At 37.9% G+C, this 288,358-nt stretch overlaps 5 protein-coding genes across 9 annotated transcripts; 4 read left to right on the top strand and 1 right to left on the bottom strand.

Annotated features, from left to right (window-relative positions):
* The first annotated feature begins 105,223 nt into the window (after positions 1–105,223).
* lrch3 (leucine-rich repeats and calponin homology (CH) domain containing 3) lies at positions 105,224–135,868 on the top strand. 3 transcript variants are annotated; one of them, XM_053500253.1, is made up of 20 exons: positions 105,224–105,523; positions 115,890–116,034; positions 116,144–116,270; positions 116,838–116,943; positions 117,814–117,950; positions 119,998–120,107; positions 121,197–121,290; positions 122,052–122,166; positions 122,257–122,399; positions 122,647–122,723; positions 122,919–122,964; positions 123,052–123,177; positions 124,455–124,499; positions 124,592–124,645; positions 126,373–126,406; positions 126,496–126,585; positions 127,395–127,501; positions 128,374–128,511; positions 128,595–128,672; positions 129,573–132,343. In XM_053500253.1, exons 1-20 carry the CDS (start codon positions 105,277–105,279, stop codon positions 129,765–129,767), a joined length of 2,214 nt encoding a protein of 737 aa, XP_053356228.1. In that variant the 5' UTR covers positions 105,224–105,276; the 3' UTR covers positions 129,768–132,343. The 3 variants fall into 3 exon arrangements, with proteins under 3 accessions (XP_053356228.1, XP_053356226.1, XP_053356229.1); XM_053500251.1 differs by having other exon boundaries at positions 105,225–105,523; positions 124,452–124,499; XM_053500254.1 differs by lacking the exon at positions 129,573–132,343 and adding an exon at positions 133,746–135,868 and having other exon boundaries at positions 105,226–105,523; positions 124,452–124,499.
* A 5,411-nt stretch (positions 135,869–141,279) lies between these two features.
* On the top strand, positions 141,280–149,321 carry LOC128528092 (dynein regulatory complex subunit 4-like). Its single transcript, XM_053500844.1, has 10 exons — positions 141,280–141,360; positions 142,307–142,408; positions 144,229–144,426; positions 144,583–144,789; positions 146,206–146,260; positions 146,359–146,564; positions 146,903–147,070; positions 147,614–147,700; positions 148,284–148,492; positions 148,831–149,321. Exons 1-9 carry the CDS (start codon positions 141,358–141,360, stop codon positions 148,452–148,454), a joined length of 1,197 nt encoding a protein of 398 aa, XP_053356819.1. The 5' UTR covers positions 141,280–141,357; the 3' UTR covers positions 148,455–148,492; positions 148,831–149,321.
* Positions 149,322–150,682: 1,361 nt separating this feature from the next.
* Positions 150,683–158,661, bottom strand: iqcg (IQ motif containing G). Its single transcript, XM_053500904.1, is given in 9 exon segments — positions 150,683–151,699; positions 152,413–152,514; positions 152,598–152,729; positions 154,148–154,222; positions 154,311–154,472; positions 155,093–155,174; positions 155,274–155,402; positions 156,344–156,546; positions 158,417–158,661. Coding segments are annotated over 9 exon segments (1,383 nt in total). The 5' UTR covers positions 158,540–158,661; the 3' UTR covers positions 150,683–151,324.
* Positions 158,662–169,673: 11,012 nt separating this feature from the next.
* Positions 169,674–215,085, top strand: hipk3b (homeodomain interacting protein kinase 3b). Its single transcript, XM_053500187.1, has 16 exons — positions 169,674–169,981; positions 176,929–178,165; positions 192,578–192,701; positions 198,561–198,680; positions 198,765–198,851; positions 199,482–199,666; positions 200,709–200,865; positions 202,199–202,316; positions 202,446–202,567; positions 203,798–203,904; positions 203,989–204,159; positions 204,241–204,585; positions 204,842–204,988; positions 205,986–206,221; positions 208,871–209,010; positions 209,712–215,085. The coding sequence occupies exons 2-16, from the start codon at positions 176,931–176,933 to the stop codon at positions 210,180–210,182; spliced, it is 3,765 nt and encodes a 1,254-aa protein (XP_053356162.1). The 5' UTR covers positions 169,674–169,981; positions 176,929–176,930; the 3' UTR covers positions 210,183–215,085.
* Positions 215,086–216,545: 1,460 nt separating this feature from the next.
* On the top strand, positions 216,546–272,864 carry kiaa1549lb (KIAA1549-like b). 3 transcript variants are annotated; one of them, XM_053499725.1, is made up of 22 exons: positions 216,546–216,881; positions 233,153–233,482; positions 237,899–238,369; positions 238,499–238,614; positions 241,243–241,462; positions 243,405–243,538; positions 244,334–244,502; positions 247,873–247,932; positions 248,937–249,088; positions 249,423–249,594; positions 251,985–252,148; positions 252,308–252,343; positions 255,378–255,556; positions 258,186–258,316; positions 261,009–261,133; positions 262,626–262,858; positions 266,333–266,465; positions 267,869–268,246; positions 269,195–269,292; positions 269,413–269,561; positions 270,400–270,551; positions 271,209–272,864. In XM_053499725.1, the coding sequence occupies exons 1-22, from the start codon at positions 216,674–216,676 to the stop codon at positions 271,458–271,460; spliced, it is 4,062 nt and encodes a 1,353-aa protein (XP_053355700.1). In that variant the 5' UTR covers positions 216,546–216,673; the 3' UTR covers positions 271,461–272,864. The 3 variants fall into 3 exon arrangements, with proteins under 3 accessions (XP_053355700.1, XP_053355699.1, XP_053355701.1); XM_053499724.1 differs by having other exon boundaries at positions 258,183–258,316; XM_053499726.1 differs by lacking the exons at positions 216,546–216,881; positions 233,153–233,482 and adding an exon at positions 234,323–234,456 and having other exon boundaries at positions 258,183–258,316.
* Positions 272,865–288,358: the final 15,494 nt, after the last annotated feature.

The raw sequence follows: 288,358 nt of genomic DNA, 5'->3' as shown, positions 1-288,358 counted from the left end.
GTTATATGTCATCATGTATATCATGTAAACAATAAGTAATAACATTGCTGAAATTAGGAAACAGAAATTATACATAACGACAGTCAATCGTGGTTTACACTTTATGCATTTTTAACCAAAAAATATATATATAAAAATACTATTTCGAAATATTTATTTGTGAACATTTAATTTAAATTGTAAAGTTGAGAGATTATCATTTGGAGATGGAGATGGATATGGAGATGGGGCGAGGTTATGATTATACTGACATTAGAGAGCCTGAGTACGTGTGTTACCAGCCCACAGAAATACAACGGTACCTGTATCACCCGGGGTGAGTTTTTAAGGTAAAATTTCATATTGCGAACTGCATTCTTCCATAGGAAATAATGTAAATGCAGATTATCCGTTCCAGCCATCCAAAATTATTACCAATATTACCAATTTCCAACAATATAATCGTATTTTTGCATATAAAAACAATCAAAACATTTTGATGACATGGAAAGGAAGTAAAATATTAAATAAATTGACACTAAACTTCACTTAACCTTAATTTATGATTCCTCTTGGCACCAGCTGCTTTAAAAACAATTATATAGAAAGTGGCTCTGTATTCTTCTTGCTGCCATGTTTGCTTCTTGTACAAAATGCAAAAAAAATAAAAAATACAAAAAATGCTTTGTATGCCGAGGCAAATGTCTTTCAAAATTTCAGTTCTTAAGGAAAAATTTCCTAATGCATGCATTTGTATGCTGATGTTCCATTGTAAAAGCAATTTAAGCTTTACTCTCAGCCAATCAACATCTAGGATAAACACAATGTGGGTGGTTTTGACTAATCAACATCCATATTTCTCTTTCTTGTTTTTCTGTGTATGTGTTGGCCATAAAGGATGTTTTTGGGTTGTTTTTGACTCTTGTTTTTCTGACTGATGAAAAATGAAACAGCAATCAAGAGTCTGCACTTTAATCCAGACTGCATGATTAATGTATTCTTCCAAATGAAAGCTTTTTTTTATTCAATGAAGGTTTTTAGCATTTTACAAAATGATTGTCCTGATTTGTCTTTAACTGAAACACAAAGAAAAATAACAATGCAACTCAGGCAGGATTATATGTTGTAAAACCTAATTTTTATGCGCACTGATTACTAAAATATGAGCTATAAACTCTTGTCCAGACTCCAGAGTACTCAGCGTGAAATTACTGTAATTACTGTAATTATTCTGAACTGTGAACAGTGACTGAATTGTAAAGTGTCAAAAATGGAGAGAAAGAGAGGAACAATGAATATTTCCGAGTCTTTATTTAACATCATGATGATGAACTGGTAAGAGAATTGGCTGCATTCAGACCTTTGTAAACTATCACAAATCCATACAAATTATGACAAGCCGTCAGAAACCACCATCAACCCTCTCAACCCCTTACATACCATCATCAACCCTTTCAACCCCTTACAAACCACCATCAACCCTCTCAACCCCTCACATACAATCACAAACCACCATCAACCCTCTCACCCCTTCACAAACCACCATCAACCCTCTCAACCACTCACAAACCATCACAAACCACCATCAACTCTCTCAACCCCTCACAAACCACCATCAACTCTCTCAACCCCTCACAAACCACCATCAACCCTCTCAACCACTCACAAACCATCACAAACCACCATCAACCCTCTTAGCCCCTCACAAACCATCATCAACCCTCTCAACCCCTCACAAACCACCATCAACCCTCTTAGTCCTTCATAAACCATAATCAACCCTCTCAACCCTTCACAAACCACCATCAAAACTATCACAGAAACATACAAACCCTTATAAACAATCGCCAGCAAATGCAAACCATCACAATCCCTTATCCCAATATTTATACAACCATTCTAAATGAATACAAACCATCACAGACCATTACAAATCCTCACAATTCATTTAAAGCCATCACATTATAAGCTATTATAAATTATTAAGAACCTCACAAGCTATCACATGCCCTTACAAGTCATCACACACTATTACAAACACTCAAAACATGTAAAAGCCATCAAAAAACAACTACATACCATCACACACCTTACAAACAATCGCAAACAATTACAATCACCAACATTTTTAAACTATCACGACTTTATATAAGCCATTATAAATCATTTTAAATTCTTACAAGCCACCACAAACCATCAATACCGTCAGAAATCCTTTGCAACCTATCACAAGCCCTTGTCAATTATCACAATAGAAACAGTTACAAACCATTCACAGATCATCACAAACTCCGACAAACAAAGACAACTCAATATAAACCTTTACTTAAGGCTTCTGCATTAAAATTGTTATTCTTGGCATTGATACATAATACTTAATGATTAAATGGGAACCATTTCAAAGTCCTCAAACTTCCTCTGTGGATTGCAATGTGAATCTGATTAGACAAAACCAGAAGTTACACATGCACAAAAAGAACCAGGCCTTAAGCAGCCCTTTTTAGATCATATCAGGTTAAAGTAGTTGCGCGATTCTTAACTGTTCTTGAAGCTGTTTCTTGTGTCACACCCTGGAAGTTCAGACTTACTAGTGATTCATGTGTGCTATTAATTATCCATAATACTTATCATAGTACACTTCATGGATTAAAATTGGTGTATGCATTCATTTGCATTAACTGCTAAAAATGAAGGAAACCCTAATGCGCTACAACATATTTTTACACCATAGGGATTATCATGTCAAAAACACTGACAGCATTATGTGGCATCAGAAACCACCACAAATGTAGCAAAAACAATACACCATGGTGAAATTCATAAACTTTTACACACCATCACGATTCATTACAAACTATTACAAATCATCACAAATCATTTCAAAGCATTGCAGACCATCGCAATCCATCAGACATCTCCATAAACCCTTAGTGTGGATCCACCAGAGCGGCTTTAAAGAGATGGCTTAAACCACACCCCTGAACAGAAAGCCATGATTTCATACATTGTAGGAAGCAGGAATGCATTTCAGGTTTTATTTACACAGAGGGCTTTAATGTACCCTCCCAGTTTCTGATCCATATTACTATGCTTTGAAGCTTTACAAAACCTTTTCATCTGAGCCGTTACTGTCAAGCTGTTTGTAGGTGTTAGGAAAGTAATATGGTTATATAAACTATCTCCTAATAACTGAAATGTTTCACAGCAGTCTGCTGTAACGTAGCCACTAGGTGTTCCTTCTTTTTTTTCATCTTCATTCCTGTAAAAATGGACAGAGGGATGTGGTCTTTTCACACACATGCAGCCCTAATAAACTGCACAGCTGTACTCAGAGAAAAAAAGGCTGATGGAAGTTAAAGCTCTTTAGAGTGAAAGATTGCTGAGGCTGAAAATTAGAACATTAACATTTCTAAAGGGAAACAGAAGAATTTCCTCAACACATTTATGGAGGATAATGGTTCTAAACTCTTTCTTTTTGTTTACTTTCAATCTTTATCGTCTTGCATTTTGCTGTTTTATTATTTTCTTTTTTTTAATGTTCTTCCTTTTTTTTTTTTTTTTTACTTTTTTAGTTAGTCATCCTGTTAGGTAGTTAGCAAGTAGGTTGGTTAATTGGTTGGCTAGTTATGTAATTTAAAAGGTAGTTTAGTATCTGGTTGGTTAGCCTGATATCTGACCACCTGGAGGAAATTAGAAACCTGGTGAACTGGTGCCAGAGAAATAATCTCCTTCTAAACGCCAGCAAGACAAGTGGACTTTAGTACTAAGCAAGAGAGGAACTACCAGATCCCCGTCATCAACGAGAGAGTGGACAGCCTCCGATACCTCATTGTTCATCAACACTGCAGTGAAAAAGACCCAACCACGTTTCTACCCCTCTTGAGAGACTTCAGACTGCCCTCCAGGGTGCTTAGGAACTTTAACTTCTGCACCGTAGAGAGCATCCTGACGTGAAACATACAGTAGTAACCTGGTTCGGGAAGAGCACCATGCAGGACAGACAAGCTCTACAGATGGTGGTGGTCAAGACCTTGTGATATCCATGGACAACAACCAAATCACTCCCTCAACCACCGCCCGCAATCTTGGGGTAACCGTGGACAATCATCTGTCATTTTCCCCACACATCGCTAACCTTACTCGCTCTTGTCGATTTCTTCTTTACAATATCAGAAGAATTCGCCCATTTCTTTCTTCACAGGCTACTCAGGTGCTTGTTCAGTCCCTTGTTATTTCAAGACTGGACTACTGCAACTCACTCCTGGCAGGCCTGCCTCTGTCCACGATTCGTCCTCTGCAACTGATCCAGAATGCAGCAGCACGACTCGTTTTTAACCTTCCCAAGTTCTCCCACCCCACCCCACTCCTCCGCTCCCTGCACTGGCTTCCTGTAGCTGCCCGCATCAAATTCAAAACACTAATGCTTGCCTACAAAGCCAAAAATGGCCCAGCACCCACTTACCTCTCTGCGCTAATTACACCACGCACTGCACCACGTTGCCTCCGATCCTCCAGCACTGCTCGCCTCATCCCACCATCTCTCAGGGATCGAGGGCGGCATTCATCCAGGCTCTTTTCTGTTCTGGCACCTAGATGGTGGAATGAACTTCCTCTAGATGTCCGTACATCAGAGACTTTGACTATCTTTAAACGACGACTCAAGACGCATCTGTTTCTCCAGTACTTGGACTAACCCCCCTCCCCCCAGGAAAAAAAAAATAAATAAAACTCAGTTGTGTTGGACTAATGGTACTTAGTTATTAACCTAGTTAACCCAGTGTAAGTATGTATCCAATGTTGTAAACATTAAAGCACTTTTTGTAAGTCGCTCTGGATAAGAGCGTCTGCCAAATGCCTAAATGTAAATGTAAATGTGGTGCGATCAGCTGAGCACTCAACTAAAGTTGTCTATATTTTCTATTTTTGTACAGCTAATTTTTTAAAAATATATATTTTATATTTTGTCTTATCTTCTATAGCTATATTTTCCATAAAGTTTTTCTATATTTCATTTCTTATTTTATTCTACAATTTATTTCTTATTGATAATCTTTTTTTTAACTGCTTATAGTACACTGTAAACCCAAATAAGTTGGTAATCAGTTACATCAAATTTCTTTGAGTAATGATGTTTTCAATTTTAGGTAAAAGCCCCATTTACACTGCAGGTCTCGATGCCTAATTCTAATCTGTTGCCTATATCTGATTTTTCTGACCGTCTGTTTACACGTTCTTTTAACAATGACCCATATCCGATTCAAGTGTTTACACTTGCCATACCATCTGAAACATTGCGCATACTTAAACATTAAAGGGAGGTTCTTGCGCTACACACCAGCCAAGATGGACGAAGACGAAATATGCTTAATCCTAGCTCTGCGATATATGCAAAGTTCGCGAAACGTCACCAAGGTTTTGAAACGGAGGAGAAGGAAAAAACTCATTTCAGCCTGTGCATATGCTTCATTCACCAACAACTGATTTCTTAAAGTTATTTAGCCTAAATAAGAATTAACACAAGGCAGGGGGCTTTTTCCTCCTCTATGTCACCTGCGATGTTACCGTTCCACACGCGCTCCGACCGGAGAATAACATTACATCAATAAACCATGAAGAAGTCGCAGTTTTAATGACGTACAGAACGCAATGCCTCAGGAAACCAGATCTGTCTGTTTACATGACAATCACATTAGCACATATCTGATTTATATCTGATTTATTTCCACATATGAAGGAAGCCTGAAACCGATCTCGCAATATTGAAATGCATGCATTTTTTTTCCTGTTTACACAGACATAGAACATATTCGATATGTGTCACATATGAGCAAAAAATCTGAATTGGGTCAGATTTAACTGATAGTGTAAGCGTAGCTAAGCAGAACTATCAGTTTTTGAATGTGTTGTACTCATTCATATTAATCATTCTTTATTTGCATTAATAAATAGCTTACCTCATACTATTTAATAGTAATTATCTTTTTTTTGGTTGTTGTAAATCAAAGCAATTTTGTTGGTCTTTCGTCTGCTCCCTACAATTGGTCGCCACATTGGACCATCCAGTCCGAGCACAAGCTTGGCAATGGTTTTATACCAGATGCCCTTCCTGACACAACCTTCTGACGCCATCTCCACTACACTCCATCTTGCCCTCACACACTTGGACAATAAGGACACATACGTTCGAATGCTGTTCATAGATTTCAGCTCAGCATTCAACACTATCATCCCCCAACAACTGATCGGGAAGCTGAGCCTGTTGGGCCTGAACACCTCCCTCTGTAACTGGATCCCGGACTTTCTGACCAGAAGGCCTCAGTCAGTACGGATCAGGAACTGCACCTCCAGTATCACTACACTGAGCACTGGGGCCCCACAAGGCTGTGTGCTCAGTCCCCTGCTGTGCACACTGCAGACTCATGACTGTGTAACAACACACAGTTTGAATTACATCATCAAGTTTGCTGATGACACGACCGTGGTGGGTCTCATTAGCAAGAACGACGAGTCAGCGTACAGAGAGGAAGTGCGGAGGCTAACGGACTGGTGTAAAAACAACAACCTGTCTCTGAATGTTGACAAGACAAAAGAGATGGTTGTTGACTTTAGGAGGACACAAAGCGACCACTCTCCGCTGAGCATCAACGGCTCCTCTGTGGAGATCGTCGAAAGCACCAAATTCATGGGTGTCCACTTGGAGAAGGACCTCACCTGGTCCCTCAACACCAGCTTCCTGCACACGAAAGCCCAACAGCATCTCTTCTTTCTGAGAAGACTGAGGAAGGCCCAGGTTCCACCACCGATCCTGACCACCTTCTATAGAGGGACTATTGAGAGCATCCTGAGCAGCTGCATCACTGTCTGGTTTGGGAATTGTGTCATATCGGACCGCAAAACCCTACAGCGGAGAACAGCAGAGAAGATTATCGGGGTCTCGCTGCATCCGCAGAGCCACCAGCATTGTGGCTGATCGGACACACCCCTCTCACACACACTTCACACTCCTGCCATCTGGAAAAAGGTACCGAAGCATTCGGGCACACACATCCAGACTGTGCAACAGCTTTTTTTCACAAGCCATCCATCTTCTCAACAAAAAGGGACTAGACTGACAATACACACACACACACACACACACACACACACACAAACAAACATTATCACTCACAAAACATTGAGACTGGACTTACTTATTAACACAAGCGCAAACACACTGATCTACACCACCAAACTATCGTACACACCAACCTGTAAATGCTCCTTTGCACAATATTTATTACTGGAATAATTTTTTCACTAACTTCTTAATTCTTGCTGTTATGTTAAGGAACGTTTACTGGAACGTTCTCCACTACCTCAACTCATCACCACGACACAACCACTTTGTTGCACATTTGCACCTGCACTTTATGTTGTCTGTAAAAAAAAAAAAACATAGATAGAGTTAGCTTGTTAGTTTTGGTTAATTTATGTTGTCAGGTCAATCTGTCTTGTCTCCACTAGCCAGCTAACTAGGCCTCTTAGTTAGCTAATTTAGTTTTTTCTGTTTATTTATGTTGCATGTAGCACCTCGGTCCTGGAGGAACATCGTTTCGTTTCACTGTGTACTAACTGTATGTGGTTAAAGTGACAATAAAGCCTATTTGAACTTGAACCATTTTATCTGGGCTTGAGACAGGCACTTCATCCAGTTGTTGGGAATCAAACTTGGGCCTTTCGCATGCACTGCAAAACACCTACTACTAAGCCTCCAGTGCCCTATTGCACTTAAAAAGCCTCATTTCTACAAACTCATAAATATCAAAAAGTTCTAAATACTTATTGAGGTCTATTAATTTGAACTAATTGTAATTATTTAAGTTAACAGTACTCAATCTGTTTAATTACTTTGAGCATTAGGGTTTACAGTGTACTGTATATGACTGTGGATGTGAAAAATTAATTTTGAATTTGAATTTAGTTTGTTAGTCTGTTAATTCAGTATTATGTTAGTTAGTTATGTGGAAGGTGTGCTGTCAACTGGACTTCTTTCTTGTTCAGTAGATACGTTTCACTCATTATGTTTTGACTCATTTAAGCAACTTCTTCAGTCTAAGGTAAATTGGAAAGTTCCTTGTATTTAAGTCCTGCAAGGTCAAAGGATCCTCTTCTATCTGAAAAGGCTCATTATGTGAACAATTGAAAAGGTGAGAATAGGAGGGAGGGTTGTTAGAGAGTAGGTGGAAGTAAGAGACTGTTAGGGAGACAATGAGATTAAGGTTTAACGACCAGAGAGACTTAGGAGAGTCCTGTGGCTTTCTTGGTGGACGTGTGTAGAGGTCTTGATCTTTCAGTGATGGATGAAAGTACAGCATAAAAAATAGTAGACGGGTTGTGTCGAAGACCTCCACCTCTGTTGAGAGAAGGATTTTTAGCCAGCACATAGATGGCTTCTTTCGCCCCTCTCTCGAACCATCTATCTCTTCCGTCCAAGATCCGTACATTTTTATCCTCCGTCCTTCATCCTCAAATGTGCGTCCTTTGTCCTTCAGGTGAAGGTATACCGCAGATTCCGGCTCTGATGTGTTGCTCCTTGTTTATTGATATATTTTTTTATGAAGAGGTTGTTTTGTTTCCCCAATGTAGAGCTCTGAACACTCTTTACTCCACTGGACAGCGTATGGCATTGCTATAATGTTTGCTTTATTGTTTTTGTGGGCAGTCTTTGCCTTGGGTGTTTATTTGGTTGGTTGGTTGGTTGGTTGGTTTTGTTTGGTTGGTTGGTTGGTTTTGTTTGGTTGATTAGTTTTGTTTGGTTGATTGGTTGATTTTTTTTATATATAACTTAACATGTCTATCCTGAAGCTCCTTATTGTCTTAAACCCATTAGAACACCTAGAAAGGCAGGTGCTCCAGCTGATGAGGGTCAGTTAGCTGCAGTTGTATGGTGAGGCTCCATGTTATTTTATAGTCATGCTGTCACCCTTAGCTGAAAAGAAGGAAAATGTACAGCAGGCCACATGTAATGCATTTAAAGCTAGAAATCGTGGCCAATTAAAATCTGTCCTCAGGCGCCATCTGACCTGGAGGCAGCAGTTTTGGACACGTCCGCAGCAGAGCGTAATTGATTTCACTTTTCTGAAGTAAAGTTTCATACATCAATTTGTCTAAAGGAGAAGAGCTGGGAAAAGTGAAATGTTACAAAATTTAGGTTTCAGCTTGAAGATTTTATTTAAGAAATAATTAGATGTTGAGCCTAAATTTAAGGTGACTTGTTTAGATCCCATTACTCAGTAATCTCCCATTCTGCCAAACCTTAACTTTTATACACACTTTATACCTGTCAGAAAATCTGTGGGGTTTTTAGGAAATATGCTGCCGCTCTTCGATTCATTACCTTTCTCGTCTCTCTACATCAACAAGCATCTCATCATTAAATCAGTAAAATATAAAAAATGTGAAATGTTCAAAATATTTTAGACCCCTTCAATGATGAAGAAAGCGTAAACTGCAGCATGTCAAGTGTGTAAAGCTGCTGCCGCCCATGTGTGAGGATGCAGAAAGGAAAAAATCTGTCTGCGCTGACCTGTGGACAAATTCAGATTCCCACCTGCAATGCTTCATTTGCACAAAATTAACCGAGGAGATCGAGCGAGAGGCACAGCTCACCTCCGGGCTGACGAACAAGGGGTGAGATTAGTCACGGGGGAAGTCACAGGTTTTAAGTTTTCTGGCTTATATTTTATTTATACCCTGTTTCTTTTTTTTTTCCATTTCTTCAATTCTCTCTTTTATTTATTTATTTATTTATTTATTTATTTATTTATTTATTTATAATTAGTTAGATCTGTAATTTATCCTGTCTTTGCTGAAACTCAATATCGTCTTTGTCATTTTCTGTCTTTCTTTCTTTCTTTCTTGGTTGCTTGCTCTTCCCAATATACATTGCACTTCACCTGTCACAGTCACTCGATCAGTCAGAATCACCTGCACATTGTTTTTACCATGTTTCAGCGCAGTCGTTGTCTTGTGTCTGCTGTTTTTTTTTTCTTTATTGTGTTAAAGAAACTTGTTAGCCCTGTCATATCCCTCTTCTGTTTCTTATTAGCATAAACATTAACCTTAGCACTTAGTTTCTAAGCTAACCATGATGGTAGTTTTCATGTTGCTTTTAGTGTTTAATAATTTTAAAAGTTGGTTTATTAAAAAACAATCTGCACTTGCATCCTGCCTCAACTCCCTTCATGTTAAAAACAGGAACTAACATGCAAATCCTAAACTGCTCCTCACCCTGAGTTCACCATCCTCCCTCTGAAGCATGGTGGTGGTTCTGACCATAATCCCTCAGCTGTATGATTGCAAACTTAAAATATGACTTATTTTAAAAAACCTTTCTGCAAATTTCAGTAAAGTCTGATTTCTAAAACAATATGTAGAGGACCCATAATGCTGTAGCACAGAGAAATTGAATGGAATTGAATACAAGACATATTTATCCACACCTTGTCTCCTTCCTTTCCTTAGCAGGGACAGCGATTGCCTGGTGTCTGTTACCTTTCGCTAGGCTTTGACAGCATGTTTTTTTTTTCCCCTCGAAGTGAGAAGTGAGCCAATGTCATTGGAGATTTCTGTACCTTGACGTGTGTCCTTGGTGAGCTTTAAATAGGATTTGCTGAGCATGAATTGCATCAACAATGTCTATAGACAGCAGGATGTGACGAGCCTGCTGTGTGCTGTTTTACATAATGACTTTAGCGAAGTGAGATGCCTCTTCTGAGGTTTCACCCTAAGGAATAGATTTCCTGAAGACATTTTCTTCATGTTGTGTCCTTGCATACATTTGGGAGATTTTGTAAGGCACGCTTGCTGAGGAGTGTCTCATGGTGAGCGGCCTTTTTGGAGCGCTGACCGGCTGCAGCTTCCAGCTGAGCTTGTTTACAGTATGGTGCCTAAAATCTACTTTTTTGTTGTAATATTTATGCTTGGGAATTTGCATGTACACTCACAGGCCACACCATTAGATACACCTTGCTAGTACTGAGTTGGGCCCCTTTTGCCGTCAGAACTGCCTTAATTCTTTATGACATACAGTACAGAGGGGAAATAAATATTTGATTCTCTGTCAATTTTGTAAGTTTGCCCACCTATAAAGAAATAAAGGGTTTATTATATATAAATATATATTATAGGATTATTGTAAAGGATAGAGGCTGCATATCTAAATAATATCTAAATCCAAAAATCCAGAAATTGCATTTCATTAGGTAAAAAAGGTATTTGATCCCATACCAACCAACAATAATTCTGGCTTCCCCAGACTGGTTATGTGCTCATGTGGTACACAGATTAATTTAAGAATGTGATCCTACCAACAACTTTATGTGTTTAAAAGCCACCTGTCCACTAAATCTCTATCTCCTATTCAAACCTTACCACTGTGGGCAACACCAAAGAGCTGTAAAAGGATGTCAGGGACAAGATTGTTGACCTGCACAAGGCTGGAATGGTCTGCAAGACCATCAGCAAAAAGCTTGGTGAGAAGACGACAACTGCTGGAGCGATTATTTGCAAATAAAAGAAATACAAAATAACCATCAATCACCCTCCGGCTGGAGCTCCATGCTCCAAGATAAGTCCAGAACCAAACGGTAGGAGCTTTTTAATGAACCATTGGTAACACAAACCCATCTGAAGTTGAGATGAACAGATGAACGGAGAAAGATTGGGAGAAAATGCTGACTATGACCGTTTAGCTGTTTCTCTAAGAAAGAACTTTGCCAACTTGGACAGGGCCATGTATTGTGAAATCTTGAATAAGAACCTCCTAAAGATGGGTCTTCAGCATGACAATGGCACAAATTATAACCCGAAGGCAACAAAGAAGTGGTTCAAGAAGAAGCACATTAAGGTTGTTGAGTGGCCCAGCCAGTCTCCATGGAGGGAGCTAAAACTTTAAGTTGGCAAGCGACAGGATGAGACTTTAGAATGAAGTAATTTCTACTGTATCTTTGTCCTCAAACAAGTTCCTTCCTTTTGGTAAGTGCTGTCACTAATGTCACAAAAAAAACATTGATGGACTTCCTATATGATTCAAAACCTTATTCTTTTTAAAGACAAATAAATACTGTAGATTAAAAATAAATATTAATACAAACACTTCTTCAACTGTATAAGTTAATGAGAAATTTGTTAAATCTTTTTACCCATCTGTGCTGTTATTTTTCAGGGCTTTTGTTTTTTTCTCTTAAACAGAAACCCTGTTTAGGAGTATAATTAGATGCCATTCTGGTCCTGACATTCAGGGAAATTGAATTCTGTCACTCACTAACTTGCATGTCAGGAACATAATGGTTTTAATCTAATGCCATTATCCTGAAAAAAAAAAATGTTCCAACTTTTAAAATTGTTTAAAGCAGAATCACTTTCATAGTTTTAGTTTAAAAATAATTAGGTTGTTTATTTATACCAGATAAAAATTTAGTCTAATTAACATCGTCTCTTCAGTAACCTTCTCTCTCTCACACTCACTCTCTATAGCACTTATCCTGTTCCCGGTCCCAAGAGGCCTGAAGTCCATCCCAGTGGACTTGGGACACTAGGCAGGGTAGACCCTGGCTGGGGTGCCAGTGTATTGCAGTTCACACAATGATCACACACTATGGAAATGCCAATTAACCTAATCTGCATGGGTCCCGCAGACCCGATACATAGACCCGAGGCAGGAATTGAACCCTTGACCCTGGAGGTTCAAGGCCATAGTTCTAAGAATTACCACCACCATGTCATCTTCTTTAGAAATCTGTAATTCAAATATGAATCATGCAGTAAAATAATTAACAAAATAGTGGTGTAAGAAGAGTCATCATTACAGCACATCCTGTTTTATCCTGTGTTTTTGTTCCTCTTGTACCACAATAATCCCAACATTTACATTGCAAAATAGAAACAGTTATTCATGTTTTTAATTAACACAGTAATTCTCCAATTTATGGGGCACAGACCTGGACCACAGGTTTTCAATACTCACAGGCAGACCCCAGGGGCCATGAGTTCAGAAAAACAGTTCCTGCACCATCACCCCGAGCTCAGGCCCCACTCAGGGCTGTGCCCAAAGTCCACTGCTCTTCATCCATGACTGTTATGCCAATCGCAGCACCAACTGTGTAATTAAGTTTGACAAAGACACAACAGTGGTGGACCTCATTAACAACTAGGTAAACAGACTTGTGGGTTGGTGCAATAATAACATCCTGCTAATGAATGTCGGCTAGACAAAAAGTTTCTGAGTGAGTGTATTACAGAGGATCTGACTGAGACACCATCCCAATTTAGTTCAATTCATTTATATTCATATAGGACTTTTAACAATGGAAATTGTCACAAAACAGCTCAACAGAATCTGCATACTGTGTGTTAGGAGGCTGGAAGTTCAGCATAACAGGAGATGTGTTTAAGTTTATATGGAGTCCACTTTTATTATTGCAGGCCCAGGTAAAAAAAAAAAACTGTTCACAGGAATTTCAGTCCTGAACTATTGAGCGACGGCAGTCACAAATCCTGTATCAGCCAAGGCCTGGACCATCTTCTTGGCAAAATAGAACCGTCCCCAGTCACCTTAGGAAACCCAATCAGACCACATGGGCCTCCATGCAACAAGATTACCAACTACTGTAGAAGCGATGCACCAGGACGAGTCAGACACACCCAGAGGGCAGAGGCGGTCTGGATCACTGGGAGCTCAGGAGCGCCATGTGTAACCCAACGGAGAGAGACAGGGAGAAGAGAGGCAGGAAGAAAAGAGAAGAGAAGAGAAGAGAAGAGAAGAAAAGAGAAGAAAAGAGAAGGAGAAATAACAGTTACGTCTGGTCACAGTCACATAATGTATAATGTGAATGTATATTTACTGTAGAGTGCAAACAGAGACTCCGGCAGGACTAATTATCACAGCATAACTAAAAGGAGAGCCAGAAGGAAACACAAACATGAGGGGGAACTGAGATGTAAAACAAACATCAGGGATGTTCACTTCACCAACAACAAACCTGAGTGATCAATGAGAGTGGGGAAGACACCATCTAAACATACCAGTTCACCATAATACTCTACGTCCATGAGTCCCCCAGATCTGGTTTTTTACCTAACGCTAATCTATTCACAAAAATGCTTGATTAAATAAATGTTTTCAGCCAAGACTCAAAAGGTTATTCTGTAAATTTTAGAAGAAAAATCTCTGCCTCCTGCTGTTTTTTCATAATACACAATACTGACAAGCAGCCTGAATCCTTTGATCTCACTTGCCAAGAGAGCTCAGTGGCTCATGCATTTCCTGCAGTGGATGAGAAGGGCAAAATGATGCTCTGCTGTCCTGTTATCCTACAGGAGTACCACAGAAGGTGACCAGCTGTAGGTAGTTCGAGGTCTGAGATAAGAAGGTGATAACGGTGGAGAATCCCACTGGGAATTCCTTTGCATCCCTGCAGGACTTGTTTGGTGAACACTTTTTGGGAAAGGCCACCAAGATTATCAAAGCCTCAATCCATTCCTCTCATGGTCCCAAACTTCTGGCCTCTGGCTTAAGGTACCCGACCTTTCAGTGCAGGACTGTGAGGCTCCACAAGAGCTTTTTTTTCAAGCAGTACAACTCCTTAAGTGCCTTTAAACATATTATTGTAATGCCACGTGTGCTGCCTCAGGCAGTACAGCGGCCATCTAAACAAGCATTTATGACAGGTGCAATGCCAGTTGCTAGGCAACGCCCTCAGGCTGGCAATCATTGTAAGCACACGACACCTGGCTGCAAACCTTTATAAACCTGTTGCATGCTTTATCCAAAAAAATTATCTGCCGTTTGCCAAGAAAAGCTACTTGCTACTTAACTTTTGAAATATATAGTTTCATTCAGGAAAAGCTTAGTTCAGATAGAATGATTTGATTGATTGTTTCACATTTGGGGAAAGTATATCAAGTCAAACCTGTTTCCCCAAAAAAATTAAGTTGTATAATTTGTTCTGGTGCTAACTATCTTTTATTATTAAATTTATTTCATTCACTAAAACTGAGCCACTTACTGTAATTTCAATCATCAGTGTTGTATCTGTGTTTGTATGTCTTGTTGCTATTGGGTTTTACACTAATCAGCCCTAACATTAACACCACTGCTAGCTGAATTAAATAACACAAAAAAACACATAATATCAACTACAGTATATAACAATAAACTGGTTACAGGATCATCAGTGCCCATGGGCAGCCAAAGGCCAGTCTGTCTATCCATCCAATCCCATGGAAAAGTCAATGGTGGCAGAAGAGGGACCTAAAACCCAGGTTGTTTTAATGTTAATGGTTTTAATGTTATGGCTGATCATTGTAAGTGATTGTAACGTTGTTTTTCGGTGTATTGTGTCAGTCTGGGTGCTGTGTACTGTTTTGTATCTGCTTTATATGCCCTGTTATTTGTTTTGTGTAATGATCGTGCACTTGAGCTAGAAGCAATTTAAATGACAAAGTGAACTTGAACTCAAACTTGAAGTGGAAATGAAATTTTATTTCCTAATGATTTACTGTACTTTTGTTCGAAACCGCTGTACATTATTTTCCCAGCAACGAGCCATCACCCTTCGTTGAATCAAAGGAACAGCGCTCTGGGCGATGTTTTACGACCATGAACATTTGTTGTTGTTGTTTTTTTTGTTTTTTTGTCTGTTGAGCGCTGCTGTTGGTTGACAGACAATTTCAGATTGGAGTCATTTTCTAAAGCCAACTCTGATTCTGCTAAAGTAAATTATAGGAAAATGTCACCTCCAGGGCAGAAGCGAAAGCATAAGTTACTGCATCATATTACACCGATGATGGATTTATTGTTGTCTCTCAGTTATTTGAAAAGAAACAGTGAAACCAGAGATAAACTGAATATAAAGACTTTCTGAAACCTGACGGCAAAATTATTTAACTGTGTCGTAAATAAATAAATAAATAGATAAACAATATTCAGCAAGTCACAATGCAATATTTATCACATTTTAAAATCAAACAGAGAAATGAGATGTGGTGTACTGTAATTAATCCCACAGCTCATACTGCTCTGCCAACCACAGAGCATACAGGACATGTAAAATACATTTTTATTTTAATAATTTACTGCTTATGTGAAAAAAATAATTATATTATGTGTCTCTTTCTGGTGGCACGGTGGCTTAGAGTTTAGGTCTGAGGCCTCACTCATCCAGGGTCCAGGTTCAATTTCCACCTCGGTCGGTGTGTGTCTGTGTGTGTGGAGGTTGCATGTTCTCTCTGTGCTTGGTGGGTTTCCTTCCACAAACCAAAAACCAAGGACCAAGGACTGATGTTCCCAAATTGCCTGTAGTGTGTGTATGAGCATGATGGATTGGCACCCCATCCAGAGTGTACCCCGTCTCATGCGTTAAGTGTCCTGGGATAGGCTCCAGCCCCCCCACAAACCTGTATACAGGATAAATCAGTATAGACAATGAAGGTTTTTCCTTTGTCCTTGTTTACCCCCCCAAAAAATGCAGTTTAAATCGTTTAACCCTTCGACATCCTCAGTAAGAGAAAAGCAATGGAATATTATTATGTTTTTAGTCATGTTTAAAACTTAGTGCTGCCTCTATTAATGCTGTTTTTTTTTTATGTGTAAAAACATAATAAATATCATCTTGTCTCCATTTGTAAGCAAGGCATACCCTCAACCGATTGGTTTAATCAAGGTAAGTGGAGCACATTTTACAATATGATAAAGTAAGTCAAAATGTGCTCAAAAAGGGTTAATTGTAATATCTGCCATGGTCTTAAAAGAAAAGGCCTTAAAACTCACACAGGAGACAATCTTTTTGAAATTTCCTAATATTGCAAAATATAGTTTAAAGATTTTTTTTTTTTTTTCATTTTTTGGATTTCTGTTATTATGCAAAACGTCATTCAGTCACAAAAAAGAAACAAGTAAAACAGTATGATTAAACAAGCATCAAATAAACCAGAATATATCGCAAATAGTTTGGTCTGAGAATCTTTCTGAGTCACATTCAAATGCGATGTTAAATAAGCTAAATAAGAAAGTATTGCAAAACTTCCTCTAACAGGTGACATTGGCCAGCTGCATGTTTGTGCATCATTTTCAGAAAACTGCTATAAGCTGCTGTGATATGATTGTTAAGCAGAACTAACTTGTCCCAAGAATGTTCCACAACATATAAACATTGACAAATTGCTGTGGTATAAATGGAATAACACACTCAAGAACTTGCTGGATTATCAGAAATATTTCACCGGATCATCATGGTATGGATTATTTTTATTTAAATTTACAGTGTATTGTGTTTTAATTTAAACAGAATACATAATGTTGTAAACCATTTCAGTACAGCCTTGTTTTTGTCTGTAAAATGCACTTAATATTGGCCATAATGTTGCTTAGCAACAACATTTTACTGTAGATTTTGTGGCAGAACAACAGTTTATTGAAAATAATTATTATTAATTAATGACATCACATGTTGTACATAAAATTTATCAGATTGTTTATGGTTCTGTTTGATAAATACCATAAGCTGTTTGAGGATGTGTGCTGAATTCTGGACCCTGATTGGTCAGGAGATGTCGATTAATTCTCTATAAAGCATCAGGTTTATATTAATGCATACTTTTCTTTATATACTGTGTATATATATACTGTGTATATTTCAGTGATGTAAATAACTAATGTATACAAAAATTCAACAAAATAAAACCAACAGCTTTAAGTGTAGGAAGGTGGGCAGATATAGCAGATACTAATAAGAAGAAGATCTAATACGCTGATGTCTTCATAACCTCTCCTGGCCAAACGCATCTAACCCAACACCGCTAAAAGGCGCCGAGGGAACGGCTAACTGGCAGCGAGTACCGTAGATCTGGCAGTAAACCACCGAGGGAGAAAAGGAAGAAACCCAGCACCCATATCCGCTGCCAACATTCTGGTGCCAGACACCACAGCACACCCGCAGAGGCCCTGCGAAGCCTGAGGTCCTGCGGTGGCAGATGGGGGACCTAAAACCTAGATTGTTTAAATATTAATGGTTTTAATGTTCTGGCTGATCATTGTAAGTGATTGTAACTTTGTTTTTTTGGTGTATTGTGTCAGTCTGGGTGCTGTGTACTGTTTTGTACCTGCCTTATATGAATTGTTATTTGTTTTGTGTAATAAACACAAGTAGAGCTTAAATGCATGAATATTGTAGTGAAAGTGAAATTTATCTGTAAAACATATATTCAGTGATGTAAATAACTCATTTATACAAAAATTCAATAAAATAGAACTAACAGCTTTAAGTGTAAGAAGGTGGGCAGACATAGCAGTTAAATTCATTTGCTCTTTCATCTGTTAGACCTTCAGGGTAAAGACCTAAACAAGCTGAAGAACTGATACACTGATGTCTTCATAACCTCTCCTGGCCAAACACATCTAACCCAACACCGCTAAAAGCCCCCGAGGGAACGGCTATCTGGCAGCGAGTACCGTAGATCTGGCAGTAAACCACCGAGGCAGAAAAGGAAGAGAAAGAGGAAGAAGAGGAGGAGGAAGAGTGGATGTGGAATCTATTTCTTGCACTATTTCACAGATTCTCTTACCTGCAACTTTTGAATCAAACACCCCTTGAGGGTTTCGTTAACTTTATCTGAGTGTTAGTGCTACGCCTGTGGCAAGGTTCCACATCAGACAGTGTCCCGGCTCCTCTCAGCACCAAATCAATGCAGGGACCTTCATTACCTTCAGCCAGACACAGTGGTGGAGATTTCAAGCCTCGGCTTTTATGTGTTAGTTAGGGATAAAGACTAAGCAGGCGCCTTACTGCCTCGTAAACTGACATGCGGTTATCCTCTCAGTGTGGGTTAATGGCTGCTGTAATGTGACAAATCCACAATAGATTCAAAGTACAAAGAGTTGTTCCTTAATAAACAAATAAATAAACTTTGATAAATTGCTCTGATTTATGAAACGGAGTAAAACACAACACAGTAATTAAATTCAGTATTCAACAGAGTAATTAAATTCCTGTTGTTGATTATTTTCCTTTCACAGCAAAACACACAGTGTTATATTTCTTACTAAAATACAGTACAATGGAACCTTGGCATACAAATTTAATCTGTTCCGGAGACGAATTCTTAAAGTAAAATTTTGTATTGTGAAACACATTTTCCCATAGGAAATAATGTAAATGCAGAAAATCCATTTTAGCCACACAAAAATATTACTAATATTACCAATTTCCAACACAATCCTCATATTTTTGCATATAAAAACAATTAAAACATTTAGAGAAGACATGTAAATGAAGTAAAATATGAAATAAATAGATATTAAACCTAACTTTATCTCATTTTATAATTTCTCTTGGCACCGGCTGCTGTAAAAACTAAACTTGCTCAAAATTCTAAATTTTATATACCAACGTACCACTGTAGCTATTTTATAATGTAGTGTTAAAATAAATACTGTGGATAAAAAAACCTACATAAATTTTGCAGTAAAATATTAATAAAATGTTAAAATTAAAATGAAGTAGCCACCACCTCAAAAGGAAATGTAGATATTTAATTTCAAGGAGTTTATCTATCATCTATCGCCCAGTACATCACATGACCTGGTCACATCCCTGACTCATGGACTTTTGGGGGTTTTGTAGCTAGTTACACTGTTTAAGGCTTTGGGGTACGTTCTGGTTGTCAAGCCGACTGCGCGGGAAGTTCAGCCATGTTGATTACATTTTCTAACCACATGCAGTGCAGAATGGGAACTGGAACAGCACAAGGAACAAGTGAACTTGTGAACAAATGAATGGTTCATCACGTAAATAAAAGTGGATAAAAAAGAATGACTACCTATCAGTCACTCAGACTCGCTGGAGCATAAAAAAATTGAACAAGATATGGTATAAATTTAGTTTGTCTTTTATTATTATTATTATTATTATTATTATTATCGATTATGAGATCATTTTAATATTACATAATAATAATAATAATTTGTATATAAGCCTATTATTTAGTAAGGTATTTGTAGTTAAGTAGTCTCAATAATAATAAAATGAATATTTTCAGGGATGATTCTGTTTATTTAGAAAATTACTCAAAATCACATTTATTTACAAGTTATGCACATTTCAGTCATATATAGGTTTCAGTTTTTGTTTGAATATCTGTTTAGTTTTATATATCAGAAGTGTAACATTTCCACAGTCATTTTTTGAGGTGTAACATACAGAGGAAGTGGTGTTTAACACTTTAATTTAACACTTCTAAAATCTAAACTTAAATAGATAAGAAGCAGTAACTTTACTGCTTGTTGTCCGGGTACAAGTGTTCAGTCTAGATTAATATTTGTGTAAATTTCTTAACATGACACAGTAAACAGGAAAGGAGAGAGAGAGAGAGAGAGAGAGAGAGAGAGAGAGAAACAGATGCAGGACACATCAACTCTGGGTGGGATGGTAAAAAAAAATGAACCATAAGCCTCAACCCTACACAGCATGACTGAAATTTCAGATCCATTTTGATCGATGGGATTCAATATTCCTCATCCTGGCCTAATGCCCTCAATTTCCTGACTGCCAGCCTAATTAATATCCTCACCGCCTCGACACGTTTACTGACTTAGCATCATCATGTTACACTAAACCCGAGCGAGGAGGAGCGCTGCTGATGAACAGATGGGACATTTCCATTTTTACACTCAATTAAAAGTTCTCTTCTGTGTCTAATAAGAGATAGATTGTGCTAGAATGAGAAGAATGTTGGAGATCTCAATCACAGAAGAGAAATAAAATGAATAAATAAACTCAGTTCTCTAAGACAGTATAATGCACTGATGCACTGCAAATTATAGAAAACACTGCAATAAACAATATGATGGATTAATTTAGAAACAAATTGTAGATAGATAGATAGATAGATAGATAGATAGATAGATAGATAGATAGATAGATAGATAGATAGATAGATAGATAATGTTCTCTCTCAATGTATAAAGATTATATAGATTGCCATAAGGGTGCCATCTTTCTTTTGTAAGTCGCTCTGTATAAAAGCATCTGCCAAATGCCTGAATGTAAATTAATTATTGGCACCCTCAATGAGTAGCTGCAAACTTGATAATAGATGATAATAGATGTTTTAAGTTTGTGTCTATCTTTCACTTGAAACTCATTAAAACAAGCAAAACAGTTAAAAATCTAAAAAAGGGTAAAGACCGCGAGGTCGTGAACGGTGTCACAGCACAGGTGCCTGAACTTACAGAATAAATTAAACTTCTTCCAAAGTCCCATTTAAAACCTATGTGTGAAGAAAAGGAAAAAATGCTGCAATGTGTGTGTAATTGTGTGTAAGAATTTCACAGCTTGAAATTGAGACTGAAAGTGAATACGCTCCAGTGCGTTTGCAAATCCCTGAAACGGCAGCCGCGTCAATGTTTATGGCGCTGGAAGGTTGAAGACGTGACATGAGTTTACTTTCAGAAAGCTGCATGAGGAAAAACTCAAATGGAAAACTTTCAACTCTCATTTTTATGGCTTTAGCGTCTGTACGAGTTTTGTACGAGCCACAGTACTGGTGCATTCTCGATTTCGATTGATCGGATATCATGGATCAGTTTCCTGAAACAGCAGACTGTAGCTCAGGTTTTTACATGTTATTGTTTCTATAACAAACAGTTAATTTACAGAAACTCATGTACACATAAACAGATATTTAAAAAAAAATCATTGGTAAATTTTATATAATTAAATGTTTATGAAACATGTGTGGAAGGAGTCTTCAGTTTCAGGGCTTTATAACCATCAGCTGTAAGTTTTCTTTTGTTGGTGAACAATTGTAACAGGTAAAGGTAACTGCTGTAATATAAGTGGAATAAAATGCTACCAGAGGAACAACATCAGACTGATAACAATAACTTTATGACGTGCCTAAAGATAGAAATAAAAAATCGGATGCTACAATCTCAGCAGCGATCGCATTTCCCCTCTCGTCTGTTCCAACCACTCAGCATTCAGCACCTGTTTCTCCCTGGTTCATACCTTACGTTAGACATTTTTCATGCTTAAATGATTCTGGACTAAACTCAAAAAAATGAGAGACAAAAAAACTTGCCAGAGGTGAAAGCCAAGAAATCCTTCAGGAAGCCTGGAGAGCTATTCCTCAAGACTGCATTAAAAATTCAAGGCAGTCTGGGTCTTTGGTAGCAAAATAGAGGGGGTCAAAAGTTTTGCACAGTACTGTATGTATCAGGTAGTGTTGAGTGTCCTCGCACTTGCGTGGTATGTCGGTTTCATAAGGACTTCTGCAGTTCTCCCAGCTGCCAAGATCTGATGGATTTTGATTCTTGCTGTTTAAAACGTCCTTCCCTGGAGCTTTTTTACTCGCCAGTCTGTCTGTCTGTCTGTCTGTCTGTCTGTTTATCTGTCTGTTTATCTGTCTGTCTGTCCTCTCTGTTCATATCCGGAGGCTGTTTTTCACTTCTTTGTATAACTTTCACTCCAAAAAACGGTTTCCATTTCTAAGAGATTTTTCTGTAGAGTTGTTTTTTTTATTATTCACCCACTTGAATCTGAATGAGTTCTGCTCAGAAATGTAAAGCTCATTGTCACGTTTTCAGCTTGTTGTTGTTGTGTTAATCTTTTTGTCATCTGTGTCGTCTCTGCATCTTTGTCAGTGTTGTTACAGTATGTGTCATTGTGAAATTCCATCCCTGTATGTTTTGTGTCAGTGTAATTCCCATTTGCTTTTGGTTCGCTGTCACTTATTTTCTTCACTTTCTCCAACGTCTCAAGACAACGCAACACTTGAATAATTTAACTCTGTTTTTTATCCTTGTTTTTTCTTTTGCTTTTTTGTTTGTTTGTTTGTTTGTTCGTTTTTGGCAGATATTCACGTGTGTAGGGTTTATTTTTAAATCTTGCTTTTAAATTAATTAATCTAGCTTTTAATAAATCACAGATTTACAGACTTTCAAACAACAATGAAGTTTTTTCAAAATGTTCAGACATAAAATCATCCATCTGAACAAGTTTTTATCTACCAGAAAAATACTAGTGCAAAAAATTGCCACTACAATTATATTACAATTATATATAATTATATTGCTCGCTCTATCAGCTAGAGATCGCGAGTTGATGCTGTAACCTCTCGCAGGCCTAGAGAGAGCTTATTGGCCGATCTCTTTCGGAGGGGAGGGATGAGAGGTACTTAGTGCTCTCCCATTAAGAGCGGATAGCACTGTCCTCCGAGTGTGTTACTCCGCCCCAACGGTGCGTGAACGAGCAATTCGAAAAGATGCGGTTGGCTGGAGTCACGTAGTTCGGAGGAAACATGTGACAGTCAGATTGCAGTAACTTTGTGTTCGAGCCCCCTAATGACAGGGAGGAATTGGACATGACTAAATTCGGGAGAAAACTGGGGAAAATTTCTAAAAAATTAATAATATGTAAAAAATTGGTACTCAGAATGTACATATGTCATAATTGTTTTATTATTATTATTATTATTATTATTATTATTGTTGTTGTTGTTGTTGTTGTTGTTGTAGTGTTATAACAATACTGACTACAGTGTGACATCAAAAAATTAACAACTAAATACAATTTATTCACAAAAGTTTGGCTTAATATGTTGTTCTTGATTGTCTCAGAAGTCAATCACTGAACATGAAGCACACGCACCACATGTTCTTACAAACCAAAAAAAGGTTTGCATGTGGACAAAAATCCAAACTACATAGGAGACCTCCATATGAACTAGGCCTTGCTTGCATTATACACATGCTGTGAAAATGTGTCCCATATTCCCAGCTGTCTTATTAACAAAACAGTTTACATGCAGCAGCAAAAGGCAAACAGTTAGCGATCGTATTATGTGAGAAAAACACCAGAAAATATGAGGAAATATTCACATAAGAAAAATAACTATTTACATTTTATCAGGGTCTTGTACAGTGAACATTCTACAGTCATTGATATGCTGCAGCTTCCTATACGGAGATGTGGTTTAACTTGGCATGTGTGGAAGGAGTCTCCAGCGTCAGTGCTTGTACCAGACAGATGTTGTAACAGAGATGGACTCCACACGGTGGTGAGTATCAAGATGAGTCAGTTTTTTTTTTTTTTTCTTTTTTTATATAAAGGCCCTCAATGAGCTGTCCTGAACTATGAGGAAAAACTGCAAATATTCTGTACAAATGTTTATAATGAGATTTTTGCTTTATTTGTATTATTTCTCTAAATAGGATATCACCTCCATCTCAAGCTGGGATTTGTTTTGATTTAATTACTTGGCCCTTCTCTTGAAGATGATTACAAATTGCATGTAGTGAAACTAATTTGATAACAGTGAAGATTTTGCTCCATATAATGTTTTTAAATTCCTCTGTAAGCCATTAAAAGTTATGCACTGATATATTCATTTATTCATAATTGAAACCCGATTAAAAATTCTCTGTGAATGATTAATATTTAATTTGCAACTCATAAACAAAACAGAATTATTTATTTCACCTTATAAAATATCCATAAGCATTAATCATTTTAATTATCAACAATCATGTTTAAACATAATTTAGTAATATTTAAAAAGTTTTGAATAAATTGATATAGTTATCCAGCAAGAATATGACCTTCTTCGTTGGCTTGATGCTCCACAGAAGCAAAAACAACATCACTTAGGATAAAAATAATGAGAACGGGAGAAAAGTGTGTGTGTGTGTGTGTGTGTGTGTGTGTGTGTGTGTGTAATGATGGTGTTTGAACTGAAGCGTTAACCTTTCTGTAGGAGCGTTAAAAGCCTGTGTCAAGAGTGAAGAGTCGTTTAAAGATCAGCGCCATTTCCTGACATGTACCTTGACCTTTACTTTGATGTTTACAGCGCTGGCGGGTAAAATGTCAGCGTATTTGCCCTTTACCCCCGTGTTTTAATTATAAAGCCCTCCATGCAAAGTGCAAACCTGTAGCATCTTTATTACAAAAAAAAGTGACATAAATGTTACCCGTACATGCCATGGCGTAATTCTTTATATTTATTAGAATAATCAGGTTTGATGTTAAGGTGCACGGATTTACATAATTAACTCATCCAGGCCAGAAAAAGTCACACTTACTTTTAAATAAAAAAAAATAATATCAGCTGTTTACACCCAAATGTGTTTTTCCTGTTTTTCTGTAGATCAATTCTTCTTATCTGCTTTCTTTTACGTCCATGATTAAAGAGGTGTTTTGGCAGAATTTTACAGCTTCTGGTGCTATATTGAAGGATTTGTTTATTTATTTTTTCAAAAAGCTATTGGAGAATGTTCTGTGTGATAAGGACCACTAACATCTGGAGAACAGCCGACCCTGGGAAAGTGTTAATTAGTGAGAAATGTAGACGTAGAAGTCATGTATTTATCAAAACCCACTGTTGTTATTCTTTTCTTTCCTCCTAATTAGAATATAACTAAACCATTGTTTTGAGTGCTGTTAGGAGCCTTCATAATATGTTGCTAGGAATGCAGAAATTATAGATAAATATCCACACACACACACACATATGCACTCACAAATGAACTGTTATAAAAAAAAACAAATCATTTACATCAGGGGCACAGGGTTCATATCAGCGGCACAATGCACAAGCACGGAATTCGCCATGTCCAGCTTGCGTGTCTTGGAACCAAACTAAGGAAAAAAACTATTTTGCATTTTGTTCTTACAAGTGCCGGCAGACAGAGAGGTGACCCCACCAGATGGTTTGAAGTTGCCAGTAATACCATTCCCAGGCTATGGAAGAGATTCCCAACATCTGGCTGCTAGGTCTGGAAGGCCAGGTGTGACAATCGTAAAACGATACAGACTAATTCCGTAACATAATTTAAGGAATCTTTACAGATAATCCTGCCACTACTGCCGCTGGGAGTATACCAGGGTTACACACAAAAAGTCGTCGAGACAATGCTTGGCTGCAGCTGGACATGCGAGGAGGCCACACCATGTGTCAATGTTGACTCCACGTCATTCTCAATGTTGCCTGGATTTTGACTTTCTGGTTCTCAATGGATACACATACTGTTTTTTTTTTTCATAAAATGTAATTTTCTTATTTGCTTGACAGAAATACATTTTATAAGAAATATATATGTACAATGTTTATTTTGTCCATCAGTATATAATAAAATCAAGGATTATTTTAACATGGTGTCATGGTGGTGTGGCTGTTAGCAGTGTGGCCTTGCACCTCCGAGGTTCAGGATTTCCGAGCTCTCCTCATGCCTGGTAGGTTTCTCCCGGTGTTCCGGTTTCGCCCCACAGTCCAAACACATGCAGATTAGGCTGACTGGTTTTTACATTATGTGTGAATGTGCTTGTGCCCTGTGAAGGACTGCCACACTTTTGCACTGTCTGCCTCCCACAACCACGAATAGTATAAGCGATATGGAGAATGACTGATGGGTGAGTATTTTACAATGTATTTTTTTTTAATATATAAATTAATAGTCATATAATTAAATTATATCATTTATTCATTCACGTACGTTTAAATAGAACAAATATAATATTGTTAGAAAATTATAAGTAATGATCAATTAAACAATGATTAAGTAATTAAATAATTAATAGCATTTATAGTTATACATTTTAATATATTTTTATAGCATTAACAGTGGTTATCACTGTCGCCTTGCAATTCCAAAGTCTGGGTTTGATCACCTCCCCGAGTCTGTGTGCACGGAGTTTGCATGTTCTCCCCGTGTTTGGTGGGTTTCCTCTGGGTCCGCCAGTTTTCTCCTAATTGGCAAAAACATGCCAATTAGGATAATCGGCTTTGTCCATACTCCAGGCCCCCTGTGACCCTGTATACAGGAAAAAGCGGTATAAACAGAGAGACGATGATGTATTATTTAGATGTTATGTTTACTTAATGTTATCAATATTTAACCATCTGTTCAATTACATGCAATCAATGTCATTGCATAGGTTAATTTATAATAAATCTTGAACTCTTCACCATTCGATGCACTGATATAAATGGCATAAAAGCTGGAAAGGGTTGCTTTCCATGCTGCACTGCATAATGAGTGTGGAACTCATTTTGGTCTTCCATTAAACCACTGACTTATTTGATTATTACAACTAGGACTATTTATGCAGCAATATTTAGTAACATACAAAACCCTTTACAAATAACTGCAAAAAACTATAATAAAACCACAACATTATTCCTTTAGGCTGCATTTTCTGTCACTAAGTTAAAAGACCGTGGGTCAAAAAAGTAAATAACTCAACCCACATCTCAGACACATAATCAAGAATGATCTGGCAACCACAGAGACATGGGCTACACACAGGTGGTCTTATAATCATCTGAATGTAGAGTTTAGTGCATAAACTCAAAATACATTTCACTATTGCACCTTTAAGTGTGTGTACATAAACCAAATCTGAATACACTCAACCTTACTCATATAAATGCTAATGTATTATTTGGACAATTATATATATATATTTTTTGGAATAAACTTTCCTCGCATCAATATTTATTTTAAATCCAAAGTCGTCAACTCTGACGACAACTTAGATTTATTCATGATTATTTTGCATCAGATATTTATGGATTAATTATCAAACTCATTTCGTTTCGAGCCCTCACATCAGAAATCCTGTTTGTGTTTCATTATAGATGTTTGTCTTATTGAATGTCTTATAACGTTTTATTATAATGAAAGATTCACAAAAACAAGTGAGTGTTAGAGGAGGAGATGCAACAGATTCAGCCTACGATTCACAGCAGGAAAAAAAGTGCTGGAGTGGTTGGGTCTGGTGAATTATTGAGATGACGACAGTCTTTGTATTTGGAGGAAGAAGAAGAAGAACACCAGAGAAGTGTCGGCTGGGGACTCATCGTTGGGTTCATTTCCTGAATTCAAAGCTGTAACAATGGGTGAAAATCACAAAGATGCTTTTGGGCTGCATCCAGCTTGTTTCGGTTCTTTTCACAATCTGCTCAACATTATGTCTATTAAAGTGAATCATGAGGAAATGAAAGAATTTCAGAAAGCCGAAAAGGATTCTTACAGAAAATTCTTACAGAAAAAAAAAATATATATATATATATATATATATATATATATATATATATATATATATATATATATATATATATATATGTGTGTGTGTGTGTGTGTGTGTGTGTGTGTGTGTACTGAAGGGCATGACATAGTTAACACAAGATCACATATGATTTTTCCATCAAGTCTCCTTCTCAAAATATTATCTGTCCTCATTCGGTCCTGTTTTTATAACAAGCTGCACATAAGCATACAAGGGTTTCACTATTATTCAAGACAAATATTAATAAAGAAATGCACACAGCCTGAAAGAAGAAGAAGAATTGCACCCAGATAAATGACTGCGATGAATATCGGATTCAAAAACATCAAGAATATCACATAGTCAAGACGGAAAATAGACAAGCTGGCATAATCTAAAAATGTCGTACACAATCACAAAAAATTCACTGGTGAAGATCAAGAGATTGAGAATGCTGCACGGTACTGTTGAGTGTGTACAGCGAGAGACAGACAAACTGACAGGATTTTCCCTAATGCACTCAGGAGCCTTATTCCATATGATTTCATGCTGAGAAGCTGAAAGACGAATGTGGTTTCTTTTTACTGCACTCTGATGGATCTGCAACTGACGGGACTCTTCAGAACCATGTCAGAACACATCAATGCACAAATCAAAGCAATGCTCCTGGTTTCGGCTCCAATTTCTCCATCCAGGTCCGGGTTGCTTTGGACTTGGCTTCACAGGCGGTGAGCAGATGGCATGGCAAATGACTTGGAAAATAAAAAAAGTTCAAGAATATGAGAGAATTGAGATTTGACTATAATTCAATGCAGAATGTGCAGTCCAATGAAGAAAAGGTAGATACAATAGAGATAAAGTCTGGACCCGTCAAGCTGCATATCAATGAGCTCTACATATGCACTCAGAGACCCAGAAGATCAAGTCTTTATTTGTCGCATTTACTTTACAGCATAGTGAAATGGCAGCAACAGTGGAAGCTTGGAGGTGCGGAGGCTTAAAGCCTTAAACTTAAGAAACACTAACTTTGTGTAACGTTGTCATAGAATCGTAAATAGGCTGTGAAGTCATCCATCCAAAACACGACACTGGACCAATCTTGTATTTTGTTTTATATTTAATATTTAATATTTGACATGTAAATTGTGCTTCCTGTTAAGTAGAGCCCATAATATGCAGAGGGAAAGTTGTTCAGCCCAATGAGATCCAAATGTGTGCAGCGTGTCACGTATACAAGCAATTGTGCAGCAAAACCCTTTTGTAAAAGCCCAGGGTGCAGCTGCTCAGGTGTCCTAATGGCAGCAGATTCTAACCTGTGTGCTGATTTTAATTATATTTTGAGCATGCTGAGACCCACAAAAAGCCATAAAAAATATATAATAATAATAATAATAATAATAATAATAATAGGGCCCTTACAGACTATGACATCAGCACACTCAGACACAAGCATTACCATAGCGATGATACAGACAGTGTGGGTAAAAATGATCTAGGCGATATTAAATAGCTATAAACTTGTAGTATCACTGGAGTCATAATGAAAACAGTCTCAAAACAGACAACAGTAGGATTTCATATTTCCCGTGGCGATAGTACAGGCATCGGCCGCGAGAGGCAGCACACGCAGGGTAAACAAATATGGTCGACCGCTTGACTGTTCAGGAGCGAGCTATGAAGTGTGGAATTCTGTTGTTCTTGTGCAGTGAAAGGGAGGAATGAAACACTACATCCAAAGAGAATAAGTAACTTTCATGTAAAGCTGATAAGCACAGGCGAAGAAGTGATCGCTGCCTACATTGAATTATACAGTACATGTACAATTTGTTTAAATAAATAAAATAGAATGTATTACTAATTTTTAATATTACTTTTAACTGACCATGTATGCTCATACTACAGGTTGTTTTTCTTTTTTTTGTCTGCTTATTTTCCTTTTTGCCTTTTTTACTAACCACATAAAGTTTTATTTTGTTTGTATGTTTTCTGGCAAATTTACAATATAAAAGCAAATAATAATTTAAAAAAGCGATAATAAGGGGCAGTGGTAGCTAAGTGTGTTAAAACTCTGGGTTACAGACCAGAACGTTGGTGCTTCAAGCCCCAGCTCCACCAATCTACCAATGTCCAGCACTTTGACCACAACATCCTAATCTGGGATATGCAAAGAACCGAATTTTATTTTGCACTAATGTACTGTATATGTAATAAATAAAGGCCTAACGTTTAATATACAATGATGTAAAATTGGGACCTGACCAAGAGACACGAAGACACACACGTGATGGTGTCTGAACATTCTCTAGTGTAGTAACAGCAAAAAGAGTTATATAAGCTCTTTTTTTTAATATTCCCCACATCAAGCGGGGAAGAGTCATTAACATGTTTTACATTTAACAAGAGAAGGGAAAAAACATAGGAAGTTTTTTTTCCACCCAGCCCATTTTGTTATTATTTATTTATTTATTTATTTATTATAAGTTGAATACAATGAAGACATACACTAAGCTGAGGTCATAAGATCATATTGTTTGTTTAAGATTTATGTTTTCACAGAATATGAAACCGTATATAGTATGTGATAGGTCCAAATGTGACGAGAGGTTAAACTAGAGATGCGGCCAGAGATAAAAATCACATGGAGTGTTGATAATTGGGGACCATGTTTGATATCTTGTGTTTAGTCTGTGCTAGGACTGTCTTCCTGTCGAAGGATTTTTTTCATTAGATCACACAGTGGCAGGAAATGGTCAAGAAACCCAGGCTCATGTAGACTAAACGACATTCCTCAATACTCATAGTGCCCTCAAGTGATGCAATTGAAATTGAAGCATTGTACAGTAGAGCTGAAGATTATCATGATGGAGTGAGAGGTATAAAATGGGATCCCTTTGAAAAGAGCCTGATATTCATTGGAATGATGATGGTTTTAACTTGATTATTATCCAGCTTTACATGGACAAATGGTGAATTATGGCATAAGAGGAATGAGAAGCTTGAATTGTTACAGGAATTTGACCATCAGGAATATTTTTTACAGGGCCAGCAGGCATGGTTTTTCGCCAAGCAGGTCATCCCAGATCAATATCAGTTTCATAGGTCTGAATAAGACGAGTTGTCCTGAAGTGCTCTGGTCAAACCGTGTCATGTTGGGTCAGTATATCTATCTGCTGTCTTTTGAGAAAGTTTTTTTTGTTTTGTTTGACACATTTTTATTGGACAATTCTAACATTCCAGTTATGTGATTTTATTTCATTTTGGTGCTCATATTTATACACTCTACAGAGCAGTATGGGCACACAACCGTCTCACCCATAGACATAGACAGAAGTAGTTCTTCCCCAATCACAAAACCATATATTCAAATTCGAATTTTATTTGTCACATACACAGTCATACACAGTACGATATGCAGTGAAATGCCTAGACAACTGCTTGTGACCTAAGAATATGAATGGGAAATAAATATGAAAATTAAAATAAAGGGTAAGTTTAACTAGAGAAGAATAAAAATAAAAATAAAAATATACAAATAAAAGTTAAAAAATAAAAAAGGTTAAAAATAAAAAGTTAAAAATAAAAGTTAAAAATAAAAATAAAATATCTGTACATATCCGTATATATAGAATGCCTCTGTGTGCTGTAGTATTACAGTTTCCCTAGAGTAAGCCCAAACCCTTATGCAGCATGACAGATGTGATCCACAAAACCAGCTCCATGAAGACATGGTGTGTTAAGGTGGGAACAATCTCCTGCACACCTTTGGGATGAACTGGAACTGGAGCCTCCTTGACATCCCACACAGCCATGCCATAAAATCTAGTGGAAAACCTTCCCAGTGTGAGAGGAGAGAGCATTATAACAAGAAAGGGAAATACATACAGTAAATCTGGAATGTTATGTTCAACAGGAATATATGAATGTGATTGTTAGAAAGGGAATAAACACCCCTTAAACAAAGGAGATAAAATAGATAACAACTCTTATGGACTCTCCCCATAAGTACTGATTACACTTTAAGTGGCAGAAAACGTTTTTCACCTAATCAATATTTTGATCTTGATAAAAATTTGCGTGCACTTAAGTACTGAAGCAGCTTTGAACATCCAAGTAGGTAAAGAACACCAATGCGACCCTGTTCTTTCCGCCCCATGGCCATGCAGTCACTCTGTATATAAAATGCACTACCCAAGATAGTGTACTACATAACAGAAGCTTGTAGGCACTGAGAGGAGAGCTGGTACTCCTCTCAGAAGAGGCTATAAACATTTCTGACAAATGAAAAGCAACCTGTGGCTACAGCAACATACTAAGAAATCTCTGGCAGAGTCTTCTTCCCATGGGTGTAAAATTCCTTGAAGGAGTTGAAGAATAATTCATGCATGTGTTTATCCTGCTGAGCTCGGCTTGAATCCAGCTCAACTCGTTCCAAGAGAAAGTGAGATTTTCTTTGAGAGAAGAGGCAAGATCTATGTACAGGAGTACAGGAGTATTTTATTATACAAGAGCTGCTGAAAGTGCAAAAAGTACCTACGTTGGAAACCCAGATTGAGAAAATGAAAAAAAAAAAAAAGAAAAGCAGTTTAGGGTTGAAACGAAAACACTAGAAATAGATTTGAAAGTATGGCACGGCGTGATTAGCACACAACTCACAGAGATCAAATATATCAATAATTGATTCTGGTGAGTCCACTCTGTAATCTACATGTCTTTAAACCGTGGGAGGAAACCGAAGTAGCTGGAAGAAACCCACCACACATGGCATGGAGAAAACTCAGAGGCGGGAATCAAACCTGAACCCTGGAGGTGCGAGGCGACAGGTTGAATAACTAAGCCACCATGCTGCAGAGATTTATTAGTTAAGTGTAATCTGATTGTGAAGTTTTCTGTAAAGAGAGTTCATGGGTTTATGTAACATTTATGGAGTGAGTCTCTATTGCTAGCGCTTTGTAACAGTCAGAGGGAAAGCGTAATTTAAGTTTATACATTTTCAGTACAGACAAGTTTTGCATTTTACAATCTCTGACTGTTACAAAGTACTGAAACTGGAGACTCCTTCCATATGTGTTACATGAACACATATCTTCTGCATATAGAATTTTTTTCCCGTTCCCGTGAATGAGATGTGACTATAAGAGCCATAATGTTTTACTGTACACCTTAGGGTTAGGAAGGAAGTGTCTCTGGTGATCCAATAGATGTCACACCTCCGGGTGAGAGTTAACAGGTAAGTGTTAATGACTGTCATTTTGTTTGACTCACAATGAAGGACTAAGTTGATTAGCAACTCCACAGGGACAGCACTTTAGCCAGCTCAATCAGCAATTAAGGTTTGTTAGGAGAATGTATACTTCCTCATTCTTGACAGCTGCACAGCCAGAGACCAGGATGTTTTAAACCTCACCTTTAAATGCATCAGTGACAATTGCAGTTCAAAAAGGAAATATGCTATAACAAATATAGTTGCAAAGTTTAAACATGATCCTTATAAACATGAATGCTGCGGCAATATTATTCTTTGAGCTGACGTCTTTTTCAGACAGAACGATTGTACAACAACAAAATACTCAAGTATTAAAAACACTTTTTTAAGTTTTAAGGGTTAATTTATATATAATATATCATTAGTGGTTACCTCCAGGGTCCGGGCTCGATTCCTGGCTAGGTTAAATTTCCGCCTCTTTCCTTGAACAGACCCAGCTTTTAAGCATCATTACAATTTTGTAAGGGTTGAAGCTTCAAAAACTTAAAGGAGCCATGGTTTATCCATTCCACCACCAGCTGTGAAGTGTGTTTGGATTTGGTATCCTGTTGGAATACTCAATTCTTCTCACAAGTGTCTAGCTGATGATTTGAGGTTTTGATGAAGGATTCTAAGGTTCTTCTCCAGATTGTGCAGTGCACCACTTCCACTGGCAGGGAAACTGCTCCATGGCATGATGATACCACCACCACGATTGACAGCTGCTACAGTGTTCTTGTGGATGTAAATCTCACCTTCACTCCTTTAAATACACCTTTGGATAAAACCTTGTCCTCAAAGTGCTCAGCTGCAAACTGTCGTTGAGCTTAAAGGTGTGAAATTCGCAGCAGGGGCTTCTTTCTTTCAGTCCACAGTAATATAAAACTGCGTTGACTGCGTCCAACAGTTCGAACATTATCATGAAATCTGCAGTGGTTTAGAATGGCTCTGAGAGATGTTCCTGTCTTATCTACCATAATTCTTTCTCACATCTCCACTGAGCTCTTTGGACTTTCCCATTGTACTGTATGTTAGTCAATAAAGTAATTCCTGACAATCAAACCCTTTTTATGTCGCACAAATAAAGCTAGCAGCTGGAGTCCATTATCGCTAACAGGAAGTTAAAAAGGGAGTTAATAATACCTAAAAGAGATTATGAGACTCTCAGCAGCACTGGATAAATGTTGTGTATGTATATTTTTACCATTTATATACAGGATATATTCATATATTTACAAGTTTAAAGATGGCACTTGTAATACATTAATGGTTTATATGATTTATATAAACATGTCATGCTCTTATACGCTATACACTAACAGCACTCACATTTCAGGTTTAGGGATTTTACCTTAACAGTGAGAAAGTCGCACAGCAGGGTGATGCTGAAGATATCTTTCTCAACATGATCACACTGCAATTGTATTTCTTTCTTATCTTTGTCGTTAAATGCGTTCTAAGGGTTCCCCGAACCACAATAATAAGTTAATCCTCAGGGAATGTGGATGTAATGAGGAGCAATGGTTTTGGAGTCAAGGACTGGCAGATGGTAAAGTTAAATGTTTACTGCTATTACACTCTAATGGCCCTTTACTAACCCTCTGCTCCAAACGGTCCATATGTTCTTCCAGTCTCATCCTGTGCTCAAAATACTCCATTCCATTTAAAGTGTTATTGAGCTCTCCATTAGCTTTTCTTTTTTTAATCAGTGGCCTGTTTCTCAAAGTATGTGAAAAAAAAAAAAAAACAAGTGTGAGGGGTACAGTATGAGAAGTAGGGGGAAATGTCTGCCCCTAGGGGTAAGAGGCGGTAAAAACATGCAGAAAAAGTCATGAATTTTGTCACGTTACCTAATAATACTTATGGGGAAAAAACTTTATTGACTTCAAGATCAATGTCTAAAACACATGTATGAGACATAGTACAGTACAAACTCCGCCCCCTGCATGCATAACTCTTCACAACTTATAAATAGGTCTTAGATCTTGAATTTCATTCAATTATGGATAACATGCGGTGAAATCTCACCAAAAAACTTTTTTGTAGCATACATTTATTATAGTTAAAAGTAATGAAATGATTTTATTACATTGTATGCACTAGACTAAATATATCCGATATAAAACAGATTTTGTCTTTTTTTTTTTCATCCAGCATAAAAGGATTTGTGGATTGGCACATGGCGTGCATCTTGCAGTCTGAATAGAGCAGATAGAAGAAAAGGAACTAATCGACATTCAGTGAAGCAAGAAGGATAATTGGAGAAAGTGTACATTATTCTTCTGCCAAGAAAATATCCTATGTGTGCTTTTGAAAAGGACCAATATTATTTTTAAACTCATTGAAAAAAATACTTTAATCTGACTTGAGAGCATATTTACGTTGCCTGATTAAAATCTTTCAGTTGATTCAGAACATAGGAGCATGGAAATCAAACAAATCCTCAAAATACACCTTCCCTGGAGTGATGTGATTAATCTGTTTATATGCAAAGCTTCATAATCACCATCAGCCGAGCAGCAGAACAAAAATATTCAGCATCACTGAAATGACAGAGATGAATGCACTCGCTCTAATACGCTATCGTTTCTATAGTAACAGCTCATTCACAGGGACAGCAGACACTTCAAATGAACAGATTAGAAAGATTTTTAAAAATATGTGTGTAATCATTGATGTGGTGAAGGTTTCTCCCAGGAGACGCGTGTGTGTGTATGTGTAACGCTAAAGATAGGAGTCTCCGGTGTCAAGCTGTGATTTTCTGTCTTAGTAACTTGATCTGATGTTCCAGATGGTTGCTAGGGTGCTGCTCTGGTTTTCCAGATGTTTTTAGAGTGTTGCTAAGGACGTCCAGGTGGTTGTTGGGGTGTTCTCAAGATGGTTGTTACCAAGATGCTCCTTGTGGTTGCTAGGTTATCCTAAGGTGATTATTATGGTGTTATTATGGTGTTACTAAGTTGTTCCAAGTTGCTAGGTGGTTTCTATGGTGTTAGAAAAGTGTTTATAAGGTGTTTCTAATGTCCTCCAGGTGGTTACTGGGACATGTACAAGTACAATGTGGGGATGCACAGTCATAGGAAAATAGTCAGGTTTAGTGCAGTAAAAGTTCACCTTGGCTTTATAATATCCTGTGGTTGATTATTTTATTATAACACATCTGAGAAGTGTTTACTGTACACACAACACACCATCAGATTAATATTTGGCTCTTGCACTGACAATCCTGAATGTGCCAAGAATTAATTTCGCAATAAAGCGCCACTGGAATAATTGCTTCCTCCTCTGCGCCTGACCTGCATGTAGTCTTTTCTTTAATGATCTGTTCACTATACGGATAAAGATCCCCTTTCGCTATAACCATCTGTTTAAACTTAATAGCCGTACCAGTATAAAAGTCTGTCTTCATTATTATCAAAGCAGTTTATTTACATGCATTCTTCCTGAAAGTGTCTTGATATTTAGGTAGCTTTCAGGAATTTGATCCCGAACCAGTCCTGCGCAATGTCGAAATCACAATGACCTTCATCGGGAAATTCTTCAGAAGATCACTGTGTTGGGCATCAAAAAAGATTTCGACCATGCTCAAAATATTTAGTTGTAGCAGCCAGTATTGTATTAGTGTATAAGCTGTTTGAAGGTGGATTGTAGCAGCTTGCAGGTGGTTTATGCCTATGGATCGGTGTGTACAGATACAGTATATACAAAATTTCTTGTTTAGTGTTGATCTGTTAAATCTGAACTGAACTAATAAAGAGTACACTCTAATAGATACTACACTATACTGTATATGGTGAGGTTCATTATCCTGAGGAGTAACAGGCAATGTGTACGAGTTTGGAGGTAGGTATATCTTAACATTTTATTGTGAACATGTATCAATGCATAGAGTGTGAAAATCATCTTGTGCAAACAAAACCCATCAGGAATTTCAATACAGGAAAGTTCTATGTGTTCTAGCAAAAAGTTTAATGTTGTGTCGAAGATGCTGAAGCAAGCGTTTTTGGGCTTTTTGTTGTTGTTATTGTTATTCTTGTTTTGTTTTGTTTTTTTTGCAATGTCTGGTTGAAGGTCAGTTGGAAATAAATCTAAAATCATGAATCAGGTAGATAGACTGTAACAATGAAATACTACAATTCTGACCTGGAGAGCTGGAGAGGTGGATAACCACATAGCAGGACATACTGTATACGATTGCCAAGACAAATAAATATTATTGTATATTCATAAAATAAATGCAAACAGCAGGCAAACCCTTCACCCTGACACATCCTTACTCAGTTACACACACACACACACAGTATATACAGTAGCGCTTATACTGTACTTATCCTGTTCAGAGCCTATTACCGGGGACTCGGAGGAACATGGTGGGGTACACCCTGGACTGGGCATCAATCCATCACAAAGCACACAAGCACATACATTCACGGACTACAGGCAATTTGGTAACATGGAGAGGAAAGAGGACCATTAAAAGGAAATCAGCCAAGCATAGGAAGAACATGCAAACTTCGAGGTGGGAATCAAACCCTTAATCTTGGAGGTGCACGGCCACCATGCTGCCCCTGACACAGCTAATTTGTGCCAGGTGATTATCACTTTTTTAAATAAAATATTTTTGTGAATAATATAAACATAGATAATTGCTCAATTACTGATGGCACGACGGGTTAGTGGTTAGCACTGTCGCCTGGGTTTTTACCCTGCCTGAGGTCTGTATGCATGGAGTTTATATGTTCTCCCTATGTTTGGTGTTTCCTCTGGGTACTCCAGTTTCCTGCCACATTCCAAAGACATGCAGATTATTGTAGGCTAATTTAAATTCCCAAATTGCCCATAGTGTTACACACCATCCAGGGTGTACCCCGTCTTGTGCTCTAAGTCTCCATGGACAGGCTTCAGACCCCCTGAATTATTTTATGATAGTCATAGGTTTTTATTGTACTAATGTATTTATTTTTACTTTAGTACCTGTCTATTAAACAGCTAATTTTAGACTTTTTTTGAAGAAGATTTTTTCTCGTCATCGTCAGTGCTATTATATTTATACCTTCAGGAGTCTTTTTTTTATCTAAAGCCAGTTAATAACACGTTGAGGCAGCATTCAGTCCTGCGTACATGGAAACTCCTGAAAGGAAAAATCCTGTTTGTGTTTGAAAATCAATTTTTCCTTGCCTATGCAGTCTGCATGGAGTTCATTATGTAGATGTTCCAATGCAATGCCAATTACTGAGATCTGTCTGAGCGGAGAAGTTTGACGTAAATGCTCTGGATAAGTTGTTTCTCCCTTCCTTTTTTTATTCTTATTGTTTTTGTTCAAGCTGAGCTCCGGCTGCATGCTTAAGTTTTGACATTTGCTAAAAAGCACACTTTTCTGGAAATGCCATAATGAGACAGCAGAAACAGGGCTGAAGCTAACGAGCACTTGTTCCATGTTCCCTGCACTGGAGCTGCGGTTTACACGGCATGGACAGGAGTAATGGTAAAAAATGAAGCTTCCTTTGCAGCTGGTGTTAAAACCATAAGATGGAGCTGATTTCCTCGAGAAATGCTTGATAAATGGTTGTATTAGGGGAAATGGGGAGTGAAGGATGCATCAGCATTTTCTCCCGTGTACTGCTCTCTATTCTAATAACCCTCTCAGAGTCGAGGCCATGAGAGAGAAAAATCATCCTGCGGTTTAGAAACTGACAAATTATCAGAAATTTCACCGCCGTCCATAAAACTGGATTCTCAGGGCCGTATTCAGACTAGGGTTAAGAGTGTGAGGTCAAGATTTAAGATCACGATAGTTCGTTTTAATTTGATTCATTGTTTTACATTATTATTTATTATTAATTATTATAATTAATAATAAATAATTATAATTACTTACTGGATTATATTGCAGTGTAGCAACCAATGAACATATCGACATGAGGAAAAATGATATTTTCTATTCGAAAATTTAAATATATTAAATCTCAACACAGCACACACATTATGATTATTATGTCATGGCCCTAGTGTCTAGTGCCTTTATTAAAATAAAAATGTTAAATAGTAGACAAGCTGGATCAAGTACTATTCCATGTGCTGGTGAACTGAAGGCATTGTGTTCAATTAAATCAGTCGTTAATGTGATAATCACAACCAGGACTATTCAGGCAGTGATACATTAAATGATGCAATACTAGACTTCTATTGATGAATAAAAAAAATGGCATCTTCTCATGCATTATTATATTAGGCTTTGTTTTTTTATTATATCATACGCTGGTGCGACGGCATATGAATTTAATCCGTTCCGGAGGTGAGTTCTTAAGATGAAATTACTTATTGTGCAACTAATTGTTTCATAATGTAAATGTAGATAATCCGTTCCAGCCACCCAAATAAATTACCAATATTACCAATTTCCAACACTATAATCATATTTTCAATATAAAAACTATTAAAACATTTAGAAAAGATGCAAATGAAGTACAACATAAAATAAATAGACATTAAACCTCACTTAACCTTAATTTATGATTCATCTTGGCACCAGCTGCTTTAAAAAACTAATTAAAAGCGGCTCCCTTTTCTTCTTGCTAACCTTCTTTTGAACCATGGTGCTATGTCATCACTAAATCTTACACAAAATGCAACAAAAAAGCCAAAAAAAAAAAAGCAAACTTATTTTGCTTTTTTTTTATTGGCTTTCTTATGATGCAAACAACTTAGCTGCGTTTGTCTATACCGAAAATGCTTTGTATGTGGAGGCAAATTACAGTAACACAACTTATTTTTGTACATTAGACAGGATTTTACCTTGACCTTGCCCGTCTATATCTATACACTGATCATTTCTATCTATACTGTTTTTGCTCAAATTCATACATTTATTATGTACATGACATGTTCCAAAGACATCCTAAAGGACTTTTGGGTCTTATTTTTGCAAAAATATTGTCTCTCATTATTTTCAGTCCAGTCCCTACCTGAGCAGTTTCAGAGAAATGTTTTTTGTTTGTTAAACCACACTGACCTACAGTATGAAGCATTCAAGCGTAAAAAGCAACTAACTTAAAACATGACCCCGTGAGAAACAGGTGCAGATGATGACAGATGATCAGGCCGGTGATTAGTACACTGCTGATGCTGATGCGCGAGTGGTTGGAACTGACGAGAGGGGAAATGAGGTTTCTGCTAAGGATGTTACAGGAACAATCAATTTCTAAATTGTATCTTTAAGCACTTTGCAGACTATTACAAAAAAAAATTAAAAAACCCTAAAAACAAAACGTTCAATAATACCATACATGAGAATTGCAGTTAGTTTCAGTGTTCTCCACTTTTCTTACACTGATTTATTTTTTTCTCTTCTTTTTAATACATTTTACGTTTTTTTTTTTTTTTTCATGTTTACAAAGTTTACATCTTTTCATAAGCTCCATTTTTACTGAATAAAATATTTTATATTTATTAACCAGTTGTTTATATTTTTAGGGGTTTATTATCTTTACATAGATAAAAAGTACAGTTACAGTTATTTGTATAGTTAGGCTATAATTGCTGATAGGTTGTTATTATTATGTATAAGTGTGTATCAGCATACATGAACCATAATCAGTTTATGAAACATGCAGAATGTGGACATATATAGATATTATATGATAGATATTGTAACTGTGTGGGTCTCGCGAGGGGCAGAGACGCAGGGTGATACACTATTCTGTTCTGAACAGGTAGATCTGCCGGCAGCTACGTTGCCAATATCTGAACAGGCAGCTCCGCAGTCACCCCCACATCAACTGGCCAACCCGATCTGTCTTGTACTGGGGGTCTCAGTATGCCCAAAGATACCTAAAGGGCACCTAAAGGGCTCAGCGCCTGCTGCCCCAGTCCCCCTTCTAACTGCCCCTCAAGGCTACTGCGATGGTGCTTGTTCCATCGCAGGAAGGGAAAGGCTCAGGGCCGACCTCCCCAGAGACTGTCCAGCTCCACAAACCATCATTAGGATCATTATGTAGCAGCAGGTACTGTATGAGCGTATGTCGCTCTGGTAAAAGGCCTACAGAAAAAAGTCAAAGACAAAGCACAAGAACAAGCACAATTCCAAAGGCAAAGACCCATCCATGGTCTACACACGCAGCCAGTGGCTTAGAGAGAGAGAGACCGAGTGTCACGCAGTGTGATTGGTGTGTGCATTCAGTCTAAATTAAAGTTAAAAACTCATACTGTCAATAAGACATAAGCCCTTAAAAAGGGTCAACTTTTCTAGTGAGAATGAGAGAAAGTTTATATTTAGTATTCAGAGCCCTGTCCAGTCTCAAGTCTTTTCTTTAGTTTCTTTTGTATTTTTTAACTAATAAACCCACTCTATCTCCAAATAGGAAGGTCTCCCCGTGTGTATCATAAGCATTCTTACATCCTCCTATTTCACTGACCCTCTCAGAAGCCCTGCAAAACATTATTGCGTCTCGTGCTGTAGATCCCAAACTGATATGTTATGCGATTATTATTATTATTATTATTATTATTATTATTATTATTATTATGTTTACAATTCACTTCTCACTTTAGTTATACATTTGTTTTTTATTTACTAAATTTTACTACTATTTATATTATTTACTGTTATTAATCCAACATTATTACTTCTTTAACAATAATATGTTACACTTACAGATGCTATACTGAGACACTATGCTGTAAATTATTGCACTAGTACATCTCACTTCATCACACTTTATCATGTCTCATTATGTTGATGTGTATTTGCTGGTTTGTTCCGGTTCACCGTATCAATATCTTTTCAGTGTTTTGAAGTGAAAGTGCTGTACAGTGAGCCACAGAGAGGAAGAGAGCAGTTTAACAGTGTGTTTACAATTCCTCATAGCAGTAAATCATTTTCCAGAATGGAAGTCATTTATTTTGCGTTAGCTGAAACACACTTCTTCTCTTAAACACTGAGCTTAACTATAGAGATTCTCTGTAAATGTGCATAAAACCTTTTTGTTCTATGTATAGATCATAAACTATGGCTTATTAACTGTGTTTTATTCTTTCTATATTAAATTAAAGTCTGTATTGTTGTGCAAAAAAAATCTAGAGCAGATTGTAGTCGGAGTGAATCATCACTGTGTTTCCTCCGGTCAGTCTGCGTGTGGCAGTGTGTTAAGCATATGCTCCGTGCATGCTCCCAGTGGATGAATATTCTTTTTGCTTTCTGTGTGATTCCATGCAGACACATAATATACCATTCATCTGTCCATATTCTGCCCATTTCTGGTTCACTAAATTACAAGGCTCTAGATTATATAAAGATGTCTCCACTCAGCATTAACCCAGATTTTGCACCAATGATGTGATTTTCATGTACCGTTAAGCCTGCACACTTACACACTTCGTAATTTAAGAAAATAGAAGCGATAATAGCCAAACTATCGAGATTCTGTGTAATGGTACATAAACATTTTTTTATTCACTTTATATTTGTTTATTTTTATTTCTTTTTTGTTACATTTCTTTTGACACACATCCCATACCAAAAATCCAATACCTTCATATACCTTCATATAATTCAATTTAAACTGAACAGTACTGTAGAAGTAGTAAAGGATTTAAAATGACTCCCTGGTTGTCTCTACATGTTGATGCTTCATGAGTTATTTGTTTTTAGGGTGCCAATATTTATGTGGCTAACCATTCACTAATCAGATTTTTCATGATTGAGTCGCTGCAGTCTTGGGAAGACGCCTTACATGGCTCTAAAGTTCAAATTATTTAATTTACATTACAAGCAGTAGTGATGTGTAATAAATGTTTTATGTCGATGTTGTTTCAGGACACACAAGGCATTAATTTTTCACTCGAGCAATTATTCAAATGTTTTGTACTCAGTGTTTACAATAATTAACACCGTTCAAAGAAGATTAAATGCTTTTTTTCTGCACCAAGTCAGACACTCTGTACAAATAGAGAAGAGACGAGTCTTGTACTAAAGCATCAGCTTAGATGTTAGTTTACTGTATTGAACTAAAGTTTTGGAAAAAGAAACGTAAATAGAGGGGATTTTCTTAGTTATTGCATGCTTGATACCTGTCACCCTGTAAAGGTCATTCCTGGAGGAGGAGTTCACAAGTACACAAGCATCAAAAATGATATATAGGCTAAAACTTCAACTTCAGACAGAGAGAGAGTGAGAAAGTTGACACTGATAATTGTTAGATATTTATTTGTTACCCAGTCTACCAGCAGGTAGTGTGCGACCGCAAAAATAACAATTAGAATAAAAAAAAAGATTTAAATAATAGAAAATTTGCCTTTTACTTCCTGTGAAGACCTTCAGGAGTTCTTAAGTTTCTTCCTGGTTGTGATTTGTGGCTTTTTGATGTCCTTCTTTATATCATGTCTAATGAACATCTTTGTTGTGTCTAACATTTTCATGCACTTGTGCTCTGAAATCTCACATTTGTTTATGACTTATTGATTTATAGGTTTTTTGCGGACTTGTTTTAGTGTGATAACAGTAAAAGAGCGGATGAATGGCTTTTAGTGTTTTTGTAGTTTAAGTGTGTTGTTGTTCTTTAAAAATCATGTACTGTACGTCTCCACTTTATCCACTTTATCAATGCAGAATAACAGAACACAGCTGGAGAGTAAAAAATTACTTTATTTCTCTATATAATCACCTGCTACACTAATGCACTTACCCCAGTGTTTCACCAGTGCTTGGACACCATCAAGGTAGAAAGTTTTCTCTGGTTTTGCTTCAGGTTTGAAACGCTGGCCTCCCAGGAACTCCTTCAATGCCCCAAACATGTGGAAATGGCTTGGAGTGAGGTCAGGACTGTACAGGGGATGCAGGAATAACGCCCAGCACAGTTCCCGTAATGTTCATTCATTCACCAGAAATTTTAGCACAAATTTAGCACCTAGCCTTGAACGTCCATCTTGATGCGATATCGGAAGCCAAGTAATCATGTCCTTAGTAAGGTACATAAGTATTTTAATTGTATTTTAATTTAAAGAAATGGTTGCCATAACCACTGTGATTTTTAATAGTGGTTTAGTTTTAAATACTGTTGTACTGATTTTTAACATTTAAATTTATTTCTTAAATGTTTATTTCATTCAATAATTCTTTTGGTTGTTCTTTGGTAGGGCGCCGATAATTAATTCATTAATCATGTGTACGCTGCAGAAACAATATAAGAATATTTTCAAGGATTTACAAAGCATTATTTTTTTCCCACCAGAACGTCAGAGGTGTGAGCGTCTGGTTTTAATCGCTACAGGCACCATTAAGGCAAAGCGCTGAGACATCAGAGCTCGTACTTGCAGCTTGAATGCTAACACAATCCTCATAACACACACAATCAATACACACACATACACACACACCAGACGAGAAATGAAGAAAGGTTCTGGGCGGAGTGCAGATGGTGGAGCTTCATTTGTAACAGCAGAATGCAACATTACACACGTGGAGAACATTTTAAACATCCATTCAGACCTTTGTCTCGCCGCGGTAGCAGGAATTTCACACAGAATGCTGCATTTATTCTGAAAAGCCGGGAGCCTGAGAATTCATTAGTGCCAGCCTGAAACCAAATTAAACATTGAACAGCTTTTGTGTAGGACAAAATGTAAACTTAGAAAACATTCTGTTTTATACCTCAAGATTTTTCATCTTAATGAACGTCCTGTACCGTGAAGCTAAAGAAGAAATAAAGAATAAAAGAGATGTTCAGGAAAAACACATAAAACAATATTCAGACATCGTGCTTCAACAGGGGCGTGTCTCAGTTATTTAGGAATCTGATCATGAGCTTAAGCTCTTTTTAATACAGAAACATAACACTAGGAATAAAATAATCCTTTTAAAGTAAAAAAAAAAAATTGTTTTGTTTTGTTGTGTAGTTGCACCAGAAAAATTGGATGATCTTAAATGCCTTAAAAGTTAAAAACCAAACGCATTAATTAATGAATTAATGAATGAACTTAAAGTTGGGTGGCTTGGTGACATAGTGGTTAGCACTGTAACCTCACACCTCCAGGGTCCTGGTTTTGAGCCCCACCTTGGGGTCTGTGTGCATGGAGTTTGGATGTTCTCCCCGTTCTTGATGGGTTTCATTCAGTTCTCCAGTTTCCTCCTCAGTCCAAAGACATGCAGGTTGGTGTAATTGCCATTCCAAAATTGGTCATAGTGCATGTGTGTGTGTGTGTGTGTGTGTGTGTGTGTGTGTGTGTGTGTGTGTGTGCCCAACCTGGATTGACTACCTGTACAGGGTGCCTAAAGTCTTCTGGGACAGGCTCCAGGCCCCCCGCGACCCTGCACAGGATAAATAAAATAGATGATAAATGAATTAATTAAATGAAAATTTTTCAGTAAGTAAAGCCAAGGAAGTACAAATTAAATTAGGATGATAAGATATTCACTTTTAGTCTAACAGCTCTTGAACGAAGCACAAATGTGAATTAATCGATGAAGCGCCATTTTTTTAAGCCATGTTTTTGTAACCATAATCATCAGAATTAAATGAAAAGAAACTTTTAAATTTTATCCATTATATATATATATATATATATTATATATATATATATATATATATATATATATATATATATTATCTAATTTATCTTATTAAAATAAATTATATTTTATTCTATCCAATCCAAAAATTACATTTTCATCCAATTAAAAGTTTTTTTTCAGTTTCTTAGTTGATTTTGCTCGTGTCTCAGACCAGAATTGCACTTTTCAAAACCCTGTCTATGAACATCCACTCCATGTCAGTTCTCATTACTTTTGTAGAAAAAAATAATACGCTTGGACATCATTCCAACAACTAGATTGCATAATCAACTATTTTCTGATTTATAACCAAAATCTGTTGTTCTGGTGATTTAGAAACTTTAAAGGTCAAAGGTTTTCTGAAGAGCAGTTTTAAAGCTTAACTGTGAGAGCTCTGGTCATCTCCATCCTGCTAGAAGCTGACTCAATTCAATCCCAGGTTAATCTATGAATGGGCAAATGGGCGGAGTGAACAGAGCCTGTCTATTGGTAGGAACCTATAGGAACCTGCAATGCAGCTGTCAATCAAATTGCCCAAATCACCCCTAATGATGCAAACTTATGCCTTAATAGAATTTTAATTGATGAGTTACATAAAAATTCACAAACAGTTGTCACGAATGTGAAATCTATCTGTGGAGACCAAAACCAGGCTGCAAACATGTTTATTTCTGTTGTAATTATGGACATTTTAACATAGCTACTCATTTTTAGAGCCAACTAGTGGTCAAATTCCGGAACTGCATGTTTTGGATTTTTCACATTGGACTACTGTAGTTTTTCAAAACCAGAGCAGGAAAACTCGATTGTGTCATTGTGTGAGTCATCTTAGGCAAAATGATTAAGAAGTTGATTATTTAAAACATTTAAAACATACACTTCCAAAAATATGTAAAAAAAAAAAAAAAAAAAATTACCCCATCATTTCTGAACAACAAATCATTTTATATGATTAGATATTGTCAGGGGCCTTCTCAGTAGGATTTTTAAAGTTTTGCTCAATTGCTTTGGTGCATTTCTCACAGCAGTCCTGAACATCTCACAATTCTTTAAATATTTCCCCTGCTGCAGCAAAACATTTACCTCCCGTCTTTATTCTGGCCAGTTATTGTGCAATGTAAAGTTTCAGTACATTTCTCTCTCAGTTGGTGGGAGTAAAAATAAGTATCAGGAGTGAAGCCAATCTGCACAGCTGTGAATAAAACGGTCTATTAAATGACCGCCAGTAGCCCACTAGCTAGCACTTCATGGCTGATATTTAATAACTTCCATTACATACCAGGGCTATGCCTCGAATATTACAAAACCTAGCAGCCCTTATGGCTTATTAAAGCAATCTCGGGTAAATTTCAGATAAAATATTGTTCTTCATTTGTTCAGGAAGGGCTTTTATGCAGCACTGCTTTCTGTGTACTCTGGGTTGAGATTATTTGTTAAGATCTGACATTAAGAAAGGTCAATAAAGTGTAATCCATGTGATCAGACTCAGCACACCCTGAACCAAACATTCACACTGTTTAGCTTTCATTTCCTTAGCATTTGTTTATTTCATCGGTCTAGCATTTAAAACAAAAAAAATTCCTCTATGTCTTCTGACTAGGCATCTGATGATGTAAGCCTAGCATAAACCATAATGCTAACGAACAGATCACAAAATGACAGCGATCTCTACATATTTCTGTCTTATAATGAAAGTTACTGGATAAAACTATGGTGAACTTATTGGTAGCAGCAAACATTGTCTAGGTGACAAAAAACATCTATAGACGACACGGTAAGTGAGAATAACAGTCGCTGGGTGACCTGCAGCTGCTATCAAATGATATTAAATGAAAATTTTTTAAAGAAGGTCATGTATGTGAATGACGTTCGTGGACGAGATAGCTCAGAGCCCACTGCAGTCGTTTCCCTGAATATTCAGCGAACACCAGATCCTTGAAAATCGTCAGATAGCTTGTCAATAACATCCAGAAGAGAGACAGCTGTCTGTGGGAACTGTATACACAATTATTCTGACCTCACTCCAAGCCATTTTTACATGTTTAGGCCATTAAGGGAGTTCCTGGGAGGCCGGTGTTTCATACAAGAAGCAGGCAGTCCATTCATAGCTTTGGCATACTGAGAAAAATTTTAACTTTCTGCCTTGATGATATCCAATTTTATGATAAAGGGAGTTTTTATTAGGGAGTTTAAAATTTTATTCTGCACAATTAAAAGTTCCACTTTGACCTGAACTGAAGCCATCGTATCTAGCTAATGCACATCAGTTTTATTAAAATTAATTTGCTATGGTTATAAAAATCGAGCTTGGTGGACTAAATGCATGAAGACATGGACATGTGCACTTCTCATGGTCTCTATTTAAATTAGAGGAATATAAACTTAAATTGAAAGTTAAATTGAATATTTTGTAGGTTAGCCTATTTATTAACACTAAGTAATTTATTCATTTCTGCATCAGTATTCAGAATCGTACTCATGATATCAATAACTGAATGAATAATTACTGTTCTGGTAAATAAAGAAGTGCATTTTAATGGTTAGTCTCTCCAACTATAACTGCTCGTGTGTTTTGCTGTGGTGCATTGTGTGTGTGTGTGATATGACTCATTGCTTGCTGCTTTGAATTAAAGTCAAAGTGACCCAAATGCTAAAACAGTATATTGTGCAATAAAGAAATTAACATGTCTATACATAAATTTATAAATATGTCAAAATCTGTTATAATTTTTTTTTGTTCTTTCTGCAACCTTCATTTAGATTCCTCTTTAATATCCCCTGAAGAAGAGCTCAACAGGCTTTTAAAAAATTGATTGCAATTACAGCACTACTGTTGGATCCTGCGTTCTGGATATACAGTAGCTTTAGGGCATGACTCGAGAAGCACCTCGACTGGGACCAGTAGAAGACCCTGGACACCTAAACAATATGCTGGCTGACAATGTTTAAAAGGAGCAATGACTTTCAAAGTTGGCCATACGGGATGAGCAAAGCCCAGAGTGAAACCCAGAGGCGGGGTGATATGCTCGGTGAAGCCGGGAGGCTGAATGATGCCCTCGGTAAAGCCTGGAGGTAAAGTGATGCCCTTAGCAAGACTCCAGGTGAAGTGATGCCCTCTGTGAAGCCCAGAGATGTAGCGATGTCCACACCTAAGCCTGGAGAAAGAGTGACGTCCAATGAGAAACCCAGAGATGGAGACAGGACATCAGGATGACAAAATGGCTCACAAATCCAGCATAGCAGATGGTCAGGAATGGAGCCAGGCCTTTTAAGTAACCAGCACTTCAACTGGTAAGCACTGGAGTCAGGAATCATTAAGCATTTTGAATAATTTCTGCAAAGTCCACAGATTGCACAATTACGATGTCATTAGAATCAGCATGTCAAGCAATTATCTTTACCTTTAGGTAGAGAAGTAATGAAAACTGGATAAGGTGCTGCAGAGGAATTCTTACCGTGGTCAGGAGGCAAAGTGATGAAACCCTCAGTGAGTTCACACAGCACCCAGTCATGTACGTGTTGTGGAATCCAGCATAAACCATCACACTGTCTGCAGTGACCATGTCAAAAACACTGAAAAATCATCTGGATACAAGGAACTTTCTCAGCACTGCTGTTGATAAATGTGAGTATGCAAATGAGGCACAAACACTGACCCCGCCCCCAAGACAACCTAACATTTATTTCATTTTTATTCCTTGACTTATTTATTTATTTATTTATTTATTTATTTGCAATATCATGTTGTCCATCTGAGGCTATTATACTCAACCTGATGATTATAATATTGAATTCATGAGAAAGTTGCTTAGTAAATTAAGTTTGTACATAACTGTTTATATATATTTTTTATATGAGCAGCCTCCAGCAAAGTTGGTGAATTGTTGCCCAACAATAAGGAAGTATTGTTTGAAACTGAGAGAGAGAGAGAGAGAGAGAGAGTCCTCTGGATATTTTATGCCTCTGCACTGCAGGATTCTTGGCATTACCATTTGATTATAATGATACCAAGAAGGGGCTAGCTATTTTCTTTTCTCTCTCTTTTTTTGCAATAGTCTTTTCCATTTGTTATTATTTATTATTGCCTGGGTTATGGTAATGAGGGTTGAGTTAAAGTTCATGTCTACAGGGGAATTTTGACATTCATTTAATATTCATTTGGAGCAAAAAAAAATTATGATCATCACTCACACAAACACACAACAAAAACAACACTTTTGAGACATTACAGCTGTTTGAATGACAAAAATTCATTCTCTTGAGATCAGTTTTTCCACTAATTAATATTCTGTATATATTTAATTCTCTACACAATTAATTTCATTTCAATAGACTTCGACTTCGAAATGATGCTTCCTCTATGCCAAAATACTCCAAGATTTACTTCATTTGGTTTGGCCAAAATGTTGTAGCACCCTGTTAACATTAGATACAAACAAATTTATTCCCAGGAGCTTTAAAAAAAAACCAGGTAGTCTGTGAAAAACATTTGTATATTATGCTTCAAACCTGTATTATTGTAGATGAGTTACATGTAGACAAGTTCATGTGTGCATTGCGATGTCAGATATAAACCACACAGTATACTTTATTCAGTAAGTACCCAACATACGAACAAGTTCCATTCTAAAAGCTCGTTCATAAGTTCAATTTGTTTGTAAGTCCAGTGACATCCTGGGATGCACACTTCTTGGACAAGACAATGTATACTGGACATGTGATCTAGCTTCCATCATTGAACATGCCCAAATGCATTAGTTCTGTAATAACTGTGCTGGTGCTCTAGTGGTTAACACTGTGGCCTGCGGGAGGGTTCAAGTCCCACCACAGATCTGCGTGTGTAAGTTTGCGTGCGAGTTTGCATGTTCTTTCAGTGCTAAGTGCGTTTCCTCCAAATGTATTCTGGTATCCTACAACCACAGACATGCGGATTAGGTTAACAGTACTGTGTGTGTGTGTGTGTGTGTGTGTGTGTGTGCGTGCTATTGTGCTTATGCGCCCTGCATTGGACTGGCACCCCATCTGGGTTGTACTATGCCTGGTGCTCCGAGTCCTCTGGAATAGGCTCCAGGGTTCCTGCCAGGTTACAGGACTGTACAGGATAAGCACTATAGAGAATGAGTGAGAGAGTAGGAGTGTTACACTGGAGACTTCTTGCAAAAATTTGAGCCTAACACTTTTATTAATGTCATTACACAGCAGCCTTGCACATCTCTTAAAACAGCTTCTGTGCTGCAGAAAAAATAAAATATTCAGGCAATGTATCGACCAATCATGCCTAAAAGACTTATTTTATTATCTTTTTTATTACTGACTATGTGACATTTTGGTCTGAACATTTGGTGTGTGGGTTCCTATAATAATAATAATAATAATAATAATAATAATTGATTACAAAATAACATATTATTTTAATCATAATATTATATATGTACTATTTTTAGATGCACACTTTAAAGTCGCTGTATTTATATAATACAGATTACTTAAAGATGAGTTCACTGTGCTGTCTAGAAATCTGAATAATTACTAAAAAACTAAACTACTCTCCAAAGCTAATATTTAATGTTCCGCGTGATTGCTTATGCAAACTTTTACAAACACATCTGATTTACTTTTTCTTTCTTTTATCAAAAGTGAAATAATGCAACAGATGATATCAGCAATCTGTGTTTGAGATGGATGACGGGGTAACTAACAAATAGAAATTTGTGTGTGTGTGTGTGTGTGTGTGTGTGTGTGTGTGTGTGTGTGTTTACTGATCCTTGCATCCCATCTGTTGGCATTGGTGATGGCTTTACTGATGCTTCCTCTTTGCCAAAATACTCCAAAACAATATGAGGTTATATGACATCTTTTCTCATGAAGGACATTAACTATTTATTGTTCATTTATTTTTTTATTAAGGGCTTAGGCACTTTAATATTTTGTTGGACCACATTAAGTCTACAGTGCACATTTTGGCAAGATTGTGTTTCATATCAAATTTGTATTCATTTTTTATTATTACTTAATCTTGTATTTAAGACTGAAGAGGTTGAAGTGCTCCATAAAGTCCTCTCCAGCACATCCCAAAGACTTTCACTGGGGTTAAGGTCCAGTTCATGTGTAAAAATTATTCCTTGTGCTCCCAGAACCGCCCATTCACACTCTGACTCCAGGAATACGGCACGTGCCATCAGGGAAGAAAAACCTCCATAGATGTGATCCTCTGGTGGTTCAGTACATTCAGGTGGTCAGCTGACTTCATTTTATTGCCCCATAACGTTGCTGAGTCGAGACCTGAGTAACTGATCAACCCCAGATCATAACACTGTCTCCAGACGCTTGTACAGTGGACACTATGCATGATGAGAGCATCGCTTCATGTCCTTCCCTTCTTACCCTGACACGCCCATCACTCTGGAATAGGGTCAGTCTGGACTCATTGCTTATCCAAATCCAAAGGTGAATTTTGTGGCCAGGCAGTGTATTTGCTAATATTCTAAGAACAATGTTTGTTTGTTTGTTTGTTTGTTTGTTTGGTTGGTTGGTTGGTTGGTTGGTTGGTTGGTTGGTTGGTTGGTTGGTTGGTTGGTTGGTTGGTTGGTTGGTTGGTTGGTTGGTTGGTTGGTTGGTTGGTTGGTGTTTTTGTAAACTGCATGTTAACGGCCAACAGTTTATTACCAAACCTTAAAAAAAATAGTTGCAGGTTATTGTTCTTGTTGTTATTGTTCTTGATCGCAAAAAAACTGGTAGTTCCCAGAATGTAAAATCTACAGAAGCGGGTAAAGCGTTCGCATATTTAGCTCAGTGATCGGGGCTCAGACACACTCTACCAGTTTAAAAGTAGACCAAGACACATCTCTTTAACCTGGCATACACATAATTCATTCCATAACCTCATACTCCAGTACATCTAAATGCACACTCCTATCTGTTGCTGCTAAATGGCATCTACAGAAATTCTTTTCCTCCTGGTTTTCCTTTCTCCACCCATCTCAAGGCACCTGGAGATTGTGCCAGCTTCAGTAGGCAGAGGCCAACCCTGTGAGGATCTTGAGACATCCAGAGAAGGACCACCTCCAGCTGGATTCTGTTACATGATGGTTTGGATCTACACCTGCTGCTCCTCAGCTCCCAGTGATCCAGACCCCCCTCTGTCCTCTGCACCTCCTGACTCATCTGTGCTAAACTGGACTCCATTATGACTTAAACAACTTTTGTTATACTGAACTTCAAGCAGCCTAACACACATGATTTGTGTCGTTATATAATTTCTGTTTTCCGTTATCACCCAGGTGAGGATGGGTTTCCTGTTGAGAAAGGTTTCTTCCTATTGTCATCTCAGGGAGTTTTTCCTTGCCATCATCGCCGGCTTGATCATCAGGGACAATTACACAATCTCATTATTATCTAAACACATTTTTTATCACTCCTACACACTTCCACAAATTTTGTAAGGCTGCTTTGAGACAATCACCATTGTTAAAAGCCCCATATAAATAATATTTAATTTAATTTAATTTTTCTGTGATCATGATGTCATGATGGTGAACTAAAAGTAATCTCTTAGTCTGATATCAAAATAGAATTTTATCTCATTGTATAATTTGAGATCATTGTATGAAAAGTATGATTATTATGATAAAAATGATTATTTTTGACATTGTGTCGGTTTCGCTGCTGTTGTCTTGTCTGAAAAACAACAGGGATTTTAAGGATCTAGAGGCTGTGCATGTACACAGTTTAGAAGGTTTGTGCGTGTGCAGTCTGTTCTCACACTGTCTTTATTAGACAACAATGAGGCACAACACTTGACTACTTCTATTTTTTCTTTCCATCAACTGTTTATTTAATAAATTACTGTATTTACAACAAACAGGTACCAATTGATGTAACAAAATATATATCCAATCAAAACATATTGATGATAAAAACAAAAGGGTTAAATTAAATCTGCTTCCTTTGGAATATTTAATCAATTTAATCAAGGTGCAGTGGTGTCGTATTGTTCCATTTCAAAAGCAAATTGATAAAAACAGGTTTTGGCAAAGTGTTTCAATGTTCCTAGTCTACCCGCGAAACACCTCAGAATACTAAATTACATAAAATACATTTATCTGTACTTTTAGATTAAAAAGATTTGCAAGTCTTCCAAAAAGCATTTAAATTATCACAGTGAAAATAAAAACAAACCAGGAAATAAAGTTGTGTTTTCTCTCTGAGTTGCAAAAAGCGAATGTGTAGTCAATATTTAATTAGATTTTTTCCAATACTTCCTTCACAGGGTATATTTAATACTTCCTTCACTTTATTATTAATGCAAGCTTTATTAAGGACACCACAAGCTTTTCTCCACTTTAAAAATAAGGTTCATCGGTAAGCAGACTGCACGTCTTTTAAATCACCAACGCTTCTGTGGATGGGAGAGAAATAAAGATAGTAGCAAGCAGGGTAAATAAATACACAAAATCAAGGTACAGCTGTAAAACATTTCCACACGTATGGTGCGATAACTTGTCTGTAACAGCAAAATGTCCTGGAAAAGTTCAGGAAAATTTCAAGGACGGAATGAAAACCCAGTACAGTGTACATGATGGGATTAATGCAATCAAAAGTAAACTACAGTAAACTGCAGTGCATGCATAAGGTTAAAAAGTTACATTTATTTAGGTTACATAAATAAATGTCATTATGAAATAAATAATTAAATAAAAAATGCAGACATATATATGAACATGATATTGTGATAATCACACACACTTTAACATTTCAGTTCATTATTATTATTTGTATTTTTTGCTTATTAAAATATTATTTTATCCTGATCAGTTTCGAAACACAAAGATTATTACACAGACTCTTTATTTAATCATAAATTTATTTCTTAATACTGATGTTCTAAAGACAGATTTATTTCATAATGCCATATTTCACCAGAATGGCTTTTTCTGGGTCAGGCTGGCCAGAGATGTGTGTCATGGTGTTTGACTGCTTTAAAACTATTGACACCTTGTAGAGCAATTATCATACCAAGCATTTTATAAACATTTTCCAAAAGACTCAAAGCAATGTCTGGTGGCTGTCTGGTCGATCAGCTTATAATAGCTGCATCGCAGTCTACTGTCCTTCAGTTGCATTTACACAGATCTGATGATGGATGTGAGTCTAGCACTTTATGTTCACTTTGCATGGACTGGAGTTTCTGATCTAAAGGGCAGGTCTGTCGTGTCACGTCTCTTTGCTCGCATTGTTTGTATGGGAAGTGGAGAAAGTTTTAACTTCTCAAGCAACAACACAGGTATCAAATCAATCAAATCCCATAATGTGTTGCAGTTCTATACTGGAAAACCCATGTGTGGGAGCATGGTGTGTACTGACAGTAGAGTAATGTAAAAAAAAAATCACAGCAGTTATTACAGGGAATTACTGGTATAATTATTATTTACAGTGTTTTTCTCTAATATTTCATTAATTTCCTAAACTTTTCTTTATTTAATAATTTTCATAAACCATACTTCATTATAAATAAGGGTAGGTAAAAAAAAAAATTAAACACTAAAATAATCCTACAGTACACATTTCAGGTGACCCCAAGGTTGAAAATCTATGCATAAAGGGTTGTAAATTTTCTAACATTTCATTTCCCAAGGCAGTTAGATTTCCATACTTTAATTAGCATAAGTGTTGAAGAGTGCTAATTAATTTAGCCACATAAAAATCTGGCTTCTGGTTTTCTTGCCCTAGAATTCCCCGCCTGGTTCCCAGGGAAGTTCAGTCTCTAAAAAATCCATTAACATGTGTCGGGTCCTTCAGTAAACACGCTGCTATCGGATAAATCAGGAGATAAGAGGGATCTCATTACAGTAGAGTAATTACTGACCTTCTGCTCTTCCATCTTCTTTTAATAATATAGTCATTAAGTCCTGGCTCTAATTTCTGCAGATAGTTCATTAAAAAACTATTTTAAAAGGAGTTTAAAACAAACTTTGCAGTACACTTAGTGTAAGCTTATTTAAAGAGATATACACATTGTAAAACGTTCTGGGGGATTTATGGAGAAAAACAGAACACTCACTGCTGTGGTTTATAATGCGTTATTAAGGCATGGTTTATGTTGGTGCCTTATAATCAAGTAGTAAAACTAATTTAATAAAAAAGAAATCCAATTTTATAAAATATTAATGTAAGCACAGCAGTAAAAGTTAAAAAGTTAAAAAGAACAGAATGTAACAGAAAGTTCAAAATCGAAGATAAGATGAGATGAAAATGGAAGCAGAACAATAAGCACAAAGAGATATACTGTATACAAAAAATAAAGTATAATCAAATTATATTTTTAGAGAAATGGTTACAGTATATAAGATCAAACCTGCATCATTTTTACAAGGTTAAAACAGACTAAATGATTTGTGAGAGAATAAGCTGGAAATGAGTAAAAGTGTTTAAAACGACCTGAAAATTTATATTTGATGTATAATTATTTATGATAAATATATTAGCAATATTTACCTGTATTAACTACGATATAATTTTTATGTGTGTAATAAAATGTACAGATACAATAAAAGAATACATATATGGAGCCATATGTAAAATAAACAAAAAAACAAAACACATTTCCATTTCAAATCAGATTAAATCAAGTTCCAGAGAAAATGAAACTGAAACTGAAACAGAAACATGAGGGTTTTGTTGTTGACTCAGAAATCCACACATAGGTTTAAACTTAAGCTTCTATCACAGAGGACAGAAGTGTCAGTGTATGCTGTAGCCGAGGGAAGTATAGTTTATCATTCCTGGATTTCATTCTTCTGGACTGGGATCAGTGTTGTCAATCCACAAGTCTGTTGAAATCAGCTTAAAGGGGTCAAACCCCGAGTGCTCCTAATACCACTGGGATAACGTGGTTTTACACCATCCATGCTCCCTTTTGAGTTCTAAAGCATTTTCTCTTTCTTTCTTTAATTATTGGTGCCACTCGGGATTGACACATCCATCACCGCTGCCGGTCTCAGTTCCTTATCTGTTATTATAGTACTGTGTCTGGTTTCTTCACCAAGATTTACCCCTTTAGGATATTATCAGTGCTGTTCTCTTTAAATATTTTGTATTTTTTTTATTCTTCTTAGGATGTGATTATTAAGTAAGAATATTATTTGTTTACATTTAGCAGACGCCCTTATCCAGAGCAACGTACTGTACATGTTTATCTCATTATAAATGAGACCAGTTAAGGGCCTTGCTAAAGGGCCTAACAGGGACAACTTGGTGGTCGTGGGATTTGAACCTGGGACCTTCCAAACTGCAGTTCAACGCCTTAACCACTAAGCTAGTAGGTTATCTCCTATGATTGTTGGCGGTAGAGCATTTTTTTATTTACATTAGGAAATGCTATTCACCAAAAAATGTTGCCCATTAGACTAGCATTAGATCTGTGTACAACATCACATTGAATTTGAATAGTAAACATGAGTCAAAGTCAAGATGTTCAGCTTTAATTTAAGGTATTTGACGAAAGTGTGGCATTAACCACTCAGGAATTGCAATCACTTTCATACACACACACTCACACACATATTTGGGGAGCTCATAAATAATGGAACAAACGCCTGACTAGCTGCATGGCCACATGTGGCCTGTTCCCTCGTTACTTTATTAATAATTAAGCAGATAAAAGGCCTGTAAGTGGTTCTGAGTGCTACAGTACATTTGCAGTTGGTAGCTGTTCGAACTCTCAACATGAGGTCCAAAGAGGTGTTTATGCAAGAGAAGGAGGCCATCATTAGGCTGAAAAAAAATAATAAATCCATTAGGGTGAGAGCAGAAACATGATGTGGCCAACACAGCAGTTTAGAACGTTCTTAAAAAGAAAGAATAAACTGCCAAGCTCAGCAACAGCAAAGTGCCTTGACAACTAAAGTGCATGACTGCAGCATTCGGTCCATGGTGAAGGAGAACCTTTTCACAACATCAAGCCAAGTCAAGAACACTCTTGAGGCGGTAGGCATGTCAATGTCAAAGTTTACAGTCAAGAGATGGCTTCATGATGTAAATACAGATGCTTCATTAGAAGGTGCAAATCACTGGTAAGGCTCAAGAACAGAAAGGCCAGAAAACCTCTTGGAACAGGGTCACTGATAAAAGAAAAAATAGCAGGATGAATTCAGAAATATATATGATTATAATGTCTGCTCAGATACAGCCTTAAATTCAGATTGATGCCGCTTCATGGGAACAACTTAAGTTTTTTAAGGCAAATAAACTGGATATTCATCAGGACCTGCTCTTAACTCAATAGAGCAGAAAACCCCACAAACAAGCGGCAGCTGCAGTAAAGGCCTGGCAAAGCATCTTGAGGAAGGAAACTCAGCCATTGGTCATGCCCATAGGGTCCAGACTTTAGGCAGTCAAAGAATTGTCATTAAAATATTAAAAGAAATTCTTATGTTTGTAATTATATGTGTCTCTTTTGTTATTTATGAGCCCCTGACAATGTGTGTGTGAAAAAGTAATTCCTGAAGAGTGACACTTTAGTTAAACCCCTTTTAATATATATAAACAAAAGAAGGGTTTTGATCTGTATTTTGGTTAGAGCTCACTCCTTCAATGATATTGTTATGTTTCATACATTGGAGGACCTGCAACCAGTCTCAGAAATTTGGTCTGTCTGTCTGTCTGTTCAGCCGATTTTGTCACAGCATCATGAAAAACTGGCTTGGCAGAATGTAATGAAAATTAGCCAGTCTTTTGGTATTTGCCAGGAGCTAAAGCTGCGCTATAAATTAAATTAAAATGTTAAGTAGAAGAGAGATTACTGTATGAGCAGTTACTGTATGTGCCAGCTTACATCACAGCAGCCATCGCTTTTGGGGATAAATACAGTGCTTTTGCCCTCTAAGTGGGCGGGACTATACACATCACTCAATAGAGGCAATCAATACAATAGTTTAGTGTAAATACACAGGACAAAGAAACAACTGTAATGATCCTACAGAGCAGCACAATCCTCACGAAACACAGGCAAACACGAGGCACACCATGGCTTACACCAAAATGGTATATAACTTTTGAAACAGTTAAAAACTGAGTTTTCAAAGATTTATAAACAGATCGTTGTATGTTTATTCTTCCTACAGGAAGTTTAAAACCAGTTTGTCTCATATGTTCTAAAACTGCAGAGCTAATAAAAAGCAGTCGTTAGAGCAGATTGTTAGAGCAAACATATCGGCAGCAGTCTGAGATGAGGGCGTGTAAAATATTCAAACTGAGAGGGTTATGCATGTTGAGTAAAAGTGATGTTATGAACAGTCATATTTGACTGAAGATGAAAGAATTACAGCTAAGCGTAAACAAGGCATAAGATACGCAACTTTACAGCATTTTATTTCTTTGTATTAATAAGTTAACTTGAGATAACTAAACTGTTATCTGTGGAACAGCATGGCAATGGTTTGCTTCTTATGATAAAGATAGGTCATATGAAGTGACATGAAGAGAATCCACATATGCTCCACACAGACTCTCTACTGGTGTCCCACAGGGCTCAGTACTTGGCCATCTTCTGTTTTCCCTCTATACCCAGTCTCTTGGTAAGGTCATATCATCACTTGGATTTTCATACCAGATGCATGCAGATGATACCCAACTTATTCTCTCATTTCCTCTCTCAGATACTCAGGTTTCCACCAGGATCTCAGCATGTCTGGCAGACATCTCATCCTAGATGGAAGCTCATCAGATGAAGCTCAATTTGAGTAAAAAACTAACTGCTGTTCATTTCTGGTGACTCATCCCCAGGTCAAGACCTTGTGATATCCCTGGACAACAATCAGATCACTCCTTCAGCCACCACCTGCAATCTTGGGGTAACCGTGGACAATCATCTGTCATTTTCCCCACACATTGCTAACCTCACTTACTCTTGTCGATTTCAACATCAGAAGAATCCGCCCATTTTTTTCTTCACAGGCTACTCAGGTGCTTGTTCAGTCCCTTGTAATTTCAAGATTAGACTACTGCAAGTCATTCCTGGCAGGCCTGCCTCTGTCCATGATTCGTCCCCTGCAACTGATCCAGAATGCAGCAGCATGTCTTGTTTTCCACCTTCCCAAGTTCCCCCACACCACCCCACTTGTCCGCTTCCTCCACTGGCTTCCTGTAGCTATCCACATCAAATTCAAAACCCTGATGATCACACCACGCACTGCACCACGTTCCCTCTGATCCTCCAGCACTGCTCGCCTCGTCCCACCATCTCTCAGGGATCGAGGATGACATTCATCTAGACTCTTTTCTGTTCTGGCACCTTGGTGGTGGAATGAACTTCCTCTAGATGTCCATACAGCAGTCTTGGATGATGTTTAAACAACATCTGTTTCTTCAATACTTGGAGTAGTTCTCCAGCAAAAAAGAAAAAAAAAACTCTTGGCAGTTGTGTTTGACTGATGGCACTTATTTAGTAACCTATAACCCAGTGTAAGTATTTATTCAGTAATGTAAAGCACTTTTTGTAAGTCGCTCTGGTTAAGAGCATCTGCCAAATGCCTAAATGTAAATGTAAGTTAGATGGAGAGTTCTACAGTACAGAAAGATAGACAGACATACGCAGGCTTCAACCTGAAATAATAATATCACTGATTACATTAAAGATCAGCATGTTATTATTAGCTGTAATCTTTTAACTATTACAACAAACTCTTTAACCTTTAACAATGTGTACTAACACTTCTTAAAGCTAAAATCCTGACATCTTAAGTTTTTCATGAAGTGTTAGCAAAATATCCAGATAATACAGACCTATTAATGTGTGAAGAAATGAGAGACAGGTAGTTTATAAAGAAAGTTATTTCTTTTCTCACTGCTAGTAATTCTAGCAGCTCAGCTCATGGATGCAAAAAATCTAAATAAAGTCACTAAAATGAAGTGCTATTGTACATCCTTGCTATCAAGTAAAGGATTGTTATTTTATAAAAGTCTTCTCAGCTTATAATAACATGTTAGTTAAAATAGTTTTTATTCATCCCACATGAGGGAAATTTCTTATATGTAGACTGTTATATTTAATAACATTTAAAATATAACATTTTTGAAGTCATGTAGATAGTGACAGAGATATTTTTTTATTAAAAAATACACACATCATTTCTAACAAAAACTAAAAATGTTTATTGTTTGTTTGTTTTAAAATAATTCGACTGTGACTCCAAAAAAATGGTATGTACACTATAAAAACTAAACCTTGCACCATACATTAAATCCTTACCCATATTATTATTATTATTATTATTATTATTAAAACATGAATCTTTTTATAATCATAAAAACTCTATCTCACCCCTTACACCGTATTTATTTAGATGTTAACTGATTAACTCAATAACTACTTTTAGTTAGTTTAACTAATTATAACTAATTGTTCCAAAATGTTCTATAAGGCTACAATAATAATAATAATAATAATAATAATAATATTTACATGCTGGTCATTTCATCAGCATTCCTCAGCAGCCCTAAGAGTGTAAAAAAAGATGGTAAATTTGGAGAATCCTGTAGCTCGTTTATTCACACATCACCAATGTAGACATAAACCTGAGCTGAATTTGTTAAAAACAATGTTGGACTCATATAATTATGAAAATCGCTATTGGCACTTTATAATTAATCTCTCATCCCTGTGTGCAGCGTGCATGCTAATGTAAAGGCTGCAGGATCTGGGTATCAAAACTTTTTTATTACAAAATGTGTCTGGCCCCATGGCCCCGCCCACATCAAGTTCTCTTTACCGCAGAAAACTTATCTTATATTTGCCTGCCTTTCATATTCATTCAGGCCTTACAGAATAAATAATATGCATCACCTTTAACAACCCCATGACCACAAGTATCATATTGCTTTTATAAAACACTTCTACTACTGATAAAATGTGTCTTTTTACTATAATTTTGTATTCTGATTTTGTTACTTAAATCGCTGGTCCAAAAATAGTTTGTAAGGGTTTAGAGTCGGACATTAGAGCCAAGCAATAAAGATTTTCTTTACTTCCTAGTGAAGTCGATAGAGAGTTTGCTTATTAATTTGTAGACTCAAGTGAAGGCAATTCGTGTGAAGTATATTTCTCCTGAGTCCACAATTGCAAAATGTAAAGTTTCACAATTGCTGCGTGTAGTCCAGCTCGCTCGCACTGAATGAGTGTAATGTTGTCCCTTAAATCAAATGTTGAAGTTTCTCCAGGTGTAAACAGGATACCCCTGTTAATGGAATGACCGACCCTTGTCCAGTCAGAAATGAATAAATTGTATGATAAATAATTAATAAATGAGCGTGCCGCATATCAAAACAAAGGTTAGCAGACCCCAACACCCCCTAAGAAAAAACACCGGCATCCATTTTAACAAAATAGTTCCAACAACCGTGTGTGTGAGTGGAGATCAGGTCAGTAAAACTCTTCTTCTTGCACTCAAGTATTACAAGTGATTAGATCAACTTGGTGAAGAGCAGCCAGTTTAACCCTTTCTACCACAGACTTGTTTATGTTTTCACAGTCCCCAAGTTTAGCAGCGAATTGTGTATCTGACATCTCACTCCACACTAGTGGGTAATGACATTTATGAAAGCAGACACTCAGGATCCCGAGTTTAAATGTTATCATTTTATTGCTGTCAAACAGCTTGAGTTGTGCTCTCTGTTTTATCCCTGTAGAGTTATTATTGGGAGGTGTGAATTATTTGGCCAGCAGGGGGCTCACTCTCCTCCCCTCTATCATCCCCCTGCTCACCAGTAGCTAGACAAAGAGTCATGATACTCTACACACAGAAACCCAACAGTATCCTGAATAATCTTATAACAGATTAAAAACAATATATTTGTTCATGCTGATTAAAAATCGCTATATTTCATAAGTTGACCTCCATTCTTCCAGAGGGATGTAAATCCAGTGTATTGGGGAAATTAAAGTGCTCAGTCACATTACAAGCTTGCAGCTCATGTTTCAAAAGCTAACAAGGTATTTAACAGTAATTAAAAGAAGGTACAAATGGTAACCCTGCAATTATTAATTAAATATAATAAGAGTAAACACATCTGGAGCAGCAGTGGTTAGCCCTGTCGCCTTGCACCTCCAGGTCCTGGGTTCGATTCCCCTGTCGGGTCTGTGTGCATGGAGTTTGCATGTTCTCTGAGGTTGCTACTGTATATGAATGAACGGAAACACATCTGGATATTACGGTGGTGTAGGAATGAATAAATCCTTACATCACACAAACCCCAAGTGCCAGATGAGGGTATTAGACTTCGGGCGCTCTTATTGGCTGCGATTCCACTGCGACTCCATGCCATGTGATCTCGCTGCTTCATGATGTGATAATTTATTCCCTCCTCAAGGCTGTTTTCTTCTCCTTCAGTAAATAAACCATCAGAAAAATAACAGTTAATGGCTTTGTAGCTTTGTCGCTGAATGCAAGCGCTAAAAAATAACTCCTTTCCAAAATTGCATCTTAATTGGGCTTGTAGGATTTATTTCATCATTAACTGGCAATTAGTTTAGAGAATAATTAAACCAAATTTGTACTGATTACATTGTGGTGTGTGCCTGATTAACACTCACAGACCTTTGTAAATCCACAGAGTGTGTTCGTGCATGTGAGTGTTCAAACTGTGAGCGTGACAGATACACTATAAGCCTTGATGGTACTGTAAGAGATACAAGTGACTAAATTAAGTGTCATTGAAGAACCAGGGTTTTCATCCTGTGTTACCATAATCCTCAATAATCTCACACCTTATTTATTTATTTATTCATTCGTTTATTTATTTTTTATTTTTTGTTTATTTTTGTTGGATTATTCTATATAGTCACCTGAGTCTGTGTTCATCAACACCAGCCCCTAAACACCAGAAGAATAAAAAAGAAAAAGAAATGTTAAAAGAGATAGAGAATTTCATAATCATTTTCATTAGTACTTCATTTATCCTTTTTTAAAACTTGAACGACATTAAACAATGTCATGAGTAGTCTAAATTGACAAAGTAATAAAGGAAAATTCAAAGAATATGCCTACTGACCCTATGAAAATAAACTATATATATATAGCCTATATACATTGATATTTACTGTACACTTCAAAAATTGCTTGTAAAATTACAGTAAATTGCTGGCAGTATCTTTTCCAGTAAAATGCTGTTTATTTACAGCGTTTGTATTCTATAAAAATAAAAAACAGCGTTTGTATTCATTAAAAAGAGTCAAGGATTTGATTTCTGCTTCGGGTCTGTGTGTATGGAGTTTGCATGTTCTCCGTGGTGTGTTTCTTCTGGGGACTCCCATAGTCCAAAGCCATGCAGATGAGGCATTCCTCGTAATATATTGCTAAATTGCCTATTGTATATAAATGAGCATTGGATTGGCACTCTGTCCAGGAAAAGCCTTACTGAGAATAAATGAACAAATGATATACAGTGTATTACATAATTATTCAGACATGATTGAATCATATTAATTGCTGTAAGTACATGCTGCAGACTCTAAACAAAACTTTAATGTTATTTGTTTTTGTACACTTATGTATTTAGGCTATATATCTTCTTTAGCCTGTAATATGATACACAAGGTTTTGATACACTGCTTGCAGATTATTGCATGCTTTGGCAACCTTTTGAGGTCCAGAGCTGGATAGCCATTTACAGAATGCACTGAGCATGAAGCTTTCCTAGTGTTTTAAACAACATGAATCAAACACAGTATGTTTGAGAAACAGTAACATCACTTCCTGTACTTGAATATTTGTATATGAATATTTATTTGACTACACTAGGGGTGTAACAATTAGATGTTTTGAATCAAATAATGACTAAAATGAATCAAGACAACATTGAAAAATTATTCCTTAATACTGGTTTAGCTGAAGATACTGAATCTTTCCCTCTTATATCATACTGTATCATGTCACATAATATCATGTAACATTGTACGGAAGCCAATGCAACAACAGGCATCTTCTTCGGAGAAAAATAGAGACTAAAGCTTCTCTCAGCCTCCTTCCAAATATAATACAAATAAAGAAAATAGCAGCAATAGCTGCACAGAGAGCAGCAGAATATTCAAGGCTTGTTTTTATACCTTAAAGCGTCTGCTCTGTTAGCGAGGTGGGTTCTGATGCAAGGGTCAGTGGTTACTCTGAAAGAGAATATAAAAAGGAATGAAAGAAGAAGCGGCATGAAGTTGCATGTAAGATTAGAGGAGGAGAACAGGAATGACCTGCGGGTCAGTAAACAGGTAGAGGCAATGTTAGAACATTGGACAAATCTCCCTGATGGTCAAGGTCTTTCAGGTTTCAGTGCATGAACCAGAATGGCTCAGAGACACAACCGACATATCAAAATATTCCTTGGGCTTGTGGAAACTTTAAACCCACAGCACACATATTTCTGTAAAATTAAAATCCTCCAAGCTACAAAGACTGTTTCTATCACGTATGCATAAATTTTCAGTGGGAATATTAGCCATGTAAACGCTTTGATCACTTCTCTCCTGTTGAAATAATAAAATATATTATTTCTATGTGTGTTTGTTGCTTTGAGTAATGTGATGAGTTTCCGGCAGTGAAATTTTGCATTCTTAATCAGCTGTAACAGACCTTTTGAACTCTCACCCCCTATTAAATGTTAAATTAATTAAAATTTTCAAAGACGGATCATACTGACAACATCATAAGCACTGCTGAAAGCTTGTATGCACACATACAGTACGGACTAGAACTCATATTTTAGCCCAATTATCCATACACATGGAAGTTCCAGGTTCGACTCCCAGCCAGTGGCCAAACCCCAACCACTGGACGCAGTGCCAGTCCCAAGCTGGATAAATTGAGGGAGGGTTGCGTCAAAAAGGGCATCCAGCGTAAAGCCAGCAGTGTGAACAGCAGTGGACTGAGCACACAGCCCTGGGGGGCCCCAGTGCTCATTGTGGTGGTGCTGGAGGTGCAGTTCCCGATCCCCACTGACTGGGGCCTTTCGGTCAAAGTGGAATGTGGTGGAGATGGCGTCGTCCACCGAATGGTTTGAACGAAATGCAAACTGCAGTGGGTCCAGTAAGGGGGGCAGCAGGGTCTTGATGTGTCTCATGACGAGCCACTCGAAGCACTTCAAATGGTCCACTCTGGCGACCCCTTGCCGGGAGCAGCCAAAAGACCAAAGACAACATATTAATTGCTTCCTGGCAGCTGGAATCACTTTGCAAAAGTTTTATTTTTATTAAACACTTGTAAACACACATCGTATTGGCTCAGCGTCCATATAATCAAATAAGTTGGAATCTTTAATCAGAATCATTTTGGTCAAACTGAAGAAATATTGTCCCTGTACAAGCAGCTAGTGTTTTCTGTGTTTTGTTTTGTTTTCCTGAAAAGTTACAACACTTAGTCAACTTCAGCATAAATCTGAATGTAGATACAGTACGTACATAAATATTTGTAATATCTGGCTATTGGGGTACACGCCTATACTGTAAGGATGTTTGTTATAAAACAGAACACGCCACCCCACTCTGGCTCTTTATAGGATTATAGACGTATTAAGTACGAGGACTTTCTGTCTCTCTGCAGTTGATAGGTGGGATTACCTGAACCTCATTCAGCCTTTTTTTACATCCTGTAAAGCTGCTATGCTTTTTTAAAGCAGATTATTATGGTTATTACTTTATATCCACTGGAGTGTGTTATACAGTCAGTACATGGCCACGGATGTTTTTATACTGTATATATAAATGCATCTGTAGATTGCTTTCTTCATAACCGTGCACATGTACAGTATGGTTAATATTTTTGCATGCTTGTACAGATCAGGTACCTCAGGTTAGACCAGGATTCAGGATTTGAATCTCACCTCTATTCTGTGTGTGTGGAGATGTTCTTCCTGTGCTTGATGGTTTCCTCCAACACTCCAAAGACATGCAGTGTATACTGATTGGTGTTTCCCTGTGATGAGTTGCCGCCCCAGAGTACAGGACTCCAAGCTCCCGCAAATCTAAATCAAAACAGTCTCGAACAAGGAGGAATGGAAAGATATGTATATTTTATTGTGTTACGACTGAGTATCGCTGGTTTTCCTGAAGCATGTAACAGTGCTTTTGCTGTGTGAATTCGTTCCACCGCTGCCCTCTGCAGGCATCTGGGACAGGTTTCTCTTTGCGAGATGATTTTAATCTTAATGAGACTTTTACCATGTTAAATAAAGGACATAAAATTGAATATAATGAATCAGTTTGAGGACATCAGCCTTTACTTAAGCATTGATAATGTTTTAATAAAATGTTACTAAAATCCCCTACTTACCATGTATATGATTTCATGACTTTAATTTAGTATTTATGGTGGCACAGTGGCGTAGTGGTTAGCACTGTGGCTTCACCCCTCCAGGATCGAGTGTTCGATTTCCACCTTGAGTCTTTGTGCATGTTCTCCCCACGATTAAGGGGTTTCCTCCGGGTACTCCTGTTTCCTGTCACAGTCCAAAGACATGTGGAGTAGGTTAACTGACATTTCCAAATTGTCCATAGTGTGTGAGTGAGTGTGTGCATCCTTGCCCTATGATGGATTGGCATGCCTCATGACTCGAGTCCCCTGGGATAGACTGAGGGTGAGAGAGTGAGTGTATCATTTGCATGACAAAGAACTTAAAAAATACATAAAATGCAAAATAACCTCATGTGCTAGATCACATGCTATTTTATGTGTAGTTATATAAAAACCATTTTGTTTAATTAAACTAGTGTTTGACCATTTGATGGTTTTCTATAGTATGAACAATTCATTCAGCATTATATGTCTTTACATAGATTAGACTGTGATTAGATTTATTTCAGTGCTTGCACATACTGTATCATTTTTCAAATAATTTATTGATTCTATATTGGATAAGGTTTCTTCTTCTTTCTCGGATCATTATTTGAAGCTTGCAAAATAGAATTTAAAGGCTCGGGGTTAAGAAAGAAGAAGAAACCTTATGCTTGGTGTCTGGTCTTCTCAGAGGTGTGAACCACACATATGGTGGTCATTTTAATACTTGGAATATAGGGCTCAGAAAAATGATCTGAGTATAATAGACTGTACTATAGTGCAATAAACTCAAATGTCCCTAAATGTCAACTTCAGGTTAAGTCGCCGACTCTGCATGCTGCCCAAGTTTGTGAGTCATTTGTGATCAGCCGAAATGGCTGCTTTTAGTGTGTGATGCAATAAAGTGCAGCAAAGGAAAACATTGGGACAGATATTCGCACATCAGGAGTCATAGTGCAAAACAAAACTCAATAAGAGGCGCACAGTAAGCTCCCAATGACTGACATTAACGTTCAATTTACTAAATGCCCCGCATGAGGCACAAATTGCCCTTTAAATGCTGCTGCCATGTCACGGAAATGACAGCTTGGGAGCGAAGAGGCAGTAATAAACCATTAATAAGTGATTTTGTTATTAAATAAAGACTCATGTCAGAACGAAAGAGTTTAAAATGACAAACATGCAGTTTTTATTAAAGGATTACTTTTTCAGGATAAACTCGCTTTATAGCGTATAAAGGCTTGTAATTAAAGTTTGATATGTACAGTTGTGCATCTGTGATGCTTCTGTAAGACTTACAAATATTCTTGCTTAATAAGTTTAATTTCTTTGTTAAGTGTGAAGAGAGTAATGAATGTGTGTAGGATGTATTCACAGTAACCTGCAAAAAACGCAGCTCAATTAACATGCAGCATTAAAACTATTAAACATGTAGGATAACTCTCTCACTGAGGCTTATTATTGCATACAGGTTTCTAAAAAAAAATTATACCAGCAGTTAAAAAGGAAGCCAGTTTTCAGGATAAAGCACACAACTGAGAACAATACAGAGCTAAGAGCAGCGCACATGGCACTAATATTCACCTGGTTTGGGCAAATTGCACAAAAGCCCTCTCGGCTTATCATTCAAACTTTAGTATATTTAAGGGAATGTGATCTGACAAAATTTGCATTTATTTGCCTTAGCACCAAGGTCCTAATTGAAAAACTAGTGCAACAAAACAGGACACAAGATTTTGGATTTCCTCCACGCAACGACTTTAACGATCAATTTGCATTACTGTATTATTGACCTTCTTTTTTATTTGTGCTGTTGTTTAGTTTCTTGTTTGGTATTTTCACGTGTTAGCTTTAGCATTAGCATGATCACTGTCATACTGTTTAGGTTTCACAATATTTAAGAAATGTCTAGGCTTGCAACCTGCTCACCTCAATGCGTGACAGTTTGGAGTATGTTTGTGTTTCTATCTTAAGTTCACTTCATATACAAAGTGTCTTTTATTTGGTTAGTTACAGAGGCAGACAGTAACAAAGTAAATGTAATATAGTACTGTACATGAAGATTTTTCTGAAGTATCTGTACTTTAATTATGTATTTCCATTAACGTGGACTTTTTACTTTCCACTCCACTACATTATGCAACATCTGTGCAACATCTGTCAACAATCATGCTTTATTGTGACTGAATTAATTTTACCTGTTGGTTTCATCAAGAGCAAGATCAGAGCAGGACAACACTCAGCACTTGGGAACATGACTAAAAAAAGTCTTGACTCTAACCCGCCACTTCAGTACACATGGCCTTATTTGTAAGATTGTTTCATTCAAGTAAGAAGAGAAGAAAGAGATGTTCATTTTAAGACACTCTCTCTACCTGCCTCTGTAACTCAGTGTGAATTTTGAGCAAACACGTGGACATAAGCCCATTTTTTTAAAATTTTTTATAGTGTTCATTTTTCTTTAATGGATAATGTACACTCAAAAAAAATAACTTGTTGAATGAACGTAATTAAATTATGGAAAGAATTTCCACCTGATTTAATGGCTTTCTTTCAACATTAAGCAATTTTGTTGGCCCAACTTCTTAGGTTCAGTCAAATTAATTTCATTAAGTTAATTTAACTTATTTACTACAGCTGCGTCCAACATAATTTAATACTGTTAACATAAATGAATAGCGTTGGTACAACACATTTTTCAGTTGTAAATTAAGTTGATCCAACTCAAGTAAATTTAAATTTCAAGCCCTGGTCAACAGAATTCTGTGAAGGAAGGAAGCATAAGACAAACGGGATAAAACGGAGATTTTTATTTTACACCAGCAGCAACTTACAAATGAAGTCTCAATTTGAAAAGATGTACAAAACATAAAACACCACAAATAAGTATTAATCATAGAAAAAAAATTAACACCAACAGAAAGTTTTGTACTTTATAACTGTCCGTTATGACTTTTAAATATGACCGTTAGAGACGGTTGGTCAGGAAACTCCTGAAGTCAGATGCAGACAGGACACTTTCACTCACAAACTCCTGTGAAAAAATACAGAGATAGATTCAATTAAAATTCATGATACTTAATTTAGCAAATGAACAATATTTATACTTTCTTCCTCTCGCTTCACAACTCATGAGAACAGACCGAAACCAGAACCGAACCGCAGATTAAGCACGCGCATATAACCGTCGGTATTTTAGGTGTGATTAAAAATACAAGAAATAGCTTAAACCAAAATAACGTGACTAAACATCGCTAAACAGAAGATGACATTTATGTTCAGTATTTCGTTTCTATTTAGAAAGATGGGAATTAATTCCTGCTTACCTTTTCCACACGCCCGCCAAACGTTTGTCTTCTCAACACGCTGTGTTCTCTTCTCGCGATGTCTTCTCGCGATATTTCCGGTTTTGCTATTTCCGGTTTTCATAGTGACAAGATCTCTTTGGTTTATCGCAACATGATTAAATCTAATACATGTTAAGTTGTCATGTAAATTTCATGTAAATACAACATAATTTATTCATGTTCATCTTGGAAACATACAAAACACATATTACATTTTAGTACATGTAACAGGTAGCCATGTTCATTTTTTTGAGTGTAACAATAGCTTGTGAAGCTTTACAACGCCACAACCCCTTACAACAAGCTGGATCTAGTGATCACCTGACGTTTTATCATTTCCATTAGCTAGCTATCTGTCTAGCATTAGCATGTAGTGCTTCAAGGTTCTCAGCTGAACGTTCTCAGATCATGACATAACAATCGTTCAGTGTTGACACTTGGAGTTTGGTTAATAAAATCTCTTTTAATTGGTTTTTCATGTAGTTAACGATGTTGTAACAGATAGCAGGTGGACTGGAGTTATGCTTTAACCGAGATTTAGTTTTTTCTGGCTGAGATCATAACCACTGATAAACTATCAAACAATCCACTACAGTAATACATCTATTACACCCCGGACACATATTATATATCGTGTTATATTTGGTTACATTTTGCGGGTTTTTTCCCTTTTTTCTAGATAAAGCATGGTGGCCATGTGCAGAGATGTTCAGTTTAAATCAATCCTAAAAGGAAAGTTTGCTTTCTCTCACATCCTGTTATTTCACAGCCACTCAGATCTCAGTAATGGAAATGACGCGGCTGCATGTTGAACGCTCATGAGAATGTTTTTTTAGACTCAGTTAACCACCTTCTATTAACAGACCTGATCCCAGAGTGACATAAGAGCCTTTCAATGAGGAGATAAAGCGTGCGTCTAATCATGAAAATAATAACCTGACATTACAGTCAGAATAAAACAGCACTTTAACTTTTGATTTTAAAGTACATTTGAAGGTGAGAAATGTTGTACTTGTACTCAAGTGGAAATGTAAATGTAGGATTTTTAGTTTTACTGAAGTACATCTTTACCTAGGGGATTTGTGTACTTCATCCACCACTGGTTAGTTATTTGATTTGTTTGGTTGCAGTTTTTAATATGTAAATATATTTATAGTTATAATAAAGTTGGCATCAAAATGCATATCAAGACTCCAATTACCTTTATTTTTATATAGTGCCTTGCAAAAGTATTCATACCCCTTGAAATTTTCCACATTTTGTCATGTTAATAATAAATGGTTTAAAAAAATTTTTTTTAATAAATATCTGAAAATTGTGGTAGGCATTTGTATTCAGCCCCCTTTACTCTTAAACCTCTAACTGCTAACCGTACTCGTCGGATGTCGAATGAACTTCTTCTAGATGTCTGCACAGCCGAGTCTCTGCCAATCTTTAAACGATGACTGAAGACCCTATCTGTTTTTTAAATATATGGGTTAATTTCTTTCACTTTATTAGTAACACCTGCTCATTTATGTAGTTATCTAATCTATTCTGATAAACCCTGTTGATATCCTTGGCTTTTCAGAAACACAACATTCCACAAGATTGGCTTATAAATAAACAGGTGTAGAGGTGTTTATTTTTTTATTGTGTTAATTTGCATCTTTTCTGCTCTTCCTCTTTTCCCTGATTGTGTCGTGCCGTACTGCAAGACAGCTCTACATTTTGATTGAGACGTCACATGAAACTGATTCGGAAAATGAATTTTTCAATAACCTCCATCAAACAGTTCATAAATCTGGACCAATTACTTTCGCTCATTTAGTGAGTTTCTGTCTCAGCATCGCGTGTAACTGATTATAAAGATTTACAGAGCAATTCACCGTTCTCATTAACAATTCCTTTTTACCTCCAGCTCCTGAATCATGAACATGTTCCACATGCTTTCGGATTCGTTCACATGATTTGTCCTGAAGCACAGAAATGAATTATACGCATATTTCACCGTCTTCGTTCTAGCTTCTAGCCTTGAGGCTTGTTAGTATTAAAATGAACAAGTCAATCTTGAGGAAATAGGTTTTATAATTCTGGCAAAGCCAAAGACGGAGCTGCGTTGTGCTGTCTATACATCAACAGCAATTTAAAACCAATTATATATTTTTAAATATTTTTTCTTTTGCTTATATATATATAATGTGTGTGTGTGTGTGTGTGTGTGTGTGTGTGTAAAGTAGCCAAAAAAGATAGTCAAGTAAGAGTAGCTGAACATCAAAGAAATATTACTCAAGTAGAAGTAAAAAGTAGTCATCCAAAAAGTAAGAGTAAAAAAGTATTCAGTGAATTACTGTTCCAATTGGTTTAATCGTAATGTCCAATTTTTGTTTTAGAAAATATAATAATTATATATTACTGTGTGTGTATATATATATATATATATACAGTATATTGCAGATAGAGAAGACACTGCAGTATGAAGCAGTTCTTTTGCGAAACGTGCTTTGTACAGTATACGATACCAGGGATGCAACATATTTGGGATGCATAAAAATTTACAACATGTGTGTTGGCAATTTATTATGTACTGAAATATACTTAATTAGAAAAAGATGCGGAAACTTTAGTTTGTGCGTGCATAGTGAGTGAATGTAGTACGGATTCATAGATAGGATAGATTTATAGAACATCGGCTATATATATATATATATATATATATATATATATATATATATATATATATGTGTGTGTGTGTGTGTGTAGTGTATATGTACTGTATACGCACACAATAAAGCACTAAGAACAAATTTAACTGAAAATCTCAATTAATCTTAAAATAATCCCATTCAGTCCATTAGCTCCTCATGATCAGACCACCAAACCTGTATGGCAGATAAATCTTTGCCAGTCTTCTGCACCTAAAGCCAGCCAACAAGCATCTACTGTCTCCAGAAGGACTGTCTGGTCACAGGAGTTTTATCATACACATTTTATCTCTAAGCAGAGAAGAACTCCTTGATCAGGTGCAGAAAAGAAGAGTATGCAGGGGTGAACTTGCTGTGTGTGCTGTAAACCACTCACTGTGGTGGGAAGGTAATGCTGTCTGAAATGGTAACCTACAGAGTGACGTCAGCACTCAACTGTTCTCTGTCTTCAGCTGGGATTATTTCCTGTGGTGAAATGTGGTATTATTGGAGAGAGAGAGAGAGAGAGAGAGAGAGAGAGAGAAAGAAAGAAAGAAAGGTATATGAACCCTTGTAAAGGTCAGGGCAGTGCTACTGTGTCTGTCCTGATGCTGCAGATTTAACATCACTGAGCTCTAATCAAATGCAGCGTTAGCATCTGTGATCTTCAGCACATTGTTTATCTGATTACTGCTCAGGGCCTCGGCTCAAGAACAAAAAGATTTCCTTGTAATAGCCCCTAATAATCTCATAATACACATGGAACTGTGGGTACAGCTGAAGGAGAGAGATTAAAAGAGACATCGAGGCTAAATAAAATGCTTTGGCTAATTTCTGCACTGTAGATTTTTTCTGCTTATTTGACTGTGTCTCTGACCTGAATGATCTTGACTCAGGATCAATGTTTCAGTAGAAACTCCATAGAATTGAATGTGAGAGCACATTCCAGAGCATCATCGCTGCCTCACAACACCATGTATACAGAGACAGATGAGGAAAGCTTGTACATGGTTCAGAGACGCAATGTTACACGGGACTTTAATGACTTTCTCTGGAGTCACAGCGAGGAGTCACATGCCTTCAGGCTTCACACTGATTCCTGTGATGTTCATTTTGTGTATTTTCCATGAATAATGCTTTCACAGCTTAGCTCTTAGAAGACCTGAAATCACACTGAAATGACAGCAACAAACAGACCAGTAACCATGAATCAATAACAGAATATTTCAACAAGAGCATTGATATACATTCATGATCAAAAGTTAGTATCCCCACTTCTAATTCATTGAGTTTTTGTCTAAAAACATAATAAAAAATAATCTGATCATAGTGGGTCTCAGTATTAAGCAAATACAAGCTCAGACAGACAATAACCTGTAACTTTTTTTTAACTGTGAAATTATTTATTTAACCAAAATAAAGCCAAAAAAAAAACATATGGGACATACTCCCAGTTACCCCCTTCCACAGGTTTTAAAAGTGTAATCTTGAGCCAGGTGCTGCTAATCATCAGACCTTAAATTATTGATCATCAGCAGGTATACAGACCAGCAGGTGTGCAGGAGAATGTTCAGGAGAATTCAGGTGTGTGTTAACACAATGCAAATCATAGAGAAGCAATTATTACTGCACATCAATTTGGAAAGTGTTCTACAACCATTTCCAAACAAGTTGGAGTTCATCATACTACATGAGGAAGATTATTCACAAGTGAAAAATTTTCAAGATAGTTGCCAATCTTCCCAGGAGCGGATGTCCCAGAACATTAATTCAAATGTCACACCGAGCAACCTTCAGAGAAATACAGTCCTCAATGATCATGTTAAATGTCCATGACAGCAAATGAGAAGAAGATTGAACAAGTACAGTTGAAAGTGTTGCTTGGAGAAAGCCTCTTCTGTCTAAAAAGAAAATAGAAGCAAGACTGAACATTACCAAGCTGCATTTGAACAAACCACAAGGGCTCTGAAACAATATCCTATGGACAGATGAGACCAAAGTGGAGTTGTCTGGCCTTAATACTCAGCACCATGTTTGGGGGAAAAGAAAACAGCAGAAACATATCATCCCCACTGTCGGGCAAAGCAGTAAAGTGGTGTAATGATTCGGGTGTGTTTTTGCAGCCACAGGATCTAGGCACCATTGAGTAAATCATGAACTCCTCTGTATACAAGAGTATTATAGATTAAAATTTAAGGCCATCTGTCTGGCAGCTCAAGCTTGGTCAAAACCGGGTCATGCAACAGAACAATGATCCAAAGCAGACCAATAAATCTACATCAGAAATAAAATAATCAATGTTTTGAAATGATCTAGTCAAAGTCTAGACCTTGACCCAATTAAAATACCTTGTTGGGATCTTAAGAAATATCTGCATAAGCAAAAACCCAAAAGCCTCAAGGAACTGAAACAATGTTGTAAATAAGAATGAACCAGAATGATGTGGGAGACATACAGCAAATTATCTCTTTAAGGTATTGCTGCTAAAGATGGATCCACAATCTATTGAATCATGAACGGATGCCTACATGTTTGTTTGTTTTTTGCTTTATTTTTGTTAAATGAATAATGGCACAGTGACAAAAAAGTGTTTCGTGGTTTGTTGTATTTGCCTAATACAATCCACTATAATCTGATGAGTTTTATTATGTTTTTGCACAAAACAACATTACAGTAAAATAAAGGTGGGAGCACTAACTTTTGAACATGACTGTAAACCTGTGTTAACTTGTTTTGTTACAAAGGACATGCTGATATAGGGAAATAATCAACTTCTATTATTTAGTAACTGTAACTCCATTTGATCCACTACGTCACTGTGGATTATTTTACTCCAACAGCATGAGAGTTTTGTTCTGTACACATTGACATCTGTAAAACTTTAATTTTACTTAAAGTCTTTAAGATAAAATCAGTCTTTTTTTTTCATTTTCTTTTGGTTACTTTTGCTAAACAGTTATCAATGTGTGCGCTCGATTGCAGAGAATCATTCTCAATAAAAAGGTCTCTAGAGCGCGGCTCTCATCCAGCTGAGTGGGATCACATTTCATACTCAAGTGTGTGTGGGCAGCCGAGAGTTTAACCTTTTGCTCTCATGAAGTCTCTGCGAAACCTGGAAATGCTTCATAGACTTTTCTGTGGCAAGAGCTCAGAACGGCAAAGTTTTGAGATGAAGAAGAGCGTATCCTGTAAAGTTTTGGAAATATTCTCGGCCTTCTCTTCTCACAGTCATCCCAACAGGAATTCATTCGGACGACTGTTGGCATCTGGTTTTTCCTGAAACTTAGAATTACTTTGATAAAGTCACGTTGGACTATCGTTTACTACATGACATTGGGATCATGTTGAAAGACTAACCCCGACATAATGTTGGAAAGACAACTCAGAACAATGTTTATTTATATATTTTTCAACTGCAGATGCTATGGGTTTTTTTTTGTTTTGTTTTTTTTTTTGCCAGGAAGTAAATTCATGCTACAGTGGTGAGGAATGCTAAATTCGAACCACCTCCAGGAAGCTGCTGATTATGCTGGTACAGTAAGTTCAATATTTTGGTTGTATGTGCAAGATCATGCTGGGGTCATCCATTTAACATCATAGAGTAGCAGTGTCATTTCATCAAACACAATGTAACTTTCAAAATCATGAATGATTCATCACCAGCCGGAGCGGGAATCAGTTTAAGCTTTTTACTTTCTCAGGCTTAAATCCGTGCTGTGAAAGATACGATTGGAGGCTAGAGCGGTCCTGCTCATGAGTAACATGTTTTAATTAGCATTGTATTTTTTTTCCCTCTGCAATGCAGCAGAGGTGAGAGTCTTTTAAAAAAAAGTGACTAAAACAACAAGTTTTATTTAGAAGATACAAGGCAATTAGCAAGAATTTGATAAGCCTTTTTCGATTTTTTTAATTGATACTAACAGTAGTATTGTTGGCAGCAAACAGACATTACAATCAGATGGTATATCTTTGCAGCATGAGGAAAACACACGGTAAGACATCTGTTAGCTGATGCAAGGGATGCTTGAAGGGAGTGGTGAGGGTTTAATTTTAAAAGCTGATGTGTATGTTCATTACAGCTGGATTCTGATAAGATCAGAGCATCATAAATCAAATAATCAATTTAGAAATTTTGGGAAGAAGCTGTTCAAGAGACTTGAAATGTTCACTCAGAGTGTACTGTTTATTTGAAAGTAAGTTCTGCCTAGGAAATAACCAAGGGGCAACCTCCGCTTTAGAAAAATGAGTCCAAACATGCAGTTCCTTAGATGGCCACTAGTGAAAAGTGAGTCAATCCCAACTTTATAACAGAAATGCCGTTTTGAAATCTAAAACGCCCAACATTACAAAAAGAAATAAACATGTTTGAATGGTTTTGGTTTTGATACCTAGATTTCCCATTCATGACAACTGTTATTGGTGAAAAAACTGGGTACATTTTTCATGTAACTCTTCAGTTAAATTCGTATTATACCATAAAATTATGCATAAATAAGAGTGTGGCTGATTTGAGTGACAGTTGCATTGAATGAGTCATACAACTAGCTGTCTGCTATGCATCATTTTAGTGAACGAGCTAAAAACTAGAATAAGTCAACTTGATTTTACAGCTGTGTAGACCTTGCAGTGCATTCGCGGTTTTGAGATACAGTATTATGACTTTTTGTGGGGATAATTGCACTAACTGTATTTTAGAGTTCCCTACAGTAAAGCTTTACAACCACTCTTCAGAAAACCTCTGGGAGTCGTCTCTGCGGCATGGGGAGAACTTGCAAACTACACAAACAAAGACCTGAGATGGGACTCAAACCCTCGACCCCAGAGGTGCTTTTTTGTGGTTTCTTGGGTTATGTAACAAGCTGTTTCAATTATAATAATAATAATAATAATAATAATAATTATTATTATTACTATTATTATTATTATTATTATTATTATTATTATTGCACATTTATAGCTGAACTGCTGTATATAGCTGCAATAAAATAAATGACAAATTGTTTCATGGACATTAAGTATAAAAAGTATTCAACAATATATAATAAATATAACTATACATTAGTACATAAACAGTACAATGTCTCATACCTTAATAGGGTGTCATTTTTTTTCTTTTCTTTGATTTTTTATTGCCCAAATTCTCTTCCCCTTTCTCACAAATCCATCTTTGCCAATCAATCCTTACACTATTACATGCTAACTGTATCTTTCTTGCATCAGAGCTCCTGCCCTTGTGTTGAACATAATAAAATAGATTTCTCATAATTTCATAAGACATGAAAACACTTTATCATCCTACAGCTCTGAATCACTTTGCTGCAAAGGGTAACTTCTCCTGATTTTATAAAGATATGAAATATTAAGTCATAATGTTCCCTGCCGACTCATCTGACTGGGCGAAGGTCAAATCTAAACCCCTAACCAATACATTTCAAACAGATTCACAACTCTGTGATATTAACCTCTACTCTTGTCTTTTAACTACTGCAGTCATTCATTATCACAATTCTGCTTCATTTATTTAGACAGTTTAACATGCAGTGTAATAAATTCCTATGCAATGAGAAACCATCTAGACGAACCCCTGCAGACAAAAGTGGAGAGAGAGGAAATAAAACTTCCTGATCTGACCTGACATCATATCATTACACCTTCTGCCTACTATCTAAATCCTAATTAAGAAAATATAATGAAGGCTTCATCTTCATTTATGTATTAACTGTTTTTTTTTAATTTAAACCTTTATGCAAGTTTATAGTCTATAATCCAGAATCGTCCATGTCTTAATAGCCATAAAGGGGTTTTGTGATTTGTATGAAAATCATAGAATGTGTAACGCAGGACATTAAATAAAATAGTGAAGATGCATGTGCAGGACTTACAGCCGTGATTAACAACCACTATTCTAAAGAGGCTAGTCCAAAGAGAGAAAAATACTGTTTCAGATCATAAACATGAGAAGAACTGAATTATGATAGCTAAAATAAAAAAATAAATAAATAAACTGGCTTTGCATTCTCATTATGTGTGCATGTGCTTTACATACCGTACACAATAGGTAGCTTATATACAGTATATAAAGTAGACACTACACACTCACACCACTTACATTACACTTAGTCTACAGTAATAACAGTGATTTATAGGATCAGGTGAGACTCAGGTTATTTTATAATCGATCCGTAACTGATTAGATATTTACAGACAAGCCAGTGCTAGAGAAGTAAGGCAGAACATAAACACAGTGAAGTCCTCCATTTATTTCTGCACTTAATTATTTGTGAAGTTAATATAATAATAAGTAAAGTAATTAGGCGGCACAGTGATGTACATGTAGTGGTTTAAAAAGGTGTCAAGTGCTTTAAGTGCTTTGGAGCAATCATGTGATGACTTTAACTGGTTGGTGGAATTGGTGAAAAATAAAATAAAACTTATGTGACAAGTTTAAAAACTTGGTTGACCTTACTACGTAAAATTACTACCAAGAAGAATCTACTTGTGTATATTAAGCTTGATATGTTCTCAGGCTTGTGGTCATTTTTTAAACCATTTTCTTAAGCGTTGGAATTTCTCTCCCCACAGTAGAGGAGCACATCTCCCACATCTCTGTGTAAAGTATCAATAATTGGTCCATGCTCCTTGACAGCGATCTTTTTCTACCTCAGATATGGAGTCTCTGAAGTCTCTGTGTGCTTTCTGAGCTCACATCCCACTCGCCGCTTGAAGTTCTCACTTTCCTCTAACTGAATCGAATGAATTATTTACAGCGGTCGACACTCTCTGGGTTTCCACCGCTATTGATCTTTTTTTTTTTATCCTTTTCCGTGTTGTCAGATTTAGATTTGCGTACTGCTTTTTTTTTCCACGGGTTTAAAAGCAACAGTCGGTTTTCGTTCGGCAATTATAATAAGTATAAGTTATAACATTTGGAATTTACATTAAAAAGTGTTTGTGTCCTGGTTAAACTTCTAGCTGGGATTAAAGCTGAGGCGACATGGCAGGAGGCTGAACGCAAGAAGCTTTTAGGAATCACATCTAAAGAAGTAGCTCAACTTAGTTCTTTTATTGCTTTATTCAGTTTGGAAACTTATTCTCCTTTTTTCTTTTTTTGCCATGTTTGGGGTGAAAAGTGAAGAACAATCGGTAAAATGATGAGACCTGAAAAACCAGGTGAACATCTACTATCATGTGTGTTAATGTGTGTTAATAATAAAACAGTTGGTGTGGAGCAGATTCACTCAGAAGTGATTATTTTCTTAAAAAAGTTTTACAAAAACTCCTCACACTCCTCTTATACCACAGCAATATTACTAATTATTTTGGAAAAATGTGTGCATATTATTAATGAACAACACCCTTTGGTTTTACCTGTTGATACTGTAGTTAAGGTTAATGGTGTTGAATGTATGCATTTATGTTCTCATTTATGTTATCGCAAATATAAACTTTTGTTTATAAAAAGTCCTATCAGTGGAGATTTTTTCCATAAATCTACATAAACATCTCCTTACTTTAAGAGGAAAAATCTCAAAAACATCTTTTTAATGTTTATTATCTACTGTACGTGACCCTTCACGTGAATCTATAAAAAAAAGAAAGGTTTTGTCTGTACATTAGTCAGAGCTCGCATTGGAAGACCAGAAACCAGTCTCAAAAAAATTTCGGTTTGTCTGTTTCAACCTGAAATAATAATAGTACTAATTCCTATCCCAGGAGATTTAGAGAACAAGGGAGGGTACACCCTGGATGGGGTGCCAATCCATCACAGGGCACACACTCATACACACTCATTCACACACTACGGGCCATTTGGGAACGGCAGTTAGGCTTATCTCCATGTCTTTGGACTGTGAAACCGGAGTACCGAGAAGAAAACCCACCAACCACAGGGAGAACAAGAAAACTCCACACACACAGACAGACGTCCGGGCGGGAATTGAACCCAGACCCTGGAAGTGTGGAACCACAGTGCTAACCACTACGCTATTGTGTGACCCGACAAAGTACAACAAAAACAAAATGACTTATTATTAACAATGAGTAGTAAAGATGTTTCAGTTTTAGGTTACAGTGTGTGTGTGTGTGTGTGTGTGTGTGTGAGAGAGAAAGCCTGAGCTTGTAGACATATCATTAATCCAGCTCTGAGGATAAGCTCCAGGCCTCAGAGGACAGTAATTACCCTGATGAAGCCGTTTCCATGCTGTTCAGTAAAGTTCTGACAGACTCAAGTGATGTGTGCATGTGTGTGTGTGTGTGTGTGTGTGTGGGTTAACACCTCACAGCTGCATGTTCACTGCAGGCTGAAACACTATCATCGGCTCAGAGGAGGATGTGCTGTAGGTCACGGTGTCCTTCAGGAAAGGAGGAGAGAAAACTCCACCTCCAGCACAGCTGCTGTAGTGCATGAGCACGTCCGTGTGTGATCAGCGTGTGTGTGTGTCACGGCCATAGATCCTGATGTGACAGGACGACATTAGCGATGACACTGATGTCTAAAACAAAGTGATGTGGAGAGACTTGTGACACTTGACTTATGCTAAAGCCTACTCTCTCGTGAATTATTAAAGTAACTGTCTGTAGTCAGGTGAGAATCAGAACCACACGTGACTCCTGCCCCAATGCACCTCTATTACCATTTCCTTCAGTTCCCATGTTTGTCCACTAGGTGCAAAAATAATTCTGAAGCTGAATAGAGATAAAAGCTGTAACCGTTTAAACATTTTCAGGACAGCTGAGTTTTCACTACTTGGCGGTTCATCAATAAAAAGACAAATTGTATTATATATATTAATCAAAGGAATGACAAAAAGGATAATAATATTAATAATAATTATAATAATTATAATAATAATAATAATAATAATAATAATTCCTTCATAATAAGAAAACCAATGTTTATAGTTGCTATGATGTAAGTAAGAATAAAAACTCAATTGTTTATAAACATTAAATGTAGATATAAAAATATTAAATGTTACAGGTGTACCTGAACCTCGTTATTTTGGGCAAATTGCTGTGATATACATTAAAATGAATAAAACACTTCAGTGTGAACACTTGACACTGAGTGTCTTACTCTTCATGTCAAGTAAAACGCTTATTAAACTAATCTTTAACATGAGGGTAAATATTTAAATATCATTATGCAACATTATCACTGATCCAGTTGTTACGCTTTTAATCCAGTCCATCATCATCTATCCGGTTGGTCCCACTGATTTCCTGTTAGATATTTCTTTTAGCGACTTCACTTTTCCAGCGCAACAAATCTTTAGCTATAAGATCTCATTGGCCGAATCAGAGCGTAACTCTGACACGCAGATCGATAGTCCATCTCCCAAAAGATGTGTGGGATTAGAACAGAGAGGCAACCCAGAGTGCGATATGAGCCACGAGTCAGGAAACCATTATTGGTAACCATGGTGACTATTTCAAGGATGGATCTCGAGTAGAGCTATGTTGAGGGTACGTCTCTTAAAGGTGGAATATCAGTCGGTGTGTTTCTTACTTTGATGTCATGCCATGTTGTCGTGGTCTCCTTTCTCGAATCAATGTCAGGGAATGATGTGATTTGTCTTAAGGACGAAATTTAAATTTACAAAATTGTCTAATATTGTAACCAATGCATACATTTGAACTAAACGCATAACTTCTATCTTGAAGATTTTATTTATTATTATTATATATATTATATATATCGTCTGGAGCCATGGAGCCTATCACACGAGACTTAGGCCACAAGTCGGGGTACACCCTGGAAGGGGTGCCAATCCATAACAATCCATCAGTGGATTATCACAGTTATCACAGTTATCTCACTTTCACGCTAATTCTGGCTTCCATGGTGCTACACTTTTGATCTTGTACTGTACATCGCTAGATACACAAACTGAGTCTCCATGCAGTATTGCATTCTGGTGCTTTGAGTCCAGCATTTGCTAATTTCTCAACAATGTTAAATAAACATTGCTAAATTAAGAATGTTGAGTGAGAAAAGGCACTCTTTTGTTACAGTATTGTTACTGTTTCAATGATATTTGATTTTAACTCCCATTTCTCCTCAACTTGGGTGCCTGTGCCCGGTGGTTGTTCAGAGGAAACGATTCAGAGAAAAGTTCTAAATGACTTTTTTACATACATTAGCTCACAGATGCTTACGATTGGATAATGCTGCAGTTATTGACATGCATGACAGAGAGTAAACCCCTCCCACCAAGAAAGCAAAGACATTATCAAGACTTAAATTCTTCATCTTCCAACAACAAGATTAATGTAGCACTGTTCAAATAATTAACACCAAAATCATCGAAACCCATCAGAAATATTTCAAAACAAAAATATTTTACATTTAACCTGCAGCTATTGTTTATTACCTAAGTCATCAAATTCAGTAGTCTGGTTTGTTAATTTGTTTGGGTTTTTGTTGATGAAAATTTTAAGTTTTATTATTTTTTTATTCTATTAATGGTAAGAATTAAATAAAATAATGCCAGAGTTTAGCTATAAAAGCCAGCTACAATCCAGCCGTGCGTGTGTCCTTTCTTGTGTCTTTTCATATATCACTGCTGTGTTGTTGGGGATGTTTTTGAATTGCTGAATTTTTTTCCATCTTCAGACCCAATGCTCAGGCATGAATATGTATAACATAGATGAGAAACTCTTAAGACACCTTCCTCATCTCTTGCATGAGCACTATGCCTAATGCACTACTGAAAATTTACAGGCAGGTACGAAAAACTCAGGTTTTCTTTGAAGCCATCATAGAGCTCCATTAAAGATGCTCAGTCCAAGACAATGACAAGCCAACAAACCCGTACTTTACAACCAGACGAGAGGAGAGAGAGAGAGTATGGGATGGATGGAGGGGGGGATAAGACGAAAAAATGGAAAGATACAAAGAAGGAACAGAGATAAGTGAGGAAAAAGGGAATGTGTAATGACGGCTGAAACAAAGAGATATGCACGCTCGTCCTGAAAGAGCATCAGTGACACGATGCTGGAGGAACACGTCAGGATGTTTACGATGAGTTGGAGGCTTTTTATTCTTTGTCTGATTTCAGTGCCATAAGCTATACTTTGCTGAGTTCTGTATATATGATGAAGATAAAAAAGGATTGAGAAGTAACCGTTGGGGCTGTGCTTAATATACGGTAATCAATATGTGTGCTTCATACGTTTTTTTTTCGAGAAAGATTATTGAAAGCACTGCTTATCAGCCATTATGCTAAAAGACTTAGCTACACCAAACTATTTATATGATGGATATCATGTTTGTTTGTTTGTTTTTGCGATCAACAACATAGTGTTAAACAATTCCAGTCTGATGGCCCCTGTTTACAGTCTGGATGTATAGCTGGATGGATGGATGGATGGATGGATGGATGGATGGATGGATAGATAGATAGATAGATAGATAGATAGATAGATAGATAGATAGATAGATAGATAGATAGATAGATAGATAGCATTGGTAATTGTAATCAGTGAGAAAAGCAATAACGACGACTCAAGACGTATCTGTTTCTCCAGTACTTGGACTAATCCCCCCATAACCCATAAGGACAGAGCCTCCACAAAACACGATACTGTTTTAAACATGTTTATATCATTCATGTATCAAGATTCAGGATTTATGAGAGAGAGAGTGAGAGAGAGAGAGAGAGAGAGAGAGAGGGGGTCCTGATTTGTCTTTTCTTTATCAACAGATGTGTTTATAAATCTACTCTTCTAGTGAAGAAGGACAAACTACAAGTGTCACATGTGCTGTAAAGGACAGTTTAGCAGTATACCTGAATGCTGTTAAGGCTGCTAAGTCTCAGTCCTTTTCTACTACTATTGCTAACTGCTGTCATCGCTCTGGGGGCAAACTATAGACTCTGTAATTAATCCTTGCAACTTTGTTTTACCTAATGCAACTGTCACCTGTGAAAGGTTTTTACACTATTTTATTGATAAGTTAGCTATTGTTGGTCAGGCTGCAAACTATTGTACACTTGAGCTGGAAATTTGTTCCTGGACACCCTGCAATATTTGAGCAGTTTGCGCCTGTCTTCTCTCTCCTCACACACTAATCCCACATACTGTCCTGTAAATACAGGTTGCCACAAAAATTTTAAAAAAGGCTTTTACTACAGTGTAAATATCTATGTTTATCTTCATTAATAAGTGTATTAAAATGTTAAAATGCTTTTAAAAATGCTGTGGTCACTCTTCTTTTAAAAAAACCTGACCTTGATTCTTCAGTTTTGATTAACTTTAGACCCATCACTCTCTAAAGTTCTAGAGAAGATTGCATTTATACAATTGCAGCCCTTTCTAGAAAAAAAATCATATCTTTGAAAAGTTTTAATCTGGTTTTAGAACTCTGGAGTCTGCACTGTTAAAAGTCTATAACGATATCCTTTTATCTGTCGAAGCTCAAACTCCTATGGCATTGGTTCTTTTGAACCTCACAGGAGCCTTTGATACAATTAACCAAGTGGTGCTAATCACACGCCTGGTTCAAATGGTAGCATCCAAGGCACGGTCCTCAAATGGCTCCAATCATACCTAGCCAATAGAAGGTTTTCAGTCATGATTGGCGATCTCTCCTCGTCCTGTGTCTCTCTCCTGTGGGATGTCACAGGGTTCTATTCTTGGCCCTCTCTTTTTTCCGCTGTATATGCTCCCTCTGCTGTCAATGTTTAAGCAGTACAAGCTTTCTTTTTACTGTTGTGCAGATGATATACAAATTTATATGCCTATACAAACAAAGAGGAACAATGCACTCCAACCACTGTTAGATTGACACTGACTTTCAAAAGACTTTCTCCATCTGAATGAAAGTAAAACTGAGTGTATTTTGTTTGGAACCACAGTCATGCGAGGAAGTCTAAACTTAGACCGTGCGGCTCTTACTCTGTTTGTAAAATCGGTTGTTAAAAATCTGGGGGTTATATATTTAACAGCAGTAATTGTAATTAGTACAAAACAACACTGCTAGTCTCTTAACCAATACTTCTAAACGTGATTACATCTTGCTTCCACTACTGTCTCCACTAGCTTTCGGTACATTTTTGAATTTTTTTATTTTTTATTTTGCTGTTTGTTTTTAAAGCCTTAAATGGCCTGGCCCCATCTTATTTAACACACCCGTTACTACCATGTTACCCTGGCAGAGTGCTCCGATCATCTGGTCAACTTATTTTGGAAGTGCCAAAAGCCAGGTGCAAATGGTTTGCTAATTTGCTGTAGTGTCTAACAAACTATGGACATTTGTTGCCTCTTAAAATTGGATCTGCACTTAAATGCACTTATTTAACTCGCTTTTGGTTTATAGTAGTTAGATGATTTGTTTCTTTTATTTATAATAACGTTCTCTTAAAATTTAGTTTTTGTTTTATTAATGTTTAGTTTTTATTTCTATGTTGATCTTTATTTTAAATGTTGTTGAGCTATATTCTTGATATTGTGATTTAGGCTTTCTGTTTTAATGTCTATGCCCTTTTTTCTGATTTTATGTAGTTTTATTTTTAACAGCTTGTATTGGTTTCATATTTTTCTTTACCCCGTTGTTTGTCTTTTTTTGTCTTCATTTGTTGTGTAAAAATATCACAATTTTAATGCCTGAAAGAACCAGGAACACCAAAGGAGATGTCCCAAAGCACTACAGGATGTAGTTCTACTTAAGGTTGTTAATAAGTGCTATATCAACAAATTATTGATTGATTGATTAATCAATTGATTGATTGATTGAGTTAAAAAAAATCAATTTACAAAGATATTGTATCGATATTGTACCTGGACTTTTAATCCCTTGGCATGTTCCCTTGCACTGTAGGTGACATTTTTATACCTTCCACCTCTTTCATTCATTTATTCTGTCAAAGTCAGACTCAACACATAATACATTGCACAACAGTGGGCTCATAAAAAAGCGAAACATAACACATACCTCCTCTATGATTATAGTAAAGTATAGCCGTGAAAGAAGTGAAAAATAACAACAGGATACATTTTGCACCACTTGCAAGGCAGTGGGTTAAATGATTGTAAAAGCACCACAGAGGTTTTGCAGGTAGCTTTCCTGCACTAGCATTGATAGCTTGTTAGTTGTAAATAAGGAGGCTAAGAAATTGTTTCTTGGCAAAATCAACCTTTAAATTTGGGGTCATTGAGTGTTGTTGCATGCCTTAATAGTCCTTGCTTTGTCGTGTTGGAATAGAAAAGGGCTTTACCCAAACTGATGCCATAAAGTTGGAAGCATAGCACTGTCCAAGATGTCTTGGTATGCTGAAACATTAAGATTGCCCTTTACTCAGGATAAATGGGCCTGATTGATACACCTGAATTTAATAATTAACAGGTTTGACCATTATAGTGTATATCTCAAAGAAAGCCTGTGTTAGCCTTCACTCTCTCTGGTAGCTCTTATTTATCAGCACATTTATTAGCACGAGCCACACTGCAAAATCTTCTTGCCATAGCCATTTCTACCATAGAGGGTGATAATGAGTCAAATGTTAATTGTAATTCATGCTAATTTATGTATGTCTGTGAAATTAGCTCATACATTTTAGGCTCTAACAGTCCCACTGTTTACGTCAGTACCCATCTATAAAAGTGTTCTGTTTATAGTCAGCATGATTAAACTAGCGCGTTAAACATAACTGAGTATGATTGTAATTACACGCACTAAATTAGATTGTCTTTATTAGCAGGTTTGTTTTCAAGGTATCTTGATGAGACATTCTGTTTTACATCTGGCAGTGATTATGTGACATACAGCTCTGGAGTTTGTGTGATAAATATAGTAGCGATTATCCGCCTCAGCAGCGTACCAGAGATTTGGTTTGAGCCTCATCGGAGATTTGAGGTTTGATGTTGAAAGCAGGAGAAAGAAAGAAAGAAAGGAAGAAAGAAAGCATTGAGTGGATGTGGCGTCTCTAAAGAGAGCTGCTCAGAGCCGAAGGGATTAAACTATATGAAGAACTAGTGATTGTGTTGAGCTTTTTCCTCCAATCCCCCCCAACAAAAAAAAAAAAAAACAGATCAAGAGGAAATAAACCACAGCGGTTTCAATCCACTAAAAAGAAGGAAAAAAAAGATACAAAAATCAGAACAGTAAAGAGTGTGGAGATTTATTGCTTACGTTTGCAGAGGTGCCAACTTCTTCGAACCTAAAGATCCTAGCAGGCAGAAAGAAAGAAAAAATCGGACATCAGTGGTGGATAAAAGGGATCTTTTGGGGTTTTCTTAGAGAAATGAACAAAATAAAAGCCTCAGCCGTGATGTTTTGGATAATAGGAATCCCCATGTCATCAAAGTTTAGCTAGTGCAAAAATGTACTGTACCGTAAGTGCATCCAACATTTCCCACATCCCTCTATTAACAGTAAACTTGTAGCGTGTGATTGCTATGAAAGCTTTGATTAATTTTCTATAACAACAGCTCTGATGGTAGTTCAACTATCTCATACGTTACAGGGGTTTTTTATAGTAACAGCTGATGCAATCTTAATTTTGAATTGAATATATTTATTCAACATTTATGGAAGGATTCTCCACTCCCAGTGTTTTTTATCAGTCAGAGGTAAAGCTTTAGCTTTCATAAATAATCAGAATGGAGGAATTTAGTCATCTTTGTGTTTTTTCAGTAACATGACAAGTTGAAATTTGTGGTTTTTTTTTTTTTTTTTGTTCACTATTACAGATATTCAACAGCATTAAATGAATAAAATGTTCAATATATCACTTATAGACAGGTAATTATAAAGAAAAATTTAATGTCTAATACATTGTGTATTATTTTATTTGTTTATTTTATTATAATATCTTATCTTATATCAATATATCTTATAAATATATTTTGGATTTGATTTTATGAATATTGTTACAAGCAATTAAATATTTTTTAAATGAATACATTATCTCTCACTCCAATTGAGATCTGAAAATTAAGTAAGAGAGAGAGAGGTAGAATTTTAAATTAAATGATGCACAATAGATAAAAAATAAAGTAAAACTTCACAAATTAGAGACAACAAACAAATTTTGTCTTTTTGTAATTTTTTTTTGTATTTGACACATTTTATTTTAGAAAACTGGTATTCATAAAAAACAGATCAAAACTTTATCATTAAAATTTTATTCACCCTAATAGAAATATTCTGATTATTTTTCACCATCAGGTCTTATATACTTGACTTTCTTTCCAACACCAAACCGGAAACATGCTGATTGTGCTAAATTTTTACAACATCGTTTTCTCTCTCTCTCTCTTTCTCTCTCTCTTTGCGATTTTTTAGCCCATGAGAGATCTCCTACCTTTTTCCACACTGTGATTGATGATCCATGCTTTGAAAAATGAAGTTAAACGGAATATGAGATTAGGTGTGTGGAAGGTTCCTGCCGAGGTTCAGTCATTAGACAGAAAAGCAGAGATGTTGGGAGAGAGAGAGAGAGAGCTTCACAGTGGAAGCTTGTAAGATTAGAAGGCAGAAGGGTGTGAAGTTCACTGTTTAATTAATCAGTTGTCGTTGTGATGTAAAAAATATAATCAAAGGGTCCTGACTTTGTGTATAATTACATCTGGGTCGTGCTGCATGCGCAGCCGTGACGTTTGTTATTGCAGAGTCCCGACATCTCAGCGATAATAAATCCTCAGTTTGTTGTTCTGTGCAGCTCGTGTTCACTTTGTCATTGTCACTTTTCTTACAAACTCTTATTAACCTGTAATTCTTCTGTGATTTAAAATGTAAAAATGTATTTAATATGAATAAATAAATATATGAATGAATATATATTCATTTTCACATCAACCTCTGCAAAACTCTGTGGTAATTTGATAATAACAAAAAGTTATTCTCTGAGATATGGAAATTTTAAAATCCTTTTAAACACCCTTTAGTCTGTGAGTTCGAAGTGAAATCGACCACTTTGGTTTGTTTACTATTTGGTTTGATTTGGCTTCAATCACAGAAAAATTATGTGTGAGGTGTGTGTAGGGCTGAAAATCCCCTCGTAAAACAATATTTCTACAAATGAGTGTAAAAATCATACAAAACTCACTAAGCATACCAAACTAAGGGTTAATAAATGATTTAATGATGAAATAAATAACAAATTTCAAACATCTCATGACATCCATAACGTGATTTATTTTCTTTTACTGTTCGATTGCAGTTCTGCAGTACTACAGCTTGAATCAATTTGTTATCTAAATGTGCAACTCAAAACACATGGTGTGACTGATTCACTTCCTGCAATGAGTCGATTCAGAGTTGAATCACTGATCAAATCCAAAACACAATCTCAAGGTCAGAATCCAGAATGAGGAATACACACAGCTATTCAACAAGATTATAATTGTAAAGTAAGAAAACAAATATAGGTCAAAATCAGACAGCAAACAGGAAATCAAAGGGTTTCATAGGTGAGATGAGGGACAGAGCTGAGGAAACACTTTGTAAAGTCTGTGTGCATCACAAAAAAATGCATGCACACTGTAGCAAATACAACTTCAAACAAGTTTATGGTGATTAACATTTGTTCTGTCCAGCCACATTCATGTTCACTTAAGCTTCTAAAAGAGTTTAGAATTCCTATCGGAGACACAACAGCTTATTACAGCGCTTCCTGGAGAACAAACCAAACCTAAATGGTTTAGGAGAGAACTCTCTTAATATACTTCAGCTGGGCAACAGACAACATTGTACCAGAAATCTGACTAAAGCATGAGCATGAGTCTGGAAGGCAGAATATATAAAAAGAAAAGAAAATGAAAGAGAAAGGTGGAAGCAGTAGTGTGATATGAGATAAATATAATGTAATAAGTAAATAGCTAATGATGATAACTGTAGCCTAAGCTTAAAAGTAATGTTATGCTAGCCTAAGTTTACCTAAAACAGGAGTTGCTAGTAAAAGCTAACTATTAAAAACAATGAACATATCTTCTAATTATTCATAAGTAGTCATTAATCTGGTCATAAAAATCTTATGTTTCATCTTTTTCTTAATAGGAAAACATTTAAAATTACAGTAGTATAGTTAAAACAAACTCTTCTACCAAAATAAACAAATAAAATAGAGAACAATAAAAGAAAATAACTTAACCAAGACAAAAAATAAACACCAAAACAAAAATATACGTATTGCACAAAAATAGATAGCGTAAACATAAACAACAACAGCTATAAGTACATAAGAGGTTAAAAAAGGATGTAGTGAAATACATAAATAAAATAAAAATGTTAAAAAAAAGAGAGAGAAGGAAAAGTGAAAGCCAAAATATCTGACTGCTTCGTGTTGTACCAGGATAAATCCAACGACACTCAAAAATTGCTACACCAGGGCAGACATCAATATTAACGATAAGAATTGCAGGCAATGTTTTAATCACACCAGACCCTTCCGTAGCATTGGGCAGAACATGAACACGTTACTTAAATTACAAGGTGAATGATGACATCTATCATAGCTGTAAGTAAGGCTGGGATAAAAATTTGTCTAGCCTAGCTCTTGAAGAACGAACTCTGTACAAAACTTAAATGATTTGTAATTTAAATTTAAATCGCTGAAGACCTTAACTTTGACCTTTATTTTATTTTATTTTTTATTAATAGCTGTTGGTGCTGTTACAGTAACAGGTTCTCCCGGGGCTTCCTTCCACAGTTTAAAACTCTGGAAACAATAATGATAAAACATAACACTAAATATGTTGCAAACTCCATATATTTACAAAAAATGCAATCTTTATACAGATCTTGACATCTTCATCATGCCAATTGTGTTAAAGCAGGATTTGTACAAGATGTTAATTATTATAAATTAACATCCTTAAAACCAAAGCTGGTGTAAACTTAAAATGGTTTCTAAACTGAGCCCATTGATGGAAGCGTCAACAGAACAGGATTGGTCATAAAGCCAGAAGGTTTGCAAGGTAGAGAAGACATAGTCAAAGCAAATAAAGATTATTTAGTACAAATCCACTGAAATTTTGATTGATTAGACCAGTATCTTATTTTATAGACAGTACTGTGCAGAAGTCTTCCATTCTGATCAGTGTGAGGGGTTTCCTCCCACAGTCCAAAGTCATGCGGCTTATTCGGCATTCCCAAAATTGATCGTAGCGTGTGGATTGGATTGGCACCCTGTCCAGGGTGTACCCCGCGTCGTGCCCTAAGACTCCTGGGATTGGCTCCAGGCCCCCTGTGATCCTGTACATAGGATAAAGCAGCATAGACAATGAGTCTGTGCCAGTTTAATCTGTATTACAATTCAATTAGTATTGCAATTTTATATATTTTATATTTTAATATAATTTATAATTTAATATAAAGAAATGCATGGTGCCAGTATCGTACATGAGCAGCCCAATAATACATTTGGACGTTTAGTAGTGCTAGGCCACCCTGAAATTTACATCCTTGAAGTAATGAGTTGACGTAATAAGAAAAGAGAGGAGGCAGAGTTGAAGATGTTAAGGTTTTCTTTGGGAGTGACAAGGATGGATAGGATCAAGAATGAGTTCATCAGAGGGACAACCCATGTTTGATGTTTTGGAGATAAAGTCAGAGAGGCCAGATTGAGGTGGTTTGGACATGTTCAGAGGAGAGATGGTGAATATATCGGTAGAAGGATGCTGAGGTTGGAACTGCCAGGCAGGAGATCTAGAGGAAGACCAAAGAGGAGATTTATGAATGCAGTGAGAGAGGACATGAAGTTAGTTGGTGTGAGAGAAGAGGATGCAGAGGATAGGGTTAGATGGAGGCAGATGATTCGCTGTGGCGACCCCTGAAAGGGAAGAGTCGAAAGACAAAGAAGAAGAAGTAATGAGTTGGCGATTCATGGGAACCTTTACATTTCTTAAAATTTTCATATTGTTTAATTTATTGACCTAAACATACTTTTAGATAAAAAAAACACTGGGATATATTGACACAAAACCCAAAATATAGGTAGAATATTAATCTTTATTGCATTGATTTGTCCACTCGGTGATTGTTGAACATCCTGTTCTAGATTTATTTCCGTTCCTCGAATAATGTGCTCCACTCTCACACTGATTAGACTTTCAATTAAATTTTAGAGCCTGGCTGTGGGGATTTGTGTTCATTCAGCTACATGAGCATTAGTGAGCCCAGATGCTGATGTTGGGATGTCGATGAGGCTCCAGTACTGGTTCATCCCAAAGGTGCTCATTGAGGTTGAGTTCAATCAGTCCTCTGTGCAGGACACTCGAGATCTTCTACTCCAACACACTCTTACCACACCATGTCTCCATGGAACTGGCTTTGTGGATCTCACAAGGGCATCATCTTATTTCCAGTGAAGGGAAAGTGTACAGCTACAGCATACAGAGACATTCTATAGATACAGTGGTGTGCTTCTAAGCTTGTGGTAACGGTTCGAGGGAGATGAAGTATATATGAGTTGATGGGCAGGGGTGCACATACATTTGGTCAGACCATGTATTTCTGGTTTATCTTTCTAACAAAAGCTAAGTTTCTTAAAAATATATGTGAAAACAAAATGTAAAAACTGCTATGATACTCTTAGAAATAGCAGCAAAACCTGGTGAGTAAGAAAAGAAAAGTCTTCAAATCACACATAAAGTATGAAGTATGCAATATTAATTATTTAGTGAGCAAGCTTTTGGTCTTTTAAAGTATATACAGAATATAAAAGGCAACACACTACCTAAGGTGCTCTGTCAGAGCCTATGTGGGAGCAGTGGTTGTTGGTAGGGTTGATTTAGCATTACTCGCATACAGAATCTGGGTAGCATAAAGGCTAAAAACCAACAAAGGGACATCCAGGACGAGATATGAGTGTGAAACGTTTATACTGTATATTTTCCCTAGGCTCCTACCATATAGAGTAGAAATCTTCTCAAGCAGTAATCGCTAAACAAAACTCAAACTCTGATTAAAATTATTTACCTGTAATATTTTAGTTTAATATTTCTTACAGTTTTAATATTTCTTAGTTGTTTTTTTTTAAACCATAATAAGATCTTTGAAAATTACATACATGATTGTTTGAGCTGGACATAACAAAATAAATGCCTAAATGACTGAAAAAAACAACTATCAATTTTGTTTTAAATTTACACTATAATTTAAGATTATTTCTCAAATAGAAATTAGCATTTGACTAACTGAATTATATTTTTAACATGCATCTAATGTTTTTTTTTTTTTTTCAAAATATTTTAGTAATTATACTGATTAGTTTCAAGAACTTCAATCATCACTCATTCCAACTTAATATTATTTATGTTTAACAACAATAACTGGATAATGGAGTAAATTGACAAGAACAAAGAGCTCATGGTAAATGTACAACATCAGAGACAAGAAGCGAGGACTCTCACACTGCTCTGAGAATGAGACGCACCTGGAACATTTCTTACAAATCCTGGTAAGTAAGCAGCTAACAAAATTTAGTGAAATAATGATTCTGTCTGCATGCATAAACAACTTAATAGACTCAAATGAAAAAGAAGTATGCGAAGTATATTAAATTCAAGCATGCCAAAGCATACTTAAGTGTACTTGCTCCAGACTAATGACTACAGTAGTCATTTAGTAGTACAGTACAGTAGTCATTTTACAGTGAAGTATACTTGAAGTTCGCTGTTTGGGAACAACTAATTTTGTACTAAGTGCATTTAAGTTGTAATTAAATCACACAAAAGCACAATTTTAAGGATATATTTGTGTGCTAAAGTGGAACAACTACTTGTTTTATGTGACTGTTTATGTACTAATGTACACACCTGACACAGATTAATGTAATGTGAGCAATGAATTAAATTAAAGTATATATTTGATGTATTATAAGTACATTACAGCAATGTTTACCGTGTTACAAATGCACGAGTAATATACCATGAATATATTCCTATTGCAGCAGTAGCATGCTTCTGGGACTATCATACCACAGCAGACTATCCTCTCCACACAGGTTCTACACCCGATGCCCTTCCTGAAACAACCACCCAATTTTTTTACGCCAGGCTTGGGACGGACAGACAACCACCAACAGCATGACTTGAACCTGTATCCTCAGATTCCCTCGAATCAACAACCTAGTGCCAGAGAGCTACAGAGAGCACAGCCCTGAGTCCAGAACAGCTCCAGTCATGCTTTACAGCATTAGAGGCAGGCAGTTTAATTAACAGGATAATGCTGCATAGCTTTGTTTAAAAGAAGGACTTTAAACTGTTTACTCAAGTTAAAGTCGTAAGTACATGATGTTCGAAAATTTAAATCTAAATCTAAAAATAAACATACTCCACAAAGAAAACAGTGTACTTTAATGTTATTAAGTTTGCCATAAATGGAATAATGGCATTTACTTACAAAATTTATTTTTTAAAGTGAAACTCTCTTTAATTCTAGCTTCATTACATGTAAAGTGACATTTTTCAGGCCTTTTCTTTGTTTGTTTTAATTTTTTTTATTACAGTCCATAAAAAAATCCAGTATCTCAAAAAATAAAATAATATTTTCTAGGATTATCGACGAATGACTTTTTAGACCTTTAATGTTAGTTTATGCTCTGAGTACCTACACAGATTACTGCATCAGTGCTGCATGTCATGGAGGCGCCCAGGCTGTGGCACTGCTGAGACCTTACTGAAGACCAGGTTGCTTTGATGGCTGCCTTCAGGTTGTGGGTTGGGTGTTTCTCATCTTCCTCTTGACAATATTCCATGGATTCTCTAGAGATTTTCTAACTGACTCCAGGTTGACTTCATTGTTTGTTACTTTCCCTAGTTTTTAAATCAATGTTGCTTGACAATTTTCTTACGCTGTGGTTATCCGTGTTGCTTGTGCATCTTTTTCTACCACACTTTTCCCTTCCAGTCAATTTTAAGAGAATAAACTTTCATACACACCTTCCTTGGCTTTAACCTCTTTGTAAAGGATGTTGATGATCACCTTCCGGACAACTGTCAAGTCAGTAGTCTTCCCCATACGTGTATTAAACTAGACCAGAAGCGACACAGATTTATACTCTTTCAATTGTAATTTACTCAAATTCAAAAGTAAACATTCTAATAATTTGAGATAGTTTTGATTTTCATAAGCTGTAATCATAGAAATTAAAACGTTTGCATCTTTCAGATGTTTTAGTGTGGGTAAGAGTCTCATCACTGTACTGTGCTTGAAGTCTTCTGTTAATGTCAAAATCAAATCAGTTTTACATCTTTGTTTCAGAGATTTTTTATCACCAGTCCCTGAACACCACTCGTAGATCAGTATGATGATGATATATAGTAGTCCAAAAAGTATGTATTTAAACCGATGTACTTGTAAGGAATCGCCACTAGAGGGTACTGTTTAGTTTGTTGTAGTTTTTGTTTGCAGACTCAGTTTCCCAGAAGGCACCTCGGTCAGGTGATGCAGGTGCTCACCTGACCGAGGCAGCTCATTAGAGCCGTGGTTCTCAAACTTTCAAGCCAGCGACCCCTAATTGAAGATGGACAAAAACTCGCGACCCCCACTATCAAAAACAAGCAATAAACATAACAAGCTGTTCACAGTATTTTGACTACATTTACTATACATCAAAATAATTTTGGCTTACCTTTCAATAAGAAGGGTGTACTTGTTTTTGGCAGCACAAAAGCTTCATTCGTGGCCTGATGGTACATACAGCTACCCGCAGATCATCTTCAACATCATAATGTTATCTGTATTTATTTTTTATATACAGTATGTAACAGCGGAAAAGGACTGCCCACACAAATATGTAGATCCAAATTAAAGCAGTATATCCATTGCTGCACGGGACAACTCGTTCTTCCTCATATTTCCGACGTTTACTACTTTGGTCTACGGGGTCTTGCTCTTTTGCTTGGTTGATGTACATGGTTCCGACGAATCAGGCAAACAATTTTCTTAACATTTTTACATTTGCGAATAACAAATTTATCCATCTCAGCAGTTGGGTGTGCAATGGGAACAAAGAGCATGTCTCAAGGCTCAAGCGTGTGGTCATATGTAGGTCCTTTGTGTTGTGTGTGTGTGTGTGTGTGGAGCTGATTCGGTGTTAAGTGTAGTAGAGAAAAGTAGTTAGCCTCTGTGTGTCCCTTAGCCTAGCCTCTGTGTGTCCCTTAGCCTAGCCTCTGTGTGTCCCTGTCCCAGGTCCCTAGTGTTGTAGCTATTTGGTAAGTGTAGCTATGTGCATGTTAGGCTAAAGACATGCTTAGCTAGATGTATGTGTAGCCGACTGCCATGTCTTTTGCCTTTGTCCTGTCTCGTGTCTCTAGTGTCTCGTCATGTCTTTAGTCTCTCGTCTCGTCGTGTCTCTATGCTGTCGTCATATTTTGTCCCGTTTCAGCTCCTTGCTTAGTTTGTGGGTAATGTCATGTATGTTGTCAAGAAGCCTGTGTCACAACATAGAGCTTGTTATACGTAAAAAGTTAGTGCCTGTGTTTCACCATTGCGCCGAAGCCTTGTATGGACCGCCATCGCGCCGGTGGCTCCCCATAGCACCTGTGTCACAATATGCCTTTGTAGTAGTTAAAGATTGTTGTTTGTTTCTGGTTTTGTCTCTTCCTTATGCTCGGTTTGTTATTGTTTCATTAAAGACTTTTTTGTTGAAAAGAACCCTCTGCGCCTATGCCTGCACCTTTTTGCCCACGGCAACACCATCAGCCATAACACTCAGTTTATGACAAAACTATTTTAACAGTCTGCTTGCCTTTACAGTAAATAGACACATTTGTACTTGTACACTATCATTCCCTTTTTAGGTGCCAGCTTATGGGATGGCAGTGTAAGCGAATTTCACATATTAACTGTACAATGTTAGTGACAAATGGATTGTTTGAGAGACTGTTTACTAATAAGATCAGCTCAACTCACTGTTTTTATGATCATGTTATACTGTATTTGCCAAGTACACCAGGCTGAGTTTAGACTTCATGTTTTGTCAAATTTGGCAAACAAATGTTTCATTAAAACAGTAATGTGTGTATTGTTTCTTTGTTCATAATTTGGTGTTATTAGATATATCGAATTAAATTAAAATACTCCTTGAGTAAATATAGTTTAAAAAATTAAGTGTAATATATTATGTGATAGACCAGAATGAATTAAATTCAGTTAAAATATTAAGTAAATGGGGAACATTTGTTTATTAAATAATAAAGTTTTCAGTTTCTTTTACCTTGCATACCAGTTATATCTGCTAAAACATTTTTATTTTGTAATTTTCACTTAGAGTAACCATTGCATTAAAAATCTTTATTACACTTTTAAAAAATTAAAAGATTTTTATTACATAACTCAATTTAGTGTGTTGGTATTAAATGTAGTTATTCCGGTCTACTTAATGTTTTTACTGACTTTTACTCAATTCATTAAGTATATTTATCAGAATCTGCAACTTTTATATTTACTCAATATTTTTAAGTGTAAAAATGTTTCACCAAAAAAAAATAGTCTGAGTGTAAGCTTATTAATTTTAAAATTTTATTTAAATTATTTATTTTAGGTTTTTTTTTGGGAGGGGGGGGGAGTATTTAAATTTTTATTTATTTTTGTGACGCTTGACATAAGCAGCTCTATATAAATGAAATATTCCTACCTACTTTTACTGACACATTGTTTTTTTTTTGTAACTCTTTTTCATTAGTTGGAGTATGACAACGTGTCTTAGATCTCATGCTGGACCTCGATGAATAAAGAACATGCTCGGGGTCAAGAACATCGGTCAATCTGTAACGAGGAACTCATTTGCAGCGAGAGAGCGGGTCAGGAATGTTTCATTATTTACACAGTGTGCATGAATTTTAACACGTCACGCCAATTTGTTCACGTGAACTCTACTCTGATAGGTTATTCTCATATACACATCTAAAATCCACATCATTAGAAGCACACAGTGAAACAAAAAGTTTGCTTTTTCAGGGTTTTTTCAGACCAAGATGACTTATTGTGTACACATTACTGTACATCATATTAAAATGATAGCAGGGTTCATTATGTTTTTTTGCCACTTAAACATCATAGAGGGAAAATTTGAAATGCAATATAATTACAGAGTGTTGTACATTTTCAAAACTGAATTGAATTTAAATTGAATGTAAATGTAAATGTTTTCCTGATACAGTATATTTTTATATATCATCACTTATTTCTCACTTTAATATATATCCTTTATTTACTTAGTCAGTATGTGCTTTTTGATATTGAGGCTCTCTGTTACTCTCTAACATTTTCAATTCAATATTTTATTAACTTTATATATTTACTTATTTAGAGGAATAATCAATATATTTTGAAAGAGTCACACAGTACAGTTGATATAAATATAAAATACATTATACTATTTTTCTTTTCCTGAAGTGTGTATGCATTTTTTGGCTGAGAAAGAGTATATATATATATATATATATATATATATATATATATATACTCTCTATAGAGAGAGAGAGAGAGCATGACTCAGGGTGTGAGCTTGTTTATTCTAAGACTAACAAACATATTTTAAAAAATATTTTGCTTAACAAAGTAGAATTTATAGGGACAATTAATATTTATGGAAGGAGCCTCCAGTGTCAGTGCTTTTTAACAGTCAAGTTAGATGTAAAGCTCAGAAAAGTCTTTAGGACCGAGATATTTACACTTTAGAATGACAAGCTGCATTATTTTTTCAAAGAGAGAGAAAGAGAGAGAGAGAGAGAGAGAGAGAGAGAGAGAGAGAGTAAAAGCGATGATTCCACATATTTGCCTATTTCTTTAGTTGTCACAGGTCTCAGAGCTCTTTAGAGTGTGTTTTAATGTTCCAGCTGAAATGCCCCTCAGATAATGCATTTTTTCATTTCTTAAAGTCTCTGTTTCACTCCTCCTCCAAATGCACCATTTGAGTGCATGAGCTACTCCCGAGCCACGCCCCCAAAGAACATGTTATATCACATTAGACATCACATTAGGAGGAATAATCTAATTGGGCTGTTTAAATAAAAAAAAATGAAAAAATAATAATAAAAAAAAGCAGGGAAAGGTTTTTTTTTTCATTTTTTGTTTGTTTGTACACTGACTGGAGACCCAGTTGAACATCTAAAAATAACCCAAAATAAAATTTTACATAACAGAATCTTTTAGACAGGACACTTTAAATCTAACAATAAACCATTAAAACATGCTTCATTTTGTACAATAATCAATTAAGCAAGGTTGAGTGTTGGCATGTCGCTGTGGTATAAGTAGAGTAGTACACTCAGAATAGTGCTGTTATACAAATGACTAATGTATGACTAATGTTTTAGTTATACAGCGGTACCTCTGTATATGAATGCAACACCTCAAGTTTTTTCGCCCAAAGAACTGAAAATTGGCAAGAAATACGCCTCAGCACACAAACCATTTTCAGCAGATTCAGAATGAGCCAAAGCAAACGCCGGCTAAGTTGCGCGTACATCCGGGAACCACTTAAAATTGTTTTTTTGCATCCCAAGAATGTTAGCAAGGATGCTACCAAGAAAAAATCATGAATGATGACTCAAAGTCCAAGAATAGATATAGTCATAAATTAAGGTCAAAGTATGGTTTAACATCTATTTATTACTTAATTTACATGTTTTTTCTAAATGTTTTACATTTTTTTATATGCAAAAATATTATTATAGTCTTGGAAATTGGTAATGTTGGTAATATTTTTGGGTGTCTGGAACGGACTATCTGCATTTACATATTAAATTCATATGCCAAGGTACCACTGTCCTAGCTGCTACAGTATAAGTAAAAACAGGAATTTGTTTTATAAAAGACTGTCTGTATTGCTATAAACATGATGTGCTGCTATATAACAAATGAATATTTTTAATAGTTGTAAGATTGATGAGAAATAAAACACTCCAGGAAATGCATACACTGCAGTGGTGCAATGAGGCAAAGTTACTATTACTAAACATGATTATTTTCCTAGAACAGAATGCCCTGAAGTGTTTTATGGTTTTATTCCTTACAAAATCTCCTACATGACTGAACGCTCAGCATTTGAGGTGTTACTAACTCGGAGCTCATCATTCTTGTTTCTCCTCCAGGTTTGCTTTTGCCTTTTCCACAAACTTTTTTATTCACCACAAAGAAAATTCACAAGGATATTGGAAAGTCAAAATGCATCCTCGTTGCCCTTATGACAGAATCGACACTTAACGCTGGATCGGTTTTTATGGAGCTCGCCGTCTGCAGCAATGAGTGCGCTCTCGCCCTCGGGCAGGCATGTGCCATTTCTGTGTGGTGCATGAATTACTTTGCCCTTCGTGCTCATAAATAAAATCAGCTGTCACACATGTCAATTCTGTAACCCGTGCAGTAAGACAGGTCATTTTAATTTGTTTATTAGTATTCGTTGAAGAAGTGTGATCCATGATGTCGGGGAAGGAACGTAAAGCTAGGCAGGTCTGTCATTTAAAGCTTTTTTCCTGTCCATTATGTTTATATGACAGATCTGTGACATGCAAATTGTTGCTCTCAGTGTGTGTGTGTGTGTGTGTTTAAATAGAGGCCAGACAAATTTATAGTTCATTAGATGAAAAGTGTCCTGACAGAGAAAGAGCGAGAGAGAGAGAGAGAGTGTAAAAAAAAAAAAAAATCTTGTACGTGATAACAGCGACCCCTACAGCTCATATGAAAACAAATCGAACTTCATACAGTTTAAAAATAAAAAATCTTGCGTCCTTTACTGTCCCTAAAATTTTAAGTGGCAAACTTCTAACAGTAAAATAAAGTGTTTTTAAATATTTTTTGTGGTTTTGAAACAACTAAAAAATATATGTAAAAAACAAAAAAAACGAAACGAATTTTCAGGTCTCCTGACCGTCAGTTTGCGCATGCGTATAACAACAGACACGTTCTTTTTAACCACCCGCAATCTGAAAAGGTCACACCTCCTTCTCGAAATTCCTGAATTCTGATTGGACAGTGCGGTCCCGCTTTCCGAGCTAGGATTGGCTGATCCAATCAGAGGCCACTTTGAACAAAATCCGCCATATTGAATGGAGGCAGATCCGTTAACGGAGCCGCCATTTTAGAATGGTGAACCTTCTGACTGCATTTAGTCCTAAGACTTTTCAAAATAAGACAATATAATCCTTTCTTTGTTGAAGGAATGTTTTTGACATAATATTTGATTTAACTTTATGTTTAGTTGTCCACAAATCATAGATAATGTTTATAACATTTGTTGTTGTGTGTACAGTTGAGTTAGAACTGTAAGGTTAGTTAAAACATTTAGTAGTTGTAAAGATACATCTATTTTGCTAAAATACTGGACTTATTTTTCCAACTCAATTATAAAATTATGCTTCTTGTTGATGCCTTCTCATAATGAATATGAAACGCTATATCAGCAGCATGCGTATTTAGAATGTTTAGCATATGACTACAGTGTTCAAAAAGTTACTAACAAAACTAGACAAAGAAACTTTTGTATAAAAAAATCGATAGACAGAAACTTATATTTTTGAAGAGATTAGCATTATTTTTGTGTTGCTTTATAAGATAGAAGTCTTACACAAGACATGGTATTCAACTAATTGCTTTGTTAGTAATCTAATAACCAGTGTAAGGATCTATCCACTGACAGAAACTTCAAAGCACTTTTGTAAGTCGCTCTGGATAAGAGTGTTTGGATAGGACAACTGGGTCAGAGCAGCTCTAAAACTGCGGCTTTTGTGGGATGTTTCTGGTCTGCAGTAATCAGGACATACCAAATAAGGTGCAAGGAAATAAAAATGTTCAACCTGTGACAGGGTCATGCACGGCCACGGCTAACTGATGCACATGGGGAGCGAAGTCTGGCGTGTGTAGTTTGATCCAATTTAAGATCTACTTTAGCTCTAATTGCTGATAAGTTTAATGCTGGTTCTAATGTAAAAAAAAAAAGGTGTCAGAATACACAGTGCATAAATGTTCTAGTGACAAGAGAGGGAACCTACTCAATATTAGGTGTGTGGGCATACTAATGAGCAAGCCATGGGTGACAGTGCTGAGGTTAAAAACTTACTGAGATGGCAGTAAGAAGAAACTTCGAAAGGAACCAGACTCAACAGGGAACCCATCTTCATTCGGGTGATATCAGATACATTATTTGATAGTTTAGCATTCATACTGTGTTAGGAGACTTTAAGTTCAGTATAATATGAGGTGTATGAAGTCTACTTTCGTTATTAGAGGCTCAGGTACAAAACTGTTTGTGAGAATTTCAGTTCTTTACTAGTCCTCAGAGAACAGCTGTATGTATCGGAGGAGTCCAGGACCTTACTCATGTCATGTTCAATGTGAACCCTTCCCCAGTCAACACACACACCCCAAGCAGACCACATACAGGTAAAAGGACAGAAATGGATGCCCTTGTATATATAACGCATATCTCTGCTGTTCACTTTTATTTATTTATTTTGTTAAAAGTGAAAGGACATTTATTTGGTCCTTTGGGGACAAATTGACTAACGTATGCATTTGTTCTTTCCTTTTTTCCTAGCATTAAATTACATAGCATATACCCATATCCTGATGACAAGATGACAGAAAGCCATAAAAATCAAGACTTATACAACATCTGTGATTAATTTAAATCCTGGTGGATGCATTGCACATATCATTATCATCACAGAACATTATCTTAGTAGCTCTGCAATGCTCGGAGGCATCATAAGATAAACATGAATGCATGTGTGCATCATATATAATAACAGTTTTTACCCCCCCAACACACACACACACTTCAAAGTGCCTAGTGGCTAACATAAAATCACACATTTACATGCAAATATATTTCAAACTTACCAGGGTGCAAAAGCCATGTGTGTACCATATACTGTACAACATTACAACAATAAATAGGAAAATGTAATCTGTATTATCTACATTAAAAGAAGAGTATCACAGGAATATGATTACTTGCACAGTTATACTGTATCTGAAGTGATACAGTACACACAGTTAACAGTGGATGCAGATTGAATAAGGGGAAGTGTCAACATTTGCAGAGAAATTATGTCCTGGGGATTTTAAATAAATATGCTACAAAACTTCACTTTCACAATTAAGATTGGAAGCAGTGCCAGACCAAAGCCTGGATAAAATGGGACTGGTGCATCAGGTATAAACCCTGTGCTATAAAGCCTGTGGATCGGATGGTCTACTATGGTGACCCCTCAATGGGAGCAGCCAAAAGTCCATTGGCAAAGATGGACAAAGACAAATCAAATAAGACACAGACATATTAATGTTCAATTTTTGTTGCAATGTGCATGACTTGCAGCATTGCATGAAACTGGAAGTTCTGACAACGTACGCGCATGCGGCGAACTGTGGGTGCATCTTAAATCGACTGCTGGACAGAATTTAGTTGCATTTTTGCAGTATGTACATATCTGCCTGAAGTTTAACCTGCCCTGCACCACAAGTGGAATAGAAATGTTGAGTAAAAGTGATGTTATGAACAGTTATGTGTCGAATTTAGTTCATATTTTCACCACTAAAATAACAGCGCTGTAGGGGTATAAGTGAATTTTAACACACTGGAGTCGTTTTAGGACAAAACTTCATCTTTATCCGATCTACTTTTTAGATTTTTCACTGTGATTCACTGTCCGATTACTGAACAGGGAATGTAAACAAGGCATAAGATACTCAAGCTTAAAGAAATGTGATTTCTTTGTATTAATAAGCTAGACATTAAGTTCTGCCGTACAGGAAAAACAGACAAACATACGTAGGCTTAAATCTAAAATAATAATATCACTGATTAAATGAACGCTGAAATTATTTTTAGCCTTAAACTTTTAACAATTTCTACAAACTCTTTCCCATCAACGAAGGGTCCTTACTCTAGTGTTAAATTAAATGCTTTTTAAATAAATCAATGATTTATTGTAACAAAAATAAAATAAAATCTGTGCTAAGCCGCTTTAAAGGTTGGCTGTTGGCGTATCCGCAGACCTTTCCAATATGGCGGACGAGTTGACGTGGTGCTGTACGCTAGTGACCGCGGCCATGTTTTAACCGTTCCTAGTGGAGGAGGCGGAAAGCTGCCGGAATACGGGTGGGGGAAGAGTAAGGCAGGGACAGGGGAGAGTCAGTGGGAGTTCGCGGTGTAATGGCGGCCTCTGTGTTGCTCTCCGCGGAAAGCACCGTGCCTGGATTTGCTGTTGGTGGAAGTACCGGTGCAGCAGGGGCCACCGGGAACGGATTAACCGTGCCTGGACCTGCGAGTTGGAACCGTTCATTAGACCGGGCGTTCGAAGAAGCCGCGGCCACCGGCTGCCTGAACCTGAGCGGCAGGAAGCTGAAGGAGTTCCCGAGGAGCGCCACTAATCACGACCTCACGGACACGACCCGGGCCGGTACGCAGCGCAGTATACATTTACTACACTTGCAGCTTCTGCTAAACCTAAATCATTAACTATCCGGGTTCAGCTTTAACACTAATTCATTAAAGACGAAAAAAAAACACTTAAAAGTTTTGTTTACACGAGTTAGTCGAGTTAGTATGCTAATTAGCGTTAGCACAAGTCAGGGAGTAAACACGGGTGTGTGCGTGTTTGCGCGCGCTCGGGATAACTTCACGTCACGCTTTACTTAGCTTAGTTGTTTATTTTGATAGATAACTAACTGAGTAGCTAACGAACTAGCAGTACCACTGTAAGTGATTTAGCTAAACTTATAGCATAATGACTGCGTTTGCTACTAGCTAGCATACCCCTGACTAGCCCGCTATCTGACATTCGCTCCAGGTTCAATCCTAATAAACTCGTTGCTCAGTAGAGGCATGCGCTCTGTAGAGTCTGATACAATGACGTAAGCGACTTATCTAGTGCACTTCGTCTCGGTGTCGCAGCTGTTTGTAATTCAGTCTTATCTCGGGATTACATTCATGCCTGTCAAGTTTATGAAGAACTCCATCTACTTGGATAGTGTTTATATAGACTATAGTGCGTTATTATTATTTTTAAATACATTGTAACAAGATACTTAAACTATTAAAACTATACAGTGTTAAACAAAGACATATGTGTTAATAGACAGTAGTTTAATCACAGATTATAGATTTATCAGATTATCAGAATGTTTTCAGATTCGATTTGCGGAAACATAACGAATAATTTCTGAGCCGCTGCAATCTGATTGGCTGTCCTCACGTCCCCATGCTAAAATGCAAATACAAAGTTGTGACGCAATAAGTTTCCAAACTCGACGTTTAATCTCAAATGTAGAGCGGTTTAATTATTTATTAATTTTAAGTAAAGTGTACGAAGTCATTTTCTGTTCCTAACTGTTTTTAAAACTCTGTCTTGATTGTTGTCAGGAGCTGCGACGCAAATGGAAAACTCTTCCCTTATGTTTTAAAAACATTTTAAAGAATGGTGTTTTAAATAACAACATAAAAAAACTCGCTATAACAGGAAACCATTTAGTGTTAGAACTGAGAAACCAGCCACTGGAACATTTAGTCGTTGAGGACGCAGCAGAGCTGACGTTTAATGTGAGGTACCGAGACCGGTATTAATCGATGCTCACTACTGAAGTGCCTGAGCTTTAAAAGAAATCTTAAAGAGAAACGGTGGACGCTATGGTGTGGGAAACAGATACAGGCTTGTTCCTGCATGATTAGCTTGTAGCCCGAGGCGCTTCCTCTGAAAATCACATTAGCATTCCGTTTCTGTGTTTAACTCTTGTTAGATTCGAACACAGTGCTTAATGATTACATCATTGCTCTCAGCGCTGCCCTCCATTTTCTTTAATAGCTTCCTAAAAAAAACTTCTGTATTTTACATTATTTATTCTGAAATCTGATTTCGATTGTCGCTTAAGTGATGTTGCGTAAATCTGAAGCTTTCCTGTAATCTGATTACTGCAACGCATGTAAACCTGTCAAATGGAAAATCAGAATTTCAGCCACATTTGCTTGTGTAGGTAACTGCTAGTGTTACCCCTTTAATAGTACAAGCACTACATAAAATTAAAATAAAAATAGCTAACGTTGGTTTATTTGTGACTGCAACAGCAAAAGACTTTATTTTAAAACATGACCTCATTCTGAGTGGTTGGGCGGGGCTACTTGTTTTATTCATCAGGGTTTAATTTACTTGTAATAAAAAGTGGGCGTTTTCTAAGCAAAGATGCTTCAGCATGAGGAAGTAAAAAGGAATGGAAAAAAACAGGATTATTTATTTTTGGCCCGCCCACAATTTCTATGTTCCTTTACAAAATTTTTCAGGCTTTCAGATTATGGGGGGGAAATAGGCACACTTTGGACTTTACCCACATGTATCCGCGTTATGTGCTTTCTCTTGTTGTCGTCCACATGAGCAACATCTTTCACAATATATATATTTTTCATCCACGCCAAAAATGATTTAAAAACGTTCACTTGGATTTGTTTGACGACGAAAGACGTTTTTGGTATTAATTAGGGGGCAAAGTGATGAAAACGTTACATCACGATAGTCTGAAGTATTTCTACAAAACTTTAATATTTTAACATTTCCAAAGTTATATTTTTGTAAAAAAAAATATTTTGAATTTAGTGTTTTATAATTTTGAGATTAGGTTAAAAAAAAAGATTATATGTTATAACAGAAATATTATTAAAAACGATAATTAAGTGATTTTAATAAATTTTAATAAGCTCTAACACTCAAACACTTTTAGAATGAATTGTCACGGGATGGAAACATTTATGATTATCTGAAATTCTTTTACAAAAAGTATAAATTAGAATTTTGGTTAATTAATAAATGTTATGTGTGAAATTAATCTTTTTAATTTAATTGTAAAATGGTAATGATATTTTGATCACCATTATGATGATGTAATCATCACGTTATCAGTCATATACGACGTGTCGTCTGGGCGCTGGAGAAAATGGGACGTGGCCTTCCAGCTGTCGTGGGAGAGAAGCACGGCGCTCCAAGGAACGCGCGAGGTTTGAAGGAATGTGGAATGCTTGCGGCGAGCTGTGCTTTAAAATAGAGCTGGAGTTTCGCGGCAGAGCGTTTGTTTTGGTTTGTAAATTACAGTCTGGGTTGCGCTCGAGGCTGCGATTGTTTCCACAAGAGCCGCTTGAGCCGTACGCTAACCGACTGAGAGATGCTACCCAAAAGTATTGGCACTCTGTTGATTAAGGCAGCAGGAAAATCAAAATTAGACGGTGATCTAATCATAATTATTAACCCTTATTTTCTAAGATCTGGTTAAATGATTACATTTAAAATAATAATTATTATTGCTTGACAAGAAAAATGTTAAAAAATACAAATTGAATTGAAAAATTGTTTTTTCTAAAATTGTAAAATAAAAAAGAAGAAACATAGCTTTCTCCGTGTTATTTGTTTAACTAGAATTTAAAGTTATCCCCCCAAAAAACAAACACTATCATTTAAAATTTCTCTGCTGTGCTATATTATATATGCCAAAAATCTGTTTTAACTCTTTCCGTGCTGTTAAACCGTTTTATCTTCAAGGTGCATAAGGCATATCTTCTCGCCACGGAGAGGTTTCGTTAAAAAACACATTTAGTTTATTTTATAATTATTTATTTATATAAATTTTAAGCTTAAAGTTGTGTAAGTGTTTGCATGAGCCAAACAGTAGAATGTTTTCCGCTAGATTAGCAGCAGATTTAGAAACCTCGCTCCTTGTTGCAATTGCTTGTGTATGTTGTTGATCAGTGTGTTCCTGATGCAGCTCATTTGCATGTAGCGACGCCCATGAAACTCCATGAAAGGTCAAATGCATGAAGAGCTGTGAGCATAAAATGAATAGACAGAGTAAAGACGTGGATATTATATATCCATCATAAGCTCCATTAGTTGTGCGTTATGTTCTTATCCGAACGAGCTAGAACCTGCAACAAGATAGTGTGACGATGGGAACAGGAACAGACTTGTCTTTACTTTACTATTTATTTATTTATTTTGCCAGAGGCAAACACGTTTTCACACGAGTGTCTCTTTACTTTAGTTCCTGTTTAGCCACTAGATCAGAATTTACCTTAAAGCACAGTGGGTTTATTTTGTTTGTTTGTTTGTTTTTAACTGAAGCAATTAACGTTCAGATTCTCACTGAAATTGTTTAAACAATAAATATAGATTTGAATTTTGGTTAATGTAAACACTTGCACTGTAGAATTGTACAAGCAGGTAGCTTGTAAAAATAGGAATAATTATTATTCAGTTGTTGTATTATGTCACATGTACCTTAAAAGACAGTAAAATCTTTTTTCTTATATCCCAGTTAGCAAACTGGGGTCAGAGCACAGGGTTAGTCAGGATACAGCGCCTTTTGGAGCAGATGGGGTTAAGGGCTTGACAGTGGCAACTTTCCGGTGCCGGGGCTCGAACCCCGACCTTCCGATCAGTAACCCACAACCTTAACTGATTAAACAACCACTGTGTAATAAAGTACAGTTACAATTAACATTAATGTATTTTTGTCAAATCCAGTTTCTCGTGCTTCTTAAAGAATCTGATATCCGATACCTTTTTTCTAAAATCTAATTCAACATATTTGGCTAATATTTCTAACTGTAACATGATTACATAACAGCAACATTTTTTCATATACAGCCCAGGGCCAAAAGTTTAAAAGAAAAAATATTAATTTTCGCAAAGTCTGCTGCTTCAGTGTTTTTAGATCTTTAAAGATATCAGATGTTACTCTGGTATACTGAAGTATAATTACAAGTATTTCATAAGGCTTTTATTAACAATTACATTAAGTTATAATTAAGAGTCAGTATTTCCAGTTTTGATCTTCTTTATCAAGAACTTTGCCAAGATACCATCGCTGTGGCATGCTGTCAATCAACTACTGGGCCACATCCTGACTGATGGCGCAGCCCATTCTTACATAATCAATTCTTGGAGTTTGTCAGAATTAGTGGGTTTTTGTTTGTCCACCCGCCTCTTAAGGATTGACCACAAGTTCTCATTGGGATTAAGGTCTGGGGAGTTTCCTGGCCATGGACCCAAAATCTGTATTTTGTTCTCCGAGACACTTGGTTATCACTTTAACCTTATGGCAAGATGCTCCGTTATGCTAAAAAAGACATTGTTTAAAAAAAAAAAAATGTTTTTAAATGGTTTGGAGATGTTGTTCTCTGAGGATGTACCATCTCCTTATTCATGGCTGTGTTCTTAGCTAAAATTGTGAGTAACTCCCTCGGTTGAAAAGCGACCTCGCACATGAATGGTCTCAGGATGCTTTACTGTTGTCATGACACAGGACTGATCGAACATGTATTTCTCAAACCTTTGAGCCATGGCTAAATTGTAAGTTTGATCACGACGTTTCAGTCGTCACTTTCTACCTTTGTAAAAACCCTAACCCTAGCTCTGAATTCTGAAGATTATGCTACATGGAAGTGACCAATCTTGCTTTCTAATTTTTCTAACAAAATTTGAAGTTGCTCATATTGGAGAGATGATGATATATGTGCCCCAAAAATGACCAAACTTTTTAGCGTTATACTGTCGCACTTTAAACAATAATTATTTAAAATCTAAATGAATCATATTTTTTATACTAAAAATGATGTAAGCTTCTAGAAGGATATAACCTGTAAAAAATTGTTTTGGTAAAAGCTTAAAAAGCAAAAGATCTGTAGCATCCGTAACCATGTCGAATTCATGTTGCAATGTCTGAACAATTTTGCTTAAATAATAATACACATTTTTCAGGTCTTTTCATGTGAAATCCAAACTGGCCAAGTTTCATCTGAATGACAGTTAAGATCATTGAAAGAGTTGAATTTTAAAAAGGGCATAAAAAACATAAAAGGACATGAAATTGTATTTAGCAAATGTGTTTCTTTTTATCTGATAAAAATATAAATGTGTATGAATATAAAAAAAAAAGAAGCATGGGTCGGGAGATAAGAAACATGAAGTGTTATGAAAAATGGTGTAATATGATCCTGTCTTTATTAAAAGTGAGACTTTTTAGCACCGATGCGATGTTTTGTCCGTAAGCAAATAGTCTTAAGTTTCTAAGTATGTCAGAACGTTGTATAATTTGATAGCTAATGTGTTGCCAGTTCATAGTTGCTTTATGTCAGGTGACATTACAAACTTTAGGAATTTGGGGTAGGCCCCTGACAAAGCACCGACATTTGAGACCCCTTCCCTGAACGTCTCCACATTAATGACGGTGTGTTTCATGTTATTAAACATCACATTTAAAAGAGTTTATCATCAGTCTTACAGGATACGCAGTTTAAGTCCCTGCGTATGAGCTGTTACTATAGAAACCAAAAACCAGTATCAGAATGAGCGCACTGATTATAAATAAACCTGAGCTCCTGTCAGAGCTGGTGTTATAGAGGTTTACTGATGCACCACAATAAAGGAACAGGAAATTAGCCTGGTGTAAAAGTGTCGCTTTGGATCATTGAGGGAAATGAAGCAGAGAGGAAAGAGGAACAGGGAATAAAGGGATGCGGTTCCTCTTGTACACCACATGACTGCCGCAGGGAACGTGTGTGTGTGTGTGTGTGTGTGTGTTTGTGCGCGCATGTACTGGCCTCGCCGTTTCTTCCACACATAAACAATGCATTGTTTTTTTGTTTGTTACTTTTCTCTTTTGAATCTTGAGCTCATATTTCATATAAACGCTTTATGCCATGACGTATTCAGGAAAACTGTAAACATTTGCTAAACAATGGAAGAAAAAAAGCAGTCGTGACACCGTTCTCTCGTTTCACAACACGTGACTTCTTATAAGGTCGTTATAAAAGGCCGATATTTTTATCGTGAACAAAAGAAGAGTAAAGTCTCATTAGGTTCTGCTCCCCCTCTCCTTTTCTCCCCCTCTCTCTCTCTCTTTCTCTTTCTCTCTCTCCCTCCCTCTCTCTCTTTCTCCTTCACTCTCTCTCTTTCTTTCCCTCCCTTTATCTCTCTCTCTCTTTCTCTTTCCCTTATGCTCCCTGAAGCCCTGAGTTTAAAGTGTTAAGAGCGAGTTTACCTCAAAAGGTCAAATGACATTCAAATTCTCTGCAGTTGATTTCAATTCTCTTTGTGGAGTGTAACTGATTATTTAAAACAGGTGTGGTTTAAACCAGGGACGGTTGAAGCAGCATTCAGGCTGTTTTAACAATAGGCAGTGAGGATTTGATCTCGATACTGCACATCGATAATCAGATCTCAGGCGTAACTCCAAACATACAGGTGCGTTACGTAAAATCACGTCTCATGATTAGAATGTTCACAAAGCTCCGCCCCCAGGATCTACAGTGTATTGTTTAGCCGTGCTAAACAAAGGACCCGCATTAGTTACTAACTAAAGCTGTGTAATGAAATTGGTTACGCCCCAGACTGGAGGCGTGTCCAAACTTTTCCCGAACAGGCATTTTTCGGTAAAGACAGCTATTTAATTCTTCATGTTCTATGTGTCTTTCAGGCTAATTGTACAGCTTGGGTTTACGTTGTACATGTTTATTGTACCTTTAAGTACCTTTATGTGTTAAGTCATGTGAGCGTTAGACACACAGGGTGGAGTTTGTCTACGGCCAAAGTGCTTCCTAGCTACTCGTAATTCCGGTCACGATTTTCATCTGGTTGAAGGACAAAATCATGTCCAGGATACCCAGTATGTCTCCAGTACACATGTAGTCTTCAAGGCACATGTCTCTGTTATCCCGTGTCTCCAGTACACCCAGTGTAACCAGGACTCCAGTGTTTCTAGTTACCTAGTGTCTAAAGTATAGTATACATATAGTATCCAGTACACATGTCTTAGAGACACTTGGTATACTGGACCTGGTCCTGTCCTTCAGCCAGGTGAAAATCATGCAAGAAAATCTCACTTGACCAGAATCATGAGTAACTAGACAAACTCCACTCTGTGTGTCTCTCCCGGGACCCCAGTGTCTCTAGTTACAGAGTGTCTTCAGTATACCCAGTATCCCCAGAACTCACATAGTCTCCAGTACACCCAGTGTTTCCAGGACCCCAGGATTTCAAATGTGTCTCTAGTATCTCCAGTACACACATAGTGTCACATGCCTGGTATCCTGACTGTCTTGAGTTTGCCCAGTGTATCCAGTGCCCTAGTGTCTCCAGTATACCCAGTATCCCCACTAAAGACATAGTTTCTAGAACACGCATAGTCTCCAGGACTGCTGGTGTATCCAGGACCCCAGTCTCTACTTACCAATTCAATTTTCTCCAGCATACCCAGTCTCCCCAGTACACACGTCGTCTCCAATACATGTCTCCAGCATCCCAAGAATCTCGAGGAACCCCATTACACACAAAGTCTCGGAATCCCCAGCATCTCCAGTGTAACCAGTATAACTAGGGGTTTTATTATACGTAGATTTAAATGTACATTCTGAAATGTTTCTGCCAGGTTTTTAAAACCCTGCCTCTGACGCGTTACCTGACTCGGAACACAAAGAACTTTTTAGCCTGTAAACAACTTCAACTTAACTCATTGATTCTGAATAGCGTGTTTAGGTTTGGTATTTTGTTGCATAGTCAGAGACGTCAAAGAGATTGCATTTCTTGCGATGTCCAACAAAAAAGCGAAACGCACCCCGTGGCATCAGAGGGAGAGTAGAACACAGACAGAACAGAAGCCAGATCGTCAGGAGATTATCGCGGTACTGAGCATGTGCAGACACGACACCCCTCAGCTTATCAGAGGAGAAGGCAAGAGTTAGGAATGAAGTTATGTTTCTTACAGTAAAAGATTAGATTTGGGATAACAGAAAGTCTGATTGTGTCCTCTGGCTGGGTTAGATGGCGCAGCGAGTTGCACTTCCTGTCCTGCCGGATCTCCACACAGCTGCACTGCTATAAATATAAATCCACACTGGCTGGAAAAGCCATCATAAAATCCACAAATCCACAAAAGAATCAAATGAGTCATAAAGCCATAAAGAAAAATACACTTTACTGCATTTTAGGTGTTGCAGTGTCTGTATGTGGCTTTCCGGTGTCCCCACTGTCTCTGGTGCACTTAATATGCACATAGTCTCACATGTACTTGTACATGTGCCAGTTTCCCACCTGGATCCCCAGGGTAATCCGTTAAATCCAGTATACCCAGTGTCTCCATGTACCCGATGTACAAGTCTTCCGTATACGTGTTTACGGTATATCCAGTGCTCCAGTATACACAGTATACGTGTCTCCAATGTCCCCAGTGGAGTCTAGTGTACCCAGTATATATTTTTCCACCTAGTATATCTGTCTCTAGTATTTTCAGTGTCTCCCATACACCCATTATATTTGTCTCCAGGATAACGATAAAGTGTCGCCAGTTGAGTCCAGTATACGCAGTGTCTCCTGTCAACCAATTATTCCTAGTACACACACAGTCTCCAGTTTACGTTATACCCAATGTCTCTAGTTTATCCAGTGTCCCCAGTGTCTCTAGTACAGCCAAGACCCCTACATACAAACCAGTTCTATCCCGAGAGCTCGTTCATAAGTCCAATTTGTTCATAAGTCCAACAAACATTGTGTAGGTATTCGGATACCAACACAATTGGTTGTACATAGTATATCACAGTACAGTGTTCTTTAAAATCATGCCCATGGTTGAACGATTCATGTTAAAAGAAAAGTCATAGTAACTGCCTATTGCACTTGTAGGATTTGTAGGTGTTTTTGCAGTAGAAACTGCAAACCTACACAAACAAAGTAAACTATTTTGTAATGTCCAAATGGCCGACATCCTAATGGTTGTGTGCTGCTTAAAGTGTCGAAGAGGAGGAAAAAACATCACATTTAACCCATCATTTATGGTTTTGTAAAGTGTGGGATTTGATAGTTCGTAGTCAGACTAAGCCAGATCACCAGGTGAGCGATGAATGAAGGGGGCGGAGCTTTCAGGGCATGATCGCTCTTGTGCTTTGTGTGCTCCGGATATCGTGGCAGTGCAGTAATATCACATAACGTATGTGTTCGCGTGACTATCCCAAGATTTTGTGTGGAAGTAGATACAACACATCTGCGGCTCATGTGTGTGATCAGAGCGCTCACCTGAGCTAGCGCAGAAGAGGCGAAATATCCAGTGACGGCTCGTAAATCCTGGACCCTCCTGAACAAAGGGAAAACACACCGCACACCTAACTCAACCCTGATGCTGTCTCTCGCTGCAGAGTCTCATCCTGGGATCTATTTAATTCCCCCCAAAAACAGGAGACTATCCTAGTGTGTGAAATGGGGTGTGAGGGTTTGTTTGGCTTAAATATTTTCTAGGGAAATGTCTATTTAAATATAAAAATTATAGAGTGAGTTTGCATTTTAAAATGTTGGTAATTCTTTCTTAAAATCTCAAACAGCTCTAAAATAAACATAAAATTTTTTCGATATTAATTGGCAGTTAAGTAAATGAGTAAAAACATACTGAATTCTTCATTAGCTATTTGTAAAAGAAATAAATTAACTCATTAAGTCTTAATTTTTTTTGTTTGTTTTTCTGGCCGAACTGCCTCCTTTGGTTTGTTTTTTGATGATAGAGTTTAAATAATATATATAAACATGACTCTTAATATTATATATATAATTTCTTTTATAAAGTAAAAATTTAACTGTTGTGTGAAAAATCATTGTCCTTAAATGTCAATTGGATTAAAACATAAAAAAAATTACTGAACGCAAAAATAATGATTTTAATTAGTATCCACTTTTATATTTTTATAATTAATTGTGGTGGTGTTTGTGTGTGTGTGTGTGTGTGTGTGTGTGTGTGTGTGTATAGATCTATCGCGGAACAGACTGCCCGAGCTGCCAGTGGAGGTGTGTATGTTCGTGTCGTTGGAGAATCTAAACCTGTACCAGAACTGCCTGCGCTCTCTACCGGAGAGTCTGGTCAACCTGCAGGCCCTCACCTACCTGAACATCAGGTAACACACACACACACACAAAAATAACATCATGTGTGACACGTGAGGGCGTGTCTATAAAGGAAAGGTTCTCACCCCTGTGTGTTTGTGTGTGTGTTTGTGTTCACAGTCGTAACCAGGTGTCCACTCTCCCCGCCTACCTGTGCAGTCTGCCACTCAAGGTGTTGATCGCCTGCAACAACAAGCTGGTGTCTCTGCCCGAAGAGCTCGGCCAACTCCGACAGCTCACCGAACTGGTGGGTGGTCATGTGACCTCTAAAACCACACCCACGCACCGCTAGACCCTGCGTACCACTTACTCTAACTCACGTGTACCGCGTAGACGTGCATGCGCTTAATTAACTAATAATTTAATGCCCAAGTTGTAATATTAACAGAAGATTACTGTAACACAAGTATTTTAAAAGACAATAAAATATTCAATAATTAATGTTTTTTTCTACGTAAATTGCTATAATTAAAACCATATTCATTAATATATTTTACTTATTTCTATTACGTTATCATACTAATTATTTATTTTTATTTATTATCATTATCATTATTATTTATTATAATATTAAAACTATATATTTTTTTCCAAATGATTTCAGTTTTAGTGTTTGCGCTGCTTCCCGAGACAGGATGCATTTTTTTCCACCAGCTGGGAACGATTGCGTAGTTTTTCCTCTGTTCTTTCTGTCTGTGGTTTTATTCCTACTTCGTTTTCCCTCCATCCACACTCACACATACTCTCTCTCTCACACACACACACACACACACACACACACACACTCACGCACACTGTGTGTTTCTTTCTCCAGGACGTGAGCTGTAATGAGATTCAGACGTTACCTGCCCAGGTCGGCCAACTCGAATCTCTGAGAGACCTGAACATCCGCCGAAACCACCTGGTTCGCCTGCCTTCTGGTTAGAGCGCACGTGACACATGCACACACGCACACACTTGGAGACAGCTCCAGAATTATTGGCACCCTTTATAAAGTAATCAGGGAGGAATTTGAGTTACAAAATTTGAGTGCCAATACTTTTTAGATAGTTTTTAAGAATTGTGGTAGAAAAAAATTGACACTTTAGAACTTTTATAATCTTAAATAAAACATAGTTATTTGGTTGGATATTTCATTTAATTAACTTTATCTAATTATTAAACTTTTTCCAGGATTATTATTTCTAATATTTTTAGAATCTAACAAAAGTTTCTATGTTTAATTTACTTATCATTAATTTCCCTTAAATATGGTACATTAAAAACTTAACATTTATAGAATAATTTGATGAGAGGTTAATTTATAATTTAGGCAAATTTATAAACAAGTCTGTAAATAAACATTGTATTAAATTAACATGTGTATCATTATTTTAGATGGTTAAATTGATGTTAGTTTATAAATATATTTATTGTTAGCTATGTGTTTATTAGCTTCACCTTGATCTTAGATTAAAAAATAATTATTCAATAATCTTACATTTTAAAAACTAGGACAGTAGTCATTATTAATATTTGTTCTCTTATGATGATACTACAATAAAGCTGTGTGTGATTGTAAACTTTATAAATATTTACATGGTTATTATTAAAAGTCGCTGCTTAGTTTTCTGACCATCTGCCGTAAATGTTAACAAATATATATTTTTTGTTTTGTTGTCCATCTTTGTTTCCGATTCATTCTTATTTGATGTTTTGTATCTTCAGACACGTCAGGACTAGTGTCTATATCTCTATAACTTGAATAAAATGAAGGTGTCTAAATGTGACATTAATGTTTCTCGATGTAGAACTGGCGGAGCTTCCTCTGGTGCGTTTGGATTTCTCCTGTAATAAGGTGACGTCCATCCCAGTGTGTTACCGCAACCTCCGCCACCTGCAGAGCATCGTGCTGGACAACAACCCCCTCCAGAGCCCACCTGCACAGGTCTTTGTCACGCACACAAAAAAATTTATATACATTAACTTCCCGGTTTAGTTGAATGTCCAATAATGAAATCAGAAACAGGTAAAAATTTGATGAGGTTTTGATAAGCATGCGAATGAGTACATAAATATATACAGTTCAAGTGTTTAAGTATGTATGTAGAATAATAAGTCTAGAAAAAACAAGTATAGTAGATAAATATGTAAGTGCGTACAGTATCTTTTAGTAGTTCCAGTAAGGAAGGATGTGTGTAAAGTATAATAAGCATATGGGGATATAAGCAACTACGTAATAAAATTTGTGTATACAAGTTAGCATGTAGGTACAACAATTCTTTTTATTTATTTATTCATTTTTTTAAAGAAAAGAGATAAAGTACGTAAGCGTCTATGTAAATAGTTATGTAAATGTGTGAGGAAGTTACGGGTTTTCCACCTTCCTGAATTTGATCGTGAACAGGTATGATTTTGAGATGGTAGGAAATCTCAGGCTGACCATCAGGTACTTTTTTGCACCTTGCTGCATTTCAGTAGAAATCATAGCGTTAAAAAACATGCAAAAAATTTCAAGCACACTCGACTAATTTGAACACATAGTTGCTGAGTGATTGTGGTGTTTGTTCTGGGCTTCGTCATGATTCATGTTTCCTTGTTTGAGTGACAGAGGTAAGAAAATATGCCAAGTATGCCACGGTCTGCTACTATTTACCTACAAACATTTCTGAACTGTCAGAATTTCTACTTAGGAATTGCCACAGTTCTGCTGGGAGGCTACTACATTGGATGGCGTTTCCATGCTAGCTAGCTAACCCGCCTTTCAAATTGACATGTAGTGCACTAAGTACGGAGATACAGCGCTTTATTTCCACCAACACTGTACAGTAGTGCACTTGAATAGGGAGGACAAAGCAAGTTGAGATCCAGCCCTAGGTGGTATGCTAAGCTGTTATTTATTGCTAGTAATCCTGAGAGATGAAGTTCTGCACCGTCTGGAGTTGAATCATAACCATTCAGGGCAATTCGTAGCAATGTGTGAGGTATCGTAGGTTGTGTGGGGGTAAATTGTAAACACTTTCACATGATTGATTCCATGGTTCCATGATTGGTGTTAGAGCTGAAACCACATGGCTAGTGTCTCGTGAGTACATGGTAATGTTTTGTAGCTTATGTGTATTTAGTTAGTTGGAGATGACGGCATGTGATGTCACATAGGCTAGTGACTGAAAGTTTAAATAGTCATTCAGGCAAGCTTTTAAATGAGTAACTAGGTTAGTAAATAGAAAAACATGGATGTGTGTGAGTAAATAAGTGTATGATCAAGTATCTAAATGAGAAATTTTAGTAGGTAAATATTCATACAAGTGGCTAAGTAAAAACATTTAAGTAGAGAAAAGGTTGTAAATAACAAATTGTATATGTAGAATTGTAAATGCATCTATTAACATTTACGTATTGATAAGTACGAGGTGTGTTCAAGTCAAACTGAGACTTTTCATTGTGCAGATTTCTTTATATAATCCTACACTAATGCACTGAGCGAGTGAGTACTGAGCTTCACGTCTGAAACGTAGAAATGTCTTAGAGCGAGGTCAGGACTGTACGGGGACGTGGCAATAACTCCCAGCCGAGTTCCTGTAATGTGCAAGTGGTGCTGGTGAATGACTGTGTGTACAGTTCCGGTACAGATGTGTCTCTTCCACAAGGTATCCTTTGGTTTTTAAGGATCAGGAGTTCCACTCGCTGAATGTTCACGGGAATGACTGAGCCACCTCGGCCTGGATTATCAAGCACAGGCGTCCGGCCTTTTTTAAAACATTTGCATCGTTTAATTGTTTTACTGCGAGTCTCACCACCGTAATTTGCTTGAAGTCTTCTGTAAATGTCAATCGCTTTTTCACCAGTCACAAGTCCAGGTTTGACTTTAGCACCCTTCATATATAAATGAGTATGCAAGTGTTTAAGTAGGTACTTTAAGTATTTATAAAAGTAAATAAGTTCCTATTTTTTCCCCTTTCTCTTTTTCTCTTTCTCTCTTTCTCTGTGTGTAGATCTGCATCAAAGGAAAGATCCACATATTTAAGTATTTGAACATAGAAGCGTGTAAAATTCCTCCAGATCTCTCGGATTACGACAGGAGACTGCCGGTCTACGGTTCCTGGTGAGATTTATTTCACACATTGACACATCCACACCGAAGTAAGACGATTACACCGAGTGTCTGATGTGAGGGGTTGTCTGTCTGATTCTGTGAAAACACTGCAGGAATTCGTGGTGCATGTGTGGTGATAGCATGGGGGATGTGGGGGGGGGGGGGGTCATAAATCTAGAAGTGCTAGCTGAGTGTTATGTAACAGACTGTGTCCCGGCATGCAGAGGTGCGAGATTCCGCCACTGATGGTGGAGGAGATGTGAAGAGGGAAAAAATGTAGCATTACGGTGAAGGCGCAGAGCAGTGAGGAATCTGATAGGCGCAAGACGATACGATGTGATATGATAGAGCCTCAACGAAACGATGTAGACCCAAACAAAATGACATAGCAATATCAGTCAATGTAAAGGGTTAAAATAAGGTCTATAGTATAAGGTATAATTTCCCATGTTTTTATTAATTAACATATTTTAATATTTATCATTTTATCATTGTTAGTTAGAAGCGAGAACGCATGTCAAGTAATTGCTAGAGTTATGTGATTAAATCAAATTTGTAATTAAATTGATAATTTCAGTCGATTCAATTCAATGAAGTCAGTTATTGATTCAGAATTTGCAGGTTTCACAGAAAATCCAAACTGTTTCCTCCTGCTTGGAAAATACATTCTTTTGCAAGATTAGCTCGTCTTTATGTTCTTTTGATATTGCAAGTGCGAGGTACATTACTGCCTCCTGCTGGACTGGAGTGTGGAGCGGAAGATACGAGACAAAACAGTTAAACCATCAATAGCACAAGTCAGAATTTAATTGATAAAGCTTCTTTCTGATTAGCGTAGCTTTTTAAAAACTCTCAAACTCCATGCTCTGTATGCTGCTACCTCTCCTACTGATGTCTGCTGTATAAAAAAAAAAGAGGTAACACATAATAAACAGAAATATCACGACACACCTGAGAAGCGAAATTCTTTTCTTTAATGATGTGCATCATGAGCTTCAGGACCACAATAACAAAATCTGTCTTATGGCTAGAATTTGACTTGTGTAATCCATCCAGGTGTATCTGACTCATGTATGTGTGGGTGTGTCTGTCTGTTAGTGTGGATGAACTTTATCCTGGCCGGCCGTATGGAGCTCTGGACTCAGGGTTTAACAGCGTGGACAGTGGAGACAAGCGCTGGTCAGGCAATGAAGTGAGTCACTTTATCATTTTAATTAAACAATAGTAGTAATAGTTATAATGATAATAAATATAAATGTAACAATACAAGCAATTTGGTGAAGGGGTCCAAGCGCCCCCTTATTTATTTAATTATTGTTTAATGCGAGTTATTAAAATATTTTGCACAGGTAGAACAGGTTATATTTTGCTGAAATTCTAAACTTTTTTTTCATTTTGTAAAAGATATCAGAGCTAATTAATTTCAGTTTATTTTTTATTAAAAAGTATAGTGTACAGCATGTTATCAGATAAATTGTTGTAATTTTTACTTATTTATTAATTTTTATTTTGTTGCCTGTTTCTGTGGGAGAAAGAAATAATTTCAACTACAAAACTGTAAACCTAAGAGCTTTAATGAGGTGAAAATCATTTAATTCATGTATATTATGCTATGAATTAATGTATAGGTCTCATAAGTAAATAACCAACAATGGCTTTATTTTAATTTATAAAAAAAGTTTGTTTATTTATATCGTGATAAAAAAACATTAAGGGAATGCTAGTTTCATTGTGTGTGTATGGGTGTAAAGTGTTTTTTGAGCAGTACTTTTTATTTCTTTACTTACGTAATTTGGTTAGTTATTTATAGTATATTGAATTTTTTATGTCTGTGGTGTCTGAAAAGTTTGCAGTAAATGTTTTTTTCATCTAAATTCTAAACAATGGGATAAGAAAAAACTATTCATAAAAACCATGAACAACATAGTTTTGCCTTCTTGTCTCTTTTCTCAGCCCTCGGACGAGCTGTCGGACCTGTCGTTAAGAGTAGCGGAGTTGACCCGAGACCAAAGGCAGCGACGAGAGCGTGACGAGCACAAGACGGGGTCGCTCTTAGCCAACGGAATATGTAAGATGTTTTATTTAAACTTTTTTTAATAATAAAAATCTTGGCTATTTCTGCTTCGTATTGCTAAGTTATATGTACATTTTCCTCCAGTGGAGGCGGAGCTCGACCAGATCGACTTTATTGACAGCTGTACAGGAGAGGAAGAGGAGGAGGATGGGCGGAGTCGAGGACGCGAGCCAGTCAGTCTCAGCTCTCAGTTTATGGCCTACATGGAGAAACGAATTATCCGAGAGGTGTGTGTGAGTGTGTTTGTGTGCGTTGCACTGAATTTTGCATTAGAAGCAAAAGTGTGAGTGGGACTTGTGGGTGCAAAAGTTATCGTACCCCAGGATACAGTATTTACACCAATAAGACTTCATATCGATTGTAAAAGTAAATAAGTATATGTATAAGCAAAATAAAAGACGTGTTTAACTTTCTTTATATTACTTACCTAATGAATTTTTTTTATTTTTTTAATAAATATGATATTGTTTTCAGGGCTCACCGGTGAAGGCAGGTTCCCCCAGAGATGCAAGAAATGATGATTCGAGACGCTACGGCTCTTTACACAACCGGTACGCACACACGCATATTAATGTTTCATTGAAATTATACTCTTTTTTTTTTTATTTTTTTTTATTGTGTTCTCACAGCCTAACATTCTGCTTGTTGCCATAACAGACATGAACAGTATAGTAACTGTGACAAAGTTTATGAGAAATCACTGAATTGCAAACTTTTTTTTTTTTTTTTTTTTTTTTTTTTTGCAGCATATCAGATACAGTCGGGACATTGTCATCTCCGTCTCACAGTCAGGTAAATTCATAAACTTATTATTATTGAATAAAATCTATTTAAAAAAACATCCTATTTATACTGTTATTGTGTGTATGGGGGCGTTAGCGGCCAGGTTCTGGCGGCGGTGTGGAGCGCATGCGGCGGGAGGCTCAGCTCGCAGCTCAGAGGTACGAAGAGGAGAGGCAGAGGACGCGAGGAGTACAGAGAGACCCTGTGAGGAGTTACGTCAAGGTAATACAAATCTAAGTACATTAGAACTTTAATATGTACTTTAATATGTATGTTATACAAAAAAAGGAAATAAAAAGGCCCAGGAACATCTCTACACGGGTTTCAACTTATTAACAAAGCCAAGATCTGTAACTATGCAAATTAATACAGTATGCAAATTAGAAACAGTCATCTCTTCTCTCCAATGCCACATTATTATGATCATCATTAGCGAACATTGCTAGATACTTTGCTAACTGCTTGTAAATAACCTCACAGTCGTCACAGTCTGACCACTTGATCTCAGTTTTCCTCATCGCAGCCAAACCTAGAGCTATTTTAGTTACCATGGCAACAATATTCGTGTTTGTACGTCACCGTGTTCATAATTAACAATACCCAGAGTTGATGGTTACTGTGTTGATTTCATTCAGTTACACTTGCATATAGGACTGGTCGAGAGCTGTGTAGGTTCTTGAGTCTTGCTCCGCCCTCAATAAGTGTTATCTAGACGTCTTAAGAATTTGAGTTACTTTACTTAACTTTATGTTACCACTTTTTTAGCTTTAGAATATCAGCTCCATTAACTTCCTGGTTCCCAGGTCGAACCCTATGTAGCATTCAAAGAAAAGCTAGTGCACTCTGTAGTGTAGAGTGTACAATGCATTGTTCCACACAACAAGTAGTGCCCTTGATGGGGATAAGAGAGAGATTTTGGAATTCAACACGACCGGTTCAGAGGCGATTCAGAAGGGATTAGTGCAGAGACGGCGTGTTGTTTAAGACGCCATAACGTTATCAGATGTGTGTTGTTGCTGAAAGTGCTTCTGTGACTGGGTGTGAATGTGGGTTTTGTCAAGACAGCTGCTCTCTCCTCAGTACTGCAGACCGTACAGACCTACTCTCACCCACGCTGAGACACACAGTTAGTGTCATTAACCACTGGACAACACCTGGGACACGCCCACTCATACATATAGTTAAACCTCTATAAAGCTATAGGACTGACTGCTGTATAATATATATTGTAGTTTACATACAGAATTTACTCATTACAAAACTCCATGACTACCGAGAGCTGAAAATGGCACACACTTACACTTCCTCCTTTAACAGAGCGCTATTACTTATGTCCTAATGGAGCAGTAATTAATAAAAATCTGAGTTTCATCTAGTTGTTGTAAGGATATGTAACATTTCACAGTAGTTAATCTGGTCTTAAAAAAATTAAGCCTTTGTTTGTTCATCTCCAGCATGATTAACAAGATTATTTTTTTATTTTTTACTTTTTCCAGCAGAAGTCAGCTCAGAGTCCGCCTAAGGTCAGTCCTACAGACAGCGAGGTGAGATGGCTTTGTGTTTAAATCCGCATTTTTGCCTTCTTTTTAAACTTTTTCCCCTAAATAACACATTTCTCCACCCTCTCGACTTACAGAGCCTGTACCCTTCCAGACGTTCCACACATACGGATGACTCCGCCCTCTTGGTGGTAAGTGCTGTTCAGAATTGACTTCCTTATTCCCGTTGTATTCATTTTCTGAACTCTAACTAGGGATGGATCGTTGCAGGGAGTACGTCCTCCGAACATGCACGTCTTTCTAGTGATGTAATTAACACACTATTCATGTTTATACAGTTTATTATTTTCGCGCATAACTTGATCTAGTGTACGTTTCCGTCTCATACCTCATTAGAATAAAATCAAAATAAGGATGATTTTAATTTTCACAAAAGCATTTGATAGATTGTTTTAAAATATATATATATATATATATATATATATATAATATAATTTTTTTTTTTTTTTAACTGTTTACTTATGAAACCGATCCTCTGTCAGTTGATTCTGTATGAGGTATATTTTGCATAATTGGTTACAACATGAAACAAACATCAAAGCAAAGATCAAAGGACACTGTGAAAGAAGAGGAACTAGAGCATTAAAAAAAAATACATTCCTTGCTAGCGGTGAATGCATGCTGGGTAAATCTAATAGGTCTTCCGCTACTGTCAATTTAATAACGAGCTGTTTGGTGTAACCGTTTGGAACAGGTTTTGAATTAAACATGTGTAATTAAACAGATACACATGATCACATGTTCTTATTGTTGTTTTTAGTTTTTTCTATGACATATATATATATATATATATGATCATTTTTAGAGTTGGACATTTTTGCAACGTCATTCGCATATTTCGGTAGCTGCAAAATTTACCCTTTATAAAAGTAATGGTAACTTTTGTTCTACTTGACGTAACCGAAAACCCAAATACACAGTCTGAAGCCTCCCTGTTTAGCAGCGCTTCCATATAAGCATTTTTTCAAAGTTTTTAAAAAAAATCTTTTTATAGAAAGCTCGTTTTATCCAGGCTAATTCGGGTATCTAGCTAATGCTGACTTTATTTTAATTAAAGTCAACAGCAATAATTTTTTGGAGAACAAGTCTATCGCATTACACTTATGTATGTTTTAACCCAGAGAAGCATAAACATAATTAATAACCTAGGGATGTGTTTATTTAACTATGTTATTAGTATTGCTAGTATGAAGAAATATTATAATAGACTTTGCCTAAAGAAGTCACTAAGTTTTTCAACATTTTCATTTAAACTTAACTTCCTTTTATTTACTTCCCGTCTTCTTTGTGCAGCGTTACTCACAACATTTCACACTAAACTGCATTCTGCATTTTATTTCCATGCACATCATTCAGATCATATCCCCCCGTCCACACCCCCCTGCATGCTAACATGCTTACTGTACCTACTCCTGTTGCATCATTTTATTCCCCCCCTGCTTCCTGCATTAAAGATTTCCTTCCTGCTGTGCTGTTCCTCTCTTTCTCTCTTTCTCTCTCTCTCTCTGTCTATATTTATGTTTGTGTCAGAGTGAATCTGAGCCCGTAATGGCATTTGAAATAGACACAAACACCAACACTATAAAGAAAAGGCCAAGTCCTCAGAAGCAGGTGAAAAAATCTGATTCCTTCACCTATACACACATGTGTGTGCACGCATATAAACACTTTTTTCTTTTCTCTCCTTTGATTTCCTCTGTAGTTTTCTTGCCTAGATGTCTGTCCAGGCTGTTTCTAAATATTTTTGCAACACTGAAATGGGATTAAAAGTGAAAAATAATGTGTTGATCATTTACCGTGAAATTCAAATTGATCTTAACTTTTTCTCGCCCATAAAAAAAATCAATGAATATCACAGCAGGGGGAAGATCACGCCTCGCTGTCCTCGAACGGTAAGAGTTTTAAAACAGTCTCTGTTTTATCTTTTTGAATAACCCCGATCAATACATCTCTCTGACTGCTTACTCCGTGTCTCAAACAGCTCTTGCTGTCCCGACCTCCTGCCGCGGAGCCACGTCGCGTCCAGAGAGTTTCCTGTACCGCCTCAGTCAGAGGGAGGAGAAGAAACGAGGTAAAGCCTGCACCTGCTCACTGACGCTTCTGCAGTCCAGCAGTGGGAGGATACAGGAAGATATTCATCTGTTTATAAAAACTATTTAACTTTAAATTGTATTTTTTTGTCTGTTTCCAAATTTTATCATCAGAGCAGTTGCTTTCAGTACATAAAATCTTAAAAATATAAATATTTATAAGAAAAAAAAAGGAATGACACTAAAGTTTTTAAACAATTTGTGTGGCTGTTTGTAAAAATAAAAAAATCAATCTTACTATTTTCCTCTTTCCCCCCTTTTTTCCAATCACTAAAAAGTTGTTTATTAACTATTATTTTTTATTATATAACTTTCATATCTTTTGCTTTTTCCCCTCCATTTGTTAAGTATATTTTTAAATAAATAAATAAATAAATAAATAAATAAAAGGATTTAAAAGTATGCAAGAAAGAATAAAGAAATAAGTTCAGGAATGATTTTATTAAGTAAGATGTATGTAAAAAACATATATTTCAAAAATATAAATAATAATGAAAAAAATGTGTATATAAAAACTAAACATCTACTTTATAAAAAAGGATATTGATGATTACATACAAACAAATGACATTTATCAGACTAACTTAAGAATAAATAATTTTTTTGATTTATTAAAAATATATTTTATTGGCCTTTTTTTTATTTGACAATTTTTTCGAGAGTTTATAAGAAACTGATAGGGTATTTTGTATGTAATGTGATTTCCTTTTTTTACAGGAAAAATAAATGACATGGTAAGATGACTGGTTACTGTGTGTGTTTGTGTGTGCGTGTGTGTGCGTGTGTGTAGGAGAGTCGAGAGCTGGGAGGTCGGAGCAGGATGACGTGACTCCAACACCATCACCAGCTCCAGCACTCACAGGAGAAGAAGCTGAACTGGTGGAACAGCTCAGAAAGGTTCTCCATCAGCTTCTAACCAGAAAAGCATATGTCAATTTATAGCATAAACACAACCTTTATTATCTTCACGCACACCATACACACGCTCTCTCAAACTTCCTGCTTATTTTTTTTTTTTAACATCTGTATTTTATTCATCTTCTCTTTATAGCTGCTCTTTTGTTCACAAACAGCATCACTTCCACACAAAGTTAAACAATCACTTCCTCTCGTGTTGTGGACCTGCTGGTATTTAAGGCCATCATTCAGTTACCAGTTGCATAGAATGACCAGTCACATAAAACAGATTTTATTAACCAGCTGTATTATTTACACCTTTGTACGTTTAATTTTCAGCTTTGTAGCAAAGCGAGCTAGCTAACATGTATAACCTGATACGAATACAGTGTTGAAGTACACCGTTATCTCTGTGCGTTCGATTTGCAGAGGTGCCTCCATGTTTTTTGTTAGTCACAAGCTGGTAAGCAGACTTTGACGAGAGATTTATATTTCCCTGTTTAGAGTTGGTGAATTAGCCGTATAGGTTTATCAAGTGATGTGCATGTGTTGATCTAAAGTTGACATGTGTTACTGCTGATGCTGTAAAGTTAGTTTGGCTGCTCCAGTCACTTGGAATTTTAAAGGTCACATATACTCCTTTTTTAAAATGTTTGTGTTAATCTTCTGTAGCTATAAATGAACCGCCCTCGAATGCCCCTTTAAGGAAATGCATTCTCCTAACCAATCAGAACGAAGAGACAGGAAACACCCATGTTCAGAACCTTCTCAGGGTTTTCCCATCTATATTTCTAATTAATTAATAAGAGAAAAAATATTTACACTAGAGTAGTTTGCTTAAAAGCTTAATTTGTAATTTCTTCCAACCACAGAACATTGAGTCTCGGCTAAAAGTTTCGTTGCCTAATGACCTGGGGGCGGCGCTAACAGATGGGGTGGTGCTGTGCCATCTCGCCAATCATGTGCGGCCTCGCTCGGTCCCCAGCATCCACGTGCCGTCACCTGCAGTGGTCAGTAATGCTGTATGTTTTTTTTTCTTTCTTTTCCTCCATTTTTTGTCTGTGGATGTTTAACAGTATTTTTTTCTTTTCAGCCCAAGCTGACTATGGCTAAATGTCGACGGAACGTTGAGAACTTCTTGGAGGCGTGTCGTAAAATCGGTGTTCCTCAGGTAAGTTTAAAAAAATACATAATAATAAAATAATGGTTCTGTAAACAACATCAGAACACTGAGGTTCCAGAGGATAAAAAGAAACTGAGCAGTGTATTTGAAGGGGCGAATTATTGATCCTGAACCTGTGCGGCTTACAAATCTGTTAATCAAGTTAACAAAGCTAGCCAGCTAGTCTTCTCATTTATTCGTGTATTTGAAGGTCACAGTTCAATTTGTATCTCATTAATCTTTCAGAAATTTAGGTGGTAAAGTTTGCTAAAGTTTTTTGACTTCATACAGAATTTCATATGAAGAAAATTTTATACAGATTCATTAATTAACCTAGAATTAGCTAGTTCTATTTCACTTCAGAGGCTTAAAGTCATGATTTTCTTATTTTTGTAGCTGGTTCTTCTTTAAGAATTTCTTTTTATTCTGCTAAAGGATTTATCTCGTAGCTTTTTATATTGTGCTTAGTATTTTTATTCATCTTAATTTAGTTTATTTTTTCTACTCAACATTTCATATTATATGTGGATAATAAAGATGATAAATGAGAAATGTACTTCCGGAACCAAAGTTTTGCTGATTTTAAATGAATTGGGTAGTGTTTTACTGTAGATCTACTTTCTTAGAAGCTTAATTCTTTTCTCTTCTCACGTTTGTAAAATCTTGTTCTTTCTTTTTTGTAATTGCTCTTCTAATAAACCTCGTTAATCTTATCATGCTTTAATGCTCCAGCGCTAATGTAGCTCAAATATTAACGCTCTCTTTTTCTCTCCCTTTTCATCTCCTATAACATTTTTTACCTTTTTTTCATTTTCAATGCTTTATTTTCTCATGCTTTATTATTTTTTTCATAACTACTCCCCCTGCATGTTTCCATAACTCCTCCCCCTATACATAACTGCACTGAAGGGACGTCTGTGTTCAGTTGGTGAGGTGTTGGAGGGCAAAGCTCTCTGTTTATACAGGCTGATTGAAGCTTTGCTCTCACTAGCGCCCCCTATGCGTCCATCTCCTCCAGCACATCTGGCTGGCTTTGCGCTCTTTTACCTGTCCTTCATGTCTATATTGTGTGCTCTCTACTGCCACCTGGTGCCATGTTTCTAATCAGCGCTCATACACATACAGTGTGTGTCTTCTGCACTGAAACAAAATGTTTAATATCTGCACTAATAAACAAGACAATCATCAGCTTGTTCCTGCGAAGGCCATAAAGTCCCTACCTTTAAATTCAGGGTATGACCTCTCATGTAATTATCTAATGATCATGGCCCACATGATCAGTTTGAATAGCACAACAGTTTAGTAGATAACTGACTAGAATGATAAACAGCACAAGCTAATGGTTACATTATTGTCTGAGTTCTCAACCAAGAATATTTTTTAACATTAGTTTGTTCATGTCTTTAAACAAGATTCAAATTTTTTCTTTACTAATAACCAACATTAACACTAAAACACAAATCAGGTATCTGTCCAGTTTGGTAGCAACATCGCCCATTTGGAATGTTAGTTATGTGCATTTAGTTCTCATTTGGTCTCGGTGTGAGTAAAGCAGAGATAGTTCGGCCTTCAAGCCGAAAATTAATCTGAGAACAAATCCATAGAAATAAACCCACCAATTTTAACACTGATTAATTTTTTTTTTCCCCTAGTTAGCTTTAGAAGCTTTACATAGCTTCTAGTATTTCCCAGAAGAAATTTAAAAAAGGCTGTGCAGGCTACGCCCACAAAGAGCAAATTACAAGCAACTTGTTACTTTCTAGTGTAAACCTAGAATACAAGTTCAAATTTATGTTTAATTTATTAATGTAATCATCTTTTAAAAAAATAAGTTGTGTTAGTTTCTAGTGGTTGATGGTGTGGGCGGGGAAAACGGTTCTTGTTTGTAGACTCAGACTTGTTTGTAAACCTCTCAGTACCTAAAGGAAGTAGCCATGTATTTTTAAAACTAAGTGCCCCTGTTCACATCTAAACATTTTTACAATCTCCTTCCAAAGAGTGGATTTGCTGAAATCTTGGCTGAGAAATGCTGCTGTTATTCCTGAGCTTCTTATTGGCTGCTTTTAGTGGTGCACATTTGCCAGTATACAGTAGTGATTGTTTTTAATCTGCAATAATGTATTCTGGGTCTCAGGGTTGAGAAAATGAGGCCTTTTGTTAATAAAAAGGATTGTTGAAATAGATAATCTGTAACTTTGTAAGTTAATTAGATAGCTAGAACATAGCTTACCGAAATAAATAAGTGTTTTTGTATGGGAGATGATCTAAGATCATATGATGATGGGGTACTATAGTTTAAACCAGTGTTTTCCCCTTTGCCATTACAGGCTTCACTTGACCGCCCAGTCACAAGTTTTGGCCTTACTACCATACTATGCTCTTGCAGGTTGTTGACCCCGCATGATGGCTCCATGTTGCTATTGCATGCGAGCTTGACCTGGTCACAAGAGTGATCCAGTCACTTGATGTTTATCCGTGAACACCATTTTTTGGTCTAGCTTCACTTGTAATCTTGCTCGTGATGAGCCCACAATATGGCTTTAGATTACCATTTTGGGCTGAGCTCTACTGTCCAGTCACCAGACACTTGCCTGTGCACACCACATTATTCATCTCGCAGGTGGTTGACCCTGTGGCTTCATGTTGCCATTACAGGCTGAGCTCAGCTAAGTTTAAAAGACACTTGTCTGTTTAGACCACCCCTTATACTGGCTCAACTCTTAGTCTTGTAGGTCACAGAGCTTACATGATGGCTCAGTGACACTTCCGATAGGTTACAAAAGTATCCCGCTCACCACCACCTGGCTCAGGTCCACCCTAAATCTTGCAGGCATTGTGGCCACCACATTGCTATTTCAGGTTGAGGTTGAGCAATTTACATACGTGGCCTGGTAATTTGACACCAGTGAACACCACCCCAAGGACTAGCTCCAACCATTTTATTTTGCAGGTTGTGAACCAACAAGATGGGAAGATTTCTGGTCAAGCCTGACCTGGTTATGTAAGTGACCCAGTCATCAGGCTGTAACCCTAATCCACTTTTGTTGGGCATTGATTTGGAAACTTTTGTGGGCCATGTGTTTGGACTCTTTGAGGAAACCCGAGTACCCAGAGGAAACCCATCAAGCAGGGAGAACATGCAAATCAAACTCTAACCTTGGAAGTGTGAGGCCACCGTGCTCCCACTTGTCAAATTTCCCCTCTTAGATCTGTTGATCAAAGGTGGCCCCTACTGTGAGCGTAGAGTACCCTGTTCCTGAGTTTCACAGAAGTATAACTTCTAACTATTGCAGGATTAAGGTTGCTGTACTGGTCTGTGGTGTTAACGCAAGAGCTCAGTTTGTGGCTGAAATAGATAGACAGACATTTTATTGATTACGAGGAAAATTCCATTAATGGTCTGTTGCTCAGTCAGGCTACATGGCTATAGGGTCTTGAGTACAGGTTGTGCAAATGAGGTTCCTGTGCAGAGATGCAGGGCTTACTCTCTGATATTTGGAGACGTTCGACAATCTGGGAACAACTTGTTTCTGCTGTTCCTTGAGGTAGTCAGGGATCTTTACAAGTCTTTACTTTGTTTGCATGTTCCAGTGCTCTGAGACTCCAGAGCAGACCCAGGACCCACTGGAAATAGGATGTTGGGATGAGGGGTCTGGACTAAACCTCTCAGCCTGGGTACCACCGTCAATCTCTAGTGTATAAAGCTAATCGCGTTCCTTAAGTATTTTAATGCAGTAAAAGGAAATTTGACTTAAAAGATCACTTAAAGGGAGCTATGTTTGGGAACCACTGGTTTAAACAACTTAAGTCAGTATTTGTGTGTGTGTGGGGTTCTTCACACTGTTGCCTAATGTTCTGATAATCATTTAAGTTTATCACTCTTCCAAATTTTTTACAATAAAATTGAATCCTCGTCCTTCAAAGGTTTCTGGCTCCTTTGCTGCTTTGTTACTCCAGTGTTATTCATCCTAATCTCTCTCCACTTCTTCTGTCACTCCAACCTGGTCACTCTTAAACTTCATCAAGCATCAACATTTAAAGTGGCTACATTTTAAAGCACAAATTCAAACTTGCAGCAATTAACTTGAATGAAACAGAAGGAGACTTAAACGTGAGAGAACGTCTAAGTAAATCTATAAACTTTTGCATTCTCCTGTAGAGTTTAGGAGTATTTGGGGAAGTGTAAAGAAATGCTAAACATTCAGGTGTTAAACTTGCCTATCTGACTCTGCTATTTGTACAAACCTTTAAAAGTAAGTTTGTTTGTTTGTTTAAAATGCTCTGCATTTTAGTATTACTACTCAGGTACGCAAGCCACTGGATGCAGTGCCGGTCCCAAGCCCAGATAAAATGGGAGGGTTGCGTCAGGAAGGACATCCTGTGTAAAACCCATGGCAAGCTTGTATGTGCGGACCGGATGGTCCGCTGTGGCGACCCCTTACCGGGAACAGCCGAAAGACTAACAACAACTAGAGTATGCCAAAAGCACTAAATAAAACCTTAGATAAAATAATCAACACATGCATCTAGAAATTTTCAAAGTCATAGATGTTTTGTACTCTTTGTTAGTAAGTGCCCCTCTCGAAGCCCCGCCCTTCCACCATGTTTCAGTGTCAGTTCATCTTGATTCTCCGAAAAAAACATTGTTTCTGTCTAAATTTATTGATGGAGTTTAACATCCACACTAAGCCTTCCGATCTAGCTGTGTTCAGAGTAAACGTGTGGAAATTTTATTTATGATGTAAAACAAACACACACACACCGTGATCTAGTGGAGAGATTTTAGGTTAAAAACACTGAGTGTTCTTTCTTCTTCCACTCTTCTAGTCTGCTTTTCCTCATTTGGTTTTTCCGCACATTCATGGCTGTTTTCTCCCCCATTTATCTCTCAATCCAGACTAAACTTTATTCATTTTTCAGTTTTATTCTTATGTTAGACATGCTTCATTTTTTTTATTATACCATTGTTTATCATTAATTTTTTCATTATTTCGTTATCCATTGACAAACCCCTTTTTTCCCTTTTATTTTGTTTCCAACCCCCCCATCCCCCCCTCTCTCTTCATTCATGCTGAACCCCAGAGTCAGCTCTGTCTCCCGCTCCACATCCTGGAGGAGAAAGGTTTGGAGCAGGTTGCGGGAACTGTGCGCGCCCTGCTCGAACTGGCGCCCCCGAAAAACATTACGTCACCAACCACCAGCTCTGCCCTCTCCATGTAGGGTTGCCTGTCTCTGGTGGACGGGGCACAGATGGGGCCAGTGTAAAACATTTGTCCTTTCCAGTGCTTAATATATGGACTAAAGCAAGAGACTGTGACTGCATTCAGCTTTGAACTGAAAACTGTCCATCCTCTGTAATGTGTAGAGATGCAAAGAAGAAGAGCGATTGCAGTGTGGAAAAGAGGAGAGAAGATGCTGATAATTCATCATGACTTTAAGAGATACAAAACCAGCGCTCACTCCATAGTTACAGAGATTCTTCTCTCTTTTCTTTTTCTGTCACATCATTTTTGCACCTATTTTTATTATTATTATTATTATTAGTAATAATATTATTATTATTAATTACTACATCACGGCTGACTCTGGGAAGTCAGATCTGAATAATCATAATGGCTGTCCAAGTTTCACTTGTTGGATCAGAAGACGGTTTAAGTGAATCACACTAACTCACTTGTTGAGCAAAGCTATAAAAGCCCGACCTCTTATTTTAGAGAACGTGCACGTTGCACAAAGGTTTAACCGAAATGTTTGTACATAGCCACAGGGTGACGCTGTTTCCCAAAGACTATGAACAACCGCTGTGCTAAATATAGAAACAACTTCATTATAGTTTATAAATAATTCATAGTTTATTGAAATAAAGCAAGGCACTATTTATGACCTGGACTTTTAGGGGATTAGAGTTAAAAACAAATAAACAAAAATAAAAAAATAACTTTGTTAAATATCAAAATACATTTTCTTTAGATGTACAGCCTTGTTTCTAGATCAGTTTTAAATACAGCATGCACATCATGTGGGAGAATTTGGGGGGAAACGTTGCTATTCCAGATGTAATTTTAATATAATACTAGCTAGCTTTAAATCTTCACCAAACTGAAATATATAAACTAAAATGTCAATTTAGAGTTTGGTCATAAGTCTTTGTCAGAACTTTATGCAAGTGCCTGTTTTTCCCCCTTTCCATATGATGTGGATGCATTAAAATGTGAAACGTTAGTGAAAGAGTTTGCAGGAGGTGCAAGTGTTACTTTAATGCTCTCTTTTGTGTAACACATCATGCATGAACGAGTTACTAAATATAACGAGGGGAAAGGGAAGGTTTAAAAGGGGACGGGGCTAGAATAGAGACGCACACATGGTGCTAGATGCTAAGGCTGTAGTCACCACTTGCATGGCTTGCTTATCTGTGATTCTGTGATCAGTAGCTGTACGTTTGTGGGTTGTTTTTTTTTATTATTATTATTGTTTTTTTTTTTTTTTAATGGAAGTCCATTTCCCCAGGGAAAATATCAGCACGGCTGTGATGAGGTAGTAGGTGCGAGGTGTGTAACAACCTCAAGTGTGAGATTGCTTTTAAACAGTTCTACAAACACCATTTATTCAGCACAGTATGATTTGTTTGTTTATTTAACCAGTTGTTTTGCTTCATCCACACATATCCTTCTGCACCTGGCAGAACTAACTGAACACAACTGGTGGAGCCAGACCATGGCGGGCGGTTCTGAGAAATATCAGCTCAATTAACTTGCGGGTTCTAAGGTCGAATCTCAAATAGCATTAAATGGAAAGCTAGTGTGCTGTGTAGGGAGTAAAATCCATCGTCCCGCGCACCAAATCGTGAACTTGATCAGAGGTTAGAGAGGGATTTTATGTTTGTAAATTATATCATATTTAGGATTCCTTGTTTTAGTAGCTAGTTATCTTTGTAGCTTTAAATAAAGGAACACTGATGGGTTAAATGTGTTTCGGATCGACTTAGAAGTGATTACGACATATTGGTTAAGACGACATAACGTTATCAGATGTGTGTTTTTACTGAAAGTGCTTCTGTGACTGGTTGTAAATGTGGGTTTAGTCAGACAGCTGCTCTCTCCTCAGTACTGCGGACCGTACAGACCTACTCTCACCCACGCTGAGACACACAGTTAGTGTCATTAACCACTGGACAACACCTGGGACACGCCCACTCATACATATAGTTATACATATAGGCATTACTCAACTGTTGTAAAATATGTTTCTTGTTGCTGCAGTATGTGAAAATTTTGACATATCAAAATGCTTTATCAAATTTCACAGATTGACTTTGCTCAAAGTTTTAAAGGGTCTCAAAATCCTGACATTTTTTTTAATTCTTACTCATTACTCAATTCTTACTTATTTTACTCATGATTATTTACATCAAATTTCTAAATCCATAAAATAAAATTTAAATTTCTAAATTGTTAGAATCTCAGCTTTCTTATGTTCACCTGCTTAAAAATTCTGATCTATGATGCTGAACGGGACACCCAATTCTGGCAGTTCTGATCCTTAAATTAAATTCAACATAAAATCTTATTTTGGTGTAGTGCGTAAAATAAGTGAGAATTCTATATAAATTATGTCAGAACTTTGAGTCATCACTTTACAATTTCAGATCATCAATCATAAATTAGTCTTCAGATTATGTGATTTAATTCTGATGATAAAGTCAGAATTCTAAAATAATTAGTTAGAATTCTGAAATTTTAGTTAGAATTTTGAGATTAGTAAAGAATATTTACACGTAAAAATTTGTGGTAAAATAAATTTAGAAATAAAGTGTCAGAATTTTAAGTAAAAAAAAAGGAAAACGTGAAAAAAAAAATCTTAAAAGTTGAAATCTTAAGATTTAAACTTTTGAGTTTAGAGAATGAATAGTTGGATAAAGTAAAAAATTTAGTTTTAAAGTCAATCCTATAATTAAAAGTCAGAACTTTGACATACTGCTGCCACATATATTTTCTGACAGTCCCCAAACCCCCCCACCCCCCCCCCCCCCCCCCCCCTCCCTTGAGGAAATGGATTTCAGTATATATATTTTTTTGTAAACTTCTCGAAGGCCGTCGTCTTCGCTGCTGAGTGAAAAATGAAAACGCTGACACAGCATTGCACCTTGGCTGGGTATCTGGGGTGTTTGGTGCTTTGATAAGAAAGTTAACGAAAGCGGAAACCATGAGAATGATTTCAGTTTGTCACAACAGGAGGCGCAGTTAATGGTGAATAACGTAGCGGTTTAGGTCAGTGCACTAAAACTTGCCCGGAATTCTTTATAAAGAAATATAAAATGTAATAAATAAAATAGTAATAAAATGTTTGATATGCATATAAAACCTTTTATTTTAAAATTTTTAACTTGCTTTTTTAGACCCTGGTGTTTTAAAGAGGGAAGTTAAAAAATAAATATAATATAGATTTTTTTGTATTATTTTTTTTATATATAATTATTTGTTTTATTTTGACCTAGGGTTATTCCCCAGCAGAAATGATGTCGACCCTTCTGCAGGGTTTTCTCCTGCGTGTCTGTACAGTAAATTAATACATTCCATACGTTTACAAGTATGTACCGCTGACCACACACATACACATACACTTCATGCACTACATATTTCAATCAGACTGCATGGATTTCTTTTATTTTTATTTTTCAATTGTCCCATTAAAGCTTTTACTGTAATGTTACAAAAGTGGTAAAATATTAAGTATTTTCTGAACATTTGGATTTATTATAAAATGAATTAATAAAGTTCCCATTTTGCCACGTCTGTTTTTTGTCCTTTTTTTTTCATCACTTCTTCACTTTCTTGTGATCGTTTTTCTGCCTGGGTGTCTGTGACTTTTTAAAGGGACTGAGAATCTGCAGAAAAATAACATTTAGTACATGTTAAGTTCAAAGCGGTTGTGGATTCCATAACCTCCAGAATTATTGACACCCTTCTCAAAAAAGATCTAAAATATTCATCACTGCACATGGTACTCTGTTTAAGATTCAAATGTGGTGTATTTGAACAAGGTTGTCAGAATGAATTAGTAAGATTTTAGAAGTTGTAGCTATACATTCTATGACAATAATAAATACTTAAAACTATTTCAAGGAAAAGATGTAGTTGAAATACAAAAATACTGTTGTATGTTGGATTTTTTTTTCAGACAAAATTCACGAATTATTCAAGACTTTAGTCCTATAATAGAATCTGCAACTTCAATTTTTTTAAATTTAAATATAACATGGTGTGACTATCTTTAACAGCCTGTCTTTTTGAGGGGTGCCAGTATTTTTCTCCCAAATAATACAGTTGTTAATTTGTATATGGATTCAAAAATAAAATGTAATAATTATTAGCCAAAGGTTTTGCTAGACTATGTACAAGCATTATGTAGCTGTGGTTAATCAAATAAAGTACTCCAAGTGAATTAACACCACCAAACCATCCAGATCAATTCCAAGTAGTAATTTTAACCTTTTTTATTAGCTAGCTCTGTAAGCCTTTGAGGTATTGTTTATTGGTTTATTTACTTTTAAATTTTTTTACAGTGGTAAGTCAGTTAACGTATTTCTATTGTTATTATTATTGGTGGGTAGTTGCGTTTTGTGCAAGATTTAGTGGAGACATGAGTCTCGTTTCATTCCAAAGTGTACTTCCCTGTGTGCTCCCTACTCCCTGCTCCGTTTGCAGGGAATGTCAGTAATGGGAACTTCCCTCCTTTGAGGCTGATCAGAATGCACCTCTAGCACTATGTGTCCCAAGAATGGGATGGTAGCAAAAAGAAAAGGGAGCTGCCTTCAGTTTGTTTTTTAAAGCAAGAGGAATCATAAATTAAGGTTAAATGAGGTTTATTGTTTATTTATTTCATATTTTACTTTATTTACAGGACTTTTCTAAATGCTTTGATTTTTATATACAAAAATATGATTATAGTGTTGGAAATTGGTAATGTTGGTAATATTTTTGGGATTATCTGCATTTCAATTATTTTCTATGGAAAAATGTTTTTCGTAATACAAGATTTTACCTCAGGAACTCGTCTCCGGAGGGGATTAAAGTTGTATGCTGAGGTACCACTGTATTTCTTTTCAAAGATATAATACAAAAAAAAAAAAATCCTTTCTCTGCAGAAAAGCAAATAAACACATTTGTCACATCCTAAATGAAAATAAGAAGTGTGCATTTTGGCAGTGTAGTGCACACTTCTTCACAAAGCCCTGATATAAAATTCTGTATGTCTGAAGCCCTTGAAGTTCTGATCCATGATTTTACTTACAGTAAGTGTTTACATACAGTATCACGCGCCGCTTTTATCATGCAGTTACACGCACTGTCCACAAGAGGGAAACCGTGTTTAATCACGTTTCCCAACCGATTTGGAACACACTTAAAATGGCTGCTGAATGAGTTTCATCCCCACGAGATTGCTAATTCCAAGTAGTATATTACGTATGACGAAAGCACGTCTATTCTATTTATTGTTGTGCCTATGAAGTGTGTAGCGTTCTTGCCGCCACTTTGGACGTGTTCCAAATCGTTTGGGAATGTTTGTACAGGAAACGTGACCCTCTTGTGGCCACTGCGTGTAACTGCATGAGAAAAAACGGTTATGACTTAACGTTACCCTCTTGTGGCCACTGTGTGTAACTGCATGAGAAAAAACGGTTGACCTAACGTTTCCCTCTTGTGGCCACTGCGTGTAACTGCATGAGGAAAACTGCTACGACTCACCATTAACCCTTTTGTGTACGCGGCATGAAACTGCATGCGATCAATAAATATAAAAATGCTAATTGTAACAAACACACAAAATATTATGCTGCACTTATTATTTTTATAAGGAATTTAGACAAATTTTTGTTGATCTTTTCTTAAGATCTAATTTTTATTATAGTCAAAACTTACCAAGTAAATTATGGTACCAGCAGGTAGGCCTACTACTGTTTTGGAAATATATAATCATAATTATACTCTGCATGAACCATCTATAACAGTTAATAATAGTGTATGTCCAGAGGTAACATTCTCAGAGGCACAGAAATAAAGCTACCATATTGTTGTGGAACCATGATGGGTATGTTTATTGTGCCCTATTACGGTCTTATTATAAATATTTGAAGAGTTAAAGTTAAGCAAAATTGTGGTATTTAGTCATTAAAAAGTTAGATATTAAATGAATAAATAGAGATTATATTCAGTTTATAGAGCTTTATTATAAAGCTTAAAAGTAAAAATTTTAATTTGGTTTATTCAGGTAAAAATGTTCTAATATTTGACACAAGCTTGAAATCTCTGCTGTATAAATAAAGCTCCTCATGTCCATGTACAATCATGTTTTTTTAGCTGTGTTTTGTGTCATTTAAGCAAGTCTAAAAGCCATGTGGTAAATATGTTCTTTATAGATGTCTTCAACCCTTAGAGTAATTAAGAGTAACACAACATATAAATATCAGGCTAAAGATGTGGTTTAACGTGGCACAGTGGTGTAGTGGTTAGCACTGTCACCTTGCACCTTCAGGGTCCAGGTTTGATTCCCAGCCAGGCTGAATAAACTGAATAAACCAGTTTCTTCGAAAGATATGCAGATAAGGCTAATTGGCATTCCCAAATTGCCTGTATTGTGTGAGTGTGTGTGTGTGCCCTGCAATGGATTGGCACCCTGTCCACCCTGTGTACCCCGCCTCGTGTCCTAAGTTTCCTGGGATAGACTTCAGGCCCCCCATGACCCTGAATACAGGATAAAGTGGTGTAGACGACAACTGTGAGAGAGGTGCGGTTTAAAGTTGAGACAACTTTGGAAACAGAAAAAGATTAATAAAAACACAGTGTGCAAAAACTTAAGAGTAAAACATTTGGAAATGGGGGCAGTTACAGGAAATGAATCAAGTGGAGTTAATGTTTTTACCCCCAAAAACAGCACATCATGAATAATTCAATCATTGTAAACCAAACCTTTTTTTTTTTTTAAGAAAAAACTGATTCTATATATACATTTTATATGCATATAAAAAAATACATTTATATAAAAATTAAACGGTGCTCCTACGGACATAAAGGGAACATAATATACTACACATCGCTGCCATAATTACATTTAAATTTAAAAAAGGCATAGATAACAACAATTTTAATGCCCCTCTCTATGTATTAATATTATTTACTCACAGTTGTATTTAACACTGTGCTATATACGAGTCAATTATTAATCATATGTAAAGATCTAATAACACGATCTGTATAAAAGCAAATTCTGTGAAACAACGTGTCATTTTACAGTTTATTTGTATCTTAAAATGACCTATTTTTAAATTTATTATTATTATTATTATTGTTATTATTACTGGCCCATCACATCATGTGTCTCTGGTATGTGTGAGGTTTAATTCGGCCGGCTTTAGGACCCAGGGGACGTCGGCAGTAATCGGCTAAGAGAGCGACACGATATGAAATTAAAACGAAATTAAAACTTTGTCCTTGGCCGTTTTGGGGTGAACGTCATCATCCACTGTTGCTATGACGTCATGGATCTTACGCATTTGTTGCGTCATATTCGAAGCGTCTTATTTCTTTCTTTGTTACTTCTCACTGCAGCACGTGACTGAGCTGCGCTGGTAAACTACAGGAGGTTTTAGATTCACTGCTTTTATTCTTTATATATTTGGGGAATAAAAATCAGCGTCATGGTAAGTACAGGTGGACTTTGAACCAATGTAACATGTAAAGTGTAACTTTTTTGTTATATACAGTATATATTATTACTTAGTTTGGGATAAATTTTATGTTCTTCTGTTTCATGTTACATTTTATTTTTTGCTCCTTAAGGTTTCTGCTTATGCAAAGACCCACAAGATTATATTATGGGAACATTATTTATTGGGGATATTTTTTCTATCAGAACATGCTACACCTAAATTCTCCAATAAATGTTATAATTATCAAAACATGTCTCACTTTATGTTATAGTAAGTACATTTACCTCTGTAGTATTTACCATTTTATTATAGGAATCAGTTCAGTTTGTGACAAGGCAACATCATTTAGCATTTAGAGTTTAATGACATTAGAGTCTAATCCAGATGTTTTTTGTGAAACACAGTCTGATCAGCCATAGGATTATGACCACCTTCCTAATATTGAGTAGGTCCGTTTTGCAACCACAACAGTGATGGCCAGTGTGTACGCAAGTGCTTCTACTGGATCGGACTACACGGGCCAGCCTTCCCTCCCCATGTGCACCAGTGAGCCATGGGTCCTCTAGCCATCACAACCTGGTCCAATTGTCAAAGTCACTCAAATACTTATTTATTTCTGCTTCCAACTCATCAATTAAGAAAAAAGAGGGTTCCCGTTGCTGCCTAATATAATAATGAAATATTACAAATGTAGCTCATGCAGGGTCATGGGTGGCCAAGGCTCACTGATTCACACGGGGAACAAAGTCTGGCCCATGTTGGCCGATCCAGTCGAAGCGCTACTGTATATCAAATTGATGAAAAGGTTAATGCTGGTTGTGAAAGAAACCTACTCAATATTAGGCGGGTGGTCATAATGTTATGGCTGATCAGTCAGTGTATGTTGTGTTCAAGGTTTATATGTCAAGTCTAAACATATAACTTATTAATGATTTAGGGTCCGAAAAAGAAACAAAATGCGAAGGAGACAACTCCAGCTAAGGGAAAGAGCAAGACGGAAGTCCCTGCACCTCCCAAAGATGAAACATGGAGGGCGGAGGTAACGTTTAATTAACATGCAGAACGTGTTATCTTAACTAAATCATCATCTAAATAAAAAAAATATATAGACAGTACCACTGAAAGGTTTGGGCACACCATTTTGTTCAATGTTTTTCCTTTATTTTTTATAGTTTTCAACATCATATATTAATACTGAACACATTGAAGTTATAACAGAACTAATATGGAACTATGTAGTCAACAAAACTGTGTTAAATAATCTGGAATATGTTTTGTAGTTTTGATTATTAAAAGGTAGCCTACTTTTGCATTGATGAGCTTTGCACACCCTTGGCATTCTTTCAGTCAGCCTCATGAGGTCGTCACCTTGAATGGTTTTCCGACAATCTTGAAGGAGTTCCCAGAGGTGTTGAGAACTTGCTGGCTAATTTTCCTTCACTCTCCTGTCAAAATCATCCCAAACCATCTCATTTGGATTTAGATCGGGTAATTGTGGATTCCAGGACATCTAATGCAGCACCCCATCCCTCTTCTTCTTGGACACATAGCTGAGAGGTGTATTTGGGGTCATTGTCCTGTCGGAAAACAAAAGATGACCAAAAAGTCTAAGGGGTTAGAACCAAAAATCTCACATTTTGACTCATCAGACCAAAGGAAGTTTTCCATTGGTAAAATGTCCATTTTTTGTATTTATTGGTCCAGACAGGTTTCTTCTGCTTGTTGGACTTCTGAAGTAATGGTTTCTTTGCCTCAGTTTGACCAAGAAGGCCTGACTCACTCAGTCTGCTCTGAACATTGGATGTTGAAATATGTCTGCTGTTTGAAATCATTTTCTAATCCGATGTGCTGTGAAGTGGCTTTTTGAGGCCAATAAACGTATATTCTAGCAGCAGAGAAATCTCTTGATCTTCTTTTAGTGAGACAGTCTTCATAAAAGCAAGTTTCATCATAGTTTTTGATGGTTTTGGCCACTGCACTTGGGGATATAATCAAGTTATTATTAAGTTCTTGATGTTTTTCGGATTGACTGACTTTCATATCCTAGAAAGTAATGATGGCTTGTCATTTCTTTTTACTTAAATGTGTTTCTTGTCATCATATGAATTTAAATAGTAATTGTGGTAGCACTACTAAGACTATTTACTCTATACCCATTCTTTTCTCTGAACAAGTAATGTCACAAGAATTATAAAGGCAAGAAATATCACAAATTAACTTCTGCCATCATGCATCTGTAAATTGAAAACCATTCCAGGTGACTGCCTCATGACTCCTTTCTGTTTACTACATAATTTCATGTGTGTACGTTCATAGTTCGGATGTCTTTAATATTAATATACAATGTTAATAAAGAAAAAACACTGAAGGAGAAGGTGTGTCCCAATTTTGATGTATTTTGGTAATGTATGTATTTAGTAACCTATAATCACTGAGCACACTGAGATGTGATGAGATCGATATACACACAAGTGCAATACATATGCTGATTTTTAAAATTGATTAATTTTAACACTTTTTTAAAACCCTTTTAACTTATAACAACAGGAATTTTAGAAATTTAGGTTGAGTAGTGCATGCTATAGAGATGGGGAAAAGAGATTCAGTTACCTATCACAATTCTAGTGATTGATTATCGCCACACTGATTACAATATATACAGTATATGCCTGCATTTGAAATGGTTTTGCCATTCCAAATTTATCTTAATATTTAACATTGTAAAACACTAACAAAACAAGTTTGTTTATGTTATTACTTATAATACAGCAGCTGTACAAAGTTGTTTATTTTTGCACTTAACCTAAGAAGATTTTTTATTTGCCTTGCAATTCACCGCTAACGTTGATTCTCCATCAGCTGGAAGGACAAATCGCACAGCTGCAAAAGGAGCTAGAACGGGAGAGCAAAGAACGTAATTATTTCCAGGTCTTAAGAGACAAGAACTACACCTTCTGGGAGATCAGCAAAAAACAGCTAGAGGAGAAAGAAGCTGATCTGAGAAATAGAGACAAGGAAATGGAAGAAGCTGCTGAAAGACGTCAAGCTGAAATCAGGGTATCAGTAATAATGATCAGCATTTCATCAAATTAGACCATTCGTAAAAGGAAACGTCTCCTAAAAACATTCTGGTATCGTATTTTTAATTTTTTCTGTCTTTAGACGTACGATCAGAAGGTGAAAAACTTGCTGTTTAATTTTTTCTGTCTTTAGACGTACGATCAGAAGGTGAAAAACCTGCTGTATGAACAGCAAATTATGATTACTGAGATCAAGACAGAGGGAATGAAGGCCACCAAGCTCCTGGAAGAGGAGTATGCAGAGGTAGAGAAAACACTTGAGAATGACAAGCTCACCCTAAAAGCTGATCTGAAAGAACAGGAGCTCTCCTACGAGAAGTTAATCAAGGACCTGAGACTGGTGAGTGAAAGCTATAACACTGTGCTATCCACCACAAAATATAGGCTAATATCTATCACAAAATTAAAAGTTACAGCAAAGTATTTGTATGGAAAAAAAAACAGAAGCTAATGGGTTTTGCTTTCAACAAAGAAGCGAGTGCAACAGTCAAAGTTCTCAGAAGAACTGCAAAAACTGTACCTTACACAAAGCATTGTCATACCACCTAAGACTTTATTATTATTATTATTTTTTATTAGTGTATATATAATATTTTATTAATTTCTTTTTCTTTTTTTTAAAAAAAAGCATTGCACTGAGACCTTACAGTGTAGTAAGGTAATTACGTTATGTAAAGTTAATAATTAAAGTGAAGCAGTGTCATTGGACCTTAAAATCCCTAACCTGCCTTAAATTATATGATTAAATTGCCATTTCAAAAAAATTTATGGCATTATATTCATGCCACAATCTGAATCACACAGTATTGAAATTTTAAGAGCAGACTAAGCACCCTATGCGAGCGCAGTGTCGTCTTCAACAGCTCAGTTCTGCGTGTCCCGCGTCTCCTGCGTCTCCTGCACGCTCAATATGGCCCAATGTGTTTTCCACGCGTGCCAATCCCAGACACACACTACTTCCAATTGGCTGTTTCTTCTCTAACCAGGTTGCACTGTCGAATTTGTTTAGTGCTTTTCAAAATGGTCATTGTCTCAAAGCAGCTTTACAAAATGAAAAAGAAAATTATAAGAAATTATAATAATGATATTATATATAATTATATTTAAATGAATGGAAATTATATAAGGAAAGCATTGTAAATAAAGTTTTATTTATTTATAATATTATAACAAAATATTCTAATATCACATTTTTTTATTGAATTGGGTATTAGCATACGACTAAAATTAAAATCGGACAATTCGCTGTATCGTTTTACTTATAAATCTTTTTTCACAACGTTTCCATTATGCGGTCGATATTGCAACCTGATTAGAACAGAAACAGCCAATCAGAAGTAGTATGTGTAAGTCTTTGATTGTCCAGTTTTGTGTTAGTTTTGTAACACTGGACAAAGTTGAGCGAGCATACAGGCAAGGATGTCCCGCACGCGCGGAAAACATGTTGAATGCGCAGAGAGACACTGCACGCGCATAGAGTGCTTTGTCTGCTCTCAAAATGTCAAAACTGTGCGCTCAGGATTGGGGGGTGAATATAACGGCATGACATTTAGGCACAAACATTTCTTAATGTGTTAAACATATATATTTTTCTAATAACTAAATAATAATAATAATTCACTATAAAAGTACAAAACCGAAATTATAGATAAACTGTTGGATCAGCTGATGCACCAGAGAAGCATGGAACTTTTATTTTAGATTCAGATTATTCATCATCACTGTCTTGTTAATAGATAACCGTTTATTTCCACAGAGCCAAGACAAGGAGATCGCCAAGCTGAAAAATAAATTGGAGGCCAAAGCTCGAGGTAATGTATCAATAGCATCAGTTTTTGACTCTCCACAAGTCTAAGTGAACATGGACTAATGTAGCGCTGAACCTCAACCTGCTGATGTTTATCTACAGAACTCGAGGCTACTTATGAAAAAAAGTTGCAGGAACAGCAAAAGGCAGAAGACCTCAGGTGCGAGACTGAAATCCATGAGATCAAGCAAAGGAAAAACCTCCATATTGAAACGCTGATGAGGAATCATGAGAAGGCGTTCAATGATTTTAAGAACTACAACACTGATATCGCTCGCACGAACCACAAAGAAATCGATTTGCTGAAGGTATGTTGAGAAGACGTGAGATCTCCCGCTGGCTAGCTTTATATCAAATTTATTTTTAAAATCTATCGAGATTTACTTAAACTATTTGTTTGTTAATAATTGATACGTGGGTGACTGTCTGTCTCTCTGCCTATATGTCTGTTTCATTGGCTTTGACAGCATTGTTAAACACACACTTTGAACTTGAACAATGGAAACTTCTTTTATGACTATAAAAAGCAAGTTTCTTCAAAGTCATTTAGCTTCCATCAGTTGGAACTCCTCACCTGTTTGAATCTCTGTATGAGCTCAGGTGTATTCCAAGGCCTGCGTGTCATTATAACTCTGTCTATATGCAGGAGCAAATGGCTGAAATGAAGGAGAACACTGAGAGGCTGGAGAAGGAGACGGCCACAGTCCTACAACAGAACAAGCATTTGATGGAGTCGCTGCAGAAACCTATGCAAGAATTGTCAGAGCTGCAGAAACAGCTCATCAACTATAATAAAATTAAAGCCTCGCTGGTGGTAAGCATCTGTTGTAATTCGAAAGTTATTGTTTCATTATTACTTAGTGTTTTTTTGATAGGTTTGTAAGAAATGTGAGGAATAACACTGTTGACGATGTGCTGTTATAGGAGAATAATGAATGACCTGGTAGTGTGCTGTTGATGTGCTGTTACTGTGGCCACTATGAAGATGATTGTTTCCCAATAACATCATGTCCTAAAGTGTTTTGTTCCTCTTAGGAAACAAAAACTTAGAATTTATTTTTTTCTATTCCTTAAAGACACTAAACTTTATTAACTATGTAAATGTGGAACAACAAGTTATACCAAGTGCATCAGTATAAACTCGTTATTTACAAAAGCCGTACTGTCAGAGCTGCAGTTTTAGAAAACTAATCAACATCTTCTGACCAATCAGAATTGAGAACTTAACAATTCTGTCACTGTTGGCTAAAATTTACTGAGATATTGTTGTGTTGTGTGTATGTGTGTGTGTGTGTGTGTGTGTGAGTACTAAACAAAAAAATAATTTCTAAGCAATCCCATTTCATTCTTCTGTCAGAGAACAAATGCATATCTCAAAGTGAGAGAGAAAGAGCTGGAGCAAAAGATACTGGAGAACGAAGTGCTGGAGGAGACTTTCAGTAAGGTGAGAGAGAGAGAGAGAATACAGGTTGTCCCCTACTTACAAACAGGTTCCATTCGAGGAGCGTGTTCATAAGGCAAATTTGTTCTGAGAGCCTGTTCCGACAAAGTGAGTCTTATACACCTTTGACGTACTGTACCAATCTAAATCTGTCCTCTTTACCAACACTGCCATCATGTGGCCAAAAATAGTAACCGTGCCTATGGAAATGACTGTTACAGTGAAATTCATTGAAACTGGTGAGGCCGACTCATTTCTCCCGCACACGCAACGCATACAATATACCGGACATTATATATACTTACATTTTATACATTCACTTACACACTGAAAATATTGTATATAATATAAATAAATATTATTTATTAGTAAATATTGATATCTGGTGCACTGCAGTGTATTTTTTTGTACAAAACACGTGAGATACTTCTGCGATTTGTAGGCGATCCGTTCGTATGTGTGGAAATTTGTAACGTGAATGTTCGAAAGCTGGGGACTACCTGTAGTAAATAATTTAAGCCGTGACATTGCACATAATCATTTTGCTCAGAACAGAATCTTCTCTCTCTTATTTCTTGGTCATCAGGTGCAGCAGGAGCACGATGACCTGCAGCAGACCTTTAACAAGGCCATCCAGGAGGTGCATCAGAAAAACAGTGTAAAGAACCTTCTTCTGGGAAGTAAATTAACTGCACTTACTGACACCCTGGAGAAGAAGGAGGAAAAGTGTAATGCCTCACTCCTGCCACCAAATTAGAGGCCAGTGCCAGGAACAAGATCACTCATGAACTCCAGGTACTGCTGATTACTAAACCTGCTCTCTGATTAAGGAAAGTCTAATTTGATTATCTTAAGGACTACTTATGACCCTTACATGTACACCACATGTGCACTTAAAGGTAACACCCCGACAACAAGGAAGAGTAGTGTTTGGTATCTTAAATTCTAAAAGTCTTCATTTAATTTCCATCGAATAGCCTCTCCTGATAGAACATGGTGAATTTACTGACAACACTTCACATGACACAAACAGGAAAGGACGTTACCTGGTGATCTGATTGTGTCAATTCTAGTTAATAATTAAATAAACCCCTAAGGATCCTTAAGCTCTAATTGTTTGCTTTCTTCCTAAGGCGGATAACAACATGCAGAGGACATATGAGGCCAAATTGGAGTCTTACAGCATCTCTATGGATAAACTGCGCTTTAAACAACTAGAAGGGAGCTCAGTGAGATACTTGACAAGGGCCAGATTGTGATAAGTCTGTCGCTAGGAGCTGCGGCTGTGCAGCACATGTGTGTGCAGCAGCCATGCATTCTTAGTACGACCACAACAGTGAGAAAGTTGAAGAGGCAGGCGCTGTCCTTTCAGAAGCATAAGAGAGAATCTGACTGGCCCCCCAGTGGGAATATTGGAGACACATTGGCGCTCCTGTGTTCTGATCTGGCTTGCTGTTGGACCTGAAACAAAACTTCCTAGTGGGACAGGACCTTTCTCAGCTGGTGTAGATATTTGTTTCAGGTTTCAGAGTTGATAACGACATTCTTGAGATTTGCAGAGGTGAAGAGAAAGTGGGGGCGGAAGACCACAGCTGCTGGAACATTGCTGCGGCCCAGTAGTGGCCAAGAAAAGTATGGGCTATAACTATAAGTTTGTTCCTGATTTATCTTGTAAAATGGTGTTGTCTTATTTCTTATTTTTTTATTTATAAAAGGAGTTGTAAATTAAGTCCCAATAAATATATATAAATATTTCCTGCCGATTTCCTGTGGTGACCCTTAACAGGACCTGAATGAAGAACAACTACAATGGTAATTGTGTATGGTTCAACTGCAACATCCATCACATGTAAATAAAACTATAAACTATTTAAGCCATCATTCCTTTTCTTCGTTTTATTATATACTGTAGTAGTCACTAAAAAGGTGTTAGCATGGACAAAGGTTTATTAAATAATTTTTGGTATTTCAGAAATTAAATCTGTTCGTAGTAAAGTTTTATGTTAATATTTATGTGGATCAAAGGTTAAATAAATCACACACACACACACACACACACACACACATTTGTCATGCTGTCTTATGTATTTCTAAGCAACTGATGCAATGCTACATCTGAACCCAACTGTGAACTTAGTAACAACCACAGTAACGAAAATCTAAATTACAAAGGGCAATTTCTTTCTTTCATAAGTTTCTCCCGAGTCAGAAAAAAATGAACTCAAAGCTTGTTAATCTCACAATTGTTACTTACTATAGCATTATACATGTACAAAACAAACAAAAAGCCTAAAAGGTGAAAAGTAAACTGTATTTATCTGGTGGACATCAGGTCCAGGATAATGACCTTTAGACTCCAGGCTGCTCACTGCGGATACTGTTATAGCAGGGGTCCTTTGGAAAGACACCAGCACAGTGCTCTAAGTGGAATGGGTTTTGACAAACCCTAGGAAACTGATCTGGTGGTTCTTACCACATTTTAAAGGTCCTTGGAGGAATTTTCCTTCTTAAGGACAGCTGATGCAGCAGCTGGAGTAAAGGCTGCTGGAGCAACCTTTACTTTATTTAACCTCTTCAGTTAGTTTCAGCCACCATCATCCAGTAGGGAGAGGGAGGGAGGTCACTGTGACTTCCCTACACAAGTCAGTGCTGCTGTGAATAAGTGAAATGAGAATGAAAGGATATATTTTATCATTTCAGACCTGAGCACTTTTTAGTTGGCTGGAAGGAAGGCTCTCTAACTGCTCTGTATGGAGGTCCTGCATGTGCTTTGTCCTTGGTGGGAGTTCCAGCAAGCAGGTATAGCCACAAACAGACAACAGGTGCACCTTAATCCTGAAGTGGGAGGGAGGGCTGTCCTTTCTGTTCGGGGTCCGCGCTTCTCTTCCATCTTTTTGTAGAATGCAAGTGGCAAAAAATTTCTTCTTATTGCTACACAACTTTTTTTTTTTTTTCTCATTCAAGTGTTTACTTTTTTGGGGGCCAAAATAATCAGTAAGACAAAAACAAACTCTATTTCTGCTACACATTCTATCTGGTACAGAGAAATTGGCAATATGGAAAACAAGTAAGAACAGAATTTTTTTTAATTTTCTTAATGATCTGTTATTTTTATTATTAGCTCTATTTTCCTTTTTTGGAGTTAATTAAATTTTTATGATAATACACTGCCCAGACAAAAAAAAAACACCACCTGATTTTGACTAAGCCTATAGTTAAAAGGCTTCCACTGTATAATTACTGCAGTGCAACAAGTTATTTAACCCTAACTGATGCAGTGAGTAGTTTTTAATTCTTAAACAACCATAACAGAACATCCTGTGGTTGTGGCAAAGATGTTACTGTTTCAGAAGGGTTCAATTATTTTCCTGCATCAAGCAAAGAAATCAACTAAGGAGGTTGCTGAATCTACGGCTATCTAATCTATCTAAGATAGGGTTAAGAACTGTAAAACACCTAACTAAAATCTGGAAGGACAGTGGTGACCCATCATCTTCGAGGAAGAAACATGGTCCGAAAACGATCCTGAATGAGCCTGATGGGAGAAATCATATATGGATTGGCCACCACAGAGACGAAACATTAACCCCATTTAGAATCTTTGGGATGTGCTGTAGAGGGCTTTACTCAGTGGCCCGACTTTCCCATCATGAATACCAGACCTTGGAGAGAGATTAATGTAATTCTGGATGGAAATAAATGCTGTGACATTGCATAAGCTTGTGGAAACAATGCAACAGCCGTAATAAAAGCAAAAGCTGGACCAATGAAATGTTGTGAAACTTTTTTAACAGTGGTGTACTTGACTAAGCCACTAAAGGGCTTTCTCTCTCTCTCTCTCTCTCTCTCTCTCTCTCCCTCTCTTTCTCCCCATGTCCTCTTTTTTTGTCCTTTTTCCCCCTCCCATCACTTCTTCCCTTTCTTTTTCTGCTTCTGTTTCTTGGCCTTTTTGAAGGGACCGAGACTCTTTCTGACCATTGTGCCTCTCCACCATGACTGAATCTGCAGGAAAATAACATTAGTAGATGTTAAGTTCAAAGCAGCTGTGGATTACATCACTAACAAAGTAATGCATCACAGTTAAAGTTGTCAGTATAATTAATTAGTAAGGTTTTTTTTTTTTTAGAAGTTATAGCTGTACATTCTATGAGAACAATAAATATTTTTAACTATTTCAAGGAAAAAGTTTTTGTTTATATACTAAAATACAGAAATACTGTTGTATGTTGTATTTTTTAAAACAAAATTCTCAAATCATTCTCTAAATTTCAAGACTTTAGACCTATATCAGATTCTGCAACATTTCTTGAAACCAAGTGACACAACCAGACAAACTAGATCTCTAACCAGATCAATTTCAAGTAGTAAATTTAACCTTTTTATTAGCTAGCTGCATAAGCTTTTGTGATTTAGTTTTTGGTTTTATATCTATTTATTTCAATAAGTATTCTTCTATTTTGAATCCAAATAAAAGCATTTCTAATTTATTTTTAAAGATATAATACAATAAAAGTTTATTCCTTTCTCTTCAGAAAAGCAGACAAATACCTTTGTCACATCACCTACCTGAGAATAGGAAGTGTGCACTTTAGGAGTGTAGTGTGCACTCCTTCACCTAATCTCTGAACTCTGATATAAAACTCCATGAGCCTGAAACTCTTCCAGTTCTGATCCATACGTTTTAAAAAGTGTATAAATACCACACTTAAGTTCACCTTAATAGCTTCTTTAATCTGCAGCTGTTCTTCCTCCAGCTGTTTGCGCAGCTTCTCCTTCTCCATTCTGTCCTCAATAATTACCTGCTCGCAGTCTTTATACTGAAAGACAAACAGAAAAGAAGATTTGGGACTTGTCCTGTGCAGCTCTTTATAGCAGTTTTATGTTTAAAAATCATTCTAACTTTGTTAGCCAGTTCCTGTAACTGTGTCAGGTTGTTGGACCTGTTGGTCTTGACGTCACTCAGCTCTTGCTGTTTGTCTTCCATATCTTTATCATAGTGCTCCATCCAGTACTCCAACTTGTCCTCCAGACACTTGGGTCAAACACAAGTGCATTGTTAGCGATAGCTTTCAGGAAATAATTCTTGTAATTCTGTTAAACTAACTCATGATGTTATTCACCATGATTTTATTAAAAAAAAATTTTTTTAATGATTATGCTATTTCTGCTGCCTGTAGGATGAAACATTATCCGTTTTATATATATCAAGTTATCATATATCACACCCTGTGGTGACAGAAACTCTGCAAACCTCTCAAGTTTTTCCACATTTTGTTTTTCGTTTCACACATATTGTAAAATAGATTAAAATCCTTTTTTCCTCACCATTCTAAACACAATTGTCCACAATAACAAAGTAAAAACTGGTGTTTAAAGGACTGTTTTGTTAATTTATTAAAAAATAGCAATCCCATTTCCATACAGTACACTACAGTTCAGTACACACTTGGTTAAAGCTCCTTTGACAGCAGTGACAGCCTCAAGTCTGCTTGTGGATGCTTTTTCCATTCTTCATTTAAGCTCCACCAGGTTGAGTGTTCAGCGTTGGTCCACAGCCACTTTTAGGTTTCTCCAGAGATGATATATTGGGTTCAGGTACAGATTCTGTCTGCTTTTTATTTTTCTGCATCCATGTTTTCCTCTATACTGATTAGTCTCCCAGTCGCAGAACCACATCCCCATTGTGTCTGAATGTAGGGATGGCTTTAATAAGGTTATGCACAGTGCCTGATTTCCTTATTCCAAATAGTTAAGTCTGCATCAGACCAGATTTTTCATCTCATGGTCTGAGAGTCCTCTAGGTGCTTTTTCAGCCAGAAGGCATGTTTCTTTCAGTGAGGAATGGCTTCTGTCTGATGGCTTTACCATAGAGGCCTGAGTGGTAGAGTGCTGCAGTGATGGTTGTCCTTCTATAAGGCTCTTTCATCTCCACAAGTAAACTCAGTATCTCATTTATAGTGACCTTTGGGTTTTTCATTACCTCTCTGACCAATTATCTACTCCTAAGCCACGCCTCCAGAGAACAGCAGAGCTGAGCAACAAGCTGAAGGAGGGGTTCTTCTTATATGAGGTCACAATAATGGAAAAATTCATTTTTACCCCCCAATGTTTGGCTTATTTGAAGTTTTTTATTTGTGCACACACTAAAGACCCAGCTTAATGACTAAACATAACTAAAAATTAAATTTTGCATTCTGTAAATGTTAAATAAATGTCTCCTTCCAGAAGGTTTAACGGTAACAAAGATTTTTTTCATCGTATGTACTGAAGTTGAATCAGCTGTCGCTATAGTAATGGTTGCATATTGCACAAACAAATGCATAAATAATAATAAACTCTAATAATAAAGCTCTGTGCTACTCTCCGGGAGAAAGAAAACTAATCAACACCTTCTGACTAATCAGAATCCAGACTAAAGCTTTCTATAGAGTTGATTCTTCTTGCGCTTACTGTAAGATTGTTTTTAAGGAAAACCTCCAGCATTTGCTGAGTTTTCTCCTCGTCCATCAGCTTCTTCTTGAGCATCTGCTGAGCCAAAAACACCATCAGTACGTCCCAAAACATACCAAGCATAAACACACACACACACACACACACACACACACACACAGACCTCTATCTCAGCCTCCAGCTGCTTTTCGATGTGACTGTTTATTTTCTGGCCTTGGTAGACAAGCAGCTCAGTGCTGGTTTTCACGTAATTGTCATGCAGCCTTTTTTTCATTTTCCACTCCTGCAGCCGGTCTTCGAGGTGTGCCACCATTTTGTCTTGCTCCTACATCATCAATGACATCATAGTGACTACTTTATGTTTACAACAGGTTTTGCATACTGTAATTGTTTTTTTTTATTTATTTATTTAAAGGACCAGTTTAAAATGGATGGGGCTAATAAAAGCTGATGCAGGACTTTGCTATTATGTAAGAATTCTAAAATAAAAATGACACAAGGGTGAATCAGGATTATTAAAAATAGAAAATTCCAGCTAATATTTATACACACTTCCACAAATTTTCTTTTTTTATTTTCTGAAGCTGCTTTGGGTCAAGGACCATTGTTAAAAGCACTATAAAAATAAAATTGAATTGAATTGAAAGACCAAAAAAAATCAGCTTGTCATGAAACTCCTGTCATGAGGACGTCTGAAATAGAGGCTCCTTCCTTAAATGTTAAACAAACATCTCCATACAGAAAAAAAACTTCATCACATAACAATGACATACAGTACTGGAGATTCTGTTACCATAGAAATGACGATGGGCTAGTGTTTTTCTGCTACATACCACCATATCCATATAGTTTAAAATAGAACCCAGAACCATTCTTTTGCTGTACGGCCCAACCCCAGACTGGGACGTAACAATGACCAGACTGCTATTAACATTTTGTGATCACCTCAATCTGTTGTGTTGTTTCTTCTATGATTTCGAGTAGCTGTTTCTGCAGAGTTTTGATCCTGAGCCGATCCTTTTCCTCCCTGCAGTGCAAAAGTTCAGTCTTTAGGCTCGTAATAAACTGAATGGTGTGATGTCGATCACAGTTACCTCCTTTATTGGTTTATCATTCAATACCAGACCTGGTAATGAGTTCCTGAAGCTCAGCTTTGGTCCTCTTCTCTTCCTCTACGGTGTGGATCAGAGTGTGGAATGTCCCCTCCGTCTCCAGCTCAGTCATAAGTTCGGTTATGAGTCGAACCGCAAACCGCCTGCATCAGAAACGGATTTGTTCCATCATAACAACAAGTAGTATATTAAGCTTCAGCTGATCTTTATGATAATCTTCTACACGGCATCCCAGATTTCTCCACATTCTGAGACAATTTAAGACATTTTTGGGTGATGGAACCTAAACGTTAATTTTTGTAAATAACAAACTTGTGTTCACACATTTTCCTGTTATGCAAGGAAATTAACAGCTATCTGAAAAATATATACACTGCCTGGACAAAACAAGAAACATTAAAATGACAGGAATTAGGTTATGAACGGGTTAACACATTATTAAAACCTAGAAAGACAGCGCTAACCCATCAACTTCTCAGCAGAACTTTACAGTGGTTAGAAATAAATGTTTTATTGTGAAAGTAAAAGTATTTACACACAAACGTACACACAAGGTGATGACAACCTACAGGATTGGGACTAAACAGCTGTGTGTCCATAGGAAAACCAGTTGTTACTCATCAGAAAAAGGCTTCAGTTTGTTAGGGAGCATAAAGACAGAACTTTGGAGTGATGGAAAAAGGTCATGTAACCTGATAAGTCCAGACTGACCCTATTCCAGAGCGGGTAAGAAAGGAAGCTCATGAAGCGATGCTCCCATCATGCATAGTGTCCACTGTACAAGCCTCTGGAGACAGTGTTATGAGCTGGTGTTGATCAGTTGCTCAGTTCGAGACTCAGCAAAGTTATGTGGCAATAAAATGAAGTCAGCTGACCACCTGAATGTACTGAATCACCAGGTTAGCATATCTATGGTGCGGGGCATATTCCAGGATTCAAATTGTGGAAGAGTGGTTTTGGGAGCAAGTGAAATCATTTTCACACATAAACTGGACACTACATTGCGCTCCGTAATCAAAGAGTTTTTTTGTCTAGGCAGTGTACTGTACATGCATCAAGTGTGTCTATGTGTGTCATTCCTCACCGGTCACTCTGCAGTTTGTTCAAGTAATCATCGGAGCTTGTACGGTCCATTAGAGTGTGCTCCAGTTCGTGCTGTGTCCTGTAAAACTCCTTTACGGCCCCCGACAGGCCCCCGGTCCCGTCCTGGCCACTGCGAGCGGCCCTCAGGTGAATCTCAGCTGCTCTGTGTTGCTCCAATGCCGCTCTTGCATCCTCTGAGTCTGCCTGATGAGCACACACACATAGCATCCAGGGCTTGTATAAGTGCAGGATGATTATCAGAACATATGTTTTTAGGTTTTTTATTCCTCTTACACCACGTGTTTGTTTTTTATTAAGATTTAGATGATGATAAATGATTATGTGTCTCATAATGTGAATAAATGACTATACTGCTTTACTCTGTGTACGGGGCATGGGACATTGGGCATGAGACTTTGGGCATAGGATGGGATACACCCTGAATGGAGTGTACGGGAAATTTAGAAAGGCCATCTGCATACCTATGGACTGTAGGAGGGAACTAGAGTACCCAGAGGAAACTCACCAGGCATGGGGAGAACCTGCAAACTCCATACACACAGACCCAAGGCAGGAATTCAAACACACAACCCGAGGTAAAAGGTGACCGCCCTAACCACTATGGCACTGTGCCACCTTAATAATGTGCATAAATTTTAAATCTACTTTATATTAAAAAAATGAAAGGTTTTGTCTGGTCATTTGTCAGAACTCGCTATTTTTGTCTGTATTTTTTCCGTACGTCAGTCTCTCTATTTGTCTGTATGTCTGTCCAGAATTAATAAGCTACTTGCTTACTGTAAACCAACACCTGCACCAATCGATATTTAATTAGAAAAGCTTAACTGGATATTTTTACTTAAGATTTTATATTTTTACAGCTAAAATAAGAGAGTTGAAGTGGTATATGTGAATTTTACATTTACATTTAGGCATTTGGCAGACGCTCTTATCCAGAGCGACTTACATTTTTATCTCATTATACATCTGAGCAGTTGAGGGTTAAGGGCCTTGCTCAAGGGCCCAACAGTGGCAACTTGGCGGTTGTGGGGTTTGAACCTGGGATCTTCCGAACCGTAATTCAATGCCTTAAACACTAAGCTACCTCATTTTAATGCGCTGGTGTCGTTCTAAGGCAAAACTTCATCTTTATCGGATCTACTTTTTTTATTTCTCATCTGTAATTCACTTTCTGATTCTATTTGTCTGACGACGAAAGAAGTACAACTTGGCGTAATGAGGCATAAGAGACACAACCTTAAAAGTTTTTATTTCATTGAATTAATAAGTCGGACAGAGAGTTCTGCCATACAGAAAGACAGACAGACATGTACGTGGGCTTTAACCTGATATAATCATATAACTGATTACATTAAAGTGGATTATACTATCTGAATTAAACCTAATCAGCCCTAATCAAGTGACACTTGCATAGTTTAACCTATGTATTTAGAAGAATTTACCATGTTATACACATTATGCTAAATTGTACTTCTTCTGAGCCCAATACACTTGTTCAATAACCAGACAGTGAATCACAGATGAGTAATCGAAAAAGTAGACAATAAGATTTTGTATTATTTTATGAATGCATTTGTATAACACTGGTATCCTCCCACAGACCAAAGACGGGCAGATTAGGGTAATTGGTCTTCCCAAATTGTCCGTGGTTTGTAAATGATTGTGTGAGTGTGTATGTGTGTGTGTGTGTATATGCGAGTGCCCTGAGATAGATTGGCACACTGTCCAGAGTGTACCCCACCTCGTTCCCTAAGTCACCTGGGATAGGCTCCAGGCCCTCGGGGCAACCCTGAATATAGCATAAAGCAGTATAGATGATGAGTGAGTGAGTGAGTGAGTGAGTGAGTGTATTTGTATTCAGGTACTGTAATGTCTCATTAAAGTGACATTTTAATCACAACTTAGATATTTTACAGGATCATATCACCAAGTCCTGTGGATTTCTAAGTTATATTATACATATTATTGTTATTATATATTATATATTATATGTAGTGATTAATAGTAGTAAGTGCTGGACAGTGAGCAGGTAGTTAGTTGTGAATGTCCTCACCGCGACCGTGTCCCTGTGAATCCTGGGTATGATGGGTCCCAGCACGGCGAGCTGATCCACACAGTCCTGCAGCACCGCAGTGACCCGCAGCACCGCCAGCGGCCCCAGCGACACACTCACCATCCTCTGTCTCACCCTTAACTCCCACTCACACTGTCTAACTCACACTGACTCTCGCTCTCTGGCTCACTCACAGCTCAAACACACAGACAACCACAACGCGCTTCTTTGTCTCCATGGTAACAGATTATTGCGTAGGCACGTTTTACGTAGCGCGTCTACCCCGGAAGTGGTAAAATACTAACCGAGTTATGTTTTAGTTTAAATACTTTTTCCAAATTTAATATTCATAAACAAACATATAACATTTTACCTGCACACTGGCCCATTTTACTTAAAACTAAAGCTCGTTTAATTAAACCAGCACAAAGACACAGCGAACCTCTGTCTGTCTGTAACCGCTACGCTGTGTTTCCATGGAAGCACGTTTTTGCGTAAGCACGTTTTTGCGTAGCTTTATGTCAAATATTTCACCAATAAAGAAGAGAATATAAAATACCTCTATTCACACACTGTCGTTTTCTCCTAAACCAAGCGCAAACCAACAGAGCACGAAATTTTTAAAACGAATATCTCTAATCATAGATAAATGTATATGTAATTTATTACTAACAAAATTGAATCCATTTTATTGTATTAATTAAGAACATACAATTATTATTTTTATATGCTTTTTAAAATTATTTTCTTTCTAATTGTTTCTTCACTTTTTTTTGTCATTCTCCTCCTCCTTCTATTTTACCAGTATTTATTATCATCACACGTTACACATGTATTCAACAGTTACACGTCATTGCCATAAGTCATGAATTATCAGGGAGTAATTATACATTTATAAGATGTTTAAACTACAAGCAAAGTGAACTTACGTGCAAAACCTTCGATGTTCTAAGACTATAGAATTAAATAATTGGTATTTTGTGATTATTAGAATAATGTACACTTGCTGATCTGTGTGTGCACCTGCATGAGAAGCAATGAGAAATCTTCACTTAGTGCCTATCAAAGATGAACGTGTACACAGGATCAGTCTTGTTTGTTTTTATAGTGACTTTACATTGTATTTGCTATAGTGTTATTAATTATTTCGACCCAAAAGCTCTGATAAAAAGGTAAGGTTTAAGACTGAATTTAAAGGCATCAAAAGTCTCTGGCATCCTCAGATACTCTGGGTGAGCATTCCATAATCTAGGTGCAGCTGAGCAAAAAGCCCGATCTCCCATAGTATGAAGCTTGGTCTTAGGAGGTTTCAAAAGATGTATTGACACAGACCGGAGGTTCCGTGAAGTCCCCATAAATGCCCTGGAGGGCAAGTAGGGCAATATTGTATTTAATACAGATGTTTTTGTTGTTTGGGTTGAGATGGTGAAACACTCCCACATGCCAAAATTTTAAAACTTTATTTAAAAATGAATCACACGTGATCATGTCATAGTATTATACAGTAGTGCTACCTATTGGAGCTTTCCTGAAGCTGCAGCTGGGTAGTCTACTGTTGTCTCAGTCAGACCACAAATAACCATTACGTTTGTGCTTGCGTAAAGCATTTTTTATTTTGTGTTTGTGCATTCACGCTTGTGTGAAGGAGAGTCTCTCTAGTTAAACTGGTGTGTGCATGCGTGTGTTTGTTGTGTGTGTGTGTGTGAATGTCAGCCTATACAGCAGGCCCCTTTTCCTTCTCTCCTCTCTTTGGCTCTGTCTGAAAGCTGGTGTGTGTGTGTGTGTGTGTGTGTGTGGTGAGTGATCGGTTGATTGGCCTTTTTTTTTTTTAACATTTTAAAAATCCCTTTTTATTTATTATTTTTTTTGTTATTTATTTTATTTATTTATTTTTGTTAATGACTGAGCTAAATTGTTTTTGTTCATTTATTTATTTATTTATTTATTTATTTATCTATCACATTTATTTCTTTATTTCGTATTTTATTTTCTTAGGTAATAAATGATTTAAGAACACAGTAATTTTTATTTACAATTTTTTAGTTATTATCAAAAATAATGAATGTACATTTATACTTTTTATTTATTGTGCTTACTTATTTATTTTATGCTTACTTTTTATTTGTGCTTACTTTTTATTTATTGTGCTCACTTATTTATTTGAAGTAATTTTTTTAATTTAAATAATCTATGCTGGTATTGTGTATTTATTTATTTATTTATTTGTTTATTTATTTCATAATAAACTTCTATCCTAATTCTTTTTTATTACTATTTTTAATTAAGAAAATGGAAAAAATGGGCATTGGGGAAGATTCTCAGAGAAAAGGAACTTTCCAGAAGGTAATGTGTGTGAATGTGAGTGTAGGAAAAATATCCTACATCTCATTATAAAAGTGTATAAAAGGGGAATCATTTTTTAAAGTTTTTTTTAAAGTATTTTGTAACTGTGTGTAACTGTGTGTCACCTGTTCGTATTTCATTTTATGTTTTTTTTAATTGACTTTTTAATTAACTAATCGAGCACTTCATCTCTATTATAAATGTTAAAAATGTTTTAAACAATTAATTTTGGAGTCATTGTGGTGATACTTGTATCAGTGTGTCATCTTCATTAAAGATTGATTCAGACTACAATATTTTTTTTTTACTTTTCCTCTTCGTTTAACTTACATTCTTGCACATTTAATATACATCATGAGAACCATGTATGCTCTGTACCGATCGTTAATGGGAAAGTTTATATTAATTACAGAATGCACACACACACCACCTCAGTGTTAGACAGGCGAGAGACCACCTGCACTATTGTCAGAGCTGCTGCTGCAGGAAACTAATCAACACCTCCTGTCCAATCAGAGTGCAGCAGTGTGGGGATGTAGTGTCAGGGGTTTATTCTAGGGCTGCAACTAACGATTATTTTAATAATCGATTAATCTGTCGATTAGTTTTTTGATTAATCTATGAATCGGATAAAACACAAAACAAGAAAAGCATTCATTTTCAACCCTTTATTCAAAAACAGAACTACAATCATTCCGTTTGCGCGCCGGTGCTGTGTATGTAAATTTAAAGGAAGCTTCCCTCTCGCCCTTCTCGTCTTACGCAATTACCCTTCATCTACTCTTTTCACACACGCGCACACAACAGAAACGCTGGTTTATCGGAAAAATAAACAAGAAATCTCTCTAATGACACTCGATTTAGCGACACACTAACGAAATCACTGCTGTAAAGTAAAAATAAAAGAACTTAACCTGCACTTTACCTTTGAAAAGAATCGCGACAGAGCAGTGTTCCTGTGTACGTAGAGCAAAGAGACAGAGTGTGTGTTTGTGTGTTTGTGTGTGTGTGTGTGTGTCTTTGTGAAGGCAAAAGTAGGAGGGGTCTGTGTGTGGCACGGTGTCCAATGATGTGCACGCACACAGACACACACACAGCAAGCAAAGTGCCGGCTAAGCCTTGAGGCAGAGAGAGAAAATAGTTTTTTTCTTTATTTTCTAATGAGACTTGCTTTTGCTTTACACACGCGCTGTACACACACGCATACAGACACAAAATAAAACATGTTTTACGCACGCACGTGGTCACAGTGGTATAGTATACAGTACAGGCGTGCACGGATGTTGATTATACCAATAAGAGACGCGCAAGACCCAGCTGGGGAGACGATAACCCGATTACGGATTTCTCTGCCTTCGCCATGTACCTCTCCTCTACCTCTGCTTTTTAAAAAAAAAAAAATTCCCTCCGTCCTGTCTATGAGGCGCCGAACTCTGCTAGCATCAGTGCGCGAGACCGAGTGTGTTCACTCCGCTCCGCACTCAAATAAAGTTTTTTTTTAAAATAACCAAATGTCTCAGCATCGTGCAACACAACTAATCGATTATGAAATTCGTTGCCAACTTTTTAAGTAACCGATTTTTATCGATTCGTTGTTGCAGCCCTAGTTTATTCACAATCTGTTCATTCTTTTGTAAACTTTTAGTTCTGGTTCTGACTATAGACACATTGAATGAATGTATGAGTGGCGCTATGTCTGTCTGTGTGTGTTAGATTTAAGGAATATGGAATTTTCTGAGATCGACACAGCGCTCTAGCCAGTGTTCACCCCTCTGTTCCGTCCCCTCCCCATCCTCTCCTGTTTGTCCAGATGTAGACAGGACTGAAAATCACGTTCATCTGCAGCTGTGACTCATCAGCTACATCTCCTCTGCTGCCCAACCTGTAGATGGTAACCACACACACACACACACACACACACTGTGTGTGTGTATTAGTTCATGGATCAGAGATGCAGTTTAATTTTGAAACTGGAGAGGGCTCCAGTCACCTTTATCATCTCTATAATCTACGGGTACATATCGATGTAAACTTGATAAATCTGCATTATCAGAAACAGACTATCTTATCACATCACACCACACAAGTGCTTTTTTACTTATATCACTATATTCACTTCTTTATGCTGCCTATATTAGTACCCTGAATTGTTTACTTATTTATTTCTTTATTTATGGTATCTATTACATTTATTCCTTTTTTATTCCTTTATTTTTTTAAGTAATTAATAATTAAAGAACACATAGTAATATTTTTGTTTTTATAATAACAAAATTAAAGTTTAGTTATTATATTTTTAAAAATAATTAATGATTTTAAAAATTGACATTTAAAATACATTTAAAATATTTTGCTACATAAAATAAAATAAAAAAACCTTTTTACTTAGTGTTTACTTTTTATTTTATAATTATTCAAATAAGGAATTATTCAAGAACATGTAGTTATTTAAATTAATTTATATTTATGTCTTTACTAATGAATTATGAAAGCCTTATTTTAATTAATATTTATTATTATAATAAAACATTTTTGTTTTCAAGTGATTTTGTGAAAATGATGAATTAAAATTACAGTTTTATGTGTATCATTATCATTTATGCGGTTATAGTTTTTTATTTATTTAATAATAAACTTTTATCCTACTTATCCTTCTACACACCGGAGGACTTGGAGGGACAGATAAAGGAGGTTCTCAGCAATATCCCAAACCACTTTTTTCAGAAGACTGCTTTCCATTCCTGGCTGTTTGAGGAAACTGGTTGATGTCACTGGTTGACACGTTGAAATTCAAAGATATAGTTTAATTTTCCCTGTGTAATAAAGAACATATACAATTTGTTTCACTAGATTTGTATTAGAAATATGGACTTTATTACCAATTTTTAATGCCTAGTTACTTTTTAACCACCCTGTACATTAGGTTAATGTAAAGAGTCAATATTTGCAGTGCTGACTTTTTTTTTCAAGATGAACAATGCCTTTTCCAGCATGATGTAGCATCTTGCTATAAGCCAAAAGTGATAACTACTGTAAGTGTCTAGGAGAACGAAACAGAAATTTTGGGTCCATGGCCAGGAAACTCCCCAGACCTTAATCCCAAAGAAAACTTGTGGTCAATCTTTAAGAGGCGGGTGGACAAACAAAAACCCACAAATTCTGACAAACTCCAAGCATTGATTATGTAAGAATGGGCTGCGCCATCAGTCAGGGTGTGGCCCAGTAGTTGATTGACAGCATGCCAGGGCAAAAAACTGATTTCATTTTTTAAAGTAATTTTAAAGGTCTTGAAAAAGAAGGGTCAACACTGCAAATATTGACTCTTTGCATGACTTAATGTAATCTATATAAATAAAAGAAAGGCTCTGCCTGTATATTGGTCAGAACTAACTCTTTTAATTATGTCTTTACATTTCATACATTGGAGGCCCCGAGCCTGTCTCAAAAAAAAAATCTGTCCATCTGTCTGTCTCTCTAGTCAAACTTGTAACAGCATCACGCAAAACTGGCTTGACAGAATTTAGTGAAACTTTGCCAATCCTTCTGTATTTGCCTTTAATTAAACCTACACCACAAATTAAACCAAAATGTTGAGTGGATGGGACATTAAGGGAAATTTTGTAGACTGAGGTGAGGGCTGTAAAATACAAAAGATTGTGATGTCTTTGTATTAATAAGTTAGACAAAGTTCTGCTGTACAGAAAAGTCAGACATACATGTACGGGTGCTTTAACCTGAAATAATTATATCACTGTTACATTAAAGATCAGCAGATTATTTGTAACTTTAACCTTTTAACTATTTTTACAGTACAAACACATTAACCATCACTAATGGGTACTATACAGTATATGTGTGTGTGTGTGTGTGCAGATAAAATGTATAAGATTTAACATTTTGACTGAGGCAATCATCTATAACTATGCATTTTAGCTTGTCTTTATGCCCAATCCTTCCATCATAATAATTTTTGCTTGTGCCAAGTTTTCAGCAGTGTGGCTTTGTGAAAAATGGTTTACACCAACAGTAGCAACATGGTGTTCAGTTTATCATTCTTGACTAAACGGAAAGTTACAGTAAGCTACATCTCCATATTGATGGATGTCCAATCCACATTTATTGTCTATTGTCACACTGTCACAGCCTGCTGTATGTCCTCCCTTATCTTTGCTTCTACCTTTTCTCCACCATAGTCTTTAGCACTTACATGGAAGAACATTCTACATCCCTCGTCATCGACCACAGTAAATTGTCAGTCCTTTACAATCATGTCCATAAGAGCCTCAGAGGCTGGGTGAATGTATTGTAATAAAGATGTGTTTTAGTCAGGGCCTTACTTCATCTGTGTGGTTGGTTCCAGTAGAATTTCATAAATTATATAGTAATGCCACGATATGGCTGATGTGTTGTTGCTGCATGTCATCTCTCTAAGGCAGAGCAAACATTATCTATTTGCAAAATAAAAAAGAGAAGGATAACAATGATGCATCAGTCATATTTTCAGAGTTTTTCAGAGAATTGCACTTGTAATTAATTTATTTCTGTCTTACTGACACTGCAATTGTATTTCTTTATTATTTTTTTTTAATGCACTGTGCAAAGGTTTGTGCGCATAGCTACCAGGTCGGAACCTTAAAATAAAAAAAAAAATTAAAAAAGTGAAAAACAAAATAGCCACAACCTATAAAAATAGAGAGAAAAATACCCTGACTAAATTGTGTCTTTGAATTCTGTGTTCGATTAGATGTAAGTGAGTTCACTGCACAAAGTGTTCAGTCATGATACATGCGATTCTAGACTGCAGGGGGCGAAACTGCTCAGTTCAAAGAGAATCATGAACAGTGTAGGGAACAAGTGAAGAATGGATCGTAGCTGTAAGTGTACGTGAAAAAATTCACATCATATACATTTTTAATTTTGTGTGTCATAGTAATATTAGTTAATCAATAAATCCTCAGTGTCATATAGACTAGTAATCTGTACTAATAACAATAATTTCTTTGTACATTAAGTAAATTAAATTATTTATTTATGAGTTATACACATTTTAGTATACATTTTATAATGATTTCAGTTTTTGTTTCGATAAATTTTAAATATTTAATATTGTAAAATTTCCACTGAAGCAGAAACAGGTATCTGAGGTTCTTATGTCACTGTGTCACATACAGAGAAAGTGAAGTCTGTGCTTATACTATACATATAAGTTATATAATGAGTATATATTAAGTATAAACTTCGCCGGGTACTTCAGGCCAATTGGAACGACCTTAAAGGTGTAGTGTACACTTCGCAGGGTGTTCAGCCACGTTAAGTGTGATTCCAATCCGCAGGAAGCGAAAATGTTCAGTTCAAAGGGAACTGCAAATGGTGTAGGGAACTACTGAACTACAGGTCTTCACTTCAGCAGAAAAAGAAATGAAGCTTTTCCCAAAAGTCATTGCGTCTAGATGAAGCGTGAAAAAAATGGAGCTCAAAAAAAAAATGATTTAGATGATATTATTAATCAATAATGTATTTACAAGTTACACAAGTTATACAAATCTCAATAGTATATGTTTTATAACGGTATCAGTTTTTATTTCAATAAATATTCAATATTTATAATATTATTGTTTATAATAAATAATGTTTGTAGTGTAAAATTTTCACAGCAGCAGTGACAGGTATCTGAAAGGCTTATGCTACCATGGTAACGTGGAAGTGATGTCTGCGCTGGTGACATCACAGGGTGTTGGTGAAGTTTTGTCGAGGTAAGTTCCTTTTACTGAAATTCCCTGCAAACAGAGCAGGGAGTAGGAAGTACCCTGTGAAAAACCCTTAGCTGCTGGGGAAATTTCACACTATGCACATTAAATATTAAATGCTTATTGAAACAGTAACTGATATCATAATAACACATACAGTGGTGTGAAAAACTATTTGCCCCTTCCTGATTTCTTATTCTTTTGCATGTTTGTCACACTTAAATGTTTCTGCTCATCTAAAACCGTTAACTATTAGTCAAAGATAACATAATTGAACACAAAATGCAGTTTTTAAATGATGGTTTTTATTATTTAGGGAGAAAAAAAATCCAACCCTACATGGCCCTGTGTGAAAAAGTGATTGCCCGCCTTGTTAAAAAATAACTTAACTGTGGTTTATCACACCTGAGTTCAATTTCTGTAGTCACCCCCAGGCCTGATTACTGCCACACCTGTTTCAATCAAGAAATCACTTAAATAGAAGCTACCTGACACAGAGAAGTAGACCAAAAGCCCCCCAAAAGCTAGACATCATGCCAAGATCCAAAGAAATTCAGAAACATATGAGAACAAAAGTAATTGAGATCTATCAGTCTGGTAAAGGTTATAAAGCCATTTCTAAAGCTTTGGGACTCCAGCGAACCACAGTGAGAGCCATTATCCACAAATGGCAAAAACATGGAACAGTGGTGAACCTTCCCAGGAGTGGCCGGCCGACCAAAATTACCCCAAGAGCGCAGAGACAACTCATCCAAAAGGCCACAAAAGACCCCAGGACAACATCTAAAGAACTTTAGGCCTCACTTGCCTCAATTAAGGTCAGTGTTCACGACTCCACTATAAGAAAGAGACTGGGCAAAAACGGCCTGCATGGCAGATTTCCAAGGCGCAAACCACTTTTAAGCAAAAAGAACATTAAGGCTCGTCTTAATTTTGCTAAAAAACATCTCAATGATTGCCAAGACTTTTGGGAAAATACCTTGTGGACCGACGAGACAAAAGTTGAACTTTTTGGAAGGTGCATGTCCCGTTACATCCGGTGTAAAAGTAACACAGCATTTCAAAAAAAGAACATCATACCAACAGTAAAATATGGTGGTGGTAGTGTGATGGTCTGGGGTTGTTTTGCTGCTTCAGGACCTGGAAGGCTTGCTGTGATAGATGGAACCATGAATTCTACTGTCTACCAAAAAATCCTGAAGGAGAATGTCCGGCCATCTGTTCGTCAACTCAAGCTGAAGCGATCTTGGGTGCTGCAGCAGGCCAATGACCCAAAACACACCAGCAAATCCACCTCTGAATGGCTGAAAAAAAACAAAAAAATGAAGACTGGCCTAGTCAAAGTCCTGACCTGAATCCTATTGAGATGTTGTGGCATGACCTTAAAAAGGCGGTTCATGCTAGAAAACCCTCAAATAAAGCTGAATTACAACAATTCTGCAAAGATGAGTGGGCCAAAATTCCTCCAGAGCGCTGTAAAAGACTCGTTGCAAGTTATCGCAAATGCTTGATTGCAGTTATTGCTGCTAAGGGTGGCCCAACCAGTTATTAGGTTCAGGGGCAATTACTTTTTCACACAGGGCCATGTAGGTTTGGATTTTTTTTCTCCCTAAATAATAAAAACCATAATTTAAAAAATGCATTTTGTGTTCAATTATGTTATCTTTGATTAATAGTTAAATGTGTTTGATGATCAAAAACATTTTGTGTGGCAAACATGCAAAAGAATAAGAAATCAGGAAGGGGGCAAATAGTTTTTCACACCACTGTATGCTATTGAATGTTTAATTGAAACATGTATAACTTGTAAAAAAAGTACTAATTCATAATAATAATAATAATAATAATAATATTAATAATAATAAAGGTGGGTAGAGTAGCCAAAAAATGTACTCCAGTAATAGTAGCCTTCAAAATAATATTACTCAAGTAGAAATAAAAAGTTGTCATCCACAATATTACTACAATCTACCAGCTGCATGTGTACAATAAATGGTTAGAAAAGTACCTAGTCGACTGTAGCCGAATGTATCGGAGTAAGAGTAACGTTACTTCTTCACAAATCTACTCAAGTAAAAGTAAAAAGTATGGTGCAGTAAAACTACCCATAGAAGACATATTTTTCAAAAAGTTACTCAAGTAAATGTAACAAGAGTAAATGTAACCAATTACAACCCACCTCCGGTAGTGGTTAGTACTGTCGCATTGCACCTCCAGGGTCCGGGTTCGATTCCCGGCCAGGTTTGATTCTTGTCTCTCTGTGCATAGAGTTTGCATGTTCTCCCCTTACGTGGTGGGTTTTCTCCAGGTACTCTGGTTTCCTCCCATAGTCCAAACACATGCAGATTACGCTAATTGGCGTTCCCAAATTGCCCATAGTGTATTAGTGTGTGTGTGTGTGTGTGTGTGTGCCCTGTAATGGATTGGCACCCCGTCCAGGGTGTACCCCGCCTCATGTCACAAGTCTCCTGGGATTGGGTCCAGGCCACCGTCACAATGTATACAGTATAAAGTGATATAGAAGATTAGTGAGTGAGATAACAACAATTATAGTAATTTATTAAAGATGTACAGGGATTATAATTATTATTATTTTTTTACAGATTACTTGCCTACATACTAATACTGAGTTCTTGATTAAATAAAATTTTAATTTATTGTGTCATATTAATGTGATGTCATCCTCAATAATAATGATAATAAATATATCTAGGTCCACTTTCTCACACTCCAGCAAGATGCAATGACTGATGAAAAAGATTTCATTCCCTTTTGCGGTGAAGTGAAGACCTGTTGTTCACTCGTTCCCCACCCCGTTCACAGTTCCATTTGTACTGAACATTTTTGCTCCCTGCAGTTTGGAATCACACTTAACATGTCTGAACACTCTGTGCAGAATTTTAATAATAAGCAGGGTACTTCAGTCAGTAATAGATACTTTTTACTTTGTGTTTGATTGCTCTGCATCGATTGCTCTGTGTGTTTAATTAGTTTGCGTTTGATTGCTCTGTTTATTTAGTCTATGTGTTTGATTGCTCTGTGTTTGATTGCTCTGCGTGTGTTCGATTAGTCTGTGTGTGATTGCTCTGCGTGTGTTCGATTAGTCTGTGTGTGATTGCTCAGGTCTGTGAGCTGTGTGACATAAACTCCAAAACATTAGTGTCGCGCACTGAGAGTCGGTGAGATCAGCGCAGAGGATCGGAGCCCAGAGATGAAGCGGAGCTCGCTCCCCGGTTAGAGACGGGGCTCCGCCGCCCTGCCGAGCGCACCGACACGCGGAACCGCCTCATCATGCCCGGGACTGTGTGTGGAGTTTGACATGAGTGAGACGGCGTTGCTGTTATTACCAGGCGCGAGCTGTGCGGGATGAGACGGTAGCGCAGCGCACACAGACGGACCCGCTATGAGTTATACCATGAATATATAAAATGTCCGGAGAAACATTGGAGCTAACCTACTGTTATACTACGTGAAGGTAAGAGCCTTTGTGTGTGTGTGTGTGTGTGTGTGTGTGTGTGTGTGGCTGTGAGCCGATTTCATAGCCACACATGATTAGAGTATGGAGTTGACTAGCATCCTGTTGGCGAGTTTATTTTCATTCCATACCTGTATTGTAACAAACCCCGCCCCTGTACTATTATTAGCTGCTGAAATCCTGCGTCCTTCTCTGGGATTGGCTGGAATAACTGTTTGATTGACAGGTTAGCCTGTGTTACCCAATGATAGTGAAGTAGGCCTGGCTTGTCGGGAAACGGCTTGGAAAAAAAGCGAACAGTCGACATCAAACAGCGCGGTGTTTATTGCTAACCAGTTAACAGGAATTTCTTCCAAAATGCCGCGTTATAGATTTTATTATTACTTTCCATAAGAGTAAATAACATTCTCACAATGTGTTGTTTGTTAAGACAAGATTTAATTATTAATCGGTGAGGTGAATTAGCTTAAAAATCGCTAGCTAGCTTAGCATCTAACTTCGCATCTAGCCAAAAGTTCACAACAAAAACATTCAAATAAAGTTGTAAAACCATTCAGACCTCTGTATCTTTCGGTGTTAAAAAGCAAAAATCTTTATTTGGGGGTAATAATGCGTCATATTCGTATAAATCACGAACATATCTGTATATTAGTGAATTAATTCAGGTATTTTCGACTGGCTGAAGTTGTTATAACATGTTAATAAAACACGTATGACGCGTTACGCGTTTAATAATGTCCTTATTCGCTGCTGTGACGAGGTTAAAACAGAAATAAATCCTATCGAGTGTCGCCTTCATCAGGAGCTAAAGCGCTATTTATAAACCCTCACGGGTCACGTAACCAATCGCGTGAAACCGAATATGAAGTGCACTAGTTAGGGCTCGTGAGCCAATAATGATCGACTGAGCGCGTAGGGCGCGTGCGTGTATTGAGCGTGAAACCGCTGTGCAAGTAACAGTGACATGTCCGAGTAGGGTTGCCAGGTGTGTACTTTTAAAGTAAGTTTTATTTTTAAACATAAAAAAGATATACAGAACTGTATACTTGTAATATATCTTAATTTTTTTATGTATGTATTACCAGGTATATATTACATTTTTAACATATTTAAACTTGACTGTTTGCATGTATTTCCATGTATAATAATAATAATAATAGTAGTAATAATACTAATAATAATTATTATTATTAACATTGTTATTTTTAATTGCTGCATATTAGTACAAACAGCTGGTTAAAGTCCTTTTAAACAAAATCGAATGCAAACATAATATGATTCAAAGATGCTTACTCAATTACGGTTCATTAACTCTATATATATAGATGAAAATACAGAAGGAGAGAGGGAAAGACCTTTCTGTTTTTAGCAAATTTAAAATAAGTGGAGGAAAGAGAGAGACCCAATTTTGTGCTATTTTCAAGTCTTTAGAAAGTATTATGGAAACTCCTGATGGATAATGGTAATAAATGTGTAGTTATATTATACAGTGTATTTCTTTTGCATTTTTCATTAGTAATGTAACTAATGGATAAAAGGCTTAATGAATTTAATGTAAATTGATTAATCGTTTTTTCATAGGGATTCATTTGTATGGTGATCTGGCAACAGTTTTATAAAAGGGGTAAACTTGTTCAGTTTTGCTGACAGGAAGGTCGCATTTGTCTCACTCACTCTCACTTTCTCTCTCTTTCTCACACACACACACACACACACACACACGCACACAGTTGTGAAAAATGAGTTCATTCACTGACAGGAAGTGCAGCCTGAATCATGCGATAATCCTTTTCCCCCATTTTTAAAGCAGAGCCTGGTCTAATTAATTTATTAATGTGTTGATTCATGAACAAATAATGAATTCCAGGTTATAGAGATATTTAAGCCAGACCTTCTAGCACCAATAATCTAATTTAATATGTTTATTTATTAATTACAGGTTGTTTTACGTCCTGTTTTTAAGTCTAAATCCTGTTAGCTTGATCCTGAATTTAGAATGCCATGTTGTGTGTGCGAGTGTGAGCATGCGTTTGTACAGATTTATACCCAACGCTACATGACCTCACATCCTTTGTTACAATTACATTCCTGATCACAGCTTTGATGTGGTTTCGGTTTGAGACCTGAACCAACCTGCGCTACTGTTTAACCCCTCAGACGTTCTCGGATCCCGTGTGGAACCCAGACACGCCTGTGGAAGTTTATCAGACAAAGGAACTTTCACCACGCGCGCTGCAGTTTGTCAGCTGAGCAAACGGATCTGAAGTGAATTAGACGTAATCAGGATGATTTAACAGCACAGAGCCACGAGATGCGGGAGCCGAGCGCTCTCCCAGACAGCGGGGAAGTAGATCATGTGCACGAGACGCTAATAAATCCCAACGTTTTCTGTGCATTGGGAATGCTGCATGAAGAAGATGTGAAGTTCAACTAGTAAATATGTTTAGCTGAGGAAAACACACACACACACAAAACCTGACCTACTTTACAAGTGATAAAAACAACCCAGATAAACGGTGCAATCTTGTTTAATCGTAGCTGCTTGCATGCAAAGATGAGCAGATAGAAGAAGCAGACGTTGATTAAATGTAAGGCAGAACGCACAGCCGTGACTCGCTTACACACACTTATTTTACACGTTTACTCATCGGAAAACATGATGTTCAGCATACATGCACTTTGAAGAGTTGGGTTTTTTTTGAAAAATTTACACAAAATTAATGTTTCTCCAACACACTTTTTGTGAGATCATGTGGTGGAACATCTGGATTATTAAGATCAGGGCTTCACTGAGAAAACATTTCAGGCACGGTGACATGGGGATGATGGAGGCTTTCCACACACACACACACACTGAAAGGCTTGGTTAATCATTTCTCCCGTAATGCTTGGTAAATGAGACGTTTGCTTGGTGATGTACCTGAGTGGATTACAGAGTTGTGCTAATTTGGACAAGTCACGCCCTCTTTATGCAATAATTGTAGCAGCACCTATATTATACAATAATTACTAATGGTAGACATTACTGTGTTCTAATAACTTACACAGCTAAAACAACAGGATTTGATTTCTTGTGTGTAATATAAATCAAGCAACGTTACCTCAAACTTAATGTTTTTGCAACTTGTAATTAATTTATCAACTTATTTTTAAGATATTTTGCTGGCTTTTATTTTGAAATGCAAACAGGCTGCTTATCACTACACTTCTCTCATACGAGCCTGCAGGTATTCTAATAACACAATGATTTTTGTATTTTAGAAATAGTACTTCCTTAGAAAAATGCCTCCATGTTAAAAGCCTCCAATCTGCCTTTTTCTCCAAACTCTGTGAGCTCACACACTTATTATACACACTTGCACCAGCAATCATGTGCGTTAGAGACCCTGGAGACGTTTGTGGCGGTAAAACGTACGTATAATACTACAGGTGTTGCACTCTGAACTATTCATTTTCATCCCGTGTGGTAGGAGTGAATTATTTGCTAAGTTTGTTAAGAAATAATAATTATAGCTAATCACAGAGTTACACACTGCTCAGTCAAATGTTAAATTCTTAGTCAGTTTGTAGTGTTTAAATGCTGCGCTTGGCTTTTAAGTAACCTTTTAGTAAGTAATTAATAAAAAAAAAAGTTTAATGAGTATTTAAAGGTTTAAAATTGTAACAAAATTGAGGGAAAATGTAATATTGTGTTGGAATATTTATAAAACCATGATACTTATTGAATCTGCACAAATGTATCGTAGTGATATATCGGGACAATTGGTGTTTCACGTCCCTAGCTAAGTTACTATTAGCTATTAACTTGTTTTCATCTGAAACGGTAGCTTTCTCAGTGATTTAAGAATAAGAAAAGCTGCCTCTTAACAAGAAGATATAAAATGGCTCAGGTTATTGCTGCCTTCATAAGTTTTGCCCTCTAATTCTGAAAAAGAGAAAAACACCCAGGAAAGTTTGTCACATGTTGTGATATTGTATTGCATGCTCCCTGGTGAATTCCGTCTCTAATGTTCATTAATACTTTCCTTATATTTTATATATATATTTATTATATATTATAAAAAAAACCCTGTACTTAATAAACAAGCACACGGTCAGGCCAAAATGTGAAAATCTCACCCCTCAACCAATTCGAGAGTGTTGAGACGAAACGGGAAATGCTGCAGCCTCTCCGGTTGAGAGTTACCCCAGACCCGGACATGGCTGAGAAATCTTCAACAATCAGTGAGTGTTTTCTCTCTCCACCCTGAGAAGGAAAACACCCAAGGCTTGGAGAATTTCCTGACAGTGATATGAGGCTGGCTGAGTCCTTGATCAAATTTTAAAACCCCTCAGGATGGTCAAAACAGTGGAAATATAGCAACATGGTGCTGCCTCTGAAAATGACAGTTTAGTAAAAATAAAGACCATAAAAGATGGATAAAAGTGCAACCGTTAGAGACCCGCAAAGTATTGATTCCTAGCAACCTCTGACAGGATGTCTCAGCGGAGAAGAATCGCGTTCTTAGGATGACGACATGTTTCCTGTAACATAACATTCCAGTGTTTTACTCCTTTTACACCACAGCTATTTTTTAACCCTTGCATTTTTTATTTAATAAATCAATATAACAACCTGATGTCACAGTTTATCAGGTCATAGTTTTTGGAGTGTTTGTAAAGCAAGTTAGCTTCAGTTCCTAAAGATTCCTTCTATAATCGTTCTTACAGAAATCATCAACGTCATTGTTAAATAACAATACACGATTATAATAGACTCTCATTTCTTTAACCTGACTATTGATTCACCTTTGTTTACTTTCCTAGCTAGTTAGTTAGCTTGGGGTCACATGAGGACACAGGAACTTTCCTTACAATGATTCCTACTGTTTAAAGTAAACATAAGCCCCATTCACACAGCCGGTTCGAGGCAGGAATATTTCGCCACCATTGTGTTCTGTTTGAAAGGAACGGAGGTGGAACCGGGTCAGGAGCAGGAGTATTAACTGGCAAAGTTAAATCTGTGTGAACGGGACAATGCCCCCATCACAGAACAGGTGTCTGACTTTTTTAGACATGTGTGCATTATACCACCGGGAGGCTTAAACAACAGTACTAAATTAGCAGCTAATTTAAGCTAATCTAAAACAGATATTGTGTATGGAATTGATCAGACCACAGATATCTTGTATGGAGTAGAGCAGACCGCAGTTCTCTTCAACAGAGTCAGTTGGACTGCAGATTTCCTGTCTGGAGTAGATCGGACTGCAGATAAATTATATGGAGTAGATCAGGCCACTGACATCTTGAATGAAGTAGATCAGACTACAGATATCTCGAAGGGAGAAGATCAGACCACAGATATCTGGAATGGAGTACATCAGACTGCAGATATCTTATATGAAGTAGATCGGACCGCAGATTTCTTTTACAGAGTCAGTTGAATCGCAGATTTCCTGTCTGCAGTAGATCGGACTGCAGATAAATTATATGGAGAGGCTCAGACCGCAGATATCTGGGATGGAGTAGATCAGACCGCAGATATCTGGGATGGAGTAGATCAGACCGCAGATATCTGGAATGGAGTAGATCAGACCGCAGATATCTGGAATGGAGTAGATCAGACCGCAGATATCTGGAATGGAGTAGATCAGACCGCAGATATCTGGAATGGAGTAGATCAGACCGCAGATATCTGGAATGGAGTAGATCAGACCGCAGATATCTCGAATGGAGTAGATCAGACCGCAGATATCTCGAATGGAGTAGATCAGACCGCAGATATCTCGAATGGAGTAGATCAGACCGCAGATATCTCGAATGGAGTAGATTGGACCGCAGATTTACAGTAAGGCATTTGGCAGACGCTCTTATCCAGAGCGACTTACAAAAATTGCTTTAATGTTTATATCATTGGATACATACTTGGCAGATAGCTTTTAAAAGAGTCAGTTGGACCACAAATATCTTGTATGGAGTAGATTGTACCGTAGATATCAGTCTGTTGGACTGCAGATATCTTGTGTACTTGACAGTCTGTGATCAGGAGTATGTGTGGATTAAGTTCTGGCAAAACTCAAAACTAAAAGGGAAAAAAAAGCTCCCACCCCGAAAATCTAGACTGAGCCCTTGATTGAAAGATCAGTACAATAATTTGATTTGGATAGGAATGGAGTTCAGGTGTACCCCAGGTAATGGTGTCCATGGTGCCCTGTGGTAGACTAATTTTCCAACCAGGGTATTGACCTTTGGCACATGATGTCATGACGTCTGTCCTCCACGGTTCCATCCATTTCTGAACTGGGAAAGGACCGTTACTCACCGGATGCCAGGGCTAAAGCCCACAGTCACAACATTGTAACGTCGTCTCTTTACTAACTGCTTCTAAGATGTTCCGATTTGCACCAGCTGTGTCATGTGTTGCGAGTTACTGTACAAAGCTGACTAACCTCTAAAACAATGCTGAATCCCAAATCTCTCCCTAACCCCTGATTAAGGGTACTACTTGGTGTGTGGAACACGGGATTCTACACCTTACACAGTGCACTAGCTTTCCATTTAACACTCTTTGAAATTCAACTTCAAAACAATTAGTTAGACATTAGTTTTATGTCAGTATTAGTTAATGTTACCTGCAGTTTATTCAAGAAATTTCATATTAGCCTAAATTGGGTCAGAGCTTTGCTGTCCGACTGTCTTCATCGTGGTCACATGTCTGCAAAATATCAGTATTTCAATATTATTGGGGTAGGCATTAGATCCAGCACCCCTGACCAGGATGAAGGGATAGTGAACGAAGGCTATTGCTAAGTTTGCCAGAGTTTAAAAAAGAGCCATGCCATTTCTAACAAATTTATTTTGAAGTGGGATGAAAGTAAAATGTCTCACTACTGTCCATTGGTTTATAATTTTAATGTTGTGATGACCCATGTAACTAATTTTTCTCTCTCCTTTTTTTTCCTCTACAGGTATGGCCTCACAAGTCTTGGTCTACCCACCACATGTTTTTCAAACTCAGACAAGTGCCTTTTGCAGTGTGAAGAAACTCAAAGTCGAACCCAACAACTGTGTTTACCATGAGAGGGCCTTCCCACTGACTTTTTTGAATGGTAGAACCCTTGGCATTGGACAGCCAACAAAATTTGCACCTACGTACAAGACACGGGACTTTACAGGGGTCAGAAACCGTGGGGACTTTCCAGTGCGGACTGTCGCTGTACAAGGTGTACAACGACAACCAACCAGTGCAGCGTCACATCACCAAGAAAGAGGTGTTGCGTTGCAGGGGAAAGCGCTGCAACATCTGGAAAAAGGCAGGAGCAGCGGTGGAGCTACAGGGGCATCTGGAGGGGTCAGGGGCGAGGATACCGGGAGTAGTGGGGGCGAAGGAGTTGCCGGTGGCAGGGCCGACGAGGACAAGGAAGAAGACAGCTGTAGTTCTAACTTGGCGGATGGTTCCCAGCGATGTGGTTTGAAACGTAAGAGCGAGGAGCTAGAGAACCAGGGAAAGGCCATGCAGATAGTGGAAGACCTGTCAATGTTGCCTGCAATGTTGCAAACGAACGTGGGGAACCCACCCGTTGGAGTCCCGGCAGCTGTAGCAGCAGGCCCAGTGAAACAAGGGGGTGGAGCTGGCGGTGGAGATGGTGACTACCAGCTGGTGCAACATGAGGTGCTTTGTTCAATGAAGAATACCTATGAGGTGCTGGACTTCCTTGGCCGTGGTACCTTTGGTCAGGTGGTCAAATGCTGGAAACGAGGCACCGGCGAGGTGGTGGCGGTAAAGATCTTGAAAAATCACCCGTCCTACGCGCGGCAGGGCCAGATTGAGGTCGGCATCCTGGCTCGTCTGAGCGGAGAGAACGCGGACGAGCATAACCTGGTGCGGGCTTTCGAGTGCTTCCAGCACCGTAACCATACCTGCCTTGTGTTCGAGATGCTTGAGCAGAACCTGTATGATTTCCTCAAGCAGAACAAATTCAGCCCGCTGCCTTTGAAGGTGATACGGCCCATTCTTCAGCAGGTCGCTACCGCACTGAAGAAGCTGAAGGCCATGGGTCTAATCCATGCCGACCTGAAGCCAGAGAATATTATGCTTGTGGATCCTGTCCGGCAGCCGTACCGGGTGAAAGTTATAGACTTTGGTTCTGCCAGCCATGTCTCCAAAGCTGTTTGTTCCACGTACCTACAGTCGCGGTACTACAGGTATGTCTGAATATAAGGTTATAATGCATTGATCTTTAAGGTTCCTCCAACATGTGTCGCGACAAAACAGTTAAGCTTCATATGTTCAAAGGATTTTTTATAGGTAAATATAGATTATATAGCTTGTTTAATTTAGGCATTTTCAGTGTCTTGATGTGTGTTCACTTGTCCATCAAACAACTGCCATTTTTCTGGCTTGATCTCATCTTGTTTTACAGTGGCAAGGGGCTATCGGTATCAGAAAGCTAATTATTCCTATAGGAGGAACAAATACATAGCTTGGTTTAGCCTAGACTTTAAGTATGATACATTTAAAAGTTTTATGCTTTGTACTAAAGATGGGGAAAACTTTCAGTTATATATTGTGATTCTATATACACGTGTTTGCATTTGAAGGGGTAAAATGGTGCAGTTCCTCTATAATTCTACAGGTGGTGCACTCAAAACTATTTGCACAGCATCCTATGTAGTAGGAGCATTTATTTGCCAAGTTATTAATTTAAACAAACAAAACATGATTTTTTTTTTTGTTGATTATTTAAAAAATAACAACGAAATCGCAACACAAATTAAATCAGCATCAGGGTATCATAATTATTTTGTATTAGGTCACCCCAAGGGATTCGTGTCCTTACTTTCTCCAGCATGTACAATGTGGACAGGTTTTATCTTTACTAGGGCTGGATGTTGTTCAGTAACTGTATTACCTATTACAGTACACATCTTCATTCTTATTTTCAGCTTCTTTCAGTCATGTTTCTACACTTAAAGTTGTTCATATAATAAAAATCTATTTATTTAATGGGGTTGTTTTAAGGCTTTACTTTAATGTTTCAGCAAACTGGTATTTTTCCACTTAAACAGTTTTACAACGTAAAAAAACCAAAACATTTACCACAGCTCAAAGTTGTCTGTTAAACACTTCAAAAGAGCTAGCTTACACGCACTGAAGTTCACACGCACACATTCATAGCTGACAATTCTATCCTATGTGATTTGCTTTATCCATGACTAGTCTGATTAAAAAAAAAAAAAAAAGAGAGAGGGCACACACTTCCTTCTTCGGCTCACAGAATATTACACTTGGATAAGGTGGAGTGGTGGAGATGTTCAAAGTGAAGTTTTATAATATTATGTGAACTTGAACAACAAGAGTATAATGGCTGAGTTTGTTCCCCTTGCAGTCGAACACGGAGCGACTTTAAGCTCCTACGGTTATTCCACACAATCATTCAGGAGTTTCATTAATGTTGTGGACGGCAATTTCCTCATATTTATACACAGTACCTGTCAAAAGTTTGGGACACTCTTTCTAATTAATATTTTTTGTTTAATGATTTATTTTCTCACTAGAACAATACTAGAGATTTCTAAACTAAAGTAACGCATACGACATGAAGTAATTAAGTAACAACAGTGACAACAGTCAGTTGTTATTTTAGAACATGAAGGTCAGCTGTTCTGGAAAAGTTCTTGCAAGAACAGTAACGTCTCAAGTGCCTTTGTACAACCCATCAAGCTCCATGATGAAACTGTCTCTCATGTAGACCTTCCCAGGAAAGCAAGACCAAAACTGAGCTCTGCTGCAGAGGAGAAGTTAATTTAGACACCAGCCTCAGAAATCACCAATTAACAACCAGCACCTCAGATTAGAGCCGTTATGAAGCTTTACAGAGCAGAAGTAGCAGATATACATCTCAATATCAACTGTTCAGAGGAGATTATTGTGTATTTTGGACGCCTTCAGCGATTACGTCTGATTACTACTGATTACGTCTGATTGTAACCAGCCAGTTACGTTTTGGTTAAGATTTAAATTTGTACATTCTGTTTTTGAATGTAACTTTCATTCCCTATTATGATGAACTATCATTATTTACATTTTTTACCTTAAATTTTTTTAACAACCCTGTATCTAAATATTAGAAACTGCAACATAAATATAAAGTTAAATCCAAATTTGTACATGTCCTTCACAGTAAGAATACATTTATTTATTTATTTATTTATTTATTAAGTACAACTTTTTTTTTTCTTTTTTCTTATTTGAATTTAGCTTTAATCAGGTCATAAAACATTCGAGGTCTTGTAAAATTGCTGGCAAGGAAACATCATCTTTGACAAACATCCTGTCTATTCAGGAACTACATACCAACTCTGTGAAACAGTGCGGCTGCCAGGAGGGGGGGTGGGGGTTGGGGGGGTTGTTGTAGTTCGTTAGTATGGGAAAGGAAGCAGTGTTTTTCATAGGGTTTAAAAAAAAAACAATAGGGTTTAAAAAAATGCAATAACATTTGGAAGAGAAGAATTCCATTTTAAGAATTTTAGGCAAACTTTATACAACCTTGATGTCGTATTGGATTTAAACAACGTTCCTTTTTAATGAATTTTTGTCCACGTTAAATTATTTTAGTTTTTTAAATTTCTCTGTACAGTAGTGTCTGTCTTGATTTGTTTGAGGTGTGTGCAAAAGTTTGCACACTCTTGACGGAATGAAGGCTTTAGTACTTTAGCAACAAAAGATGCCGATTTCGATTCTTTTTTTTTTTTATGTAATGTTTTTCTTTTTTTATTTAACAAGTTCAATATGTTGAAACCAACTAACCCCCCCCCCCCCCCAACCCCAATTCTTTCTTATGGTCTTTTGTGTGTCATTTTGAAGTCTATCAGCTGCAGGAAAAAAAAGAATAACACCCAGATTAACGAGTCCAAGCCCCAAGGGTGCAGCGCAGTTTTGCCACATCACTGACTGTACATGGGCCACAGGGACGAGAATCACTTGATGTGGTGTATTGCCATACCCAAGTGCTGATTCGATTAATATTGCGATTCTGTATCTGTATTATATATATTTTTTATTTCGTTACAATGTTAACACCATAAACTTTTAAAATGATGAAAAAAAAAAACGTTAAGTCATAACTCAAAGGTTTTCAACAAAAACATGAATTATCATCAAATACAAGAATGTAACTGAGCAGCTTGCGTCTCTGTCATCTGCCATAATTGTCAATTCTAAACAAAGTAAGTGTGGAAATAGTTTAGAGCGCCACTTTGAGTTTTACAAAGGAACTGTCACATTTTAAATACATCAAATACCTCCAAAGTCTTGAGCATGTTTATGCGCCCGGATGGGTGCACTGAGCACACATGGACGTGCGGCATCCAGTAAGCTTGTCTTGTCGAGACTAATTAGCACACGTTTTGAGACTGGTCTAAGTGTGAGTAATGAATGGGTTTGAGACTATTTTACTCACGTGGTTTGGAGAGAAAGGCAAATCAAGCTGAAAACCAGCCAGTTCCAGCACAGTAAAGTGCTCGCTCCATTATCTGGAGATCGCAAGGTCGAATCCCGGGTGATGCTGTAGCCTCTTCCCTCAGGTGGGAGTCTGGAGAGAGCCGATTGGCCGAACTTTCTCAGAGGGGAAGGATGGGAGGCACTTTCGCATCAATCATGGCTCTAAGACAATGACGGTCGTCTATGAGCTCACACAAGCCGATGAATGGGTGGGAATTAGTCCCTAAACTAAGGGGAAGAAAATCAGAAAAAATTCCCAGAAACACCGGGCCACATTGCAGAGTGTTAAGTATAATTATGCTACACTTCCTGTTAGAGCACAGTGACATGCTGTTTATGATCATGCTATCGTAAATGTCTGAGTTTGAGCCTGGAGTGTCCTGCTGATTAAAATTGGTTTCAATCGGCTGAACCCTAAACAAGTCATTCATAAATAACTACCTATTTAAAATTAAAAAGCCTGATGACTTGTTAAACGTGTGTGATTGGGGAGTTTCTGTTAAACAAATCAGGTTTGGTGCAAGTACAGTAGATGAAACCGGTCGTCAACAACAAAGGAGAACAATGTCACAGAGGAACCCAAGGGCCGTGCCCGCGTCCACATCCAAGACTTTTTTTCTATGTGATCCTAGTGCCAAGTTTTGTGGGGTTTTTTTTTTTTTGTGTGTGTTTTTTTTCAAGTGTGCTTAACGCCTTTAAAACATGAACCAATGTCTGTATGAAAAGAACAATAACACTCCCAAAATCTTGGGCTATAATTATTCAATGTAAAAAAACTCTTACGAAATATTTTTATTGCAAAAACAGGCAGATTCTTTTCTAATTTATTCATTTATTTGTTTATTTATTTGTTTGTTTTTGGACAAATGGCTCTCTGAGTGAAAAACACACTGTGGTAGCTGAGTATCAACATCAGGTCTGTGTTAATTCCTCCAGTTAAGAAAATGAACCTGAAATATATTACATAATCAAGACTGACCCAGTTAATCTGAAAGAGGGCTTCAGTCCTGTGAGAATGTTTACATGGAGCACCGAGTTGCAGAGCACATGTCCTTACTGGGAGCTCTCTGAACAACACAGGAACTTCATTAGAGAGGATGCCGAGGGATGGGCGATGTAGCAGAAATCCTAACCAATGAAGAAGGGAAATTCAACATATAAGCTGTAAAAAGAATTTTTCATGTCACTATTTTCATATTGACAAGTCTCATATTTGGCCATAATATTTTCATTTTATATCCATGGATATGGTCTTGCTCCTGCTTTTTAAAATGTTTATTATTATTATTATTATTATATTAACTGAGAGGGGGTGAAAAGCCTCAGACTTTGAGCGTCGCTTCTTCTAACCTCCTGCCGAAAAATCTTGGCATGTTGCACGCTGGTGATGACCGGGCTACGCCTGCTGTTGCTGCTTCTCCAGCGAGCGTAAACACCCAAACACACAGATGGAAAAGGGGCAGTGGGGGTGGGGGTGTGACGGGGGTCGGAGAGAGCCGAGCCACCTAAAATTAGCCGACGGGAGGCTCGCCAGCGCAGTTTGACTTCTATAGATGGTGAAGTGCGCTGGCAGTTGGAGTGAAACGAATCAGGATAAAATGCATGCTGGAGAGATCACCCCCGGCCCTCGGTCAAGGTCACCAACTTAAATAGTCAGCTGTTTTACGCTGCTATTAGAAGGTGGGATGCAGAAAGCCAGCACCATAGGTGTCGGGTGAGGGAGAGGGTGAGGAGGGGGCCTGGATTAAATTTTGTCACAATTTAATACCAGTTCTTTGATTTAAAGGGGTGGTGCTCTGAATCTTTCATGCCGCTTCATGACTTTGGTACAACGCTAATATTTATATGCAGTAATGGAAAAAAATGTAGTAAAACAAAATCAAGCGTTTTTAAACAATGAACAACTGACGACTGATCGGCTTCTGCTGGAACGGTGTAGAAGTCCTTCAGAGTTTGAGTCGAAACTTGGACAAAAAAAAAAAAAAAGATGTGCGTGTGCGGCTTCTTTTCTTTGTGTAAAATAACATAACATAGGAGTGTATGTCTGATTTTACCCAACATTACACACTTGTACATTTATACACTTATACACACCAGGTAGCTAGGATTTTTACCAGCTACCTAATTGCATAGTTTAGCTTTATCTTAGCCAAATGCTAAGGTGGATAATGTTCAATCAAATGCGTTAGCATATAAATTCATCAATAAATATCATCCTGTGTCAACTTCTACATTTCTTTTAAGTTAGACTATAGCAATTCCAGTTAGCTGGTTAGCTAAAGTGCTGCTTGGCATACAGCTAACGGTTTGACAGTCACTCTGTCCATGCATGATTTCATGGCTTAATATCATTTTAACTGATAACTTACATAAAAAAATTCACCTCTGTACATTTTTGGTGAAAAGGAAATCTAGCTGTAGAGACCAAAACATTTGTTTTAGAACATTTAACATGGCTGCCGGGGGGCAATGGGTATTGACTTGTTTTTAGGGATAGACATTTGAGGAACTGTGTTTTGACACTTCTGTGTGGTCAAGTTGAATCAGTGGATTAGTTTTTGATCCAGAATTTATCTTTTTTTTTCTTCATTATTTAGGCTTGTTTCTTTTTTCTTTTTTGTTAGTTTTGGCAAAGCAAGTTATTTGCACATTTTGGCAAAGCAAGTTATTTGCACATAGTTTCATATTAACAAACTGTTTTAGAATACACCACAGATTTTGCAAATACTCATGTTTTGTGAGAGTATTGTTTTTTTTTATTATTTTTTTTTAACGTCATTGTAAACATAATTTTATAGGCTGTTGATGTAATCAACAGCTAGTCCCTGACCTACAAACGAGTTCTGTTCCGGCATTTTGTCTCAGAGCTGTTTTCCATTGTATTGGACTGTGAACTCTGTATTGTTGAGGATTTTTTGAAATTAGGATAATTTACCATCAGGACAGAGTTACAGGACAGGCATTTTCTATCATCGTGCTCACAGACTGGTTCATTGAAACCAGAGAGGCTTTCTATTTTCTTGGACTTTTTATACGTTTAATTACGCATTAAATATGTTGTATGTAATTGTAAATATTGGTATCTGGTGCACTGCAGTGTATTGTACGGAGAAAATAGACACGTGAGCTAACCCCAGGTTTTTTTTTGCATCTACGATTTTTTCGTAGAACTGCGGTTCGTTCGTATCTGCAGAAATTTGTAATTTGAATGTTCGTAAGTCTTTCCGTAAATTTTGGTTGTTTTTAATGATTTAAAATCTGTTGAGTGAACATTGATGCTGTTGAATCAAGTAGAAAATCAATAATCATCTAATAGTTCTAGTATTTATGTGTGTATAGGTGTGTGTGGGTGTGTGTGTGAACAGTTAGACAAACGGTTTGTGATAGAAGGACGCCGTGTGGTTGTCGAGCTCGGCAGTTGTGTTTTGTTATTTGCTCTGCGTCCTCACGGTTTCCGTGTCTTCACTCGTGCACCGAGCCGCAGATTGAAACTCTGCCTCATCACTAATTCATGAGAGCCTGCGTAAACCTGCTTTTTCTGGCAACCAAGTAAACAAACGATCTGCATCATTGTGCCGTGACTAGGTCACTGACGAATTCGCCGAATGATTTGTTTAATTTGAGTGTGAGTGACGGCGCAGGGGAGCGAGAGTTCTCCGAAATCGGTGAGAGGGTTTTGTTGCCGAGAAGAAAGGGGAGGATGAAAGAGACTCGGGTTCTTGCTCACTGTGTGAGAGAGAATGCTGTGGGGACATTTTTCTGCAGCTGATGTCACGGTTATGTTCTGAGATTGTAGGCAGGGTGAGACGTCCCGTGCTGAGCAGAACTCCTTTTCTCGTCTTGTCTGGTTTTTAGAAGAAAACCGGAAGTGGTTGTTCCTCTCATGAGGTTTTAACATTTTTTTTGTTATTTTTTATTTAATTTCTTTTGCTCTTACTTGTTTCTGCTCCAGTTTTTCTTTTTTCTTTTTAATCTATAAAAGCGCACAAACATTTACAAGCACCAAATACACTTAAAAAAAAATTATGTCAGAAAAGGGGGACAAACTTTTCTAAGAGCGGTAAACTTCTAAATATTTCAAAGAAAACAGTGGCTGGTTAATTAGGAGTGTGTATCACACTATTGCCCTGTCGATACGCGCACAAGAATGATTCTTCATAGGACCTCTTAAAGGTTGGTTGGAAATTTGCAGTATTTTTAAATATATTTTTATTTAAATATACTGACGTCAAACCCAGGATAATCATCATGAATCAAAAACTGAATCACAAGATTTTGTTAGATTCCCTCATTTTGCTTGGTGTTTCCATGACAGAAATGCCTTCACTGATGTTTCATCTCTTAACAATTCTTGAAAAATAGCTTTGGCTTTTTGGTTTTTCCATGAATTCCCAAGAAGTGACTCTACACTGATTTCAGCCGAGATTCAGTCCATGAAAGCGAAGCTTTCTTAATCATATTCGCTTTGGAATTAAAATCCACCAATGGAAATATCTGGCATTTATCCTCTCCAAATCTGCTGTAGTGTTGAACCTAAGACAAAAATATCAGATTATGGATTTACAAGTGATACACACCATGTTCCAGGACACCGTTACCGTACAGGTCTCTTAACTACAAATACAGTACCGACCGATGTGGACACACACAGATTTCTAAAATGTACAATGTGGCACGACATTTGTCATTTAAATCAGTTTTTATTTAATTAATTTTATTTCATTTAAAGATGAAAAGCTTCTAAATGGTTGTCGAATAAAAAAATGTTATACACTCACCTTAAAGGATTATTAGGAACACCATACTAATACGGTGTTTGACCCCGTGTTTGAAAACTGCCTTAATTCTACGTGGCATTGATTCAACAAGGTGCTGAAAGCATTCTTTAGAAATGTTGGCCCATATTGATAGGATGGCATCTTGCAGTTGATGGAGATTTGTGGGATGCACATCCAGGGCACAAAGCTCCCGTTCCACCACATCCCAAAGATGCTCTATTGGGTTGAGATCTGGTGACTGTGGGGGCCATTTTAGTACAGTGAACTCATTGTCATGTTCAAGAAACCAATATGAAATGATTCGAGCTTTGTGACATGGGGCATTATCCTGCTGGAAGTAGTCATCAGAGGATGGGTACATGGTGGTCATAAAGGGATGGACATGGTCAGAAACAATGCTCAGGTAGCCCGTGGCACTAAGGGGCCTAAAGTGAGCCAAGAAAACATCCCCCACACCATTACACCACCACCACCAGCCTGCACAGTGGTAACAATGCATGAGGGATCCATGTTCTCATTCTGTTTACGCCAAATTCTGACTCCACCATTTAAATGTCTTAACAGAAATCGAGAACTCATCAGACCAGGCAACATTTTTCCAGTCTTTAACTCTTCTCTGTCCCACCAAAATCGTTTCCGCTCGTGCAAATGTAGCCTCTTTTTCCTATTTGTAGTGGAGATGAGTGGTACCCGGTGGGGTCTTCTGCTGTTGTAGCCCATCCGCCTCAAGGTTGTGCGTGTTGTGGCTTCACAAATGCTTTGCTGCATACCTCGGTTGTAACGAGTGGTTATTTCAGTCAAAGTTGCTCTTCTATCAGCTTGAATCAGTCGGCCCATTCTCCTCTGACCTCCAGCATCAACAAGGCATTTTCGCCCACAGGACTGCCGCATACTGGATGTCTTTCCCTTTTCACACCATTCTTTGTAAACCCTAGAAATGATTGTGCGTGAAAATCCCAGTAACTGAGCAGATTGTGAAATACTCAGACCGGCTCGTCTGGCACCAAAAACGTGATGCCACGCTCAACATTGCTTAAATCACCTTTCTTTCCCGTTCTGACATTCAGTTTGGAGTTCAGGAGATTGTCTTGACCAGGACCAAACCCCTAAATGCATTGAAGCAACTGCCATGTGATTGGTTGATTAGATAATTGCATTAATGTGAAATTGAACAGGTGTTCCTAATAATCCTTAAGGTGAGTGTATATCTAATAGAAGTTATAACTGATTAGAAAACATAAAAAAAAAAAAATATAATCAGTGCACTGAAGTGTGTGTATATACGCATATATCGTGACGTGTTTTGGGGCCAGGGGTAGCACAGTGGTTAAGGCATTGGACAACCACCAAGTTGCCACTGTTGGATGTACAAGTTAATAGACTTGTAAGCAACAGAAGAATATTATGCAAAACATTGTCAGGTAGTAAAATGTCATTGAGGTTAATTCTTCACACCAACAATTAATTAATGATAAATGATTAATTTTCGTAATATTTTTTTCCTTTTTTTTTCTTTCTTAATATGGCATGTATTATTTTCCTGTAACAGTATGTTTGTAATGCTGCCACCAATAATAACTAATGAAATTTAGGTAAAAAAAAAGGGACATGGAATTCCACGTTTGACTATTTTGCTTTTAAAATCAAGTCTGCTCATGTGACTGGGCGTTAACTTCGTGTACACAATCATTCATTACTGATCATGCAGATGTAGATCTTTTTGTTCAAACAATTTTCTGAGATCATTCACACACCCTGGACGTCGTTGGAACGCTTCCAGATTTCAGGAACTCATAAAATCAACTTGGAACTTTTGTGAACTGGATTGCAGGATTATTCCTCGCTTCAAGAAGGTGTAATAAACTTCTGCAGGAGTCTCCAGGCGTCATGTGTCGAGCACAAGTTAAAGAAGCGAAATGCTGAGCATGGTGCTGGCAGACTGCAGAGACTAAAATGAGCGCAGGCAAGTTGCCCAGGATGTCAGAAGTGGCCTTTATTACACAGCGCTAATCTGATGGACGACTATCCTCCCATACTACACGGCATACGGATAAAAGAGGAGGATTAAAAAAAAAAGAAAAGAAAATGACTATTACTGAGCTTAAGCATCATTTCTGAGGTCTGTTCTAACAGTCCATCCGTTTGATCGTTTCTGTCTGAAAGCTTTTCAAAAGATGGTAATCTTGATGCTGGTTTATTGCAGCTTCTCCAGTTTCTGCTTTTACATTTATCAGAGGAGGGGGGAAAAAAAAGGAAAAAGCTAAAAGAGGAGTCATTTCCTCTGGCGCAGCTGTGGGAATTAACCTTAAAATTCTTTGCTGCTTTGCACGCAACAGATAAACAGATTAAACCACGCGATGGTCCGTTTTTAAGGGGTCGAGTGCAACAAAGCTGAAGGAAATAAATAAATAAATAGCCGAGGATGTTTGATTATAGTCATGCGATGAAGGTTTGAGATCATCATGTCTCAGTTAATTGCCAAAAATACAGTTCAGTGTATATTTGCTGTTCAGATCGGATTAGTGTATCAGCAGAATGTCACGTGTGGTCACGTGATCGTGCTCTATTCACAACATGGCGTCCAAGCTGTAGTCCAGAAGAGGCGCTGGCTTTTATCCAGTATATTTTAGTATTATATAATAATCTAGTCGTAGTTTTAATATTTAGAGGACTAAATACAGATGAGCATTGTAGATAAGTTTGGTCAAAGGCAGTAGATAGTCGTAACTTGGCTTGTAATTCACTTTTTTTTTTTAACTAACCGGTCTTACCAATCATGTTAATAATCAATAATTTATTAATTATGAATAATTAATTAATTTTAAGATTTGTGAGTGACAGAAAAATATTACGCAAGGTAGTAAAATGTCATAAAGTTTAATTCCTCACGTCACCTCACATGTCAGTTGACTAAAGAATTTTTCCTTTGTGAGTGATAGAAAGCCGTGGTTCCCAACTCCTGGGGTCCTGGAGGACAATCTGTCCTGCATGTTTCAGTGTTTTCTCAGCACACCTGATTTGAACTAATCTGCTAATTATTAGCCTCTGGTTAATTGAAATGGGTGTGACGGATCAGGGAAGCCATTACAACGTGCTGGGGTTGAGAACCACTGGAACAATATAGCATTATTTTATATATTTGTATATGTATATTATGTTTTTTCATATATTTTATTTAAATATTAACTAGCTATTTACATTTTTTTGCCCTCTCGTACTCTTTCCAAGAAGGTAGAACCTTCTTTTACTTTTGGTTAACGTGTCTGTCCAGTAGAACTTGAGCACAATTTCTCCCACAGTGTGTGAACAGGACAAGGACAGGTGTAGTTGCCTAATAACGGGGTTAAACAGCACACCGTGGGGTTTGTGCGCCGGCCCGTCATGCAGTTTGCCCGGAGTAAACACGTCGATGATTCACTCTGTGTGTTTACAATCCATTCGAGACTTTCTTTGCTTAAAAACACAGACTTCAGTAAAGTGCGAAAATAGGAGTTTATGAAACATCATTTATAATTTATACGTAGAAAAAGAACGTTTTATGTACCAGGGAATCTCAATAGGTAAGCTCGGTGTTTGAAAGAAGTAGTGTGTTGAGCTAACAAACTAAATGACTTCCATTCTGGAAAATGATTTACTGCAATGAGGAATTGTAAACACATTGTGAAACTACTCTCCACTTCCTCTCTGTACAGCACTTTCACTTCAAAACACTGAAAAGATATCGATATGGTGAACTGGAACAAATCAGCAAATGCACATCAACATAATGAGACATAATAAAAACAGTAAGTAGTGAAGGCTACACATAATAATAATAATAATAATAATAATAATAATTTTATGTACAGAAAATGGTTCATCTAAGCCTGCACTGATGCATACTTTCTCTCTTAAACACCTAGCAGAGATTATAATTATAGCCCAACTATCTGTACTGTACAAACACCTTGTTGTTCAACACATGCATCCTATACTCTTAAATAAATAAATAAATAAAAACATTCTGTTGAGGAACATCAACATCATAATGCTTTTTATATAAGAAAAGATAAAACCTGTCATGAGAATGTAGTGTAGATTTAAACAGCTGGCCAATGGGGATGCAGCACTGTAATTCCCAGCCTACAGCAGCTGGCCAGTGAGGACGCAGCATTGTAGGATCTGCTCGGTTTAAAAATTCAGCAACTGGAAAACTAAGTAATCTGCCGCCATCATCTCTTGAGATGTTTGCACACGTTTGTCTTCAGTGGAGTGATCGGAATCCTGAAATATATATATATAATTTTTTTTTTTTCAGATGAGGCCGCTTATCCTAATGTGCCGTGTCTTTATGGACGTTAACTTGTGCACTGGTGTGGGATTGTTTTTCAGGAGTTGGGCTCAGCCCCTTCAGTGAGAGGAACTCTAAATGTTTCAGAAACTGTCCCCCCAACTTTGTGGGAATAAACACACTCCTAAACCTTAAGGAAAGCCTTCACAGAAGAGTTAAAGCTATTATAGCTGCAAAGTGGGCGGGGCCAACATCATATTAAACCTCAATGTGAAATCAAGTATTTCAGTTTGAAATAACATTCAGGAGGAAAAAAAAAGGACAACATTGTTGACTATTTTTGAAAAAGTGACTATTAGATATATAACTATTAGCTTCCGACAGTTAAGTGCTAAATGTAATACTTTACAAATATTTTGAATTGAGTTGATGGTAATAAAATAGTGCATAACGCAAAACACAACTTTAGCGAAAAAACACTGTCCGCCGCATTTTTCACCAGCATGCCGTTCTCACTCTTGAGGGGTTGTCAGGTGAGGAAAGCTAGCGTGGAGGTGCTTGAAGGCAGAGTCATGGCATACAGGGTTTCATCTTTTGTGTACACACCGTAGGAGGCTCGCAGGCAGCCGCGCTTGCAGCAGTAACGAGACACCGGAGTAACCCGAGTAACACTAAGCTGTCAGTTCAGGTTGCACTAACGAGCTCTGAGTGGAGCTGGATCACCCTCAACCTTGTGTGTGTGTGTGAGTGAGAGAGACTACATCACTACCATGATCAGGCTGACCTAAAACCCCTGGAGGGTAAGATGGTGGTGGGGGGTGGGGGGGTGGAGTGGTTGGTATCAACATCGTCAAAATACTCCATCCTTTTCTTAATATGCAAATAAATAAATAAATGTGGGAGAAATGCGCTCTATGCACCTATGTGCTCAGAACGCTCATCCAGTGCAGAACACAACCACGTGCGGCTGCTGAAACTCTCCACCCAGGTGCTGCATGTGATTTCATCAAATATTTATTTATTTGTTTATTATTATAATGGTATTTTTTTAAATATAATTATAATTTATTTGGGGGCGGAGCTAATAGGAGCACAATCTTATGATCTTTGGACCGGTCACATGTAATGTGCAAATTACTAAAATGGTACTTAAAAACTCCTACTCGCACAACTTCTTTATTTTAAAAGAAATTTTTGTTGTACTTTTAAGTTTTTTTTTATATTCGTCACATGACCAAGATTATTTCTGTAATAGTTTTATATAATCCTTTCAGTTGATTTAATGTGTTTAATTTATTACCATTTTATTAAATACTATTGGAATAGAATAAAATATTATTCCTTAATATTATTTATATGTTGTAATTTAGGTTTTTCAAAACTTATTTTTAGTTGTTTGTTCAATAGTTTAAATTCTGTGTAGTAATTTTAATAAGTAATTTCCGTTGATTCTTTAGTCCCAATTTGTCAATTATTTGTAGGATTTTTTAAAAGTATTTAAATCGTTAGACTGTACATTAGTGTTATTTTATAATTTAATTAATGTTTTTTGTTAATGGTTTTATTGGCTTAATTCAGTGGTTGTTTTTGTAGTTCGTAATTCCTTTTTATAGTTTATGGATTTTATAGGTAAATCGTTAGTAGTAAATATTCAGCTGCACAGTTTGTTTAATATTATTTAATATCACAGTGTGGCCATGAGCGAACATCCCGTCATGGTTATTTGATTAAAGTAAACTTTTTGCTTATAAATCCAAAGATTTCTGCAGATTGCATTTAAATATCAAGTTAATAGTTTTATCATTAATGCTGTTAGAGTGCTGACTTCCTGCCCGTTTGGTGTAAACTCCACCTGTTAGCTTTTTTTTCGCCTGCGGTGTTGGCGCTTCTGTTTCGGTCGTGTATTAGTTCCAGGTTCCACCCAAGCTGCGAGGCACAGGCGCGGTCACCGAAGCTCTTTTTAGATGCTAAACTAATAAATATAATTGTTTAGATGAATATAATTAAGTTTCAGATTGATGTGAGGGTCCATTCCTGCTCTGATGTGATGTGTTTCTGTCCCTCAGGGCGCCGGAGATCATCCTGGGCCTGCCGTTCTGTGAAGCCATAGACATGTGGTCATTAGGCTGTGTGATAGCGGAGCTGTTCCTGGGCTGGCCCCTGTACCCCGGGGCTCTGGAGTACGACCAGGTAATCGTCTTCACGAGACCCAAGGAAAAATAATAATAATAAAGTCCATGTTGTTTTTGTGCTTCCTATACACTCTGACATGTTAGTGTTTCTATGGCAACAGCTCAGCACAGGGACTTGTAGAGTTGACACGCCACATGAACAGATTCATAAATGTGTGTGTGTGTGTGTGATCGGCAATATGGACATGTTCCTAAGTCTTTGAAATGCTGAGCAAGTTTTCTAAGAACCTTTAACACAGAGTTTGGGGTTTCTGATAAAACGCTGGTGATGGAACAACTGTTTGAAGCTGCTGTAACATCAGTGAGAACAGGAACTAACTCGGGGATGTTTCACGACATCAGCGTAACTACAAATGGATAAAAAGCATGTTGTGACACTCTGTAATGAGCAATGTTGACAAATTGCTGAAGTTTAAAAGAAATAAAACACTTTAGGATGAAGGCATTGAGTCCACGTCATCTTTTTTGCCCGCTTAGTCATCTTTTTTTTAATTTTATTCTTTACAGTTTGTGTGGTTTGCCCTTTATGGAGTTTTGTGGGCGTTGCCAAAGGTAAATCGGCTCGGTTGTGGTTAAGTGTTTGCTAGCCTACGCCTGAATTGTGTTTGCGTGTGAGAACGTAGAAAAACTAAACTTTTTTGTTAATCTTTTAGAATATTTTTTTCTCACTTTAGCCTCACAAAGTTATTTACACACATTTAGTAAAATATAAAGGTCATGTTGAGACGTTTTTCAGGGTTTCTCTGCAGAACTCAAACCTGCAGAACCTCGACTGTTGCCTTTGTTTATGGGATAAAATAATACAAGTTGAGTTAAACGTCCCGGCTGCTTCGTAGCTGTAGTGGGTGTGAAACCAAAGCGCTGCGCTCCGAGTCCTCACACAGCCGTGTGTTTCTCTGCATTATGTCATCTGTTATTTGCCGAGCTGCGGCACGCTCTCTCAGCACAAACAATCCACAGAGGAATTTGTCCTGCGTTCTGTCTCCGGCGCCGGACTGTGTTTTGTGCCTGCGTATGTACGCCGTGCCTTCAGTCTGTCGAGCCACGCCCCTCGTGTGTCCGGCACCCCTTCTGTCACCGGCGCCCCTTGGAGACTCTTCAGGGACGCTTTTTATCACCGTTCTCTCTCTCTCTTGCTGTGTGTGTGTGTGTGTGTGTAAGAGAGAGAGACAGGCAGCAACAGGCCCAGATTAGCACTCTGTTTCTGGGGAAGGCTCACAGGAAGAGCTGCTGAGAGTATTTAAACCTGTGATGGATCTCCCCCTGCGCTGCTGTGAGGTTTCTAGCGCAGCAGACGCGAGCTCTCGGTATAGATCCAGTCCCATTATACACTAAAGCCCTTGTTAAGCCCACTGCACAAACGCTGAGGTATTTTTACAACCAGGCATCAGGTTTACACCGCGCCACGCCCTCCTGCTGTCCCAGTGCTCGAGATTACAGTTCTCGAAATCGTGATGAAAAAGTAAAAAATGCTGCGGTTTAGGCCTGAGTTGGGAAGATCAGCTGACGTATTCCGCGGATCACATGTTTACTGTTAATTAAAGTACAAAACACTCTGGGTTGTGCTCTTATAGGGTAATAATCAACGATTGGGCGATTACGATTTAACCCCACACAAATCAGTACTGTTAAACCCTGAGGTTTTGTTTTGCTTCTCCTATATTTAAAAAAAAGGTTTAGCTCTGAATACAGTCTGAAAGTTATTAAAGCAATATCACACGAGACGGAGTGCTGTTGTGCTTGAATATCAGCACAGCTGTGATGTCCTCACGCACAAAAAGTGATCAGCAATTCTTGTGCTTTGTCTCCACCTGCGATTTAGTTTTTTAAATTTCTGGAAATAAAATCCTCTTAAGTGCATATTTATTACACACACACACATTAACAGCTAGTTAAAAATCTGTGCATCCTCGTTTAGGGGTTTCTTTCCACACGTGTTTAGTGTTTCCCCTTTTCATCTCGTTTGGAGGGTTTATTTTTAGAGCCGTTGATTAGTGTGTGTGAAGTCTGATCTCAGTAGCCTGGCCCCGTGACCCGTGTGTATGCGGAGGAGTGAATAGAAAGCGATCCTTTTTTTTTTTTCCCAGCTTCCTGAGTTGTCGCATTTTTCTTCATCTTTTTGCCACCTGGTGATTTAGAAAATTGTGAAAATGTGACTGGGAATGAAACTGTAGACCCGCGTGTGAAATCCGAGCCGCGGGTTTTAGCGCCCGTCCACACTCCTTCCTCATGTTCCGGCTCACGCAGCAGAAAGTATTAATAGCCGAAGCGAAGGCCTTCCTGAGTCTCAGCGTGCAGGCATGCGTGTGTAACAGCAGTGTTTTCGAGACGCAGCTGTCGGAGCTCGGTGCCTCGCGTCCTCCTGGTGTTTGTGTTTGATGTGGGAGTGTTTAGCGATGCTGGTTTTCCCGTCACTCCCTGTGCAGGCTCGGACCTGCCACAGACTTCCGACCTTCTCGGAAGCCACAAATATATCAAAGCTGTTCGTGCAACTCTGCATTTCTATCTAGCGTTTATTTTTCAAAGTTTTTTCTTTCACCCCCGGCCCGCTGACGGAAGAGATTGGAATGCCCATGACGAATCCGCTCCCTTGCCTTGTTTCTGGCTCCTCCCTCGCTGTCCGACGCACAATCAAAACATTTCATCCTGGTAAATGGTGCTTGCGTCCCATCTAATCCGTCTCATCTAATTCTGATAAAATTATTTTGCCTCGTTAATCAGAGGAAATGATTTGAAGCATCGTGTTTTACTGAAGCAGAAAAAAGAGGGTGGGAGGGAGCGATGCTCGGGTTCGTGAATCATAGCAGATAAGATTTGTGTCCTATGTATGCATCATTGATGTAAAAGTTTGTAGAAATAGTTAAAAGATTAAATACTCTGATGATATTATTTCAGGTTGAAGCCCACATACATGTTTGTCTGCAAGAAAGATGAACTGCTTAATTTTTTTAAATGTTACAAAATTTAGTTTGGTGTGACGACATAAAATGATGTGTTTTCCACTGGATTGGTGAAAAACACATCATTAGGAAAATTATATTAAATAATATTAGGAAATTAATTGTACAAAATGTTATCTAGTTCAGCTCAAGATTTAGAATCATTTCATTTTATTACAATCAAAGAGAAAAAGAGGATATAGATAAATTTATGTTTATACCTTGTTTATGTCAAGTTCTACTTCTTTCATCATCAGCCAGATACACTTCCTGTAATCGGAGAGTGAATCACAGATGAGAAATGGAAAAGTATATCGGGTAAAGATTTGTAAAGTTCATAAAGTGAAAATTGACTTGTACCACTTCAGTGCTGTTATTTCAGCCAAAGTGAAAATATGAACTAATCCCAGTAAAATATTCACTTTATCTTTTCTAATTAATATCTATTGGTGCAGGTGTTTGTTTACATTGAGACAGTAGCGCATTAGTAGATTATTTTAAAGTAGATTATTAAATTTGGCACATAACTGTTCATAACATGACTTTTACTCAACATTTAGATTCACTGATGGATCTAAGTACTGCAGGAGATTCAGTAAATTCCAGACAGACAGTTTTGCGTGATGCTGCGACAAAATTTATTTAGACGGACATACATTTCTGTCTGTATATCTGTTTCTCAGACTGGTTTCTGGTCCTCCAGTGTATGAAACCTGAAGATATCAATGAAAGAACGAATCCTGGGCAAATTACAGGCAAACCTTACTTTAAATTATGTCGATTTCTGCATTGTTTTTAAATTAAAATTTTAACTAAGTTACTGTTTCAAATAATATTCACACTTAACCAAGTATTCACGTCAGATATTACAATAGCTAAAGCTCAGTGAGGTGAACGCTTGCACATCATCAAAGTAAATCCTCCACATTTGATGATCGGGAAGGAACACATACACACACACACACACACACACACACACAAATTAAGATTCTTGTGGCTAGTATGGCTAATATTACCTAAAATATTTACATTTCTTTTCTATTTATAAATCATACGAATTAGAAATGGAGCAACAGCAAAAGTGGCGTAACGTTAAATTAGCAGAGACAACTTAACTACATTCCTCAGGAAGCGATTGCAACTACAACAAAAAATTATAATTAGGAAAATAATATAATTTTTTATTTTTTTTATTTTGTAATTTACGGGTGATAAATTATTTGAGAATAACTTGATGTTTATTATGAGAATAAACAATTTATCCTCATATGTTGTATCTACTACGTGGTAAATTTCATTAAATCTGCTCTCACAAGAGTACCGTTGTGATCATTTCTAGACGTCGCTGTTAGCAGTGATGTCGGTGCGTGTAAGCTGATTGGGCGACCGACAGTTAGCGAGCAGCAATTAGTCTAATTAACGGGTGAAAGTAAGTCTTCCTGTACTATGTAGGGTGTAAAATCCCTTGTTCCAAACACCATGTAGTGCCCTTGATTAGGGGTTAGAGAGGGATTTGGGATTTAGCCTCGTGTTACTGCGGACCGCACAGACCTACTCTCACCCACGCTGAGGCTCACAATTAGTGTCATTAACCACTGGACAACATCTGGGACACGCCCAGTCATACAGATAGTTACACATCACACTGCTGTTACTGTCTATTATCATCACTTGTGGGACTCCTCTCATCCAATCAGATCACTCGGGCAGAACTAACTGTTGCGTAATCCATATGCACGCATGTATTTTTTTTTTTATGCAACAAAGGTTTCTTAAGTAAATATTCTGCGGGGAATTTAACAACTTTTACTTTCCATATTTCCGTGTGTGTGTGTTTTAAGCACATCATGTTCAGGAAATTCCATCTGTTTTGTTTGGCATAAGTTATGATTCTGCACAAGTCAGAGTTGAAAGGCTAAAGGTCATGTGACTTTCTCGAAATGCCGGAGTGTGTGTGTGTGAGACACCGGGTGTCTAATGGATGTTTCTCTTTACACCAGCGTGAGGCTGACGTCAGGGTGACGCTGCTCCTCTCAGCTCACACACGTCTCACACACTCATACACACATTCCTGGTCTAAGCTGTCAGTGCCAGAATTTTTGGCCCCCTCCAAAAAGCTTGGCCAACATTTCCAAACTTGAGTTCAATTTTATTTTCTACCCTGAATCAGTTGCACAATGTTTAAAAGTCTGTTTGTCGTTCACTTTGTTAATCTGTTCATTTTGCAGCTATTTAATTAATAAAAAAATAAAAGTGGGATTTGATTTTAAAAATTGGTTGTGGAACAAGTGGAAAGTGAAAGAAGGACGTGAACAAAAGAGAAAAGGATGTGATTGTAATGATGAAGGAAATGAAAGAAGAAAGGAGGTGATTGTAGTAATGAAGGAAATGATAAAGAGAAAGTGGGTCATGGTAGTAATGGAAGAAAGAGAAAGAAATGGAGACAGAAAAAGAAAGAAAAGGATATAATCATAGTGATGAAAGAAATGATGATTACAAAAGGAAAAAAACAAAAGGAGGTGATTCAAGTGATGAAAGAAAGAAAAAGAGAAAAGGATGGGATTGTAACGATGAAAAAGGAAAGAAAAAATTGTAGAGAAAGAAAGGAGTCTATTGTAGTATTGGAGGAAAGGATGAAAAAGAAAAAAAGGAAAGGATGCTATTGTAGCTATTGAAGAAAGAATGATAAAGGATGAGGATGAATGGAAAAGAAGTAAAATGTAAAGAACAGAAGAAAATGAAAAATGTTAAAGAGAATTTAATTATAAAATATATAATTTCATCTTTACAGTAATCAACATTTGTTTGTTTGTTTGTTTTGTCTTGATCACTTTTGTCTGACGTAGAAGAAGAAAGAAACGTTGTTATTGATGCTGTATTAGTTTAATGGGTTCTCTCGCTGGTCTCTCCTCGCTCAGATCCGCTACATCTCCCAGACGCAGGGTTTACCTGCAGAGAACCTCCTCAACCTCGGCACCAAGACGTCTCGCTTCTTCTGCAGAGACTCCGACGCGCCATACGCTGCGTGGAGACTGAAGGTAGGACACTCACACTCGCACTCGCTCACTCACTCACTCGCTTACTTGCACACAGAATGTAACGAGTTTTACTGTGTGTCTCAGTCCACAGAGGAACACGAGGCAGAAACTGGGATGAAATCGAAGGAAGCAAGAAAGTATATTTTCAGCTGTTTGGATGATATTGTGCATGTACGTCTCCCTCTCTCTCTCTCTCTCTCTCACACACACACACACACAGACACACACACACTTTCACTCTAAAGATCCAATTTTTTTTTGTATATACATGACATGCAAATTAACCCCGTCCCTGATTTTTTTTTTCATACTCTTTCTAATCAGGATGGGACTGATAAAAATGTTGCCATGACAACCATCATTTATAATAATAATACACTACCTTTGGCTAAAGCATTTATCTTTTAAAATTAATTGATGACATCACAATCCAAGCTCATACTCCGCCCTGCCCCTGACATATTAACTATAAACATCTTAACAAATGTCTTGTTTATTTATTTATTTATTTATTTATTAATTTTTTTATTTTTCAAAGTTAGCTTGCACCCCTTGGAAGCTCCACCCCTTTCCCTCCATATAAAGGTGATCATTACTCATATCGTGTGTGTGTGTGTGTGTGTGTGTGTGTGTGTGTGTGTGTGTGTGTGTGTGCGTGTGTGCGTGTGTGCGTGCGTGTGTGCGTGTGTGCGTGTGCGCGTGTGCGTGTGTGCGTGTGTGCGTGTGTGCGTGTGTGCGTGTGTGCGTGTGTGCGTGTGTGTGTGTGTGTGTGTGCATGAATGATTTGTCTTGGTGCTGCAGGTGAATTTAGTGATGAATCTTGAAGGCAGCGACTTGATGGCTGAGAAAGTGGATCGTGGAGAGTTTGTGCTCTTGCTGAAGAAGATGTTATGGATCGACGCAGAGAACAGAGTTGTCCCCGGTGAAGTCCTCAACCATCCCTTCGTCACCATGCAGCACCTGCTCGACTTTCCTCACAGCAATCAGTAAGCTGTGGTTTTAGATTAAAACTGAAAAAAAAAAAGAAAATAACTCAAGGAGATGTTTTTGTCATTATTATCTTATAAGTGTGTGGGTGAATCTGAAATCAATCAAAATATATGAAATCTCTAGTGCACTACATAAGGAGGAGGAAACCGTGAGTGAGATCCGGTGTGGTGCACTCATGTATGAGATAAGATGAGGCTTCTGAGGATCGAATAGGGAAATAAACACCAACGGATACTTTAGTATGATGCTTAGATAGATAGATGGTATGTACAGTGGGAACGGAAAGTATTCAGACCCCCTTAAATTTTTCACTCTTTGTTATATTGCAGCCATTTGCTAAAATCATTTAATTTCATTTTTTTACCTCATTAATGTACACACAGCACCCCATGTGACAGAAAAACATGTCCGCAACCTCCCCGGGATGCGCAGGAAATTCTTCTGTTTTCGGGAGTTAAAGACCTCACGGCTTCAGACAGACGTTTTGAGTTCTCCCTCACGACACAATTTGTAAATAGCACTGTGGCCTCGCACCTCAAGGGTCCAGGTTTGATTTCCACCTCGGGGTCTGTGTGCATATTCTCTGCAAATTTGGTGGGTTTCCTCCTGGTCCTCAGGTTTCCTTTCACAGTCCAAAGACATGCAGATTAGGCTAATTGGTGTTTGCAAATTGCCCCATAGTGTTAACAAATGTTTGTGTGTGTGTGTGCGCCCTGTGATGGATTGGCACCCCGTCCAGGGTGAGAGGGAGTTACGGGTATATGGCGCTGACGCTCTAGTTCTCCGTTCTTAATGGTAATAGTTTTGTATGTAAAATAACTACGCAAGTATTTGAAATAATACAATATTATTAAATAATTATTTTTATTTTGTGAAATGTATGAGGTTGCATCAAATAAAAAAAATATATTTTACAATTTCTTATATAATCGTCCTTTCATTTTAAGGCCTCCAGTGCGTGATGAGCAGAAAATCAGTTCTTAATTACGTCACATCTTTTCAGGTTTTATATTTTTATTTCTTTCCTCTTTCTTGTAGTGTGAAATCATGTTTCCACATTATGGATGTGTGCCGGCCGCGAGCCGGACCCTACGACACCATCAACCGGAACAAAGCTTCATTCACGAGACCGGCCACGACCTCGGCGCCCACCCTGACCGTGCCTTACGGCAAGATGGCTGCCGTGCACGCGCAGGTGAGAAAAGATGCTAATCGAAGTCACGGCAGTGCAATTTGTCATCAGAAGTGACTCCACATGTAGCATGTGTGACTTCTCTCTAATATTTAGGGTTTCCTGCAAAGCTAAGATGTGTGTGTGTGTGTGTCTCTCTGCTTCTCATGTAAACGTCTCGGTTTACCTCCACACTCTTGTTCTCACGCAGAGCTCACTAATGTCAGATTATTGCACCACAGCGTCATAGTCATGGCAACACTCAGAGCAACGTCATGGCGACGCCGAGAGAACATTCGGTTGCTAAGAAGGGAAGAAAAAAGACAAACCGCAGCTCTGTTTGCTGAGCTGACCTCGAGGCAGGAGTCTTAATTTTTACCTGTAATTTGTTTAGCAGAGGAAGTGTGAGTAAGGGTCCAGTCACCTGCTTTTTCTCGTGCGTCAGAACAGAAGCGACAGATTACCTCCATGTAAGGGAGTGTGTGTGAAAGGATGAAGGAGGTGGTGGTGGTGGTGGTGGTGTGATGGAGAGACTGGCCTCAGCCTGGTCCTGTTCTTTTAATCACAACAATTTAATAAGTGAGTGAGTAGAGGGGAAAAAATATGGTGCTGTTTAAGTGAACTTGGAGTTAAAAGGCCTGTGTTTTGTTCATGTGTCAGTAGAGGCGCTCACACACCAGACTCGTCTAGAATTGTTAGATTGCCCCCTGTTGGTTATTTACTGTCTGTGCATTGCAATAATAATAATAATTATTATTATAACCAAAGGCTGCTTAAAATCTTTATGATTTAAAATGTTCTGTTTAGAAAATTCCACAGGTGAACACTCAGTCATTCACAAACAAGGATGGGGCGCTCAGACTTTTAAAGTCGTACATCAAGGAAGAATCAAACTTCAACATTAAGTGTCCTCAGTTCCCAAACTCTTATTGAGTGTTATTAAAAGGAAAGATGTAACACAGTGGTGAAAATACCCCTGTCCCAGCTCTTTTGAAACGTGTTGCAGGGATCAAATTTAAAACAAGTGAATATTTGCAAGAGACAATCAAGTGCATCAGTTGCAACATTGCATTTAAAGTATAAATATAAATTAAGTCAATCCCAATAAAAGTTTTTTTAATAAGCAAAGATTTCCAGCTCCAAACCCAGTGTTCCAGGTCCACTCTTCCTCTGCCTTCTTGGTCCTGAGATTGGCCTCGGTGCTATCTCTAGTTAAATCACGTTACTATAAACAATAAATTACAATGTATGAACTGTAAAGTGATTTCTAGCATAGAAACATGAAATTTAAATGAAAGTCAATGACGCATCAGGCTTAATTAACAGTGTATTTTTATTCCTCCTCTGTGCTCTACAGCCTTTGGCTCCATCTGCTCCCTCCGTCATGCATCCTGCGATCCCGCTCCAAACAGGAAGTGCTCAGTTTGGGGACTCATTTCAGCAAACGCTCATCATCTGCCCACCGACCCTGCAAGGTGAACTTTAACAATGTGACGTGATGTGAATCTGTTTAGTGTTGTGAAAGCAGGATTTATAGTTTATAGCAGTGTATATCAGAAAGACCTGCACAGTTTTACAGCGTGTACTGATTCCTCCTCGCGCAGGTCTCCCCCCCAACCCCAACAAGCCCGCGGGTTACTCGGTGCGGATGGAGAGCACGGTTCCGCTGGTGACCCAGGCTCCCACCATCCAGCCTCTACAGATCAGACCAGGCGTCATCAGTCAGGTACACGCCCATCTCGCAGCATTTCATCTACAATTCTTTCTCTTTCGCCAGTGATGGTGTCGCAACTCCGAATAGCATCCTGAGATCAGCGCACGCTGCTACAACTCAAAGCTCAATAATCTGATTCAGTCAAAATATAGATTCTTAAGTTTAAACAATGTTCTGATGTTAGCCCTTCTAACGAGCACAGGGAACATGTTCTCCCCTCGACCTGATAGACGACGGTCACTATGTGCTGACCCTTATATATCTATATATATAGAAACGAAGAAATTAGTGCTCATGATGATGATGATTATTAGAAATGATTGAAAAGTAATTGCGCATGTGTCCTGAATGTAGCGTAATCTTTTTTTTTTATTATAATAAGCCCCAGATTTTATATATATATAAAAAAAATTTTGTTAGATGTTTCTCTTTAAATCCAGCACTATTGCTTACATTATACGCAATACAGGTAGCCCCGACTTATGGACATTTGAATTACGAATTTGTGCAGATACTCGTTTCAATTACAGAAGTATCTCATGTGTATTGTACAAAAAATAGACACTGCAGGCCACCAAATACCAATATTTACAATTATATACAACATTTTCAGTGTGTAAGTGAAATGAGATAAAATATCTAAAGTCCGGTATATTGTATGTGTGCGTGTGGGGGTGAAATGAGTCGGCCTCACCGGTTTTAATGAATCGGTCAGAGAGCACCATGATAGAAAATGTCTGTTGTGTAAAGCTATCCTGATGGAGAATAATCCTAATTTCAGGAAAACCTCAATGAGAGAGTTTACAGTTCAATACAGTGGAAAACAGCTCTGAGACAAGATGACGTCCGGGATTCCCCTTGCGATTTAAAGGCGCTGAGACAACACTGTTATATTTACGTGTGAGATTTATTTCCTTAGGCCACATGATGGTGGTTTTTGGCCACAGGATGGCAGTGTGGGGAAAGGGAACAGAGATTCAGTCAAGTGGATTGGTATGATTTATATTGTATATTTGTGTCAAAGGCATATAAGACTTACTTTGTCAGACTTAAGAACAAATTGGGCTTACGAACGTGCTCCCGGAACGGAACTGGTTTGTAAGTCGGGGACTACTTGTATAGTTTTCTAGATTAGAAAATAAGTGGCACAAAGTCAACGTATTTACTGTGCAGATGTCTAATCTTACTTAAAACAGACGAGCGGCTCCTGGTGGTTACGGAAAACACTTGTCTGTTTTGTAGCAAGCCTGGTCTAATCGGCCGCAGCAGATCCTGGTACCAGCCTGGCAGCAGGTGACCCCGGTAACGTCGGATTCTGTGGCAGGACCACAGAGGCTGGCAGATTGGGGGTGAGTGGCGAACAGGAAACTGATATTTGGCCTATCATGTTTTTGAAATGCCATCACCTCAGCATCATTTATTATGTGTTTTAGGAAAGTCCGGCCTCACGGGAACCACTACACCTCAATCCTGCCGCACCCACAACCTCTGTTAGCCAATCACATGACAGCCTTGTCAGCCCACCAGCCAATCAGCATCGGGATCGCTCATGTGGTGTGGCCACAGCCTGCAGCCAACAAAAGAAACAAACCGTGCATTAACAGGTGACAACAACCTGACTAGATCACGAACCTGACCTCGGATTGGTCCTTGACTTAACCTTCTTTTTCCTTTTTTTTTTTTAGGACTAATTTCTCACACAACAGCAACACACATATCTCGGCGGCCCATTCCCCGAAAACCACCGACGGTCGCAAACGCACAGAGGAAGTGCAGGATCGGTGTCCTGAAACAGAAGATTGCATAGTTGAGGCGGAGTTACAGACGGAGTCACAGGAAGAGGAGGAGCCTGCGTGCTGTAAGGTGGAGGTAGAGGTGGAGGCGGAGTCGAACGGGCTGGGCGTGTCTGAGGAGCAAAGGCAGGCCGTGACAGCAGACACACCGAGTCCAGCGGGCAGCGTGATCAGCATCAGCAGTGATGATGATGAGGAGGACGAAGAGGCGCCGGGAGCGCCGAGGCACTCAGTAGAGTGAGTCCATGAAACAAAAATAATTTAAAAAGGGAAAAAAAAAGGGTTGTATGTAATCTGTTATTATATAATACATCTACGCTAGAGTGAGAAATTCCCTTTTTGGTTTTAACAAAATGAATTATAACTATAAACGTCTCCTATTTTCAAAATAAAAATAAAAAAAAGATAGAGACTGCTTTTTTTTTAACAGAATTATCAATTTAAGGTTTAGAGGTATTATATAGAGGTGTGTGTGTGTGTGTACGCACACCAGGTGTAAAGGCAGTCCGGAGTGTGAGGCGTGTCGCAGTACACTGAATATGGAGCGTGTGTGTTCTCTCAGCAGTCCTGACTCCAGTCTCAGTACCAGCTCATCAGCATCAGTGCAGTCCAGCACCTCACCCTGCAAGAGACCCAACAGGTTTTAGACACACACACACACACACACACACACACACACACACACACACATGCACATTTTATTGATCAAGACATTTTTATTACTGGAGCTAATTAATGTTAATGCCTAATTCTTAGCCTCAGGGACTAAAAGCAAATCTTCGTGATGATGTTTGACATTAATATCGCTGTGAGAATGTTTTACTTCTTTTTTTTTTTTTACACAAAAAAGAATTAAAACTAAGTCGAAACCCCTTATCTTTTTAAAACCAAATCCAAATTTTACAGACGTTCAAGTCAAACCGGGACTTGGTGATGCAATTCCTGGTGAATAAAGGCATAAATACGATACTGTGACATTTACACAGTACGGTGATGAGACTCTTAGCTGCACGAAGGTCGTACGTCCGTGAATGAGGAGGCTCGGAGCCTCCGTGAACGTTCAAGGAGTGAATTCCCTGATCTTTGAAAACTGATGTACAAATAACTTGTCGTGGATTTGTGGAGGAGACACATCGGTCTCCTTATCATTCAACAACACCTCTTACACACTACAGGAACTCAGCTGGGAGTTATTATTGGCACGTCCCCTGTACAGTCCTGACCTCGCTCCAAGCCATTTCCACATGTTTGGACCATTAAATGAGTTCCTGGGAGGCTAGCGTTTCAGATGTGAAGCAGACAGGATCTCCGATTATGTCTCCAGTCCAATGTAGAGACTGCTTTCTACATTGATTGTGTGCAAGCACTAGTTAAACACTGGGATAAGTGCATTAGTGTAGCACAGGAGTTAATAGAGAAATAAAGGGAGTTTTTACTCTAAGGACTGTCTCGTGTTGTTCTGTACACTCAAAAGTCCCAGTTTAATATGTGTGTTAATCATCAACAAATACAGCCAAGAGTGAAATGTAAAAAAACAGGTAGGGATGGATTGTTGGCCTACATGCACATTTTTAGGTGACCGTAATCCTAAGAACACTTTGAGAACCGTGTGTGTGTGTCTGTGTGTGTGTGCGCAGCATGTCTGAGGATGAGCAAGAGAGCGGCTGTGATACGGTAGATGGCTCTCCTGCATCAGACTCCTCCGGTCGGGCAGACAGTCCGTTCCTGGAAAGCCGCTACATCTCTGACGGGAATCAGAACAACAAGAGCAGCGTGAGCGCAGAGACGGAGATGAGCAAAGCGCCTGTACGGACCATGGTGGTGCCGCCCATGAGGGTGCAGAACAACAACAACGAGCCGCCAGCCAGGACGGGTACGGGACACTTACGTCACTTTATATTAACCTGGGTTTGTTTTAGTCAAATTTTAGAGCTCCATCAAGAATTTGGTCATTTAATTAAATTTATAATTAGAGTTTTGTCGCACCAACTGTGTTGACATGGACCCAAATATTCCAGTAATGTAACTGATCATTTAATGACCTTTATAAAAATAAAAATACACTCATACACACAGTGCGAGACGTTCTTTCTCAGTTGTATCGAAGGTCTCGGAGCAATATTGTTTAACATTGTCTCTTATGTATTTTTCATGGTGAAACAGAGCTCATCACATAATGCGCTCCCTAGTGTAAAAGATATCTCGCAGATTCAGACTAAAATCCAGGGATGTACGGTAAATAATACGGCATCGAGAAAATTCTGCACTTTTTTTTTTTTTTTATTTGCTCGCGTAACGTCGTCTTTACCAGAATTCCAAGAAAGGCAGTGAACGTTTCTGCTGTCCCAATCGTCAGTCACCTGGTGGTGTCTGTAAAACCCTGTGTGTAAATCAGGGTTAATTTACACCTGTAAGTTTTTTTTCTTAAACTATAAAGCACTGTAGTTGGTGTCCTGGATGTGCTGCGAGTCTCGGTCGAGGCCGGTGACATTTACAGTCTTGACCTCAAACACGAGTTTGAAGAAGATCTTAAAGAAACCCTCACAGCCATGTGATGAAGAGATGTGCTGGTGAATCCTGACCCTGTGCACAGAAGGGTGGTGGAGTTCATTCCTATCGGGTCAGGCCTGTAATCAGAGACCGCCACTCCACCGACTTGCTGTTGTTTGTTTTCAGGTCACATGCCTCGGGCTTACGCAGCTAAAATAGGTGAAAGCTGGCTGTACAGGTGATTATGTGGCTTTCGGTTTCTGTCTGGTGATGTTCTGTGTGCGGTGATTAACTTTATTCCTCTACTTCTGAGCCATCCTGACTCATGATCTCACTTTCTCTTTACGTACATCCTGTACAAGATGTACTGTATGATCATTTACCATCGTTATTAACGTCAGTCCAGCTGTCTTACTAAGTCAGCAGGCTGTAAAAATGATGTCCTAATGATATTTTCTAAAATAATAATGAACGGCAGTTTTTGTACAAGTTAACATCAAATGCCAGTTGCCAGGTAACTAAGAAACTCATTTATTTAGTAAACTAGTTATTATATGATATTATGCATGTAACTTATTACATGTTAAAATAGTTGTGTAGTCTACTGAATACAAACAGTATAATAAAACTGTAAAGTGGGCGTGTCTGTACACTAAAATTATTTGGAGGGATGTAAGATGAGTAATGGAACCTCAAGATGTTTTTTGGAAATTTTGTTTGTCTGTTTTTGCACACATCACGTTTAAATAAGGTTTTCATATGTGTATTTGGCGGAGCTTGAGGTAACGTATACAGTAGGCTTTGTTTTGTGTCATCGCAATCGGCCCAGCGGAAGAGAAGATATGATGATTTAAAATTTAAATGGAAAACGCCCTTGTATCATTAAAGACATCATTCGTTCATCTCAAAATTCAACAGGTAGTGCTGTAGCTCCAAGTCAAACATCATAATGAAGAATGAGTCTGATCTCTTTCTTTAACTTTGGCATTGTACCCCAAATGGGCTAGTTTCAGAAACTGTGGCTCTCCTGGGAATTCCACCCACAATAGTCATGGAAAAAAAAAAAAAGCATGACTTGTGTGCAGAGGGTCTGCAGGCTGAAACACCCAGGTGGTGATGAGAGAGATCAGAGCAGAATGATCAGACTACAATCATCATGAGAAGAAAAAAAAAATCACTTCAGCATGCACAAAGCATCAAAGGTGCATGTCTTGTAACAGGAGGAGACCACATCTCTTGTGGTTCCTCTCACTCCTCCTCCTCCTGCTTCTGAGTGAGGTTCCTCTCACTCACTCAAACTGGAGAGCTTAAGACTGGAGAAAGACCAGGCGAGCTTCAGCTGTGTGTGCCATGCAAAACTAAACCACTTTAATGGTTGAACAGCATGTACCAGATTTTTGTTTCCAGCACTCGCAGATTGGATCTGCTGATAGAAAAATGAACAAACGAACAAACAAACAAAACGTTATTATCTGTTTGGATGAGTGTTCTCACAGGTGTGGCCCCCTGTTCATTCTCCATGCTTTTAGTTTTACCCCTTCTGTTTGTAAATCTAATTCTCTCTAAACATCATGCTTAAGGCTGGAGTGCAGGCTCATCTGGTCACTCATGGGGTATTTTTAGATGCTGCTGGTGTGACCTGAAATTTTAAATATGAACAACATTCGTAACCAAAACATATGGTCACATGTTACACATCCTGCCTGCAGGGGTCACTATTTGTCCTTTAAAAAGATTTTTTTTTAATGATTTGGTTGTACAGTAAATCTCAATATCTCACTTGTTGTTTCTGTAGATAAAGCATACCCATGGTATACAGGACACTCGCGCAATCATTTTAATCTTACAATAAATGCATATGTTTTTATAAAAAAAAAAAAAAAAACACAAATGTGTGTTTCATTGTTATGGTGACATTTCCTCTTAAAAAACATATGTTTATGAAAGGAGTCTCCAGTGTCAGTGCCTTTTACAAGCTTCAAGAGGAATTAAACACTTTGGTGGTAACCCTCTTCCATTTTTACTTAACCAGTCCTAGAGCCAATGTGCCAGTCAAAAGGTCGCATCGGTGCCATCAGACAGCCCCATCAGTCCACGGCGCTCCTGGGCCGCCCGCAGAAACTCGTCCCACCATCCCAGCAATCGCAGCCACCACCGCCACCTTTCGGGCAGGTCAGCGTTCCTGCTGTTTTGTTATTATTATTATTATTATTATTACTAAACTGGAAATGCTCTATGGAGGTTCATTAATAACTAAGATCATGATGGATTGTGATTTATATAACATATTTACTTAATTACACTTTTTTTATTGAAAATCGGATCTTTTATTAATATTTACTATTTAATTTGCTATTAAAATGTAGCACATAATTACAATTGCCTTTTTATATTTTGGGCTAATTTGTTTTTGCAGAGAATAATTATTTAATTATTGCGGTAATTTAATGAACAAATTTATTTGAGTAACAGCTAAGAAAATGAAAAAGTGGAAGTGTTTTCGAGGAGTTAGGTCAGAAAATGAAAAAAAAAAAAAAAAAGCTGTAAACATTAAAAAAGATTTATTCATTTGTTTACTTACCCATTTACTACTACTTATTTATTCATTTTTTATTGTTTAGTAGATGCTCCCTTTACCTGTACAGCCTCTTGTTAAAGCAAATACAATCACAGAGTTTTTTAATTTATAAAAAAAAGTTATTCTGAAATATATGTATTTTTATCTCGGTTATAAGTAATAAACTATGATTAATATATTAGTGACGGAACATACAGCATCTCTTGAGATATTTGAGGTTTAGGCCAGTGTGTAAAAATAAATCAAAAATAAATCAATACTGTGATTAAATTCCTCAACTGGTTTTTGGTTTCAGCTCCAGCATCCCGCTTCAGCCCACACAGAATGGAACGGCAACTACAGCCACCGGCGCCCTCAGGCTTTCATCCCCCCCACGGTGCACGGCCACGCCTTTACCCTTCCTCATGGCAGCCCCACCCACTCTACAGCTCATCCCCCTGCCCCGCCCCTGGGCATCGTCCACCCCCACGCACAGCCCGCCTTGCTCTCTTACCCGCCCTCGGCTCCTCTGGTGCCGACTGGCCCCATTTCGCACCTCCTGCCGTCGCCTGGTACTACGCGGAGCCACGTGCTCCTTTCCCACCCGGCCAGGCACCTTGTGCACCAAGTGAGCGTGGGCATCAGCGCCCGCCTCCTGCCCTCGCCCACGCTCCACCCTCAGGGCCAATTCAAACCTCTTTTCCCGTCACACTCGTACATCGCCTCTCCTGCCTACGCAGGCTTCCCCCTCAGCCCCACCAAACTCAGCCAGTACTCCTACATCTAACGGCCACTCGGTGCAGGCAGCCCGTTTTCGCCCCGGTGTCTCATGGGGTGTCTTACGGGAACCACGGATCATCTGGTTTTCATGCCCAAAGCCATGGCACAAACAAGAACGCAAGCTTTTTTTTTTTTTTTTCCTGAACCACATCAACTCGGGTGCAATTGAACTTTAATCGAGCTTTAAAAAAAATTATTAAATAAAAGAATGTCTTGAAGGTATTTCGCAAGTTGATAAAGAGCGCAAAAGAGGAAATGCAAGTATGGATGGGAAAAAAAAGACGATGTGTTTTGCACATTTTCTACAACTTCTTGTCAGATTTTCAATGAAGCACTCCTCCAAACAGGTGAATAAAGAGGAGGTGCCGGGATGATTAAAGAAAAAAAAAAATGTATATGTAAAGAAAAAAAAATCATGTAATCGCACACCTCCTGTTGGATCCCTCTCAAATCTATTTTTCTATATTGCCTTCTGAACAGTGTGAGACACATCTTCGTTTGTAAAGCCACCCCAGTATCCTGGTCATGATGCCTGACCTGCACACATAAAGTCCACGTCGTGGTGTTCTGCCTTTTCAGAGTATTTATAAACCGGTGTGGTTTCAGTGTCGAGTCATTTTAATCGGATTAGAAAACGTGGTCGTTCCTCACGCTGCATGTCTTCTTGCATGAGCTGCAAAACGTCGATGTCGGATCGGAGAGATGCCAATAGATGTCGCTCTTAAATGTTCGTATCATGACTCTCGCTGCATTGTTTCAACGCGTCCTCAGCCATAGTGCCTTAAATATTTGAGGTTGTTCATGTTATTACTACTACTACTATTACTACTTCTATAAATCTATAATTATATAAATATATCGATGTATCGGACTGCAGCACTTGAAATTCAGATCGGTCCGTGCATTCTGCGTGTGTGTGTATATATACGCACAGAGGTGTATGCTTTCATACCTGATTTGGCATGGATGTCTCGCATTGCACAAAAAAACAAAACAAAAAAAAATTATAATTTTTTTGGAATCTGAATCGTAGTCTTTTCCTTTCATTTAGTTTTTAGTTAGTTTCTCGAGGACGGCATGCTTTTGCTGCAGCGAAACGCTTGCTGTTTGTTCTGTTCTTTTTCCCTTTATTACTTTTGACGAATGAACTAGTGTACAAAAAGCAAGCATTAAATACCGCTTAATGTTTGATAATCAATTTCTATTAAGTGGGGGAAAAAAAAAGACAAATAAAAATTATTACTAACAGTGTTTGTACTGTTTAACGAAACTGCAATACAATCGAAATAGTCGTTGATTCTCGGACGTCCGTGCGTTTTTAATTTAAGTTTTTCTCCTTTTAGTTTGGATTTTTGTATCCTAGATGTGTAGAACCGTGGTGGGCATGGCTTTGACTAGATGACGAAATGCAAATAGGTCTCTGATTCATGGTTCGGATTCATCTTAGCCTGACAGACCATGCAGTATTCGGAATATAATCTAATATATACGTATGTACGGTATATCTACTAGAGCTAGTCTATTTAGTGCTGAAGCTTGATGAGGTGTGTGACTTTTATCTTGTGCAATCTTCTCATTTATGCATGTGTGAAACTGCTTAACGTGTTTAATTTCTATATTCTCGTATAATTCGTTTCGACGTTTCAGTACCGGTGTCGACTGCTTATTTGATACATTCCGTCAGGGAGATAATACGTACGCTTTGTGCAGATTTTATTTACGTTTTTTGGTTTCGTTTGGGTTTGTTTTTCTTTTTTTTTGTCTTTTCTTTTTAATATAAAGTTGCTTGTGCAGCACCAAAGACTGTAATCCGTAAATTAATTATTTTCTTTCTTCTTCTTTTTTTTTCTAAAGCAAGGTAGCTACTCTCCCTGCATAGACCTCATGTATACTGTAGTAACTCTAGTCCTGGGGTAAGTTTTAAGAATAAACGGAAATGTATTTGAAAAAAAAAAGGCTTAGGGTTAGCGTTTTAGGTTTAGCTTTCTGAGCAAGTAATAAGACGCATCATCTATCTTGAATGTATCCTAGATAAGCTGCTATATAATTATTGCCACTTCAGATAGCTGTGAAATTAGATGTTTTCTTTTCTTTAGTTCATATCTGCGTTTGTATTTTTTTGTTTGTTTGTTTTTGTATAGTTTACTCTTATATCTGAGACAGACGTGTATTTTGGTTGAATAGTTTTGCTTTAATGTTTGGAGTGTAACTGTAACTACTGTAATGCTGTTGATGGAGATTAGTTCGAGGTTGTCGATGCTCTTTTGGCTGGTGGTGTTTCGCATCAGTATTTTAGACTTTCATTAACTGTTCCAGGTGTAACTTAAGATTTTTTTTTTCTCTTTTTCTCTGTTTACTTTTTTTTGTTATACGTTCATCAGAGTGATAGCTTGCAGAGTAAACATTGTTTTAATTTCACAAAAATTCAAAGAACTGGTTTTATGAAATGTTCCAGTGAGCCAAAATATCAAGGACACATTATAACATTATATCATCTGTTTTTTTTTTTTCTTCTCTTTTTTCTTTTCTTCCACCTTACACCTATTTTATGCCCTTGTCTAAATCTGCAGCCAAGACATTTTGCTGGGGGATTTTTAATGAAAATCCAGTATTTTATTCAACTTCATAAACGACCTATTTGATACTTTTTTATGATTTTAACAAAAAGTAACACTTTCTATAAAGCTGATATTGCTATAGATTTATTGCTGTGCTTGAAATTCCTAATTTGGTAGCATTAAAATATGTGAAAAATGCCTGTAAATGTATAACGCCTTATATAACTAGCTCCAGTATAATATGATGAGTTTTATAATAATGCCGTATAAAGAGAGTCTGAGAGTTTATTTAGAAATAAGTAAAAAACCTTAAAGGTTAAAAATCTTTTAAGTTCTATCCTTTATTTCTAACTTGCGTACAAATTAACAAATTTTATTTATTGTGAATTTTTCCCGAAATTGTAGACTGTTAAAGCTGAAGTAAGTATAAAGCACACATTACATTCTCAATAAGTAAATAAAATAATATGATTCTAAAAAATTAAATAAATAGTAATAAAAATGTTTTTAAATGTCAAGATGTCTAGAGATGATTCCATTTCTTTCACCAATTTTATATTTCATTTTATTTTCCCCACCTAATTTTATAGACATTAGTTAGATTTCTGTGTTAAATACAATCCAGAGATGTATTGATTATATGATTCTAGACTGTATTAGGGCTTAATAATAAGAATAAGCTCTCGTTATATTGCGTAATAATTATTGGTTGATTATAATATTTTACGAGCACAGTTAAATGTCGAGACGTCTAAAAGTAAACTCTGGACTCAGTAGCATTTTCCCCCTTCATCTAATTTCTAGACGCCTAAGTTATATTTATGTCTTAAAGTAATTTACCCGAACGTATTAGTCCTGCAAGTCTAGCACTATTAGTTAATTAGACTGACTTATTACAAATACAGTTATATTAATTCATAAATATGAGCTTTATGTAGAAAGTGTTCCTAAATTGTATTCTCACAATCAACGATACGTCAAATTCAAGATTCAGTCAGTCATGTGATCGTGGCATTGCTTACAGGAAAAGCTTCGTCTCTTCCTGGGGTTAAAGCTTAACACTTAAAAAAGAGAGTTAAGACTGTGTGTGTGTGTGTGTGTGTGTGTGTGCGTGCATGCCTTTATTTGTGAGAAAACGAGCTGCGCTGTAAAAACGGGCTGGACACGAGACACAGCGGTTCAACCTCACGTTCCAGGGATCGAAATACTAAAATTAGAGCATTTTATTTAGGAATATGTTACAATGTCACTCACATCACTGCTGATTTCAGTTTTTCTAGCCAAAAAACGTTTCTGTCATAAAAAACAAATAAAACGCAAACACATCTGGAGTTGTATTTCGATCCCTGTGAAATGGCCTTCACCAGCAAATCCGTCTCCGTTAATCTGATATTACTGCAAAAATGACTACCTGTATTTTCACACATTTTTGCCCCTTTAATCAACCTACTGAAAGATTTTTTTTTTCATGTACACATCATTGCTGTTTTTTTTTCCCTGTGTCCACTTTCTGACTGTACTTTTTTTCTCCTAATCAGCCTTATATAAGACTGCATTTGTAATCACAATTATTATTATTATTGTTATTATTATTATTATCTTTTCACTTTAATTCAGGGTGTTTGTACTAATCTGCTGTTGCTACTGTACGACTGTATTATCACCTCTCAGTATGAAGTCCTAATGCGTATGTTTCCTGGGTTTGATTTACCCCCAGCTTACGGCGTGTTTGCATATTTGCCTCGTTAATGATGTAATAGGAGCTGTTACTCACTGTTTATCCTCGTGTCAGTTCTGTGGCTTTTGTTTGCTTATTTTTATTTAAATTTCATTTGATGCTACACTAGTTTTGCCATGTAGCAATTGCACTGTGCAATATTTGAGCGTATGATGATGATGATAGGGAAACGGGGGGGAACGCGTAACTCTCGGATGTAACGTCTTTACGGTATGCGATAGTGTATCCTCTCTAGTTCTCAGTGACTTGGATGTGACCGGGCTTCGTCACATTAAGCGGGTTTTCCAGGCGACTCTTTTTGGTGAGTGTCATAATAAAGAGTTTATGGTGTATTGTCAAGATTCACTTTGAATTAAAAAAAAAATCTCTTGCTGCAGTCTCTTATACACCTGTTTTTTTTTTTTTTGGTTCTTTTTGGTTCTTCATTAAAAGTAAATAGCATACTGTTCATTATAGCTTGCTGTTTTAAGGTTATAGGGTGCAGTGTAAAAGTTTGCATACCCTTAGGATTATTACAGGTTTACAGCAATAAGACACTTCCATGTGTGTGAGATTTCATAAATGTTCTGTTAGTACCAGAAACAGTCAAAAATATTATTAAAATGTTTTAATGACTTTGTTTCATGACATGTGTTATATAGTATAATAGTCTAATTCATCAAGGCTTAAATACGGTTAATCTTTCTATTTTGTGTCGATGTCGTGTTACAGAACAATACACGTACTTTATTCTGACTAATTTACAGTAGATGGTTGTATATATATTTTAGTAATAAAAACATTGCAAGTCATATAACATTAGGGTACATTAAAACAGCAACAGAAAATAAAAAGAAGGGAGAATAAAAAGCACCACTGAGCCACTGTGAGATAAAATTCTTATCCAGAGCGACTTATCCAATGACGGAAAGCACTTTTGTAAGTCCTTACACTGGATTACTAATGTATTATTTTATATATTATGCACTTATATACTACAAGAAAGGAAGGGTAAGAAAGCATTTTACAAACGCTATCAAAAAAAGAAAAAAAGAAAAGACATCGCAGGGTGGGGTATTTCACTCAGATAAAAAGTGCTATCTGCCCTGTTTCTGTAGCAATAAATTGCAGTTTCTTGCCTCCTTGGACCCCTAACCATGAGATTCGAGCTCACTCCCTCCTGGTGATGAACACTTTTTCTGTTGCTCCACTCAGGAGCCTGACACTCCAGCTGACATACGTACAAATACTCACAATGCTAGTGTTAACCATGCTTTGGGTTGCGTGACCACGACAACACCACACACACCACATACCAAAAAAAAAAAAAACCAACATTACCAAGATATGGAATAGAATATGAGGTATTATCAGATAAATCAGTAGTATTGCTTTTATTGCACATATTTTAATTGCACAGTAAGGACACTGGGGGCAAAAACTGTCCTTGTGCCTGACTGTCCTGGTATTTGGTGCTCTGTAGTGCCGACCAGATAACAAAAGTTAGAAGATGAGAAGATGGTGCGGATGGTGTCAATAAGAAAACCACTTGTTAATGAGACTCATTAGGAAAAAAAAAGGTCATCGGTTAAAAAAGGAGCATAAATATTAGACTTTGGAGTGATGGAAAAAGGTCATGTGACCTGATGTGATATATATATATATATATATATATATATATACACATACACACACACACATATACACACACACACATAGGTTTTAAAGGGTGAGCATGGGAGCACATATAATCCTGCACCTCACCTGCACATGGATCTGTAGGATCAGTGGGCGGAATGAACTTGTAAGGAGTTCTGATTTCCACTAGAGGGCGCAAATTAACTGCGTGTTCGAGTTCACATATAAAAAAAAAATTAAGGGTGAGCAATTAATATTAATTCATATAATAATATCATTTATACGTTTTTTGCAGTAAAGATGGTGAACAGTGCGCGGAACAGAACCGAAACAGGAGGAGTATAGGGGATATATAGAAGTGTGTGTGTGTGTGTGTGTGTGTGGTGCTGCAGTAGCAGTGAGGATGATGATGATGATGATGCTCGAACCGGAAGGCAGTAGCAGCAGCTCCTGAGCTCGGCGCGCACCGGAGGACAGCGGCAGGGCTGGGTGGTGGTGGTGGAGGTGGTGGAAGAGAGAGAGAGAGAAAAGGAGACGCGCGGTTCCGGTTCGGTTCGGACAGATGTCTCAGCCACGGAAACGGAAATGGTTTCCGGATCCAGCTCGAGGACAGCGCGAGGAAGAGGAGAGGGAGACTGCGTGCGCGACCGGCGCTCCTCCGGTGCGCGTGCGGACGGCGCGAGAGCGGGCGCGTGCCTGCGGAGAAGCGGCGGTGGAGGCGCGCGCGTGGGAGTAGGCACGCTCGCCGGGCTCGCGGTGCTGCTCGTGATGCACGGCGCTCGCGCTCAACCCGGTAAGAGAGAGCTTTAAAAAGAAATATATAAATAAAACTCTTCTCGGTCACACCTTGAGGGGGGAAAAACGCACCCGGTGTCTACGGTAAGGGTAGCGCGTGCAGCCCCGGGATTATGTCTCATTAATCAATCAATTAATTAATTCATAGCTCATGGGTTATTAACTTAGTCCCAGGTTTTCTTCCTCCTTTTTTTCTTCCTTGTTTTTTTTTTTTTTTGCGCATTTCAGTTGTACCGCAACGTCTAAACGCTTCCGTCATCACCATGGCAACGTCCCAGCACCCTGCATCCAGGCTGCTCCAGAATTATTGGCACCCTTCATAAAAATATCAGTATTACCCACCATACAGCGCCTCTTTACACACAATAATAATAATAATAATAATAATAATAATATCTTACTTACTGCAGTTGTTTTAACTTCCATCAAACAAATGACAAAATGGTGTCATGATGAAATAGTGGTTCTGGGAGCATGAGGAATTATTTTCACACGTGAAATGAACAGTGTGTGTGTGTGTGCCATAATCAAAGCTAAAGGCCGTCAATGAAATATTGGAGTGTGAGCTTTAATTTTTTTTTTTTAAATGTTCGATCAGTGTTTCCCATTTTAGTTCATATGTAAAGTCTGTTAATAATAAAGTCAACTTAGAAACTGTGTGCACATGTCCTCCCTGTCATATATGGGTTGATGACAGAGTGGACAGTTTATAATAAAGCACATAATGAATCTTCAGTTAGCAAAGTGATTCACTGTTCAGGGTGACTTTGTCATGTTTATCACATACATATTTAGAATTTCTGAAAAGTTTTTATATTTATAAATATTTCAAAATGACAGGGTGGACATGTTAAGCTCAAACATCAACTTACAACCACAATCTGGTAAAAAAAAAAAAAATCAGGAAATATAAGTTTACAGAACTTCATGTACTTACAGCAGTTGTTTTTAATCTCCATTAAAAAAAATACAAAATGATGTCGCTGATGACATCAGCCAGTGTCTCAAAAGGGCAGCTCCCCCAAAATGACAGGGTGGACATCAATTTTAGGGACACATACAAATAATTATTTAAAAAGTAATCAGGGCACAAGGTGTGAGGGTACACCTTGTACAGGGTGCTAATCCATTGCAGGGCACACATCAATCATACTGAATGTGCATGTCTTCACTTCAGGGTGACGTCACACTGTACTGAATGACCAGGTTATCACACCTCATTCAGACACTACAGGCAATAAATTATTATTATTTTTTTTTAAAGTCGCCATTTCAGAAGTGTCAAATTATTGAGCTGCATCAAGCAAAGAGCTAAGGAGATTTAAAAAGACTGGAACTGGGTTTAAAAAGGTATGAATGGAGATCACTTAAACACTTGGTGAAGTTGCATAGAAGGATATTGCTGAACCGTCAACTTCACAGAAGAAACATGGAAAAAAACATTTAAATGTTTGAATAAAGTTGCGTTATAAACAAAAAAATCTCTCACAGAAATCAGAGCGATAAAAGCATTTCCATACACACACAGCTGTGTCAATAAGAAAAGCACTTGTTAATGAGACTTATTAGGAAAAAGGTCTTCGGTTTAAAAAGGAGCGTAAAGATTAGACTTTGGAGTGATGGAAAAAGGTCATGTGACCTGATGAGTCCAGATTGAGCCTATTCCAGAGTGATGGGCGTGTCAGGGTAAGAAGGGAAGGACATGAAGCGATGCTCCCATCATGCATAGTGTCCACTGTACAAGCCTCTGGAGACAGTGTTATGATCTGGGGTTGATCAGTTACTCAGCAACATTATCTGAACTTATGTGTCAGGTCATCAGTCAGCTGACGACCTGAATGTACTGAATCACCAGGTTATCACATCTATGGACTTTTTCTTGCCCCTGATGGCGCGACAATATTCCAGGATTCAAACTGTGAAAGGGTGGTTCCAGCAGGTCGATAAATTCTTGAAGTGTGTGATTTTTTTATTTTTATAAACGTCCAGGCAGTGTTTTACATGTCCCCCCTGTCGTAGAAGCATTGATGACAGGGTGGACATTTTTTAAAAATGTTAGCATTTTGAGCAATTAATCACACCGTGGATCTTCAGTTAGTACTGTAAGTGATTCACTGTTGAGGATGACATCATACTATTTATCAGTGTTAAAGTAACTAATTACATTACAAAGTTACTGTGTTTAAAAAGTAACAATACAGTTACATTACAGCGTTACTTTCTGATAAAAGTAACTAGTTCGAGTACTTTTCCACTGCAGAAAATGAAAACTCCTTTGTGATTCCTCATGCATGTTGTTTTAGTCAAGACCTTTATAATTATTCTACCATCATCACTCAGCCAAGTTTGGCCCATAATCTGTTAACTACTAATACCCCATATCTCATCATGATTCACTACGAGTTTTGGCGCTGTGATTAGGTTTCCAGGGGTATAACAACAGGAATAACAGAGGAGGCAGGTTAACGGGGGCGGGACTTATAGGACGAATTTCACACACAAACAATAACGTTATGACTGCTGTCTGGTTCATGGGTTACATAAATTGTCTGAATAACGGATTACATTTTTGAAAATATAACTAAATAACTGAGTATTTAAATGTTGGACCTAACGTAGTAGATTACTCGTTACATCAAAAAAGTGATCCATGTACTCTAACATGTTACTAAATATTTGGTCATTTAAATTAAAACCTAGGCATTGCATTATTGTACAATATGTCCATGATAACTGGGTGATTTTAATGAGGACACCAAAGGCACATTATTGTGACATTATCCCAAAAAACGAGTGTCCTTGAGGCTGTTATAGAGGTTCTGTAGAGATCATCACCGTGGCTAACCTTGAGAACTTTTCCAACATTGTCTTAATAAGAGAAAATAAAGTGAGCCGGGTGAGGGGACGAGTGTCCATACCTGCTATAACGTAAGTGACAACAGGAAACAACAAATAGAACTGTAATTGGATAAAATGTCTGACATGCCTTTCATAAATACAAAAAAAAAAAGATTATTTTCCTACAGTAGCGTGACGTTTTCGTTTATTTTTACCATACTGCTCACATTTATCTCTAAATTTAGATTAATTTGTTCATTACTCTGTATAGTGCAATATTTGAGGTGCAGTTATTTGGGGATGTGGTCTAAACTGAACTACTGTATATTGATACCGATAAGTATTCAAAGTGCATAGTAATTTTTTGTGGCGCAAAAATGTCTATTTCTCAGCATTATACTGTCTTATTTCAAACAATAATCATTTAAGTTGCAGAATTCATGCTCCAAAAAATCTGTAGTGTCCGTAACCATGTGAAATTCATGTTGCAATATCTTAACAATTCAGCATTTTAGAATGATACACTTTTTCAGGTTTATATCTTTTCATGTGAAATCTAAATCGGGCAAATTTCATCTGAATGATGATTATGATCGTTAAGAGGTTTAAATAATAATAAAAAAATAACGGATACTAAAACATAAAATGGCATGAAATTGGATTTAGCAAGTGTGTTTCTTTTTATCTGATAAAAATAAATGTCTATACATATTTACAAAAAACGAATCATGGCTCGGGAGATAAGAAGCATGAAGTATTATGAAAAATGGTGTTATATGATCCTGTCTGAAAATGTATTTTTTTTTCCTCGGTGTGACACTTTTTAGCCCCAACACCATATTTTGTCTGATTATGAAACTTTAGCATTAAAAAAAAAAAAAATGTTCTTATTAAGACAAATATTTTTTTGCTGTTTAATCTGCCTTATTTTTTTAGGGTGCCAATAATTCTGGGCTGTATTCAGGATGTTTTGGATATTTAGGATGTATGCTGGCTCCAGAGAGTCTTTAGTGATTGATTACTTTCACTCATCTGTGAGTGTGTGTGTGTGTGTGTGTGTGTGTGTGTGTGTGTGTGTGTGTGCGCCTGTCAAAATTCTGCTTGCGTGTGCCGTCTTTGTTCAGCCTCTGCCTTTACTGCTGACGTCCGCTGTAGTGTTGCGACTTCCTGGATTTATATACGGTCATTTATATGAATAAGATTTAAACGAGTTCAGCTGATTAAAGACTTTACACGAGCTGACCTCCTCAGTGTAAACCCGTCCACTCCGGTCTCACTTATAACGGACGTCTAATCCCGAGGTCTGATGCGTTTCCTTTCCACGCTCACAGCGACACAGATCTGTTTTTATCTGTTTTTTAGAGATAAGTTAAGCGTTAGAATGACCAGAATCCCACAGTCAGGCCCTCTAATACTCACAGAGTGTAAATGTTCATTAACTGGCTTTAACAGTTTAACAGCTGCCTATTGACTTCAGTCATAAACTATGAGTTTTCTGTTTTCTCAGAGCCGAGAAACGTGAGAAATCATTTCCTCTAATAATCACACAGACAGAGTGGAACAAGTTCAGTCTGGAAAATGTTCATTTCTGGCAAAATACTATACTAAACCTTTAATGTCTGAGTTGAATCAGGTGTGTGTGTGTGTGTGTGTTCGTGTGTGTCTGTTCTGTATTCAGGACACTGTAGAACTGGGTCATGGTGTTGAGAGAATCAGGAGATTTTCAGATTTTTTATTTTTTTTATTTCCATTTTATTTGTAAGTGACCATATAAACACTGTATATACAGTTGTGCAGAAAATTATTCATACCCGTTGGACAAATCAATACTTGTAAAGTTTATAAAAGCTACTTCAGCGGAACCTCCATTGTATTCAATATATATTAGTTGCTATGCACAACGCCACATATGTGTTAGCTAAGCTTCATTTATAAACCAATAGATCTGGCCAGAAATTCTCTGTTGAGCATGTTTAAAATTAATCATACCGTGTTCCTAATCTTAGAAAAAATAATTTCTTTTAAAAAAGTGCACATGATTTTACACTCCAGTGACTATAATCAATTTAATCAATTTAGTTTTAATCAATTAAGGCCTAATAATGGTAAATGGTAACACCTGATCTGTAAAGTATAATTAAGGGGCAAAGCTTTCATTGTTGTCAGTCACTGTCACCCTAGCCAAGAAGAAAAAACTCAGTTATGATCTTTGTATGTGTGCTGTCAATGCCCATAGCGGAGGCAAAGACTACCAGGCAATTGGTGGTCTCCGTGGATCCAAGATGGCTGCGCGGCTGTAGCACGCAGCGGCCGTTTCGGAGGTAAAATGGTGCTACTTTGTTTACTTTGTGTCGTAGCGCGTTTCCGTTACACTGTATATGGACATTAGCGCAACTGTTGTCCGTACATACCACCGGCAGACACTTTTGGACATTAATAACCTGGTTAACGACATCCATGATGAGCTGCGGGAAAAGCTACGTGAGCTTTGCTTGTTGCGTGAACCAGGCCTCGAGGCCCCGGCGTTGCCTGATGCCGGCGGTTGGAGGAGGGGACATCGGAATCGGTGCTCTAGGAAGCGGAAGCCTAACCCAGGAGTCTGTGCTAGGCTAAAAACAAACCCTAGCAGGCCGGCTCTCCCATCCATCATCCTATCCAACGTCTGCTCCCTGAAAAATAAACTGGACTACATCTGACTCCAGCAGACTACACAGTGTGAGCAGTGTCTTTGTTTTCACTGAGACATGGTTCAGTGACAGAGTATCGGACGTCGTCATTCAACCAGATGGGCTAGTCTCGTTCCGCATCGACTGAAATGCAGCTCTGTCCGGTAAGACTCGCGGCGGTGGCTTGTGTGTTTACATCAACATGAAATGGTGCAAGATTCTGTGTTAGTTTCTGGCGACTGTTAAATGCAGACCTTTTTATTTACCGCGGGAATTCACCACCGTTTTCAGTATCGGAGTGTACATTCCACTTAGCGCTAATGCTAAGGAATGCTAATTTCAACCATGCAAATCTCAAGTCAGTGCTCCCTAAATTCCATCAGTATGGGGACTTTGCAACGAGAGGGGATAACACGCTGGATCGAGAGGGGATAACATCGCTGGATAACACGCTGGATCTGCCCGATATCCCCGGCGCACATTGGGCAGAGCCCCGCCCCCACCTCGGCTAATTCCAACATACGTACAGACCACTCGTCAGGCGTTCAAAACCGGTTCTGAAGCAGGTGAAAACCTGGCCAGCAGGAGCCATGTCTTCTCTTCAGGACTGTTTGGAGAACACTGACTGGAACATGTTTAGGGAGGTTGGAGGAGTACAGGTCATCAGTGACCAGCTACCTCAACAAGTGCACCGATGATGTCACTGTGTCCAAGAACATCATCTCACGACCCAACCAGAAACCGTGTATTACTGCAGAGGTGTGTGGACTTCTTAGGACCCGAGACTCTGCCTTCAGTGCGCGGGATGAGGTGGCCCAAGAACAGCAAGGGCCAAACTTTCCCGGGCCATCAGAGAGGCGAACACGTCCAATAAGAGAGGCACGTCCAGAAAATCCACAAACACTGAGTGGTCAGGCAATTGTTCAGGGCCAACAGCATTAATATTGTGGAGCCGAAATCCTGGCCTGAACCCAATTGAGAATTTGGGAAGAAAGTTGAAGATCCAGGTCAGGGCTAGGAAGCCTTCCACTCTCCAACAGCTGGAGGCTTTTGCAAATGAAGAGTGGGGAAACATTTCACAGCAGACCTGTAGAAACCTTGTGGAGACCTACAAGAAGTGTTTACAGGCCGTCATTAAAAACAAAGGCTTTTCTGTTGATTATTAAAACACTGTAATATAAAGGGTATAAATAATTCTAAACAAGGTGATTTTAAATATGTGTCAATTAAAACCCAATGAAATGTCATATTTCTTGAAATATCATGTTATTGGAGATGTTCTGTGATCAACTCAAAGTGGGACATAAATGGATTTTCAACCAGTGCAATCTCAGGTTGTCATAGGTAATTACATCTTAATCGTAACGAGATCTTGATTAGACAGACCAGGAGCCGTTAGGGATTTCATTTTGGGACAATCCGACAGACTTGGAACAGTTCAGGAATGGAAACACCCCCTTTGGCAGAGTTACCCAAAAGTCAGTGCTTGTGCCTTGTGATGTTTTGCGGACTTCTCTACGCTCCACATCACTTCCAGTCTTCTAGAATTTGGTGATGAATTTTGCAGAACTGTCGTCAGTAATGCGCCATATTTCCTGTTACAAGCTCGTGAAGGCTAGATTAAAAATGATCTCAATATGTTTTTCTTTTGTCACTTTTTGTCACGTTTAAAAAACGTACATTAAGTTCAAGCTAAGTATAAAAAGTTTTAGAAGGCATTTTGTTTAAATGGGTTAATTTCCCCTGTGTATTGAGACTTTTGGGACAGGACGAGTCCATTCAGAAAGACAGAGAGAGCAGGAGCAGATGGTTGCTCGCACCTCTCTCTGTATCTCTGCCAGAGCGATGGTTTATAATTGTAATAAATGGGATTGGCCGGTGAAGACGGGTTGCCTCTTTGTCTCTCTCTCTCTGCTTCATGACAGGACATTTCCAGCCTGCGGCAGAATCTTTATCTTCACTCAAACTAATGTGATTTTTAGAGAGAAGGAAGAGAAGTGTGCATCTTTAAAAATGCTAATGAAATCATTATTTCATCAATCAGGATGTTACATCTTCGGCAGTATCTATCCTCAGTGTCATCACAGATATGACTTACTTAGATACAGCTGAAAGACTCTCTTTGTGTGTGTGTGTGTGGGTGTGTCTGTGTTTTTTAGATCAGTAGGGCTGTAATCAAATATTTCCTGATAAATTGTGTATATACAGTACTGTGCAAAAGTCTTGCAAAAAAATGCTGTAGAGCTAGGATGTCTTGAGAGTGATAGTGAGAGTATTCCACACTCCCGTGCTCCTGTAGAGAGGAACTGAACAGCCGAATAGCTTTAGGGACAAATGATTTCCTGAATCGTACAGGTCCGGGTCCAGGTATAGGAAGCTCTAAGCAGATACAGACTGTGGCGTCCCTACTGTTTAGGAAGATAAAAAGGAAATCCAGAGTTAAACAGCAGAATCCTAGTTTTTTGAAGTTTAATCATCATAATTATCCAGAAAAAACTTTTTTTTCCCTTCTAATTGTGTGCGTATTATCAGGTATAAGTATAATACAGCTCCAAATGATGGCTCATAATTAACACCCAGAACCTGTCATGATCTTTACATTCATCTCGGTACTTGATTCTTGGTAGACTTCTAGAAAGCAGGGCTCTTTAAAGGAGGCTTTTTCAGCAGGAGTACAGTAGATTTAGAGAAGCTTAAATTAGCCGTGTGCTGCACACGGCCCCGTACGTACGCTCTCCTCGGTACTCTGATGCCAACTCCTCCAACGCTAACACCCACACACACAAAAGCTGTTTCCTCCTCCATATTGAGAATAAGCACACATTTAGGTCGAACTCTAAAGCTGATAGTTTAACATGAAGACCAGCAAAGCAATGAATCGTTTCGGGAGTGTCTGAATGCAAAATGCGGATGTAAAACAATTTAGAATTAGCAGCGTTCTTAGATGAAGCTGTCGTGCGATTTTAATTACATTATTCGCACAAAATAAACTGTGGTGCGAATCAGATTTTTTCTTTTTCAACTTTTTGATGCATTTGATATCTTTGTGTTAATTTTGCAAAATGCCACTGAAGATATAAAATAAGACCGGATGCGTCATTATAATTATGATGTAACTGTACACTTTTTTTGGTATCACAGTATAAAGTATAAAGTTTTTAATATGTATTTTAAATTGCAATTACAAATTCCCTTATCAACTTACTCGACTGTTTCGCGTTTAAAAAATTGCAAAATGAAACGGTTTCTTCCTCACCGAGAGTGTAACATTATTTTTAAAACCATTAAATAAATCTAAAGTAACAGTGGTGAAATTTTAACACGGTTAATTTTAATACAGTGCTATAATGCTAATATTAATTCACTGTTTCAAAAAAGTTAAATTATTTTTCTGCATTGAGTAAAGAAATCATTAAAGTGACCAGAATTGTGTTAGGAACTGTTTACTACATTATTAAACCCTGGAAGGATAGTGCTGGACCCTCAACTTCACAAAGTAAACGTGATCAGAAAAACATCCATACTGACTGGGACGATCACTTTAACGCTTGGTGAAGCCGCATGGTAAAAATGTCCAGAAGAATCCTGAGCTTCGTTTAACAAGGAACACTGGAGCACCTCCATCCACATACAGTGTGATGAGAAGGATTGGGACTAAACAGCTGTGTGTCCTTAAAAAAAAACACTTGTTGTGAAAAGGTTTCAGTTTGTTTGGGAGCATAAAGACTGGACTTTGGAGTGATGGAAAAAGGTCATGTGACCTGTTGAGTCCAGAATGACCCTATTCCAGAGTGATGGGCGTGTCGGGGTAAGAAGGGAAGGACATGAAGCGATGCTCCCATCATGCATAGTGTCCACTGTACAAGCCTCTGGAGACAGTGTTATGATCTGGGGTGGATCAGTTACTCAGGTCTAGACTCAGTAACATTATGGGGTTATGAACTGGACACCATATTGCTCACCGTAATCAAAAGTAAAGCTGGCCATTGAATAAAACCTTAAGGTGTTTTTACGGTTAGGCACCCGCGATCGTTTCCGAGAACACTTCTTCACTTGGAACACAACTGTTCCAGGCTCAAGAAACTTGCCTGAGTCCACTGGAAAAGGTGGCTTTGAGCATGGAATGACATACTTGTGCAGGGATTAAATGAGCTATGAAGGCCAATAGTACCTGAACATAGAGCGCAAGGTCACCAGTGCTATTCGTCTACTCTGAAATCTCAGTGGCATACGCCAATCTCATCCTCTGACCCACACAGCCATGGGTGATAATGTGGGAAGGCACACGGACGGCTGTTCATTCAGAAATATAAATAATAATATACGTAGCGTGAAAATACGGGATAATAACGTGAACAGTGGGTGAGTTGGGAGGGGGGAGGGGGGAGCAATTGTTCCTGCGCATTGTACAAATCAATCTTGTCTGGTGTGAAAGTGCCCTAAGAGGTTGTGATGTTTTTTTGGCCAGGGAGTGTGTAAGTCATGATATACTATGTGTTGTCGAAATACGCTCTTTAAATAACATGATATATTTATTTTCTCCTAAAGGCCACAGATTCAGTTCTGAAACGTACATTAGCACGGATGCCTTTAGTAGGGCAACATTTTTTTATATAACAGCTATGATACGGCCCTTCATACCGGCTTTTAGACGAGTAAAATAGAGCTTTGTGTTTCTCGCTTGTCTGACATCTGCACCCTTGTTAACATTCAGAGCAGACTGAAGTGTGAAAGACATTACCGCAAAGCTGGAGACATGGTTGATGTAATCATATCCTATTTTTCATAATGCTGATGTAAAGAGGTTTGAGATGTTCATTTCTGTTTGAAGGAACGCTTATGTGCTGACATCACGCGTCGAGCTTCAGCGGTCTGAATATGTCAGGTTTCTTATTAATCCTACATGCACTGTAGACCCATATACAGTAAAAGGCTTAGTTGTAGGTATAAAAAAGAAAATAATGAGAATTTATTTACTTATTTATTCACACACACTAAGTGAAAAAGTTAATTTTCAGATTGGATCATACAAGATCATTTTTCATAATACTTCTTAAAATACTTGCTTCTTATCTCCCGATCTATGCTTAATTTTTTGTTATTGTGCATACACATTTATATTTTTATCAAATAAAAAGAAACACATTTGCTAAATACAATTTTATGCCCTTTTATGTAGTGTCCGTAACCTTTTTTTTTTTTTTTCAAATCTTTCAATAATCTTTTTGTCAATAATCAATCAGATGAAACGTTGCCAATTTATATTTCACTGGAAAAGACGTGTAGAATTCCTAAATGTAAAATTGTTAAGATATTGCAACAGGAATTTGACATGGTTACGGACACTACAGATTTTTTTGCTTTTTTACCTAAAACCATCTCTTAGGCGAAGCACTGAGGTCGCTCTGGGATTTTAATTTTTTTATCAACTGAATAAACCATAGTTTTTTATATTTTATGGCCACATACAGTAACATAAGGTCTTTGTCTTATTTAGAGCATTTAAAACCCCTGTTGTTAATTAAAATGGCCATTTTTGGGGCACATATAAAATCATCGCTCCAAAATGGCTGAAGTTAGCATCTCAAATTGTGTAGGGAAGCGAGATCGGTCACTTCCATGTTGCATAAACTTCACAAGTAGCTTCTTTGGCACAGACATTTTCTGTATTATACTGTATGTACTGTATAACATAAAAAACTGTCTTGGCTGACTGTTAACACAACCGCTCTCGACCGTACACACCCCGTTTCACTGTTTTAGCCTTTCTGGACAAAAGGACACAAGCGTCGGTGTGTGCTGCAGTATCTGAACTCAGCCAGAATGATGTCACATTCAGAAGGTCACTCTCAGTGGGGTTAGATTGATGAGCTCGGGCCTATAAAATGAATCAGACTTGGTTAAGCTAAGGTCAGCTGGATTTTTACAGAAGATTTTTTACAGGAACTTAATGTACACAATCAGACCTAAAATTTAAACAGCCTGCCCAATATGGTGTGGGTGCCCTTTATACCACAAGGGTAACATCCACATGTACGGCGTGACCCAGTGACCCCCAGCAGAACCTCGTCCTGGGCATCACGCTGCCTTTGCTCACGTTTGCTTCCCACAGTGCATCCTGGTGCCGTCTCTTCCTCAGGCAGTGGGTTTAATGTTCGAGTTGATCATGTAACTGATGGCTGATGTATATGGCTAAGACATAATTTGTGTTTGTTAACTGACATTCATACATCAAAAAAAATTTTACAGATAAAATTTTTAGCAGAAAAAGTTTCAGATGGCAAAAAACATCGTTATTTTCCAGCCAGGTTTAAATCATAAGTCCTGTTTCATCTTTTCGCTTCTCAGTTTCATCATTCATACTCTGACTTACTGAGATCCCAAATTACAAGCGATCATGTTGCGTGTACAGTATGATTTATTTTATTTCTAGTTGTGTTCTACAAATGCTTGACAAAAAGTAATTAGGTCACAGGCAAAGAAAGTGGAAGAGGTAAAGGAGTGTGTAGAGTTATTCGTTATCAGCGAGTCTGAACACCTGACAATACGTCACCACAAAGAATTAAAATTATTCAATAATGCAAAAACAAGTGTACCTAGTGTGTATGTACAGTATGTATGAATGTATATGTATTTATTTAAACTGGGCAATATGGGAATAAAATATCAACATTGTGATAAATTATGTTGCAATAACGCTTTCTGAGATATTATAGACATCTTTTTAAATACAATTTGTACAGTTATGAACTTTGATAACTTGTTAAATTGTGTACTGTATTCTGTCTTTTTTATTTTTATTTTTTTGTTGACATCAAACTTATGTTAAGGTAATGCTACTGTTTTGCTGGTGGTTTATCAGCTGGCCTACACACTATACAGTACATATTGTGTATCTGATAATAAATCTGATATTATAATATTGTGCTGTCATGGACTTTTTAATCTGCTCAGTGAGGTCGGCAGGGTCTGAGATGAAGCTCTTGGGTTGTTGGTATTTCTCTAAGCATTGGACGGTCTGACTGTGCTGGGACGTCCACTCTCTATGGAAGATTGGCAAATGTCTTAATGCATATCAGTTTTTAATAATCTTTCTCACTGTAAATTGCTGACCTCCAAATTGATTGGAAATGACTTTATAACCCTTTCCAGATTGGTGTGCAGCAACAGTTAAGAACATTATGTCTTAGCTCTCTATTAGCTTACGTCTTTCCCTGTTGGGAAACACTCACCTGAGTGCTGCAGAACAGCAAATTTCCGAAACGTCTGCTTTTATAGAGGGCTGTACACCTGCTGATGATAAATTAATTAATGGCTGATGATTAGCAACACCTGGCTGCAACTTACCCTTTAAATTTCAGTGGTAGCAGTAAGGGGTACTTACTGTAGTATTGCCCGCATGTTGTTTTGGCTTTATTTCTAAAAACATTTAAAAAGTTACATGTTGTTGTTCGTCTGAGGTTGCATTTAACTCATACTAAGACCTGGTACAATCAAATAGAATTTAAAGAGGGGTACTAACCTTCGGAAATTACTGTACATATCTATGATTATGGAATTCAAAATAGCGGCCTTCTGAAATACAGTAACTACTCTGGGTCTGCAACTGCACCAGTGATGAATGGTATTTCTCATACAATTCAATTCAGTTTTATTTAAATAGCGCTTTTAAAAATTGTCATTGTTGCAAAACAGCTTTACACAATCAAAAGAATTATTTAAGTTTGTAAGGAATATGAATGTGTATGAATCAAAATGGTCAGTTTGTCCCTGGTGAGCAAGCCGAGGGTGACAGTGGCAAGGAAAAACTCCCTGAGATGGCAATAGGAAGAAACCTTGAGAGGAACCAGACTCAACAGGGAACCCATCCTCATCTGGGTGAAACAGAAAGCAGGAATTGATCTGCACTCATACTGTGTGTTAGGTGGCAGGCAGTTCAGTATAACAGTTAATGTTAATTGATGTTAATATGGAGTCCAGGTAGACTCATAGGAAATTCCAATCCTGAACTATCGAGCAACTGCAGCTACGTCAAGTTCTCAGAGAAACAACTGTCAACATCAGTTGAGGCTAGAACCGTCTTCATGGCAGAGTGAAACCATCCCCAGACACTGGACCCATCCCAAAGAGACACGGGGCATCTATGTGACGAGATCTCCACCCAGAAATGGGGCACCAGGATGGGTCAGACAGGTAGAGAGGGCAGAGGGAGTCGGGATCACTGGCAGCTCAGGAATGACATGTGTAGCTCGACAGAGAGAGGGGGGAGAGAGGGAAAAGCAAAAGTGAATGAGAGATAACAGTTACAGTAGGTATGGTTACAGTCACATAACGTATAATGTGAATGCATATTTAGTGTAGAGTGCTAACAGGGACTCCAGTACTACTAACTATAACAGCATAACTAAAAGAGAGAGCCAGAAGATAACACAGACATGATGGCTCCCTGAGATGTAAAGCAACCAATCACCTCACCGTCAGCAAACCTGAGTGATCAATGAGAGTGAGGAAGACAGCATCTAAACATACCAGTTCACCATAATACTCTACGTCCATGAGTCCCCCAGATCTGCTACTTCTAAGGCTGATCTATTTACAAAAATGCTTGATTAAATAAATAGGTTTTTAGCCTGGACTTAAACACTGAGACTGTGTCTGAGTCCCGAACACTATTTGGAAGACTATTCCTTAACTTTGGGGCTTTGTAAGAAAAAGCTCTGCCCCCTGCTGTATTTTTCATGATACGCGGTACTGACAAGCAGCCTGCATCTTTTGATCGAAGTAGGCGTGGCGGTTCGTAAGACACTAGCAGTTCGCTCAGATACTGCGGCGCGAGACCATTTAATGCTTTATATGTCAAGAGTAGTATTTTAAAATCAATGCGAAATTTCACAGGGAGCCAATGCAGTGAAGATAAGATAGGGGTGATGTGCTCGTATCCTCTGGTTCTAGTGAGGACTCTCGCTGCTGCATTCTGGGCTAGCTGAAGCTTATTTATGCATCTAGCTAAACAACCAGACAGTAAGACATTACAATAGTCCAACCTAGAGGTGATAAAAGCATACAACTGTTGTGTTATATTATTTATATTAACACAACAATGTATTTATATTATATTAGGCTTGAATCACACAGTTGAATAATCACTGCTATGTAGGCAGTGTCGTAGATGTTATTCGAGGGCACACAACACCAGTCCAATTTCAATCTTCATTTTTAATAAATGCAGAGCACACTTTTATTTGACTTCTTCAGCATTCTGAGTGAACTATTTGTGAATCATTGATTGGCTCGTGGATGGTTAGCATGGCCGCCAGAGTTAGAATCTCACCTTCCGTCTATGTGTGAGACATGTTCTCCCTGAGCTTTGAGGGTTTCCTTTGAGTCCTCAGGTTTCCTTCCATGCACTGTAGCCTGACTAGTGTTCCTAAGTTTTATTGATGTGAGTTTTTTGCGCCATGTCTTGGGATGGCACCTCAACCAGGGCCTTGTTCCTTGAGTTCCCTAAACAGTGAACGATTGGCTGAAGTTTTAGGAGCAGAGGTCTATAATTGTGAGAGAATCTGCTCTCTCATTATACAGCACTGGATTTGGAATAGAAGACCAGAATGTGGGTAAAGAATTCTCTTCTTTTATCAGTTTGTTTCCAATTCAGCAGGACTGTCAAGAAGGACACTTTGACGGAGGATTTGTGCAGAGAGATTGACGTAGGAACCTGTGATATGTTGAGCTGCACGGCGCTAGAGCTACTGCAGAGTGAAAGTATACACTTCAGGGAGATGGAAAGTGTGTCAGCTTCCCACTAGGCGTATAATGGGACAAAGGGACACCATGACCTTCACTGTTTCTAGTAAGTGGGTGTTATAAACTCAGGTGTGAAAGTGGAATGCATTATATCACACAACTCCTCACAAGTGGCTCCTGTCCTGATCTCCTCACACCTGCACACCACCAGACCCCATTTACAGTATGTGACTCGGTTCGTGTTTACATACTCCTGTCGTTTACTCATACGTTTACAATGTCCCTTTTGTGTTTCACAGCTAACCCTTCGAGAAATGTTCTTCTTCATCTTAATTATTGTATAAGTAGTGCTTTATTGTTAATCAGCATTGGTTAGCTTGCGAGCCTTAACAACAACATCTTGTTTACTATGTCCTAGAAATGCAAATCCTTATAAATGAGTCATAGTGGCTCCTGGATATTGTTGAGCATTTCAGAACAGACGTGTACTGCCTGGTAAACGAGTAGGCCGGCTGGTTGGATAGATTGATGCAAGACCCATCCCAGACATCCTTCGCAGAACCTTGGCACATCTGACACATTCAGAAATGTGACACAATCCTTTCTTCGCTGGCTTTCAAATGTGTTATTTGTTTAATTTCTCGTTCTATTCTCTATAAAGGGGTGTGCGTTGCTGTGGTGTAAAGGCTATTGTGCACTGAATCCTTGACAAAGTAAAAGTATGGACTCCGGGAAAATGCTCCCTGTTGTAATGCCTAACGATCATGATGTTCCTAAAATTACATAATATTATATCAGCTCTGTTCAGTATATTCAAAGTGTTTTTTAAAGACTTTGCTTTGAGGGTTTTGTATTGTTCAGCAGAGCTATAATTCTGACTGCCTGCTTCACAAAGGAACTTCCAGAATATATGACAGGAAAATTATAGCTCCTACTACCCGATTTAGGATTCAAACGAAAGTTCTCCATTGTAAAGATGAAATATTCCTAATATAGCTCCCTGAATTTCTTTCTATCACAGATGAAACAAACTATGAAGCATCTGGATCATCGGCCTCATCTCCAGACCAAGCAACCCTGTCCACTTCTTCTCTAAAGCCATCTGGTTTGCTCATGGTTGATGAGAATCCCGCGCCTGTTATTCGTTCTGACTCAACAAGTCGACAAAGGGACATGAGCGAGATGTCGCTATCGAGCACAGTTGAGAAACCACGGATCACTCTTCATTTAGGCTCCACTGTGGAGAGTCCTGCTCATTCATCTGCAGAAGGTCCTATTAAGAGAGCGGAGCCATCTTTTATGATCCCTTCCACGGCTGTGGTGCACATTAGAAACCAGTCCTCTACTTCAGGTTTGGATTTCAGCTCACATACAACAACCAGTTTTGTCCAATCTCTACCACATTCTCATACTGTACCTCCGGTTGCCACTGATATCATATCATCGTACTCACTACCACAATCGTCAGCATCAACAGTGACACCAGCGTTCATTTCTTTATTATTATCATCATTATCATCTTCAGATTCAACCTCATTATGGTCACCATTAAAAACAACTAAATCAGCACGTAACCACTCTCACATATCTAGTTCTGTTCCAGTATCAACTACTCCAACCACACTCTACTCAGATAAACATCGTTCACTTAAGAATACCTTAAATGATACATATATACAGTTTAACAAGCATTTTGTCCAAAACCCTTTCATAACCACTCATCTGATGGTTTCTCCAACAATACACAAGAACCCAACGTCTCCAGGATACAAATCATTTCTAAAGCAACCAACTAAGCAAAACGTAACCAGTTCCCAAAAAAATTGGAAAGAACCATACACCAACGACAACAATGTATCTCTGGGGTTATATAGACGATATCTGACCACACAGGTTACATCTCCGAACTCTCTTTTGGCGACAGACATGACAACCGTGAAGTCTCGTCTTTTTCCACCTGTCTCTTTTTCTGGAATTCATTTGTCTGGTTCAACTGAAAAGCCCAAACTTTCGAACTTCCTGCAAAAATCTGTTTCATTCTCAGAATATACAAAGCCTAAAAAAGTGTTCTCAATGCCAACTTCTTCTGCATTCATAAAGTACATGCCGAGTACAAGTCTTCATGAAATTAGCAACGACAAAACTCTAAAAACCCATGGTACTAAAGAAATAGCGAAGTTTTTTTGGAATGTGTCACCAACCAACATCCCATCAACACCACTTATGGTTCATAGAACTGATACCATTTCTTCAGAGACTACAGCAAGAGCAGTGACCTTGTCTAAACCTTTATCTGCCATCTTCTCCAGCGCTACAGTAAAACAGGTAACTGATAGTTTGTCAAGGTCTATGACATCAATCCTGTTGGACAGAAAGTCTTTCAACTCTCAGAATGCTACCATTTCAAATTTTGTAACTACTCTGGGTCCTGAAAAAGGTATCCAAGAAACATACACTTCACTTCATTTGACAAGCTCTGAAAACCCTTTCAGTAAAACCTTCACTTGGTTTTTAGCCATTGCTTCAACTTCATTGCCAACTCCTTTGCAGACAATGTCTTTCCTCAAGCTTTCAACCTTTAGCAAGGGATCCTTTGATAGATCTTTTTTTCTTACACCTTCAATCCACTTTCCTAATATAATGCAAACAAATAAGGCTGATATCGAGAAGTCAGATGATTTCAGAAGAATGCCAACTCCATCTGAAATATTCACCAAAATTCCATTTTTCTCAGCTCAATCAAAGATATCAAAAGACACATTTGTTGAAGGAAACACATCTACTGTATCCCCAAAACAAATATCTGCACTTGGTACTGGTGCCCACGTCCTGAACCTTACACCCATAAGAGCAAACCTTAACACTGCTGGGAAGGAGAGGTCAGTGGATAATGGTTTATATACCACTTGGACTTTAAAAAAGCAAGATGTAAGTACATTAAGTCCAGCAGTGATCGTAGGTTTTAATCACAGAAAACACCCACTGCAACAGGTACATGTTATTCAACCTGTAGAATCATTTTTATCACCAAGCAACACGAATAAATCAGTCACTCTAAACACAGGAGGTGTTCAAGAGTTACCTGCCAGGGGTCCAGCATCAGCGATAGATCGTTTGTCAAAGAGAACACGTTCTGTGTCTCCACCCACCTTGAGTATATTAGCAGTTCACACATCAGGAACAGAAACTGATTTACCTTCAGGTACGATGGAATTGCTACCAGCCTCATTACCAACAGAATCGTCATCAGCATCCTCACCTTCATCATTATCACCAGCATCATTGCCATCAGCATTATCACCTTTAGCATTATTAAGTTCATCGTTACCAGCAACGTCACCTCCAGAATTAGCAGCAGTATCCTTACCATCAGAATTATCATTAAAATTATCACAAGAATCATTACCATCAGAAGTATCTTCAGTATCACCATCAAAATTGTCTCCAGCATCAACAACATCAGAATTTTCACAAACTTCATTACCATCAAAACTGTCAACAGCATCATCAAGAGAATTATCAACAACATCACCATCTAAATTATCACCTGCACTATCACCATCATCATCACCATCATCAGTGGCATCACTATTAGATACATCAACTGCTCTATCAGAATTATCTCCAGAATCCACACGTGTATCATCACTTAAAGATTTACCAACAGTATCATTACCACCAGAATTATTAACACTATCATTATCTTCTGAATTCTTACCATCATCACCGTCACCATTAACAGCACAATCATTACATCCAGAGTTACCATCTGCATCTTTAATACCTCAGAATACATCAAAAATACCACCAGCATTCTCAAAAACATTGATAACATCGATAGCAACATCACCATTGAAAGTATTATTCACTTCACCATCATCATCAGCGGCACTATTGTCACCTTCAGAATTATCACCTTTAGCATCCTCACTATCAGAAATACCATCAGCGTCCTCACCTTGGTCATCAGTTCCAGCATCACCACCTGAATTATTACCAGTATTATCATTATTATCATCATCAGTGGCACCATCAACTTCAGATGTATCAATAGCATCGTTAGCAATAGCATCATTACCATCAGAATTGTCAACAAGACCATCACCATCTGAATCAGATTTACTACACATAGAATTATCTGCTCCGTCAACAGTGGCATTAGTATCAGATTCATCACCACCACCATTGTTAACACTGGCATCATCACTTTCAGATTTAGCAACAGCATCATTACCACCAGAATTATTACCACTCTCATCAACTTCTGAAATGTTACCAGCGTCATCATTATTTCCTTTATCAGCATTATTATTACCTTTAGAGCTACCATCAACATTTTCAACATCAGAAATACCACCAGCATTCTCATCATCATTAGCAACAGCATCATTAGCATCAGAAGTATTACCATCATCGTCGTCAGTGGCACTATCTTCACATTTAGAAATAACACCTTTATTATCCTCACCATTATCATCAATGGCATCATCACCACCAGAATTATTACCAGTATCATCACTATTATTATCATCAGTGGCATCATCACCCTCAGATGTATTACCAGAATCATCAAAACTGACACCAGTATCGTTACCATCAGAATTATCAACAGGACCATCACCATCTGAATCAGATTTATTACACACAGAATTATCAGCTGCATCATCATTATCATCAGGTTTATCACCAATATTGCTTTTAGAAACATCAGAATTACTATCAATATCACCCACAACCACATCCTCAATATCAATACCCTTCACATCTTATTACAATTCTGTGTTAACGAAACAGTTAACATCCATGGTGTTTATATCACCATCAAGCACGTTAGTTTCATCATCATCGCCAACAGAATTATCACCATCTGAATCACCACAATTAGAATTATCATTGTCCAAATTATTACCATCTGAAATATCACCATTAGAATTTTCATCACCCTCACCAGCAGAATTATCACCAGCATCAACAGAATTATTACCAACAGAGTTATCAACATCATCATCAAAATTATTATCTTTAGGAACATCACTATTAGAATTATCATCTGCTTCATCGCCAACAGAAATCTCACCAGGTTCTTCACCGCCACCAACATGGCCATCATCATTAATAAAATTATTACCATTACCACCGGAATTATCCCCAGAATCATCACCATCAGATTTAGCACCAGAATTATTGTCAACAGCATCATTATTATTAGAATTATCACCCACATTGTCAGTGTTTGAATCAACAACAGGAAACCCGCCATCAGAATTATCACCATCACAATTATTACCATCCTATTACGATTTTATGTTAACAAAACAACTGAAAACCATTATGTTTGTATCACCATCAAAAGAGATACTGACTTCATCTTCTTCATTATTACCATCACCATCCCCAAAATCAACATCACCAGTAATATCATCCTATTATGACTTTTTATTAACAGAACAATTTACATCTTTCTCACCATCAAAAATCTCATCCTTAGCTTTATCTCCATTCATATCGTCTTCTTCATCAGCAGCATATATCTATCATTCTGGCTTAACAAAATATTCAACATTATCACCGTTAACACCAAAAACAGCATCTGACTCCCCATCAACGGCTTTTTTATTCCCGTTAAAATCGTCATTAATGGCATCTACATCGAGTGAACCATTGTTTTCATTACCTTCAAAGCCTTCACTGACGTTCTCACAGGTCTCTGCACTAATCCCATCACACCTTTCACAGGAAGTGAGTGAACCTCATCTTGTTGTTACAGAGAAGTCTACGCTGGACCAGGTGATGTCTGCGCTTCCATCCTTTGTCCTAACATCTCAAGACTCCAGGCTTCATGCAAAAGGAAATGACTCTGGTTCCCCTTCATCTCAAATGATAAGTCCTACATTAACCAACAAAAATGGAAACACCTCAGTCCATTTAGAACTACTTACCCAGGAATTACCAGTTGGCGATTTCCCTCAACTCACCACAATCACCACCACTACTGCCTCAACGACGACCACAACCACACAACAGACCAGCACAAGTCAGTTAACTAGCACCGCTGGGAGTACCACTTCATCAACAACCACAACTACGGTAAAGTCTCCCAAAACTATAGCACCCACTGTGTCCCCTAAATGGCCCACCACCACCCCACGTCTCAGGACAAGTCTACCGAGAACTACAACCACTACTCAAAGTTCTCCAGTCAGCTGTAACATAACCGACAGGATGTGGGTTAAAACAGGTGAAAACCCTTATGCTTTAAAAAAAAAAAATATTTGGATGTTGCTTGGCTCTCTCTTTTGGTATTGTGGCATACAGTACATGTCTCGCTACTGCAATGTATCTTTATGTCTTTGATCTCTTCTTCCAGTTCTAAACGTCCACATCCGGAGAACCCGGCTGGACAACATTTTAAAACAGAACCTCCTGAAAGGCCTGACCCTTGCACTGGCGAAGGCTCTGAATGACAGCAGTGTCCGTGCACAGGTCAGTTTGGAGATATTTATATCCTCATGAGACACCAACACAACTGTTGTGTACTGTACATTGCAATTTTTACTGACTATTCATGGCTGATAACTATAAATTTAGGCAATGTCTTCCACCAGAAAACGTTTGCCAAAAGGATTATAGTCCTCATATGAGGATGGTACAAGGATACATATATGGACAATGAAGTTTGGAGAAAATGTCATGTCCTCATATGATATTTAACATTAGTATCATGTATTTAAGTGTTGCAGGTGGCCGTTTTGTGTCACTGATGTTTTGGATGCACGTCCAGTGTTGTTATCTTTCCATCTTCTGCCATGTCTTTAACCCGATCGAGGTCCTTATCCTTTTTGTATCTGGCTTTTTGTATTTGACTCCACAAAGATTTCACAAAGGCAGCCAGGCAGCCAGGTGTTGGACTTTATGCACAAAGACGTTTCGACCTACAACCACTCAATGTCAGTCTGCGGGTTTTAAAATCAGATTGTCCTGATTTTAAAACCTGCATCATTTGGTTCCTTCCTATCCTGCTCAATATACAGAGAGGGGCAATAAGCTCATGTTTCCTATTCCTGTAAAACGTAATGGAAATAGTTGTGGTCGAAGGAATTTTTTCAAAAACTTTTTATGTAACTTGTGTCTGTTACTGCGCAGTGTGTGTTCTTTTTCTTAACATTAAGTTGTGTGGGGCCTCCTATTTATACCTTCAGATTAACAAGCAATGGCAAAAAATACAGTTCTTAAAGACTTAGAAAAATAAAACTTTTTTTTTGTTGCACATTTTTATAAAGGGCACAGGTAATTCTAAACCCAGTTGCAACACTAGAAGAAAGACCCCCTGACTGCAAATGAGCCCTGTTGATGTTCGTGAAGGCCCTGGGAGGAAATGCAGTCCTCTAATCCCGTAATAATCTTTTGAATCGAGGGAAGTGTGGGCTAGGCTCGACTCTGAGCTGTACTGAAACACAATCCCTCAATATCACCTTCATGAGGTGTTGATTGCTGACTCAGGCAACAGGCCAGTTCACATCCTGAGCAACAAAACTCAATTGTAGGAGAAATCCTGCAGTATCGAAGCTGCCCCCCCCTCACCCCCACCTTCACACTCACTTACAGACTTGATGTGTGAGCAGAGATTTTGTCATTCCCTGTGCTGACCCAACCCTGTTCTTATTCAGCAAGTAAAATGAAGTTTCTTTTATGACTGTGAAAGTGTCAGACTCTTAGTCACTGTGTGTATAAGCAGGTGCGTACTTCAGTGTTGAGGTTTTCCAAATGAAAAGGCATTTCCATTTAGCGATGTTTTAACCTGATCGAGGACCTTATGCTTTTTGTATCTGGCTTTTTGTATTTGACTCCACAAAGATTTCACAACTCCTTCCCACTGGACCTGTTCTACATTACACTACAGCTACCTGGATTTCTTGATGCAGGGGTGTGACTCTACTGATTTTTTTTTTTTACGTTGCTGCCTATACGACAGTTTTAAAATCTTCCAATACTTTATCAAATCTAATGGCTATAAAACGCACAAGAACGTCAGGACTACGCTAAACATTATTAGTTATATACAGTGTACTTAGTATACTATATAGAGTACTTAGAGTACTTTTTTGATCTAATGAGTAATCTAACGCGTTATGTCCGCCAAGTCAGTCAGTGTGTGTGTGAAAGTCGTCCTGCAAGCCCCGCCTCCGATAGCCCCATCCCCTATGATATATCACCTATGCGGTTTGACGATGCAAGGATCGATGCGCGGAAAGATGGAAACCTAATCAGAGCATCAAAACTCGCGGTGAATCATGATGAACTGTACTTATGGCCACCGCACGAAACCAGGAGATGGGGGTATCAGTAGGTGAGATGGGGGTATTAGTAGGTGAGATTAGGGTATTAGTAGGTGAGATGGGGGTATTGGTAGGTGAGATGGGGGTATTAGTAGGTGAGATGGGGGTATTAGTAGGTGAGATAGGGGTATTAGTAGGTGAGATGGGGGTATTAGTAGGTGAGATGGGGGTATTAGTAGGTGAGATGGGGGTATTAGTAGGTGAGATGGGGGTATAAGTAGGTGAGATGGGGGTATTAGTAGGTGAGATGGGGGTATTAGTAGGTGAGATGGGGGTATTAGTAGGTGAGATGGGGGTATTAATAGGTGAGATAGGGGTATTAGTAGGTGAGATAGGGGTATTAGTAGTTAACAGATTATAGGCCAAACTTCACTGAGTGATGATGGTAGAATAATTATAAAGGTCTTGACTAAATACAAATATATATATTTGTCATTATTAAAAATAACTTTCTAAGAAAGAAGAACAAATGGAGTTTTGGTTTCTTTCTTTTATTTATTAATTTTTTATATGGTTAATTGATTCGTTATACCATAAGCATGACTTTTAGGTTATTATTCTGTGAAATAAATGTCCTAGCTCACAACTTTGTATCCTTTCCTAAAGTTTTTTTCCATTTATTATTTTCTGTCTAAAAACAACACGCCATCTTTTAAGGGCTATGTTCATCTTTGTCCAACATATCAATTTCATGCCTCATTTCCTTCTTACAAGGCTGATGACTCACTTGTACCACATGTGTCTTGACTGATCCTCTGACGCTTCCCTCTTACAGATTGAAAGCCTGTCTACGGTGCCCAATGTGACCGTGGGTTATTATGTAACCCGTGGCGATCTGGTCTATACCACGTCCGTCGTGGTGGAGGCTCTGATCTCCTACGGGCTGGACAGGCTGATGGCAGATATCCGACAGTTTGTGCCCATGGTGCAGGCGGTGCCAATCCCGGCAACCCCCTGGAGGTCTACTCCTGCTATTTCACTCATGCTGAAGACAGGTCAGCCATGCAGACTGGCTCCGTGAGCACACGCCAAATACGTATGAGCTTGATTTACCTCCTTTAAAAGAGACATTTATCGAAGAACCAGAGGATCTAACAATCTAATAACGATATATACATCATGTGAGATTTTTGTCTGAATTAGGCCTGTCCTGATTAATTTTTCTATCACTTGTCTCATTATCGTGATATATTAAAATGTTACTGCTTTCTTAGCAGTACCTGTCAGCTGGGAGGGCATGTTGGCTGGCATCGAATTTGGGATTCCGTGCAGTTTTTGGTGTGCGTCATCACTTCTAGCACGCTGTGCATGTTTACTCAGACCCGTTCTCAAGCTCTCCACTTTGAATAATAGCATAATTAGGCTTTATAAGCAGAATTAGCTCTTACGATTTAAAGCAAGTAAACTATTTAAAAATTTGTGATTTTAAAAAGGAAAAAAGCATTTTAACGGTTGACACAATACCAAATAAAAGGTGTTTATAAAGCTGCACAAGCCGTTTATTACCAACAGCTAACATTCACAATAGAAAAGCTTATTATAGCACCTTCCATTATTTTATCCTTTATAACGCTTGGGTCATTAGGTAATAAACTAAACAACATTAGAATGTTAGTTATGAAGCTCTAATTCATAATTTAATGATGGTTTTATGGCAACTTGCACTAATCCACCATAACATTAACATTGTTTATGAATTATATAACAGTAAACTGGTGATAGGATCATGGCCACCCAAAGCTCACCCCTCCCCACAGGGACCAATTTATCACTGTTGCCTTGCTCCTCTAGGGTCCGGGTTCGATTCCTGCCTCAGGTCTGTGTGTGCATGGAGTTAAAGGTTCTCCGGGTTCCTCCCACAGTCCAGTGACGTGCAGATTAGTCTAATTGGCGTTCCCAAATCGCCCATAGTGTGTGAATGTGAGTGTGAATGTTGGAGGTCCTACCATGGTTGTAAAAATGGAAATAAATACAGTGGTCACCATTGGCCTCCACGGTCCCTAGTTGGACTTCAGTGGTTCCTAGATGGATGGAAGAAGTTTAACGCCACTGCAGGCGATTATTTAGTTTATTTTATGTTCATCAAACTTATATTATGTAGGTTTATCAGACATTATGATATTAAAAAGGTTCCCATTAGACCATATTGTCCATGATACTGTATCCAATGCAATGTTCATGAATCGTATGCTAGTGTTAGCTTTTCATGTTTATTTCAAAAAGTTTGGATTCTTCAAGCATTTCAGTTTTACTCACTCATTTCCTATACCGCTTTACCCTGTATTCAAGGTTGCAGGGACCTGGAGCCTATTCCAGGAGACATAGGGCACGGGGCAGGGTACACCCTGGACAGGGTGCCAATCCATAGCAGGGCACACAAACATACACACACTCACATACACACTACGGGCAGTTTGGGAATGCCAATTAGCCTAACCTGAATATTTTTGGAATGTGGGAGGAAACCGGAGTACCCGGAGGAAACCCATCAAGCACAAGGCAAACATGCAAACTCCATGAACACAGCCCACGAGGCGGGAATCAAACCCAGACCCAGGAGGTGCAAGGCGACAGTGCTAACCACTAAACCACCTTTCCCTTGTACTGTATAGGATTAAATATTCTTCTTTTTATTTTAAACCAAAGAAGCTATTAATTCTAAAAAGAGAAGATGGAACGGAAACTAATTTTTCTTTGGCCTCATTTAAAGTCCCTCTGCAGGGAGCATCATCTGTTTTGAGACATTAGGAAATGTTTGTGTCCTTGTATTCAGTGTATACACAAGTGCTGCAAAGTCACAGGCTGTAAATGTGTACCTTTAAAAGCATTCTTGCTCTTAGATCCAAACTTTTGAGCCTCCCTGTATGCTGTAAAGTCTGGGGTGAGGATGTGTATGTAACTCTTTGTGTGTGTGTGTGTTTGTGTGTGTGTAAACAGTTTTGAGATTTGTAGGAGTGGGAGATGATCTGAGGTCCTGCAGCTTTGCTCAGTTGATGGAGAAGAGACTAGAGAATGCTTTTGCTGAGGCTGAGGCTAAAGTTCTGAACTCTTACAGCACACTCAGTGTGGAGGTTTGACGCACACACACACACACGCACACACACACACACACATATACACACTTACTTTTCCGTGATAGCAAGAACATTTTCTATTATGCTATACCACAGTGTTAAATCCTGGATTCTGATTGGACAGAAGTTTGCTTGATCACATCACCGATTAGTTTTCTATGAAAACATCGTCCCAAGTATTTTATTCCTTTTGTAAGACATTATAAGTAGGCATAATTTGATTTTTTCTTTTTTGCAACAGCCTGTTGTTTTCTTAAACAAGTTATTGTTGTGAGTGCAAAAATATGTATATGTGCATGCATTTAATATAAATATAGAAAGTGCAAATTTAGCATGGATAATTATTTTATTGCTTTGAGAATTGCACACGAAACAAATTCATTTTGCTTTAAAGGTTTTTCTTTAACTGTCTTTTTTTCTTATGAAAAATGCTTTTTTTTAGGGTTCTTCTAAAGGTTCTTTGTGTAGCTTTCTAATATAGCTTTAGTTTGGAGCTCTCTCAATTGTATGTACACTATATATATATATATATATATATATATATATATATATATACTGTATATACACACACACACACACACAGCTACAACTGAGACATGAGACCAGTATGTACAGTATATCTACAGTATATATACTCTCTTTTTTACATATGTATAATGTATATTGTATATATTGTATATATTATATATATATATACAGTAGGTGTACTATATACTGGTCTGCCTTACTCATATCTCATTTCTCCTGCTCTTTATTTGTCTTTCTAATTTCCGGTCTTGTTTTCTCTCTCAGATCCTGAGTGTGTCTCAGTCGTCCGGTTCTCCTGCAGTGTCCCTGATATATGTGGTGCGTAACAGAACCGTGACCCTGAACGGCACCGTGGCCAGTAACCTGCTCAGCCGCCTGACTGCTGAGCTGGTGGGCTACTTCCTGTTTTACCCTCCGCTCATCACGGCAGAGCGTAAGGCAATTTTTTGGACACTTGCATGTTATGTTACAGAGAAAGGGCAAAGGTCAAACACTCCCGAAGACATTGTAAAATGTACATGAAGGTACACCTTCACCCTGACAAAGTGCTAAATCTGGAGACTCTTTCTGTAGATGTTACAGCATGCACACACTTTATTAGATACAGTGGAACCTTGGATTACGAGTAACACGGTTTACGAGTGTTCCGCAAGACGAGCAGAGATTTTTAATAAATTTTGACTTAAAAAACGAGCATGTGTGTGCACGCACATTACACACACACACACACACACACAGTCTGCATGCACAAACGAAAACACTTATCCTTTGGGATTTATTTTTAGGTTTTTTTAAAGGTGAATTGCAGGTTAATTTGTTTTATTTTTACTGTATATTTTGTGTCAATTATTATTTATTTTTTGGGGCTGTAGAACGAATAATTTGAGTTCCCATTACTTCCTATGGGAAAATTTAATTTGGTTTACGAGTGTTTTGGAATACAAGCCCACTTTCGGAACGAAATATGCTCGTAATCCGAGGTTTCACTGTAATTCATTACAATACTTTCTTATATTGTTGTTATACAAAATAAATACCAAATTATTAGTTAATTGTTGTCATATATGATATACAGTGCAGAATACAAAGTCTTCCAACTGAAGGAAACTAATTCCTGTTTATTAACATGGGGTTACAATAAGCGCAGTATAAAATGAATAGGATTTTTGTTTTTTAAGTACGGTTTTACTGTTATAGCACTTTAATGCTCTGCTCAATTTTTTGGTAGAGCACATTTTAAGTCATTTTATCTTATTGAACAATGTTTTGACCTGACTGAGCCATCTCTACCACTTGGTTGAGGTTTAATACAGTAGCTCCTGTATTAAGACGTACAAGATGTAGCTCTTGTTTTGTTTTTTTGTATTTGAGCATTGCCCGGTCTAACCTGGGGGCGAATGTACTGGGGCGTACACTCCTGGGAAGATTGGCACTCTTGGGAAGTATTGCCCACATATTTCTTTTCTTTTTTGGGTTTAATTTTTGTTTAACGAATAATAGCACAGTAAAAAAAAAGCCATATGTTGTTGTTCGTCTGAGGTTGTATTTGTCTTGTACTGAGACCCACTACCATTAGATTGTTATTATGTCTTTACAGAAAAAACAAACCAAAACAAAAAACAGAATAAAAAGAGGGGACACTAACTTTTCCCACGTGATTTTATTTTTACTTATTAAGCTATGTATAGAAATAGGAGTAATAATCTTAGATCTGATTTATAATAATATTAGGAATAGAAATTTTGACCAGATTCAAGAAATTTTTACTCGCAAAGCTGAATTCGTTTTAAAAACATGATACGATCATTGTTTTGACATTTATTTTCAAAAGATCTCAGCTGAATTAATACGTCGTGTTGGATTATTTTTAGAAGGCTCAAAGTGGTTCTCGTTTCTTCTGAAGGTCAAGAGGAAGGCATCTGACGTCTCATCTGATACAGAACACAATAACTGCTGTATGGTTGGAGGCAGATTGCGTGACTCCTGCGTGCTTTGCCTCAGCGATCAGGCCCAGATTTTTCACTCAGCTCTGTGCTACATGATCGGCATGATTGCTGCTTATCTCCGCTTCACCTCGTACCCTTTTGGTTTCGGCTTTTGGACTGTAGATAAATCTGCAGTGGCATTAGAAAGAGAAAGGTCATGCAGTTATTGAAACGGACAGAGTCAGGACTTCTGGAACAGTTGAGAGGATGGATGAGACTGATTATGAAGACTTCTCAGAATACAAGAAGTGAAGGAATGTTTCAGAGATGCCTGAGTGTGTGTGTGTGTGTGTGTGTGTGTGTGTGTGTGTGTGCGCGCTCCCTATACTTTACATCTTTAATATACTGACCGACACATTACTGCCTGTTAAATTCTGGATTCTAATTTGTTTCCTTGTACGAGAAGATAATTATTTAACATTAATAGAAGGAGTCTCCAGTATCAGCACTTTGTAACACTTAGATGAAACACACTTGTGGTAACGCGCTGAAAAATAGAGAGAGAAAAGATGGCCGCCATAATAAAGTGAGAATAGGATTGTACATTTTGTAATGTAATCTTTTTAAATAAGCATGTAGTTTTCTGCATATTCTGCAACTGAAAGGTAATGAGAGAAAAGCAGGATGGTGGCCGTGGGGCATGCCAAGGCGGAGAATGAAACAGTTGGCATGCTTAAGGAGCGAAGGCTGTTTCCTGTCCCTTTCTAAAAGGGAAAGCTCAGTCATCATTCCAATTAGGAGGGAAAATAATTAACAATGGGGGAGTACTATTACAGGAGTGTGTGTGTGTGTGTGTGTGAGAGAGAGAGAGAGAGAGAGAAAGAGAGAGATACTGTTCGTGTGTTGAGAGGCAAAATGTGTGTGTGTGAGCGAGTGAGAACATGTGTGTGTGTGTGTGTGTGTGTGTGTGTGTGTGAAAGAGAGAGAGAGAGAGAGAGAGAGAGAGAGAAAGATCATATGTGTAAAATAGAAAAAGAGAGACATACTGTCTGTGATGAGTAAAAAAAGTGTGTGTGTGTGTGTGTGTGTGTGTGTGTGTGTGTGTGATAGAGAAAGACAGTGAGAAAGAGAGGCTGAGAGGGAGAGAGAGCATCTGAGTGTGTGTGTGTGTGTGAGAGAGAGAGAGAAAGGATGGAGCATTATAGCGCCCCTCAGGCAGCTGGGCGGGAATAACACACACTCTCCTACTTGAGAACACGTGCTCATGTTTGTTCGGTTCTGATCCAGGACGCTTCACAGATCTTCTCTTGTCTCAGAGCCATAATACAAAAACATTTAAATCTAGACTTTTTAGTAATTGATTTTTTTTTTGGCTTTTATTTTTAAATGTGTTGGATTCAACTCCGCGGCTAATTAGCGAAGCCTCCGGGGGATAAATCTGCTCCATTAGGGAGTGACTCACACCTTCACCCTAATTGCTGGAAAAGCCCCATTTCCCCTTCTCCAGATGATCTCAAGAGCCATATTAATTTAAGAGTCACAAAGTCTCTCAAGCCTCGAGCATTTCACTCTCTTTTTTTTAGCACTGGTATGTAATATGCAAATAAGAGCCATGCTTTTTTTTTCCAAAAGAAATAGGCCAAAGCCTGGTTCTGATTTCATGCTCTCTGCTCCAACATGCCCTGAGAGAGGATGCAGCCGGCCGAAGCTACCGATACGTAACCGAGTTGAAGTTTCATTAGGAAATGGCTGTGAGGCTTCACTCCACCAGGACGGCTGGGACGGTCGCACGGCGGAAAAAACCCTCTGAACTGAGGATCAAAGAACTTCACTTTAATGCTCTCTCTCTCTCTCTCTCTCTCTCTCTCTGTCCTGCAGCTTTGGAGTATCACAACCTCAACACTTCAGTGGCTACCAAGGAATTCTGGGTAATCACAGGTAAGCTTGTTAATCAGGGAACCTTGAAATAAGAAGTTTTTATTCTTGAGATTGTATAAAATCATCATGAAATCTTCAGAACGTTTGCAAGAGTTAAGTGATTTGCCTCATACAAACATGACTGACAAGCACCATGGATGCAGGATCTGAGCTTTAGCGTTTAGCTCAGTTAGCTAGACAAGTAGATATCGTCTTTTATTTTGAATTTGGCTTGTTCAAACATGGAATCGATTAAACAATCTTCTGACCAATCAGATTTATAATCCTTTTTGGCCCTCAAGTGGCGCAGCGGTAACGAGCTCGCCCCATCATCTGGAGATCGCCAGTTTAAATCCCGGGTCATGCTGTAGCTGTAGCCCCTTACAGCCGGGGGGCCCGGGAAGAGCTGATTGGCCGAGCTCTCTCACAGAGGAAGAACTCTATCGCTCTCACATCAATTGCGGCTCTAAGACAATCCTGGGCATCTGTGAACTCTTGCAAGCTCAAGCAGATCCTCTGCGTATGTCATGCCGCTCCCGATGGTGTGCGAGTGAACAGTTCGGAACGATGCAGTTGGCTGACGTCACTTGGCTCAGCCTAATGGGGGAACGTCCTAATGAAGGGTGGGAACTGGCTACAACTAAATTAGGGAGAAAATCAAAAACCAACCCCCCTCTCCCACCGAAAAAAAAAATATCTTGATCGCACATCCGTTCGCCTTGCGCGCCAGCAGGATCTTATAATTGACACTGATTTTTCTTGACTGTGATAAACTATATTAAATGATTGTAATGTTCTATTTTATGACGCTGTGTGTTAGCGAGAGAGTGCATATAAATATTTATGTTCATGCGTCCCTCAGGAGAAGGGAAAGATCTTATCAGACAGATTGCCTTTCTTTGTCTTGCATGCTTGTTCCTGTCAGGATGGTCAATAATTCTTGAGTTAAGTCTGCTGCAGTGTGATTAGATTAACCATCGAGCAGTAAGGAAATAACTAGACATTCCACTCTTTGCCTCGTGCAGTGATTCAGGATGTGGAGAACTCGTCTCTGGCGGGTCAGTACCAGAGCTTCGCCAGTCTGATGGAGGAACACTTGGCGGAGCTCTTCATGGTAGCACACCAGCATGGTGCACGGTTTAAACGGGCCACCACGGTCGGCAGTTACACTGTTCAGGTAACTCTGAGTCTCAAGTAAAGGACTGTGATGTGGTTGTGTGATGAGTACAACTGTTGCTTAGCTTTTTTTTATACCATTCTACATTGGAAATACCGCCATAGAACCACCACCAATCATGGTACTGCAGTATGGGTAGTAGTGCTTTTGCATGGTGGCATAGTAGTTAGCACTGTGGCCTCGCACCTTCAAGGTCAAGGGTTGGAGTCCTTCCTTTGGGTCTGTGTGTGTGGAGTGTGCATCCTCTCTCCATGCCTGGTGGGTTTTCTTCCACAGTTAAAATGTAATATTCACATTTGGACATCTCTGCTCCATGCTTTCTCTCTGATCTCAGATGGTTGGCATGAGGCGAGTGGTAGGCCCAAAGAACCCTGCTGAACTTACCTACTACGTGCAGTTGAATGGAACGCCCCTCCCTGGTACAACTGCAGCTAAAATCCTGAACACTGTGGACTCTCAGACCATGGCGCTGACACTGGGATATTTTGTCCAGCTCCAAGCTGAAGGTTTGCTGTATTCCTTTTCTTATTTAAATCAGTGCTGCACTCCTACTTCATACCTGCCTTACTGACAGACAACTGACAGCATTGGGATTCGACTTGGAAATGAGTGTTTCTACACTAATCCCCTAATCCACTTTCACTTGTGTAACTACATAGGGGTATAACTGAGCGCCTCACACTCATTCTTGTATTCTATAGAGGTGCTATAAACCTCTTCAGTTATCTACAGAGAGGAGAGAAGGATGGAATGCTGAACGTTGGCAAGAATTCAGGGGAGACAGAACAGTGGAGCATTCTTGCAATGTGCATGTGTATGATGTGGGATTTGTTCAGAAACATATTATTAGCATTGCTTTAGGCATGTGCAAATGAAAGCATTAACATAAACACATCAAGCACAGCTGGGATTCTGCGGGATGTCTTTATTCTCATGCAGGCACTAAGACATGAAGATTGTAGAACAAAGAGCACTAGTACAGCATCACTGTAAGCTTACTTTGAAAAATTTCTGGCTCTTAAGTGGCAGATTAGACACATTCACCCTATTGCTGTAGTTTGTAAGGCTATATCCATCCTTGGCTAGGAGTTCTAGGGAGCAGATTGGCCATGCCCTCAGGAATGGGCTGGGGTGGCATACTTGCACATCAACATCGATCAGGGCCAATCATTAGTGTTTGTGAACTTGAACAGGTGTAGGAATCTGGACAGATCTTTTCTGCCAAATGTGTTACACTGCCCCCTAATGGTGAGTGAGTAGATGTTTAAAAGGATGCACTTGATTTTTAAAGATGGGTGGAAATTGGGAAAAGTGGGAAAAAAGGTAATTTAATACTAATGTACTGTATGCATAATAAGGAGCCCTGCTAACCTGCAATGCGTGAAAAGACACACATTTTAGCACTGGGAGAATAGCATCTGCTGTTTGATGAGTAGAAGTGGGTGGGAGTGGGCACAGTGTCTACATCTATGCACGGTCAGAGGACCTATGGGTATTGGTGGGACTCCCACCAATTTGCAGTCCGAGGCAGAGTGTGTAAAACACCAGAGACCAGGTCAGAGTGTGCAAAGCATGTGTGGGAATAGTGAGTGAGGCTTTGTAGACAGAATGGGAGTGGGTGGGGTAAGAGTTTCTGTAATAGAATGTGGGTGTGGTTAAATTGTACATAATTGCTTAATCAGAGTGTTTATAGTAGCAAGTGGGTGTGGTCAGTGTGTTTATTGTAGTAAGTGGGTGTGGTCATAGTGTCTATAGTTGCGAGTGGATGTGGTCAGAGTGTCTGTGATAGCAGAGTGGTCAGAGTGTCTATTGAAGAAAATGGGGTGTCTTTAATAGCAGGTGGGTGTGGTCAGAGTGCGTATAGTAACAGGTGGGTGTGATCAGAATGTCTTTTGTGGCAGATGGGTGTGATCAGAGTGTCTATAGTGGCAAGTGGGTGTGGCCAGATTGTCTGTAATAACAAGTGGGTGTGGTCATAGTGGAATGTCTGTAATAGCAGGTAGGTGTGGTCATAGTGTCTATAGTAACAAGAAGGTGTGGTTAGAGTGTCTATAATAGCATGTAGGTGTGGTCAGAGTGCCTATAGTACCAAGTGGGTGTGATTAGAGTGTCTTTTGTGGCAGATGGGTGTGGTCAGAATGTCTCTGAAATAGGAAGTGGGTGTGGTCAGAGTGTCTATAGTAGCACGTGGGTGTGGCCAGAATGTCTGTAATAACAAGTGGGTGTGGTCATAGTGTGTATAGTAGCAAGTGGGTGTGGCCAGAATGTCTGTAATAACAAGTGGGTGTGGTCATAGTGTGTATAGTAGCAAGTGGGTGTGGTCAGAGTGGAGTGTCTGTAATAGCAGGTAGGTGTGGTTATAGTGTCTATAGTAACAAGTGGGTGTGATTAGAGTGTCTTTTGTGGCAGATGGGTGTGGTCAGAATGTCTCTGAAATAGAAAAGTGGGCGTGGTTAGAGTGCATATAGTAGCAAGTGGGTGTGGCCATAGTGTGTATAATTGCAAGTGGGTGTGGCCATAGTGTGTATAGTTGCAAGTGGGTGTGGTCAGAGTGTCTGTAATAGCAGGTGGGACCAGGAGAAACCAGTAAGCATAGTCAGACTATGTACAGAAGGCAGTGGGTGTGGTCAGAGTGGCGGTTAGAGAAAGTGGGCATGGTCAAAACATATAGAAATTAAATCAGCCAAATCGTTCCAAACGTTTAGGTCTGGCCAGTAGCTGGGTGTGGAAAGAGAGGGAGAAAGATGGCATGGTCAAAGCATGTGTGCGGACTGGTTAGAGTGTTTTTAGAAAGCACTTCCAATGCAAATATGTCTTTGAAAGTGATGCAGTTGAGCTCATGCTAGTGGAGGTCAGAGACAGATGTTAGAAAGATGTTATAATTTCTATCCTGCAGCTGTGGTGAAGGGCCCTTCCAACAACCTCTGGATCATTGCTTCTGTTTTGGCTCCGATCGGCATCGTCACCATCATCATCATCATCATCACTGCTGTTCTTTGCCACAAAAACAAGAGCGACTTGAAAACCGACGGGATTGGCAACCTAAATCCACGGGTCAAGGTAAAGAGAGATCGCGGCGGAGACATTTTCTCCCTTCCTTTTGTTTCTTATATTATTATGGGATTATTTTTACTGTATTATAACATGCTTAATGCACTCAGAACATAGAGGGAGAGACCGTAAAAAAAATGACTTTCTGCACTGTTCTCTTTCACGCAGACGAGTTATCGGAGAGACATGAGTTACTATCACCAGGTACGTATGCAACTTGCGTCTTTTTTCATGTGTTAAGCTGCATTTACAATCACAAGGAAGGTTTATGACTTTTGCTACATCCTCGGACAGTTTACAAGGTGATGCTGATTGATGCTGTCCAAAAATTGTGTGTGTGCGTGTGTGTGTGTGTGTGTGTGTGTGTGAGTATAGACCCAAATAAGTAGAGTTTGTATTGGGAACAAGGTCAGAAATTCTCTGTAGGTTTGTGTTTTTGTGAAAGTAGGCCGGCTGTGCTATGCACGCTATCTAGTCTGCTAAACTGGGGGGAAACGTATATTAATAAATTAATAAAAACAGCTAAAAGACAGCTTTCCTCTGCTAACATCAATTAAATGTTATCTTTTTTCCATCAAAAAACTACATACAGTGAGTGTGTAATAAGAGGTAAAGATCATTTTTTAAAGTCTGTACAAGATGTGAACTTTAGAATGTATAAAGAAAATAATCCAGGGTAAAATATGTGTTTTCAGGTGAGCGTGGTTTGGGATGTGAGTTAAAGGCGTTAAAATTGTGAAAACTTTATATTATAAAATGGCAGGACTTGATCTGTCTTAATGATTAGTTAATGAACAAACTGAGTGTCTCTGTACAGGTTTAATGTGACAGTTGGAAGCAAATTAGCTGTAATGTGTTTTACGTTTCCATGACTTCTAGTTTAATTGCGTTGTAAATCAATTAAAGCGGCTCAAAGTTTAATCCAGTTATAGAGAAAAGTTTTAGAGAAATAAAATTAAGGAAGCTAAATGATCTTCCCATATAGACACGGCTGAGTTTTCCTGAGTTTGTCAAAGTTAAGTGTCGGAATCAGCTATATAAAAAAAGATTGTGTTTAAATACATAAACGACTAGAATGAAATTCTGGATTCTGATTGGCGGGAAGGCGTTGAGTTGTAGTAGCCAAGGTTTATAGTATGTATGGTAACAGCTCATTCAGAGTGACTTGTACAGTATTCACATAAACACATAAACGTAACATATATTTTGTGTAATCGCTGATATAGATATGTTTTCTACAACAAGAGGTTTGGTTTATGGAAGGAGTCTCCAGTGTCAGTGCGGTGTAACAGTCAGAGGTCAAACAGTAACTTTACAGTTCTTACAGGAATCTTCAGGACAGAGGAGTTTAGGCGTCTTTGAGGCGTATGATGATGTGTTTTCTGTTTTATTAACTTCAAGAGAGATTAAAAGAGGCTGGTGAGGGAATTATATTATATTATATTAGATTAGATTCACCTTTATTGTAACTTTGCGAAGTATATGTACAAAGCCAATGAAATGCAGTTAGCATCTAACCAGACGTGCATTAATGGCCTATTTACAAAAAATAACTTATGTAGTAAAATACGCTAATGGGAATGACTGTTTATAGCTGCTATAATGTAAGTGAGGACATGGAGATGTAACTCTAGATGGATAAGCAGCATTGGAACACCTGCCAAAAACAACAGATTTCCCCTTTGGGAATCGTCCAAACCATTTAAAATTCAAGATTCAAAGAACTTCATTAATTCAAGAGGGAAATAGTTTTGTCCTGGTAACAGTTGCTTAATGTTGTTTTAAAAAAGTAATAATAAATTTAACATGGGGTGATGGAAATGAATTACTTAAAAACATGGTGTTGGTGCTAAAAAGTCTCACCTAGGGGAAAAAGTTACTCTCATAAAATAATCACATAATTTTGCACGGAATGCTTTAATTTAGGCAATGATATTTAGAGGCCATATGCTTCTAAAATACCTTTTTTTTTTTGTATTTTAATACTCAAATAAATACTAATATTTTGCATTTTAAATGATTATTGTTCAAAGTGTGACAGTATAACGCTAAAAATGGACATTTTTGGGGCAGATATAAAACAGCTGAAGTTGGCTAGGTCACTTCCTTTTTTTATTATTCTAATAATTTCGCACAATGTTTCTGGTAAATGTATTAGGTTTGTGGGATTAGAACATTAAAAGCTGCAGATTTTAATTATATTTGTGCTGCAAACATTTTTGAATGTTACTTACTTTTAATAGGAGTATTTTATCTTGCAAATGATCACCCTTACTATTTTTAAGCAATATAAACTCAAATGATCCAAAAAAAGACAACTTGGCACATGCAAATATCATAACTCTAGTAAAATTTACCTACAGTCTCTTAATACACATTAACAGAAAAACAAATTTAAGAGTTTTTACAAGTTTAAATAAAATGTAAAGTGTAAGTTTCTTGTTTTATTGGTAGATAATTTTCCTCATTTTAAGCATTTATTCATAAAAATCGGGAAATTATCTGCCAGCAGAATAATACATTTATGCTTAATAATCAGTATGTATAAAATAGGCTTACACAACTTGCATTTCATTTATTGTTTATATATATATATATATATTGTAACAAGAAATATTTTTAAAAATCTGACTTTTTCTTTTAGTTCACTTATAAGATATCTCATTTATTCTCATACGTTACACTCAAATATCACCTTTATCATCATGAGAAAAAAAAACCCAAAAAGCTTTCAGTTAACAAAAAGCCGGTGGTGTACACAAGATACAGTATTTTTCATAAAACTAAAACCTTAGTTTTTCGATGAAAAACCCAGAGAGAGAGAGAGCGAGAGAAGGAGAGAGAGAGAGAGATTTTAGAAATATACAAACAACATTTAAGGATTCTATAAAAAAAAAGCAAAAATTTTCTTTCAAATGGTGGAATGAATGGAAATGCCACTAAATAATAAATAAATAAATAAATAATATTAAGCCATATATGTCTGTGTGTGATGTAATTTAGTAGCCAAACATTAAACAATTAAAAAAATAACCAAACCGTTATTAATATCCAGAATTGTTCTCATATTAAACACGGTCTCACTTTGTTATAATCGTGTGTAATATTGTGCAAATATTACCCTTAAATTAGAATATTAGTTCCTTCATAAATTACTTTTCTATTTTTAAATATCTGATAACTCTGTGTGTTTTTTTAATATATATATATGTATATATACGTTGCATCCCTGGTGCAGCCGGTTCAGGGGTTCGATTACGCCAAGCAGCATTTGGGTCAGCTCGGCGCCGATGAGGACAGCGCCCCCCTCCCGCAGGCTCCGCTGCCGATCCGGGACGCCTCTCTCTCCCTCGACAAGGTCATCCATTCGGACGGCACCAACTCCAAAAAAATCCTCGGGGGTGAAATCCGGAAAAGGTTTGGACGTTGGGAAGATATTTAATTTTGTAATATACACTATAACTGCTTTGTAAGTTAATGGAAGTGACACTGCAGGTTTAGTTTAGTACTGTATAACTTTAAAGACAGTATCTTTCTTAAAAAAAACACAAAAAAAAACAGGTCATTATACTTATGAATTATATACTATGAATTATACATTAATATTTACTATAAAAACAAGTTTAATCGTCTTCTGTTATAGCAGATGTACATTGTTCCTTCACCAGACTCTCTTTATGTCCTGAAGGTACAGCTTTAGCTCTGACACCGGAGACTCCTTTAATAATTATACCCTTTTTTTATTTGGAGCGTCTCCTAAATGATTGATTACTATGAAAACAATCCCGTATTAAATAAGAGTGTATTACTATAAACCTGTGATTCGCAGCTCCAGCACCAGCTTATTACTGTACATGACATTCCATAAAGTGGCCTACAGCTTTTAACAATTACAGCATTTATAAACAATACAGCTGTCTGTTATCATTCTCAATCATCCAGGTCATAAATTACTGACATGACGTAAAGATTCCACAGAGTTTCTATACCTGTTAAGCCACTTAATTAGAACTGAGAGGTGAGACGTTTTCAGGTGGAAACTAAACCCCCCCCCCCCCCAAAAGGGGCACAAAGAAGATTTTATTTAAACGTGGTGTTCAAGTCAAAGTGGGACTTTTGATTTTGCAGAATAACGGAACACAGTGATGAGGGTAAAAACTCCCTTTATTTCTCTATATAATCCCCTGCTACACTTATGCCTTCCCAAGTTCTCCCACACCACCCCACTCCTCCGCTCCCTGCACTGGCTTCCTGTAGCTGCCCGCATCAAATTCAAAACACTGATGCTTGCCTACAAAGCCAAAAATGGCCCAGCACCCACTTACCTCTCTGCGCTAATTACACCACGCACTGCACCACGTTCCCTCCGATCCTCCAGCACTGCTCGCCTCATCCCACCATCTCTCAGGGATCGAGGGCGGCATTCATCCAGGCTCTTTTCTGTTCTGGCACCTAGATGGTGGAATGAACTTCCTCTAGATGTCCGTACATCAGAGACTTTGACTATCTTTAAACGACGACTCAAGACGCATCTGTTTCTACAGTACTTGGACTAACCCCCCCCCCCCCCCCCCCAAAAAAAAAAAAAAAAAAAAAAAAAAAAAAAACAAAAAAAAAAACTCTTCTCAGTTGTGTTGGACTAATGGTACTTAGTTACTTACCTAGTTAACCCAGTGTAAGTATGTATCCAATGTTGTAAACATTAAAGCACTTTTTGTAAGTCGCTCTGGATAAGAGCGTCTGCCAAATGCCTAAATGTAAATGTAAATGTTATGCACTTATCCCAGTGTTTCTTGGACATCATCAAGGTAGAACATTTTCTCATTACGCACAAGAAATGAACGGACATGCTGTTTGATTCATGTCTGAAATGCCGGCCTCCCAGGAACTCCCTTAATGGCCCAAACATGTAGAAATGGCTTGGAGCGAGGTCAGGACTGTAACCGTTCACACAGACAGATGTGTCTCTTCCACAAGTTATCTGTCAATTTTTAAGGATCTGGCGTTCCAGGATCAGGATCGTCATTCATGGATGTACGGCCTTCTTTAAAACGTCTCATCATCGTACTGGGCTTGAAGTCTTCTGTAAATATAAATCGCTTTTTATACCTTTTTCTCCTTTATTCACGAGAAGTTTCATCATGAGTCCTGGTTTGACTTGAACAACCTTTGTAAGTTTTATTTGAATTCAGTTTTAAATGAAGTATTATTTATTAAGGAATGTTTCATTGTTGCTTTTGTATGTTGCATTTTAATGTTCCCCTTAAAGGGATTCTATTATGCAAAATACATTTTAGTCCCGTTTAAATATTCAGTTGGCTCTCCAGTGTGTGTGTGTGTGTGTGTGTGTGTGTGTGTGTGTGTGTGTGTGTGTGTGTGTGTGTGTGTTTACAAGTGCAGACAAAAAACTTAAAAAAATGCATATTGTCCTTGGCCAGAGTTTTAACTTGACTATTAGATTTTTTTCCCTAATGTGATCTAATATAAGATAAGCCCCTCCCCTGGCGTGATGCTCAGCTCTGCTGTTCTCTGGAGGGGCGTGGCTCAGCAATAGCTCATTTACATAGACACTGTAATGGAGTGTTTGGAGGAGGAGAGGGAAACAGGGAGTTTGAGATATAAAAAAATCTGAAGTGTTTTGTTAACACACACACACACACACACACACACACACACAAACAAACAAAAACACACACTTTGAGGGAGTGCTGAGACCAGTGTTAACTTGTTCTAAACTTATTAACTATTTCATAAAAGATTTCTGATGCTCTAACATTCTATTACTTTCAATGCGTCATTTTAAAAATCCCGACCTGGAGAATTGAGGCTGTGAAAATGCACAAGATCAAGCTAATAAGAAAAAAAAAAAAACTTATTATGAGATTATCCCAAAGCTGTTATAAAGCTGACGTCTGTGTGTTCGGTGAGAAAGCTGGTGCAGCAGCTTAGGTGTAACTAAGAGAAAAAGAAAAAGAGAGAGAAACAGAAATACTTAAGCATCCCCACGCATGAACCTCTGCCATCTTGTTGCTATGGTTTCCAGCAGCAGGTTGCCGAGCGAGGACGGTTCTGTGGGCAGCGTCGAAGCGGCGAGACTGGTCTCAGTACGAGGCTCCGCGGCGAAGAAAATCACAACACAGCAAAGTCTCCGGAAGGAGGAAAGCAAGAAGAGGACTGGTGAGGGAGAGAGAAAAAGAGCAACACACACACACACACACACACACATACACACATCAACCAACTGTGTAAAAATGGTTTCTTTTTATATTTCAGCTGTGTAAGGTCATTAAAGGCCAGATTCACTGACAAAATTAAAATAAAAACAAATTAATTAATTTGAAAAAAGTGCAACATTTTAAAAAAAACTTTTTTTTAAAACATGCATGACTACCTAAACATCTAACTCCATATACTGTACTATACATTACCAGTCACCACCGTAAATATATATTTGTATTGTCCTTAATATACAATGAAGTAGTATTCAATTGCTTTTCTGTTAGGTGATATTGCCCCAGGACTGTTATTGTATTCATGAATGACTGACATGGGGAACAATGATGTACGTATTTACATAAAATATGAATATAACATATTTAAGAAATCCAAAAAGCCTGCTGTTAGTTTAAAACATTTTTGGTCACCACATAATCCCTGTCCGCGAACTCAGGTTTCCTCCAGGTGCTCCGGTTTCCTCCCACAGTCCAAAGACATGCAAATTAAGTTAATTGGCGTTCCCAAATCACCTGTAGTGTGTGAGTCCGTGTGTATGTGTGTGCCCTGCGTAGAATTGTAACCACATTCAGGGTGTACCCTGCCTTGAGCCCTAACGCCGGTTCGTTCCCTATCCGATCATTTTTTTTCATGAACACGGCGTCGTCTCGAGAAATATCGGCGTACACACGAAACCACTGAAAACGGTGTAGTATATATGCCAGACCAGTATGGGGCGCTGTAATACTGCCATAGAGATACACTATACACGGAGAAGAAGACTTTGAGCTTAGATTTTGCTGTAATAAAGCTAGTAGGCTTTGTAGCAACACGAACACAACCGTGTAGTCCGCCATTATTGTTGTTGCTGTTACAGTACGTGTGATGAGATGACATCATCGTTTCAAAAAAAATATACGGATTGGCCGTACACACGAAGACGCAAGGGTTTCGTTTTCAGATTTATCCACTTTGGGACCCGGTTTCAAAAAATTGCGGTTTCAGTCTCCTAAAACGCCGGATCCGTGTGGACGAAACGCCAATACGATAAAAAATGTATACATATACAGCAAAACGCGTCTCCGTGTGGACAGGCCCTAAGTCTCCTGGGAGACTCCAACAAATTCCCCCCAATGAATAAATGAATAAATGAATGAATACTAATGATAATAAACTGGTGTGTTATGAAATCCCACAGTGCCTGGAGACTATGATCTTCACTTCACACCTACATTTCTGACCATACATGGGAAATTTGTCTTTTTCATCAAACAAAATAGCAACAAGCAGATACTAACTATGATGAAAATGGGTCTTTATATATGCAAGATTTAAAGCAAACACACACACACACACACACACACACACACACACATACATACATCTCACTGCACATAAGAAAGCAGATGCTTTCCTGGCACACAATTATCTGTCATGTAGAGTTCTCCCTCTCGCTGTGTCAGGATTGCAGGGAGTGTGTACAGTACAGCACATTGTCACAGCCATATGCTGCCTCTGCTGACACACACACTGTGTTTGACCTCACAGGTACAAAGAGAGAGGAACAGCCACTAATACATCTCCAAAAATAAATGATAGGCTAACAGTTTCATTCTTGCTAATAAAGTGTGTGAGTGTGTTTTACGTCTCATGTGGGATTGATAGAGGAAGCTAATGTGTCGAGGAAAAAAAAATAATGTGATACTGATTTAATATTCAACAACGAATGAAGGAAAAATCCCTGAAGTGTTGTAAGTGCAATACCAGTCTTTTACAGAGGGGGCACTGCTGAGCATAAGACACAGAGTTGGTTTTAATAGATAAATAGATGGCAGCCACTTTACAAATGATAGAAACAAAGAAGACTGAAAGAGCTCTGCTGTTTGACCAATAAACCACTGAGATATTCTCCATGATGCTTCTCTTCACTCTTAATCATAACAATTATTACTGTTATGCAGTATACAAGACATGCAGTTTAGGCTAATTAGTGTTTCTAAATTGCCCATCATGGTGGCATAGTTTAGCACTGTAGCCTTGCACCATCAGGGTCTGGGTTTGATTCCCACCTCAAGGTCTATGTGCATGGAGTTTGCATGTTCTCCATGTACTTGGTGGGTTCCTCCGGGTACTCCGGTTTTCTCCCACAGTCCAAAGACATGCAGATTAGGCGAATTGGTGCTCCCAAATTGTAAATTGTAGTGTGTTAATTTGCATGTAAATGTTTATCAGAGGTTCTACCATAGAATGGTCACCAGTGGCCTCAACGGTCCCTAGTTGGACTAAGGACATTTGGACTACATGCTTGTGGGATCTGAGGTGGATTGAAGTCCCCTGGGATAAACTCCAGGCCTTCCGCTACCCTGTACAGGATAAATGCTATAGAGAATGAGTGAGAGTGATCATTACTACCATGGCGTGGGTGCCAATACTTTTTGCATATAAACACAGGATGCAGTCTAATTTGCTTCAGAAATTGCATCTAGACCGCTGCTGATTTGTAGCATGACATCACATAGTATCAGATGTTAGTATCAGAACATTTTTTATCAGTACATGCAAGCTAGCAAGATATTGCCACATCTACAGCATTTCCAGCTCACAGCACATCCACTGAAAGGTGTAAGTAAGTGCTGTGTGTGTGTGTGTTTGGCAGATCCCTATGACACCTCGTCAGGATCTCTACAGCTCCTCTCTGTAAAACCCATAGCAGCTCCGCCGGCGTACTCACAACCAGCTTCTTCTGACCGCAGTCAAGATTCGGCCGTCTTGAACGGCGAGGTACGTTTCCAAAACACCCGTTTCCAAAATTATTTTCACCGAAATGCACTTCATTATTGGTGTTGCTGTCTGTCTTCCGGAGAGATTACAGTTAAATCTAACAAACATATAAGAATCTTCTTCAGTTTCTATCTTCTGTATGTTTACAGGTTTGACCCCAGGGTTAAAATCACAAGAAAGTATGAAGCCATATATAGATATATACACTTTATTGATCCCATGGGGAAAATAATAGACAGTTGTACTTCAGCCATTTCTGTTGATCTGGATACACGTTTACGATCGTTATCCAAGTCGTGACCTGATGGTGCCATTTCTTTTTTTCTTTTTTTTTTTTGGCCAAAATGTGGTGGTACGAACATAGCAGAGGTCAAAATGACATTCCACTTTACCAGCCACAACATAAAGCCGCTGACTTACTGTAACACAAATGTGCTTGGTTAATAACAATGCATTTATGTTGTACTTCTGGGTTGTGTTTAAATTTGTTATGCTGGAATAATTTTTTTCACAATCTAGCTTAAATTGATCATTTTTTTTATGCAACCCTATTAGTTTACATTGTGTTATTTTTATGTCATTTCATTGAATCACTCTGAGTCCAGACATTTCTCAAGTGAGTTTAAAGCTGAATCATCTTAAGCATTTCAGATCTAAAAATAATAATAAATCCCAGATAGAACAGCATGGCCACAAAGAAATCAGGCTGGTTTTACATGCAAGGTTTTGCTAGGTAGGCTAGCACACAAAGCATGTTGGACAAATATTAATTTCTGAAGGTCTGAACATCATTTAACCAAGGACATGAGATCATACTGCTTGTCTCCGTGTCTTTTAAACAGTCCTGTTTAGGTCTTAATATCTGTTGATAGACAGAAAAATAAATAGACATAAAATCCACTTAACCTTAATTTATGATTCCTTTCGGAAAGTGTCTCCCTTTTCTTCTTGCTACCGTCCTTGCTGACATTTTTGCGACCCATGGTGTCACTAAATCACTGAATTAAAACGGGCGGTTTCCTGATTTGTATGCTGATTTACCACGGTATTTGAGACAAACCTTTTGTTTGTATGAGACATAACATTTAAACAATCAACAACACACGTTACACATCATTTAATGTTTATTAGCCATTTTTACGCATTTTTAATACTTTAATAATTTATTAAAATAAAGCTGTCTGAGACAGATCAGACAGTAAACATCAGTGCTGTCGAATCCAATCAAATCAAACCGGATTGATAGTTTACTCAGGATTCACTGCTCTATATCAGTAGTTTATGCCTCGAGTCTTGTATAATAAAAAAAGCACACCATGTGCATGTCTATTCTGGTCTTATTCACTTAAATTAGCATTTAAAAAAAACTTAATTTCCCTTGAGTGTGTATAATTACTTGACCGATGGGAAATTAAGGCTCGAGTGCTCCTCTTTCTTATTTCTTTTATTTTGTGCTTTCAGATAAACCACTTCCTCTTCTGTCTCTCCTCAGGTGAATATGGCTCTGAAGCAGAAGTCAGACATCGAGCATTACAGGAACAAGCTGAGGCTGAAAGCGAAGAGGAAAGGCTACTACGACATCCCATCGGCCGAGGGCAACGCCACCTCCAAGTCTCAGAGGCAAGAAAGCGACGACGCTGAACACACCCCGGCTACCCGACCGTCCAGCAGGACGCCGGAGTACGACGACGAACGGAGCTCCACGTACGTCAAATCTCGCAGAAGGTTAGTGTGTGAGGATGTCAACATTCTGCTGTATATTTTAGGATGCATTGGATTTGGGATAATTTATGCTTGTTATGATATTGGTATACTATATCTGGATACACACTGAAGTCCTGATGCTGCGTCAACTGTCTTAATTTACCTGCTGTCATCATAAAGAAGAAAATTGGGTCTATTTTGAGTCCCCACTGTGGCTTCTTGCTTGTTTATTATAAAGGTGGTTTTAAGATTAAGATTCAACTATTTGTCATAGGCACCTAACAGCACAGGAAAATGAATATCCCAGCTATAAAGCTGTGGTCAGAACCACGGGGTCAGTTAGGATACAGCGCCCCTGGAGCAGATAGGGTTATGGGCCTTGCTCAAGAGCTTAACAGTGGCAGCTTGGCAACGATGGGACTCGAACCAACAACCTTTTGATCAGTAACCCAGAACCTTTACTGTTTGAGCCAGCATTGCCGAAAAGGTATTGCTCATGCAGGAATTGAAACCAGGACCATTTGCACCCAAAGCAAGAATCGTACCCCTATAGACGTTTTTGCTCCTAGAGGCGTTTTTGCCTGTCACTTGCCCTAACTTATTCTGTATGATTTAAGAGGTGTGAATGATGACTTCCATCTTAGAGAACCTATTACTGGTCTGTTTAAACATGGTAGTCCTGGGTGGTGTAACGACAATCTGATTGGTTTCATTTTGTCACTTCCTGTTTCTATCTTTTGTGATGGCAGGAAAAAACATCACTGTGAATACTAAAATATTAAAGCAGACTTTTACTGAACTGATTGCCAATGGACGACCCAATGATGAAAATGATTCCAATAAGGAAGTGCCAAAATGTGCAGTTGGTTGAATGACCACTAGACTCCAAAAGTGAGTCAATTCTCATAGAGCCCCTACTGTATGTTAACTGAAGTAAGTAAGCAAGACCAACCAACGACTAGCTCCGTTTGTTCGTCCCATTTGCCATTATGTATTTTGTTAAAAGTAACAAAGTCGTCATGATCGCAGACTTAACTATTCAGATCGAATATGAAAGCTCTATATTTGCTCTGCTCTATACATGGTGGTGCAGTGGGTAGGATTGTTGCTTCCTAGTATTAGCATCCCTGTTTTTGATGATCATGAGCTCGGCTTTCTGTCTGTGTGGAGATCACGTTTCTCATGTTGATGTGTCACATGTGCTGACCTACAGTACTTATGGGGTTGATGTCATTTAAGCATGTGTTGACTCATCTCGGCTGTAAATCGAGGCAAAGAAACTGTAAAAATGTTTCATGTAACCCCAACATAATCAAACAATCCAGATGTTCTTCAGATTCCTACAGGTATCAAGAACTACTTTCATCTTGTTGGGTTTGATCCAGACAGACTTTTCCTACAAACAAACAGCCATCAATTCCCAAATTAAACAAGTGACCTTAAGCAGAGGATGGCCGAGGGATTTGAAATCGTGTCAGCCAATTTAGGCAAATCCTCTTATCAAGCTGCAGACCACAAATGCGCCTACAGAAGCACTCCCTCTCCCTCGCTCTGACTACAGCCAATTACTGACGATTACACACCGAGCCCAAGAGTTTATCCCCAGGCCTAGTGTAATCCAGTCATTAAACCCAGCCACAAGGCCAATATTCTGCTTTTCTTAGCATTTTATTTTCTACTGTTTATTTTTTTAACCAGTGCGAGTACACATGCGTCAGCTAATGGCTCTGGTTGCAGTCACTGAAGGATATCTGATCCAACTGTCAATGTAACACAGGCTTTTTTTTCTGTCGCCTTCTTTGGCTAATTTCATGCTTGTGTGCGACGTGTAATGGTGCGATGGCCAGATCAGGGCTTGGTGCACCCACATATGCTGATGATGCAGTCAATCAATTTTGCATATAGACAGGAAATGAAGCGAAATGCAAGACATTCAGAACAGGAAACGCTTCAAAGCACTCAAGCTGGATTAATACGTTAAGCTTTTGAGAATCTAAAAGTCCAAAAAGGAAATCAAGCATAGTTTCAATGTGTAATCGGTTTCATGCATATTTCCGCACACAGCTTGGCACCGATTTCATGTCAGATGCCCTTCCTGACACAACCCTTTGTTGTACAGGGTTTGGCAACCTATTGTACGTTTGTATACTGTAAAATACTTCAAAATAATCTACAGTATTGTAGTTAACAGTACCAGTGTGTTATTCCTCCTATGCCATAACAAGTTGACGGCATGGTGGCGCGGTTCATGAGAGCCAGTTTCATCATGGTGCTTGATGGGTTTTGCAAATGCACTTGACGATGCTGACACTTGCAAGAACTGTTGCAGAACAGCTGACCTTCATGTCTTAAAATAACAACTGACTGGTGGCACTGTTGCCTTGCAGCTCCAGGGTCGAGGGTTCGATTCCCGTGCATGTGTGTGTGTGCATGTTTTCCCCATAATTGGTGGGTTTCCTCTGGGTACTCCGGCTTTCTTCCACAGTCCAAAGACATGCAGATTAGTTTAATTGCCATTTCCAAATTGCTCATAGTAGTACCCCACCTCGTGCCCAAAGTGTCCTGGGATAGGCTCCAGGCCCCCATGACTATGTACTGTACAGCAGGGTTCTCCAAATCCAGTCCTGGAGGGCCAGTGACCAGCGCAGTTTGTAATTCACCTAAACACACCCACTGAACCTAGTAATTAACAGATAAGTTAAATCAGCTGTGTTTGAGAAGAAGAAAATTACCAAACTGTGTTGAACACTGGCCCTCCAGGACTGAAGTGGTATTGAAGATGAATTAATAAATCAATGCTTTACTTTTTATGTATTCAGACTTATATTTGGGTCAGTGGTGGCCTAACAGTTAAAATGCTGGGTTTAAGACCCAGGACCACCAAGCTGCCACTTTTTAGCCCTTAACCAAAGCCCATACCCCTCTCTGCTCCAGTGCTCTGGATCATGTCTCACCATAGATACCTAACAAGCTGGAATATATGAAAAGAGTATTTCACTGTACTGTAACGTGTGATGGCACTGGCCTTATGGGCTGCCTGATCCCTGCCTCATGTCTGTGTGTGTGGAGTTTGCATGTTCTCCCCGTGCTTGGGTACAGTTTCCTCCCACAGTCCAAAGACATTGAGCTAGGTTAACTGCCGTTTCCAAATTGCCCGTAGTGTGTGAATGACAATCAGGCGTCAGGCTGGCAACCGATGTAGACGGACCAAAACACCAATACTGTAATGTATGTGTGATACAGTACATAAAGGCTTCTTCTTATTAGATGTTGTGGAACATCTCTAAACCAAGATGCTCCTGAGAAACCACAAAACACAAACTCTTGTTGGAACTGTTGCAGCTTGACATCTAACATGCTACAAAGTACTGACAGTAGAGACTCCTTACATATATCCTAATAGTTATCCTTTCTGTCCAACCACATTCAGTCTAGAATGAGAACAATATGATTACCGTGTGTGTGTGTGTGTGTGTGGGTGTGTGTTAACTGCAGACACTCTGAGGTGAAATACCCAGCGTATCGGAGCAGACAGTCGTTAAACAGCCCGAGTCCCGGAGGAACCGAGATGGACCTGCTGGTGATGAGAGAGCGGCCCAGGAAAGGCATCCGCAACAGCGGCTACGACGTGAGTCATGCTGATCTGTAGTGCACCTGTCTCCTAGAAGCTTTTTTTTTTTTTTTAAGTCGAGCTGCTATACTGATGTCCTCAGACCACATGTTGGTCCATACCAGACGCTTGAACTCACCTCCAGTCTTGGGTACAGTACATGGTGTCTGGACATTCTCCCAGTGTTTACTTTGTTCTCTCCAGGTCCTCTGGTTTCCTCCAAGGAATTTGACATAACACAGTTTATACAGTATGATGCAATCCAGGGAATATTTCCAAACGAACCATTGTTCGTCCTTTAACGTGACCACAGAGGTACATACAGCACTGGTGTATTTAGATTGGCTTGCCTGAGAGCAGAATGTGTTTTATTACTGAGGGATTTGGTGGCTCTCAAACTAGCCGTATTTCATTCATTATTAAACATCGAAAACTTAATATCACTCAGCTTTAATTCAGCTCCTAATAAAAACGACTGGCTTTTGCAACAGGAATCTCATCACCCTGTAATCTTTTTGCCACTGGTGCAATATCTAGTAAACCAGTTACAGTTGCAGCTTGATGTCCTGATCAGAGTGAGAGGATCCATCTGAGATTACTGCAGAACCCCGAGTCAAGCACGAAGCGATTTACGAGCGCTGCCGTGCGGTACTACGGATTCCTGTGACATAAGAAAGATGGAGGAAAGGAAGGAGGAAAGATGGTGGACTGAGGCAGAGAGAGATTTTACACACACACACACACACACACACACACACACACACACACCTGCAGTAGACTGCAGATGGGCTTCGTTTTTCATTACTGCACTAACTCAGCATTTACGAGCTCAGCCCCGGCTATTAATCAGAGGAGGCGGAGCCGAGGCAAGTGATAAATAAACGCGGCTCTCTCAGCGCTCAAAGCAGCAGCAGCAAAATGCACAGACCTCAAACAGCGGCTCAGTGTGTATTCTCTAACGCATGATATTTAGAACAAAGAGTGATTATTTATGAAAAGCATGTAAGAAGAAAGTCATGGGGGTTTCATGGTATAAATGCACTGAGATGGTGAGAAACCTTTCACCAATTTATTGCATCAATACAGGGTTTCATTTTTTTATTTCCTGTTAAGGCTCAAATTACATTGGATCATTTCTTTTGATCTGAAATAGCTTGCAACAACAAGAATGAAACAAACCCCACATGGATGAATGCTGCAGTGCTGTAGTGTTGATTTTGTCAATCCTGTCATGTGTGCCTGATGTTTGTCCCTAAACCCCATTTACGAGGGTCAGTCACAGGCTTTAATTACTATCCTAGGAGAATACCAATGTCCACTTTAGCTGAAAGGTCTATAGATTGTTTTGGACGGGGACTGGTGGCATCATGTATTGCCTTCTGGCTGAATTTGTTTATGTCGTCTTCATGTTCATTTCTCAGACGGAGCCCGAGATCATCGAGGAAACCAATGTGGATAGCCTGGCTGCTCGTCGTCAGTTCGGCTACGGGAAGCGGGTCAAAGGTCAGTCTGAAACGTCCACACTGAGTTCGCAGCCCTCTATCGATGAAGTGCGTCAGCAGATGCACCTGCTGTTAGAGGAAGCCTTCAGCCTGGCTTCTGCAGGTCACACCTCATCCAGCAGAAGGAACCCCTACCACCAGCAGCACCAAGCGATCAGCCCTTACAGCCCCGGGCCTTCGATTCCCTACCCCGAGGAGGCAACTAGCGCACCTGACACCATGAACCACGCCCAACGAGGACTGCAGTGGGTACCAGCCTATGGCCATGACCTCTATCAGTGCAGCCTGGGCAAACCGGTGAGCCTTTTAAACCACACACACACACACACACAAGCTACTTCCTTAAATATCCAAGGCCTTTCAGGTCAAAGTAACCTATTTATCTTTACGAAAGTTCTATCCATAAAATCATAAACAAAGCCCCTCCTAGTGTATCCACTAATCGGCAAAATCCATCCTAATGCATTACATCATAACGCAACCCCTACTGAACCATTACATCATCATAAAAACCTCTACTAAATCATTTACACACAAAACCCTCCTAAAGAATTACATCATCAAAAAAAAAAAACTATTGAAACCCTACATCATTACAAAACCCTTCCTAATGCATTGCCTCATTACAAAATATTATAATTCTAATGCATTACATCATCACAAAACCAGTCCTAATGCATTACATCATCACAAAACCAGTCCTAATGCATTACATGATCACAAAACCCGCCCTTAAGCATTACATCATCACAAACCCCTACTGAACATTTACATCATCACAAAACCCCTAATGAAACATTACATCATCACAAAAATCCATCCTAATCCATTACATCATCACAAAACCCCCACTGAAACATTACATCATCACAAAAAGCCCTCCTAATGCATTACATCATCACAAACCCTCTAATGAAACATTACATCATCACAACACCCCTACATGATCTTCATCAGTTCGTCCTTAAGCATTATAATAAAAGCTCCTCCCATTGTATGACATCATTAAAAACCTTGACACAGTACATCATTGATTAATTCCCTCCCAGTACATTCTTCAGTGCCCACTTGTGTGGTAGTTTAACTGTATGTGATGAATATCTAATCAGCATCCAAACTGCACACAGATGAGGTGAATGTCCAGGTGTGAAGTGACTCGCTGTTCAGCTTCCCCATTACATTATCACAACATTATGTATCTGAACGTCCGTCTCGTGTAGCGCTCATGTTCCCCGCACTGTCCAGACCTTCAGGTTCACTCAGCTCCCGGAGATGGTCACGGACTCTCCTCCTCCTCCGGTTCCTCCCAGAACAGGTCCAGCACCCAGGAGCTCCTTACAGAGGTCCGAGAATCAGTCCAGTACTAAACACATAGACTGTCAGTGTGCATGTTTGATCATTTCTGTAGCTACACTGCCATCTAGTGGTCTTTTCCAGTTAATGCATGTTCCAATCATCTTCAGGTCTACTTCGGATCTCGGCCCAAAAGCTCACGGCTCTGAATCGTCGGTGCCAGACATGCAGCAGAGTCAGCAGGACAGCAGCACGTACGTGCCAGTCAGCAGGGCACCACTCCCACCTGTCACCACTGAGCCTGTACCCAACCACTCAGGTGTGTGTGTGTGTGTGTGTGTAGGAATGCTAAGGTTTTTACTGTCTAATAGATTTACTACAGTGCTATTATCTATATTACTCTCTTTGTGCTTTTAAAGCCAATTATAAATTAAAAAGTGGAATCAAAGTACGAGAAGAAAATAATAATAATAAAAAAAATAAAAATAAATGCCAGATAGAATAAGAGGACTGCTAGACAAAGATAAAAAAAAATCTCCTTTTTTTTTATTTAAATCTGCCAATTCCATCATTCTCTCATTCTGTAGAGGACAATAAGTACCTATGTTCAGCAATAACATATAAAAGTTTTACATATTGATAACTCTAGAGGAAAAGGAAAAAAAGTGGAAATAATTGTGCAAAAGAAATACCCATGTGCATGTGTGTATCCAGCAAAATAAAAATGACTACATGGGGGCTAATAAAATTAAAACCAAAGTGAATAAAATGTAAAAATAAGCTAAAGAACAGGAGATAAATGACATGAGAGTCATCAAAAACAAGAAATGGACCACAGTTGGACTAAAACAAGAAAAAATGAAATAGAAATAAACAGAAGTTCTAAGAGAGAAAAACTGTAAATGGCGGCACACACACGCATAACATGGGTGAAAAGAAAGAGGACAACACAATCAGGAGGAACATCCTAGAGTACTGATTAATCAGAAAAATTTCTAAGTAAGTATTTACTTTTAAGTCATGGGATTTAAACAATGTGAAATTCTTTATTTATTTCAGTCTCATGTGTTGATCAGCATTAGTATATCTTCTCTAGAGCATTAGGAACCCTGGGTGGCAGAACCGTAATGAAATGACGTGTCACATGTGTCTCACAGGAAACCCGATGACTGCTGTGTACGCCATCCCCACCAGCAGGCCAGGCTACCCCGGCTACTTCATCTCCACGCCTCCTTCATCCTATCACAGTCCTTCGTGGATGTCGTATCCCCCAGAGCCCGAGGACGTGTCCTCGCCGTGGACTGAATCTGTACGAGACTCTTTTATAACCATGCGGTCTCACTCCTGACTCATAACCGAGCTGCGCAGTCTTGTGTAATGTTAATAACACCTAGCATAAAACAAGTATAGCGTTTCCATTTATTTTTAATTCATTTGCAGTATTTGTCTTAAATGTTTTGATTCTTTTTATATGCAAAAATACGATTATAGTGTTGGAAATTAGTAATATCGGTAATATTTTCGGGTGGCTGGAACAGATTATCTGTATCTACATTATTTCCTATGGGAAAGTGCGTTTCACAATACAAACATTCACCTTAAGGACTCGCCTCCAGGACAGATTAAACTCGTATGCCGAGGTAGCGCTGTATTTAATTTACTCTACTTGTACACTTTACCTGATATACAACATCCTGTTAAACTTATGACAAGAATCGAGTTGATTGATATCACAATGCAGTACTGAGATTGTGATAAACTGGGTCACGATAAAATTAGCTTGTGTTTGTTTTTAGTTACATTTGATGTTTTACATTACTTTAATCACATTTAATGTTTTTCCTAAGTTGTAACAGCTATAGACATGGTTCATCTCTTTTTTGAAATGAATAAGACAAAAAAAAATGCACCATCTTTTCTCTGGTGGGAAACTTGAACATTACTAAAGCAGCGATTTCTGTTTCAGGTTCCGTTGCCAGGTTACGCAGAAGCTTTCCCGAACCCGCGTTACCCTCGAGGAAGTCCTTTCCCGTGGAACCCCAGCCAGGCGGTATCCCATCCTCAGGCGGAACCGGATCAGTCGTTCTCTCTGTCCAACGAACACGTTGACGTCATCACTCCCATCACGCTCTCCACCTCGGCTCTGGTCCAGGCCATCCGTGATGAGGTCGCCAAGCTGGCCAAAAAGCAAGCGGACATGTTCGAGTTCCAGGTCTAGAGCTCCCCCTGCAGGACTGGAAGACAAACTGCACTATCAAGCTTAGGGGCGCTGACGTTTGGTTCCAGCCAGGCGACTGAACTTCACTGGAAACTTCCATTCCATAGAGAAACTTAAAGGTGTATGTGTTTTATGAAAAGCCTGCCTGTTTATAGAGCTTTGTCTCCTTTAATACAAGTACACCGGCATTATATTTTAGCATCAAGTAAAGCTTTTGGATAAAAGACAATATCGAATCCATTGCTACTTTCCTATCTAATTCTAATTTCAAACAAACAGGAATGATGAATGATGATGGTTATGAAAAAAAAATCATGAACATTAAAATTGTTTTGTTTCTGCCATGAACACCTTGGCTGATCCATAACTGCACACTCAGGTGTGACACATGTGATGAAGAAGAGCTACTGTTACAATTATAATGTTGATTAGTTTCCTATAACAGCATGTTTTTTATTCCTTACATTTGACAACAATTTTACAATTTCCCTACGTAATAAAAAAAGAGTAAACAGATTTATTCCTAACATCACGTCTTTAGCACTGACACTGGAGACTCCTTCCATAAATGTTAAATAAACATCTCCTTACAAAAACACTTTACCATATCAACACTATCCATCGTAATCGTCAGATGTTTCTATAGAAATGATAATGTATCAGGATGAGCACATTAATATATCAGAGCTGCTCTTACAGAAAACTAATCAACACCTTCTGACCAATCAGAATCCAGGATTCAGCAGCGTATGGATGTGTAAATGTAGACTGTACAGTATATGATGGTCATCTTGCAGAGTTATGCAACAGTTTGTGTTAAATATTTTATACATATACAGTAATATTTAAAATTCATAATCACACGCTACATGTTTACGTTCTTTCATCTTTTGCACTATTTCATTTCTCAATCACAAGTTCACCTTTTACATACAAACCCAATTTTAAGGATAATAAATAGCATAAAGCTAAAGTTGCTGTTTCTTCTTTAGTTTTTATTTTCTGTGGTTTTTGATCTCTTTATTATTTCCCCCCCACAATTTGGAAACAGGAAATCAGTCATAAATGAGGTGTGTAATTATATTTTTTGTTTTTCTCCAGGCCTCAAACAGTCATCTAGCCTAAGATGGCTGTCCTCTTTTAATTTTATTTTCTTCCATTTATTTTGAGCGCTGATCCGTTAATGTGCATTTATCCGTTTATTCGTTTTTCCATTTTCATTAAGTTTAAAGAGCTTCAGTGCCAAAACATGCAACTCGAAGCCATTGTACCTTTACCTCTTGTATCGACTGAAACAGACATTTTTCATTTTTTTGTTTTGTTTTACATAAATAAGATTTGATTAAATGCAATGACGGAGCATTTGTGCAATGTAGATGGGAATAAGAAATAAAACATTTTGATGGAAGGATTTGATCTGATAAAAGTATTTGCAAATTAATCTGAATGAATGAACCTATCTGTGGACAGTGCAAAACTTATTACACTCTTACTTAAAAAAAAGTACATTTTTTTACTCTTTTTTTTTTTGTTAAGACAGTTGTTACATTCTGGTCTAGGGTCAGGCCGCACCAAAAAAAGAAAATAGGAAAAGGAAAGAAAATAATGGGGAAATAAACAGGGGGTTGAGATCAACTGCAGTTTAATTTACAAGTATTTACAAAGATGGTGATACAGTATCTTCAAGAGCCGACAATGTCAAAATAATAAACAAAATCCACTAACTAGAGCCATGAAGGTCTACCTAACTCAACAACAAAAACAAACCAAAATACATCGAGTCTTACCCAACTCCCTGACTAGCATAACCATATTTTGTCCAAAAGATCAAAAGATGAAGCACTGTAAAAATAGATCATATAAAGATAAAGTCTTTTTTAAAAATGGGAGGAAAACTTAATTCATTTTGGCTTCAGCAAACAATTACACACAACTTTGCTTTAAAGATTGCAGCTATGCAGGAATTTATGCAGAATAAAACAAGTAATTCTTCTACCGATACTGCATTGTTGTAAAACTAACATAAATCTTTTAATCTCTAAAATGCAGTAAGTACCAGTTTTAGCTAAATAAATAAAAATTAGTACCTGTTTTAAATAAATAAAATAATAATACAGTTTTTCGGTGATGACTTTAACATATGATAAAGTACGTGCAGTGATCTATAGTACAGTATATAGTCGGATATCAAGGTTGGTACATGGTACAAGGTTGGTCTAATCAGCGGTTCCAGCTCCACTTTATTAAGGCTGATATAAAACTCTCACACCGTCCATCTTGTACTGCACCTTCATCACGTCTGCTCGCGCCAGGACTTCTGTTCAACTGAAGATGAAGAATTCTTATCCTGGTCACTTGGGCCTGAAGCCTTTCCCAGGGAGCTCAAGGTGCCGGACACCCCATCACAGGGTACAGACACACCCCCAATCATACACTACAGGCCAATCAGCTGACTTTGGACTGTAGCAAACTCAGCAAGCACGGGGAGAACAGGAGAACCACACACACACACAGAGCAAAGGTAAGATTTAAACCCTCTAACCTGAAGGCGAGAGATGACGGTGCTAACCACTAAGCCACCAGCTGCCCCATAATTTACATTTTCTTCATACAATTTACAAATAAAGAAATAAAATAAAATGACCTCAGCAGGATCGAACCTGGAACATCTAACCAGCGTGAAGGTGAAGCAGACGTACTGTAGAAGGTGCTGAGATGTGATTTAAACAGGAGGGTAAATGACTATCGGCAGGCGCTGACAGAGGTCATTACTCCTCTGTAGCTCAGTTTATTTGTCTGCTGTAGGCCGATTGATTCTTTGTTATCGCGGTCCCTGTAATGGAGTGTGTCTTGCATTGAGGTGGAGAACAGATGGTTGTGTTGTGTTGTGTGTTTCGTGACATGATGTTTGTTACACACATCTGTTGTTAGTGAACAGATTTTCACTGTTCCCTTTCAAAAGCTACACTCGATGCTGCATGAAAACGTTATGGGAACATCTTTTTGTGTTGCCGGTTGTTAAGCATGTGTGTGTCAAACACGCCATATTTTTGGCTTATACAGTATAACCTTGGTCAGGTGACATCATCTGATAAGGCGCACCTGCAGGTTATAAATAGGAGTGAAGCGGAAACATTCCTCAGATCTTTTTGTCTTCAGGACTGCATTGCGTTTGCATGTGATGTGTGCAAGCGAGTTTAAAAGTATTAACTCACCGATATGGTGGAGTTTGTTAGGAGATCCATACCTCCGCTCTTTTGGAGCGTTTGGAGCCCTTTCTCTCGCACTCTCGCCGGAACAGGAAGTTTTCCGGCCACTTCTCAAGCGCGCCTCGACGCTTCTTGTGAATGGACAGGAGAGACCTACTCTCGAATCCGCTGGTAAAGAGGAGTTACTGCAGGTAAGTATTGCATGCGATCGAGCGATTACATATCGTCTGGCCACAGAAGCGGGATTACAAAAAAAAAATTAGACAACAGGTTTCTGTCGGGTGGCCAGGGGGAGGAGCCTCAGATGCTCACTCTCTCTCTTCCTTTTTGGTGACCTTCATGATGAGTTAACTCTTTCATGAAATAAGCCTTATTTATCCCGTGTTCTTCGTGCCATCAACTTCGATTTATTCAAATACCGTTGATGCGAAGGCGAGGTGTTATATGATGATGTCCCAGATAGAAGAGACACTTGCAGGCTATCTCTCTCCTGGGACATCATCCTCCCTGAAAAAGCACACTCTCCCCACCAAGCCAGACTAACATCTTTTCTGGTGCGGAAAAGCTTTCAGACAGCGGATCAGGCTGGTGCTTTACTGCACACCATGGCGAGTGTGCAGGGTCACCAGGATGACCTGCTAAAAGACTTGAGCACTGGCTATGCTGAGCCACAGACCTGTCTCTTCATGCAACAAAGCAGATGGCTCGTGTTATCAGCCGTTTTATGGCTGCGATGGTTTCCGCAGAGAGGTACCTGAGGCTAAATCCCAGGGGCATCAAGGATAAGGAGCGTGCGTTCCTCCCTGATGTCCCCATCTCGCCTTCCGGCCTGTTTGGCAACGCCGGTAACTTCGTCACCACAAGGATTCAGGAGGCGAAATTAATTGAACAAGCCTTAGGGAAATTCTTTTCCCGCCGTGCTTAAAAGTCGGGACTGTCGGCCACCCAGACCCAACCGGGTCTGACTCTTGGAAGGCGTGAAGCACAGAAGTAGAGTGTTATGAGCTGTTCACCCCCTCGTAAGACTGGGGTGTGCCGCGCTGTGGCATGTCCTAGCGGATGGACAATACTACGATAGTCCTGTACACAATCGCCAGGGCGGAAATGAAGTGTATTTAAAAGTTGGTGCATGGCAAAACATGTAGACCCAGTCCATTGCCAAATTGTTACGGTGCTGGAGTTTCTGCAAGAAAAGTTGTCCTCGGGCTTATGCCCTAGTACCCTCAGAACGTGCGTAGCCAGCAAATGCTGCACTGCTTGATTTGAGGAATGTTTCCGGTTCACTCCTATTTATAACCTGCAGGTGCATTTCATCATACTGTATGATGTCACCTGACCAAGGTTATATAAGCCAAACTTGTAAAAATTTGGTGTGTTTGACACACACATGCTTCACAACCAGCAACACAAAAAGATGTTCCCATAGTGTTTTCACGCAGCATCTCGTTCTCGCTTTTTCAGGGAACAGGGTTACAGCAAAGTAACCCGAGACGTTTTCTACTGAAAAACGGTCTTTTTTTTCTGTCAATAGCTGTGTTTGTACGAGGCTGTGTCGTTATCGTGTCCTTGTTGTCGAACCTCATGCTCGAGTGAAAGAGCCGAACAGGACGAGTTAAAAATAAAATCCATCTCATTCAGGAGGTGCCATTTTCCTGCCTGACTTTTATCTGTCCCTCTCAGCCTGAGTGCAGTTTCTAAAAAACAACACTAAAACGCCAAGTGTTTCTAAATCACTCAGGAAATTGCAGCATGGGAAAAAAAAAGTGTCTTCTGAAGCTACTATATTGATAGAATGACAAATTGCAGAAACAACATGTTTATCCTTTTTTTCCACTCCAAGGACAGTCAGACCAGCTGGTACGCTTTGTTTGTACCTGAAAACAAAAAACACATTTACTTTAAAACAAGGAGGCTATTTAACTGAGAATGTATTCAACAAAAATATAGACTCATCTCCCGTCCATTCCACTTCACTCCACTACAACACTAGTAAACATTTCACTCTACTACATTATTACCATGAAAACCTGAATTTTTAAAGGTCCCATATTTTACTATCTCTTTAATAGGGTACCACAGGTATAACGTCATGCTCCAGCTGAAATACCCCTGATAATGGATCATTTCATTCCTCAAACTTCTTTAATTTAAATCCTTCTCCAAATGTGCAGTTTGTGTGTCGGTTTACACTGGGTATAGAATTAGGTGACAATAAAGTGAGGAGGGGTCGATCCTTTTCCGAAGCAGTGATCCTGCTTTTCATTTTTTTCTGATATGTTGTTGTGATATCTTTCAGAGTAAGTACAGCTAAATAAAACTAAAACTGTGTCAGGCTGCAAAGCAACGAAATGTGATAATTTAAAGGAGGGGGATGGGGTGGTGGTGATTCTATTCTACACCCACTGTACTGTAAATGAGCTACTGTTAACCCTGAGAGAACAGCAGAGCAGAGCAACGAGTTGAGGGAGGGGCTCTTCTTATATGAGGTCACAATAGGGTGTCTAAAATCTAATTGGCCAATACAAAAATGTTTTTATTTTTACACACACACACACTGAAGGTCAATCTGAATGTCTAAATATGCCTGAAAAAGGGAATTTTGCATAAATGTTCTCCTTAGGATCTCTTAAAAACCTTAGCAAGTGGCACAGATCAGTAGAAACCGAAAACAACCATAAAAAGCGTGTATTTGTGCTATTTCTGCCGGTGTGACCCATTTTTGTATAATTGGTTAATATGTACTAAACCTCAGTTTATTATATTGCTTATATTGCGCTGAAAAAAGGATACATCACTTTGTACTGTACGAGCATATAATAATAATAATAATAATAATAATAATTATTATTATTATTATTATTATTATTAATAATAATAAAAAAAAATGGCAAAACAAATAATGGCTAAAATGCTCTGAGCTTTAAGGACTACAGTCTGTGACTTGTATCTTTGGTACCGATTGATAGAAATCAGATGTTGTTTAGTCTGATTTCTATCATAATGTTCGCTGTGCAGCTGACGCAAGCACAATTCTCTAATCACTTCTAAATCATTTCCAGGAAAATAAAATTAAAAAAAACAATTGACTTTTTGCATTCTCTAAATCTCAAAATTCCATTTTTACTCCTAATCTTTTTTTCCCGCTCACACACCCTGTGGTGTGTGTCCCTCAGTGTTTTACAATGTTATGTACTGTAGCACTGGTTTATGCCCGTCAGGATATTGTATTATAGTGATTCATTAGGCAGGGATGTAACCAATCATTATCAGGGATGTTCATCATCATTTGCATGTCAGACATCGTTTTTCTTGCCACATGCCACGTCGTATTGAAAATGTTAATGATTTCTGATATTTTTCTATTCCAACACTCCATCATGTGTGTGTGTGTGTGTGTGTGCTGATTACCAGGTGATCGGCAAGTGTGTTGCAGCACAGCGGACAGATCTAGATGTTTACTCATCAGTTTAAAGTTAACAGAAATGCACCATTATTATTATTATTATTATTATTATTATTATTAATAATTGTCTTTTTTCATTAAAAAAGACAAATTTACTCAATTTGTATTTAATCATTTTCTTCCCACTATCACTTTATTTTTATTAATTAATCAAGCCAAGTTCAGATTAAACAAGTCTTTTATCACTTTAAACCAGTTTACTGAAAGTCCTACAGATTCCTATTTTATTTATTTTATCTTCTGTTTACTTGAGTAGTAAAACTACATAAAAAAAACTGTCCCAAAGTGTTTTATTTTTCTTATACCTCAGCAAACTGCTAACACTAACCATTTTTATTTACTAAATTGACACATCATACTTTTCAATCCATTACAGGTAATCCATAATCAGTGACTTTGTGTCTTTCTGTCTTACTGTACTGCAGAACTCTCTCTCTAACGTATAAACATAAAGAAATGAAATCTTGCATTGTAGAGTATCACTCGACCTGCTTACTTGACCCAGTAAGTTCTAATCAAATACGTAGATCAGTTACAAAATTTGCATCACTTTTTTTTTTCCTTTCTCTTATAGTGCAGGTTTAACTTTAGGCAGATTTCTAATTACTGCAAAAGTTTTATTAAATTCTGTCCAGCCGTTGATTTGAGACGCGCCCAGTGTTTGACACATGCGCAAAACTCTCTCAAAACTAATCTGGCACTGAGATGTTTATATGTTAAAGGCGTCTTCAACACACCTCCAGACTTCCTGCAGTCCTATTGTATCTGTGGCCTCTGGGTTTAATGTCTTGAGGTCCAAAACAGAGTTAATAATGTGTAACGTACTGTATGTCACATCACTTTGATTTAGGTCACACTGTCGCTTCTAGACTCGCAATCTATAAAATAAAAAAAGGTGAGAAGATGATCTAAGACAATGACATGGTGCTGCACCCTGGTTCAGCAGCAACTTATAATTCAGACAGATAGGGAGGACACACACACACACACACACACACACACAAGCAGAACGTGACCCGATCTTCACACAAACCCATTATTTGATTTGAAGAAAAAAGGCCTACAGGGCACTTGGGTGCTTTTAATGGCATCTCAGTGCACTATCGCCATCCTGACAATTACCAGCGAGCACTTGCAGCACTTATCTCCCCCGAGCAGCCACCGTATCATCCCCTCCACATCCCAACACGCTGATTACAGGTATAAATCTCACCTCGCCAGTGCTCCAAATTAATGAAGGCAGCATTCAGGGAAGGTCTCTTCTCTCGTCTCAGGTTACATTCCATCTCCGCTACTCCTCCGCCTTGTTTATGGCCTGTTCCCCGTGTCAAGGTATTGTAGCTCCACTAATTTACAGCCTGAAGTATAGAGTCTCGATCATACCATACAATAAATCTGCTTTAGAGGGAAGGAGTTGGGCTGGGAAGGATTTATTCTGCATCACCACTAGCTCTAACCGCAGTGTGGTTACAAATCACAATTTAATATTAATGCACTCGCTTTAATATTCCATCATTTCTACAGTAACGGCTTATTCTCAGGGATGCATCATGATGTCACTGATGTACCACGACAGTCAAAGTAAGTGTAAATACATTAAACATTAATTTTGTTTTTTAATTAAGAATTGTTGTTCTGTTGTTTATCATTGTATCTGTAAATCCACTTTATCACATCACCCTGTCACTAGTTATTACCTTGTTAAAAAAAATAAAAATAAAACAAAAACAATAAAAAACAACACATAATTAATTGAACTGATCGATGTTGTTTGAACAACAAAAGTAGGATTTTAGAAGGTTCCAATTATTGTTCTGCATCAAGCAAAGAAAACAACCTGGGACATTTTTGACACGACTGGAAATGGGTTATGAAATGTATAACACATTATTAAACCCTAGAAGGATAGTGCTGAACTGTCAACTTCACAGGAGAAACATGGTTGAAAAAAAATATATATATATATATATTTAGCATTATAGCATATATAGAGAAATTCCATACACACACACACACACACACACAAACACAGTGTGATGCGAACTCACAGGAGCATAAAGATTGGAACGATGGAAAAAGCTCCAGTATTGTTTCAGAGCTTCTTTGAGTTGCATCAGCTTTAAAGCATTTAATCCCAGTTTAATTGAGAAAACTTAGATTAAGTTTATTCTCACTGCTTTGTTTTTATTATTACATTAACTTTCATCTCATCTCCAAAGTGGTTTAAAGTTTTGATCAACAAGATATGCCTATATTCGACAGGTTTTAGTAACATATTTTCTAGAAAGGAAGAAAAATATTGCTAAATGCTTTTTTATTATCATGAGCTTTTTAAAATTTTTAATGAGGGTTTACATTTTAATCCCAAATGTTTCCTTAAAAGGCTTTGTTAAAACTTAATAAAATAACAGGAAATAACAAAATAAAAAACTTTTGATGATCAACAAATTCTGGATTGTCTCAAAAGTACAGAATGTCCAATTATTTTTTTTTTAATCAGTTAAATCATACCTCTCATTGATGTTCCAGAAGCTGCAGTAGAGACGCGGTAGCTGCAGATGGAGCTGTAATTCACCGTACAGAAAGAGGAACCCCTTCATGCTGAAGCTCTGGACCTAATACAAGTCTGAATGTGAGAAATTTATTTCACATGTTTTTATTCATTCAGTGTGTGTACTACAATGTAGAATATCTTCAGTGTCTGAATCACATGGTGTAATTTAAAAGCCGCTGTATTAAAATAAAAATTGAGTCTAGAATCTGTGATGTGAAGCTTCATATAAACCAAAGGCAGGGACAGAAATTAATCTCAGGGAAGGATGAGAAAAAAATAAATTAAATGATCATGTGATGGCATGAATTTTGATTTAATCATGTGGACCGTGATACACTGTCGATCAATCTCGCCATGCTATGTAATAACAATATCATAAAATATCTTAAAGACATTTCCACGCAAAATGATTAAAACATTTTTTAGTATTGGTACATTTTGAAAACAATTCCTTAATTGAGTTCTGGACCTACTGTTAAATCTGACTGGTTGATCCCTGAATAAATGAATTATCATTAGAATGAATGAGTCGGGACTAAATCTCGTGCTCGGCTCATATCTCACTCATGCCTGAGTGTGTTCCCTCTTTAACCCAGAAGGTAATTGCTTGCCTGTGAGTGGCTCTGGGGTTCGGTCCACTCACACTCCGTGTCCTCATCAGGCTGAGTAACTACTCCATAGTGGGACGGCGTGAAGAGGAGAGAGAACAAGGTTAGAGGAAACTAATCAAAATTCCATGAAATGGGTCAGCTCTGGGTGAAGAACTCTTCCACTTGTTCTTGTCCTTCATCATTTTTGTGCTTTTTCATTTCGATTCTTTTGTGCCAGCTCTGAAACCACTTAAGGACCGAGCTGTAGACATCTCATGATTATTTCTGAAAAAATGGACCGAAATCTTTTATGAGAACGTTTTCATCAGGACATATCGAGACCGAGGAGGATCCAAGTGCAGATCTTCTTTAATAGACATTGTGAAAGACATACAAAACTCTATCAAGGTTTATAAACTGTGCATTTGATTCGATGTATGCAGGCTAAACATAAGACTTGTCCTAAGAGATGCAATAAATACCTAAAGACATAAATACACAGAATTACCAACTAAAACTAAATTATGTTTACCTCCAAGTACTTGTGACCCTCTGCTCTGCACCCTGCTTCCTCTAGCACTTATCGACCGGTCACTTCAACTCTCACGTGACTACCATGACGTCAGTCACAACAGAGGAAGTACTGTTAACCAATATTAGGCTACCAAAATTGGTCGCAATTATTTAACTCTTATTGAATTTTTGTTTTTGAATTTTTGGCCAAAATTACTAACCTGCAGCTCTTTGTAATAAATCAGTAAAACAAGAGCAATTTAATAAATAGCTCAACACAACTATAATGAGTGGTTTCTCCAAATTCAACGCAAATGGCGCCTTTTAATGATTACTGCAGTTTCAGGACTATTCAACACATCACTGTAAATCAGATAGTGTCTCAGGCACAGATTAGAACACAATTAAGAACACATCCTGGACTTTCTAGAGATTTGTTGATGGAGATGTACTGAAGATACTAAATGTTCCTAGAAGTATTAAGCCTGTTTAAACTACCTGTTTTTACACTACCTGAACCTGGCAGAAAGACGAAGCTATCGCCTGCTGCTACCAGATTCCTGAGGATGCGATTGTTAAAAAACACTTTATTGACTGCAAAGGACCTCCAGAATGATTTGGTGGCAGCAGCACTGAAGTTTCACTCCACACTATAAGGCACACACTGAACACTTAAGGTCACCCCAACACGTTCCCCGCTACCGACCCTAAAACACAAGAAAAGTCACCTCCGATTTGCTAAAAAACATAGAAAAAAAAGTTTGGGAAGTCTGTTCTGTGCACTTATGAAACAAAACCCGAACTTTTTGCACCTACGTATAAATCAATGTGAATGAGTGAATCAAGCATACTTCAAAGTCCATCAAGGCTTGGTTTCAGATGAAGTCCTGGAGGGTTCAAGAGCGTGGCCATCACAGTCGCCTGAATTGAATCTGATAGAAAATTTTGAAAGAAAGCATTTGCAGCATCCAAACCCAGGAATTTTACTGAACTAGAGGATTGGGCTAAGATCCCTCAGAAACAGTGCCATAACATTGCTGATAGATTCTATTATGCTTATTATTTTCGTGTTGTGGTAGACTTGGTTACTCGTTCAATAGAGAAACAAGTCTACTAAAGAAGAAGGTAACATAATAAGGATGTTACTTTGCAGAAGATGCTGAATTTGGTGGCGTTTGCTAGCTTGTTCCACACACTAAGTAGTGCGCTTGATCAGGGTATAGAGAGATATTTGGGATTCAGTCTTGTTTTTGCAGCTAGTTACAGTACCATGGTGGCTTGAAACACGTTTTTCTTGAAGGACAGGTATTTAAAGTTTGAAAGCATGTTTTTACATTTATTACATTTTATAGGCACTCTTGTCATTAAACCCTGATCCAGAGTGACTTACATTTACAGTATCTCATTATACATCTGAGCAGTTGGGGGTTAAGGTCCTTGCCCAACAATGGTAGATTGGTGGTGCTTGGGGTTGAATCCATGACCTTCATTGTCTATCTTAAAATATTATTTCCCAGTGTGTCCAAACATTGTAATAAATTTGTCTGAAATAAGACCCAGTGTAGTGATGTAAAAAGAAGTCTCCTTTATCTCTGTGATTTTTCTATGCTAACACATTTTTATTCATTAAAGAACGACACATCATATGTTTTCCCCATTACTGTATATTTAATGTCATAGAATGTCTCCAAGAGGAGTTTACTCATGTTATAGCAAGTCCCATCCATGCTATCGGCTATAAACAGTCACCAGTCTGACTTTTTCATTTCTCTTTAAATTAATAAAACAAACAATCAAAAGAAGTGCCAAGTGTCAGTAAACAACGTTACACCATGCTGACACTGGAGACTCCTTCCACTAATGTTACACAAGTACATTTCTACAAGTGCGTTAACATAAACCTGTGATTTACAGCTGCACTAATGTCTTTTATATAAAAACACCTTCTGACCAATGAGGATCCTGAATTTACTGTGGTAATAAAAAAAGTAATATTTCATCTTCCTGGCATTCACACTTGTACTTTTTTCATTTGCAGGGAGATTTATGATTTGTCGTAGCATGTCTCGGAGCTCAGTCACTGTAAGCTTCGGTGTTTGGAAGTGAAACCGTCAGCAGGATTCACCGCTTTGGCTCACACCCACGACGCCCATTTCACTTTAATCTCCATCCATCTTTGTCCTTGAGTGGATTGATTAAGCCATTTCTCAGCCCTAGTGTCTGAAATGTCTGCGCTCGAGTGGTTTTCCCTCCTCTCACTCCCTTTTTCCCATCCCACGTGTCACGGAGCTGCTGTTATTCCTCCTGATGCATGTTTGCTAAAACTTCTCACTGATTTAATTCAGTTCAATTTCTTTAAACTCATGGGGCATTTTGGGTGAGAACAATTTTATAGTCACAGAGTAGAGCCTGGCTGATTTCACTGATTATTTGTAAGAGAAGTCTTATTCATGGGAAGGCAGTATTACTGGAATGGGCTCCCGAGCCACAGCAGCCTGGTCCAGGGTAATGCACTTACTGAAGATGAATCAGTGATTATTCAGGTGAGAAACTGAGTGAAAACATAATTGTTGCGTTCACATAGTCAGCCAGCAACACTGTTAGTGTGTTTGCTTACATACCAATGTAGTTTATACATGTACAGTTATACATTATACATGCTACCGGAGGAGTCCAGTAGGGGGCATGCTGCAGAATTTAATAAGACGTTTGTGCATAAAGTAAACATTTATGGCATTTGGCAGACACCCTTATCCAAGGCGACATACATTTTTATTCCCTTATACATCTGAGAAGTTGAGGGTTAAGGGCCTTGCGCAAGGGCCCATCAGTGGGCAACTTGGTGGTGGTGGGGTTTGAACCCAGGACCATCTGGTCAGTAGGTCAACACCTTAACCACTGAGATACCCCTCATTTATCACTGTGCAAATCATACAGGTGGTTTTTTTTTTTTTTTGCCTACCTGGTCGCACAACACCTCTAAACTTTCAACCATGCCTGCACACTGTCCCCACCATTTATACGTATATATGTGTGAGGACATGCACAAACTATATGTTACATGAGGCAACTGCGATGTGTAAATATATTGCTGCCCAGAGACCAGAGTAAATGATCAATTCCTTACAGATGTACAGTAACTCAGTCAAGATCGATCTGGGGCTCCTGAAACTGAGTTTATTTGGGCTGTTTACCTCTTAAATAAATGTATATAAAGATACTTACACACGTGTGTGCGTGAGTTTCACATTGATAAGTTTGCTAACAAACTAAATTTTTTGCTACTTTTTCATTTCTAGAAGTAAATGCCTTAAAAGTAAGATTTTATTATATTTAAAATTATTAATTTATTTTTTTATAAATGGTATTTTTACCTCCTTGAGCCTTGTGCTTTGTATCCTAGGGTTCGCCGCATTACATCATTTGATCTGCAATATTTGGCACAGTTTTTACACCAGATGCCCCGCCCATCACAAACTTTCTATTTGGAGTGTAAAGTTAAAGGTCTTACTGAATGACCCAACAACGGTGATCTGGTGGTGACCCCTGACCCTCGGATCAACAACCCATAGCCTTAACCAGTAAAATAATTTAAGCTATTTTACTTCTTATAATGTTCTAGAATGTTATTCACTGTTAAACAAAGCATTTGATAAAATAGTGAGAGAGGAAATAGTGTCAGAATTTTGAAAGTTAGCAGTAGCAGTATATTTCTTTTTGTCACCTGCTGTAGTGGAATTGTTTGAGTATTGTCAGTATTTCCCAGGCTGAAACACACACTTGCAGTCAGAGGTGTTCTTGGTCAAGGTCACTGATCCCACATGCCTGGTCCTGTAGCAGCAGGGGGTTGTTATGCCTCACTGAAGCAAGAGGCCCGTCTAGACACGGGCTTCGAATGAGTTCAGACAGAATGAAAAAGGAGTTCGCTAAGCTTTTAGTTTTAATCTACAGTAGTACCAGCAGCGAGACGCCGCTAGTCGGTGACACGCTGAACCTCTGCATGTGAATTGAAGCTGTAATGATGAGGTTCATCACTGTTTTAGTTCCCTTGAAACTTTAAGTAGAGCCAACAATGTTGGAATTATGGGAAATCATAAGCACTGTTCTCATGAATCTCTGCTAAATATTGCTAATGTTTAATACAAACCTCTCATTCTGAATTCTAACTGGTCAGAAGGTGCTGAAGAGCGGAAGAACATCACTGGAAGATGACAAGAGAAACGGATTTCAGATTTCAATTATAAAACAGTGAGCGTTTATTTTACTTTTTGCACAAACTGTATGTGTATATATTTGACTTTCTATTGCTATATTCATACTTGCAATAATAAAAAAAAAGGAATAGAAATAAAATAAAACATGACAAACCCCTGTGTCAGTATCTGCAAGAATCTTACAGGACAGAAATCTAATACGCATCACTGAATTCCTACAGGAGTCAGACTCTCTCAGTTGTGTGTTCTCAGTAATTTCGATCTTCCCGAATCCACAACATCCGGGACTGAGCTTCTTCCTAATGAATTTTATCAGTAAAGGACGCAGATGTGACATTCATAATGCGAACCTCCGTGCCGCCGCCACACACCTCCTGCTCCTCCCATATGCATTCAACGTCTGATTGCTTTCTCACTCCAGCGGAGCAAAGTTCAGTCTCTGTGCACTCAAGTCAAGCTATTAGTCTTGAAATAAATCTTTGATGAGAAGGTATTTGGAAAAAAAGCTAACTACCACTTGACCTTCAACAATGCAAAGATTGCTAGACATTTATAAGGAGTTCAAGGACGTGCGTGTTTAACAATTTTATTAATCCCTGTAGTCAATATCTACAAAGCAAATGGATTTGCGCAAAGTCAACATACAGCACTTTCACGGGTTTATGACAGACGTGAATGGAATAAGCAGGACTGGATTTCTAGCTGTAAACCAATTACAGCTTTAATTTAAAATATATTGCAGAATAATGAGCTTTGCTTTACCTGGAGTATGTAGATATGGATTCTAATTAGAGAAAGCATTTTTTGCTCCTCAAAACTGGCTTAACGCCACAATGTGGATTGAGTTTAAAAAAAAACAAACAAATTCCAACATAATTTGGAGGGTGACACCTAAGTGTTACAGTAGGTGTTTACACCATGAAGGAAAACCTTTGTACAGATTTTGTGAAATGAGGTGTGCAATCATAAAATCATTCATTCATTCATCTTCTATATCACTTATCCTGTACAGGGCCATGGGGGGTCTGGAGCCTATCCCAGGACTTTGGGCACAAGGTGGGAACACCCTAGATGGGATGCCAGTCCATTACAGCACACACACTCATTCTGGGCAACTTGGAAATGCCACTTGGGCCTAAACTGGAGTACCTGGAGGAAACCCACCATGCACCAAGTGGAGAACATGCAAACTCCACACACACACACACAGACCCAAGACACTAATGCAACCCTCAACCCTCCCAATTTGCTAATATGCAAATTCTGACCCACCACTCAGCTCTGTACTATCATATGACAGCTAATAACTGAAGAAGGTGAAGGCTAACACATGCATGTGCATTTTTTTTTTAATTACAAAAAAAAAATTCATTATACATCTGAGCAGTTAAGGAATGGATTGTGAGATCTGTTGCGGCACTCAGGAGCCAGGAGTATAACATCTAGAAGTATGAGTGTCTAGAAGGTAGTGAAGGTGCTTGTTCAGGCGTGGCTCGCACCTGACATGTTAGGATTCGCTCGGTGAACTGTGCGTCATCCTGATAACAGATTCAGATTAAGATTCAGTCATCATGCTGCTGTAAGTTGTAAAGAGAGAGGGAGGGAGGGACAGTGACAGAAAAGGAAGAGAAATTTATGGATTAAAGATCAGATTAAGCAGGGGTGAAGATCAAATGGATGAGGACGGACGAGACGCCCACTCGGGCTAATTGAGAGTAAATGTTCTGCTGTGACACGCACTCTTCACTCAGCATATGTTTCTGATTTGTGGCCATCGGCTGATATAATGAGCTCGGGATGAAGCCAATTTCGAGTCAGTGAGGCAGGACATCATGCAGGATGTGTGTGAGGGAAAGTGTGTTTATGTGTGTGTGTGTGAGACAGAGAGAGAGAGAGAGAGAGAAAAGAAGAAAAAGAATAATAATAATAAGAAGAAGCCACAAGCTGTACATGTAAGAAATTAAATTTTATATAAAATACGGGTTTATATCTGGTAAAAAAATGAACAAAAGGCTGTGTGTCATGCAGTTATGGGAGATCAGTTAACAGCGGGGTTGTGTGATACAGTGGAGTTACTGCACCATCACAACATTAATTAATATTTTATTCTTTTTATTAAAGAAAAACAAAACATACAAAAATATCCATTGCTTTCTCATCAGTCTTTTTTTCTTTTTCTTGATGTAAAAAAAAGAAAACCTCTGTCAGAAATCTAAATCTTACCGCTTTACCTTTGACAGGTACAATGCACTGATACTGGAGACTCATTCCAAATGTTACATTACATAAATATCTCCTCATAGAAAACTTTCCCAAAACTATTATTGTTGGAGGTGAAGTCAAAAACTGAACATC

This window comes from Clarias gariepinus, chromosome 7 (assembly GCF_024256425.1).
Source record: "Clarias gariepinus isolate MV-2021 ecotype Netherlands chromosome 7, CGAR_prim_01v2, whole genome shotgun sequence".
Taxonomy (NCBI): Eukaryota; Metazoa; Chordata; class Actinopteri; order Siluriformes; family Clariidae; genus Clarias; species Clarias gariepinus.
This window is presented reverse-complemented; position numbering and strand designations above follow the sequence as displayed.

What these genes read in the sequence shown, in the direction of transcription:
- lrch3 (XM_053500251.1), top strand. Translation starts at nt 105,277, where the DNA reads ATGGCGGCCTCTGTGTTGCTCTCCGCGGAAAGCACCGTGCCTGGATTT. An exon ending in AGCGCTGGTCAGGCAATGAA is followed by an intron (nt 121,291 to 122,051) that starts GTGAGTCACTTT and finishes CTCTTTTCTCAG; the next exon opens with CCCTCGGACGAGCTGTCGGA. An exon ending in CGCCTCGCTGTCCTCGAACG is followed by an intron (nt 126,407 to 126,495) that starts GTAAGAGTTTTA and finishes TGTCTCAAACAG; the next exon opens with CTCTTGCTGTCCCGACCTCC.
- LOC128528092 (XM_053500844.1), top strand. An exon ending in TAATCAAGGACCTGAGACTG is followed by an intron (nt 144,790 to 146,205) that starts GTGAGTGAAAGC and finishes TTATTTCCACAG; the next exon opens with AGCCAAGACAAGGAGATCGC. An exon ending in AAGAAATCGATTTGCTGAAG is followed by an intron (nt 146,565 to 146,902) that starts GTATGTTGAGAA and finishes GTCTATATGCAG; the next exon opens with GAGCAAATGGCTGAAATGAA.
- hipk3b (XM_053500187.1), top strand. Translation starts at nt 176,931, where the DNA reads ATGGCCTCACAAGTCTTGGTCTACCCACCACATGTTTTTCAAACTCAG. An exon ending in TGGCTGCCGTGCACGCGCAG is followed by an intron (nt 200,866 to 202,198) that starts GTGAGAAAAGAT and finishes TGTGCTCTACAG; the next exon opens with CCTTTGGCTCCATCTGCTCC. An exon ending in CGAGCCGCCAGCCAGGACGG is followed by an intron (nt 206,222 to 208,870) that starts GTACGGGACACT and finishes TTACTTAACCAG; the next exon opens with TCCTAGAGCCAATGTGCCAG.
- kiaa1549lb (XM_053499724.1), top strand. Translation starts at nt 216,674, where the DNA reads ATGGTTTCCGGATCCAGCTCGAGGACAGCGCGAGGAAGAGGAGAGGGA. An exon ending in TCCGCTCATCACGGCAGAGC is followed by an intron (nt 244,503 to 247,872) that starts GTAAGGCAATTT and finishes TCTGTCCTGCAG; the next exon opens with CTTTGGAGTATCACAACCTC. An exon ending in AGTGCAGCCTGGGCAAACCG is followed by an intron (nt 268,247 to 269,194) that starts GTGAGCCTTTTA and finishes CGCACTGTCCAG; the next exon opens with ACCTTCAGGTTCACTCAGCT.